The sequence below is a fragment of the Ambystoma mexicanum genome, chromosome 7p (assembly GCF_040938575.1).
Source record: "Ambystoma mexicanum isolate Mex_15411 chromosome 7p, UKY_AmexF1_1, whole genome shotgun sequence".
Taxonomy (NCBI): Eukaryota; Metazoa; Chordata; class Amphibia; order Caudata; family Ambystomatidae; genus Ambystoma; species Ambystoma mexicanum.
The window spans coordinates 370,269,717-370,558,074 of NC_090939.1; the positions used below are offsets into that span (position 1 = coordinate 370,269,717).

General features: G+C 46.8%; 1 protein-coding gene across 3 annotated transcripts; it reads left to right on the forward strand.

Annotated features, from left to right (window-relative positions):
* The first annotated feature begins 85,473 nt into the window (after positions 1-85,473).
* On the forward strand, positions 85,474-225,332 carry LOC138526072 (uncharacterized). 3 transcript variants are annotated; one of them, XM_069636407.1, is made up of 4 exons: positions 85,480-85,949; positions 173,946-174,071; positions 216,146-216,223; positions 220,483-225,332. In XM_069636407.1, the coding sequence occupies exons 1-4, from the start codon at positions 85,850-85,852 to the stop codon at positions 220,830-220,832; spliced, it is 654 nt and encodes a 217-aa protein (XP_069492508.1). In that variant the 5' UTR covers positions 85,480-85,849; the 3' UTR covers positions 220,833-225,332. The 3 variants fall into 3 exon arrangements, with proteins under 3 accessions (XP_069492510.1, XP_069492508.1, XP_069492509.1); XM_069636408.1 differs by having other exon boundaries at positions 85,480-85,665; XM_069636409.1 differs by lacking the exon at positions 173,946-174,071 and having other exon boundaries at positions 85,474-85,949.
* The last annotated feature ends 63,026 nt before the right edge of the window (positions 225,333-288,358 follow it).

Sequence of the window (288,358 nt, forward strand, 5' to 3'; positions counted from 1 at the left end):
GGATGCCAGGCGTGACACGGTACCTTAAGTGGGAAGGATCCTCAAACGGTGGCAGTTGTTCCTGGTAGTGGGTGCAAGTTGCGTCGTCGTCCAGGGGAAGAGAAGATCTTGACTTGGAGGAAAGATGAAGGTTGTTGCACTACCCGGGCAGAAACCAGCCGCTGAGTTTTCCGGTTAAAGGTGGTACCTTTCTCTCGCGGTCGTGGTAAAACGTGGTATCCCGGTTGCCGGGGTGCTTGGCACGGGCAAGACGGCCACGAGATACGTCGGGAAAGCGAAAAGACGGTGAAACTGGTTATCCCCACCAGTCAAAGGAAGAAGACTCTCCGGCAGGAGAGCTCCTCTGTCGTTGGGAAAAAGTGGTGAGACGGTCCAGCAGGGCTCCACCAGTAGTGGTGTTGTGGCAGGTCGGCTCAACTTCTCCCTCATCAGATTCTTAGGTCCTGTGGCGACTTCTGAAGTTCCAGTCCCCAAAGCCCTGCTTTTATGCAGCAAACCCCCATTCACTCAGCCTAGCTGTCACTCAAACATGCTAAGTGGTGAGCCGGCCGGCTCACCACTTGGGCCAATCAGGATGGAGTGCGACTTGAGTTGGCTAGGCAACTCAGTCCAGGGTGCCTAAATTCCCCTCCACCCCTCCTAAGTACCCCAGACAGAGTGGCACCACTTTGGAGAGCTTCTGTGGAGAAGCCCGCCAAAAAGTGGAACAAAGGGCTCGACTTGGGTTGGAGTCACAGAAGAGAACACAAATGCCATTTTAGAATCAAGTTTTGGCAAAAAATACCAACCGGAGAATTAATATTAATTAAATAAAGCGGCGGCATATTCGAGGCTACCATAAATAATTAAATTAAGATAGTAGCCTAAAACAATGGGAAATCCCATAGGAAAATATTTGCGGTAGAATATAAAAAGTAGTATCCGCTGCCACCAGCCAAACCTCGATCAGGGGGTACGAGACGTGTCCCCTCGACTAACAGACCCTGGGGCAATTGAATTGCCCCAGCCAGTACGTCCACAATATGATGGTTTGTACTGGTTCTGTTCAGAATTTAAGACTAGTAAAGTCAATGGTGACTTTACATGCCCTGGGATACAAATCCCACCGCTGTACCCCAGTGTTAGGCAGAAACCTGTGCAGTTCCCTTGGGGACCACTGCAAAAGATTTAAGACTACAGGTGTTGGCAGTAAACCCACTTGGTAGCAGTCTGTACCACCCAGATTTACATGGTAGCTGTGGCTGAGCAGTCAGACTTCCCTCAAGAAGAGTTAGGCAGTATGCAAAGTATACTCAATAGGCACTCAGATACAATAATACAAGCAAACACTGACCAGAGCTTTGGTATCAAAGTATATAGTTATTTATTTAAAAACACACAGTTGAAACGCACCAGCACTCTTATTGTAAAATATTCTAAACGCAGTTACTATTGTAATCTATACACCCCTTTTTCCTTATCAGAAAAATCACAGTAAAACACCACTTATTTTCATACAGAGGTGAGCGCTTAACTAGATTGCACTCTAGTAAGTTTGTGAGAAAGGGGGGGAAAAAGACAGAATATGAAGAGGTACACCACTCTAGGATTTAGGAACATTGTTAGCAAGGCAGAGAGCAAAAAATCACTGGTGAGCCAAAGTCCAAAGGCTGGGCCCACTCTTAGAGAGAGCAGAGCACAAATGCGCCCAAGATCACACAGTTACACAAGGCTTAGAAAGTCTTGCAGAGGGGTCAAAGAGAGTTTAGAGAGGCTTAGGAAAGTTTAGCCAGGGTGTCCCAGACTAACCCAGGTTCAAAAGCCGGGGGCTAAATCTACCCCGTACAGTCGGTAGCAAGGGAAGCCAGGCGGAACACGGTACCTTAAGTGGGAAGGATCCTCAAGCGGTGGCAGTTGTTCCTAGTAGTGGGTGCAAATTGCGTTGTCGTCCAGGGGAAGAGAAGATCTCGACGTGGAGGAAAGATGAAGGTCGTTGCACTACCAGGGCAGAAACCAGCCGCTGAGTTTTCCGGTTTAAGGTGGTACCTTTGTCTCGCGGTCGTGGTAAAACGTGGTATCCCGGTTGCCGGGGTGCTTGGCACGGGCAAGACGGCCACGAGATACGTCGGGAAAGCGAAAAGACGGTGAAACTGGTTATCCCCACCAGTCAAAGGAAGAAGACTCTCCGGCGGGAGATCTCCTCTGTCGTTGGGAAAAAGTGGTGAGACGGTCCAGCAGGGCTCCCCCGGTAGTGGTGTCGTGGCAGGTCGGCTCAACTTCTCCCACGTCGGATTCTTAGGTCCTGTGAAGTTCCAGTCCCCAAAGCCCTGCTTTTATGCAACAAACCCCCATTCACACAGCCTAGCTGTCACTCAAACATGCTAAGTGGTGAGCCGGCCGGCTCACCACTTGGGCCAATCAGGACGGAGTGCGACTTGAGTTGCCTAGGCAACTCAGTCCAGGGTGCCTACATTCCCCTCCACCCCTCCTAAGTACCCCAGACAGAGTGGCACCACTTTGGAGGGCTTCTGTGGAGAGGCCCGCCAAAAAGTGGAACAAAGGGCTCGACTTGGGTTGGAGTCACAGAAGAGAACACAAACGCCATTTTAGAATCAAGTTTTGGCAAAAAATACCAACCGGAGAATTAATATTAATTAAATAAACCGGCGGCATGTTCGAGGCTACCGTAAATAATTAAATAAAGATAGTAGCCTAAAACAATGGCAAATCCCATAGGAAAATATTCGCGGTAGAATATAAAAAGTAGTATCCTCTGCCACCAGCCAAAACTCGATCAGGGGGGACGGAGACGTGCCCCCTCGACTAACAGACCCTGGGGCAATTGAATTGCCCCAGCCAGTACGTCCACAATATGATGGTTTGTACTGGTCCTGTTCAGAATTTAAGACTAGTAAAGTCAATGGTGACTTTACATGCCCTGGGAGACAGTAGCCAGTCCCAGGTCACTAGGACACCCCTGTGTCACTGCACTGAGGGTGCTGTGTAACACACATCACAAACACCCATGAAGCCCTATGGAGTAAAAGACCCCATAGCCCATTAAACACATCTAGATTCAAAGAAACACACTCAAATCATGCCCAAGAGTGAGGGTAAAAGAGTCTCACTCTTGGCAGGAGAAAAAAATAAACCCCAAAAATCCAGCAAAGCTGCTGGGGGACTCACTAGGCTAGGAAATTCAGCCTAAACAGAGAATTCTCCCTAACAGTCTCCTCCCCAGTAATTAGCGTTAGGCGTTCCAAGCCCTGGGTTCCTTACACCTGAGGCTAATTCACCTCTTCCCAGCTTCAACTTCATGGAGTTAGCTTTGCATTTAACCCCCGCCTGCCCAGAAACCCCCTTATATGGAAACATGTTTTTTTTTCGTCTTCCTTGGCTGATTTCTATTCCCATTTTCTGGCTTTTGTTTTGATTATGTATCCGTTGGGACATTCTGGGATATGTAGTTTGTGTCTTTTCTCTTGTGTCTCTTATATTTGTATTGTCCGGTGTGATAGTTGATTGGTGGGGCATTCTGGGACATGTAGTCTGGGCTTTTACTTGTTCCCGCGTGTCTCTTAAACTTGTCATTATATGGGCTTGGTGTGATCATAGACTCATCCCCCTCCCTCTTGTTTTGTTCCGTATTGGCCGCTATTGGTTCCTCATCACACTCGCCTACTCAGGAACACACGAAAAACGGCAGAGCAACAGAACCGCGGCAGTCAGCTGTTCCGAACTGGACATTATGTTTACTTCCTGCTTCCTTTTAAAGGGGAACTTGCATTCTAATCTGTCAATCGCGCAACTGCTCCTTCGAACATAAAGGAGATAGAAAGAGGACTAGTGTTAGGGAGAATTCTCATCTATGGCTAATTTTCCACACCTATTGAGTCCCCCAGCAGCTTTGCTGGACTTTTGGATTTTATTTTTTTCCACTTGTTAAGAGTGAGAGCTTTTCCCCCACTCTTACCTGTGTTTGGCTAGGTGTTCCTACCTGTTTTTGTGATTATGGACTCTGAAGCACACCACTTCAGTAGCCCTCTTCTTTTTGTTTGTCACACAGCACCTTCAGTGCCGTGGCACAGGGTTCTCTTTGAGAATTCCCTCAACTCCATTTCTGAGGCGACTACTGTCCCAGCGAAAAAGGTAAAGTTACCATTAACTTTACTTAGTCAATCTACCACAGATCCAGTACACCCCATCTTCCATGGAGTACTGGAAAGGGTTAATTCGTATCCCTTTTTTATCTGTACCTCCTAGAGCATTGTTTCGCTCTTTTAACATTTAGACTTGGCTGGTGGCAGTGGTATCTACCCTAACTTTTCTGCCGCGATTATATTAGATAATTGTGGTACTGTTCTTGGCTATTATATTAGCCTCGAACATAAACCCGCTTGACCAAATTGTCTTTCTTTTGGCTCCGGTTGGGTTTATTCGCCATTTCTTTTTGTTAAAGTCCTTCTTGTGTCTTACTTTGCGCGGCAAACTAGGTTTGCCTTCTTTGTTCACTGTCTTCTGGCGGGCTTCTGCTCAGAAGCCCTCCTCAAGGCGCCTGGGTGTCGAGGTGGGCTGAATTTGAGGGAGGGGTGTACAGGGTATCCTAGGAAACCCAAGTCGCACTTTGTCATGATTGGTCAGGGTAGTTGTCCGGGCTGGACAACCCCTCTGCGGGGTGATTGACAGCCAGGCTGTGTGAATGGGGGTTTTTCGCATAAAAGGCAGGTCTCTTGGGCTAGAAGTCAGAGAGTCGCCTCTGGAACTACATGGAACCTGAAGAGAAGTGGAGAGAACGATGGCTGCTGCAACTACCCCGTCCCAGTGAAGCCCTGCTGCAGTCCAGAGCTATCGTCCCTTCAACGATTTAGAGAAGATCCAGTCTGGAGTCTTCTTCCCTTGAGCTTGATGGGCATAACCAGCTCATCTTCTACGGCCAGAGAATCCTCTGCACGTTGCTGTAGTGGTCCGGATAGCCACCTGAAGAGCCTCTCCTGTTTTTAAGGAGCGCACCTTTTATTCCTCGTCGCTGCTGCCGGCTTCATTCCTGTGTGGTGCAGACCCACTTCAGACGTCCTCCTTCACAACAAAGCTCCAGTAATCGTGGGTCTGCGGCAAACCAACAGGAACAACTGCCAGGACACCAGCTGCACCATTGGAACAAGGTACCGTGTTCTGCTTGAGGAAACTGGGTGAATCCCTTTTCTTCATTTCCAAGGCTTGCCCTTGTCTTCCCTCCTCCTTTATAACTTTTGCTTCCGAACATTGACAATATCGAAGTGCTTTTGGCTACGTAGAATCGTGAACTGTCTGACTGTGTGATCTTCGGCAACCCTGGCTCCGGCCCTTTGACTTTTGAACTCCTGTCTCTGAGTGTTTCTTGATTCTGCCTGCCTAACCAAAATATTGCCTGTGATTTTTGCCTCCAACTCCATCTGGGTAGCTCAGGTGCTAAGCGTATTTTTTCCCCGGTAGCATTTCATGTCACGGATATACATTTATTTAGTAGACTAGTAGACCGAACTGTCAAAAAGTGATCGCAATTGTGTTTGCGGTAACGTGTTTTGTGCCTAACACCGGTTCATTCAAACACAGGGTACTTACCTTGAGACATACTGTACAAACTGAATTGGTTAGTTGTAGTGTATTTAACGTGTGGTTTTTATTTGAGTTTAATAGAAGTGTTGTGTTAATAATGAATGGTTTAAAAATAAATTTACTTATATTTTTTACCTGAAACCTTGAGTCAGTGTTTGCTTGAGTCACAGTAATTGTGGTCCCTTTGTGTAATCTCTGCTACTGCTCATATACTCTTGAGATAAGCCTGACTGCTCCGCCACTGCTACCACTCTGACATAGTAGTACAGGCTTGTACCAAAGGTAAAACTTGTATTGCCACCTGTAGTCTTAATTGTGTGTAGTGGTCCCTAAGGGCACTGCACAGGATTCAGCCTAACACTGGTGTACAGCGGTGAGGATTTGGAAGTAGAGTGATTGCACTTAGAGTGCTGCTGTTGCTTGGGTTCAACTAACCACAAGGCTAACACCACAAATTCTATTTAACTAAGAAATCATGTCAAATATGTAAAACTACACTGAAGAGAGTCTTTTACTCTATACTGCTGAGGTTCTGAGAACCATGTGTAGGGATAAGAATATCTCTGGTAAAGGAAAATAATCTGAACTGGTTGCAAAGTTAATGGGAAAAAGTCAGCAAATGTGGATTTTGATGTTTCTGATTCTGAGAGTGTTAATTGTGAAGAAGTAGATGAGTCCTTGCTAGGAAACCCTGCAACTCCCTTACCTGCTCAGAATGCACAACCTCTGTCCACAGGGACCCCCACAGGTCCTACACGTACTCCTGAATGTATTTCACTTGAGAAAATGAGACCTGAATTGGAAGTGAAACATATTGATGCACAAACTGCCATGAAACATCAAGAGTTAAGGCTCAGAGAAATGGAGCTGAACCATGAACTAGAAATGAAGAAACTGTCTCTAGAAAATGCTTCTCTCCCAGAGTCTTCTAGGTCTTGCAGCCCTAAGAGACCCCGTATGCCCAAGGAAATGATTGGTATGTATGAGACTAAACTTGATATTTTGGATTGGTTAGCAATATTTGAGTACAATCATGGGATTCAAGGTATCTCAGGGAATCAGTTGATTCCTTGGCTTTTCTCTAGGCTGCCCCCTGTTGCAAGTGATGCTGTAATGGAGTTGGGGGAGGAGGATAAACAGGATTATGAGTGTGTGAAACTAGCATTAATAGCTAGGTTTGGGAAGACCCCTTCCCAGTATCTTAAGAGGTTTAGAACCCTCAAAAAGCATGATGGTACCCCTTGGGCTACCTGGGTGTGTGAATGTTTGAAAAACGTAGATGGTTGGGTTAAGGGTTGCAAAGTGAACACTTATGAAGGTTTAAGGAGCCTTGTAATGTTGGAGTCTATTTTTGATGTCTGCTCTGCTGAGCTTAGACAGCACTTGGCTGATTCAAAGGAGGTAGATCCTAAGAAGCTAGCTAAGGCTGTTGACTTGTGGGTTGCCAACAAGGCCACTCACAAGGATAGATTCTGGGGCTACTCAGAAGAAGGATGAGGGGAAGCAGCCAAAGAAAGACAACAAATAGAATTCCAATAATTCTAATCCAAAGGAGGGCCCCAAACATAACCAGGGTAAGCCACAAGATAAACCGAATCAGGCTAGTGTACCAACTGGTTCCACACCAGATGGGGGCCAGGGCAAACCCCCATTCCAGAGAGCATTTGGGAAGTGCTTTGTTTGTGGGTTGTCTGGCCATGTGAAAGGAGATCCCAAGTGTAAGGGTAAACCTTCAGGGATCAACACTGTCTCCTTAGCCTTCTCCCAGGTGGATGAAGTACCTATGACCAGTGGAAACGTTCAGCTACTAGCTGATGAGCCCATGAGAGTCTCAGCTAGTGTTTCTTTAGTGTCCTTGGGTCTTTGGGAACAACATAATTTAGATGTCTATAACTCAATCCCAAATAATACTAAAGAGTATTATAAAGATAGTGTTCTTGTGAATGGACAGGAGACATCTGCCATCAGAGACACCGGAACCAGCATAACTGTGGTTGATGAATGTTTTTTTCAAGGTGGAGGATGTTGCTAAGGCACCCAAACACTTAACCAAGTTAGCTGGAGACCTTGTGCAAATGGTTCCCCAGTTACCAGCTCTCATCCATTGTAATGACATGACTGTCAGAATACCTGTAAGTGTGCAAAATAACGTACCTGGGAGCGTCCTGTTGGGTAATGACCTCAAAACTCTTGGAGTTGTGGCCAGCACCCCCAGACCTCCAGCAGAAGGAAGCAGGAGCTCACTAGGTCTGCAAGGGAGAGAACCTTAAGAGGCTCTCCTGGAGACATGATAGAGGAAGCTATCACCCCAAGTATGCAGGACTTAACTACTGCCATTGCAGGGCAAGAAAAGACAAAGGGGAAACCTAAGTCTGCCAGGAAGAACACAGCAAGCACTCATGTGCCCAGAAGGACATCTCAGAGACTGCCCAAAGTCACACGTGTGACGCCCACACCAGCTGAGGCTCAGTGTGAGGTTCAACCCTGTATTGTCAAACTAGATACTGAGGAATCAGATCTAGAAGAGGATCTTACCTTGGTAGGAGATCTTGACCCTGTTGACCATCCTGAGCTACAGTTTTTACTGGCAGAAGGTGGACCCAACAGAGAAGATTTCAGTAAAGGACAAAAAGAGTGTCCTACCTTGGAAGGTCTTCGCCAACAGGCAGCTTCTCAGCTCAATGGGACTGAGCCTGGGAAGTATAGGTTGCACTGGGAAGACAGCCTCTTCTACAGTGAACCAACTGAGTCAACCCCTGGAGACTACAAAAGACTTGTAGTACCTCTAGTGAACTGACTCCAGTTTCTGCAGTTAGCCCATGAGGTACCTTTGGCTGGTCACTTAAGTTTTAAGAAGACCAAAGAAAGGCTATTTCTGCACTTCTGCTGGCCTAAGATGGGTACAGAAGTAGACAAATTCTACAGAAGCTGCCACACTTGCCAAACCTCTGGCAAGAGTGGATCCAAGAATGTGGCACCCTTAGTGCCTCTCCCAGTGGTGGGAATTCCTTTTGAGAGGGTTGGGATTGACATTGTTGGTCCTCTTGACCCTCCCACAACTTCAGGCAACAGGTTTATCCTGGCTGTAGTGGACCATGCCACTAGATTTCCTGAAGCCATACCTATGAGGACTGTTACGGCTCTGGCTGTGGCTAAGGCCCTACTTGGTATTTTTACCAGAGTAGGTTTTCCTAAGGAGGTGATATCTGACAGGGGACCAAATTTTATGTCCCACTACATGCAAACCATGTGGAAAACCTGTGGAGTCACCTACAAGTTCTCAACTGCCTACCACCCCCAAACCAATGGGCTGGTAGAGAGGTTCAACAAAAATATTAAGAGCATGATAGGTGCTTTAGAAGAACCCCTTAGAAGAAAGTGGGACCTTCTACTGCCATGCCTCCTCTTTGCATATAGAGAAGTCCCTCAGGAGGGAGTAGGATTCAGTCCCTTCGAACTTCTCTATGGCCATCCAGTCAGAGGTCCATTGGCCCTGATTAAGGAGGGGTTGGAGAGTGCTCCGTCCCCCAAGCCAGTCAGAATGACTGACTATGTGATAGGTCTCCGGAGGAGAATGTCACACATGATGGCAGAGGCAAGTGATAACTTGAGGGCTGGTCAAGCTGTGGTCAAACATTGGCATGACCAGAAGGCTAACATGGTTGAGTTTACTCAAGACCAGCTTGTTCTTGTTATGGTCCCCACAAGGCAGAGGGCCTTGCAGGACAAATGGATAGGACCCTTCAAGGTTGTGGGTAAACTTGGAGAGGTGAACTATCTGGTGGACTTAGGTAATCCTAAGGAGGCTCCCAGAGTCTTTCACACTGACCGTTTAAATGCTTATGTATCTAGACCAGACATAGGAGCTTTGCTTCTAGCTTCGGCTCAGGATGAGGAGGAGAGTGAACCTCTGCCTGACCTCCTCAGAGGCTTACCTTTAGATGAGCAAGTGGAAGGTGTTAATCTCTCTTCCAGTCTCACATCTGACAAACAGGATGAGTGCAAGTTACTGTTAAATCAGTTTGCCTCCCTGTTCTCACTTTCACCAGGCTTAAACCCTTGGGGCCAGCATGACATACACACTGGTGACTGTTTGCCTGTGAAGAGCAGGGGGTACCGAATGTCAGACCATGCCAGATCCCACATAAGGAATGAGGTCAACAAGATGCTTGAACTTGTAGAACCCTCTACTAGCCCATGGTCTAGCCCAGTTGTGCTTGTACCAAACGCAGGATCCAAGGAGTTGAGATTCTTCGTGGACTATAGAGCTCTAAATGCAGTCACCACGACTAACTTGGTGCAGACAAGTACCTCAGCACATTTGACCTATCGACAGGCTATTGGCAAATAGCCCTGACAGACCATGCCAAGGAGAAAACTGCATTCTCCACCCCAGCTGGCCTCTATCAATTCAAGGTAATGCCTTTTGGATTAAAGAATGCACCTGCTACATTTCAGAGGATGGTCAATCAAGTTCTGAATGGGATGGAGGACTTCTGCATGGCATACTTGGATGACATTGCAGTGTTCAGCCCTACATGGAAAGAACATGTTCAACACCTAGGTTATGTATTGCAGGCTCTTGAACAGGCCCATCTGACCATAACGGCAAGCAAATGTCAAATTGGTCAGAGTTCAGTGGTCTACCTTGTACATGAGGTAGGAGGAGGTGAAATAAGGTCATTGCCTAGTAAATTACACAGTGTAAAAAACTGGGCCACCCCTACTACTCAAACCCAAGTGAGAGCCTTCCTAGGTCTCACTGGGTATTATAGGAGCTTCATAGTGAACTATGGGACCATAGCTTCTCCCTTGAATGTCATCTCCTCTCCCAAATTTCCTAAAAAGTTCAAGTGGAATGAGGCGTGCAATCAAGCCTTTGAAGGTATAAAGAAAGCCTTTTGTCAAGCTCCAGTCCTAAGAGCTCCTGACTATCACCAACCCTTCATTGTACAAACTGATGCTTCTAATGTAGGTATAGGTACAGTCCTTAGTCAACTGGATAAGAAAGGTAGGGAACACCCCATTTGTTTCATCAGCAGGAAGTTAAAGGATCCTGAGACAAGGTGGGCAACAATAGAAAGAGAATGCTTTGCTATTGTGTGGGCACTGAAGAGGTTTAGACCATACTTGTATGGATCTACCTTCACTATTCAGACTAACCACCAACCCTTGAGATGGCTGATGCAAATGAAAGGGGAAAACCCAAAATTACTCAGGTGGTGAATCTGCCTACAAGGATTTGATTTTTCCATTGAGCACAGAGCAGGAAGTCACCACCAAAATGCTGATGGTCTCTCTAGGATGTTTGTAACCGACTAGAGGTATGAAGTCCATCCAGGAGTGGATTAAATCCTCCTGTCCCTTAGTCTGGCGGGGGGGGGGGGTGAGTGTTAGAGAGAATTCTCATCTATTGCTAATTCCCTCACCTAGTGAGTCCCCCAGCAGCTTTGCTGGACTTCTGGAGTTTATTTTTTTCCACTTGGTAAGAGTGAGAGCTTTTCCCCCACTCTTAGCTGTGTTTTGCTATGTGTTCCTACCTGTTTTTGTGATTATGGACTCTGAAGCACACCACTTCAGTAGCCCTTTTCTTTTTGTGTGTCACACAGCACCTTCAGTGCTGTGGCACAGGGTTGTCTTTGAGACTTCCCTCGACTCCATTTCTGAGGCGACTACCGTCCCCCAGAAAAGGGAAAAGTGACCATTAACTTTACTTAGACAATCTACCACAGATCCGGTACAGCCCATCTTCCATTGAGTACTGGAAAGGGTTAAATTGTATCCCTTTTTTATCTGTACCTCCTAGAGAATTGTTTCGCTCTTTTAACATTTAGACTTGGCTGGTGGCAGTGGTACCTACCCTAACTTTTCTACCGGGATTATATTAGATAAACATGGTACTGTTCTTGGCTATTATATTAGCCTCGAACATAAACCCGCTTGACCAAACCGTCTTTTGGCTACAGTTGGGTTTATTCACCATTTCTTTTTGTTAAAGTCCTTCTTGTGCCTTACTTTGTGTGACAAACTAGGTTCGCCTTCTTTGTTCACTGTCTTTTGGCCGGATTCTGCTAAGAAGACCTCCTCAAGGCACCTGGGTGTCTAGGTGGGCTGAATGTGAGGGAGGGGTGTAGTCACCCCCTGCACAGGGTATTCTAGGAAACACAAGTCGCATTTTGTCATGATTGGTCAGGGTAGTTGTCCGGGCTGGACAACCCCTCTGCTGGGTGATTGACAGCCAGGCTGTGTGAATGGGGGTTTTTCGCATAAAAGGCAGGTCTCTTGGGCTAGAAGTCAGAGAGTCGCCACTGGAACTACAAGGAACCGAAGAGAAGCGGAGAGAACGACGGCTGCTGCAACTACCCCGTCCCGGTGAAGCCCTGCTGCAGTCCTGAGCTATCTTCCCTTCAGCGACTTAGAGAAGATCCAGTCCGGAGTCTTCTTCCCTTGAGCTTGGTAGGGATAACCAGCTCATCTTCTACAGCCAGAGGATCCTCTTCCTTGGTCGAAATAGATGCACGTTGCTGCGGACCACTAGAGCAACATGCAGCGATTTCGACCAAGGAAGAGAGATACCCACCTGAAGAGCCTCTCCTGTTTTTAAGGAGCGCACCTTTTATTCCTCGTCGCTGGTGCCGGCTTCATCCCTGTGTGGTGCAGACCCCCTTCAGATGTCCTCCTTCACAATGAAGCTCGAGGAATCGTGGGTCTGCGGGAAACCAACAGGAACAACTGCCAGGACACCAGCTGCACCATTAGAACAAGGTACTGTGTTCTGCTTGAGGCAACTGGGTGAATCCCTTTTCTTCATTTCCAAGGCTTGCCCTTGTCTTCCCTCCTCCTTTATAACTTTTGCTTCCGAACATTGACAATATCGAAGTGCTTTTGGCTACATGGAATAGTGAACTGTCTGACTGTGATCTTCGGCAACCCTGGCTCCGGCCCTTTGACTTTTGATCTCCTGTCTCTGAGTGTTTCTTGATTTTGCCTGCCTAACCAAAATATTGCCTGTGATTTTTGCCTCCAACTCCCTCTGGGTATCTCAGGTGCTAAGCGTGTTTTTGCCCCGGTAGCATTTCATGTCACGGATACGTGTTTATTTAGTAGACCGAACTGTCAAAAGGTGATCGCAATTGTGTTTGCGGTAACCTGTTTTGTGCCTAACACCGGTTCATTCAAACACATGATACTTACCTTGAGACATACTGTACAAAGTGAATTGGTTAGTTGTAGTGTATTTAACGTGTGGTTTTTATTTAAGTTTAATAGAAGTGTTGTGTTAATAACGAATGGTTTAAAAATAAATGTACTTATATTTTTTACCTGAAACCTTGAGTCAGTGTTTGCTTGAGTCACAGTAATTGTGGTCCCTTTTATGTAATCTCTGCTACTGCCCATATACTCTTGAGATAAGCCTGGCTGCTCCGCCACTGCTACCACTCTGACATAGTAGTACAGGCTTGTACCAAAGGTAAAACTTGTATTGCCACCTGTAGTCTTAATTGTGTGTAGTGGTCCCTAAGGGAACTGCACAGGATTCTGCCTAACAACTAGGCGTTGCCTATTCTTCCTTCTCTTCCCTCCTCTTTCTCCTGGTAGTTATTTACTGTTGAGTGAATTCGGTAGCAGGGAAGCAAGTGTGTCCCAGCCCGGTAGAAACTTATTGAAGGTAAAATGACTTTTTTCCTATGCGAAAATCAACACTAGAACTGGAAAGACCAAAAGAACAATGGTACTATACCGTTCTTGTTAATCAGATACGGTACAACACTGTTTTTTTGCTAACTAGAGACACACTATGCTTCAGCTAACATTTATCTATTTTATACTATTATATTCACAGGAATTGTATTTAGCGGAATACTTTGCCTTTGAGGTGGAGCTATAAATATTTCACTCGTTTACTGAACGCTAGTGGAAAGACACAGTGGGAAACCACGGGAATCTGAACTTTTTGCAAATCTGCAAATAGAAAACGTTTTCTAAATGGACATTTAAAGGTACAAATGAGATTGTCTTGATTTACAGATATCTTTAACCCTGGCCCTCTGTATATTTCACCCTTTGGGGGCTTATAATTGCTTGAACTGTCAGGAATGTACAGTAAGGGGGATTTTCTTGGTTTCTATTTGAAGACAGTTGGGGACTTAGTGGCCCAATTTTAACAATGGTAATTCATTTACCCCTGTTTTTTGCATTAGGAGGTTAACTAACCCCGAGCATCTTGGGTCTGAGTTAAATAACAAAATTTAAGTTTGCTCCCAATTTATGAAATAACGGTAGCATACTGAGGGAGCTCAGAGATTGTGTTTTTTAACAATGTTGTTTGTCTATGTTTTTAAGCATTATTTAATGTTTTAAATCATGGTGTTGTTGTTGTTTTATATGTTGTAGCACTGATAAAGCCTTTGAATAAGTCTACTAATCCTGAAGAAGATGTTGACCAATGGTTCTGTAAAATCTGGCCAATTGATGTCAAATCGAAACTATACAAAAGCAAATCCAATGATGAGAGGAATACTACTGGAATAATCTTGGATACTTATAGTTGATACATAATGGTGTACTGTCAAAGTAGGAATATTACTACTGGAAAAGTTATTTAGAATGCCTCTATACAAACTAGATTTGATTGTGAAGAAGAATGGTAGAATGGTGTGTTAGTGATATACACATAGGAGAAATGTCTACACAAAAATGCGCTATTTGCACAAAAAAACTTTTGTTCACAAAAATATATGTTGATTGGAAATTAATTGTTGTCTTATAATTGTTTAAAAATGATGTATTTTATGAAATTGTAACAGAATAAAATTATATATTTTTAATAAGAACACACTCTCTGGTCCTCATCATGCGCTTTCTGAAACACATTTATTGCATTTTTCAGCACATAGGGCATCCTCTCTGTTTAGTATTCCAAACTATACTAAAACATTCCTTTTCAACAATATCCCACCTAAGTTCTCTACCCTTGAGTTGTCTACTGATGAAGATGATAGCATGTTCCCTTCCTTTGTCATCTAACTGGGACAAGACAGCTCCAATTCCGGTGTCACAGGCGTCAGTTTGAACGATAAAGTGCTTGCTGTAATCAGGCGCACACAACACAGGTGCCCCACACAGACTTTCTTTCAAGCCATCAAAGGCCCTCTGACAGTCTTCAGTCCAATTAACCTTCCTAGGCTGTTTGGGTGAAGTCAGAGATGTCAGGGGTGCAGCTATGGTTCCATAGTCTGTCATGAAATTGCGATAATACCCAGTGAGGCCCAAAAAGGCTCTCACCTGGGTTTGAGTGATGGGGGTCTCCCAGTCATGTAGATCCTGTACTTTACTGGGGAGAGGTTGGATTTGACCCCTTCCTACCTCATGACCAAGATATGTGACTTTCCCCTAAGCTATCTGGCACTTGGTGGCCTTGATAGTGAGGTCGGCCCTTTTCAAGGCCTGCAACACCTTATCCAGATGTGTCAAATGCTCTTCTCAGGTGGAACTGTAGACGGCAATGTCATCTAAGTAAGCCACAAAAAAGGCTTCCAGCCCACTGAGCGCATGATTGACCAATCTCTGGAAGGTGGCAGGGGCATTCTTCAACCCAAAAGGCATGACCCTAAACTGGTAGGGTCTCTCAGGTGTTGACAATGCCATCTTTTCCTTGGCATGGTCTATCAGAGCTATTTGCCAATAGCCTAAGGTAAGGTCAAAGGTGCTCACAAATTTGGCAGCACCTATGGTGTCCACGAGCTCATCAGCCTGGGCAATGGGTGTGCGTCAATTTTGGTGACGGCATTGACTCCTCGGTAGTCCACACAGAACCTCCAATCCTGATGAGAATTTGCCTTGGGAACAAGGACCACGGGACTGGACCAGGACCAGGACCAGGGACCAGGGACTGGTTGAGGGTTCAATAACACGCAGATTCAACATCTTGGCGACCTCAGCCTGGATGTGGTTCTTAACTGTATCTGACATACGGTAGCACCTGCTTTTGACAGGCACACTGTCACCAGTGTCAATCTCGTGCCTACACCACGGTGTAAGGCCTGGTGTGAGTGAAAACAGAGAGGCATACTGCCAGAGCAAAGCCCTGCAGGCTTTCTATGCTCTGTAATCAGATTGGGAGAGAGATGTACTCCCTCCTCTGAGCCATCCTGAGGTTTGCTATGCAGCAAATCAGGAAGGGGCTCACTCTCATCCTCTTCTTGCTCGGAAGCTAGCAAGAGACATGAGACTTCTGCTTGCCTGTGGAAAGGCTTGAGCCTGTTAACATGGAGTACCTGAGGGGCTACCCCAGGGACTCCCAGGTCAACCAGATAATTGACTTTGCCCATCTTGGAGATAATCCTGAAGGGTCCAGTCCACTTGTCTGCCAAAGCTCGAAGCTTGGTAGGCTCCATCACAAGGATTTCCTGTCCCGGAGTCCAATCCACTTGCAAGGTTTTAAGGTCATGCCAGTACTTATTCTGTTCCTGGCTGGCCTTAAGATTTGCTGTAGCCTGACCCATCATCTGTGTCATCCTCTGTATGAGGCCTAACACATAGTTCCCCACTTGCTAGGCGGGACCTGGAGGGGTGGCTTCCAAACCTTCTCTGATTAAGGCAAGGGGCCCCCTCACAGGATGTCCAAAGAGTAACTCAAAGGGGCTGAAACCAACACCCTCTTGAGGTACCTCTCTGTAAGCAAACAGAAGGCATGGCAGGAGGAGATCCCATTTCCTCCTTAGGGGCTCTTCCAAAGCACCCAGCATGCCCTTGAGAGTTTTATTAAATCTCTCAACCAGACCATTGGTCTGGGGATGGTAAGAGGTGGAGAACTTGTAGGTTACTCTGCACTTTTTCCACATGGTTTTCATGTAACTAGACATGAAGTTGGATCCTCTGTCAGAGACAACCTCCTTAGGGAATCCAACACCGGTGAAAATGCCCAGGAGAGCCCGGGAAACCACCTTGGCAGTATACATCCGAAGGGGTATAGCCTCAGGGTACCTGGTGGCATGATCGACCAAGACCAGGATGAACCGATGTACATCTGAAGTGGAAGGGTCAAGGGGACCGACAATGTTGATGCCCAACCTCTCAAACGGTGTGCCAACCACTGGCAATGGCTGCAGTGGGGCAATGACACTGCTTCCAGTCTTGCCAGTCTTACCTGCCAGACAACTGACAAGTTGGGCAGGTATACACAAAAACATGTATCTGTAAAGTGACCAAAAGCAAGTGGTAGGATGCCATCTCTTTTGTTTCAAGTATTATTAGCTCTTAAGTCCTCCCACTTTTCCAAGAGCTGACCCTCCAGTTACCTAGATTTTAGATATAGCACCCGCTATACTAGGGTTTTCTAAACCAGCAACTTTGAACAAGTTGTTCAGTTCCCCCCTATTACCAATACACTGACCTCAGCTTGCCTTGCACCTAGTTGCTGCCCTGGACGCTCTACATCCACTATGGAACAAATTTTAAGCTTCTCGGAAGCAGAAACTTCTGACATTATTCAGGGACCTAATCTGTTTAATCTTGATGATGCCCAACAACACATTGCCTCTGCAGCATCAGGGGATGATTTGCTGAAACTCAAAAAGAAATGTTTTCGGACGGAGGTCGACGGACACTTTCTTAGGGAGTACCTAAGAGTAAATATGGTCCCTTTGGGACTCACTATCCACAATGAACCAGCATTATTCTTGGAGGACCAAGAATATATGCTTGGTTTCAGCAAGATCTCCACTAAATGTTCACGAGATCTCATGGTTCTAACAATTACTACGGCAAAAAGAATACATGCCAAAATCAAACTGGCATTAGCTACAGAAGAAGAAAAATTCCTTAATAATGAGGATATACAAAACGCACAAGATAAATTGAAAGAAATTAATACCACTTTTGATCAATTTATGGCTCTGACTTTAGAAAAGAAGCATAAGAAACTAGCCAAGGACATTCAGAACTTCAAGATTGAGAATGTGTATCCCTACTTAGCAGCAGATTATAAAGACAAGAAAGAAAAAGAAAGAGCAGCTAACCTAATTGGACCCAGGAGAGGAGGCAGAAAATGGGTTTAATTCTCGGACACCTCGAGTTCAGGATCATCGGACGATCAATCACAAAGACCAAGGAGACAACAACAAGGGGGTTATTTTCAACCACCACCTCCCCAGGTTCCTTTTTTAGGGAGAGGGTGCCCCAGAGGCCGATACTGGGGCCCTCCGCCTCCAATGCCCATGCCCTCAATGGAGTCAACCACCCAGAGGGTGTCGCAATCAACAGAGACATTAGAGAATATCCCTGTTTTCAACCTATCGGGGATTGCACTCTCCCAAGTCGAAATACAGATCTTAACTAAGGGCCTCTCATTTGTCCCCTCCACCAGAACCAATTGGTTGCAGCTGGACCAGGAAGTTAGAACAATAAGACGCAAAGCATTTTTTCAGGGCAAGGAACCCATGGAACAAGATGAAGACTCGCGATTAAGAGTCCCCTCCAACTTCAATCCAAGAGAAAATGAGATTGCACCTTCCATCATAACCTTTGAAAAATGCGTCAAAAAAGAACTTTCTAAACTTCAGGACACGACAACAAAATCAAGACCCAACTTGTCAAAAGATGAACACAAAGCCCTCAAGAACCTCTCATCCAACAATCAAATAGTCATTAAGATGGCTGATAAAGGTGGGGGCATAGTAGTACAAAATCTTATTCAATACAAAGGCATGGTAAGGAATCTTCTTGACGTTACTACTAACTACAAAAAACTTAAAAAAGATCCAACAATGGAAATCAAGATCAAAATCCAGGAAGCTACCAAATTGGCTTTCGAACGGGGGTGGATATCAGACAAGGAGGAAACCTTCCTCAACACCTCAGAGGGCAGAACCATGGCATTTTATGCCTTCCCCAAGATTCATAAAAACCAATGGGATCCCCCGGTAGACCCATAGTTTCTGGCTGTGGGTCCATTCTTGAACCCATCTGCAAGTTTTTGGATCATTTTCTCAAACCTCTGAGCCAGGAGACTCCAACTTACCTGAGGGACACCATGGCAACAATCTCCATTTTCGAAACCAGACCTTCCACTCCACAAGGGAACTTTTGGTCACCATGGATATGGCCAGTCTTTACACTAGCATCCCGCAAGATGCTGCCTTGGAATGCATTCGGCACCATCTGACACATCACATGATGCAAAATAGGGTTCCAGTTAATTTCATTGTGGAACTATTGGAACTGGCCCGTACCAACAACTTCTTTTCATTCGATGAGGTATTATTACCTCCAAGTCAGCGGCACCACAATGGGAGCAGCATTTGCCCCCAGTATGGCTATTATTTTTATGTCTGAATATGAACAACAACATATCTTGAACATCAATACCCCATTCAGAGACAAGATCTCTCACTGGTACCATTATATCGATGACATTATCTTCATATGGCAGGACAATGACACCTCATTAGAAAATGTCTTACATTGGGCCAACGAACAAACAGAAGAAATCCAATTCGCCCTCTCTAAAAGTAACCAGACGGTCAATTTCTTGGACCTGGAAATCACTGCCAAAGAAGATCAACTTATCTGCTCTCTATACAGGAAAGAAACAGACAGAAATGCCCTCTTGCATTATAGGAGCAATCATCCGAGTAATCTTAGGAACAATCTACCATTTGGCCAGTTCTTACGGCTCAGACGCAACTGCACTGAACTTGAACAATATAAAGAACACGCCAACATCTTGCAAAACAAACTTCTGAGTAGGGGGTTACCCTAAAAAATTAGTCCGCAATACCACCAAGCGAGCACAATATACTCCACGAGAAACCTTACTCACCCCCAAAATATGAAATATGGACAGCCAACAACTGATGACATGCGTGACCACCTTTGGCCCCAATACAACTAAACTCAAGGCCATCATCAAGAAATTCTGGCCCTTGGTTCAACTGAGCCTCCCAAATGAACCTACCCCGAGAATGGCACTCAAACGGGGCAAATATCTTAAAGACATGCTGACCCACGCAAGGCTCAATAAAAAGTCCCAAAGGACCAGACTTTGGAACATGCGGGAACTAGTGGGCCATCACCCGTGTGGCACAAGTAATGTGTGCAGGTTCACCAGAAAGACAACATCATTCCAGGTTGAAGGAAAGGAATGGAATATTAAACATTTCTCTAATTATAAAACTACAATTGTGGTCTACATTATCGAATGTCCTTGCGGACTTAGATATGTTGGCCAGACTCAGAGGCAAGTGAATAAAAGGATTGGCGAACATCACTCTAGGATTCGTTGTCGAGTCCATGCGGCACCACTAGTTTCGCACTACATGGAGTACCAACACAGTGCTGATGATATACACTGGTGGATTGTAGATACAGTACACAACACGACCAACACATCCAATGCGTTAAACCATAAGGAATCATGGTGGATTTTTAAACTCAAAGCCACCACCAAGGGTCTTAATGAAGCCATGCCAACTGCCTTCGTATGACCTATCAGTCCCCACTTCCCCACTTAACAACCAGGGGAACCCACTTCAGCTCTACCCTTATACAAGCAGGACAGCCCACCTTGTGTAAACATCCTGTGCAACATGCTAGGTGTGCAAGTTAAATCCCTCAGTAACTAAGACAGCAGAACTGCACACATACACAGAATGTCCTTTAGTACTAGATCCTTTGCATCTTTTGTACAGCGGAGCTCCATTTAGGAATGTACATTTCTCTGTACCTTTTACGTATATATACACCTATTCTCCTTTTGAAAACCAACTAATGCTGTGTATAAGAATTTTGAGTTTGTAAATTATACTCTGCGTTAACTCTGTCACAATTTTTTGGCATGTGAAACTGATCATTCTATGTACAATACAAGGCACACTGCCCATTGCGGCAATATACATGCTTCATTCTCTATTTTACACTATTCCGCTAGCTGTTCAGGCTTCAACACCTGTGACCCACAGCAGTTTTGACTCCACACGTTTCTTCTGCCCTCCAGCTCTGTCTGCAGGTCTGCACGGCGAGGGCTACCTTTAAGCACACGACCGCGACTCTAACAAACCAAGCAGTTGCCATACCAACCCCGGGCCTGCGATGCATGCGCATGCGCAATAAACCAAACTACTACATACTCACGCATGCGCTCTACGCACTTTAGATACAGCTCCGCTCTTTGCTTATGTACGCCGGCTCCCACAGTCAGCACCCGCATCCTGGGCGAACTAATCACTCATTTTTGGACACACAGGTACAAGCTCCCTGCCTGGATTATTACGTGTGACCCGGGGCAGACCGCCCCCGCCACGATAGCTATCCGTGTCCTCAGTCCCCCCTACCCCCTTCCACCAAGAACCAAATTATTTAGCACGGTCCGCCTTTCCATTTTTTTGTAGCTTCAGCATTGTTGTCATACTTTGCCCTGCTTCTGTTTTAGGGTCCCTCAGCCACATCAAGCTGCGGCATATTCAGACCCTACAAGCCTGAGTGCCCCATAAACATGAGAGCCAACTATTGACCGCCAATCGCAGGCATCCGCTCCAGGGACATCCCAATTCCTGCACAGCCAAGCTCCTCCAACGGCTCCAAGACTGCATCTACAGGTATTCTGACGCCATTTTTTGTACTAAGTCAGGTCCCTCACTACATATCGTAACTAGAGAAAACCAATATCATTGGTAATACTCACCTGTTTTTATATATATTTTTTATATTTCCTCTTTCACCTTAGTGCATCCAGTACACCAGCTACTTACCTGTAGGAACCTCCTCCAACAGTTTGAAAGGGTATGCTGCATACTTCTCTTAGCTCCCTGATTACCCCGACTGGAAGAAGCTCTATTCTCTGACTTCCGTCCAGGTCAGTAATCAGTGCTAGCAAGCCACTGGACAATGATAACATTGTCCACCTACACAGTCCTAATTAGATTTGATTGCATGCCAGCACAAATATCATCAGATCTATTCTTTTTAGACGAGCTCCACAACTATTTGAGCCCCTCTTTTATTATTTTTTCTTGTTTCTCACATAGGGGCATAATTCCCCCAATCCCACTTCATAATTCGATCTGTTTCCAGACGTTGATCAACGACAAGGTCCTCTTTTTTCCTAGGAGTCAATAACAATATATTCATTGTCAGGAAGGAAAAAATGTCCTTTCTTTGATTCATGATTTTGACTCCATGCACTTTATACAGTTGGTTGCCTTGTGTTAAAACACTGCACTATGTTTCTTTGCATACATTGCGCATTTTAGGCAAACCACTAATGATTATGTATTTGTATGTTTTGTCTGTTAATTTTCTTTAAGCATTTGCTACCTTTCCTTGATGCATTTGTTAAACAAGATGAATTTGTTTTGATTTATATGTACACTAAAAAGTATCATGTTAAACTGAATGTATAAAACGTTTCTCTGCACCTACTAACACTGGCTAAATAAAAAGCTACAGTGTAACCTTTAAGGGCTTAACTGCTCGTCTTCTTGATTACATTTGTAACGCTCACCTGATTCCCGTAGAGGCGCCGGTCTTGACTGGGCATATACCGTATCTTCAAAGGTGATGTGTAACACACGCTGGCTCTTTGGGCTGGACCTCTGTGCACTGTATGTCTGGCTCGAAGGGTAAGATGTCTTAGGTAAGTGAACGCCGTGCTCTCCATCTGCCTCGAGGCAGGGTGCTGTAACCAGTTTCTTCACTGGATAAGGGGAGCAGGCCTCTTGACTTCAGAGGACTGCTGTCCGTCGTTTACTGCACGAACGGTAAGTTTCGAGTAATTCTAATGTCTTTAAAGTCTTTAGTAATGATGTCTCTTGTTTTGCAGGGTTCCGGCGATGGCGGATGGCGGGCTGAAGTGAGTTGAAGATGGAGCCTGTGTGATGAATAGAAGCGCCTGGAAGCACGTAAGTAAGCGCTTGTTGCCTGCTTCACGATGCGCTCTAACTGTCTTTTTATTTTGCAGGTACAAGTTCGGGGCGGCTGCAGGGTGCCGGAATACCCACTGGGTTAGATGTGGAAAGGAGTAATGGCACGTGAGTATTAAAGTTCCCCAATGTCTTTAAACGCACCTTGTTTTGTCTTTCAGATGCGGGATGCAGCGCCGAAGGCCTCCGGAGCGTGCGAAGAGTTGGTAAGCTTTTGTCTTTCAGATGCCGGAATGCAGTGTGAAGACCTCCGGAGCGCACGAAGAGTAGGTAAGCCTTTGTCTTTCAGATGCCGGAATGCAGCGCGAGGCGTTGGTGACAGCCGATGGACCAGGTAAGTGAAGAGCTGTCACTGAAGACCGTAATGCTAACCTGTTCTTTCTTGTCTTTATAGGTGTTGCTGAAGACTGGATTCAGAATGGTAAGCCTTTTTCCTTAGGCCCAGGATCAGATGCAGAAGACACGATGAGCGTTCTGCTGCTGAGGATGCAGAATAACGCAAAGCAAGATTCATCCATCGGGTGTGGTTTAAATAGCCTCCTGTAGTGCTTAGGTGTCTCCTTCCACAGCCACGCCTAGGTAAGAAAAGAGTTCCTGCTTTCCAGAAGAGTTCCAGTGTTCTGAATCTAGGGAGTGGCTCCTGCCCCACCCAACAGGAAAAGTAGTTCCAAACAGAAGAGGATCAGAGACTCAACTGGCAGGCAAGTAAGCAGCATGGTCTGCTGCAGGTAAGTCCACCCAAGCATTATGAGCCCGGCGCTTCCAGCGCTGGGACTGGGCATATTTATGAGCCTGGTGCCACTGGCGCCAGGACTGGGTCCAAAAGGTCCCAATTGGGACTGGTTGGCACTCGGAACCTGGGTTATGGATCTGCTTCCAAGGGAGTTGGGAAAACCCTGACCTTTTGGAAGCAGAGATCATGACAGTACCCCCCTCAAGGCCCCTCCCAAACCGGGCTTCTCCGGGGGTTTTGGCTTGTCAGGAAATGTTCGGTGAAATCTTTTGATTAGGCGAGGAGCGTGGACATATTCAGCAGGTTCCCAGGATCTCTCTTGGGGGCCGTAGCCTTTCCAGTCAATTAGGTAGAATAGTTTAGATTTGGAGATCTTGGAGTGCAGAATGCTTTTGACTTCAAACTCGAGTTCTCCATCAACTAGGATAGGTTTTGGAGATTTGGTTAGTCGGGTTTGAGGTTGCACGGGTTTTAATAGAGAGACGTGGAAGACCGGATGTATCTTCATGTGCGGGGGCAAGTCCAACTTGACCGCTACTGGGTTTACTATGGTAGTGATGGAATAGGGACCAAGGTATCTTGGGTTGAATGTGCGTGGCCCTTTTAGAGGTAGATATTTGGTGGATAACCAGACTTGATCCCCTACTTGATATTGAGGGGCTTCCTTCCGATGTTGATCTGCTCCTTTCTTGTATTGTTCTTTAGCCCTTTGAAGGTGAGAAACAGCTTCCTTAAAGGCTTGGGTGATTGTAGAATGCAGGTAGTCTACTGCTGGTGTTTCAAGATCTTGGAGGGGATCCAACTCCGAGGTTCGAGGGTGACTGCCGTACAAAAGAAAAAACGGGGTTTTCCCAGTTCCCGAATGGACAGAGTTATTGTAGGCATATTCGGCTATCCAAAGGATGTCTTTCCAAGTTTTTTCAGTTTGTTGCAGCATGCAGCGTAAATACTGTTCCAGAGTTTGATTGGTCCTCTCGGTTTGTCCGTCGGTCTGAGGGTGGTGACTGGTCGATAGTCTCACATCAATTTGAGCCGACCGACAGCAACTTCGCCAAAAATGAGAAATAAATTGACTACCTCGATCCGAAATTAGAACCGAAGGAAAACCGTGCAGTCGGACGATGTTTTCGAGAAATTCTCGGGCCAGAGTAGCTGCTATTGGCAAGCCTTTGAGCGGAATGAAATGCGCCATCTTAGAGAATAAGTCCACGATTACTAGAATCGTATTGTATCCGGAGCATGGAGGTAGATCGGTGATGAGGTCCATAGAAAGCGTATGCCAAGGGCGAGGTGGGATGTCAATAGGGCGTAAGAGGCCTGCTGGTCTTTCCTTTTGACTCTTGTTTTGGGCACATACTCCACAGGACATTATAAAGTCTCTGATATCTTTTTTCCAAGACGGCCACCAGAAGTAGCGCTTGATCTTTTCTGAGGTCTTGGCCATACCGGGATGTCCTTCCATTAAAGAATCGTGATAACAAGAGATTACTTTTTTCTGTAAATCTGTGCTGGGTAGGTATAATCGTTCTTGGAAATACAATAAGTTGTCCTTTACTGCAAAGTCCTTTCCCTGCAGATGCCAATTCTGTATGTCTGCTGGAGTTACAAGTTGCCTGGCTTTATCCTTAACTTCCTCTATGGATTCTGTGGCGATTACACCCAGAATTCTTTGTTCGGGAATGATTGGTACAGGTTTAGGGTTGATCAAGTGTTCTTCCACTCCCATCCGAGAAAGGGCATCAGCTTTACCGTTTTTTGTACCAGGTCGATAGGTAATTATGAAGTCAAACTCGGCAAAGAATAATGCCCAACGGAGTTGTCTAGAGGATTGGGCTTTTGCGGTTTTCAAATATTGCAGGTTTCGGTGATCCGTAATCACAGTAACGGTGTGTCGGGCCCCCAGCAGATAATGCCGCCAAGCCTTAAAGGCAGACTTGATAGCCAGAAGTTCCTTGTCAGTAATCGTGTAATTGATTTCAGGAGGCGAGAATTTGCGGGACCAAAATGCCACGGGATGCAACTGATTGGTTACCGGGTCCTTTTGTGATAGAACTGCCCCCATGGCAAGGCTTGAAGCATCAGTTTCCACGATGTAGGGGAGTTCGGGGCGAGGGTGTTTTAAGATTGGTGCAGAGATAAATTTAGTCTTCAAATCCTGGAAAGCTTGTTCCGCCTCGGTAGACCATTCAAAACGTTTGTTTTTCTTTAACAAGGCAGCGATGGGCTGGACTATTCGAGAGAATTCGGGGATAAACCTGCGGTAAAAGTTAGCGAAGCCTAACATGCTTTGCACACCTTTTACGGAGGATGGTGATGGCCATTTGAGAACTGCATCGACCTTCTTTGAATCCATACGCACTCCGCCAGGTGATAATATGAATCCCAAGAATTCAACTTCAGTCACGTTGAAAACACATTTTTCCAACTTAGCGAAAAGTTTGTGTTGACGCAATCTTTCGAGGACCATTTTCACGTGTTTCCGATGTTCAGATTCCGATGAAGAATAAACGAGGATGTCGTCAATGTAAACAACAACACACACATCTATGAGCTCTCTGAGGACATCGTTCATAAAATATTGAAAGGCGGCCGGGGCATTACAAAGTCCGAAGGGCATGACCTGATATTCAAATAGCCCATACTTGGTGCGGAAGGCCGTCTTCCATTCATCGCCCTCTTTTACTCGTACCAAGTGGTAAGCTCCTCTAAGATCCAGCTTTGTATATATCATGCTTTTCTGACTTGGTCCAGGAGTTCAGGGATCAAAGGTAACGGATATCTATTCTTAACAGTGATCTGGTTCAGGGAGCGATAATCTATACAAGTTCTAAGGTCTCCTTCCTTTTTTGGAACGAAGAACAAAGCTGAAGAAGCAGGGGACTTGGAGGGACGAATAAACCCATTTGCCAGGTATTGATCCAGGTATTGTCGAAGGTGAAGGTTCTCAGGCTCGGTGAGGGCATAAATTCTACTACAAGGAGGAGTAGATCCAGGTATCAGGTCGATCTGGCAGTCATAAGACCTATGAGGAGGTAGAGAGTTAGCCTGATCCTTCCGGAAAACATCTTGGTATTCTAGGTATTCGGGAGGTAACTGGGGAGTCTCTGAAGAAATTGCTGCCAGTGCAACACCAGGTGGAGGGTGACAAGTAGAGACACATTCTGGAAACTGGACCGTTCTTGCTCGCCAATCGATCAGAGGATTGTGTTTCTCTAACCAAGGTATTCCTAGAATAATCTGAAACTGAGGGGCCTTGATCACATCGAACACGATCTTCTCATGGTGTCCATCTTGACTTACTAGCGTCACTTCTTGAGTGGTATGCGTTACTGGCCCGGAGGCTATCTCCGTACCATCCACCGTAGTAATGACGTCCTTTACAGCCTTGGGACAAAGAGTTAGATTCATCCTCAAAACCATTTCATGATCCACATAATTGCCGATGGCACCGCTGTCGACGTAAGCTTCAATTGCATGTAATCGATCCGGATTATCAGGGCTAATGAGGACCATAGGTATCACGAAATGCGAGGTCACGGAACTGGTTTTCACGCTCAGCAAGAGGACCTCTATTCTTGTCGGGCGAGGTCGTTTCCCTGCTCAGAGTTTGTAACTTTGGTAACTGCAGCTCCTACTGCCTTCTTGGAAGGTTTCACCGGACAGTCTCGAAGAAAGTGCCCTGAGTTTCCGCAATAGAGGCATAATTGCAACTGTTTTCTCCTTTCCCGCTCCTTTTGTGTTAGAGGACCTTTCAGACCTCCTATTTGCATGGGTTCCCCGGAGTCTACTCCTTTGGAAGGAGTTGGCGGTTTGGAAAATCCTCGAGCATCAAACTTGGAACGATCGGCCTTCCTGTTCTGCAGTCTGTGATCTATTTGAACGACTAAGTCTATATAGTCTGAACAATCTTGTGGGGGATTCACTACTTGGGCTAACACATCTTTGAGCTCTCCGTGTAGACCTCTATAAAACAGCGTAATCCTTTTGTCCTCAGGCCAGTGAGTTTCCACTACCAGTCTGTTGAAAGACGCAATGTAAGCCAAAAGGTCTTGATTACCTTGTCGCAACGAAAGAAGCTCATTGTCCAAGGCCTGCCCCTGTGAATGTCGTGCGAACAGTTTTTCCATACTGAGCTGAAAAGCTTGAAAATCATGGAGGACCGGATCATCTTGATTTACTAGAGGGATCGACCAGTCTGCCGCATTGCCACTAAGGTACGAAAGCACGAAAGCTACTTTAGCTTGATCAGTTGGAAAGGCTGCTGGCCGGCATAAGAAATGCAACCGGCACTGATTGATAAATACTGCAAACCTCTTTGGGTCACCAGAAAATCGTTCGGGCGGAGCCAGAGGTACATTCCCAGGTAGGTTGATCTGCACTGGATTCATAGAGGATGTAGAAGGAAGATTTCCCCCAGATGCGGGTAACGGGGTCTGTCCGGCTTGTGACTGTAGCAATTGTCTAGCGAGGTCATCTGTTCGCTCCTTGGAAATAATCAGTTCCCTTCTTAGAGAGTTCGTTTCCTGACGGGCTGCATGCACTTCTGCCCTTAGTTCCCCAAGTAACTGGGCTAGCTGGTCGGTATCCGAGGTTTCCATAGCGCCTGGACGGGAGTTTTGTGGTAGGCTTTGCGTTCTGTAACGCTCACCTGATTCCCGTAGAGGCGCCGGTCTTGACTGGGCATATACCGTATCTTCAAAGGTGATGTGTAACACACGGCTGGCTCTTTGGGCTGGACCTCTAGCACTGTATGTCTGGCTCGAAGGGTAAGATGTCTTAGGTAAGTGAACGCCGTGCTCTCCATCTGCCTCGAGGCAGGGTGCTGTAACCAGTTTCTTCACTGGATAAGGGGAGCAGGCCTCTTGACTTCAGAGGACTGCTGTCCGTCGTTTACTGCACGAACGGTAAGTTTCGAGTAATTCTAATGTCTTTAAAGTCTTTAGTAATGATGTCTCTTGTTTTACAGGGTTCCGGCGATGGCGGATGGCGGGCTGAAGTGAGTTGAAGATGGAGCCCGTGTGATGAATAGAAGCGCCTGGAAGCACGTAAGTAAGCGCTTGTTGCCTGCTTCACGATGCGCTCTAACTGTCTTTTTATTTTGCAGGTACAAGTTCGGGGCGGCTGCAGGGTGCCGGAATACCCACTGGGTTAGATGTGGAAAGGAGTAATGGCACGTGAGTATTAAAGTTCCCCAATGTCTTTAAACGCACCTTGTTTTGTCTTTCAGATGCGGGATGCAGCGCCGAAGGCCTCCGGAGCGTGCAAAGAGTTGGTAAGCTTTTGTCTTTCAGATGCCGGAATGCAGTGTGAAGACCTCCGGAGCGCACGAAGAGTAGGTAAGCCTTTGTCTTTCAGATGCCGGAATGCAGCGCGAGGCGTTGGTGACAGCCGATGTACCAGGTAAGTGAAGAGCTGTCACTGAAGACCGTAATGCTAACCTGTTCTTTCTTGTCTTTATAGGTGTTGCTGAAGACTGGATTCAGAATGGTAAGCCTTTTTCCTTAGGCCCAGGATTAGATGCAGAAGACACGATGAGCGTTCTGCTGCTGAGGATGCAGAATAACGCAAAGCAAGATTCATCCATCGGGTGTGGTTTAAATAGCCTCCTGTAGTGCTTAGGTGTCTCCTTCCACAGCCACGCCTAGGTAAGAAAAGAGTTCCTGCTTTCCAGAAGAGTTCCAGTGTTCTGAATCTAGGGAGTGGCTCCTGCCCCACCCAACAGGAAAAGTAGTTCCAAACAGAAGAGGATCAGAGACTCAACTGGCAGGCAAGTAAGCAGCATGGTCTGCTGCAGGTAAGTCCACCCAAGCATTATGAGCCCGGCGCTTCCAGCGCTGGGACTGGGCATATTTATGAGCCTGGTGCCACTGGCGCCAGGACTGGGTCCAAAAGGTCCCAATTGGGACTGGTTGGCACTCGGAACCTGGGTTATGGATCTGCTTCCAAGGGAGTTGGGAAAACCCTGACCTTTTGGAAGCAGAGATCATGACAGTACCCCCCCTCAAGGCCCCTCCCAAACCGGGCTTCTCCGGGGGTTTTGGCTTGTCAGGAAATGTTCGGTGAAATCTTTTGATTAGGCGAGGAGCGTGGACATATTCAGCAGGTTCCCAGGATCTCTCTTGGGGGCCGTAGCCTTTCCAGTCAATTAGGTAGAATAGTTTAGATTTGGAGATCTTGGAGTGCAGAATGCTTTTGACTTCAAACTTGAGTTCTCCATCAACTAGGATAGGTTTTGGAGATTTGGTTAGTCGGGTTTGAGGTTGCACGGGTTTTAATAGAGAGACGTGGAAGACCGGATGTATCTTCATGTGCGGGGGCAAGTCCAACTTGACCGCTACTGGGTTTACTATGGTAGTGATGGAATAGGGACCAAGGTATCTTGGGTTGAATGTGCGTGGCCCTTTTAGAGGTAGATATTTGGTGGATAACCAGACTTGATCCCCTACTTGATATTGAGGGGCTTCCTTCCGATGTTGATCTGCTCCTTTCTTGTATTGTTCTTTAGCCCTTTGAAGGTGAGAAACAGCTTCCTTAAAGGCTTGGGTGATTGTAGAATGCAGGTAGTCTACTGCTGGTGTTTCAAGATCTTGGAGGGGATCCAACTCCGAGGTTCGAGGGTGACTGCCGTACAAAAGAAAAAACGGGGTTTTCCCAGTTCCCGAATGGACAGAGTTATTGTAGGCATATTCGGCTATCCAAAGGATGTCTTTCCAAGTTTTTTCAGTTTGTTGCAGCATGCAGCGTAAATACTGTTCCAGAGTTTGATTGGTCCTCTCGGTTTGTCCGTCGGTCTGAGGGTGGTGACTGGTCGATAGTCTCACATCAATTTGAGCCGACCGACAGCAACTTCGCCAAAAATGAGAAATAAATTGACTACCTCGATCCGAAATTAGAACCGAAGGAAAACCGTGCAGTCGGACGATGTTTTCGAGAAATTCTCGGGCCAGAGTAGCTGCTATTGGCAAGCCTTTGAGCGGAATGAAATGCGCCATCTTAGAGAATAAGTCCACGATTACTAGAATCGTATTGTATCCGGAGCATGGAGGTAGATCGGTGATGAGGTCCATAGAAAGCGTATGCCAAGGGCGAGGTGGGATGTCAATAGGGCGTAAGAGGCCTGCTGGTCTTTCCTTTTGACTCTTGTTTTGGGCACATACTCCACAGGACATTATAAAGTCTCTGATATCTTTTTTCCAAGACGGCCACCAGAAGTAGCGCTTGATCTTTTCTGAGGTCTTGGCCATACCGGGATGTCCTTCCATTAAAGAATCGTGATAACAAGAGATTACTTTTTTCTGTAAATCTGTGCTGGGTAGGTATAATCGTTCTTGGAAATACAATAAGTTGTCCTTTACTGCAAAGTCCTTTCCCTGCAGATGCCAATTCTGTATGTCTGCTGGAGTTACAAGTTGCCTGGCTTTATCCTTAACTTCCTCTATGGATTCTGTGGCGATTACACCCAGAATTCTTTGTTCGGGAATGATTGGTACAGGTTTAGGGTTGATCAAGTGTTCTTCCACTCCCATCCGAGAAAGGGCATCAGCTTTACCGTTTTTTGTACCAGGTCGATAGGTAATTATGAAGTCAAACTCGGCAAAGAATAATGCCCAACGGAGTTGTCTAGAGGATTGGGCTTTTGCGGTTTTCAAATATTGCAGGTTTCGGTGATCCGTAATCACAGTAACGGTGTGTCGGGCCCCCAGCAGATAATGCCGCCAAGCCTTAAAGGCAGACTTGATAGCCAGAAGTTCCTTGTCAGTAATCGTGTAATTGATTTCAGGAGGCGAGAATTTGCGGGACCAAAATGCCACGGGATGCAACTGATTGGTTACCGGGTCCTTTTGTGATAGAACTGCCCCCATGGCAAGGCTTGAAGCATCAGTTTCCACGATGTAGGGGAGTTCGGGGCGAGGGTGTTTTAAGATTGGTGCAGAGATAAATTTAGTCTTCAAATCCTGGAAAGCTTGTTCCGCCTCGGTAGACCATTCAAAACGTTTGTTTTTCTTTAACAAGGCAGCGATGGGCTGGACTATTCGAGAGAATTCGGGGATAAACCTGCGGTAAAAGTTAGCGAAGCCTAACATGCTTTGCACACCTTTTACGGAGGATGGTGATGGCCATTTGAGAACTGCATCGACCTTCTTTGAATCCATACGCACTCCGCCAGGTGATAATATGAATCCCAAGAATTCAACTTCAGTCACGTTGAAAACACATTTTTCCAACTTAGCGAAAAGTTTGTGTTGACGCAATCTTTCGAGGACCATTTTCACGTGTTTCCGATGTTCAGATTCCGATGAAGAATAAACGAGGATGTCGTCAATGTAAACAACAACACACACATCTATGAGCTCTCTGAGGACATCGTTCATAAAATATTGAAAGGCGGCCGGGGCATTACAAAGTCCGAAGGGCATGACCTGATATTCAAATAGCCCATACTTGGTGCGGAAGGCCGTCTTCCATTCATCGCCCTCTTTTACTCGTACCAAGTGGTAAGCTCCTCTAAGATCCAGCTTTGTATATATCATGCTTTTCTGACTTGGTCCAGGAGTTCAGGGATCAAAGGTAACGGATATCTATTCTTAACGGTGATCTGGTTCAGGGAGCGATAATCTATACAAGTTCTAAGGTCTCCTTCCTTTTTTGGAACGAAGAACAAAGCTGAAGAAGCAGGGGACTTGGAGGGACGAATAAACCCATTTGCCAGGTATTGATCCAGGTATTGTCGAAGGTGAAGGTTCTCAGGCTCGGTGAGGGCATAAATTCTACTACAAGGAGGAGTAGATCCAGGTATCAGGTCGATCTGGCAGTCATAAGACCTATGAGGAGGTAGAGAGTTAGCCTGATCCTTCCGGAAAACATCTTGGTATTCTAGGTATTCGGGAGGTAACTGGGGAGTCTCTGAAGAAATTGCTGCCAGTGCAACACCAGGTGGAGGGTGACAAGTAGAGACACATTCTGGAAACTGGACCGTTCTTGCTCGCCAATCGATCAGAGGATTGTGTTTCTCTAACCAAGGTATTCCTAGAATAATCTGAAACTGAGGGGCCTTGATCACATCGAACACGATCTTCTCATGGTGTCCATCTTGACTTACTAGCGTCACTTCTTGAGTGGTATGCGTTACTGGCCCGGAGGCTATCTCCGTACCATCCACCGTAGTAATGACGTCCTTTACAGCCTTGGGACAAAGAGTTAGATTCATCCTCAAAACCATTTCATGATCCACATAATTGCCGATGGCACCGCTGTCGACGTAAGCTTCAATTGCATGTAATCGATCCGGATTATCAGGGCTAATGAGGACCATAGGTATCACGAAATGCGAGGTCACGGAACTGGTTTTCACGCTCAGCAAGAGGACCTCTATTCTTGTCGGGCGAGGTCGTTTCCCTGCTCAGAGTTTGTAACTTTGGTAACTGCAGCTCCTACTGCCTTCTTGGAAGGTTTCACCGGACAGTCTCGAAGAAAGTGCCCTGAGTTTCCGCAATAGAGGCATAATTGCAACTGTTTTCTCCTTTCCCGCTCCTTTTGTGTTAGAGGACCTTTCAGACCTCCTATTTGCATGGGTTCCCCGGAGTCTACTCCTTTGGAAGGAGTTGGCGGTTTGGAAAATCCTCGAGCATCAAACTTGGAACGATCGGCCTTCCTGTTCTGCAGTCTGTGATCTATTTGAACGACTAAGTCTATATAGTCTGAACAATCTTGTGGGGGATTCACTACTTGGGCTAACACATCTTTGAGCTCTCCGTGTAGACCTCTATAAAACAGCGTAATCCTTTTGTCCTCAGGCCAGTGAGTTTCCACTACCAGTCTGTTGAAAGACGCAATGTAAGCCAAAAGGTCTTGATTACCTTGTCGCAACGAAAGAAGCTCATTGTCCAAGGCCTGCCCCTGTGAATGTCGTGCGAACAGTTTTTCCATACTGAGCTGAAAAGCTTGAAAATCATGGAGGACCGGATCATCTTGATTTACTAGAGGGATCGACCAGTCTGCCGCATTGCCACTAAGGTACGAAAGCACGAAAGCTACTTTAGCTTGATCAGTTGGAAAGGCTGCTGGCCGGCATAAGAAATGCAACCGGCACTGATTGATAAATACTGCAAACCTCTTTGGGTCACCAGAAAATCGTTCGGGCGGAGCCAGAGGTACATTCCCAGGTAGGTTGATCTGCACTGGATTCATAGAGGATGTAGAAGGAAGATTTCCCCCAGATGCGGGTAACGGGGTCTGTCCGGCTTGTGACTGTAGCAATTGTCTAGCGAGGTCATCTGTTCGCTCCTTGGAAATAATCAGTTCCCTTCTTAGAGAGTTTGTTTCCTGACGGGCTGCATGCACTTCTGCCCTTAGTTCCCCAAGTAACTGGGCTAGCTGGTCGGTATCCGAGGTTTCCATAGCGCCTGGACGGGAGTTTTGTGGTAGGCTTTGCGTTCTGTAACGCTCACCTGATTCCCGTAGAGGCGCCGGTCTTGACTGGGCATATACCGTATCTTCAAAGGTGATGTGTAACACACGGCTGGCTCTTTGGGCTGGACCTCTAGCACTGTATGTCTGGCTCGAAGGGTAAGATGTCTTAGGTAAGTGAACGCCGTGCTCTCCATCTGCCTCGAGGCAGGGTGCTGTAACCAGTTTCTTCACTGGATAAGGGGAGCAGGCCTCTTGACTTCAGAGGACTGCTGTCCGTCGTTTACTGCACGAACGGTAAGTTTCGAGTAATTCTAATGTCTTTAAAGTCTTTAGTAATGATGTCTCTTGTTTTACAGGGTTCCGGCGATGGCGGATGGCGGGCTGAAGTGAGTTGAAGATGGAGCCCGTGTGATGAATAGAAGCGCCTGGAAGCACGTAAGTAAGCGCTTGTTGCCTGCTTCACGATGCGCTCTAACTGTCTTTTTATTTTGCAGGTACAAGTTCGGGGCGGCTGCAGGGTGCCGGAATACCCACTGGGTTAGATGTGGAAAGGAGTAATGGCACGTGAGTATTAAAGTTCCCCAATGTCTTTAAACGCACCTTGTTTTGTCTTTCAGATGCGGGATGCAGCGCCGAAGGCCTCCGGAGCGTGCAAAGAGTTGGTAAGCTTTTGTCTTTCAGATGCCGGAATGCAGTGTGAAGACCTCCGGAGCGCACGAAGAGTAGGTAAGCCTTTGTCTTTCAGATGCCGGAATGCAGCGCGAGGCGTTGGTGACAGCCGATGTACCAGGTAAGTGAAGAGCTGTCACTGAAGACCGTAATGCTAACCTGTTCTTTCTTGTCTTTATAGGTGTTGCTGAAGACTGGATTCAGAATGGTAAGCCTTTTTCCTTAGGCCCAGGATTAGATGCAGAAGACACGATGAGCGTTCTGCTGCTGAGGATGCAGAATAACGCAAAGCAAGATTCATCCATCGGGTGTGGTTTAAATAGCCTCCTGTAGTGCTTAGGTGTCTCCTTCCACAGCCACGCCTAGGTAAGAAAAGAGTTCCTGCTTTCCAGAAGAGTTCCAGTGTTCTGAATCTAGGGAGTGGCTCCTGCCCCACCCAACAGGAAAAGTAGTTCCAAACAGAAGAGGATCAGAGACTCAACTGGCAGGCAAGTAAGCAGCATGGTCTGCTGCAGGTAAGTCCACCCAAGCATTATGAGCCCGGCGCTTCCAGCGCTGGGACTGGGCATATTTATGAGCCTGGTGCCACTGGCGCCAGGACTGGGTCCAAAAGGTCCCAATTGGGACTGGTTGGCACTCGGAACCTGGGTTATGGATCTGCTTCCAAGGGAGTTGGGAAAACCCTGACCTTTTGGAAGCAGAGATCATGACAACGTTTGAGAGTTAGCTTAATGAAATGGCTTATGTCATACCAAGCATGCTGAATAACCCAGCCTTTACAAAAATGTATATGTAAAGTGACCAAAAGCAAGTGGTAGGACGCCATCTCTTTTGTTTCAAGTGGGACTCCACTTCTACTCTCATCCGGGGCCAGTAGAAATGGGCCGAGAGCCTCTGCTTAATCTTCTTGGTCCCAAGATGACCAGCCAAGGGCAATTTATGTGCCAACTGCAGCAGGAAGGGCCTGTAAACCTGGGGTACCACCAACCTCTTGGGCTCACTAACAAGGAGCTCATCGTCCCAATAAATCCAGAATGTCCTAGGCACTTCTCCTTGTGCCTGTGACAGGGCCTGTTTCCTCAGACCCTCGAGAGACTGGCACTTTCTCTGTCCCTTACAGAAGTCCGTCCGGGAGGGTCGGCCCTCCGCTAACAAGCATTGAAGGTCGGGGTGGTCCTCCGGGTTGAGTACCTCTCCCACAGGAAAGTCTTCTGGCTCTTCTCCCACAGGAGTTGAGACGGGTTTCACCACTGGATCCAGCTGTCCGGAGCCTGGATCCCAATGGGTGCTGTCGGAACAGCAGCAAGAGCAGGGGCTCCCTCCACAGAGGTGACCTTCTTACTCTTCCATTTCCTTTGTGCCTTGGGTTTCCCCTTTGGCAAGGATACCGGGCTCGCAGCCGTACCCTGGGCGACCTGTGATCGGGTGACCGCCACAGCAGGTATGGGTAGACCATTCGTGATCATCCCCAACACAACCAAATCGTTTCCTAACAAAATGTTTGCAGGCACGTTGTCCTGAACCAGGGCCGGACGCTTCGCTGTCTTGTCTCCAATCGTAAGGTTAACTAAGGCTACAGGTGATAATTTGGGAGGCCCACCAGCTAACCTGGTGGTTCTCAGAGGAGCACCTACATAGTCCTCTGGCTTGAGCAGCATCATGTCCACCACTGTCATGCTTGCCCCAGTGTCTCTCAAACCAGTAGAAGGCTGGCCATTCAAGAGGACACTTCTCAAAAACCTACGAGTGTTCTGGAGGATAGTCACCAATACTTCTGCGTACTGGTCCCAGGCCCCAAGGGACACTAAGGAAATCTCTATGGGAGCACCAAAGGTGATCCCAGTAGAGGAGGGGAGGACAGTAGCCTCCACCTCAGGTATGGAGTAGGGGTAGGTCAGGCTGACAGCCTGGACTCCAAGAGCCTTACCCTTACACTTGGGGTCAAGCCTTCCATGATCCAGATCCCCATAATCCCAACAAGTGCTGGGAGTGCAGGGTACAGTACTGGAAACACTGGGACTCTGTGTTACGCTCACCTGGTATACAGAGGGACGCCACACAGCTGGGTTACTCGCTGGTATGCTTCTCAGCCTTGCCCTAATGTTGTCTGCGGGGAAGGTTCTGCCTGAAAAAAAAGGAGGACTGCGTTCAAGACTGACCGACTGGGGTAAGTATTCTCCCTCTACCCCCGTATGATTTCAGTCCCTCTGGCGCCATCTCCTCACCTGGTGGTAGAATTAGGCGTGCTCTCCGTCCTGCCTTCTTTGCAGGGGCGCATTGTCTTTCATGGGCGAGTGCAGTCCAGTTACTTCACTGACGCCGGCCCGTTTGATATTGTTCAGGTAGGCCTTATTGCTGTTCTTTAGTTTTGTTGCTATCCTGCATGCCTTTGTTTGTTTAAAATGTCTCTTTTTTCTCCCTTAGGTATGCAGAGCTTCAGCGCGGTGAACTGGCTTGGTTGAGCCCCGCTGGTAAATGATGGCGCATTAAGAGCGCTATGATGCGGTAAGTAAGCGCTATGCGCAGTGCTGTGAAGTCTTGCTTTTGCTAACCTGTGTTTTCCTTCCTTGTAGGTCGCGGTGTTCTTCAGCGTGAGTGGAATGACCGGAGTGGTGCCAGCCAAGAGGGGACCAGCCAGGTAAACTTTTTGAGCAGTTCGTAATTTGTAAATGTCCCTATTGATTTCTTTAATGTTGCCTCTATCTTCCTCTTTCAGGTCGTTCTGTCCGGGAGGCATGCAGATTCGAGGAGCTGTTCTCAGTAGCTGCAAGTGTTTAAAGATGAAGACTGCAGGTAAAATGCTGCTGCTAATGATGTTCCTTTTGTCTCCTTGCAGGTTCTGCTTCTCCGAGGTTCGAGGGAATAGCTGGACACGGTGAGTGTCACGTTGCAAGCTGCAAAGTAACACAAAGCGTGTTGTCTTGCTCGGGTGTGGTTTAAATAGCCCCAACAAAATAGTCCAGGTAAAGTAGTCCCTAGGCTGCCACACCCAAAACACTAGACCGCATAGCTTGGTTCTTAGGAACCAAGCTATGTGGATGCCTCCATGTTGGCTGACAATACAATAAAGTAGTTCCCAAGCCCATTGTTTTTCATGGTGTATGAGCCTGGTGCCATAGGCTCCCTGACTGGCCCCATGAGGGCTTTTGAAGAGGAGGCCAGGCTCTAGAGGCCCGAGTCCTGACTCCACCTGGCCAATGGGTTTGCCAGAGGGGGTTTTGGGCGAGGGTCGTGACACCATGCTTTGCAGCAGGCGAACCACTACTCTTACTCCCACCCACAACAGACTTACCCCCACTAGGTTTTTGGGCCTTAGGAGAGGAAGGTTTTGGTTTACCCGACTGTGATTGCTTCTGGGACTCCTCAGCTTTCTGAGAGGTCCCCTTTTCTTTGCCCTTGTCCTTCCCACTGGAGTCCTTAGGAGACACCCAGGTGGGAGACCCACTTGTCAGCCAACCTAGAAAACTGCTCAAAAAACAAAAGGTGGGACAATTCAACAAACGTTTTCACTTTGTAACCATCAATCCACCCCATCATGTTCATGTGCGCAGCACTCACACAGTCAATCCAAGAAACATGCTCCCATTTCTTAAAATCTCTGTTAAGGTATTGGGTAGGTGTCTTGCCAAACGTGGCAATTAAAGCAGACTTCATGCACTCATACTGACCCCTTTCTTCCATACTCAGTTTCAGAATACAGTCAAATCCAGTTTGAGGGACTCTGCTTAACAAAACCTTAGCCCAATCTCTCTTATCAACATCATGAATTGCACAAGCCATTTCAAATGTTTCAATCCATTGGAGGATATCAAAACCCTCCACATACACACAAACCAAATCTTTCATAAACTTGGTTGCTGGGGACCTGACACTCTCAACTGGTTTAGCTGAAGTCGGACCCAAGCTTTCTCTAGTTGGATTCGCTGACATTCAGTGTCCCGGTTCTTGAGTTCAAGGACCTTATCTTTGAGTTCAAGATCCCTATTCTTGAGCTCCACTTGTTGTGCCAACTCCTCTTTCTCAAGCTCAGCATCTATTTCCAACTTGCGGTATTCAAAGGCCAATTTCTTTAATAAATCAAGCTCCAAGGAATTGCTGGGGTTTGGAACAGAGGCAGCAGGAATGGTGGCATTCCCAGAAATATATTCAGCGACAACCCTCGAGGCAGCGTCCTCATTGGTTGCATCTCCCCCTTCAAGAGTTTTACCATCAGGCTGGTAGTCCACCAGGGCAGCTATCAGCTCAGCCTAAAACATATCCACAAAGTCTAACTCCCTGGCTTCACAAGCTTCCTGGAGAGCCTCTAAGCTCATCCTAGTGAATTTATCTTTTGCAATAGATTCCATTGCTTGTAATGCAGTTATCTTGTACACAACTAAACCTCAATTTAACAAAATGCAGATATTTTGTAAGTGGCACAGTCATACACTGATTCTTAAAACCATAAGCATCCCACCGCTGCCACCAGTGTAAAGACTGGAGGGGGGTGTCTGTACTTCTGCTCTCTATATGGTAGAGGAGAGGCACAGAGGATCCCAGCCAAGATTCTCTATTATTGGTACGTGGTTGAGCAATCAAGGCCTAGCTTATCAGGAGGTGATGTAGGCTGGTTCTTAAGTACAGTGTAGTCCCCAAGACCCCACAAAGGAATGTCCACACACTGTATTAGTTAAAACAAAGTCTTTATATAATTAATATTCAAGGTTATGTACACTATCACAATAACTCACTTTGTGCTCAGAAAATCTATAATGGCAAATATATACAGTTCTAAAGTGGTACCATAATTATTATCAGATCTCATTAAAGTGCATCAACTATACTCTGGTCAAATGTCACACAGATCAAGGAATAAAAGTAACCAACCATAGATATAAGAGGAAAGCAGTTGGTTAGAACAATAGACAGAATACTGGCCCCTACCACTAGACACAGTTCTGTGTGGAGATCCCCCACCTGAGCAACCTGTAGAATAAAGATGTACCACAAGCCCAGTCCATATATTGTTTAAAAGAGTCTTTCCAATAGTTCAGCAACCCCAAAGTACCTGGTGTTGTCGAGTACCTCTTCGGGAAATCGACAGCCCTTCTTGAGCGCACTACCTTTAAGGCAGGAGCCACGGGCCGTTGAACGTCCGGCGAGTGGAAGGGTGACCCACGGCGGTGAAGTGGCAGCTTCGTTCCTGGCGGTGCTCGTTGACGATGGAGTGTAGACAACCTGCAAGGAAGAGGCGTACGGGGCACCTTAGTGACAATAGTTCTGGACCGCAAAGTGTTTGAAGAACTGTGACCCAGAAAGGGTGTCGAGTCATCGGTGTCTCTGTGGTTGTCGGGTGGTGGGAAACCCACCAGTGGATGTTCCTCAGCATGTTAACGGCCTCAACTTTCTCCGGCGGGAAAAAGTGGTCAAAGGTGCAGACGAGAACGTCCTTGGATCAAATGAAGTTCTTAGGTAAACAGGAGCATGGTGGCTCCAGTCGGCGACGGCAGTCGTCGGCGGTAATGGACAACAGTCCGGGTGCTTCTCTTTGGGATTCCGCGGCAGTCCCCGTCTCCGGTCAACAGCCTGTCGTAGGTCTGTCTATCAGGGAGCTTTGGCAAATATCAGCTGGTGCACGATGGTCCCTCGTAGCTCGGGAAGAGGGTGCCTTACCAGGTCCTCTTTGGGTCAGTCCTTGGAGACACAGCAGCTTTCTGATTGATGAAGAAGGGCAACAGCAATTCTTCTCTTCCAGCATGGCTTCAAGGTCAAGATTCAGTTTCACTCCAGTTACTCTTCAGCTTCTGAAGACGATTTCTAGCAGTGAGAGGCCCCCAGATATACTAGTTTGTCTCCCATTCATTCTGCTGGGTCACACTCAGGCAACCAATCGGTCAGAAGGGCATTCATGCAGGCAGGCAGCCAATCAGGTGCATAGTGCATTCCCCATTCCCATTTCAGCCACCATAGGGCTCAATGGGAATGGGGAAGTAGCTAATAACGGTACCACAATGTGCGGTACTGTTATTAGCTCTAAAGTCCCTTAACGGGTCCCGCCCTTAACACCTGGTCAGACCAGGCGTTAAGGAAGGGACCCACTAAGGGAACTCGGAATAGGGCGCACCGGCACTGGTGTCCTTACTAGTGCCGGTAATCCCTTTGCGCCCAACTCGTAAGGATGCCCATTGTGTCAAACACCAGATACTAAACATCCACAACACAGAATGCGTATTTGTCACACACTCCATTCACCAGGTCCCACCCACAGGCATACCCACAACATACGGTCGTTGGGAAGGCTCCAGCCAGTGTGGTCAGCACTTCCTCACACTACCATATATGGAACTTCCACCCAACAGCCAGTCAGGGGGAAGGGACAGAGTCAGGGCTTCCCGGAACTTCAGGAAGATCAAGGTAACAGGTGATGGAAGGCAAGAGGCCATGGGGGCCATCTTGTCGCCATCAGGAATCTACCGATTCCAATGACGGGGCCTGGGCATCCCAAAATGGAGGACGCTCAGGGCACCAGTCAATTCAGAACGTAGATGCCACCAGCCCATACCCGGCTCTGTGGGCCACACACAGGTGCCCAAAAACATACACTAGGGGCACAGGGTTTTACCCCTACTCATGGGTGCCATAAGGGTATCGCATGGGTCCATTCACCAAAACCAAAGGAGAGAGCTGCACCGCCAGGAGTCCCACATGAACTCCTGCGTGGAAAACACGATAAAAAACAGTAACGGACAAGGATACAGAGGCCCTGTCCCTCTGATGCATTTCTAGCATCACAAGCACCTGGTAGCCTTCTTTTCTCCGAAGCTCACACCATATGAGCATAACTATACCACCACTGAACATGAACTCCTGGCTATCCATGACGCCTTCAAAGAGTGGCGACACCATTTACTAGGGGCTTCTCATCCAATCCAGGTCTTCACGCACCATAGGAATTTACTTGCCATGAAGTCCGTCAAATGTTCCACCTTGAGACATGCTAGATGGCATGAATTCTTTTCAATGTTTGACTTTCTGATTACCTACTGACCAGGTCGTCTCCACTTCAAGGCCGATGCACTCTCACGTATGCATGATCCAGACCAGGGTGAAAAGAAGTCCACTTCCCTTCTCTTACCCACACAAGTGGTTTGTGGATGCACACCACAACCGTCCTTGAAAGCTTCTCTAAATGAGTGGGTTCTAACCCAACCCAGTGAAATCCATGAGTACAATTTAAATATAGTGAACTCAATGCCTTACATCCAAGGACGTCTATTTCTTCCCAATGATAAAACCCGTCAAAGAGCCTGACAATGGTGTCATGATATTACGTTTTCAGCACATCCCGGCACGAGGAAGACCTTAGATCTCTTACAGAGATGGTGTTGGTGGCCTACTATGTGACGAGATGTACAAAACTACATAGAATTATGTGCAATCTGTGCTAAGTGCAAAACCACACCTAGCAAACCAATGGGGTTACTCCAGCCATTACCGGTACCACAACGTCCGTGGACCATGGTATCAATGGACTTCATAGTCGAGTTGCCCTTGGCACACGAATATAACACAATCTGGGTAGTTGTGGATTATTTCATGAAAATGGCTGTATTTGTACCTTGTCGTGGGTTACCATCTGTACCAGTGTTAATGGATCTGTTTATGAAGAATGTATTTTGCTACTTTGGTCTTCCTTCCATCATCGTATCTGATTGTGGCACACAGTTCACGTCACATTTTTGCCGTTCGTTAACGGGTTCTTTTGGCATTGAAGACCGTTTTTCTAGTGCTTACTATCCTCAAACAGACGGTCAAACCGAGAGGCTCAATGCCACTTTAGAACAATATCTGCACTGTTTGATACTCCAACATCAGGAGACTTGCTTGTCCGTACTAGTAGCAGCTGAGTTTGCTTACAATAACTCATACCTCGACAAACACCTCTCCATTCTTTGCTCTCTATGGACAACACCCATATGCCTTGCCCCTCGACCCGGTGGCATTATCGAACAATCCAGCTGCTACCGATTGTGTGATAGAAATGACCAATGTACATAAAACCATAGAATTCCGTCTCCGGGAAGCTAAAAACAGTGCCAAAACCTTTGCAGATGCACACTGTTTGCGGGCACCTTTTTATTAAATGGGAATGATGGTGTGGCTATCAACCAAGCATCTGCGGATTCCGGGTAGATGAGCTCTGTTGTCGTTTTGTTGGCCCTTACGAGATCACTCATGTAATCAATCCCTTGGTTGCCCGGTTGTCTTAACCTGCATCTTAGAAAATACACCCTGTATTCCATGAATCTTTAATCAAGCCTTTTCGTTCTGGCACACAGCTCAGTCTTCCATAATGGCGCATGGTTCAGAAGAGTATGAAGTCAAGGCCATACTGGACACCCGTGTGCAGAGGGGGGTCCGTATGTATCTTATTGACTGGTTGGTTTATGGCCCGGAAGATCGCACCTGGGAGCCCCTGGAGAACATCCATGCCGCACGCCTTCTGGCACACTTCCATGCCTCCAGGGGATTGGATGTCACATCAGGGGAGGATGCTGTTAGGAATTGCCCTCGTACGTAATCTGGGGACATAATTCCTTTCAAAAGCAACATGCTGGCATGCTTGTTATCAAAACATAAATCCTTGGTGTCTCGCATTTCGCATGTTAGACCCCATTCAAAACTACAGCGTAGAGCGCCTTTCCTCGCTCGTTACCGGTTGCCCTAGCAACGAGGAAGACGCTTCTGGTGCAGGCACGCTGTCGTTCAGCCGACACGTGACACGATGAGAATAAAGCCAGCCCCCAGACTGCTGCACATCGCTTCTGATTGAAGTGTGTGGACTCACGTCTTCGTTCCTGTTGTTTCCTGGTTCTTCGTGCCTTGGACCGTTCTTATCTTTTGCCTCGACCCTGCCTCTTGATTTCCTACCTCTGTCTAGCCCCCTGCCCTTGCCGTTTCCTTTCTGAGGATCTTCCCGTTACCAGGACGTCTTTATCCGATTATCGTATTCCCTTTTGCCCAGCGATTTCACCTACGCCCTGCAGCTGCTCAACCTTTATTTACATAACGGACTGCTTTTGCTTAGCGCTTCTGTCCTGTATTTGCTTGCACGTTGCCAAACCTTCTTCTGCATAACGGAATGCCTTTGCCTAGTGATTCTGTCCTGCATTTGCTCGTACGTTTCCAGACCCCATTTCTCTCATCGGATTGCTTTTGCCTGCTCCCATCTCCATCTACGTGCTTTGTCTGGCACCTACCCTTCCACAAGGATTCTTCTACCCGACATCAACCTCAGGAAAAGCCAAGACTGGAGACATTGCTAGGCGTCTTCATGCCGTCGGGTTAGGCTGTAGGCACTGGGACCCATTGGAAAGACTCTCAGGCGTCCTTGTGCTATCAGGTCAGGTTGTGGACATTGGGACCTACTGGAAGACTCTCAGGCGTCCTCGTGCCGTCAGGACAGGCCTTGGAACTTTGGACCTGGGATCATAGACATACTGCAATACATCTAATGGTAAGAACCATTCTCCTCCCAGATATATGGTACTTTATGATAACTTTCGCACAGATTCTTCCATTGCCTTGTTTTGTTATTTTTGTGCTTGCTTGAATAGGTATTCTTCAGTTCCCATTGAGGATATCTCCACCGCCCTACTGTGAAGTCAGCACTGTTATTAATCAGGTTGGTGAGGCTCTAACATCTTGATACTTGTGGTCATAGTCCTATACCTTCGGTATTGACCTTGGTTTTCTCTCTATTGTTCCCACTTGGCATCATCAGGTGTGTGTGTCTCCTCTTCCAACTATTTGATCCTTCTGTCTGTCACTTTTACACAGCAAAAGGTTAAAATTGTGGGAAGAATTCTTCAGCGACTCTCAGGGTTCTGCAACCAGTGCTCCTGTCGTACTGAGTTCCGACGGTGAGTCCTAACAAATATAAAGCTGGGTGATGTCATCATTTTATTAGATATGTAATATAAAGTGGTATCTGGCCTTTTAAAGCCTGATGGCATGATGGTATATAGATTTAATGTGTTTTAGGGCACTCTGTTTTCATTTTATAATGTAAAGGAAAGGCTTTGGAGGGTTTGGGGTATTTTACTGCCAATACAAATGTTTTTATATTAGGTTGATCCGGGGCAGACATGCCCAGACATGCTTGTTTATGAAGTAGACATCAAACACTTGAAAATATAGCCAGGCAAAGCGCAACTATGTGTGTAACAGTTTATTATCATTATAGTTGATAGAAAGAAAAGAAGGGTTTTTCAAATGAAAATTGCAGGTCTAATATCAGAGCTACAAAACACAGGCCTATACATGCAAAAGAATGTGGCATTGGGATTCTGTCATTTAAAAAAAACACAGTGTTCACAAAAACACAGCTCTAGACCCATAAGCAAACATGAAACCATTGAAAACGGAGATAAAAGGTTGTACGCTTTTGCTCTTGAGCGTGTAAAATATAGTTATACAGAGTGACAAATTCTGTATATGCTTGCTAGCTAAAAGTGTCTTTTTAAAAAATACAGTGGGTTAGCCCTGCTGTTTCTGCAGAGGTTTCACACACACACAGCACAGACAGTGCTGGTATCTATGAAGCTAGTGAAGACATGGTGTACTCCAAGTGCCGGAAGAACCTGTCTTTTGTTTTTGAAAAAGTGAGTTAAATATTATTTATTTCATGCAGGCTTGTACAGATGTGTGAAATCGTTTTCAAATAGCTGTTTTTATGATCCGTCAACCTGTACTTAAAAGTGTGAAATATTTATGCAGTCTTTAATTTTAAAGAACTGTATTTCTAGTGCTGCGAAGGTGTTTTCAAGGTGCTAACGTGTTTTCTGGAAATGGAAAAGCAATAAAAACAATTCTAAGTGTTTTTGGCCCAGCAATTTATTATTTAATGAGCAATATAAACAAAATATATTCGTTTTTTCGGAGGCCATGCCAGAATGAATTTGGGCTTTCTTTGGCAAACAACACACATGTTGGTGTAGTGCTTGTTAATATTTTTAAAAGAGGTGGTTGTTGTGAAAACCAACATTTAAAAAAAAGTTTAGGTTCTAGAATCTGGCACTGTGTATTTTTATTTAATGGGAGTAAATTGCAACAATTTAAAACAAAATGTGTGTATTCTTTGGGGACAGGCTGAATTATCTGGCCAGCATGCATTTTCATGCACGTTGAAGTGTGCTTTAACATTGTCTGGCTAAGGTTAAGTTACATGAGAAACGTTCTCTGGAATGTGAAGGGTGAGATAAGAAAGGCCTAATCTATAATTCTATTTGTTTTAGGGTTCGGTAGTTTTTAGAGCTTATCAAGCTCGTTTCTAGCCTGTTACAGCCAGGTCATTATGGGCCCGATTATTGGAATAAAATTGCCGATTCATGGAACACATTGCGCGTGGCTTACCTGAGACATGCAGTGAAACCGCTTGGCCCGAGCACGTCACTGTGATAGCACAAACGCCTTGCGTGAGACGCCCAGCGAAGGTGCACACCGGCTTGCGCACTCACCCAAAAAGGGGGCGGAACAAGTGGAATGGGGAACACCAAGCGAAAATGCGGCCGTTATGTGGGAAGTACCGCAGTAAAATGCTTGCAACGCCGAAACGCGTGCTAACAATGCGTATTCATGAATCGAACAGGGCTGACCGGCACGAGGAAAAACACGCGCTAATCCGGAAACACATCTGCCACGCGACGGCAGGCGTATGCGTCACCATGCACCAAAAACAATGCATAAATAGGCCGTGCGAAGACAAACGCACGTTTACAGCTACAATGAATGTGCCATTTTTCACAGCAGTGATCGTGGGACACCGCAAGAGGAGGAGGATAGCCAGGGCACGCATTTATTTACCCAGGACCAGCCTTTTTGGGATGCCAGATGACCAGGTCTATGCCAGGTATAGGTTTCCACCTCATATCATATTCGACCTGGTAACGGAGTGGGAAGATGACCTCACGTCACCCACCCTGTGCTCCCAAGCACTGAGCCCCTTGGAAAAGGTGCTCAATGTCCTGCATTTTTTGGCCCCTGGGTCATTTTGGTGGACAATTGCCATTGTCGGGGACATCTCACAGGCCACGCAGTTATGATACCTACACCTGGTGTTGGCAATCATGACTGCTCGCCCCTCAGTCCGCAGGCACATATACATGCCCAGAACACTCGCAGAAAGGCACACCGTGGTCCAGGATTTTTATGGGGTGGCGCTATTCCCAAAATTGATTGGTGCCATTGATTGCACACATGTTGCCCTACGTCCACCTAGGGCCACAGCGCACATCTATGGCAATCACAAGCACTGGCATTCCATCAACGTGCAGGTCGTATGTGATGCCAAGGTAATCATAACCTCTGTGTATACCAACTATCCTGGGTTCACCCATGAGAGATTCATATTCAGTGTGTCACCCCTACACCCAGCCCTGGAAGCTGGGAGGCATGGTAACGCATGGCTCATTGGTGAGTACAAATGGCCCTGCAAATGCATGCATGTCTTACACAGACCAAAACGCACCACTGACAAACCTTGTCACCTCCACAGGGAACAGTGCCTGCCCTCTGAGCACCTACATGATGACGCCAATATGGAGCCCCATCACGCCACCCCAGGTAAGATATAACGCAGCCCACATTGCAACTCAGGCCTTAGTGGAGCGCACATTCAGAGTGCTCAAGTCACGCTTCTGCTCCCTCAACCACTCTGGTGGCGAGCTACTATATGCACCACCAGTAGTGGGCAGGATCATTGTGGCAGCATGTGTCCTGCACAACATTGCAACACAGTGTGGCGTACCAGTGGACATGGTGGTGCCCCCACATCCCCAACCACAAGCACGGTGGCTGCGCATGAGAGGGGAAAGGGCATGTGGCGAGGCTGCCCGTACCCAGTTTGTGGCACAATTTTTCACCTAAAAACCAACCCCTGCGGAGTGCACACAGGCCTGGCACATTCCAGGTCACAGTCGATGATGACAAAGGGACAATCATCTGTCCCAACCTTAACACCCTGAGAATGAGTCCTTGGAAGTGCTACATTGTGTGCATCCCTCACAACTCAAACCTACTCAAACTGGCGTGCACAAAAGGCACACACGGAAGATGCTGTATGCCACTAACACTATGCAAAAGTACACATCCATATGGCGGTATGTCACATAAACCCTCAAAATCCCCATGTCACCTCCTTGCCTGCACCATGCCATGTCATGCAATGTGAAAATGGAAAAAATAAATGGCCACCACATAACACTCACTCTCTCAAATCAAAAGAACAATGTACCCTGGAACATCAATTGGCCCACAGAACATACCACAAACACAGGAGCTAACAGTGATCCTGTCTGATAGCGAGCAATCAGAATATGACAGTTGCCTCAACGTGTCCCATGGTACACTGCCATTGTCAGTGTGGCTCCGCCAACTAAAGTGGTCATGGAAGTTCAAACAGCATGAAGGCCACCAACAATGGAGACAGGCAAGCGAATACCTGAGAAATCACAATAAAAACTTAATGGTCCACAATGTTAAAAAAAAGGGATGTCAACCATGCACAGGCCAAACAATCATGAATCACATTTGGGGCGTATACACAGCTTGGACTTCAGACTGCCCACATATATCATGGAAACCCAGTGCCCCTTACACGCTGCATTTCTTGCAATCCCATGGAAAGGAGAAGCAGGAGTTGCATATGTGCCCAGACACCAAGCCACAAACACAAACACAAGACAAGCCTGTATGGGCCCAGCTGGAACCTACAGTGGATGCCCTCGGATGCCACACAAAGCAACACATTGCTACATAAATGCACAATAGACAAAAAATTATACAAAATTCAAAAATGCCCATGGTGGGCCAGGGGGCAGGGGGGTGAGGGCCACCCAGGAGGGTGGATGGGCAGGGTGCACCTCAACTACCACATGGGTGGATGTTGAATAAAAATATATACTCTCCATGGGTTCATGATCCGCACGGCTAGCATGGATGGGGAGAGCCGTCTCTGCTGTCGCCAACCTCTGGTGTAGCATTAGAAGGTGCAGGTGGTAAGGGAGGTTCACCACGCAAGGCCCTGGCCTGGTCCTCCATGGCAGCAGCCATGCGGGACTGAGATGTTCGCATCACCAACATAATGGCTCTGAGGTCTACATGCAACACCTCACGGGATGCACGCAGTTCTGCTTGCAACACTGCACGGCTTGCATGCAGTTCCTCTGAGATGGTGTGTGTCAACTGTTGCATGTGCTGTTCTGACCATCTACTGCGGGCTGCCTCTAGTGCAGCCAGTTTAATTCGGAGGGACCTATTCTCCTCCCTCAGGGCAGCTCTGTGGGCCAGACTCTCTGCAGCCATGGATGCACGCAGAGCACTCAGTTCTGCCCATCAGCACCTGTTGCTGCCTACCATGTGGAGCTTCTGTGAGCAGCATGTGGACCGCAACGCCTGCTGCTGGAGCTCAACCTGTCTGTCCGGGGGGATAATGGAATTGGCCACCCTTTCCATGCCCTGAGTCAACACCTCATAGGAAGCCCCCTGTTGTTGTACAACAGAATACATGGCCTGCTCCCACACAGTATTGCCTGCTGCCACATTCCACCACGTTGGCAGACGGACCCCACGTCTGCTTCAATCATGGAAACGTGACCCTTGATGTGCTGCCGCTGTCTGTGGCTGCAGGACTCTATCCCTCCCTTGACCACCATGCCAGGATTAGGAGTCAATGTTGTGGAGTGTGACCCTGTACCTGTAACCACCACAGATGAACGTTCCAACACCGACTGGCCCTGTAAGGGGTCTTCCGTTTCAGTCTCCTGTACCTCCTCCACCTCCTCCTCTGCATCGAGTGACTCATCACCTGCACATGGACAGAAAAATACATGAAGACACCTGTAAATACCATCAGCCATGCACACAGACATCACAATGTTGTCACACAACACATCAATCTGCACACACAGTCAATGCACATGCTCATGCATGTACGTAATCTCAATTGAAGGAGAGTGTATCATGAAAGCAGCCACAGAAGTGTGTTAAAGGCCACGCAAATGCATGTAGTGCATGGTGCCTAGCACCTGCATCACGCCCAAGCACTTGACCTGTAAAGTGGAGTCACCAACATCCCTGGTGCAAATACACAGATGCCATGTAGCACGGCCATACCTAAAATGACAAACACCATGAGATGCAACTAGATGAGTGCTGTCCAAGACCCATGTCCAATGGCTGTGACCTGACAGGATATGGAAATCACTAGTCAGAAACACAAATTTGTCACAATGTACGATGAAGCTATGGTGGCTGAATAGAGTGAAGCCAGGTACACTGATGCCATGCTCCCAGGTCACATTGACAGCACACAAGTGAAGTGCCATGCATAAGTGGACATTTTGGGTTGGATTTGGGAGGGGGCAGTGCATCACATGTGGACGTGTGAAAATAAGGACATAACTACATAACCTGCACTGTAATTTTGCGTGATGAAGCCAGTGGAAGGGTATGTGCACACATCAGGTGTCAAGTGTTGGTAGTGGGTCATAGGGATACAAAAAAGACCCCCCAAGTGCGGGAGATGTCCAGGAGACACTGCATGTGTACAAACGTTGGCTCAGAGGACAGTGTTGCAGATCAGAGTCTTGGCAGGTGACAAGTTCTTCCCTGCAGTCAACCCAGGCGCTAGCAAGGGAGATGAGGCGAGAAAGCACAAAACATGAGGAAGCAACACAAGTGCCTATAGCCCCAGAGAAGGCATACCGCTAGTTCCATCGTGGTAGGAAGGCTGGGCCAGGGGGAGGACCCAGATGAAGATAGGCATGAACCACAAAACAATTGCCAATGAGTAGGTACTGAGGCTGAGGGAGTAGGAAAGGGATGATTAAATACCATGAGAAGGAATCAAATGTCTATGATAGAGATCAACGAACAGTGGCACCAGGAACAATATGGCCATGTGGACAATGCACAGGGATTTGAAATCCACATACGTAGGTACTGTGATGCAGTGACAGCATCATATTCCTAGTGAGATACCTATCCCCAGGAGAACAGGACTACCACCACAGTGCAGTCGGGGGTTACTTGCAGAGGGAAGAGAGTAGAAGCACATAGACCCGCAAGAAGCCTTTGTAGTAGTTCACCATAGGAATTAACCGTACTCTGCAGACAGTGATCTGCAGGTGGAAGGAGTGGAAAGTGAGTGAACCTCAGAGGAAGTGCAGCCGGCAGGGTGACCTCCCTGAGACGTCACAGTAGTGATGAGAGAATGCGATTGTGGAGTGCAAGCTCATCACAAGCCATCCGCCATCTCAGGTTGGAGCAGGAAGAGGCCCAAGAGAGGCTTGACAGGGAGTGACATGCAATCAGTGACCTGGTGTGGTGATGAGGACTGTCACATTGTGCAGCACATCGTTCGTATGCAGTCAGCACAACAACAAGCACGGATCACTCCACATTCACATGGCTCACCCCTGCCACTCAGGTACATATAGGCACATCTGGCAGATAATCATCACACTACATCCAAGCGACACGCACATGTCCCTGACACACATGCATCACCACTCACTGGACATATCCTAATAATTTGGCAGTCTCCCTCACCTTGGACCTGCTCCACATCGATCATATCACTGAAAATCACTTCATGTGGAGTGAGTTGATCGCCCTCTTGCGCTGGCCCACCTTCAGTCACCAGAGTAGTGGCGTAGGTGGAATTCAGCTTGTCTTTGGGTCTGTGTCGGATGTCATTCCAACGCTTCATCACCTCACGCGGTGTGCGCCTCTCATAGCTCAAGGCGTTTGTACGATCTGTGACACGCTGCCAGTGGGCCATACGCTGAGCAGGCTTATGTGTGCTCCCTGCGTGTACAAGCATGTCATGTTAGTTTTCCAAGACATAATCCACAAGGATATCCAGTTCCCCATCACAGAAGCTCCTCTTCCTCAACGTGTTGGTCTGCTGTGCCATGCTTGGGGTTTGAGCCCTGTCCGCTCCTGCACGCTTTTGCTTCTTGGGCCACTTGGGTCAGTAGGGGCGGGAGTACCAGTGGACTGTGCTGTGATATCAGCCACTGATGGCATGACAGTAGCTCTCCTGGCAGGTATCTGTACCTCGGTGCTGGTGCCAGTAACCTGCACTGCATGTCTCTTGCCCTTACTGACAAAAGACATTTTCGCATGGGTCTCTGGGGACCTGTGCCTGGAACACCACAGTCCTGGCTGGCTGACCCTGAGCCTGGGTGGTGGTAGCTGCAGCTGCCACCGCACTCTCATGGCCGTGGCTGGTCTGGATAGCAGATGTCGATGCTGCCCTATGACCCCTGGTGCTGGTGTTGACAACTTTCACAACATGTCCCTCCCCTTTGGAGACAGGGACGACGGCACCCTGACCCTGGCTGGTGAGTACAGCAGATGACAATGCTGCCCCGGGATCCTGAGTGCTCGGGACCAACATCACATGAGGCAAGCAGCAACCCCCCGGCAGTGAGGCAGAGGGCTGTCAGCTTCTCAGCCAGGGAAGTTGGCATCCTGGTGGAGCAAGTCCTGGGGCATTATGATGCCCTCTTCCATTGACCATCGCAAGCCGGCAAGGAAGAACGGAGGAGGATCTGGGTGGACATCATGGGTGCCATCAACGCGAAGGGGGTGGCACCCTGCAATGACACACATGTCCACAAGCGCTGGGAGGACTTCAAGGCCAGGACCCATCGCTTCCTCCAGGCTGGCGAGGACCAAGTGAGACGCCGGGGACGGTTGACCAACAACAACTATCGGGTCCTGGAGAGGTTCTATCCAGCGCTGTACATCCAGGTCCAGGATTTGGAGCTCTGTCTGGAGTCGACTGGTAAGTGTCCATGTGTTCTCTTACACCATGGTGCATGTGCATGTTAATGTGTGGTTGGAGTGTGCACCTTTACCTCATGTCTGACATGCCTCTTGTACAGATGCCTATGTACATGTCCCAGACAGTGCTGCATGTGAGTCCGTTCAAACATGTGTATATCATGATGCCTACCCCCGGGCATCAGGACCAAGGCCCTCAGCTCCGGGAGCAGGCATCCAGACATTTGTTTAAACCTCAGCAGCCCCAGCTAGAGGCTATCTGGGTTCAGTCCTGGCGCCTTAGGCGCCAGGCTCATCATAGAAATCAGTCCTGGCACCATAGGTGCCAGGCTCATAGACTTTACTTACCTGATTCAGACCATGCTGGAAAAGAGTCCAAGCCTACATGAGGCCTGGATGGGACTATTTTGTTACAGGGACTATTTTTTACTCGGGCGTGGCTCTAGGGAACTTCTTACCTGGAACTACTTTGGAGGCTATTTAAACCACACCCGAACAGCAGCACATGCTTCGCGTTATTCTGCATCCAGCAGCGTGACGCTCACCGTGCCTGCAGCCAGCATCCAGTCTTCTGCCACGCCCGCATGCCTGCAGCCAGCATCCAGTCTTCTGCCACGCCCACCTCGAATCCGGAGCTCCTAGAATAAAGAAGAAGAAAAGGACAAGGTTAGAAAACTAACTTATTTCAAATTCCTCACCTAATTCCGGAACCATTTCATCTCCGACCCTGGAAAGTACATCAGTCCTGCACGCATCGCTTCACCAGCTCCAACACGGCGCCATACTCACCGGTTCTCACAGCATCTTTCGATCTGGCACTGTCTCCATCATTTCTTCGCCGTAATCTGGCACTTAGGGGACACAAGAAAAAAAAGGTGAGCCAAGGGAATCAACAAATACAACCTCTTACCGCCATAGACTTACCACCGGCGGTATTATTCCATAACTCTCCACATTTTCATATGCCGCATCTGTAAAGAGGGAGAAAAACAACACGTTAACGCATGCAATAGTTACCGGACAGCGTTGGGTAACACAGACTCTTACCTGAACGCAAGCAGCAGCTATGAGACCTTCTTCTCACAAACTCAGTTGCAACTTAAGGAAGGAAGGGGACAAGAGTGAACATCGGGCACATTGAACTCTTTGAACTTGATACTTACCAATCCCGCCAGGGACTTCAAAGTCAATACTTACCGGAACTCTCCCAACACCTTCAAACCAGTGAAGTAACTGGTATCTACGCACCCCTGCAAGGCACGCAGGATGGAGAGCTCATCTTTTACGAACATAAGGTGAGATTACTAAGGGGATATCGGAGGTGATTAGTGGGGGAGAGCGAGAACAGTTGGGAGGCCATCACTAAAACCCACAGGTGGTTAATCCCTGTCTCCACTTGCAGGAAAATACTTCTTCGGGTCCAGCAGACAAGACTAGGCAGGCCAGTCCAGACAGTCATCTCTGCACTACGCATCACGTTGAAGGAGACCGCAGCTGTCTAGGTTTGATCGACACCCCGTGGGGTCCAGGTGAGCGTAACAGAACGCGAAGCCTCTCTACAAATACCCACCCGGGTGTTATGGAAACCTCGGAAAGCGACCAACTGGCCCAATTATTGGGGGAATTTAGGGTGGAAGTACATTCCGCTCGCCAAGAGACTAATGCCCTCAGGAGAGAACTGATTGTCTCAAAGGAGCACACGGATTATCTGGCTAGGCAACTACTGCAAAACCAAGCTGGGCAAACGCCCCTACCTGGATATGGGGCAAACTCAACCCCCGTTTCATCAAGCAATCCAGTGCAAGTGGTTTTACCAGGAAATATTCCGTTAGCTCCACCCGAACGATTTGCTGGGGACCTCAAAAGGTTCGCCGTGTTTATGACCCAATGCCACTTGAACTTTTTATGCAGACCCAGAGCATTTCCAAATGACCAAGCCAAAGTAGCCTTTGTATTGTCATATTTTAGTGGCAGCGCAGCGGATTGGTCCATTCCATTAGTCAACCAGGATGATCCTCTTCTCCGGGATTTTTAGGGTTTTCAAAGGAGCATGGAAAAACTATTCACCAGACACTCACAGGGTCAAGCCCTGGACAACGAACTTTTATCCTTACGACAAGGTAACCAGGATCTTCTAACCTATATTGCAACCTTCAATAGGTTGGTGGTGGAAACCGGGTGGCCGCAGGAAAAACGAATTACATTGTTTCATCGTGGACTTCAGGGAGAACTCAAAGATGTCTTGGCTCAAGTTGTGAACCCACCTCAGGATTGCACAGAATTTATAGACTTAGTGGTCCAGCTAGACCACCGACTTCAGAACCGAAAGACTGATCGAGCTAAGTTCGAGAACCGGGTATTGGTTAAACCCAACGTTGCCCCCAAAGGAACAGATGATTCTGAACCTATGCAGATCGGGGGGGTTAAAGGACCCTTAACTCAAAAGGAAAGAGAAAGAAGACGACAGATGCAGTTGTGTCTGTACTGTGGAACCTAAGGACATTTTCTACGGGATTGCCCTACAAAACCACCCAAGAAGGTGGTAGGAGTTGCTGATAAAAGCCACATAGAGTCTGATTCGGGAAACGACCACGCCCGACAAGCGTAGAGGTCCTCTTGCCGAGCATAAAGAAGGACACTCAGACCTCGCATCTGATCATCCCAATGGTCCTACTTGATCCCAGGCAGCCATCACGTATGCACGCAGTAAGGGCATACATAGATAGCGGGCCGTAGGAATCTATATGGACCACGAATTGGTGTCAAGGATGAATCTACCTCTTTGCAAAAAGACCACTTTGGATGTCATCACCACAGTTGATGGAACTGAGATTGTCTCGGGGCCTGTAACTCATTCCACTACAGAGATGACACTGTTGAGTCAAGATGGGCATCGAGAGACTATTGTGTTTGATCTAATCAAAGCCCCACAGTTCCAGATAATACTGGGGATGCCATGGTTGGAAACACATAATCGTTGTATAGATTGGCGAGAGAAGAGAATAACCTTCCCGGATTGTGCACACACCTGTTACCCGAAGAAAACTTTGAACAAAGGCCTGGCTACAGTTGTTAACCCAATCGTGCAGTAACCTCAGGAATACCAAGAATTTCAGGATTTTTTTCAAAAAGAACAGGCCCATACATTACCTCCTCACAGATCATATGATTGTCAAATCGACCTCCTACCCGGTGCACAACCCCCATGCAGTAGAATCTATGCCCTCACGGAACCTGAAAATCGTCACCTACGGCAATACTTGGACCAATACCTTGCTAATGGCTTTATTCATCCTTCCAAGTCTCCTGCATCCTCAGCTTTATTCTTCGTGTCAAAAAAGGAAGGTGACCTTAGAACGTGCATAGATTACCGTGCATTAAATCAGATTATGGTAAAAAACCGGTACCCATTGCCTCTCATCCCCGAATTATTAGACCAAGTAAAGGATGCTTGTATCTACACTAAGTTAGATCTCCGAGGGGCATATCATCTGGTACATGTCAAGAAAGGCGACAAATGGAAGACTGCCTTTCGCACCAAGTACGGATTATTCGAATATCAGGTGATGCCCTTCGGGTTGTGCAATGCACCAGCAGCCTTCCAGTATTTTATGAACAATGTCCTTTGTGAACTCATTGACTTCTGTGTCGTTGTATACATAGATGATATTCTAGTGTACTCCTCCTCAGAATTAGACCATGTTAAGCATGTGCGTGCAGTCCTTGAGAAACTACGCCAGCACAAGTTATATGCAAAATTGGAAAAATGTGTTTTTCATGCTACGGAAGTTGAATTTCTTGGATTTATCCTGACTCCAAAAGGAGTCTGAATGGACTCTCGAAAGGTGGATGCAATTCTCAAGTGGCCATCACCCAGTTCAGTCAAAGGGGTACAAAGCATGCTCGGATTTGCTAATTTCTACCGCAGATTCATTCCGGACTTCTCCCATGTTGTACACCCCATCACAACATTTGTTTCGAAAAAACAAACGCTTCTTGTGGACCGAAGAGGCTGAAAAGGCCTTCCAAGAGCTGAAAGCGAAATTCACATCAGCACCTGTCTTAAAGCATCCACGCCCTGAGCTTCCATGCATAGTAGAAACTGATGCATCCAGTTTAGCCATGGGAGCTGTCCTGTCCCAGAAGGATCCTGAAACCGGTCAACTTCACCCAGTAGCGTTTTGGTCCAGAAAGTTCTCAGCACATGAGTTAAACTATGCGGTTACCGATAAAGTGCTATTAGCCATCAAATCCGCCTTTAAGGCTTGGCGGCACTATCTTCTTGGTGCCAGGCATACTATTACCGTAATCACCGATCACCGGAACCTGCAGTATTTAAAAACAGCCAAAGCCCAATCATTGCGACAACTTCGATGGGCATTGTTCTTTGCTGAATTCGATTTCATGATCACTTATCGACCAGGCTGCAAAAATGGCAAAGCAGATGCCTTATCCCGAATAGGGATGCGAGAAGCATATGCAAACCCGGAACCGGTGCCAATAATTCCCGAGCAAAGAATTCTTGGCATAACTACTCTACAGACACTAGAAGATATTAATTCAAAAATCCAACAACTCTTCGATCCAGCAACCCTGCAGGACTGGGTAAAGAAAGGCCCGGACTACTCAGTCGTCAATGACCTACCATACTATCAAGGACGACTATTTCTACCACACAAGGAAATACAAGAACTAGTCATCTCCAATTACCATGACACCCTGATGAAAGGGCACCCAGGTATCGCAAAAACTGAAGCAAAAATTAAGAGACAGTTCTGGTGGCCCACTTGGCGAAAAGATGTAAAGTCATTTGTGATGTCTTGTGGCATTTGTGCCCAAAACAAAAGCCAGAAGAAAAAACCTGCTGGCCTTTTACAAACTTTGGATATTCCACCTACACCATGGCACACCTTGTCTTTAGACTTTATTACACATCTACCTCCATCTAATGGATTTAACACCATCCTAGTTATTGTGGATCTTTTTTCCAAGATGGCCCACTTTATTCCTTTAAAGGGGTTACCTTCTGCTTCGATTCTGGCCAAGGAGTTCCTCGAAAACATTGTTCGATTACACGGATTCCCTTCCGTATTGGTTTCTGACCGAGGTAGTCAATTTATCTCGCATTTTTGGAAGAAATGTTGTCAACTGGCACAAATCGACGTGAGGCTATCAACAAGTCACCATCCTCAGACCGATGGTCAGACGGAAAGGACCAACCAGACCCTTGAACAGTACCTACGCTGCATGTTACACCAGACTGAAAGCAATTGGAAAGATATTTTATGGATTTTCGAGTACGCATACAATAACTCTGTACATTCAGGAACCCAACAAAGCCCTTTTTATACCATATATGGATATCACACTCGAACCTCAGAACTCGATTCGCCTCAGCACTTAGAAATGCCCACAGTTAGTCATTTGCACTCTACTATTACACAAGCCTTTAATGAAGCCACAGAACATTTGAAACAAGCAAAAGAGAAATACAAGACAAATGCTGATCAACATAGAAGTGAAACTCCACAATACCAGATTGGGGATCAGGTTTGGCTGGCTACAAAACATATACCTCTGAAGGGAACTCAGACTTTTAATCCTAAATATTTGGGACCTTACACTATTAAGGCCATTATCAACCCGGTGGCCGCCAAATTGGAATTACCCTCTAATATGCAAATTTATCCTGTCTTTCATGTTTCACTTCTAAAACCAGTTCAACCAAGGACAAGATTAACCAAACCACCTGACCCCATCTTGATAGATGGAGAACCTGAATTTGAGGTAAAAAATATCCTGGACTCCAAGATGATTAAATCAAAACGTTTTTATTTGATCGATTGGAAGGGCTACGGACCACAAGAAAGATCATGGGAGCCTAGCGACCACGTTCATGCACCTCGGTTGGTGAAAAGATTCCATCGGAACTTCCCAGACAAACCGGGGCCAGGGTGAAGAACAACTTTAGGAGGGGCCTTGGGGGGAAGTGCTGTCATGATGCCTACCCCCGGGCATCAGGACCAAGGCCCTCAGCTCCGGGAGCAGGCATCCAGACATTAGTTTAAACCTCAGCAGCCCCGGCTAGGGGCTATCTGGGTTCAGTCCTGGCGCCTTAGGCACCAGGCTCATCATAGAAATCAGTCCTGGTGCCATAGGCGCCAGGCTGATAGACTTTACTTACCTGATGCAGACCATGCTGCAAAAGAGTCCAAGCCTACAGGAGGCCTGGATGGGACTATTTTGTTACAGGGACTATTTTTTACTCGGGCGTGGCTCTAGGGAACTTCTTACCTGGAACTACTTTGGAGGCTATTTAAACCAGACCCGAACCTCAGCACATGCTTCGCGTTATTCTGCATCCAGCAGCGTGACGCTCACCGTGCCTGCAGCCAGCATCCAGTCTTCTGCCACGCCCGCATGCCTGCAGCCAGCATCCAGTCTTCTGCCACGTCCCCGCCTCGAATCTGGAGCTCCTAGAATAAAGAAGAAGAAAAGGACAAGATTAGAAAACTAACTTATTTCAAATTCCTCACCTAATTCCGGAACCATTTCATCTCCGGACCTGGAAAGTACATCAGTCCTGCACGCGTCGCTTCGCCAGCTCCAGCACGGCGCCATACTCACCAGTTCTCACAGCATCTTTCGAGCTGGCACTGTCTCCATCATTTCTTCGCCGTAATCCGGCACCTAGGGGACACAATAAAAAACAAGGTGAGCCAAGGGAATCAACAAATACAACCTCTTACCACCATAGACTTAACCAGGCGGTATTATTCCATAACTCTCCACATTTTCATATGCCGCATCTGCAAAGAGGGAGAAAAACAACACGTTAACGCATGCAATAGTTACCGGACAGCGTTGGGTAACTGTGAGGATACACCCCCGGAGTCACCTAATTTGAACAGTGGCGGGACATCTAGCCCACTCACCAACATAAAGTTAACGGAACACCCTGTACCTACAGTCATGGATGGTGAAAACATGCCGCACATAATGAAAAAACCCACTCTGCCAGGAGATTCCAAAATAAAATCTACAAAGACTACATGTCAGAAAACTACTTCTCCCACAATGCACTATGCTGAATCACGAAGAAAAGCTGCCAAATCACTTAGTTCCAAAATGCATAGTGACCTTCACCTACCTTATTACCTCAGCAGAAGAAAGGCATTCAGAACGGACAGAATATCAGGAGGGCGGGTGGAATCCAATAATAACCAGGGAGGTCAGGTGGGAGAGCCCAGAGAGAAAAGCGAGGAAAGGGTGGGGTTGATTCATGAGAGCACGGAAAGATTGAACACACCTGGACTTGGGAGGGGAGGACAGCATTTTTAACGCATGCGTGGATTCAGAGAGGCTGTCTGTTCTTTCTTTATCCAGGGAGAAGGCGAATGCAAGGAGAAATGGAAGGAGGAGGCAGCAGGTTTTAACTGGGCATACTGATTGCCAGAGCCACAGGCATGCAAGAAGTCCGTATGCGCGAACTGTCGCCGCAGAAAAACGCAGAGTCCCTCTGACAGGGGCTTACTTGAAAAGCACCATTTGGCCGGGATAAATGCTGGCTGTTAGACGACACGGGCATTGATTTATGGACTGTTTACTTTAACCCATGGAACCAAGGAAAGAAAAGGTTACCGGAATGGACATCTTTTTTTTTGAACTTCAGATAGGAAGTCTGAAGCAAGGCTTAGTGAGTGCCTTAGGAGGAAAAAGAAGCCCACAATAAAAGGCAAGGACATTTAAAAGACTTCTGTTTTTTTTTTTCTTTCTTTACATTAATTTGGCCTTAACCCGTGTCACAGCACCAACCCTGATTTAAGGCCTTGTTCAGGAAAGTGAAAGGAGTGCTTCCTTGAAAAAACGAAAATCGTGCTTGTGTTGAAAACTGCATTTAAAGTTTTTTTTTTTTTTTTTGTTCTGAATAAAAGGATTTGGTGCATCCTCAAATACGCCTCCCGCCTGCTGATTAACAGTAACACAGACTCTTACCTGAACGCCAGCAGCAGCTACGAGACCTTCTTCTCACGAACTCAGTTGCAACTTAAGGAAGGAAGGGGACAAGAGTGAACGTCGGGCACATTGAACTCTTTGAACTTGATACTTACCAATCCCGCCAGGGACTTCAGAGTCAATACTTACCGGAACTCTCCCAACGCCTTCAAACCAGTGAAGCAACTGGTATCTACGCGCCCCTGCAAGACACGCAGGATGGAGAGCTCATCTTTTACGAACATAAGGTGAGGTTACTAAGGGGATATCGGAGGTGATTAGTGGGGGAGAGCGAGAACAGTTGGGAGGCCATCACTAAAACCCACAGGTGGTTGATCCCTGTCTCCACTTGCAGGAAAATACTTCTTCGGGTCCAGCAGACAAGACTAGGCGGGCCAGTCCAGACAGTCATCTCTGCACTATGCATCACGTTGAAGGAGACCGCAGCTGTCCGGGTCCGATCGACACCCCTGTGGGGTCCAGGTGAGCGTAACAGTGTAACAGCAATGTGGTTTGGTTTGCAATGCGTGGTGTGAGCAAGCATGTAGCAAAATGCACATGTTTGCATGCTTGTGTCTGTACTCTGGCATGTGAGTGGTGTTACACGTGTGCTTTCATCAACATCCCGGGCATGCATGGTGTACATGTGCATGTGTCAGGGAAGTGAGTGTGTGACTGGCCAGCACTCATGGATGTATGACACATGGGCATTTGAATGTGTGATTGACTCATGCTGCCAAATTGGCCTCATGTGCACTCTGACGTGATAGCTGCATGGGCTGTTGCATGACTGTCAGGTGATGTGTGTGAATGAGATGTGTAAGTCCCATGATGCATGTGAGGTAGGTACATGATTTTGAAGTGCTCACAGTGCCTTCTACATGGATGTGAATGTCTCTTGTGCATGACATGCATGATTGTGCATGTGTGTGAATGCCACTTCTCCGTGTGTAGTGGACGGTGATGATGGTTGTGACCTTTGACAATGCCACTGATGTACATTTGCATTGTGCCAAACACACATATTTTCAGTCCCCTGATGTTTGTGTTCTCTGCTTTCACATCCACAGCGATGATGGGAGAAGAGGGCAGAGAAGGCGCTGTGGAGCAAGGCAGCAGGGATGCCTCCACCAGGCATAGACGCAAGGCCCAGTCATCCTCCCAGGTACTGTCATCTTCCGGAAGCGAGGAGGCTGGTGCCACGTCGGAGTCACCGGCCACAGCTGCTGAGGGTAGGTCCAAGAGGACAAAGGTGGTGGAGGACTCCTCAGCAGTAGGAGGGACAGATGAGCCCACACAGGGGCAAGACACTGCGGAAGACGTCGGGGAGGCATCCAGGTTGATGGGGGATGTGGAGGAGGAGGAGGCTACATCAGCCCAGTCCATGGAGCCCAGCGGGGGTGATGACTCAGGGGCTGGAGGTAGCGCAGGTCGCCGTGGAGGTGCCTGTGCTAGTTCCTGCCTCTGGGACTGAAATTGCATCTGTGTGCACCTGCGGGCCTGCCGCAGGCCGGACCCATCCGCATGTGGCAGATATATCCAAGCAAACAGATACACCAATACCTGCTGATGAAGCCATTCGGGACTGGGTGGAACAGTTGCTAGCCGGTATCACGAGGCATACAGGCAACATCTGTGATGAGGTGCAGGCTTCCAATCGGGGGCTTGCACGTCATCACAATGAGGTATGTCATCTCTTGAACTGGCTAGCACAGTTTGTGGTCTCGCAAAGGGTACATGGGCTGGCCACTTATGTGACCCCCTCCTCGTCTTCCTCCTCTGTGCACCAGTCATTCTCCCTGCCGTCTTCTGGCCCAGATACCAGCAGGGCCCCCTGTGTATCTGTCCCAACCCCAGCGACCAGTCTGGTGGAGATCACACCCCTGCCAGAGTCGGGAGTCGAGGTGGAATCAGCAGATGTGGTCACCACAGCAACAGGAGCTATTGCAATGGAGCAAGAGCAGGCACCAAGGAGAAGGGCACGTGATGGGGGTTGTCATCATCCCGGACGCTGTCCTTGATGCGCAGGCACCGGGCATATTGCCAGCAGCAGGCTCAGAGTAGGAGGCAACAGGACTTTGGGCTTTCAACAGCAGAGGGGCATGTATCAGCCATCAGGCAGGAGGCAAACGTGGACCTTACAACAAGGATGTCTTCCATGTTGCAGCGTTTGGCCCAGCAGATCGGGGCAGAGCGGCAGTGGGCACAGGAGGCTCAACTTGCCATGGCCAGGGCAGAGAATTCACTGCATCGGGCATAAAGGCGAGCGGAGGTCCTCGAGGAGACTTGCAGGGAGTTCGAGAGGAGCATGGTGGAGTCCCTGCAAGCCCTCGAGGGAGAAGCGGAGGCCCACCTAGTGGAAGTGGACGCATTGTTCGATGAGGCCCTGGCAGAGACTGAGAAGGAACATGGTGAGGAGGAGGACTAGCCCGCTGCCATTGTATATAGTTCTTTAGGTGTAGGTTTCATATTTGGAGTTCCTGGACTTTGCTCCACATTTTGCACATAGTTCTTTTTTAATGGTATTTTTTAAGATTTTAAGACATGTTTTGGGACAATGGACCCTGGTTGTTTGTAAATAGTTGTATTTTTCAGGGATCAAGTTTAGTTCACCATTGAGGAATGGTTTTCTTTTCATTTGTGTTTTTATTTGGACTTACATTATTGGACATTGACCACATGTTTGAGTTTTTAATTTTCAACATCTGATTTATTTTCGTTTTCATGTTCTATTTTATTTAATTCATGCTGGTTTAATATGATTTTTTAATATATTTTTAATATATTTTTACCCGTTGAAATCAAAGTGGTGTCTGGTCTCGATGGTTTGGTGCACGTTTCACTCTTCCTTGACTCAGTTCTGTATCCCTGCTGTTGACTAATGTTGTTCATATGTGTGCACACATGAATGCATATGTGACTTTAGGATTCCGATGCCATGGAGCATGTACTATGGAGCATGACCAATGGATGGGTGTTGAGGTGCACCGGGAGTGTGCAGCGTGTGGTGGCATTTGATTTCACATGTGCTGCTTTAATGTATATTGGTCCACAGTGTTTTGGGGTGGGGGTGTTCCATGAGACAGGACCTGCCTGCAGGTTGCCGTCACAGGTTTTGGCGGGGGGACATGAGGAAGGTCCTGCTTGCAGGTTACCATCACAGGTGTTGGTGGGGGGACATGAGGCGGGGCCTGCCTGAAGGTTGCCGTCACAGGTGTTGGTGGGGGGACATGAGGCGGGACCTGCCTGCAGGTTGCCGTCACTGGTGGGGGGGTACATGAGACAGGCCTGCCTGCAGGTTGCCGTCACTGGTGTTGGTGGTGGGACATGAGGCGGGGCCTGTCTGCAGGTTGCCTTCACTTGTGGGGAGGGGGGTACATGAGGTGGGGCCTGCCTGCAGGTTGCCTTCACAGGTGTTTGAGGGAAGACATGAGGCGGGGCATGCCTGCAGGTTGCCGTCACAGGTGTTGGTGGGAGGACATGAGGCGGGCCTGCCTGCAGGTTGCCGTCACAGGTGTTGGTGGGGGGACATGAGGCGGGGCCTGCCTGCAGGTTGCTGTCACTGGTGTGGGGGTACATGAGGCGGGGCCTGCCTGCAGGTTGCCGTCACAGGTGTTGGTGGGGGAACATGAGACGGGGCCTGCCTGCAGGTTGCCGTCACAGGTGTTAGTGGGGTGCTATGTGGTGTGGGCTGCCTGCAGTGGTGGTCATGGGTGATGGGGGTGCCATGTGGTGTGGGCTGCCTGCGGGGGTGGTCACAGGTGATGGGGGTCCCATGTGGTGTGGGCTGCCTGCGGGGGTGTTCACGGGTGATGGGGGTGGTCTATGTGGTGCGAGCTGCCTGCTGGGGTGTTCATGGGTGATGGGGTTCCCATGTGGTGTGGGCTGCCTCCTGGGGTGGTCATGGGTGATGAGGGGGTCCCATGTGGTGTGGGCTGCCTGCAGGGGTGATCACGAGTGCTGAGGGTCCTATGTGGTGTGGGCTGCCTGCGGGCGTGGTCACGGGAGATGGGAAGGGTCCCATGTGGTGTGGGCTGTCTGCTGGGGTGGTCACGGTTGATGGGGGGATGCCATGAGGTGTGGGCTGCCTGTGGGGGCGGTCATGGGTAATGGGGGTCCCATGTTGTGTGGGCTGCCTGCGGGGGTGGTGACAGGTGATTGGGGTCCCATGTGGTGTGGTTTGCCTGTGGCAGTGGTCACGGGTGATTGGGGGGTCCCATGTGGTGTGGGCTACCTGTGGGGTGTTCACGGGTGATGGGGGTCTCATGTGGTGTGGGCTGCCTGCAGGCGTGGTCATGGGTGATGGGGGTCCCATGTGGTGTGGGCTGCCTGCGAGGGTGGTCACGGGTGATGGGGGTCCCATGTGGTCTGGGCTGCCTGCGGGGGTTGTCACGGGTGATGACGGGTCCCATGTAGGGTGGGCTGCCTGCAGGGATGATCACGGGTGATGGGGGGTCTCATGTGGTTTGGGTTGCCTGCGGGGGTGATCACAGGTGATGGGGCTAGCATGTGGCTGTCCCGTGAGGAGGGGTCATCTTCCAGGGGATTTGTGCATGTTTCGCAGGGTACGTGCTGAGTTTCCACGAGATTTGGCTGGGGCGCGGGTGGAGTGATCGCGTGGAAACTCATTGCATGGAAACTCATTGCGTGGAAACTCATTGCGTAACCCGGATGCACCCCAGCCAAATCGCGTGGGAACTGATTGCGTAACTTGGACGCACTCCAGCCAAATCACGTGGAAACTGATCACATAGCCCAGACGCACCCCAGACAAGTCGTGTGGAAATTCATCGTGTACCCCGGACGCACCCCAGCCAAATCACGTGGAAACTCATTGCGTAGCCCGGATGCATCCCAGACAAGTCACGAGGAAACTCATTGCATAGCCGGGTTCACTCCAGCCAAATTGCGTGGAAACTCATTGCGTACCGCGAACGCACCCCAGCCAAATCGTGTGGAAACTCATTGCATACCCCGGACACATCCCAGCCAAATTGCATGGAAACTAGGCACGTGCCCCTTCTGCAACGGATTTTCATGCGATTTGCCTGGGGGGGCTGTATGCTGGACCAGGGATGACACAGGGGCTTGCGCCGTGTTGGCCATTTCGGTGGCTTTTTGCTTGGCGTGGGGGCATGTTGGGGGCGTTACTGGCGTAGCTTGATGTCCCTTGCACCACGGTTAGTGATGCCTCAGTTAATCCATGAATATGTGTGCTGCGCAATTGTTTATTTGCGCAGCCATGCACGCTCCTTCTCAGCGCACGGCACTTGTGCCTACCCTGCACTTAATTCTATGAATCGGGCCCTATATGTGCAAACTTTTTCATTATTTCAAATGTGTGCACATTTCGCTTAGCAAAAGCTACAGGGACACTGCAAAATGACAGACAGTCCATGTTTGAATAGGTCTCTTTATGAAGAAAATGTCACTTTTTATTGCACACAACCAGAAAAAAATGAAAATGTTGGTTTAAACAGTGTTGGGCCTGTATGAACACATTAAGAAGAAAAAGAGAATGACAAAGCTGATAGCCGTATCCTTTAAACAGTGTGAGAAACCTGAGGGTATTCTTCCAGTAAAACCTTGAGAATCCCTTATTCAGGTGGCCAGGGAAGGGCTGGAACTTTCAGATCCCAACCCTGCGGGTGGACGAGCGAGGGAGGATCACCGGGGTTGGGGAGCCCGGGGTTATACTCCAGGGGGATTCCCCAGGAGAGGTGCAGTATTATACCGGAGAAAGGCATGAGGAAGATGAAGTCTATGAAGCTTTTATGGGCTGTACCAACTTGACCTCCCTCCTGTATGCTTAACCTCCTTTTCCCAAATACAACAACCCCTCTGTAAATAACAAATTCCATAGGATTCCAATTCCGATTGCTCCCAGAAACGACCTCTCGCAGAATCCATGCTTTCCTATTTTGTACCTGAATGATTCCAACAGTTCTTCTCCACGTCCCTCTGATTATTGTTTCCTGCACTCTAAACAGGCTCAGATAAAACACTATCGTTCCCATAATCCCATATGTTCTGTTCTCCATCCCGGTAATTCTCGTTCATTTCACAAACCTTCCCTCTCCTGTCCCGCAGGATACTCTGACACTTCAACCCCTGCCCTTTTCCATAGGAAGACTATAATTCTTGATAACACCTTATCCCCATCCTACCACCAGAACGTGTAGAAACTCTACCTCTCCCCTTTTCAGACACCAATACTTTTCCACGATATAGAAAACACCTGACTTATAATAAAACTGTTTATCTGATGTGTCCTGACACGAGGGTCAGGCAAAGTCGGGCAATTGACTTAAATCGCACACCTGACTGCCTTCCTTTTCCCCACAGGGATAAAAGGTAGAGCAGGAGAGCACAGTACGAGAAACAATAGCACAAGTGTCTTGCAACAGATGTCAATGGTACACTGAGCGTGTTGATGCTGATAATCAAGAGCAAGGGAAACTCCCGCTACTGTAGTACCGGACTCGACTCCAGTTACAAAGAAAGCCAAGTTGTTCATCACAGCGGGTGAGTCGAGGGGAGAGCCGATAAGAGCCGGGCTGTGGTGAATGAAAGTCGAAAAGTGTCAAATCGAACTCAGTCCAAAGAACTTTAAAAACTGTTAAGGGGAGACCAGCTGCAGAGGGAACCGACACCATGTGGGTGTTAATTCGAGACACTCTGGTCGATTAATGCCGGATTAAAACTACAGAAACCAGAAGCCCGGAGGAGAGCTGCCAAGAGAGGTCAAAGTAGTCATAAAGGAGGTCTAGCAAAAGCCCGTACAATCGAAAAACTTTGATCTACAAACCTGAGAGGGTAAGGGAAGTGAATCCCATGAACAAGAAAAGTAAATACGAAGATGTAGTTGCCAAGAGTGAACCCAAAAGAGGGGTTCTAATGAGAAGGGGGCAAAGTCTAAAGTCCAGAGAAACAGTGTGATGACAAAGGGAAATACGGCTGAGGGATGTCCATCAGAACTGTTTAAAAAGATATTATTGAGAGGGATCAGCGCCCAGAAGAGGGGTCCCACGGGTGAGCCATTATCACCCTGGTCACTTGAACCCGAGAAAGGGAGGTTTGCAGCAAACTGTTGAAAGACTTTGCATGAGAACGATAGCAGAAGATTTGTTTAGAGCCACAGTGAACCCGGCGGAGGGACGCCAACAGTCAGGACAAGTACGAGTCCAAAAGAGGGCGATCCAGGGGTGAAGTCATCACCCAAAACCCATTAAGAGAAGGAACTGTTATTGGGTCTTGTGAAATACAATTGAAGAAGGGGTCAGCACCAGGATAGGGGGAGCCAGGGGTGAAGCCATCACCCAACGTGAACTGTGGAAAAGAACTTTGTGTTTGTTTGTTTATTGGCTACATCAGGCCCTCGAAGACAAGATACTTTCAAGAGGAACAAGACTTGGCCATCGACGGTTCCGATTGTTGTCATTGGAACTGTTCACTTGTGCTGGGAAAGCTTGAGTGTGTGCTGTGCTCCAAGCTCCCATTTTGCCCTGTGCACAAAACATGGGCAAGGGAGATATGAGCTACCTACCGCATCCTGACTTGATATTTGAGAATATTTCTTTCTTTCCTTAAAAACTATCCCATACTCTTTTGTATTTAGCGTAAGGAATTTTCAATAGGTTTTTCTTAGTATGGGACTTTGATTTTGACTCGACGCCACAAGGACTGCTTTATTTTCATTTGATGGTTTACGCTTGCTCGCATCGTAGATTTAGGTTTAGCTTAGGCGTTTTTCCACCCTGCATAATTAGTTCAATAAACACCCTTGAAATGTGAACACGTGTGTCTGTATTTACTTTTGTCACCATGAGTTCCTTACAATAGGTATAGTGAAGATTGCTTTAAGCAAGCAGAAATGAATAATGTTAGCCTGGAGCTTTTCTTTTAGAACACCATTACCGTTTTTGACAGGCTTTTTAGAGGGAGAGATGGCATTCTATGTGCAAACGAAAAGGCCCCAGATAGGGTTTATCTCTACATGCGAAGTTGACTGCAAAGTTTTTGTGTTTTAGAGCTCATTGTAAAGCTCTATATATATTCATTTTGGTTTTATGCAATTAATTAAACTTTTCTAATGTTGAGGCCTGGTTATAACCAGCTGTGTACACTTTGCTCAGCACAAGATGATATGAGTCAGAGCGAATCGGCACATAGCACAGCTTTGTAGAGGCCTTATGTTTTGTGAAAAAAACTGTAAACAATTCATTTTTGATAGTGCATAATCAAATGGGACTGTTGCTTTAAGCTATGTTGCTTATGCCCATAGTGCTAGAACCTGTATGAAGCAACCACACATGCATGGAGAATGTGACAATCAGGGCTTTTATTTTTTAAATGCTGAGGCTTGACTGTAACCAGACGTGCAAGCTAGTTATAGATGCTTTGTAAAGTGTGGTTTTCTAATTGTGGGCCATGAATTAATTTTAGAAATAAACAGACCTTGACAAAGTGAATAGTCATGATCTTTATATAGGCATAGTGAAGCTTGTTTAAAGTAGCCACAGTAACAAATGGAAATGCTACATATGCACTTAGGGCTGGAAACTGTATGAACATGTTTACAATAAAAAAGACATTGGGCCTCATCACAAGTCTGGCGGTAACTGTGCCGGTAAAAATGGTAGGTTGCTGCCGGACTTACGAATTTTATCGGCGCCTGACTTCTCGGTAATACCAGGGTATTCCCACCCCGGCGGCCGGAAAGTCAGGCACCAGTAATTCTGTAACTCCCCATTCCCATGGAGTCCCACAGGACTCCATGGGAATGGGGACCACGGAAGCACCGGCACCGTTTATAACAGTACGGGTGCTTCTGTGTAACTCTGCAGGTGGGTGCCGTTCCACCCACCAGGTCTGACCCTGGTGAGTGGTATGGCACCCGCCCACAGAGTCTTAGTGTGCCGGTCCTGAAACAACGGTGCCGGTAGTCTTCCCGACAGTTCTTTCCAGACCGACAAACTCATAACGAGGCCTATTGACAAAGCAAATAGTCATGGCCTTTATGTAGGCAGAATGAAGCAGAAATGTATTTTGAAGTAGTGTTTATAGCAACTATAATCTCTGCAGTTTTTGAGGAGGGCTGTGCAGCATTTTAGATTAATGTATTCAACTAGGCACAGTGCCTGGTTGGAGAGCACCATTGATAAATAGGCCCTAAAGGTTTCATTGATTCTTTGTCCAATATGTGGTCAAACTGTCCCTGATGGTCGAGTGGTCGGTTGACATTTTTTAAGGCCACCAAGATTCAGTGTGTTATATTCTGGCTCAGGGTGCAAATATTAATATTATAATTTACTGATTTTATTTTTATGTTTTTTGTAGAAATGGCTTTCAACAACTGGATGATGCAGCAGATTGCTTATGAAAAAACAGCCTACGGGGATGACTATTTTGAGGACCCAAGAATGGTGTTTGAGACACCGGCAAGCCATCACTGGCACTGTGCTGTTCCAGCACTGTGTGTGGCATGTAGCTTTATGCAGCCGACAACTGCTGATGCCATGGATCTAGGATGTAGCGTGGATTGTGCAATCCCACAAACACCAAGGCCCTGGGGAATGGATGTAGGGCTTTCCGTGGATGTGTCTGAGGGGTTCACGCAATCAGCATGGATGGATCAATGTAGCAAGGATCTGTGGAGTGTGCCATTTGCTGGTTCTCAGGGGGTTTCAAGCAAGAAAGGGCAGGGGTTGACACTGCCTATGGAGAATGGCTTTGGGGCTAGCTTAATGAGCCCCAACAAAAAAGGTTATGGAAATGTCTCGAGAAAAAAGCAGGATTTTTGGACACACTTGCTATCTGCAAGCACAAGGTATAGAGGGGTTGGTGGCCCCCATTGCCTCGTCATCACCAAGGGTTATACGCGAGAGGAGCAGCTGCTACCAAGATATCAATTGCAGAGTTTTGACAACTGGCACTACAGAATATAAAGCACTGTTCTGAGTCATCTTGGTTGTTGATCATAAGGGTGCAAGGAATGGCTTGGGGCACCTACGTTCGAAGTTGTTCTTTTTTTAATTCATCCAAAGGGGCCAGAGGAATGTCTGGGGCCCCAAAGTGTGGAGTTGTTCTTTTGATTCATTCAAAGGGGCCTGAGGAATGTCTGCGGTTGGGCCCGAAGCATGGAGTTGTTCTTTTGATTTAGCCGCTGGATTGCCTGATGCCTGAATGAAAAGAATTGTTCTTTAATTTGTACAAACAGGTGTTATGGAATTGCTGACAAACAGTAACCCAATGTTTTGTACAGGAGTGATGGGATGGGATGCTATATTCAGAATGATTTATTATAACTTCTAAAGCTATGTTGTGTGTGATATATACTGCATGTGTTTTATACAGTTTTCAAAAGGTATATTGTATCATGTTTTTTATTTACAGCTTTTAGGTGCGGTAGAGAATGACAATTCATTGTAAGTTTTACGTAGTGCTTAAACGGTAAATGGAAATGCGCAGATACAGTAATGTTTTTGGTCAACTTCTAGAACACTGAAAGGCTAAACACCCACTGGGCCTCATTATGAGTATGGAGGTAGCCATGCCGCTTTTAGCAGCATGGCTACCCCCATACTGGGTACAGGGTCTGGTTTCCTAGAATGAGGAATTACCGGGCCATTCCGACCTTGGAGGGCCCGGTAATTCCCTTTCCTGTAACCCGGACCCGGTACATTCCCCTTCCCATTTGAGCCCCCATAGGGCTTAATGGGAATGGGGAGGATGCTAACAATGGGCACGTTAATGACGGGCCCATTGTTAGCATCCTGGTCTGCTTGCAGCAGCCGCTAAGGACGCCTGGTTTTACCAGGCATTTGTAGCGGGACCCGCGAGCAGACCTCGTAATGAGGCAGAAGGGGGTTAACGGCGCCGGTGCTGTTAACCCCCTACGGCCTGGGTCGTAATTAGGCCCACTGTGATTTAACCTCATCAGGCGCGCTTGCACTTAGATATCTGTACATGTTTTGATAATGCTCAAGTATTTGTCATTAAGGATACCAAGCAACAACCATCGATTGCATGTGTGCTAACTGGCACTTCTAGCTGCGGCAAGAGTTATTTTGTCAAAATCATTTAGAAAATACCCACACCACCATATCACATGTACCGGATAACATTATTTGGTTTTACAGTTGGTGGCAACCTCTTTACAACACCTTGCAACAGCAGTTTTAACACCTACAGTTTCTAGAAGGTATGCCAGAGAGTCTCAATGACGATTGTTTATTGCCACCGAGCATTGTGAATATGATCATCGTGGATGATTTGATGACCGAGGGTGGTCAGAATGCCAAACTAGAAAAAGCCTTTACGCAATATTCCCATCACTGCATTCTCAGAATTTGCTATATCTTGTAGAATGTATATAACAAGGGCAAGAGCAACAGATCTTTAACACTAAATGCTAGTTATATAGTGTTATTTAAAAACCCTTGACATAAACGGCAATTAGCAGTGATAGCCCAGCAAATGTATCTGTCCAAAATGCATTTTCTCATGGGGGTTTTTAAAGATGCGACCAGGAAGCCTTACAGATATCTCTTGGTTGATTTAAAAACAAGCACTCTAGAGGATTATAGATTGTGCACACATCTAGTTTCACCGGGATTACCTGCAGTTTACGTCCCAAAAAAGACATTTAAAAAACAACGTTGAACACAATATCTCGTCAGTAGCCGGTCGCACTTTAACCATGTCGACACACATACAAAGAAACATTGCGCTGTTGAAAATGCTTGTATAGGCCACCATCAACAACGCAAGGCCATTCTAGCCATGACCTATGACGATTTGTTGCCTGCTATTGCAGAGATTGCTCTGAACACTTTAAAGGGAGACGTCCTCGTAACAAACGTCAAATAAGTGTGTTGAAAAAGAAAAAGAAGGTCATCAGGAAACAGAGCAGTAAGCAAATATCGCTAAGGGCTAAAAGAAAAGTGGTCTCACAGGCCGGCGGGTTCATTGAATTGCTCATCGGCATAGCCCTACCGCTAATCATCAGCTTGCTCGGGAAACAATAATGGAACACACCCATAAAAGGCATTTGGTGGACAAGCATCAGTTAGGAAGCCTGACGACTCCCACACCGGATTGGGATATGTGAAAAGTTGTTACCATGCGTCTCGGCTCAGAAATGAAGGATGTTTTAAACAGATCTGATTTAGCAGCGCATCATAAAACAGCGATATATTGGAATATTCTGCATAAATACCTAAACCACGCCCAACACATCGATGCAGAGAAAAACAAACTAACAATATACATGCGCCACAAGAATCTAGCAGTGTGGTGGTGCCACCAGCGGCAGATCCGGTTGTGGCTGATGTGGTAAACACGCTCAGTCAGCGCTATAAACCTAACACAGACCTATTGCTATATAAAATGAAACTTGCAAAGGATGTGGTCACGTGGACCAAAAGGGGACAGTTTATTTACAAAGGCCAGGTTTTAAGGGGTTTGAACCTGCATGATCTAGTAAGGAGTGTTACAAACCGACACCGCACTGCTACAATAAATGTCCCCATCAGCTGGAACAAATTTTTGCAAGTGGTTGCTGATTTAAATATTCTGACTTCAGTCATGAATAATATCGCCCAACAACGCCTTCTGGAACAACTAAAAATGGGGTTTCCCGCAACTCCTCGCCAACAACCCAGCCCTCTAATCACCCCTATAAGCAGTACCTGCTCCGCAACCCTCAAAAAGGAATGGAATACCAGCTGGTTTAAGGATATCTTACCCACCCCTGTCATGCATGACTCCGAAATGTCTAGGCCACACCTAAGACACGACAGGTCTATATGGTTATCCGAGTAATGCGGGGGAGCCCATTGTTGTTGTTATTAATAAACGTTTTCAGTTCATAAAACTGACTGGTTGTTTATTATGTTATATTATTTCGTATGTATAATAACGCATAATGCAGGTTTTAAAAAAAAGCTATTTTATTGATACACTTATCATTGCATAGACACTCGACATTTACATTTTTGAATCACTCTAAACATTTTGCGAGATCTATGCACATTATGTAACATCTTGTTAACAAATCTGGTTACCAATTGATCGCTTTGCATGGGATTGCTCGAATACATTTTCAAAACAGCCGACAGTGATTTCAATTTTGACTTTTGACTGATAAACAATATACAGCATTGACCACGGGTCATGGCTTTAGAGCTTTGAAGAGGTACAGTAATAAATCGTAAATACGTTGCTATGCTTCTTACATAGTTTGTTAGAACGCTGGCATAAATGGGGTGCTGCAGGAACCACGCCAAACTGTCAAACACCATCAGCACATCTCCCTCCAGCCACAGAGCTATCCAATGTTTACCACCCGGGGCCTGCGGATAGGTGTTCACCACCAGGTTAATCGCGTGATTTATGGGTCTGCGTCTGGGACATATATTGTTGGCCTACACACCGTAAAATGTTTTTCGAGCATGTCTATGCTTGCACAGAAATCCATTTATCTGTAGAATATCCATTAAATATCAAAAAGCATGTTTCTTTCTGAGTTTATCTGGAGAACGCTCCACGATAGCAGGGAGTGTTTGGCGCTTAGGTTTCTTTCAAACTTTATTTCAACACCTGGGTGTCTGGTGCTCATGAGGTTGAAATGCCTCGATGACGCATTATCGGGTCTTAGATCAAAGGGCAATGGGGTATAGCTGAGAGCAAACTCGTTGCATGTGAATGAAACCGGTACAGAACGCATATGTTTTCCTGTGTCAGCCACCACCCCCATGTATTTGCTGATTATGTTCAGAAGTTCAAAATTTGGGGTATATGCTTTGGCAGGAAGCAGAACACTGTCCTTATGCAGCACCGTATAGTTCATGGTACAGTGTTTGAACTCAAATGGGTTTTTATCGAATGCCCCGCTGAGGGCCACTGTATCAACAGTTCCCATGATGATTATTTTTGGAAGCTGCCCCAGAAACAGGTTGTGTTGACTGGTACTGCGGCTGCCTGTAGGAATGCTGAAGACTTTGAGAGCGACTCTCTCCACAGGATACTTTACATTAGATATCTGTAGCGCCCAGCCCTATAGATAAGGTGCGTATCTTTGCTTTATACGCATATAATTAAAGCCATTACGGAGCATTTCATTTTCTTCTGCGTACTGTTTACGCTGTATTTATTTTCATTAAAAAGCATACTTTTCTCCACTAGATGGCAGTAGAGGGCAATAATCTCCATATCTGAGTGTATTACACAAATTTTTATTAAATCACTGAAAGTACAGTGGGGTTAACTAGATTTTTAGGACTTCTAGTTTACCATTCAGGCTTAACATGTTGATGTAAGGATTTACATGTTGCCATGTGGTGTTATTATGCAATTTGTGTTTTTGGAAGTAAACTCTTTAAGACATCATTACTGTAGGCCTTGAAATCCAAACTATTTGTACTGAGTAACGCTTCGAAGGTATGTGGTAAAATTTGCAGAGTGGATTAAAATCCCTGCTTCACTGTTCAGCCAAGTTTTGTGATCCTGGTCCCCTGTCCCCATACTCCACCCTGCCTCCCACCTCATCTGTCCGCCATTCTACTCCCTCCTTTTTGGATGCAACCAGAGGACCACTAGTTCCTTTTGTCCACTTCCACCACTGATGTGATTAGCAGTCATAGGCTGAATTTGCTGTGATGAGTGTTATGTCCGAGATGCAGATTCTTGGCTATCTAGGAGGAAACCTATTGGGCAATCAAGACAGCTCTCCTAGGATGGAAGTAGAAGATGGGGGAAGGTACAGACAATTCTTTAATACTTGAGGAGTTCATGTGAAGTTATATTAAGCAAGGAGTAAGCCAAGAGACATAAACTTTGAAATGTGCGTTATATAAATGGTCACTACTATTAATGCTACAGGTAGAACAGTGGAACAGAGGCCAGTCAGGCTTTTTTAGTAGTAACTAGTTGGAAATAAATTACTTGTAGTAGCAATTTCTATTTTTGCTAAAAAGGCACAGTGGCAAAAGTATTTGTCCAGGATCACACACTTTGGTGTCGAAGTAGGGCTTTGGGACCAGTCTTCAACTTATGCAATTGCCTGCATTTCTTCCTAACTGTAATTGCCAGAATTATGGTTTTTGGCTTTGTAAACAAACAATAAACCAGTAAAATGATAAATATGCCTACCATAATGCAATTCAGCTTGCATGCACTTTTTGGTTATTTGAAGTGATAGTGCTAACTAGTGTCTGGCGATCCACATTAATTTCCTGCAGCAGACAGCAGGAAAGGTAGATTTGCAGTTTGTGACTTTTGCTAAGATTATGTGTGCAAAGTTCCTGTAAGTAAATCATATGCCAACAATTGCTTACTCACACTCCCGCTGCAGGTAATACATCAGTCTCAATCTATAGTAGTTCTTAACAGAGTTTCTAGGCTCTAGAATTTTGAAAATGAAGCTGTGTAGGTACTTGTTAGTTATTTTATGGCAGAATATTTTCCACAGGTGTAATAAAATGGTTAAAGCCAAGCCAGACAACTTTGTTCTACAACTCTTTTGGGCTACAGGTTTGATTTTACGTATGCATTGGGTGTATGTTGGATACGTTTTACACTCTTGCAGAGGAGAAAACTCATTTTTACTCTCTTGAAATTGCATTTACGCTCTAATTTGAAAAATCATGCGTAAAATACTCCCACCTCAAAATCTTATCTGGAGCACTGGTAGCACCTCACTCTTAATGAATAAACTGGCCGATATGATGACTAGTTTATATTGCTCAGTGTCCCCACTCATGAGGAAAAAAGCGTCTGTGGGTCTGGATAGTTTCCCTTTAAGATCAACACTATTAATCAGTAGTTTATCCTGAAAGAAAAGGTCAGCGGGTAGGTGGCCTAGTAAAACAAATGCTCTACTGGTCCTGGCATGAAGGAATCTCTTCGCAAATCCCTTGTTATCACCGCCCCGAGCAGTGTTGTCAAAATGTCCTGTGTTATGGTGATGAAAGAGACTCGCTGAGAGTTGCTTATCCAGAATATTGTGGCCATAATTTAACAAGCTCTCTATATAGGCCCTGCAGGCGTACATATTACCGACCTGTGTTATCATTCGATCGCCTAGCGTCACGTTGACCTGGTTAAACATGGTTGCTATCGGGTAAGCGATCGTGCCCACTGCGCTGTGGCCGCGATGTCGGTTCCATCCACCTTTGTTATTTTACAAGTAAGATGTAGAAAATATTCTATGGGGGCTAGCGATGATAGAGCTGCCATCGGTGAGACCTCGATAATGAAACTGTTATCGATGCTGGTCTGGGTCGGGGGTACGGTAGAGAGATCGAGCTGTGATTTTACACATTCCCCTGAGGCTCCATGTAAGAAGGCCATTGTTCTTTAACAAATATCACTGCCCTTGTGTCTTTTAGAAATAACATGCTTCTTCTTGCTGTTTGCCTGAGCGTGACAGGTTTGGAGCTACTTTTCCAGGTGGATTTTGGGGGACCCCGCAGCAGGGACACTGACCTTTTCCTCTTAACGCTCCAACGTGGTTTATAAATGAGGCCCAACCCATCATGACCCTCCTTTTTCTGTCTGGCGAGCCACTTAGCAAACGCAGTTGTCACGCTTCCCACCACGTCTTTTGCAATATTCCTGGCTGTCATTTTCATGTGTGGTTTAGCTAATTCAGAGCTACCAACCTAAAAATGGCATTGTGCAGCTAAAAATACTTTTAAAGATACCTCCGAGGCCCGCCCCATACATTACGGGGGTTCCGCTAAAATATGGCTGATCACCGTCGGTCTGGTTCATGTAATATTCCATATAAGACCCAAGGTCTCCATATCAGGTCTCCACAGTTCTCTACCACTGTCATTATAAAGCTGCTTTTATTAGTCTTCCAGCTGGAGTGGTCTGAAGTGTAACCACAGCCAGATTTGTCCATATTCAAATGATACAAACTGTCCCTGATCATGTCTTATCTGTATGCTGATGTGTCAAAGTGGGTTTGTTGTATTGAATTTTGAAATATCATTGGTGTTCCCTTTAATCTCCACGGTTCTAATCAGCGGGCGTAGCTATACCCCACCCATTGATATTCTACGATATCGCTATAAAACAATAAGCTATAAAAACCTCTGTTAATGTCGGCGCAGTTCCCAATATGTTGCGCCATCTCCCTGCTGTTGAAAACTGATGGGTCTTGGCCCTGTAGAAAAACTTTAAGCTGATGGGGGGTCTAGATTTAGTGTCATGTCCTCATATTCACATACATTTGATACGGCCCTGTTGATGATTCTAACAAGTTCCTGTATATTTGAATATGGCCAGAGCCTCAGAGGGTTTGTTGCTTTTATGGAAAATGTAGCTTCCCCTGGGACTAGAGTGTCCCACGATTGGACATACTGAACCTCAGTGAGCGCCACCATCCATTGACCCTCCAGATTCATGGGTTTCTCTGTATAGTCCTTGATAACATCAACACGTTCTTTACCAATTACGCCTTCGGCACTCAGCTGGTAATTGAACTAAGTGGAGACCATCAAAAGGACAACAAAAGCAGGCCTAGTTTACAAAGCGGTAGAGCAATGGATGGACCAAAACTGGATGTGCCTAAACGGCAGCAAAACAGAGCTTATGATCTTTGGCTCCAATCTAGTCACATCTAAACTCCTCCCTGCATAAAACACCTTCACCATAAATAATTCCCAAATCAAGGTCCTAAAAAAGGTTAAAACCCTGGGGATGATGCTAGAAACATCCCTGGGATCAGATGCCCAAACCCTTTCCGTTAAAAAAAACGTGCTCATACCATCTCTGCTTACTAATAGTCATAAGACCCTATTTATCTGAAGAAAACAGTGCCACGGTTGCAAGAGCTACCATCTTATCTCGCCTAGACTATGGCAATGCCCTAATTCTAGGATCAAACAAAAATTGCTAGCACAGCTACCAAGTTCTGCAAAACAATGCAGTGAGAATCATTAAGCAAAAAACTAGGAATCAGCACATCAGCGAAGCCAGGAAAGAACTCCACTGGCTACAAATTGAGGAGAGAGTCCAATCTAAGTCCCTCACGCATAGATGTATTTTTGGCAAAGCCCCTGCATACCTGAAAACTAAAATCATTCCATACAAACCTGCCAGAGAGCTAAGATCAACCGAACAAGGACTGATTGTGGTAGCTCCTTTCAGACTTAAAAACAGGGCAGGTAAATCCTTCCGTATAACTGCAGCAGGCCTTTGGAACAACCTCCCTGGCCAGTTAAGGATGGAAGCTAATTACCAATGCTTTTGCAAACAACGGAAAACCCACATCTTTAAGTAATATATACAATACAACATGCCCACCTATTTATGCAGTTCTAATGTCTTGTGCTACGTGTTCGTTGTTTATCATTTGTCCTTTGTGTTCTTGTCTCTGCGCCCCGAGGCTCGTGAGCTAACGGCTCAATAAAAATAAATAAATAAATAAATAAATAAAATGAGTTTGACCAGCTTCACAGTAAAATTTGAGATTGTATTCCCTGGAAATATCTTGACTGAAGCGTTGCTAGGTAGCATAATATAAAAAGATGCAGACTTCATTTTCAAGACACTGTTACATACCAGTGGTCTCTAGGGATCCGGCGGCCACCCAACTGTTGAATTTGTCATTCCACCCCAGCCATTTAACTAAATATTGTTTTCTGGCTCCAAACCCTTTACTTTTTAATGACTTTTTCAATTCTATAAATATACTGCTGGTCTTTACTGACTTTCTGGAACCCCCCATGTAAAAAACACCTTGAACATCCTCCCCCGAATAATCAATTAGTCTGTATAGATAGAAGACCCTCCTGATGAGCCACTCCATCTATAATAAAGATCTTGTCATTATAGTTCTGTTTACACACCTTTGTAAAGACGGCCTGGTGTTTTGAAATCTGCACATGATCCCCCTTTTTAAGGGGTATAATTGTAGTCTTTTTTCCAGACTTCCAGAGAATTCAGCGCTGTTACAGCGGATGGGGTGGTTTTAGTAGATCTGTGATGCGTGTTGTCTTGCACATTTATAAATGCTGGTAGTACCTCCACATATCTACCAGTGTTTTTAGCTGTGAAAAATCACCAGGGACGTGTTTTAAAGGAGCATATAAAATGCTCTACAATAGAGGCTTTAACATCAGAGAGTGTAACAAAGTGATGCACCCTGTGTTGCTTTAGAAGATTCTGCATCCGCTTATTTAAAAATACTTTACCAGCGTCCATCTGTAGTTTAGTGGGTACTTTGCCTTTGTTAAATAAGCACCTAAAAGCTGTCACCATGCCATGGCCCGCCTTGTTCTCCAAAGCCTCAAAATAAGCGTATTTTGAAAGGATATTGATGACGGCTAGAATATAGCAAAAACCATTGTTAACTTCATGAAACTGACCCAAATCCAAAATATCTCCCTGCCATTGTTGATCGACGTCACATACTAAGGTAATTTGCTGTTTAAAATGTTTATGGGCCGGCTTATGCAGCGTATAAGCCTCCTCCCCTGCAAGCCACATTTTAACAGCTCCCTGTGCCACCTTCTCACCATTGCTTTGCAGTTTACGGCACATTCGGTTAAGCCCTCCATAACTACCGACACCTCCTTCATCATAATATATTTTCGACAGCTTCTGGCCAGACATGTTTGGCCATAACAGCTCGACATAAAGACACAGTCAGTTTTTATAAACAATAGATTTTTATTCACATTTAAAATGTCAATTTTTATTCAAAATATATTCACATTAAAACACTAAAACAATTGCTACTGTTATATATTTCATAATACATGTGAATACTGCAAAAACACATTGCATGCCGCCGCTTCATTAAGGAAGCACAATACACTCCATTAGGTGCTCTTTTATATATCATTTATCCCCGCCCATTTGGGAACTGTTTTTTAATGATGTTTCTAACACCAGTCAGACACATGCGTCTAAACTGCTTCATTTTCAAAAGAGGTTTATTTGCCGCTTCTATAGCCCATAATGTTTTAGCTCCACATCGTTCAGTTCCTGCACCAGTCCTTAGCTGTGTCAGCGGTTGCGTCAGCCTCATCATTTCTACAATGTGTGTAGGGCTCAATACAAAACATATTTTACGTAGCAAATCATCCGTGTTAGATATTTCCAAACATTCGTGAGCATCCTGCTGGGCATCATTAATTTTATGTCCATAGCACCTTCTGTAAAAGTGTTGTTTTAAACACGCCCGAGTCATGATGGCTGTAATCCCCTCGGTGGCACGAACATCGTCGCAAAGAGGAGCAGTCGTGTCCATATCAGTCTCCATTAGGGTAACACATTCCTTACACAGACTGTTATCCCCTGGGCTTTCAATTTGTTTTGAACAAGCAGCACAATGCATAATAGCCTTGCCTTTAAGGCTGTCGGTCGCCATCAGCGAAAGATATGCCTTACATAGGGCACTTTCAAAATACCCAGGGTTTTCAAGTTGGTTGGAACAGCAAGCGCACTAAATATTAATAGTCTCTGATGCAGGCTTGTTCCCCTCACCCCCACACACATGCCCCTGTTTTTCATCAAGGCTCTGGGGGGGGGGTGGAATCACTCTCTGGCCTCATTGCAGTTTCAGAGCTCATATTGACCGTAAATGGCTGCTCCACATCTGCATCATCATTGTCCCAAAACTCTTTGGGTGCATAGTATGCCATTAAATCCTGAGCATCTTCCATCTAATCATACACCGTAAAATCCACAGGGCTTCCTTGTGGTGTATTTCCGTTGTCGTAACTGTACCTGTTCATAATAGCCGTTTCCTGAATAGCCACTGTAAAGCTCAAAAATCGCTGTGTTTTCCAGCTCACCGCAAAAAGCTATATATCCGGGTTGTAAAGCCAGCCCCGACCGCGTCACAACCTTAAGCTGGGTCTTACAATCAAATTTATATTAAAATTATATAAAGTTTATATAAAATGCATTAACGGCTTCATCAAAATGCGTGCCAACTTTATATAAAAATGATATAAAGTTTATATAAACATTATTCAAAAGTCTTATCAAATATCCACCAGCTTTATATAAAAATAATATAAAATATGTATAAACATTATTCAAAACTCTTATAAATGTCTGCCAACTTTATATAAAAATATAAAGTTCATATTACCTTTATATAAAATAAACTTCTTATGAAATGTCCTCAAACTGTATATAAAAGCTGTTATATAAGTATGACATCTCCCAGCTTTATATTACAGTTCTGTAAAATCTACTATCAAGCCTTAAAATCCAACCCACTCCTGCATCATCATCGCGTCACCACCTAACACTTGCAGTCTATCTCCTCACAACTCTCTTCGCTCTCGACCAGGCAACTGCGCGCATGCGCTGCTCCCATATTTATATAGATTTAATATAAAGATTATATAAACTTTATATCAAATCATCTCAACATCGTATGAAAGTACACAAACACTTTATAACAAAAATACACATTTGATATAAAATAGATTTCATCTTTGATATTCATTTTATATTAAATGTATATCAATTTGATATCAAATCATATCAAAAGGGCGGGTTTAATACCGGAAGCAGGGGGCACCTGTTAAAATTTCATTGCTTTAAAAAGGGGGCCCCATCTACTACTGTCATGTTATATACTCATGAGTGGCCTTTGAGCACGGTGCCTAGCTTTCACCACACTAACACATATTTGTATCTTTAAACATACCAGTAACAACGATATATGTCTTCATTAATGGGCAGCAGTTTAATTAACAGCCGCAGCAAACACCAGTTGTAGGGGTCTTTTCCCTCTCAAAGGGTTCCACCTGGATTAAGTGGTAATGAGAATTGAGTGTTGTGCAAATGTTCTGCATGTTATGTATAACAATAAAATGCACGTTTTGTCAACTGGTGACTTACAAGCACAGGGTTTATCGCTAAGGCTTTTTGGGGGAATATCTATGTGCTTATCCAGATTTTTTTCTTCTTTGCATTCTGGGACTTGTAGTTCTGCCCGTTAAAAAACTGTGATTAAAAGTTCCAAAATGTGAGTAAACACCTACAGCCTTGAATGGATCATGTTGGTAACTATGCTTTAACTTAGTACAGGCTTTAGGACTGTTTACGGTGCTATCAAGTTGTCCAATGTTTGGTTTAAAATGATAATGAATATCTAGATTTTAGGCTCCTATCATGTTGCATTCTGGTACTTGCAGTCTACAGCGGGATGCACAATGACCTGCAAGGGTTTACAGAATGTAATTTTATAGCGGTTTCTGTACATTTTTAATGCTCAAAGGTTTGAATGAAGTACTGATCGAAGATGAATTAAGTGGGCAGAGGCTACGTTTCTTTGTATTTTTAGCTTTGGTGGGCTTTAGAATTGTGGTACGGTGCAGACTAATGTGCCTATCATATTTGAAATGTATTCTTAATGTAATTCGGTGGTTACACCAAATTACGTCCTTGGCATCATAATCAGAAGAATTATATCACACAGAACAAACTGTCAGGGAACATTCCATTGATTGCCACACTCAGTCTTTGAAGTCATGAACATTTACTGCCATGAGCAATGATTACAATTTCCCAGACGATCTTGCAAACAAACGCAAGCAGGGAAGAGCTCGCCCTCTGCAGTAACAGAAAATTAGTCCGTCTGAGTTTCACGCCAAAATGACCTGCCTGGCTTAGCAGAAGAATCATTGAGACATGGCAGACAGAATATTACACTGTCGTGTGTAAGCAGTCGGGAGCAAATTTCAAAACACATGGAGAGCAGAGTTCAAGGAGTTCGCTGCATATATGCCAACCCTCCCAATTTAGGCAGGAGTCTCATGATTTTTCTATTGAAAAACGTTGCTATTTTTTACTTTCTCCCTCCTAAAATATTCCTAACCCCAATGCAATTCAATGAGAAAAATGTATTCTCCTGCTTTCCGAGACAAGATCTCCCTTCCAGCTGATCAAAAAGGTTGCCATGAATGTAGCTGAGACATGGGCTGTGTGGCATCACACTCTTGCCTTCTGACCTCACCTCCGTCACAGAACGCCAGGTCATGTGCCTCCTTTATCAAATGAATTAGTCTGCACCACACCGCCCAGTAAAAAAAAGAGTGAATACAATTGCTGAAGCAGCTCTGGAGAAGCTCAGCTGTCTGTCCTAGGACCAACCAGTCAGCCCTGGTCAGAGCCCCATGAGATGAAGCCAAAGTAAAAACAAAAGAAATAAACAAACAGGGTCATGAGCCCCATTAAATATTCACAACATTGCCCACACTCATGTGCACATTATAATGTTGGCGTTATATGCCCGGTAACTTTTGGATTTTTACGCGGTTCTGATTTGAATGGGATATTAGGGTGAGCACTTTGGTGTAGCCAACTTGCACTGGTTTCCCCGCTTGGCACATGGTTCTATCTAATTCCACCATCAGTATTTGAGCCTTTATAGCATGCAATCCCCTTCCACATCTATTTGTGAATAGGAACTGGTGACTTGATAGCATGCTCTTGCACGGAGTCTTGCTCTACTCGAATTGGAAGGTACATGTGTGCACCAAATAATAAGACACACCTCAGATGTCATCTAGCAATCTTGTTCACCATGCTAGGCACACAGCCTTGCAGGCATTATAATGTGCACATGAGTGTGAGCAATGTTGTGAATCTTTAATGGGGCTCATGACCCCGTTTGTTTACTTCTTTTGTTTTTACTTTGGTTTCATCTCATGGCGCTATCATGATTGGGCCCTGGTCGTATGTATTTGCTTGTCACCTCACCTATGGTAATGTATTGTGTTTTATATGTTTTGGTTCGAAAATCCATTTGAAGTTTTCCCTGGACTTTGCCCCTTTGATTACTTTCAATCGTTGACAAAACATACTTCACCTTTTGTTTGACTTCTTGTGACAATGTATTGCTGATATTTGCTCATATATTGACCTTTTTTTTGCATATGTATTTCTGAAAAATGTCATGCAATGTGGGCATTTTCTTTGTGCTGTCCATGTAATGTTTAAGCTTGCCTTGAGAAAGACCTTGTTTAGGTCGAAACACGTGTCGGCAGACTTGTTCTAGTCTTTTGTAGAGGAATACAATACAATACAAGATTTCATGATAACCAATATTGCTCCAGTCAGTACATTATTTTTAGCAACACTGCAATGCAATCGGGTGTTTTCCCTAATTTTCATACAAGCAGCGAATCAAATCAGTGGAACTATCTCTTTTACTCTGTATTACGTGTAAGTAGGCTTGAGGTACCTACTAGTTTCACTACGGTGCAGCAGCTGTTTTCGTTAGCTTGAAAAACACTCTTCACAAACTCATTAGCCCTAGCGCTTCAGACACCTGGCATCCCTCAAACTCACTGCTGCTTTTCACCTAAATCAGTAGGATTGGTAGGTATGCATTATAATGGAGACAACAAATACAGCCAGGGCTTAACAGCCACCGATTATCATGAGATGGCCACCCAGCAGCGAGCTGAAACACTAAATGCCTACTGAAAAGCTATAACTTCCTCTTTGTCAGCAAGTGGAGGAACCGGTATGAATAGGCAACAAGGTGTTAACACTTTTGTATACCCTGAGGAAAGTAAGGGCCGGAAGGCCTCCAGCAAACACAGCTTGTAAGGAGAGTGCTGCATACAACATAACTCTCAAGCATAAGTATCGCGAGGGCAGGTGCAAACCCGATTTCGTTTTTTGGCGGGTGAGGGTTCATTGAAGTGTATGGCCGACTAGGGGACTTGGCTGATTGCAAGGCAGGCAACACCCACCAAAGAATATGCGTTGAGAAGTATGATGCAAGCCACACATTTAAAACGGAGGGTAGCACTGGTAACATGCAGGTTTTGGAAGCAAGACCACACAGAGCAACAGAGGTTTGAATCCCGGATCTGCGCTTAGAAACTAAACTCAGGTATAGTATAAGGCGTGTTATAAAAAAAACAATTAAATAAATAAAGCCAAAGAACGAAAATAATATTGAAAGGAATATATTCAATATTGCTTATTGCTGTTACAAACTTGCTCCCTTCAACTTGGTAGGCCATGACACCGTTCCTGGATATAGCAGTCAGTAGTTTCAAATTAAAAAAAATACCTCAGTTCCAACCAGAAAAACAATGATTTAAGCAGTTGTCCCCTGGTATCTAAGTTTGCCTAATATTTACGTCGCAAAAAAATGCTAAAAGAATAAAAAATAAAGGTTCTAGAATATTGAATGACAGTGCTGCTGCACTCCAGCCGCACCTCACACATGGCTTTTTTTGCCAACGCAACCGGATTGGGGAAGTAGGAGCAGGGATTTAATGACGCTCATTCCCAGAGCATGCGTACCACAGGCATCTCGCTCGGATGCAAAATTACGCTCCGTGTCCGTGTGTTATTCCTGATCTGCGCATGCGCAAATTACGGGAGGAGCAAGATATTCAGGGAAAGTGGAATTTTCCCATCGCCGGAATCCCAGCCGTGTGAATTTGATTGTACAGCTGTCTCCCGCCGATCCCGTTAGGTTGAGATGTCCGCTGCCTCTTATGAACCACAAATGTTGGCAATTTCCTGGGCGAGGTGAGCGAAACTTGTGAAATCACAGGCAAATGGTACGGGCGCTGGCATATAGGCTTGAACAAACTGCCCCCACCCCCGCCTATGATGTTCATGTAGCTTAGTTTTCCTCTCCTGAGCTGCCTCCTTAGCATCCCAGTCACATGACTGTGATGTCACAGACCACTTCTACCAATCGCGTGTGGTCATGATGTCTTCTCCCTCAGGGGAGCCAAGAAGGCTAGTAACAACTGGGACTTGGTGGCCGTGGATCGTGGATCTGAAACCAGAGCGGGGCAGTGAAAGGGGTAAGCGGACCATTTCTCTCTACTTTTTCTAATCTCAAGAACGTGTGTCATGATAATTTGACATTAATATAAAGCATGATTTATTGCGAGCAAGCACACGTAGGAATATGTATAATAACATGTTATAATTTTAAAAATATGTTACAAGGTCACGATGTAGGGTGCGAACTGAGAAGCTCTGGTAATGGGGCGATATGTACAAACAAAAAAAGATATTTCCTAATTGAAGAACATGCAAGTTTGCTTTACAGAAAATGAATCTTCAACACGAGAAACAATAAATCAAATGAGATGTTCCTGCTTAAATGCAGAGGCCAAGTCTTGAGCACAGTCTGGCAAGTTCCAGGCAGGGCTCTTTCCCACACAACCACATGGCAAAGCTATGAGTGAAATATCTACTATTGGCATTTTGCTGTGCAAAGACTATTTTGAAACTGATTCTTCGATTTAACTGTTGCACATCATAAAAGGTGTTGAACAGCTTTTAAACCACAGCTTCTGCTCGGAGATAATTTACACACAAACGTATCTCTTTGCTACTGTGGTTGCATGGCTAAAGTTGAAAATGTGCTAAACAATAAATGCAGCAGAAGCAGGACGGTGACCAAAGTGGGCAGAGGCAGATCACCCGCTTGTACTGTCCTCTAGCTTTGTACAAGGGTGTGGTATGTTTTAACAGATCTATATTGCACACACACACCATACAAGTTTGTATTTGTTAACTGTCAAATATACCAGACAGATACATTCAATTAATACAACACTGCATGTTCAGCTGTAACTAAAACTTGCTCTATCAAAGAGTATGGCTTTATTTTTAAATTATATGTATGACCGGGACATCAGAATTAAATACTTAGCTATGCTGAGGCAAACAGGATAACTTTTTTTTTTACCAAAGTCTTTAAAACGACAAAAACAAGTTTGCAGATCGCACTTCCAAGCATATTCATTCAATTTTCTGCATTTTGGGGATATTAGGCGGTTTCATTCTCGCTTCACTTTGGTGGATGTGGGAGGAGTGAGGGAGAGACACATTGATTTTTAAAGTCAAGTTGGCAAGTTTGATACGTAGTGCTAAAACTGAGTGTGTTGTACTCTCGTCTTTGCAGCTCAAAAGAGTAGGAGGAAGTGGTCTGCACAAATATGAAAGACTCTTTAGATTATTACTGCTATTCTGTCAGTGTATTTTAGCCTGACCACCACTTTAGATCATGTGCAATGGGACATGGTTAGGTGCATGTCCATATCAGGGGGAGGAGGGCCCTTCCCGACCTGGGATAGAAGGCCTACCAGGGCTTATGACAAAGCCAATCCTACCTCAGAGATGGAGTGAGGGTGTTGAGGAGGGCCCAAGACCGCAAAACTCCCAATTTGTGCTTTGTTTTTTTCTGGTACCACTGTTGATCACACAATGCCTTGCACCCTCAATTCTGGCCAGAATTCTCTTTGCTTTATTTCAGAACTAAAAGGACCATCATGCCATGCAGTACTTGGAGAGCACAGCAGACCGCTGGAGAAAGCAGACGGCACCCATATAGATTCTGGCACTCAAGTGCATTTTAAATGAGGGAATCATTACTCACCACAGCTTAGAGCATGCAGGACAATGTTTCTACAGCCAGCAAAGAAAATAGCAGTTCAAAATTCTGCACACTCGAAAGAGGAGCAGGCTTAGAGGGGTTTATTTAGCACTCGCTACGATGACCCAGCCCCAGGGGTGAAGACCTGTATAGATTGGGCCTCAGAGTCAGCTGGGGCGGAGAGAAGAACAGAAGCAGGAAGTTACAGTTATTCAATTCCCATAGAAGAAAGGCAGAGGGAATGGTGCTCTGGTGAGGTCAGGAGGTGTGGAGGTGGACCGAGAGACCATGTGAAGTACATTAGGTGTAGCAGAGTGCTGTAGAGTCTGTGGAGGAGTTGAATAAAGGTGAAGGTGAGGTATTGCATCTGGGAGAAGGGTTCCAAGTGGAACAAGTGTAGCTGTGATTGTGAGAGTGTGGTAGTGCAGAAGGGAACATGGGCATAGGATGAGAGTGCAGAGCATGGGAGTGGTACAGAGAGAGATGTGAGAGAGGAAGGAGTTGTAGAAGAGGATGTTGGAGGTAGGGGGAAGTAGTCAGTGGATTGGGAAGTGATGGAGATATAAAGGAGAGAAGTATGGGCAGACCAGAGGAACACAAGAGGAGAGAAGGAAGAGAAAGGGAGGGAGTGAAAAGAACCGAGGGAGTCAGGCGGAGACAGAGGAGACCGTGAGATAGAAGAAAGGGAAGATGAGAAAGGGAGTGGGAGGAGAACTAGTAAATAGTGAGTGTGCAGCTGTAAGATCAGGGAAAGGAATGAGGGAGAAAAGGGATTTTCTTTTGACAAAATACAGGTACCATTCAGAGCATCACAGTGACAATTGTTGTGGTATTCTTTAACGCAGAACACCCTTAGAATGCCTCTTAGGGAGTAAGTTAAACCAGGCCTTAGACTGTGGGGCCCCCCATCGTAAATAGGGAAGATTTTATAGTAGGGTCACCAATATCCAGGATTCTTGCTACCCTTCGGTGGTAGAGAAGCATGGGTTAGGGTGAAGGAGCCCAGAAGAGATTGAGGGGCCAGTTAGAAACACCCATTCGTCAAGTCTACCTGCATTCTCAAGAGCCTTGTAAAGTCAATTTTAAAGTGCTGTTAATTAAAAACCTTTAACTGTACAGTAATTAATTGAAAAACTAAGGTGGTGAATGAGCTCTCTGAGCAAAACGACAGCACATTTACATGCACAAAAATATCACTGCGTAATAGCCCTCAATAATCTACTCCCTGACAATAAGCTGTGGTAAGTCTAGACCCCTTCTTCATGGTTTTGTCAATCGGACCAAACCTACCTCCTTCACTTGCTGAGCTAAAGCCACTCCTTCCACTATTAAAAATGCCCCAATTTAAAGCCCTATGCAGATTCTTTGGCTTGATTCACACTCCAAATCAAACAGTTTACGCAACAACTGGTGTCCTTACATGGGTGAAATCATGATGGGACCAGTGCTCCAGATAAGATTTGGAACTGCAAGCATTTTACTCCCTATTTTTGAAAGTTGGGAGTAAAATGATTTTTTAGGGAGTAAAAATGTAAGTCCAACTCCTAAAAATATGTTTTTATTAGAAAATGGAAATGTTTTATAATAATGATTTCTTTGCACCCAGTTATTTATGCCCATTAAAAATATACTTGTTTACTACTTCCAATCAGGCAGTAATAATACTAATTTCTTTCTGTGGTACCCCACGCACCACTTGTCCAAAACAGATCTATGGTTCTGTCTTGGTAAAGGCAAGGGCACAAGGTTCCACATGTCTGTTTCAGATTTTTTTTCTTTTTGTTGGGAGTATTTTTACTCCCTATTTTTTTAGAGTATTTGCCTATTTGTAGGGAGTAAAAGTGGCTGACACACCCCTTATCTGTAGGGCTGGATAAGACTGTTTGATTTGGAGGGAGAAGCCAGTAGAATAAAGACAGATTATCTGTATACGTAACATTGAGAAAACTAAGAGATACAAAAATGTGATGGTTTAATTATCTTTTTAAACTAAAAAATTACAACTGTCACAACCCAGGGAGGGATATTGACTCACCCGCTCCCTGAACCACAGAAACCAAATAGGAGCAATCCCTGCGATCTTGGTTGGCACGGGTGCCTGATTATAGAATCATAGGTGACCACGAGGCAGCCAAACGGGGCGGGGGGATTAGGGAGAGGTTGTGGATAGCTAGGGGTGTTTTAGGGGGAACCGGAAAGAGTGTTAGGGTGTTAGGCAGAAACCTGTGCAGTTCCCTTAGGGAACACTGCAAAAGATTTAGGACTACAGGTGTTAGCAGTAAACCCACTTGGTAGCAGTCTGTACCACCCAGATTTACCAGGTAGCTGTCGCTGAGCAGTCAGACTTCTCTCAAGAAGAGTTGGGCAGTATGCAAAGTATACACAATAGGCACTCAGACACAATAATACAAGCAAACACTGACCAGAGCTTTGGTATCAAAGTATATAATTATTTATTTAAAAACACACTGTTTGAAACACTCCAGCACTCTTGTAAAATATTCTAAACACAGTTACTATTGTAATATATACACCCCTTTTTCCTTATCAGATAAGTCTCAGTAAAACACCACTTATTTTCATATAGAGGTGAGTGCTTAACTAGATGGCACTTCAATAAGTTTGTGAAAAAGGGAGGGGAAAAGACAGAATATGGAAAGCTACACCACTCTAAGATTCAGGAACACTTAGCAAGGCAGAAGAGCAAAAGTCACTGGTGAGCCAAAGTGCAAAGGCTGGGCCCACTCTTAGAGAGAGCAGAGCACAAATGCGCCCAAGATCACACAGTTACACTAGGCTTAGAAAGTCTTGCAGAGAGTTCAAAAAGAGTTTAGAGAGGCTTAGGAAAGTTTAGCCAGGGTGTCCCAGGCTAACCCAGGTTCGAAAGCCGGGGGCTAAATCTACCCCGTACAGTCGGTAGCAAGGGAAGCCAGGCGGGACACAGTACCTTAAGTGGGAAGGATCCTCCAGCGGTGGCAGTTGTTCCTGGCAGTGGGTGCAAATCGCGTCGTCGTCCAGGGGAAGAGAAGATCTCGACTGGGAGGAAAGATGAAGGTCGTTGCACTGCCAGGGAAGAAACCAGCCGCAGAGTTTTCCGGTTAAAGGTGGTATCTTTTTGTTTTGCGGTCGTGGTAAAACGAGGTATCCCGGTTGCCGGGGTGCTTGGCACAGGCAAGGCGGCCACGAGGTACGTCGGGAAGGCGAAAAGACGGTGAAACTGGTTATCCCCACCAGTCAAAGGAAGAAGACTCTCTGGCGGGAGATCTCCTCTGTCATTGGGAAAAGTGGTGAGACGGTCCAGCAGGGCTCCACCGGTGGTGTTGTCGTGGCAGGTCGGCTCAGCTTCTCCCTCGTCGGATTCTTAGGTCCTGTGGCGACTTCTGAAGTTCCAGTCCCCAAAGCCCTGCTTTTATGCAGAAAACCCCCATTCACTCAGCCTAGCTGTCACTCAAACATGCTGCTCACCACATGGGCCAATCAGGACGGAGTGCGACTTGAGTTGCCTGGGCAACTCAGTCCAGGGTGCCTAAATCCCCCTCCACCCCTCCTAAGTACCCCAGACAGAGTGGCACCACTTTGGAGGGCTTCTGTGGAGAAGCCCGCCAAAAAGTGGAACAAAGGGCTCGACTTGGGTTGGAGTCACAAAAGAGAACACAAACGCCATTTTAGAATCAAGTTTTGGCAAAAAATACCAACCGGAGAATTAATATTAATTAAATAAACCTGCGGTATGTTGGAGGCTACCGTAAATAATTAAATAAAGGTAGTAGCCTAAAACAATGGGAAATCCCATAGAAAAATATTCGCGGTTGAATATAAAAAGTAGTATCCACTGCCACCAGCCAAAACTCGGTCAGGGGGGACGGAGACGTGCCCCCTCGACTAACAGACCCCGGGGCAATTGAATTGCCCCAGCCAGTACATCCACAATATGATGGTTTGTACTGGTTCTGTTCAGAATTTAAGACTAGTAAAGTCAATGGTGACTTTACATGCCCTGGGAGACAGTAGTCAGTACCAGGGTATGGAGTGTATACTGGGGGGTCACTATGACACCCCTGTGTTACTGCACTGAGGGTGCTGTGTAACACACATCACAAAAACACATGAAGCCCTATGGAGTAAAAGACCCCATAGCCTATTAAACACATCTAGATTCAAAGAAACACACTCAAATCATGTCCAAGAGGGAGGGTAAAAGAGTCTCACTCTTGGCAGGAGAAAAAAATAAACCTCAAAAATCCAGCAAAGCTGCTGGGGGACTCACTAGGTTAGGAAATTCAGCCTAAACAGAGAATTCTCCCTAACATAGGGTAACGTAATTGGATAGTGTTAGGCAGAATTCTATGCAGTACCCTTTGGGAACACCACACACATTTAGGTCTACAAGTGATAGTACAAATTCACCTTTGGTACAAGCCTGTACTACACAGTAAAGTGGTAGCGATGGCTGAGCAGCCAGACTTATCTCAAGAGTAAAGTGAGCAGTATCAATAGTTACACAAAGGACAGCAATTACTATGATTCAAACAAACACTGACTCAAGGTTTCTGAGTAAAAGAATATACATTTATTTACACATCAGTTATTAAACATTTCACTATTATGAAGCAGTTGAAAAATCACAACCCTAATACACTACACCACACCGAATAGATTCTCGACAAGTTAGGCTCAAAATGAAGTGTGAGCAAAATGGCACTCCAGTAATAAAAAGGGAGGGAAAGACAAAGTTAGACAGAAGTTGAGCAGCACCGAGTAAGTAAGCAGGGCAATCTAGAAAAAGGAACTACAGTGAGGACATCAAATCAAGAGGCCAGGGCCACAGTCAATGGACCAAAGTCTTTGCAGAGGATCACACAGTTCAGGGTAGTTTGCGGTTAAGTCTTTGCCAAGAGTTCAGAACGAAGTGGTTGGATGAAAAGTTACTTTACAAAATAGAGAAGGACAAGCCCTCGGATTGGCGAAAGATTTCAGACACTTCCACCGTGGCTGGACGAAACGAACAACCGGGCTAGCACAGTACCTTTAGAGCAGAAGAATGCTGTAGCTGAGGGAACCGTTCCTGGCAGGTCCTGCAGGCTCACGGTTCCTGAAGCGACTGTCGGACTGACAAGAAGGAGGAAGACTGGAGGGTCCTGCAATGCTCAGGGAAGAAACCAGCAGCAGAGCAAAGCGACAAATAAAAGGTGTGCTCCTTTAAAATCCAAGCATGGTCCGTTCCTCCTGGCTATCCGGTTCACTGTAGCTGTGCACAGCAAATTCGACCAGAGGAGGGAGGCCTGGCTTGCAGTTTGGCGAACTGGTTGTTCTCACCAGCACAAGGGGAGAAGATTCCTTGCAGATCTTCCCTGTTGTCGAAGTTTGGAGATTCTGACCTGCAGCAGGGCTTCACCGGGACATTCAGTCGTGGGAGAGGTCCTTTTCTGTCAGCTTCTCTCCGGTTCTCTCGATCCAGTGGCGACTCTGCCTTCTCAGTCCCAGGGACCTGCTTTTTATGCAGTGTTCTTCGCTTCACACAGCCTGGCTGTCAATCACACAGCAGAGTGGCTGTCTCGCCGGGTCAGTCACCAAAGCCAATCATACCAGAGTGCGAGATGGGTCTCCAAGGAGACTCTGCAGGGAGTCGCAAACCCCTCCCTCACAACCTGTCCCCCTCTGACATTTAGGCGCCTAAGGAGGGCTTCTGTGCAGAAGCCCGCCAAAGGTCGGCGAACAAAGGAATCAAACCTGGTTTGGCGCGCAGAGTAAAACACAAAGACTGTTACAAAAAGAAATGGCGAATAAACCCAGCCGTAACTGTATAAAAAAGTATATGGTCCAGCGGTTTTAAGTTCAAGGCTACTAAGATAGCCTAAAACAATACCAAGGCCATTTAAAATAACCGTGGTAGAAAAAATAGGGTATTTACCACTGCCACCAGCCAAATCTTAATGAAAAGAGAACGAAACAATGTTCCATGAGAAACGGACAAAAAGGGATAAATATTAACCCTTTTCCAGAACACTATGTAAGATAATTTGTACTGGGTCTGTGAGTTTTAAAAAGACTAATAAAGTCAATGGCAACTTTACATGTTCAGGGAGACAGTAGTCAGTCCCAGAAAATGGAGTCGGAGTTGGGAAGTCTGAAAAGACAACCCTGTGTCACTGCACTGAAGGTGCTGTGTAACACACAGTAAAAAGATGATGCCTATGGAGTAGGTGAAGCTCCACAGTCTAGGAACACAAGAACATGTTAAACACACACAGCAAAACACATATAAGAGTGGGAAAAAAGGCTCACACTCTTACCAGGTGAAAAAAATAAATCCTAGAAATCCAGCCAAGCTGCTGAGGGACTCAGTAGGTAAGAGAAATTAGCCATTCTGGAGAATTCTCCATAACAGATAGGATGGGGGACCTTAGGGAAATACTCTGGAGCCACACTTAATTGTGACTACTCACACTCCCCTGCACAGTTTCTGAGCAACCTAATCCTCTTTTAGCTACAACCTGTTCCACACACAGACTACATCCCACAAATGTGTGATACCTAACCTGAGTACACGAGGAGCTTGAAACGCCAGCCATCTAAGAAGACCTCTTTCAAACTCATGAAAAGCATAATGGCACAAACATAGAACGTAACATGAATTCATAGATGAATCATGAAAATAACCTAATACTCATGAAGTGATAAGCATGGGTGATGTCATGAAATGAAGGGAACCAAATATGAGCACAGTGACAAACCATGTGAAGTTTCAGTCAAACGTCCAGTATGTGCCTTCCAAACTTGAACATCCACATGTTAAACTTCACACGTGATCCTATACATTTGCAGTTCTTTCATTCTTTACTTAACTGAAGCCTGGGAGTGTCATAGACTAATGTGAATTATTCTGAATTCAAAAACATGTGTATACCATATACTTAGTACTCACCAGCAGACGGATTCCCCTGAACATGCCCTGGTCTCGAATAGGTACGAAGCGTAGTGATGGTTGTAAGAATCCCCCTGAGTCTCCTCTCTCCTTCAACGACTAATATAGCCAAAAAGGGAGAGCAGTCCCAGGGAAACCCTCTGGGGAAGAAAACTCTGTTGGATCCGATGAACGTCTACTTCTGGAAGGGTGATCAGCAATGCATATTCCTTGGGGATGCTCCAGGAAGCATGTCTAACAAGGTGTACAAAGGATAAACAGGTTAACCAGAAGAAGGATAAGGGACATTTAAAGGTGAAGGATGATCTAAATAAATGTACTATCAGAGAGATCTGAAATTATAAGCCGCGTCTATGTTCTGGAGGGCGGCGTCTTGGTAAATGTTGCTAATATAACAAACAAAGGTCAAGATATGAGGACAGGAAGAGAAGTGATAGAGACGGAATTGGGAACGTACCGGGAAGGGTAACGGAGGCAGACCTGTCGGCGGAAAAGTGAGGATGAATGCTATGAGAGGAAACCTGCCAGGAAAGGTGGCGGTTTCCGTGCTGCGGATACAAATCAAGATGTCAAGTAAGTTGTAAACAGAGAAAGGGCACTTGGAGTTGCGGTTCTAATCCTGTTCTACCCACCAGATGTATCTTTTGAAACCGACGAGGAAAGCAAGCCTGCAATGGCAGACAAATGGCAACAGGCTGAGAACAGAGGACCGGGATGCGGCGTCTCGAGCCACGGGTTGAAATAGTCTGAAATTGAGAAGACAGAGTTAGATCTTAGAGTGGTTAGATGGGAAGAACAGAGGAGGAAGCCAAAGCCTAGATTATCGCACTTATGAAGCGTTGTTGGAAGAGAGTAGCAACGCATCTGCGCATTGTAGCTGCAGGTTGATATGCCGTGCTCTGCAGAGGGGGCGGAGCCACCACGACCTTAGAGAATCGGGAGACTGTACTGCAACAGGCAACATGTGTCGCCATCTTGGGAGTAAAGATGGCCGACACCCATCTGCGAGACCATCGGTGCCAAAGGGACCATCGGTTCCTGAGAGATGTTACAGGGAGCCCCATGAGACGTCCGGGGCCCATGTTGCTCTATGTTGAATTTGGACTGTAATCAGTGCTGTAGCTGAACCTGACTGTGCGCCGGCTATGTTTACTGTCGCGCCTGGACTGAAAAGTGCTCACAGCCGGAGGCCGGGGAAAGCAGCCTGCCAGTGTGGACCAGCGTTCTCCCGCAAGGGGAAAATGCTCACTGCTGCAGCTCAGAGAAAGCAGCCTGCCATCATAAACCACATTCGTCCATGATGGCCTCCGCTCATGCCTCCAAATGTCAGTCACCAGCACCTGGCACCGGCGGAGGTGGGCCATATAAGCCCATTCAGATGTTGCATGAGGCAATGTGCGCGGGCCCCCAGACTCCGGGGTAATGTAGTCCGGGATTCCAGAAAGTTACTCCAGAGCTTCTTAGCCTGACACTAATGGCTACGGCCACAATGGCAATTACCACATGCCCCCACAATCCTGACATTAATACAATTTCAACATATTGTGAGCAGGAGACGGACCCAAAGGACGTCCCACAGCAGTATATTTGTGTACATGGAACTGATTTATATATGCTTTCCCTGGATGCACTGGTCCGCTGTATGTCCTGGTCCATAGTAAGATGGCCACCACCTTTACTGATGTACCCGCCAGCTTCAATGTTCATCTTCTGGCTCCCCTGCCCATCCCGACCGAAGAGCGACCTGATTGGCCACACGCTGGTTCAACCGAGCTGACCCCGGCAGCTGCAGCTGGCCAACCCCAAGGTCAACACACAAGGCCAGTTTCAACCGTCTCTGCCAGTCTGCAAGATGACAGTAGATCCAGCTCTCCAGGTATTGATGCTTTCCCTGGATGCACCCTGGATGCACCAGTAGCTGTATGCCCTGATACATAGTAAAATGGCTGCTGCCTTTACTGATACACTCAAAAGCAGCAGCGTTCCTCTCCTGCTCCCCTGCCCACCCGGAACGAAGAGCGACCTGATTGGCCACAAGCTGGTTCGATCCAGCTGACACTGGCAGGCGCAGCTGGCCAACCAAAAAGACCAACACACAAGACCAGTTTCGACCGTCTCTGCCAGTCCCTGCCAGATGAGTCAGCGCACAATCTCTTCAGGCTCTTCAAGCGTTCCGCATTACAAAGGTAAGCCTATGCACTGACTTGCAGCTTGCACCTCGGCATCACCGCATAGCACTTTGTGTTGCACTGTAATTTTCACTGGCACCACACATCACCCTGCCACAGCTCACCACCTTTCGTACCAATGTTCTGCTACAATTACCAGCATTTTTCTGCCATCTCTAGCCGGACACCCTGCATATCACAGGTATGACGCGCTTAGAAATAATCGGCACTGTGCCCACTTTGCCTCAGCCGACCACCGCCGCCTTTCCTACCACTGCTATCCCCAGCAGGCCACCCTGCATGCATCAGACCCCCTCCTCGCTGTACTCGGGAGAGACTGCTATGTGCCCACACTGCCCACATCACCTCAGCCGACCTCCTCCCTACCAGCGCTAATACTTGCAGGTTACCCTGCATGCAACAAGACTACCACACTGCCACGCACAGGTTTAGACCGTCTATACCACCTTGCCACCCGCACTCACTCGGCCAGAGGCTCACCCCATGGTATCTCAATACATAACTTATATCTTGGTTACTGTATCTCAGTCATCAGCCCTGCCCAATGAAAGCTGGCATTCCCCACAATTATAGAAAAATAACCAAATAGAAGACACCAATGGACACACCCCAGTAGGGAATGAGACCAGGACCAAGTGCAACTGGGTTAAAGAAAAGACTTCATATAAAGTTAAATAGGGCACGCAGATGACTCTGCTACTCCGAGAGCGCTCTGCCCAAGACACAAAAGTTACACATTATATTAGAAAATCACGGCATCTATGACGTGTGCTATAGGGGGTACAGTCAGTAACGTTGATTGCACAAACAGGGACTGGTCAGTATGTTGCACATATGGATGATGTTCCTTGATTGGTCGGTTTCACCTTGTAACTTCGTAGAGCACGCGGGTCAGCTGGGCTCATCTGGGAGGGGTGCGGGGTCAGGTGATGTCCACGTCGCTGTGATTAACTCTATTTAAAATTTGCCCTTTTGGCCACACATATCTTAGAACAATTCATAAATCTCAACATGCAATATATATATATATATATATATATATATATATATATATATATATATATTTGATTAGACGTTTGACCTGAGCAATAAAACTAAGGGTACATCGGTCCATGTGTCTTATCTAACACAGTATTTCAATATCACATTTACCAAGTATCTCCTTATATGTATTAAGAGTGTTCTTACTGTTTGTTAGTACAAGGAGAATATATGGCCACACATGGGATTAGTAATAGGGGGTGAACTGGAGTGGAGTGTGTGATTACTGCAGTGGAGTGTGTGATTAGGGAGCTTGTGGTCTATATTTCTTTAGACTGGGTCTGCTAGGGCAGATTTGTGGATACGGATGGTTTTTTCCTGGGCAGTGGTGTAAAAGGAAGAAGAGAGATACAGTGTTTAGCTCATTACAGTTCACGCCCAATGCTTCCGTGAGAACAGGACAGCCGCGAAGAATGAAGGGGAGAGGTGCAGGCCTGCATTCAGCGCTTACATGAGGCCTACTAGAAAATAGAGTTGGTAGTTAACAAGATTGAGTCTTGTGGCTCCTAGGCCATGCACAGTCATGGTCATTCAATGGTGGCCCCACACCTTGGCCAGAGGTGCGCTGCCAACCGCGGAATGAGCATATCATGTGCGAGGTTAGGAATGAAGGGGGGCCTGGGAGACCCTTCCTCGCTTACATTTCCCCCTTTCATTACTTAAGTAACGAATACTGTAACTCTCCCAAAAGTCTCTGTTCGGCTTCTTCAGCTACTGCTTCGTCCCATGCAGGGGGTTCCCTTTCTTTGCATCCAGGCCCGACATACCACCCTAAGGCTCTGCCTCTCCGTGCATAATCATCAGGGGTACAAGTCATGTAGATACACCCCCGTGCGCCTCCAGATTTACCCATACTTCATCATACCATTCCAATTCCCGGGGTTCCTTAATTGAGGTGTGCCAGAGCAGATCTACAATGTACCCAGTGTTATATATCGCAGTCATTCTATATTTTGGTTCTGAATCTTTTCCTGTTTGGACCTTGGCTTCTTGTGTTATCTGTACTACTCCTGCTGCGTTGCCCATTGTCATTGCCATTGTCAAAAAACAGGTGAACGCCACAGCCACCTCCATAGCTTACACAAATAAGCTCATCAATGCCTGCAAAGCCTTCCTTTCGCCTTCCAGTTGCATTACATTAGCCAGAGCGCTAGTGCTCTCAAACATTGACTACTGCAATACTCTTTCTTGCCACCTCAGAGCGCAATTTGAACAAACTACAGGTGCTGCAGAATAATGCCCTCGGAGCGGCTCTGAGTATCCCGCGGCATTCGCACATCTCCAGCTTCAGACAAGATGCCCATTGGCTCCCTGTATGAGACAGAATTACCCTTAGATCTCTCGTCATCGTCCACAAATGCTTCTCTAATGACGCCCCCAAATACTTGGCAGACAAGTTCAACAAACACACTTCAACTAGACCAACCAAAACACTACTCTCACTGCCTATACATCCCCAAATTCACTTAAGAAAAGCGGGCGGCTCCAGCTTCCCGGTCCTACCCGCCAAACAATGGAACGCTATACCTTTGAACCATAGAGCAGAACCATCCTTTTGGACCTTCAGAGCAAAAACGAAGTCATGGCTCGCCAACAAAAACTCTACCATTGTCTGACACACTAATCAATGTACTTTAATCCTGTGTCTGCCTCTCGACCACCATGTAACCCGGTCAATTGCACTTACTGTTATCATCTTGTATGTCTATAATCTGTTGTAACCTGCTCTAAGTCTCTGGCGCCCAGTTACTCCAGGGTTCGGCACGCTGTATAAATAAAGAAACTAAACTAAACGTATCTTAGCACAATTCATAAATCTCAACATGCAACATGCAGTATATATATAGTTCATTAGACGTTTGACCTGAGCAATAAAAGTAAGGGTACATGGGTCCAGGTGTCTTATCTAACACAGTATTTCAATATCACTCATGGGATTAGTGATAGGGGGTGAACTAGAGTGGCACACGGGTGAGAGGCATGCAACTGTTACATCAAAAAAAGTTTAGGGTTAGGGGGCTTGTGGTCTATATTTCTTTAGATGGGGTCTGCTAGTGCAGAGGCAGATTTGCAGAGACGGATGTTTTTTTCCAGGACCAGGCTCTGGCCCGGTCACACACAGGGCAGTGATGTAAAAGGAAGAAGAGAGATAGAGAGATACAGTGTTTAGGTAGTTACAGTTTGCGCCCAATGCTTCCGTGAGAACAGGACAGCCGCAGAGACGGCAGAGGGGAGGAGGTGGAGGGGTTGGCATGCTGGCTGTGCACGGAGAATGAAGGGGAGCGGTGCAGGCCTGCATTCAGCGCTTACATGCGGCCTACTAGAAAATGGAGTTGGTAGCTAACAAAATGGAGTCTTGTGGCTCCTAGGCCATGCACAGTCATGGGTCATACAATGGTGGCTCCACACCTTGGCCATAGGTGCGCTGCAAACCACAATGAGCAAATCATGTGCGAAGTTAGGAATGAAGGGGGGGCCTGGGAGACACTTCCTCCCTTACACCAACAAACAGCCTTCTCCAATACTGACCCGACTTACCTTGGCCCCACATCAACGTTATTGTTCCTGTGCACCTTGATCAATGCCAAATCTATTGCTGTACACGCTCCTGGCATCCGTGATCTTATAATCTCGAAAGATATTGACATCTTAGCTATCACTGAATCTTGGCTCGACCCAACAGCTGGCGCTGCACTATCAATTGCGTTTTCCCCAGGGTACTCCGAGGCGATGGAACTTCTAACAAAGGAGGTGGAGTCACCTTTTATTTAGAAGAACTCCATCCCACTTCGCTCTAAGTTCAGGAAGGCCAGTTGCATCTCAGGACACTCTGAAAAGATAGGGCAGGGGTCTGGTCACTCCAATCTCAGATTGCATCCCGCTCTCCACCGTAGGACCCATTCAGCATTGAGCCCTTCTTAGGAATAGACAGCTCCACCCAGATGCACTCTCAGCAATCTCGGTGTCTTGTTGCAGCTGTCGGGTGGTAAGTTTCAGCAGCCTTCCTGATGGTCTGTCTGTTCCTCCTTTTTCTGTGTCCCCTGTTGTAGTGCATTCCCCCTTATATAGCAGTGATGGCACCACCAATTTTAGAATCTAGGGGAAGTACCCTGCAATAATCTTACGGCCATCCATCCAGCCAGCTATCATACTGTAAATCGATCCCCGCCAAACTCGCTGCTCGCCCAACTCATGACCTCAGTCAACCTCAAACCCATCACTCTGGTCACCATCCTGGGAGACTTTACCCTCGGCTTTGATGACCTCCTAGACACATATGTCTCTACCCTTGCTAAATCTAATTCTGCCCTAGGCTATAGCCAACATATTCTCAACCGCACCCATTCACAAGGATGTTCCCTAGATTGGGTCCTTGACCACAATTGCAATATCTCCATTCTCTCCAATACACCTTGCCCACCGACCACCACATTAAAACCATCCCCATCCCAAACAAAAGCACCAAAACTTGAACCCATTTTTGCCCCCATTCTAGCACGCAGCACCCGCAACCTAATTAGTGATCGTCTACGCCCCTTGCTGAACACTCAGCTACCACCTCACCATGACTTTCACTCCCTTGTGAACCATTGTAACCCGTTGCTAGCTCATGCTGTTGACTCTCTGGCCCCATTCAAACCACGTAAAACAGAAAATAGTAACCATAAAAATACTGGTTAACCATGGACCTACATGCAAACCTTGCCAAAAAACGAGCAGAAAGTCTGTAATGCAGCGAACAAAGTCCTCTTCTTAGACATTTCTTTGAAATGCAAGCAAGCAATTTGCACCACCAAAGCGTCTTCCTACATCAAAAGGATTGCTGATGCATCCTCTAGCTGCCAAGAACTATTTGTAATTCTCTGTGAACTGGAATCCACCATTGCACGCCCACGACTGCACGTAGAAACACACAACATCCTTGGAAAAAGGCAATCAGGGTTCCGCCCTCGCCATGGCACAGAGTCCGCTCTATTTGACTTCAAGAACCAACTACTTGAGGCTATGGACAAAGGCAAGACATCACTCCTCTTACTCCTAGACCTCTGAGCAGCCTTTGATCTGGTTGATCACAACATCCTCTGCAGACATCTGACTGACACAGCCCGCTTCTCCCAAGAAGCCACCACCTGGGTTACCTCCTTCTTAAAGGGTCAAGCAATGAGTCTTCTCTGATCATGCATCTGCCACCCCCTCACCTATCGATTGTGGAGTCCCACAAGGCTCGTGTACTTTTCCTACCCTCTATAATCTCTTTACCCTCCCTCTCTTCAGTGATCTAGAAGAATTCGGTATAGCCTTTACAAACTATGCTGATGACGCTCAAATCCTAGTCCCACTGACAGGCAACTACGAACGAGACCTCGACACCCTCCAAGACATATATGCCGGCATCCAGGCCTGAATGTCAGCCAATGGCCTATGCCTAAACGGAGAAAAAAACGAAATACGGTTGGTAGGCCCCAAATAAGCCCTAAAAAGACTAGATAACTCCTATAGCTCCTTCATCATTGAAGACACAGTCATCACTACCTCACCTGCAGTAAAAACCCCAGGCGTCTATCTGGATTCCACTCTATCCATGAATAGACAAGTCAGCGCCCTTTCATCCTCAGCAGCCCTCACCTCAAAGATCATTAATGCAGTGAAACCTCACCTATTGCGAAAGAACTGCCTAAACATTGCTAGATCCACTATTGGCGCGAAACTGGATTATTGCAACATCCTACTCCTTTGCACTTCCGCGAACAACATCAACAGACTGCAAATCGCACAAAACAATGCCCTTTGAGCAGCCCTCAGCATTCCCAAGAGAGAACATATCTCCCAGGCAAGAAAAGATGCACACTGACTCCCGATCAAAGAGCGCATAACATTCAAAGCCCTCACAATCACACACAGATGCCTTGCCCAAACAGCACCAGCTTATCTAACAGAGAGAATACACCAAGTGCCAACCCACAGACCTAAACGCACCAAATACTCACACCAACTTTCAATCCCAACCTTCAACAGAGCCAAAGCCGGTGGAACCAGCTTTGAGGTCCTAGCCCCTAAAGCCTGGAACGCACTTCCGTCCAGTATTAGAAATGAAGAATCCCTACTCACATTCAGAAAAGTGCTAAAAACAACGCTTCAACTAAACTATGTACCTTCCTTAATGCCTCCCGCACTGTTCCACTGTAACCACAGAACACCCTTCTCTATTGTAATAATACACGTGTTTTGCCTGTAACCACTGTTCAATACCATGCACCAAGTGAATATTCTGTAACAGCGCCACGATGCCCCCGGGCTGCTGGGCGCTTAATAAATCCAAATTAAATAAATAAATTGATGCAGCAAAATCCAAAACGCGTTCACTAGTAAAATTGCACAACTGTAGGCAAAATCAACAGCCAACTAGCCACCTCAACTGACGCCCCTCCAGACAACCCACAGGCCGGCCCAAATGCCTGTACCTGCCTCTTCAAATTCAAAGCAATCTCTGGTCTAGACCTGGCCACTATAATCAAAAGGCTGAAACCATCACGCTGCAAAGGTGACCTCTGTCCTGCCACTCTGGTAAAGGAATGTTTAGAACCTCTACTCCCACTCATCACTTCTGTTGTCGACAACTCCTTTGCCTCCAGCACTGCCGCCACTCCCCTTAAAGAATCATGGACCACCCCCTTGCTCATAAAAACTGCACTAGACCCAGTCATCCCCACCAACTACCGTCCCATCACCACGTGGACAGTCGCCTACATCCAACGTCAAGAATTCTTGGAAACCCATCACATCCTTAGCCCACGTCAGTCCAGCTTCCGCCCTAGACATGGTACGGAAACAGCCTTCCTCGATAAGAACCAACTTGATGATGCTGATGACGCAGGAAAGCTATCTTTCCTGCTCTTTGACCTCTCTGCAGCCTTTCATCTCGTCGACCTTTTGCCGGCACCTTACTTTGGTTGCACAGTTCGTTCCAGAAGCCACCAGTTGGATCTCCTCCTTCCTTGCCAATAGAACAACCATAGTCTTCGTAGGTGATGCTGCCGCCCTCCCTTCACCAATCTCTTGCGGTTTCCTGCAAGGCTCTTGTGACACACCCACCCTCTACAATGTCTACACGAAACAGCTATTTGACCTCCTGGATTCGCTTGGAATTTACTTCAAAAACTACACAATTGACCCCCAAATACTCATTCTTCCATCTGGTGGCCGCGTGCAGGACTCCAACAAAGTGAACACCATCTACGAAACGATCCAAACCTGGATGGCCACGCACAGTCTCTGCTTGAAGGATGAGAAAACTGAGCTGCTTCTGGTCGATGCGCCGGCCCGCCTCGCAAACAACGTCCCAGCCTTGCGCTTCTTCCACATTGATAGTCATAAGTACCCTGTTGCTTCGTCTGTAAAAAGTATTGGAATCCACCTAGATGCTATGCTTAATATGTCCCTCCAAATCAACAGCATTGCATCCTCAGCAGCCTACGCCACGAAGCTCATACATGCAAGGAAACCATTCCTCTCCTCTGACGATCGCCTCACTGTTGCCCGCACCCCTGTTGGCTCCAACTGGACTATTGCAATGCCCTGCTCTGCGGACAACCTGAAAAAAACATAAAAAGGCTCCAATTAATACAAAACATCGCCCTCTGTGCTGCACTCACCATGAAAAAGCACACCCACATATATGAAGCTAGAAGATCTGTCCACTAGCTCCCGGTCCAAGAAGAGTCAAATCCTTGCAATCACCCATCGTTGTCTGTCAAACAATGCCCCCTCATAGCTTGCTCAGATTCAACAGACGCACTCCTACCAGACCCCTGCGCTCTACTTCTAGCCACTGCCTCAGGTGGATCAAGCTTCATGGTATTGGCTGCCGTTCTCTGGATCAATATACCACTAGCCCTTCGCTCTGAGCCCTCCTACCGCTTGTTCAGGAAAAAGCTCAAAACCTACTTGTTCAACTAACCTTATGCTGCATAGACTCATCAAATTGCTCATGTCTGTAAACAGCGCCTAGATGCCTATTGGCTTTGTGTGCTTCTACAAATATAAAAATAAATATAATAATTTGATGTGCACTCTGCATATTACTAACAGCACACAGATTTGAAGCCCTGATGAACAGCAGATTGCTTGAAGCACGTGTAAACTGAGCTCTGTTTCTCGACATGAAAGATTCAAATATGATAATTTATACTCCATAATACTGATGATAAAGGGTACTGAAACATTAGGATGAGGTCTGTTTCACAAAACGTTGCCCACTCCGGCAAAATGATTCTCCAACCATTATGCACCCAAGACACAGTTGCTGGAGCCATGCAGCTGAGTCACCAACATACACTTGTAGCCATGATGCTCCAAGGTATACAATAGTTCAACGTTGGTATTTTGAAGCCTAAACCCCCAATACAGATATTACATACTGCCTAATTGCCCTGGAGACAATGGGCCTCATTACACGGAAGGCGGTAACCATGGCGCTATTAGCGCCATGGTTGCCTCCGGTAATTTACTGATCCCGCCATGGTGAATGGCGGAATTGCCGCCCCATTCCAAGGTTGGCGGGGTCGTAATTCCCCATTCACCATTGGCCCTTCCCCAATCCCATTGAGCCCCCATAGGGCTCAATGGGAATGGGGAAGGCAGCAATTAAGTTACTGCAAATTGCTGTGCCGTAATTGCCTCCAAGGTCCCTTTGCGGGTCCCGTCCTTAACAGCTGGTAAAACCAGCCGTTAAGGTAGGAGCCAGCAAAGGGACCTCGTAGTTGGTCGGTAAGGGATTACCGGCACTGGTTCCCTTACCGGCGCTGGTAATCCCTTACCGCCATCCGTGTAATGAGGCCCAATATGTTTATGAAATCCTCTTGTCCCTGACAACAAATAATTTGTCCCGCCAGTGGTGCTAAAGGAATTCTGTATGATGCATAAAACACTTCCTCATGGGTTTACAGCCCCTAAGCTGCAGCTAACCGTGGCGGTTTCCTCATTCCCAATGACCACAATGGCTGTAAGAAGCAGGCCAACACGGCCCTGTACTCACCCTCCCAACCCTCCCCACCAGTAAACTCTTACTGACCCCCTGCTCCTCACCCCACTCTTATTTTGCAAAGGTCTTCAGGTATGGAGCTCCAGGGAGGTTTATCTGGGTGTGCCAAAGATTTTGCCAGGCAAAGGCTCCAGCCATGGTCTGCGGGCTGGTAGGTTGAGAAGACTGCAGCTAGTCATGGTCTTCATGGCAAGGGTGCTTCTGTTGCAGGGGTTCATCCGCCGACAACAACAGTGACGAAGACAGCACCAGTCCATTCAATCTGTCAGGTCTCTCCCATATTGCTGTTCGTCTTTTGACTGAGCATGCACGCTATGTGCCTTGGAAGAAGTATGACAGTGTCTGTGTTGAGCCAATGTAAGGCAAGCAGTGTTTCTGTGCAAACAGGCTGATGTAATAAAGTGCAACTAACTTGGTTTCTACTGCTTTTCAAGCACTTGAAATGGGCCGCATTTTGTTATGCGATAAGACTTTTCAATGCATTCTCCTTTATAGTTGACTCCAAGTTATAAGTTCCAAAGGAGTGTTGGAGCCCCTCTTCTGAGAACGAACATGGGTCAAATACCCTGTTGTATGGAATTTCTTCCACTCAGGAGGGTCTCCAACCACGTTTTAGCTCTCTGCACCCTTCACAGAGAAGAAATATCAATTTGCAAATCAGTCTTTGTACCACCCACAAGGGAGGTCCAGCACCACAATGCTAGGCAAATCTCCTCAACAAGTATACCATCAGCAACCCCAGACACGTGTTTCGGCCTAGTCTGGCCTCATCAGTCAAGTGAAGCTGAGCCTCTCTAAGAGACAGTGAGCAAGGGGTCCGTGTCTGGATTACCCAGGGTTACTTAGGGTGAAACCCCAAGTTTTGCAAAGTTACTGTGTCTTAGAGAGGATCAGCTTCACCTCACTGATGAGGCCTGACTATGCCGAAACATGTGTATGGGGTTGCTGATGGTACTCTTGTTCAGAGGACATTTGCCTAGCATTTCAGTGTTGGACAACCCTTGTGGTCGGGATAACGACTGATATGCAAATGTATATTTCTCCTCTGTGAAGGGTGCAATGAGCTAAAACGTGGTTGTAGACCCTCCGGATTGGTAGACATTCCATAGAACAGGGTATTTGATCCATGTTCATTCTTGGTAGAGGGGCTCCCACACTCCTTTGTAACCAAGTTATACGTTGTTTCTGGGCCATCCAGTAGACTGTGTCCTAGATTCACACTGGGCAACTTGTTGCACAGTAAATGTTCTGAATGCTAAATGCATCATGCTGTATAATACTGTACGATTCACATAGGTTTCTGAATATGTTGCAAACTCCTGACATAGTTGTCCTTTCTGCCCGATTGCTTTCTCTTACCCTATGGTTTGTCTCCTTCCCTTCGGATTCTCGCTGTTTATCTACCACATGTGGTGGGTGTGTTACCTCCTCCTTTAGTTTGTTCTGGTTCTCGTGGTTTGACAAGGCTGGATGCCACCCCTCAGGGACATACTTTGCATTTTGTCATTGACTTTTCTGTCTTTGCTGTGCATTTGATCTGCTTTTTCTGTTTTGAGGGGATTCATATGTACTCGGTTCACTCCATCTTGGGCGCTGCACTCTGTAGTTGGGCCCTGTGTCGGATCCAGCCCCGCCACTCGTATGCATCGACATGGCGGTCTATGCTGCTGCAAAACGCGGTGCACATTGCTATTGCTGTGATGCCATGTCACTATTTGTCTCCTCTAGTGGTTGGACCCTCGCCGTACTTATTCTTTAGTTGTATGCAGGTAATAGTCTGTTTCTTGTGCTCGAACCACAGTCTGCTGATGGGCCTTGTATTCGAAACACTGCTAGACCTTGGTACCTTTTTAGTAAATTCAATGATCTAGGTACTTGGTACAACAGTAAGCCCCAAAACAGTTTTCAGTGATATATTTTGTTCTTTACGCACGCATGGCGTACATCGGTTTTCTAGCCTTTTCGTGTCATGTAGCTTTGGTAGTTCTCGCCTGTGACCTGACAAGTAAGAATACTTCAACTTTGTCTCGGACATATTTGACAAATTGTGCATGTGACTGCATATTATTCATTGTGCAAGTGCTCTGCAATTAAAGTATAGCACAGCCCTCAACTGTAGACAGTTGCCCTTTGGGTTGAGGAACGGATTTATGCTAGCTCTCATCCCACCTACAGAGGTGCCTCATAGAATACAACCGAGTCCCTAAAAACATGTGTTCCGTCTGTCGACATGGGAATCCACACCGCACCTCGACTCTATTCACACTTTGACCTCTAACGTCTCTACACTAGTCCTCTGAGCTATGAATTCCCTCGCCAATGCAATTGCACATTTTGATGCCTGATGCTAGCACCTTTGTCGTGCATTTATGTAAACGCAGTTTGTCTGCTCCGTTTAAAAAATAAATGTCATCCATGTTATTGTGCACATTAATTGGATTAATACATCATTAAATAATTAAAACACATTTGTCGTCTTTCACAGCTTCCAGCGTTCTGCCTGTGTATGTCTGTGTATCTATATATGCAGGTGGAAATATTTCAAGTTGCAAGTTACTAGCCAGACATAAAAAGTCACTCGTCGCCACAATTATATGCATACTCGGGACTCCCCATTATTTCCTCACCAAGGGTCCATTATCACTAGCAAGTGCACATTCTAATTATTAGAGCAATAAACCATAAAGGCATCTGTGCGCACATTCATGTTTTATTTAGAACAGTTTCATTCAAAATGCAGGTTTTATACAAAGTCTACCCACCAACCCCGAGACACACAAAAACACCTAAATGTTAGCTTAAACCTTTGCTTGTGTTATGTTACATAGTCATGTATTTGAAGGAGCTAGCTCTATGTTTCCAAAGCCTTTCATGGGGGTCCCATTCCAAGTCAGTGGGGTTGTAGCTTTATATTTGCACCTGACTACAGTGGTGGTAAAGATGTAAATGAGGCTTTTGAAATAAAATACTGTCCAAAGTTAAGTACAGACTGCAAGAGTGCCATTCTTTCCTATTGTAAATTCAATTGACATTTTGTTTAGCAGTCGAACACTGAAAACTTGAGTCAGTTGTAGTTTAGGGCCAGGATACAGTACTCGTCAGAATGAGTCTTTTGGAGAAGTAATGTTTTTCTTCCCTGTGGCTTGTTCGACGCTACAGGCTTTGCAGAAGCAGGTTTTCCTCTTAGAAGTCCTAGGATTACTCTGAATGTTTCCTTAAGGAAAACTCTCCTTCAGAATCTTGCTCTTCTGCAAGTGGCTCAGTATTGTTGAATAAAACCTAAAATTCACTGATTGCCTCATATCCGATATGAGTGAATTCAAAACGCAGGCTTTTTTTCTTGATCGTCATATTTTTTCAAGGAGTACGCTTGCCCTTGTTTTGTGTCTGTCTGGCTGTTGATAAGGCTGTCGGGTGAATTGGAACACCTGCCCAGTTGAAAAGTTCTGGGAACGCACCTGTCACCAGTTTTGAACAAAATACGTTTGTGCTTGTGCTCCAGTGCTTTCTTTTGTGAATTCTGACACCAGTGTGTTTGCGATTCTGAGTGTGGATCTCTTTTTGTTAGTGCTGCTATACTGTCTCACTAGGATACAGTAAGGCTATGGTTAAGGGTACTGCTCGTCCACCTTCTCCCGTTGCTCCCCACTACTTCTAACCTGAATTCAATTTTTTTTTTTAGCTAAGTGAGGTATGTGGAGTGCCAGTGCAGGATTCTCGCAGCTAATTTGTTAAACTAGACCAGTTCCGAAGTATCTATTGTGTATACATTGATTTAGTGGAAATTTCGTAGGTGAAGATACAGGAACGAGGCATGTGATTCCAACTGTACTACTCCAGCAGGCTTCCTTGTATTGAAATAACATGTGAAGCGTATGTTAGCATTTGTATTTTGCTGGAGAATGTGCTGACTGGTTCAGCATGTAATCGACATCTAGTGTCTTGAGACCGTTGATCAAAAGGTTTAAGTCAAAACGCACGTAAACGGTTCATGTGAGTGGACCACTCGCAGTCTTCTATAGAATATAGTTCTCTATTTGAATCTTCTGTATACAAATCTTGTACCTCCTGAGCTCATATTTATCCAGTGCTGTTCTCGCCCAGGATTGGAGAACGTGGAAGCTGGAGCTTGCACTAGGATGTTCAACCTGACATGACGTATCCAATGCATTAGGTGCAACCTGTTGGTCATTTCTAATTTGTAGAAAAGTCATTCTGGACTATTATCACATCTATGATAATGTCACAGCAGGTATATATCTCTTGTCACAGGGAGTGCATATTATGGTCCACTTGCGTCAATCCTTATAAGATGGTATCACTTGCTGTTCGCTGTATGAGCAGCTTTTGTAGTGTCCAGGTGTAGGACGTGCTGTCCATAGGTTCCTTGTCCACCTGACATTATACAGCAGGGTTGGATGTGCTACAGCTAGCTAGCATCCCAACTGGACGGTTTGAGTGTATTCCAGAGTGTGCTGTGTACTCTAAAAGTATATGACCAAATCTGTGGCTTCGGAAAATAACATGCTCCTGGCAGGGTGACCTGGTGTGCAGAAGTCATTGAAGCATTAAAAAACCGACGAGACTTAATCATATTAAAACATACACTCCTGCCAATAGAGTTTTATCTTTTTCCCATTTTCACTTTAACGTAAGCTGTTAAAGGTATGTATCAAAAGGTGTTCTAGACCTTTGCTTCTAAGTGGTCAGAATCTCTGTATGTTCTTCATTTACTACATTATTTTCATTATAATTCTGCATTCCTCGGGTGACATTGGGAGCTCACGCGGATACAACGCTGTGACTAGCATGAATGGGTTTGAGATTATCCCCTGATACTATGGGAAGGATTGCTGTTCTACCACCCAGTCATTGAATCACGTTGACCGCCCGTCTGTAGGAAGGTCCGAAAAGTGTAATCTCGTGCATCGTCCCCAACTCCTGCCTTCAAAGTGGGCTCAACATTCAGATCTGCAGTTTCCACTTGTAGTGAGCCTCTTAGCAGCACTATTATCAGCCGTTGATCTGGCCTGGAGGGGAAGCTAGAGGGATTATGCAAATCAGACAGGTACATCGGAATGCCAACAGCAATGTATATGGCGGCTTTCCGTCAGTGTCTTCTGGTGAGGAAGATTATTTATATTTTCCAAGGGTATGTGTTCATCCATATTCCCCCTCCTGCCCCCCCCTCTCCGAAAGGATGCATTCGTGAAGGTTTGCTTGATCGTGCAAGTTGTCCTTTTTACTACTCCATTTGATTGTGGTTTGCAAGAATTTGAGAATTTCAGTTTGACAGGACGTTTCTTCACAGCTTACCCCGCAAAGTGTGGCCCATTGCCAGCATGGAAAGTATTTATTGGTGCCATGGCTGCCAGATTGAGCAGAGCTTTTTATAGCTGACTTGCAGTCAACTTTGTGCTGAGGAATCGGCCTGGTTAATCATGTGCATTCGCCCACTACTGCCAACAGATTATATTTATTGATGGAAGTTAGTGGTTCTATATGATTTTAATTACTGACATCCAAACAGTGCTTTTGACCCTGGTAATGGAGTTTCCTTTGGTATTTTTCTGTGATCAACCGTTGTCTGGAAACGTGTATCACAGCTTGCACTATACTGTCTTGCGTGTGTTGACGCTGGCCGCATTCTATTTCACGTTCAGGGTAGTGGTGTGGTGAGGAAGCAGCAGATTAGTTGGTATGCCCACAGGTGCCCATAAGGCTGTGCAAGTGTTGTCAGGCTCTGCCCAGTGTGCATGGATGCCCACTTTCTAGCACAGTGGCCTCGTTGAAGGTTGTCATGCTGCCTGAGAGCCGAAACAAGCGTCACTTTGGCAGTAGGGGCTAGATCAGACTTTATAATCTGTAATGGAAAAGACCCGTTACAGGCAGTGCTTGATGTGGGTGGGCCGAGCGGAATTGTACAGGTCTAGAATGGCGCTGTAAAGCCATGTTCTCCTGCATCAGAGAATGTACTGTTAAGAAGTGTGGTGTTAATGTAACCGACTAAATGTGTCATGCTGACAATTCTGTATAGATGTAATGCATTAGAAAAAACACAACGGTTCTGTGCTTGGTGTCCCTGTTTCGGACAGGGATACTATGCAGGTTTCTCTGCCCGCATCTGCTCACCTGCATGGAATTAAACCAGTCTCTGTCTTTACTGTATGCTGTCTGGTTTCCTATAGGATTATTGGTGATGTGCTGTAGGATTCTACACGCTTCTCTTTATTTAAAGTGTAATCCATTCTTATCAATTATAAGGGTACATAGAACTGTCTCTGCTAACCCCATCTTCCTTCCAACTAACAGTTGCTGTTCTGGGATACATATACACAGTTCGTGGGGAGGAGTCCAACTTCCGGCTTAAACCCATTCTAAGTTCCAGAGGGTTGGCCCCTGTTCCAACACCAGGATGGTGGGATGAGGCTTACACACCTTCCTCTGTCTAGTGAACCAGCTCACCCATACATTTCAATTCAACCATTGTATATTGTCATATGTGTAGGTCTCCCGTGACGTTCTAAAAGAGCACATGACACATGCCCATGATTCTTATATACCTGTACTCCTACTACATATTTAGAACATTTAAGTTCTATAAAATATGTATATGTCTTATAGCCAAAGGGGTCTATTCATGGAATTAAAGTGCGCCGAAAATTCCCGCGCAGAGGTGCCAAAACGTGTGAATCGCAGGAAAAATGCGAAAATCGTAGTGCAAGTGCGAAAATCGCAGGAAAATCAGCGCACAGCGATTCATGGAAGTCCGTGCGCGAGAAAAACATCGGATGTGTGCTAAAAATGTGCGCCGCGCATGCCGGCGCACAGGTCATCCAACAGCGTGCGCCACGGCCACTGCGAAATCGCACATAGCGCGGCACACATCACAAAAGTAGGCGGAACACGAGGCGTAACACTAGGAATGGGGAACAACACGTGAAAATATGGGCGTCACGGGGGAAGTACAGGAGGCAAGTGCGCGGAACGCCCACACGCTCGCCTACAACCCGTATTCATGGAATCGAATAGGGCAAACCAGCGCACGGTCAAAGACGTGCACAGGGCCAAACAAGTATGCCACAAGAAAGCAGGCGGTAGCGCCCCTGCGACTGAAAAAAATGTGCGCCAAAATGTGCGCTAACAAAAATCACCCATATACAGCCATGATGAATGGCCCATACAGTGGCCCTCTGAGGTGCAAAGGGGCACCGACAAACACGGACACCCGCTGTGTGAAAAATAGCGTGTGCGCGTGTTCCTAGGTGCATGGGAAGTTCCACACGCGATTAGCCTGGGTACGTGTACTTCGGGGTGCGCGGGAAGTTCCACACGCGATTAGCCTGGGTACGTGTACTACGGGGTGTGCGGGAAGTTCCACACGCGATTGGCCTGATTAGGTGGGGGTGCGCGGGAAGTTCCACACGCGATTGGCCTGGGTACGTGTATTCCGATGTGCGCGGAAGATTCACACGCAATTTCTGCAGGGTACGTGTATTTCGGTGGTGCCGGGGAATGCTACACGTGATTTGGCCATGTGGGTCCCCCCAGGTGTTCCCTCTACACCCTCCACGGCCCCTGCAGACAGCCCACACCATAGGGTACTACCCTGCACCCCTGCTCATGTCTCACAGGCAACCCATCCACCATGGCCATGCCCACCAGCCAACTCACATGTCACCTTGCACTACTGATCACCAACACATGTCTCCCACCACCCCCACCCCCCAGCCACCAGGGGCAGCCTCCACCAGGCCCCCACTCATGTCTCCCACCACCCCCACCCCCCAGCAGTGCAGGGGCAGCCTCCACCAGGCCCCCACTCATGTCCCCCTGGACCCCCACCCCCAGCAGTGCAGGGGCAGCCTCCACCAGGCCCCCACCAATGTCTCCCACCAACCCCACCCCCCAGCAGTGCAGGGGCAGCCTCCACCAGGCCCCCACTCATGTCTACCACCACCCCCACCCCCTAGCCACCAGGGGCAGCCTCCACCAGGCCCCCACTCATGTCCCCCTGCACCCCCACCCCCCAGCAGTGCAGGGGCAGCCTCCACCAGGCCCCCACCCATGTCTACCACCACCCCCCCCCCCCCAGCCACCAGGGGCAGCCTCCACCAGGCCCCCACTCATGTCTCCCACCACCCCCACCCCCCAGCACTACAGGGGCAGCCTCCACCAGGCCCCCACTCATGTCTCCCACCACCCCCACGCCACCAGGGGCAGCCTCCACCAGGCCCCCACTCATGTCTCCCACCACCCCCACCCTCCAGCAGTGCAGGGGCAGCCTCAACCAGGCCCCCACTCATGTCTCCCACCCCCTAGCAGTGCAGGGGCAACCTCCACCAGGCCCCCACTCATGTCTCCCACCACCCCCACCCCCCAGCCACCAGGGGCAGCCTCCACCAGGCCCCCACTCATGTCTCCCACCACCCCCACCCCCCAGCACTGCAGGGGCAGCCTCCACCAGGCCCCCACTCATGTCACCTATTACCCCCACCCCCCAGCCACCAGGGGCAGCCTCCACCAGGCCCCCACTCATGTCTCTCACCACCCCCAACCCCCAGCCACCAGGGGCAGCCTCCACCAGGCCCCCACTCATGTCTCCCACCACCCTCACCCCCCAGCCACCAGGGGCAGCCTCCACCAGGCCCCCACTCATGTCCCCTATTACCCCCACCCCCCAGCAGTGCAGGGGCAGCCTCAACCAGGCCCCCTCTCATGTCTCCCACCACCCCCACCCCCAGCCACCAGGGGCAGCCTCCACCAGGCCCCCACACATGTCTCCCACCACCCCCACCCCCCAGCACTGCAGGGGCAGCCTCCACCAGGCCCCACCCATGTCTACCACCACCCCCACCCCCCAGCCACCAGGGGCAGCCTCCACCAGGCCCCCACTCATGTCTCCCACCACCCCCACCCCCCAGCCACCAGGGGCAGCCTCCACCAGGCCCCCACTCATGGCCCCTATTACCCCCACCCCCCAGCAATGCAGGGGCAGCCTCCACCAGGCCCCCACTCATGTCTCCCACCACCCCCACCCCCTAGGGGCAGCCTCCACCAGGCCCCCACTCATGTCTCCCACCACCCCCACCCTCCAGCAATGCAGGGGCAGCCTCCACCAGGCCCCCACTCATGTCTCCCACCACCCCCACCCCCTAGGGGCAGCCTCCACCAGGCCCCCACTCATGTCTCCCACCACCCCCACCCCCCAGCAGTGCAGGGGCAGCCCCCACCCATGTCTACCACCACCCCCACCCTCCAGCAGTGCAGGGGCAGCCTCCACCAGGCCCCCACTCATGTCACCTATTACCCCCACCCCCCAGCCACCAGGGGCAGCCTCCACCAGGCCCCCACTCATGTCTCTCACCACCCCCAACCCCCAGCCACCAGGGGCAGCCTCCACCAGGCCCCCACTCATGTCTCCCACCACCCTCACCCCCCAGCCACCAGGGGCAGCCTCCACCAGGCCCCCACTCATGTCCCCTATTACCCCCACCCCACAGCAGTGCAGGGGCAGCCTCAACCAGGCCCCCTCTCATGTCTCACACCACCCCCACCCCCAGCCACCAGGGGCAGCCTCCACCAGGCCCCCACTCATGTCTCCCACCACCCCCACCCCCCAGCACTGCAGGGGCAGCCTCCACCAGGCCCCACCCATGTCTACCACCACCCCCACCCCCCAGCCACCAGGGGCAGCCTCCACCAGGCCCCCACTCATGTCTCCCACCACCCCCACCCCCCAGCCACCAGGGGCAGCCTCCACCAGGCCCCCACTCATGGCCCCTATTACCCCCACCCCCCAGCAATGCAGGGGCAGCCTCCACCAGGCCCCCACTCATGTCTCCCACCACCCCCACCCCCTAGGGGCAGCCTCCACCAGGCCCCCACTCATGTCTCCCACCACCCCCACCCTCCAGCAATGCAGGGGCAGCCTCCACCAGGCCCCCACTCATGGCCCCTATTACCCCCACCCCCCAGCAATGCAGGGGCAGCCTCCACCAGGCCCCCACTCATGTCTCCCACCACCCCCACCCCCTAGGGGCAGCCTCCACCAGGCCCCCACTCATGTCTCCCACCACCCCCACCCCCCAGCAGTGCAGGGGCAGCCCCCACCCATGTCTACCACCACCCCCACCCTCCAGCAGTGCAGGGGCAGCCTCCACCAGTCCCCCACCCATGTCTACCACCACCCCCACCCCCCCAGCCACCAGGGGCAGCCTCCACCAGGCCCCCACTCATGTCTCCCACTACCCCCACCCCCAGCAGTGCAGGGGCAGCCTCCACCAGGCCCCCACTCATGTCTCCCACCACCCCCACCCCCCAGCCACCAGGGGCAGCCTCCACCAGGCCCCCACTCATGTCCCCTATTACCCCCACCCCCCAGCAGTGCAGGGGCAGCCTCCACCAGGCCCCCACTCATGTCTCCCACCACCCCCACCCCCCAGCCACCAGGGGCAGCCTCCACCAGGCCCCCACTCATGTCTCCCACCACCCCCACCCTCCAGCAGTGCAGGGGCAGCCTCCACCAGTCCCCCACCCATGTCTACCACCACCCCCACCCCCCCAGCCACCAGGGGCAGCCTCCACCAGGCCCCCACTCATGTCTCCCACTACCCCCACCCCCAGCAGTGCAGGGGCAGCCTCCACCAGGCCCCCACTCATGTCTCCCACCACCCCCACCCCCCAGCCACCAGGGGCAGCCTCCACCAGGCCCCCACCCATGTCTACCACCACCCCCACCCCCCAGGGGCAGCCTCCACCAGGCCCCCAGTCATGTCTCCCACCACCCCCACCCCCCAGCAGTGCAGGGGCAGCCTCCACCAGGCCCCCACTCATGTCCCCCTGCGCCCCCACCCCCCAGCAGTGTCGGGGGCAGCCTCCACCAGGACCCCACCCATGTCTACCACCACCCCCCACCCCCCAGCCACCAGGGGCAGCCTCCACCAGGCCCCCACTCATGTCTCCCACCACCCCCACCCCCCAGCACTGCAGGGGCAGCCTCCACCAGGCCCCACCCATGTCTACCACCACCCCCACCCCCCAGGGGCAGCCTCCACCAGGCCCCCACTCATGTCTCCCACCACCCCCACCCCCCAGCAGTGCAGGGGCAGCCTCCACCAGGCCCCCACTCATGTCCCCTATTACCCCCACCCCCCAGCCACCAGGGGCAGCCTCCACCAGGCCCCCACTCATGTCTCCCACCACCCCCACCCCCCAGCAGTGCAGGGGCAGCCTCCACCAGGCCCCCACTCATGTCCCCCTGCACCCCCACCCCCCAGCAGTGCAGGGGCAGCCTCCACCAGGCCCCCACCCATGTCTACCACCACCCCCACCCCTCAGCCGTGCGATTTGCCTCGGTACGTGTACTTCGGGGTGCGCGGGAAGTTCCACACGCGATTTGCCTGGGTACGTGTACTACGGGGTGCGCGGGAAGTTCCACACGCGATTGGCCTGGGTACGTGTACTTCGGGGTGCGCGTGAACTTCCACATGCGATTAGCCTGGGTACGTGTACTTCGGGGTGCGCGGGAAGTCCCACACGCGATTGGCCTGGGTACGTGTACTTCAGGGTGCGCGTGAACTTCCACACGCGATTGGGCCTGTGAGAGTGGGGTACATGTATTCCGGGGGTGGGTGGGAATATTTACCCGCGACTGTGCCTGTGAGAGCGTGCTACGTGTATTTCTGGGGTGGGCGGGAAGATTCACACGTTCGCCTACGACGTGCCGAAAAATAAATGGTCCAATCCTGAGACACGTACGCCAGCATGAAGCAGGCGTACGTCGACCCGCGCAGCATAAAAGTGCGCGCAAACAACAAACAAGCTCATACGCCAGGATGAATATACCATTCCTAGCAGCAGTAGCCGTGGGTTACCAAAGGAGGAGGAGGAGGATAGTGAGGGCCTGAATTTTCACTCCCAGAACCAGCCTTTTTGGTATGCCTGATGACCAGGTGTATGGGAGGTACAGGTTTCCCCCACACATAATACTGGACCTGGTCAGTGAGTGGGAGGATGACCTCACATCACATCACCCACCCTGTGCTCCCAAGCACTCAGCCCCCTGGAGAAGGTCCTCAATGTACTGCACTTCTTGGCCACAGGATCATTTCAGCGGACAAGTGCCATAGTGGGTGGGGTGTCACAGGCCACACAGTCACGCTGCCTACACCAGGTCTTGAACATCATCACTGCACGCCCATCAGTCTGTAGGCACATATACCTGCCCAGGACACCTACAGAAAGGCAGGCTGCCACCCTCGATTTCTACGGTGTGGCACAATTCTCAAAAGTGCTAGGTGCCATTGACTGCACCCCTGTGGCACTACGTCCCCCCAGGGCATCTGAGCACATCTATAGGAACCGCAAGCACTGGCATTCCATCAACGTGCAGGTAGTATGTAATGCTAAGGGAATCATCACCTCAGTATATGCCAACTATCCAGGGTCCACCCACGACAGCTTCATTTACCGAATGTCTACCCTAAGCCGGGACCTAGAAGCTGGGCGGCATGGCGATACATGGCTGCTTGGTGAGTATGAATGCCACTGCACATGCATGCATGTCAGATGCAGAGTTATGTCACTACCCCACTAATGATACCCATCACCTCCTCACCAGGGGACAGTGCCTACCCTCTGAGCACCCACATGATGATGCCAATTCGGAACCCCATCACACCTCCAGAGGTAAGGTACAACACAGCCCATATTGCAACCCGGGGCATAGTGGAGGGCACATTCGGAGTGCTCAAGTCACGCTTTCGCTCCCTTGACCGTTCTGGCGGGCAGCTGTTATATGTGCCCCCAGTAGTGTGCAGGATCATAGTGGCAGCATGTGTCCTGCACAATGTTGCAACACGCTGGGGCCTGGCCGTGGACATGGTGGTGCCCCCACATCCCCAACCACATGCACGCCCGCTGCGCATGGGAGGGGAGAGGGCACGGGGTGAGGCAGCCCGTACGCAGCTGGTGGCTAATTACTTCACATAGAAATCACACCCCAGTGGAGTGCACACAGGCCTGGCACATATCATCTGATCAGCAATGATGACTCGACCTGACAATTAAGACGAACAAAGGGACTGTCAACTGTCAGAACCATAGCAGCCTGAGATTGTTCATGTGGAAGTGTCACAATGTGTGCATCCCTACCTACACAAACACCACCAATGCAGTGTCATGAAAAGACACTTCCATGCTGCAGAAATGAATACCCACTTGCAAAATACTACATGAAAACAGTGCCATGTCACCCACCCCCTCCCCGGCACGGCCACACAACACACCATGGCATGTCATGCAATGTGAGAGGAAAGAAATTAATCCCCACAACATGCCCCAAGTGTCAGCAGCTACAGTGTCCCTAATGGAAACATGTCCACACATGAAATGCTCACAGTAATGCAGGACCTACAACCCACATTACCAAATACTTACCAAGAATATCAATCACCTACACAACCTCCAACCTACCTTAAACATGACATTACAGACTTAAAAATTAGCTAGCCTCACCACCTGATGATGACAGCCCTCCGAACACTTCCAAGTATACAGTGTTAGCGCCACGCAAGAGTGTAGGTGCACTGCTTACAACATGGACTCCAGTTCCAAGGTGGACCGCATTGTGAAGACATGAGGAATGGACCTGCAAATATGGAGGATGAGATGGATGCAGAGGCACATATCAATGCACCACGCAGTGTACAATACAACAACAATATGCACTATGAATGTATACACAGTATTGACTACAGACTGCCCACACAGCTCATGGGAGTCCAATGTCACCATGTATGTCAATGTCACTTGGGCACGCCCTTTGCAAGCCCATGGAAATGGGAAGCAGGAGGGGTGTGTGTGACAAAAGCCCAAGCATCTGAACCAAATCCATGACAAGCCTGCATGTGCACAGCCACAATGCAGCGTATGCCCACGGGAGCCACACAAGGCAACACACTGTCCCAAAAAAAATCAAAAATGGCCATTAATGGGCCCGGTGGGGTTGGGGAGGCCACCCAGGAGGTCCGAGGACAGGGTGCACAACAAAACCCACCTATGTGGATCTTGCGAAAAAAAAAAACACCTCCATGGGCTCATGGCCTACACGGCTACCCTATTGTGGGAGTATCACTGCTGTCGCTATCCTCACCCTCTGCAGCTGCATCCGGAGGTGGTGGCACTATGGGAGGCAGCCCACGCAAAGCCCTAGTCTGTTCCTCCATGGCTGCAAGCATGCGGGTGTGGTAGGTCTCGTTCTGGAGGATAAGTGTGCGGAGGTCCCCATGCAACAACTCACGGGATGCCCGGACCTCCGCCCTAGTTGCCTGCATCTCAGCTGAGAATGTACGGGTGAGACGCTCCAGCTGCTGTTCTGTCCTTCGGTTTGTTGAAGCCTCAAGCTCAACAAGAGTCGTCCTGAGGTGAAGGAGTTCCAGCCTCAGGGCTTCCCTGTGGCCCTGGGACTCTATGGAGATGGCTTCCTGCAGAGTCGCCAGTGCCGCCCGCCTGTCCCTGTCGGACGCCAACATGTCCTCCCTGTGTGACTGGCAGATGGAGTCGGTTACCTGCTGTAGTCGCTCCATCAGCCTTTCGGGGGGGGACAATGGAGGTGGCCACCCTATCCATGGCCTGAGCCATCATCTCTGATGATGCTGCCTGTTGGGTTGCCATACCATAAATGGATTGCTCCCATGCGGTATTGCCAGGTGGCGTACGGCCACCACGTCGGCGGGCACCACACCTGTCTGGGGCAAGGCGAACTGCGCCTTGCTGTGCCGGCACTGCCTGAGGCTGCAGGACTGCATTCCTCCTCTGATCTGCTGGCCCAGGAACAGGATCAGATGTCGCGGAGTGTGACCCTGCATCCGTAACCACCAAAGGCGTACCTGCCAACACTGACATCCCCATTGAGGGTTCTAACCCTGGTGCAGGTGGGTCGGACAGAACAGAATCCCTCCCAGGAACACTCACCTGCGACGGCACGTAGGTCTCATCATCCGAATCAACACCTGAGTACAGCTCGGGGGAGGTGCAGCCAGAGACACCCCTTGAGAGCACAACCTGCAGCAGTTGTGGGTTCTCACCCACCACCACACCACGTCCCTCACTGGTGGTCGGTCGGCCCTCAGACCCCTCCTGGGTCTGCACCATCCCCACAACCCCAGCAGTATCAAGTGCGTCTTCCCCTGCAAAGACCTAAAAGAAAACAAATGGAAACAGGCATTAGCACTATGGTACACAATTAGGGCTGAGAGGCTACAGAAACCGTACTTGATTGACACATGTCCCACATGACTAAAACACTCCCATGCATGCACCGTCACTGCGTGTGATGGGGAGGCAGATGGCACACATTGATGACACCAAGATGGAAGATGAACACATTTGCTGCATGTTGCCTAGCAGTGGCATCACACATTGGCCAGTGATTGGCAGGTCAAATACACATGCCATCACACAGATGGCATGTACCCAACCATGAAGTGAAGAGGGAGAGGAGGTCACCAATTGTTCATTCAGTCCAGTTTGTTCATATAATTGATTATTTTCATTGTAATGGTCCAAATATTTAACCTGCCGCTGCCAGTCAAAAATGGTCCTATAGCACAGGGACATGTCCACGAAACTGAGCCAGTCCACTGTACCATAGCCATGTCAGACATGTGACAATAGGACTGAGAAATCCCGAGTAAATTTGGTGGTATGCAAACAATCTGCCTGAATAAACAGAGGCAAATAAGCAACAGTGTTGTGGCAAGATGACACTCCAAGGGCAACTGGCGTGGTGTTGGGCTGGATGTCTAATGTTGGCCGAAGGGATGCTGCTATACCCAAATGCTGTTGCCAAGAATGTATAGGAAGAGGCACATGGGTGAGCCGAACCACTCAGGCACACACACCCTCCCGAGGCACCCAAACAGAAGCCCTCCCACACACACCATGCACATGGATGACACACACATGCATGTGCACTCACCGGACAATGCATCGTAATCTGCCACTTCTCCCAGGCCTTGGATCTGCTCCTCCGTGACGTAGGTCCCAGCAACCTGCTCATGTGGAGTGAGTTCTATGTCGTCTGCTGGAGACCCACCTCCAGTCACTAGAGTTGCGGCATGACTTGAGGCCAGCTCATTCTTTGCCCTGCGCTTCAGGTCATTCCAGCGCTTGTAGCATTCATTAGCTGTGTGCCTCACGATTCCAAGGGCACTTATGATGTCCGCAATGGTCTGCCAGTGTGCCTGACGTTGTGCAGGTGTGGTCTTGGATCCTGCAACAATCACCATTTCGCGGTCATGTGCGGACACATACTCTACAAGTGCATTCAGTTCGGCCTCATAGAAGCTGGGCTTCCTTGACGGGCCGGACTGTGTAGCCGTGTCTGGGGCATCAGCCTCTACTGGACGAGCACTCTTCCTCTTCCGCTTGGAAGGTGGTGGGGATCCGGAGTGTCCTGCGCCGCTCTGGACACTAGGGGCAGGAGCGTGGGATTGCACACTTAGCTTGGGAGTTGGTGCAGGCATTATCTCAAGTGTGATGGTGTCAGGGGGAAATTTGTATCACACAAAACAGAATGGGGAACAGTTGCTTCACTTGAGCTAATTACTTTGTAATGCCATTAATGCAACCTAAACCCTTATCCTGTCGGGGGCACAATATTCTAGCCCTGCATGGTGTTCCTAGCCCTAGCAAGCGCTGATGCACCGGCTACGCATTAGAACCACCAGGGGGCAAATCTCACCCTATGTTAATTTCCAGGGACACAAAACACACAATACTATTTTCGTCAATTTTTTCAATTTACTATCATACAAAATTTGGCCATAACAGATTAAAACACCGGCAGTTGCGAAAACTACAACACATTATTTTCCGCCTGCACCTTTGGGTCAGATAGGCAGGTCACGTGGGACTCTACGTCAGGGAAAATTTTATTTAATTGCCCTCCGTGAGGTGTGCCTAGTTGGCCCAATCGTCAATTCTAAAACATTTTAAGAAAATCCACATCACACACCACTCTCGTAAATGTGCGAGGGGAGCATAACATATCTACAACAAGAAATCACAGAATCTATAACATTGATTCTAACACAATTCTTTCTAAAAGAGCATCAGTCCACTTGTGTCACTCTAAGTAAAGTGACATCCATATGTCTGGTCGACCGGTTTCAATGATGTCTTTCGTGTATCATATTCTTCAGGACCCATTGTTTCTTCCATAGACCCAATCTGCAAACCCCATAAGGGTAAAGTTGCGACATGTTCTGTGAAACAAAATGAGAGAAAGTCAGATTGACTTCTCTCATATAGAGGATAAAGGTAGGGCGTTTCTTGTTTATTCTCAAAGATATAATGTGGGATCATTTATTTTCCAATGAGCTAAGCCAGTCAGCTAGTGACATTAAAAAGAGGCTGTCTTCACCACACCCCACCACCATCAAGTGTGTGACATCATGTCCAGTGCTATAAAAGTCATACCTCTTTGTCTGTTGTATGTGCAAAGGCACGGTCACTTCCAACAGTATTCACACGTTCTAAAGCCTCTTTTTAGAAAAACCACCAACCTTGGTGCAAGATCTGAAAACATAGGGTGTCTTCTATTATATAAGCTGTTCGCATGCTCACAGAATCATGAGTAACCTTATCCAAGGTATACCATCCCCGTGTTTAAATGATGATTATAAAATGAGTACAACTGACTCACCACTCGTCAATCTCTTTTTGACCCAGTACACCTCTTGTGGTCTAATGTTCTTATGGGAAGTGCCTTTTGGGATGGTCCTGTGGATGGAAGAAAAATCCCCAATCACATAGATGGTCCCGGACCATGTGGCGTTTTTTGTACAAAAACCGTGGTTACATCCCCACGGTGCTTCTGAAACCATTAGTGGGTTACTTCCCCACACTATCAATCCCCTCCAGGGTCGAAGGAAGCACCCATATTGCAGATAATTGTCCCACCTCCTGTTACGATAACCTCATTTAGCACCAGGTATGCGGTCCAAATTATCATGTACAGTATTGCATTTACAAACCCACCCTTTCAAAAATGCTTTTTGACATGCTTTTTGACATTAAAGGTACGCTTAGGAATTGGAGCGTATACCGCTCACGTTTAATAATAACTTACGAGTTATTTTCGTCTGGGCTTCTCTGCCTCTCGTGCTTCATTCACAGTTTCGTTTACCTCGCGGAGAACGCCACTCGGCGTCTCCGCGTATTATGTAAACGAAACAGGAAGCCCACAGTGTACCGTCAGCCAATGGACGCCCGGAGATGGTTCACGTGTTCCCGCGGCCATTTTGCATTGGGCACAAGCGTACGCCGGAGGGCTGCAATGCCATCCTATGGCGGCCATCATGAACAGGGCGAGTCACTCTCCCTCACATAACGTTTTTTCGGCATTTGCCGGTGTTGGCACAAATGTGGCTATCCTAAACTGGAAAATACTAATGAGATAAACCCTTTATATCATGGTTGCTAGACGTCAAACAGTTTGTTTAAGCAATGGGAGACACTGGGAAGGGCCACATGGGAGGGGGGCCCCCAATCTTGATATCGTTGGGCCTATGATCCCTTTACTTTTTACTTTATCACGGCTAGCGCATTCCACTGGATTTCTTCATTTAGCCCATGTCTCACTAAATCTAGGCGGAAAATCCACTGTTGCTCTTTTTTGAGGAGTATCTCATAAAAGTTACCTCCTCTATAGGGTGGCCTTATTTTTTCGAGGATGGTCCATTTAAAGTCCTCCTCTGTATGGCGTTCCAGGTCAAAATGAGCAACAAGTGGAGCAGTCATTTTCTTTGTCCGTATGCATGATTTATGTTCAATCAAACGTGTTTTTATTGGGCGGGTTGTCATCCCAATGTATTTCAGGTTGCACGGACAGGTGATCATATATATCACCCCTCGGCTATTGCAGTTCGTTAGATGCCTCTGCACCCACGGTGTCTTCCACCCTATGTCAATGGACAGACTTCTTGCGGTCTGGCTACACATACTGCACATTCCACACGGGGTATGTCCGGCCGCAGCAGGTACATCCCTAAGTGTGTTCGTGTTTATAGCATGCTTTGGTTCGATCACAGTATGGACCAGACTATCCCTGATATTCCTTCTTCGTTTTATCGCAAAAGTTGGCACCCCCAGTTCTGATTTGCCGGTGTTCAGAATAGGCCATAGCTTCTTAATTTCTCTTTTCAAGGTGTTAAAAATAGGGGAGTAGCTTAAAACTACCGTAATCGTTGACCCTTGAGTGCTTTTTGCATGTTGTTGTAAAGTGATGGCACGTGGTATGTTCCTGGCCCGTTTTTGGGTATCCTTGACAATTTTCTTGGGGTACCCTCTCCGCAGGAGTTGAGATTTCAACTCTCCCGATTGTTGTTGATAATCAGCGATTTTAGTGCAAGTCCGCCTATAGCGTAAAAATTGCCCAAATGGCAAATTGTCTCGTAATGCACGTGGATGATAACTTCCGTAGCTAAGTAGTGCATTGCGATCAGTGGATTTTCTGTATACCTTTGAGGTCAGGCCCCCACCTTCTGCTACCACATGGAGATCCAAAAAGTGTGTTTCTTTTTTACTGCAGTCCAATGTAAATTTCAGGAATGCATTTTGTTCATTGATCCATCGATGGAATTCGTGTAGTGATGTCTCACTGCCCTCAAAGATGATAAAGATGTCATCAATATACCTCCGCCACAGTTTGATGTTATTCAGAAACGGATTAGTAGCGGAGTAAATGTGTTCTTTTTCAAAGTGGTTTACATAGAGATTTGCCAAACTGGGGGCAAAAGTTGCCCCCATGGCTGTCCCGGAAATTTGTTGGTAAAATTGTTCATTACACAGAAAGAAAATCTTAGTTAATGCTATTTCTGTCAGGGCCGTAATGAATTCAATCTGGCCCCTCCCTAAATCAATTTTCTGTGAAAGATGTCTTCTTACCATTTCTATGGTCTCCAGCTGCGGTATACTCGTGTATAAAGATCTACCTGATCAACCTGAACCACGTGGCCTGATGACACCAACGTTCACCGGCGCACGTGGCCTAGACCTGCTGACCTGGAAGTCAGCCATGGAGTCACCCTGTGCCAGGTCTGGTTCCACAGTGGGCTGGTCCAACAAGGGCTGAGCATGGATGGTGTCAGCCACGGTAACCTCAACCAGGGGGGGGGGGCATGGGTGTCCCTGACTGCTCCTCCACACATGGGGGGGCTAGGGGCACCCTGCAAGTCACTGCCACGTCCCCTACTGGATCCACCACGGCCACCACTTGGGGCTCGGCCACCTTTGCCACCCTTACGGCTTGTTCGCCTCCCAGCCATGGCACTGATGTTATTGTGCATATGGGAGTCGATGTGAACTATTGTCCTGGGCAATTGGGGGTCAAAGGGGTTGGGTACCAGATGGTAATCGTACCTTGTGCTCTAGCAAGGCTCTATGTCACCCCTGGGGAAAGATGACGGGTCACGCAATGCACAGGCACCCCAAAAAAGCGAAGTAAGGTGCACGCAACCCCTCCTAGACCACGTGCATGGAAAAATAAACCTGCACTACGCTGTGGCAACCAGGAACACAAGAATGAACGTATGCGTGTCACACGCAGCCTAGAATGACCTCTGAAGGGGTACGCGACACATGGGGCAAGCACAGATGTTAAATACGTGCGCAACTCACTGTCCGCCAGGAACAAAAGCGTGAAAAATATGCACGTGTGCGCGTTGGCAACACCCCCGTCAAAAGAAGAATTGTACGCTGTCTGAGGAGACAGGACAACAGTAGTAGGGAATGCTGTTTGAGGAAACAGGCCCAGGAAAAAAAGGAAAAGAGAAAAAGCTGTCAGAGGTAACAGGGAGTACGAACTGGAAACGCCGTGAAGTAAATCGCGTGTGAACCGACAAGAAGTACAGATTTCACCCACTCGCTCTCCACGAAAAGCACGTACAAGGAAATGGCGTTCTACACATACCTTTTATACACACGTCACAGACGCGCATACGCAATGAGGCCATTTCCACCAATTACACGCTTTGACACTCGGACGTGTATCTCTTCATTTTTACACGCGCCATTCTCTACGGCCATGCGCGTGACATCACAGCTGGGCATGGTGGCCTTTGGGCCAATGAAATCGCATATGCGAGCACACGTGGTAAAACTGCACGTCCGAGTGTCATCGCGTGTAATCGGAGGGAAGTGAGCGTACACGCGATTGGCCTGGGTACGTGTATTTCTGGGGTGCGCAGGAAGTTCCATACGCGATTGGTGGAAATCCACGTGTGCTCTGTCATCACGTGTAATGAGGGAAACACCCGCGCGCCTCATGTCACAGATGCGCTCACGTGCTAAGGGCCTTTGGTCCAATGAAATTGCATATGCGTGCTGACGTGCATACGCGCTAAGGGCCTTTCCTCGATTTACACGCAGACGTGCAGGATTTTCACGTGCCAAATCACTCCGTATCAAGCTGGCCACGCGTAAGCACACGTAAGACCACGCTCCTGCCCAAAAGGCCGAATTACTGCCCCTCAGAGCCCCGAGCAGCCTCCCACGAGCCATCTGCTGCTGCTGCCTGCTGCCACCGTGCCCTGCCATTTGGTGCCTGCACATCAGCCATCTGCAGGGGTCCATTTGCTGTGTCCACCCCTGCTGGAACAGAAGACTCCCGATTGGGATACCATCGCTCCACAGCCCAGCCCCAGGACCTAGTTGCCCACCCACTCCTGCCTCTGGGGTTGCCATGTCGGGCACTGCTACATCTGGCACCACTGGCAACCCCCGGCCAGAGAGGCAGAGGGGCACCAGCTTCACTGCCACCGAAGTTGGTGTCCTGGTGGAGCAAGTCCTGCGGCTGTATGATGCCCTCTTCGGAAGTAAGCGCGCCAACAAGGAAGGACGGACTCGGATCTGGACGGACATTGTGACTGCCATCAACACGGAGGGGGTGGCAGTCCGCGACTACCAACATGTCAAGAAGCGCTGGGATGACTGCAGGTCCAGGACCCTCTTGAAGGCCCGGCGCCTCGTGGAGGGAGGCCGGGGCCGCATGAGTACCATCCAGATGAGGGTCCTGGAACGCGTAGGCCCAGCGCTCCACGCCCAGATCCTTGAGAGGCAGACCCGTCTGGAGTTGAGCGGTAAGTGGCCAAGCATTGCTGTGTGAGACAGGGCATGTCGCAGTGTGCTGGTTGTCTGATACTTGCCTGTATGTGTGACATAGGCCATGTATGTATGCATGTGTGTGTGCAGGGACGTCCTGCATGTGAGACCAGTAATGTGTGAACCACACGGTTGGTGCATGTGTTCAAATGCAACATGGGTTGCCCTATGCGGAATGGCCACATGAAAGCATGGCAGTCTCTGTTCCTGGACATGGGTGAGGGATGGGTGCTGATGGCATGTACATGTATGGTGTCCGTGTCTGTGTGTCTGACCTGCGTGTCTGTGACTTGTGAATGCCAGGGATGCATGACACATGTCTGTCGCAATGTTCAGGTTCACTGATGCAGCCTAGTCATCCTTGTATCCACTGTGTCTGTGGTGTACGAGGCCAGATGGATGAAACTAGGGTGAAGTGTGTGCATGTGATAGGCATGGCACATGATGCATGTGAGTTCCAAAACAACAGTGTATGTTTCAAGAATCACTTGGACATGTATGCTAATGTCCATAGCATGCGCCATGCCTGTTACCGCATGTGTTTTACCTGCACTGACCCATGTGTTGTGGAGGGACATGATGGAAGTGATGTTTGACAGTGCCACTCATCTGCTATTGCTTCCTGTCTAGGGGACCATTGTACAGTACCCTGAAGCTTGTGTTCTATGTCTCCCTCTACACAGCGCCACATGAAGAAGAGGGCGGAGACGGCTCTGTGGAGCAAAGCGGCGGGGATGCCCCCACGGCTGCAGCGGCAGGGGTGGATGAGCCCCCACAGGGGCTTGCAACGGCGGAAGACAGGGTGGAGCCATCCAGGTTGGTGGTTTCCACAGAGGAGGAGGAGGCCGCTACTGAGGTGCACATGGGGCCTGGTGGGGGCATCCCTGCTGGTGCAAGTGTTGCAGTCCAGGGGCAGGAGGCAGCACAGGTCGCCGTGGAGGGGCCTGTGCATGTCACTGTCCCTGACACTGTGACTGCACCACCATGCACCAGCAGGGATGCCCCATCCCAGGCCCGTCCGCAGGTAGGGGGGATGTCCATGTCATCTGACTCCCCTCCACCTGCGTACGAGGGGACCCCTGGCCGTATGGAGAAGGTCCTGATTGATGTCGCGTTGCGCACAGGTGCAATTTGTGATGAGGTACGTGCTTCCCGGGAGGAGCATGCACGTCATCACGGAGAGCACCGTACTGACGTGGCCCAGTTGGGAACGGCCATGGTCGGGGGTTTCCTACATGTGTCGGCCAATCTGGCGACCCTCTCCTCCTCTGTGGAGACTATGCACCAGTCGTTCTCCATGCCATCTTCCGGCCCAGATGCCACCAGGGCCCCCTGTGGACCTGCCCCGACCAATGCAGCCGGCTCGGTGGGGATCCCATCCCTGCCACAGTCGGGAGTCGGAGGTCCAGCAGGGGTGGACACACCAGCAACTGGACCCCAGCAGATGGAGGATGTGACGGCATCATCGGGCAGGGCACGTGCACGACGGCGTCGGTGGGTACCATCAGCCTGGATGCCGTCGTGCTGGCACAGGCAGTTGCGTCGGAGGCAGCGGCAGGCTCGACGTGGGAGGCATCATGGCTCAGGGCCATCAACATCAGGGGTGCAGGCATCGGCCGGAGGGCAGGAGAACCCTGGAATGGGAGTGGCTTCCGTGTGGGAGCGGTTGGGCCAGCAGATAGGTGCAGAGCGGCAGCGGGCAGAGGAGGAACGGCTCACAATGGTCAGGGCGGAGAACTCCATGCGGAGGGCGCTGAGGCGGGCTGAGTGCCTCGATGGTCTTCTCAGGGAGTTGGAGCTGGACACTGCTTTATCCCTGCGAGATCTCGGGGCCAGGGAACATGCCCGCCTCCAAGCCATTGAACAGGAGTTCGATGATGCCCTGGTCCATGACAACATCCAGTGAGCCGTTGGACTAGCCCGCTGCCCCAGTAAATAGTTATGTAGTTAGTGTTAGGTTTCCTTTGTTTTTGCATTTTCTTTGGACCTTTTGGACAATGGGCCACATTTTTGTATGTAGTTATTTTTTATTAGGTAGTGTTGTTAGATAGGTTTCATTTCTTTTGTTGGGATCATGGACCCTGGCTTGTTCACCTGCACATAGTTCACTGTTGGATTTTCTTTTCTTTTTACAATTTACCCATGGAGCAATGGCTTTCAATTATAATTTCCCATTGGATTTTCTTTTCTGGACTGTGACTTTGGACACCATTCCTTTGGATTCTGATTTTTGGTTTTGCATTTTTTCATGGACATGCTTCTTTTTACTTTTTTTACATTCCCATTTCTGTTAGTTTATTTTTGATTCAATTCATGTTTTCTTTAATACATATTTTTTGATCAAACTTCAATGTGTAGTATCATCTCATTGGTTTCATGCATATCATGATATGGGTTTTGAGATTCACTGACACCCATTGGGTGTATGTGAGGGACATGTGTTCGTTTCCAAACTTGCAATTGCAGTTCTATCATGTTATTGCCATTTCTGAGTGGGTGGATGCAATACTCGGGTGGGTGTTTTGCATTTGGAGGCTGACCATAGGGACCGGGGATCTAGATTGTGATGACATGTTGGCTGGGGAACATGAGTTGGACATGAGTGGGGGCCTGCTGGCAGGTGCCCCACAGTGATGGGGGGGTGAGGGTGCAGGGGAACATGAGTTGGACATGAGTGGGGGCCTGCTGGCAGGTGCCCCACAGTGCTGGGGGGTGGGGGTGCAGGGGAACATGAGTGGGGGGCTGGTGGAGGCTGCCCCTGGTGGCTGGGGGGTGGGGCTGGTGGTAGACATGAGTGGGGGCCTGGTGGAGGCTGCCCCTGCACTGCTGGGGGGTGGGGGTGCAGGGGGATATGAGTGGGGGCCTGGTGGAGGCTGCCCCTGGTGGCTGGGGGGTGGGGGTGCTGGGAGACAGGAGTGGGGGCCTGGTGGAGGGTGCCCCTCACTGCTGCGGGGTGAGGGTGGTGAGAGACATGAGTTGGACATGAGTGGGGGCCTGGTGGAGGGTGCCCCTGACTGCTGGGGGGTAGAGGGTGGTGGTAGCCCTGAGTGGGGGTCTGGTGGAGGCTTCCCCTGACTGCTGGGGGGTGGGGGTGGTGGGAGACATGAGTGGGGGCCTGGTGGAGGCTGCCCCTGCACTGCTGGGGGGTGGGGGTAATAGGGGACATGAGTGGGGGCCTGCTGGAGGCTGCCCCTGGTGGCTGGGGGGTGGGGGTGGTGGTAGACATGGGTGGGGGCCTGGTGGAGGCTGCCCCTGCACTGCTGGAGGGTGGGGGTGCAGGAGGACATGAGTGGGGACCTGGTGGAGGCTGCCCCTGTTGGCTGGGGGGTGGGGGTGGTGGTAGACATGAGTGGGGGCCTGGCGGAGGGTGCCCCTGCACTGCTGGGGGGTGGGGGTGGTGGGAGACATGAGTGGGGGCCTGGTGGAGGCTGCCCCTGGTGGCTGGGGGGTGGGGGTGGTGGTAGACATGAGTGGGGGCCTGGTGGAGGCTGCCCCTGCACTGCTGGGGGGTGGGAGTGCTGGGAGACATGAGTGGGGGCCTGGTGGAGGCTGCCCCTGCACTGCTGGGGGGTGGGGGTATTAGGGGACATGAGTGGGGGCCTGGTGGAGGCTGCCCCTGCACTGCTGGGGTGTGGAGGTGGTGGGAGATATGAGTGGCGGCCTGGTGGGGGCTGCCCCTGCACTGCTGGGGGGTGGGAGTGCTGGGAGACATGAGTGGGGGCCTGGTGGAGGCTGCCCCTGCACTGCTGGGGGGTGGGGGTATTAGGGGACATGAGTGGGGGCCTGGTGGAGGGTGCCCCTGCACTGCTGGGGGGTGGGGGTGCTGGGAGACAAGCATTGTTGATCAGTAGTGCAAGGTGACATGTGGGTTGGCTGGGGGGCATGCCCATGGTGGATGGGCTGCCTGCGGGACATGAGCAGGGGTGCAGGGTAGTCCCCCGTGGTGTGGGCTGCCTGCAGGGGCCGTGGAGGTTGTAGAGCGAACACCTGGGAGGACCCACACGGCCAATTCACGTGTAGTACTCCCCAGAACCCCTGAAATACATGTGTGGAACTTCCCGCGCACCCCTGAAATACACGTACCCTGCTGAAATCGCTTGTGGAACGTCCCGCTCACCCCTGAAATATACGTACCCTGCTGAAATCGCGTGTGGAACTTCCCGCGCACCCCTGAAATACACGTACCCTGCTCGCACGGGGCCAATCGCGTGTGGAACTTCCTGCGCACCCCTGCAATACATGTACCCTGCTGAAATCGCGTGTGGAACTTCCCGCGCACCCCTGGAAATCACGTACCCTGCTCGCACGGGGCCAATCGCTTGTGGAACTACCCGCGCACCCCTGAAATACACGTACTCTGATGGAATCGCGTGTGGAACTTCCCACGCACCCCTGAAATACACATACCCTGCTGAAATCGCGTGTGGAACTTCCCGCGTACCCCTGAAATACACGTACCCTGCTTGCACGGGGCCAATCGCGTGTGGACCTTCCCGCGCACCCCTGAAATACACATACCCTGCTGAAATCGCATGTGGAACTTCCTGTGCACCCCTGAAATACACGTACCCTGCTCGCACGGGGCCAATCGCGTGTGGAACTTCCCGCGCACCCCTGAAATACACGTACCCTGCTCGCACGGGGCCAATCGCGTGTGGAAATTCCCGCGCACCCCTGAAATACACGTACCCTGCTGAAATCACGTGTGGAACTTCCCGCGCACCCCTGGAATACACGTACCCTGCTCGCACGGGGCCAATCGCGTGTTCAACTTCCCGCGCACCCCTGAAATACACATACCCTGATGGAATCGCGTGTGGAACTTCCCGCGCACCCCTGAAATACACGTACCCTGCTCGCACGGGGCCAATCGCGTGTGGAACTTCAGCGCACCCCTGCAATACACGTACCCTGCTGAAATCGCGTGGAACTTCCCGCGCACCCCTGAAATACACGTACCCTGCTCGCACGGGGCCAATCGCGTGTGGAACTTCCCGCGCACCCCTGAAATACACGTACCCTGCTCGCACGGTCAATTGCGTGTGGAAATTCCTGCGCACCCCTGTAATACACGTACCCTGCTGGAATCGCGTGTGATACTTCCCGCGCACCCCTGAAATACACGTACCCTGCTGAAATCGCGTGTGGAACTTCACACGCACCCCTGAAATACACGTACCCTGATGGAATTGCATGTGATACTTCCCGCGCACCCCTGAAATACACGTACACAGGACAATTGCGTGTGGAACTTCCCACGAACCACTGAAATACACGTTCCCCGCTTGGCGTTTGCTGTTTGCCAGCCCTGTGAACTGGTCCAGGGTTAGCGCAGCCCTTTGCGATTATTTGGGCATTTTGAAGGCTTTTCCTTGCGTGAGGGCGTTCTTGGGGGCGTAACTGGCGCTGCTGCAGGGTCGCTGCGCCACGCTGCGCCACGACTGGTTTTGGATGCGAAAATCCATGAATACGCTGTGCGCAGAAATCGATTTTAGCGCACGCGGCTGGCGCAGACATTCGCACGGGCACGCTGTGCGCCAGTCGCGTGCGCCACTTTTCTGCGAATTTCTATGAATTACCCTGATAGTGTTTTAATTCTTGATGTGCCTATTGTGAAACCTCAAAACTAGAGCCAGGTGGAAGAGCCTGTAAGGGTGTCCCTAATTATGCTCACACCAGAATAAATACACCCCTCTAGGGGAATAAGACCAAAAAGCGATCTTGTAAGGATAACCAGATTAATCTTACAAAATGAGGATTGGAGCAAAGGACTCTGCTGCCTGAATAGTCTTCTTCTGCCCCTCTTCCTTCCTTCCTTCCTGCCAAAGTGGTTTGAGGCAGGGGTTTATATAGTCCTGGCTTGCTGTGGTGGCGTCACTGGATATGGATCATGGCTTCATCCCCATCTGTCCTTTTTCCATAATAGGGATGCTGCAAAGCTGCCTTCCTTCTTTGTCAGCAGTTTTTCCAGGGCATGCTGTCTCTACATTTGACTAGCTCTGCAAGAACACACTGTAGCTCATGCTTTTCTCTTATGCAAAAACACACTGCAGCTCTGCAGACTTTTACAAACCTTGAGGCCTAGTCCAAGGGAAAAACTAAACATTTTTATAAACAATTTGCATTCATTCTATCCATATTTCAGCCCTCCTGCTTACGTTATCTGGGTCCTGTTCACACTTTATTTTTTTGATTTGTCCCATTCTGCATTTTGTTGCACAGAACATGTAATTCCCATTTTTAAACTGCATGGATCCTTGACTGACAGTAGACAGCTGGTGAGTCAGTTTGTGCTGCCAGTGCTTAGCCATAGTGCCGAACACCGCATACGCACCTGTGGTAAATGTTTAGAATCCCACAGGCCGCATTCCTTCTGGCAAGGAGTTTGAATCCTCTATAGCACTTATGTTTTTTTAATGCCTAGGATCTGGCATTACAAATCTATCAGGCTAAAAGTTAATTGCGCCTCATATTTAGACAATAATTGCCTTGTTCAGTGCTTGCCCATGTCTGTGTATGTGATTATATGTGCACGGGAGAGCCTTCCCAGTGCCCGCTCCCCTAGTCCATTATAGTGCCTTAAAGAGGTCTTGCTTAACTCTAAAGCGATTGTGTGTTCGGGAGGACCCAGGTTCCTTCCCAACAAGACATTCAGTACGCCTAGCAAAAAGTGGATTGTTCGGGGGGATGGGGAAGAGCGGTCCTGCTATACTTGCGAATGGCCCTGAGATTTCGAGGGTTTGGTGTCCCTGACTCAACACAAGGAAAACACTACTTCGATTTTGAGTTGAGTTTCAACGAAGAATGGGGGATATGTAGCAAAGTCCCCTGCCTAGCCATTAGGATAATAGGTGGGGTGGCCAAGAGGGTAGGGCTCCACTGCTCAGTATTTGATGTTAGACCCAGGGCTGGAGTGGGAAGGATTCCCTGGCCCATTCTACCATGCCCCAGGTATTTTGTCAGGGGCTTGCCCTGTGGAAGCATCAGTCACTCTATGCCCTTTATGCAGGCTACAACCCTAACTAGAAATAACCAATCCACTGAGAAACCATTGTCATTGTGTCCTTGGACTCGCTTTCACCGCGACGTGGATCACTGCCAGCTCTGTCACAAGTTTTGACATTCTCTTCCTGGAGGGATACAAGATCCTCTCTAAGCCCCGGCCTGACCGACCTGGGGGTGGTGTTGTCCTGATCTTCCCTGAGTGGGTCCCTGCTACCGTCATACCCACTGAGGCCTACTCCTCTTTCAAATGCTTTGTCTGCAGGCTTCGTGTCTCTCCTGCCCTCTCTCTGACTCTGGCCATCATCTTCAGGCTTCCTGGCCAGGTCTCCCTCTTCCTCTCTAAATGGGCTGACCTCACCTTCTCTCCTTACCTCATCCTCCAAGCTTCTCCTCCTCGGAGACTTCAATATTCACCTTGATTCCACTGATGCGGCCTCTGGGCCCTTCCGCAACCTCTGTGACGCTCTTTCCCTCTCTGTTATTCCCTCCGCGCCGACGCACTCAGCCGTTCACACCTTGGATGCTCATATCTCTTCAGACATCCCCATCTCCAACCCTCTCAATACTCCTCTCTCCTGGTCTGATTATGCTCTCCTGTCCTCTCACCTAGACCCCCTGAGTCCCCCGGCTTAGTCACTGCACTGCCAGCCTCCTTCTGCGTCATTTTGACCCATAAAGCAAGTGTCAGTTTCTGCTTTTGCTGCCACCTTCCCTTCCACTCTCTGACTCTCCCTCTGACACAGTCCTTACTAACCTTCAACTCTCCATCTCCAACACTATGGACATCCTTGCCCCTGTCATGAGGATCAGCATGAATCCTGTCTCCAAGTGCAACTCCTGGTATGACTCCGACCTGGTCACCCTGAAACGCAAGTGCCAGAGCGGCTGAGTGGAAGTGGCAAGCTTCAAGCACTGCCTTTGAACAATTGGGCTGCTCCCTGCTCCAAAGGCAAAACAACTCCATCTGCTCGAAGAAGAGGGCCTATATACAAGCCTGCATCTCTGCGGCCACTAACAACACGGCTGAACTTTTCAAAATCTGCAAGGAACTCGCCAACCCTACTCCTGTCTCCACTTCTCCTCTGGCTTCCCTGGCACTCTGCACTTCTCTGGCCTCTCCCTTCATTTCTAAAATTCTCCTCTACTTCTCTCCTTTCTCGCTCACCCTTAGCCCCCCTCTCCCTTCCTCTCCTACTCTTCTCTTTTCTCCCATAATATACCACACTGAATCTGCTGGTTGTCTCCATGACCACCAATCTGGCTTCAGAGCTGCCAGAGGCATGGAAACTGATCTCCTGAACTCCCGTGAAGACCTGCTCTCCTTCTGTTCGCCTGCTTCTTGACCTTTCCTCTGCCTTTGATACGGTCTATCATGCCACCCTGATAAATCTGCTCTGTCATACTTGGCTCTGGACTGGTTGACATCCTTCCTCTCAGACCGACCTTCCCAGGTTCAACTGGGCCCTTGTCTCTCCACTATCTCACTCTTTACCTGCCGAGTCCCTCAGGGCTCTATCCTCTCCTCTTGGCTTTTCAACATCTACTTGGCCCCTCTAGCCCATCTGATCTCCACCTTCTCTCCTAACTTCCAGTGTTATGCGGATGACGCGCAGCTCTCCTTCAAGCTTCCCTCCTCTGCCTCTCCCTCTTCCTCTCTCATTCCTGGCTGCCTGTCTGCTATTCAGGCATGGCGAACAGCTAACAATCTCTTCCTTAATTCCAGTATAACAGATATCCTTCTCATTGAGAATCCTGCTCCCTCTTTCCCTCCTACACTCTGTCCGTCCTCCATGGGCCCCCCCCTACCCTCACACTCCTGTGAGGCAAAAAAACCCTGGTGTCCTTTTCGATCTCTCTCTCTCTCTCTCTCTCTCTCTCTCTCTCTCTCTCTCTCTCTCTCTCTCGCCCTCCCCCCTCCCCCTCCCCCTCCCTCCCCCCTCATATCACAGACCTTGCCAAGAAGGCCCACTTTCATCTGCACCTCCTCAGAGGCATTCTCCATTTTCTCACATTCCCCCATGTCTCCAGAGCTCTGGTCCTCTCCAGGCTGGACTACTGCAACAGCCTTTTCCGTAATCTTCCTAACTACTCCTTTCGCCCCCTACAACTAATCCAGAATAGGACTGCAAGACTTCTCCTTGGCCTCAAGCTCAGGGACTGCATCTTTCCAGTCCTAAAATCTCTCCACTGGCTCCCGGTTGCTGCAAGGATCAAGTTCAAGACATTCTGCATCATCCACAAGGCTTTCTGGGGCCTGGGACCTCTCTACATCCAACTCTCTCTCCCTAAATACCTCCCTGTTAGAACCCTTTGGTCGGCTAGCTCTAACTCTTTGCAGATCAGACGCCTTTTCAAGCAGATAGTGGGGGTATATCCCTCTCCTCAGCATGGCCTCCCTGCCCCTCCCAGACTTGAGCTGGATCTCCTTAAATTCCAGAAGCTTCCAGAGATCATTTTCCCTTCCTTCCTTCCCCCCCACACCTCCCTGCTAATGTCTGTCTTCTTGACTAGCTGATTGGTTCCTTCAGAATCTTACATGGCACTAGGCCCCCCTAATCCAGTCTACCCCTGAACCTTGTCTCCCCTGACCACCCCTCCCATCAGCTCCCCATGTCCTTGCTTGGCTGGGCCTGCACCCTTGTAGCCATTCCAGTCCCTTACCTCGCACTTGGCTCGTGGACCTTCCTTCCCCTGCACTCTCTGCTTTCCTCTGGCTCTGTCCATCTGGCCTCCTCTGACACTCCTTTTTCTCACGGGCCCTGCCGCCCTAACCAGCACTCTCCCCCCTCCCTTCCTTGCACTTCTCTTACTGCACTTGCACGTTTCTGAATGTCACAAGGCTTAGTAGGATCTTTTTTGTTTTGTCCTCCTTGTTCCCCCCACCCTTTTGTCTTGTTGCGCCTCGAAACGCATTGTGTGTAGGTGCATTATAAATACCCACTAAATAAAATAAAAAAATAGGTATGTTACATACACTGTTAGAGATTTAATGCGCGGGGGGATTTCTGTTTTTAAATGACATGAGAAATGCACACACAACAGCGCTGGAATGATCCAAAGATCCACTGTGTGTTATGCAGCACTCCATCCCCCCACCGTAGAAGAACATGGATTCAAGAGGGTGATGGGCCTTGATTATGACGATGACCGCATATAGACTGGGATGGAGCAAGCAACCGAAAGCCTTTGAACCTTAAAAAGACAACCATGCCAAGTTTCCCTATAATTATTAACTGCACCTGAATATGCTAGACAATGACCATCCCTGGGAGCGTGGCCAAGTCCTTGTACAAACTGGAATCTTCAAGAGAAGGGTGTAGGCGTTCTGTATTGCAAATTGTTCATTGTCAATGCTGGGATAAGAGCCTCTACACGTTGGTCCCATTGTCTCCAGTTGCTATGCTGGACCATGCGGCCTAGGTTTTATAACCCTTTATTGGAGGAACCCATTACTAGACTTGCACCATACTGATGCTATGTTACTTTTTATGCCTAGTGCTTCTTGGTGCAGGGGCTCTATTTTGTATCATGGAAAGGGAGTCTGGCAATGTTTAAGTGTTACCATCCTTTCAGAGGTACAAGAACCCCACCCCAGCCAGAGATCACAGTTGCAAGCTCTCCTATATTCTCCAACAAAATGGCTATGCTCTTATGCCCTAATCATCTAAACTCTAAAGGTTACTTCTCCCTTCTAATTTAATGCCCCTTCTCCTAACCCTCCTTTACCTTGCTATCCCATGTACATGTGTCATGTACATAGTAACAACAGTACTGGGACGATGAAGAACATAGTCAACCCAAGGGAGATGTTTGGTAAAGGTATTGAGACTAAGAAGAGTCAGGTTACCTTAAAGAGAACTATCAGGGAAATACTGGAACAAGGAGGAAGTGCAGAGGTATGAAGAGCACTACTCCAAACACTATTGAGCAGTCTAGTGTTTCACAAATTCCTATTGGCCACGGTCAGTACAAAATAAAGAGGGAAAACCAGGAAGACAGAGAAGCCTTTCCTGGAGAAACGGCAGGCGTGGGGAACGCTTGCGCTGTCGGCGAACAGAAGGGGCTGAAGAACTGGGGCTTACCGTGTCTGTGGTGATGCTCCCAATTGGTTCAACATGGAAGGACCGTCCGGCCAGAGAGAGAGAAGCAGCAGTCTAGGAGGGCGAAGCCAAGGGACAGTGATTCGCTATCTGGACCAAACTCTGAAGAGCCGCTGCAGCACGCTAGAGGAGGGGAGAAGACTGCAGAAGCCCAAAACCGAAGTTGAACGTCTCTGAGGCAGACCAAAATCTGGTGGGAAAGACCCTAAAGGTGCAGGGGTGACTGGGACAGTTGCTATGGGCAAAAGGGAGCATTGGGATACCCGGACCTAGCCAATTGGGGAGAGAAAGGAAATCCTTGGGAACACAGCTAATTTCTCAAGAACACCAAGATAGAAACCAAGAAAGACGGGTCTGGGACCCGCACTGTCAGGGGTTTGAAGGCAGAGACGCGCCCACAAAGCTGCCGGTAGAAAAGTGCAGAAGAGACATGAGAGTAAGGAATCTTGCAGACAAGAAAGGATAGGCAATAACTACAGACGGGTAAGAGACACACGTTGGGTTCCCCCTTGGGTGTACGGAGAATGGGTGGAGGGGGGGGGAGATTTTCCCACAGGGTCAAGGGAAACTCTAGCCTTCTGAGTCGGTTACTAATACAGGGCCTCACTCTGAATGCTAATGGAAAGGAGCAGCAGGAGTGGGTGTCTGTCTGGACCCTAAGGCACGAAGAAGGAAACATTACTCACAAGACTGAAGTCTGTACGGGTCCAGCAGGAACTGAACAGTGACTGCCTCCTGAAACAGGAACCAGCACACTGTTAAAAAATATGGCACACGGTACAATACTGAAACACGACTAAGGAAAGGGGCAGAGATTGCCTGCTAGGAAACTCGGCAGCCAAACTCTGATCAAAGGAAATACAAAGGCACAAGTGAGGACAAGAACAGTACCAGAAATATCCAGGGAAAGAATAGGAAGTCTGAGTAAGGTTCAGGACAGAGAACTGGAAAATGTGGCAAAGCAAGAAGAGCAGAATCTATGTGCAAGGGTACAGGAGACTGGAACTGCAGACCAGAAACTAACAACTAGAATCGAGGAACAGCGGACTGAACTATAGACCAGGAACAAGAAAACTCAGGACCGAAACTCTGGTCTAGGATAGCAAGGACTGAACTGCATATTGGTAACCTGGAACTGTAGCTACGGACTGGAATAACATGGGCAGGACTGCAGACAGATAACAAGGAATCATGAAGACTGGAATCTAGGAAGCTAAAGCCAGGTAACACAGACTACAGGCAGAGAACAAGATAATTGAAGGTAGAGGGCAAAGGGCTGCAGATAGGAACAGAGGACTACAAGAAGGGGAGCAGGGCTGCAGTGCAGGAACCACAGAGGTGCAGGGCAGAAGGCATGGGGAGTGCCAGCAGTGTAGCAGAGCAGAGGGCATTGGAACAGGATCGGGTTCTGGAAGCAACAGGACACAGCAGAAATCTAAGGTTCAAAGCACAATGGGCTGGGAGTGAACTCAATGCAAGAGCCCTGTGCTCCTGCAGGCAGCTGCTTAAATACTGACCTGACCTGACCTGCCCTGTGCAGAAGCAGGCTCATTAGCAGCATATGTAGCACCACACCTGAAGGTAATCTGCCTCCTCCATCTCTGGTCCTGGGAAAGTGAAAGCAGCACTGACCTCTAAGGCTGCTGGAGATTGTGGTTCTAAGACTGCTGCATAGGAATAGCCAGGGAATGAAAACTGCCACAAGGTGCATTATGGGATATGTAGATTGTGAAATTAAATAAGGAAGTACCCAAATCTTGCAAACGGAAAAAGAATACAAACATATGAATAGGCATTGTCTGGGGAGGATTATGGTGATGAATGACTCCTGAATATTCCACAATGGGTGCCAATTGGTGCTCCAGTGGCGCAGTCGTGACATGCACGCAATAACAAAGATCAACATCGTCATCTTCAGTAGCAGTACTTGGCAGGCTAGTGAACCAGGTCTGCCAGAGAGAAGGAGAAAAACAGTGCTCAGGGACCTCCACCGAGAAGCAAGGCATCTCCCTTACATCCCTACTTGGCGGAAGGGCGATCCAAGGGAGTGGAAGATAAAAAGGAGAGAACCAGCGGTCTGGGACGCAAACCAGGAAGTGAGATGTCCTCCTACCGGTCCCACTTGAGAGGAGAGTGAACCAAGTCAGCTGAATCAGAGTAGCAAGAGAAATCAGGACCGAGACCCAAAATTTGCACATTGCATGATTCATCTTCCGATTGCGATGCTTAGAGCCCTGGGAAAGGGGGCCTCTCGAAATTTCTGGTCATTTATTAACCGGACAGAGAACTCCCAACCCTTGGCCCTAAGTAACGTTATCGAAGAATGGGAATGGTGTAAGCAATTTTCTGCAGTGTATAGAAAGCCACTGGCTGACCAGCCCTAAAAAAATGTACTGTGTCCTGGAAGTTAGACCAAATAGGACAATCTTCGTCCTTTAGGGCCTCTGACCCAAACAGGCTTACAAATGCCATCATGAAAAATAACCCACTCACTTGGTCTAGAATACTAAGTGTACTCTTTGATGCAATCTTAATAGAAACCCATCTACCGAGGTCATGGAAATCATCCATATTTGTCCCCATATATAAGGGAGGTGATCGTACATGTCCGGGGACCCATCGTCCGATTGCCCTACTATATACTGATAGTAAGATCTTTTCAGGGTTAATATTAAGGGAATTGGATAGTTGGGTTGGGAAAAATAACATACTATCAAAAGCCCAAATAGTCTTCGGAGGGGGTCAATTTACTTCCCTGAATGGCCTGTTATTGAACTTAGTGAGTGAACATTCAGGGACCAAGGGGGACCCGCCCTGTATGGGGCGTGGATTGATCTATGGAAGGCCTTCAATATGGTGTGCAGAGAGCAACTTTGTGCAAAGTTCAATGCATGGGGGAATCCCGAGACCGCGCGTGGCTCTTTTAGCAAGCTTCCATGATGAGATGTTTCTGAAGATAAGACTAGATGCAGTGGGCCTCTTATCTATACCGGTGAAGGTTGAGAGAGGAGTGAGACGAGGCTGTCTTTTAGGCCCCATTCTTTTCAACCTCTATCTGACTGACATAGATAGGAGTTTGGCATCTGCATCATTGATCAGCCCAAAGATCGGAGTTACTCCCATCAGGTGATTGGTTTATGCAGATGTCATAGTCCTATTGGACCATTCTCCGGTAGGCCTGCAGCGCTTGCTCGGAGCACTGTGGAGTTATGCAGAAGAAAACAAACTCCAGATCAATGCAAATAAGTCAAATATAGTGATCTTTAAACAGCCGGGGAAAAGATCAGGCACTCAAAGTAGGTTCTGGGAGATGAGATTATTCCTAACGTGAGGCAGGTGAAATACCTGGGGTTCAAATTATATACCTGTCCGACAAAGGTACAACTGAACCTAGACTTGAATGAGAAGTTCAGTCTTTGGCCGGTCAGATGAAGAAAGTGCTTAGAACGTATTGTCAATTTTCCATGCATTAAAACTCTATGTTGCAAAGGTGCTCCCTGCCTTGCTCTATGGGATTGATACGAAACTCTTAATTTGGGAAACCAATTGGGTACGAGTTAATGGGGCGCCTGTGGAAAAAGGTTGTGGGTTTGCCATCATCCTTACCAATGGCAAGTCTCAGATTGAACTCAGGCTCTCCTCCCTTAGATCTCATGTTTATTGGTGCCTAATCTGAGACAAACTCTCTATATGAAGACATCATTGCTATCCTGGATCGGAGCTCGTCTATGTTCTTGACAAGATAAAAATTGTTAGCAAAAAGGTTATTGTCAGACTGTGAAAGTAATCAAGAAGAACTAATTTCCAATCCATTAGGACTAAGAGATTCACGGAAAAAAGAATTGATTGGATACGAACAATAGGGTTCTATGTTCTTTCATTGCCAGTTTTTGTTTCGCTGCACTTTTTGCGCTCTCTAGTCTTCGCTAAATCATTTCGTGTCATAGATTTAAAAAATGGGAATTGACCCTAGGTATTTGAGGCATTTCTTGAACCCTAAAAAGAAACCAGATTTCCGAGGATACGCCTTAATTTACTGCCCACAGGGGAAATTCTACAATCGCGTGAAGGGACAATGAAAGTGGGATAGGATGTCATCTCTGCCGAGAGAATGTAATTCAATCTCTTAAACATACTTTAATGAATTGCAGAGGAACATGGGAGTTGAGGAAACAACTATTCCAGTTAGAAGATAGACAAGAAAGATTAAGTCTGGAGATGTTTTGGGATAGACTCATATCTGGAGAAGATACAGCCCTAACCATACAAATGATTCGCTTATTCCAAGCCTCGTGTTTGGTGACTAAATACTGAATAAAAGAAAGTAGTATTCAGTATAGTGGTAGCTATCAGAAACTGGCAATAATGTGGGGGGCGCAGCATGAATGAATTTGATGAAAGTTATATATCCTTTTTAAATTGTAATTTATGTTGTGTATGAGATGATGCATTTCTGGATTGTTTTTGAGAAGTGATTTGTATAATTGTGAACAGCCATGATTTGGCTGTGACGCAAATAAAACAATAAACAATAAACAAAAAAGAAATCAGGTTCTGAGACCCAAAATCAGCACAAGTCATATTCCTTGTCGCAGTACTTGGTAAAGGGAAGATACCAAGTAAACCCCAATCAAAGAAGAGAAGTTAAGAACTGTGTGTTTGAAAGTAAAGCCTGAGAAAGGATCACAGGTCCCAGCTTTTGATCCCGCGGAGGCTGAAGATGAACCCCACTAACCCCTCGAAGCCGTGGGCTCCTGTCAAACCCACAACCATGGGGGAGGGAGGGCTGGGAGAAGGAGAAATGGATAAAATAAAAAGGACAGGACTTTGTTTCTGGTGCTCCTCCTTAGTCCTCCAATCTGATACTCAAGATCTGGAAACCAAAAACATATGGTAAGTTCTCAGTTTCTAACCTTCTGCACTCCTCTCTGGTTACCGGTTTTCCCTCCTCTTTAAGCTCGAAATCACCTCTGAGTACTCCCTCTTAACTTCACTGACTGGACTGTCCCAGTGGCACCGATGTTCCGAAAACCTGCTATCCACATAAGCTTTTACGAAAGAGCACAACTTGTATTTATAAATCAAACTTTGAATTATGTACAATTAATTATTCTATTCCCCACAAGGTTTTGAAACTAACCTACTCTGCTAAATGAAGTTCACCTATCTCAATATCCAGGTTGAAGATTTTTTTGTAGATTTCTGGCAAATGTTCTGTTTTATCCTAATTACATTTGGAGCCTAAGGCTGCTGTGACCTGCTTAGTTAGTGTGTGGAATGAAAGGCAGTTAGAATTCAATACAACATTCTAAAACAACCTTCTATAGACCCCAGCCAATCAGCTTCTGATTGGTTCCTCCTCCTCCATCTTGAAAAGGGATCATTCCAGCCTCCAGAATGGACCTCCATGAAGGAAACATTGTAATTTATCCAAACACTTGCACACACTCCTATATTTAGTATTAACAGGTAAAACAACCCCCAGCCTTATGCACCACTTTCCCTTTCCTAGAGTACTGTCCCCACAGAGCCCTGACAAAGGCCAGGGGAAGGGATTCATCCCCTGTGGCTTTGTGTCAAGATACCTGGGGAAGGGAGCCATTCTCTAGGAACCCAAAAGTGAAGAAAAGCCTATGGGGAAATAATGGATGTTGATGTTTTGAGCTGGAACTTAATCTTTTAAGTTTGAACTGAGAGCTCTACTGCTTTTCAACGTTCTAAACAGGAATTTAGTTTTGCGCTTGAAAAAGGACCTGCAATCTGGGGAAGTGAGTCATTTCCTCAGGTTTCAAAACCCTTTTGGAATTTTGCTTTGCTGTCCAGAAGAAGGGAGTCATTCTTCTGGACCAAGAAGGTTTGTTACTTTATTAGTTTACTTCTAAGTGGAAGGGAAAGAGATAGGATTTCTGACACAGGACGGTGGACATTTCTGTTGCTTGGACATTTTGATAGGACCCCTAGTATTTCAGTTGAGGTAGGGAGAGGTAGATTTACTCTTTACTTTGGTATAATACAAGTTTATGCAAACAAGCATGCCATCTTTTTGTCAGTCTCCTCCTTCTGCACCCTTAGATATAGTGTCAGGAGTGGGATATGACCTGGTTGACACAAACTGGGGAATCCTAAAAATCTCTACTTTAGGTGACCAAACATCCAACCCATCTATATTTACCTACGAGTTCCCGAGATTCGACCACTACAGTAGCCGGGATATTCTCATTGAGCTGGCGACTAGCATAGTCCACAAAACCCTGAGCCCTAGAATACGAGTAATATTTTATCGATTTGCCTCCCAGGCCATTCTTCCAGTCCAGAAGGCTGTAGAGGGGAATCATTATAATCTTTTTTTTGGTCCCTGAGACTATCTAATTCTTGCTAGAGACAAGATTATCATCTCTCTAGATCTACGGTTAAATCTTCCCACTAATGTTGCCATCTATATTATGCCTCCTTGGGAAAGTGAAAGAAAAAGAACGAAAAATGTTACACCTCCTATCCTGTAGAGAGGTAACTAAGTGTGTCCTCTTGAACCTCTCATTAAACCCTGTGAAGACTGAAAGGGGCCAGTTGGTGGGTCACTTGCTATACCAGAAGCTATGGGAGTTTTTGTTCAATCAAACCCATAGAGAGAAGGAGGAAGATCACCCGGAAAATCAACCTGGGCAGAGTAGGACCCCAGAAAAATGTTTCTATCACTCAAAAGGGGAGGCTGAGCTAGACTCTTTGATTATGATTAGGCCAAGGGCGAGCCTTCGTTGGAACAAGCCAACCTTCCCAGTTCCCTAACATCTTTTGACAATTCCTTTTCAAAAGATGTGAAGGGGGGAGAGCTGACAATACCAATCTATGCCCAGAGAAGGTTAAAACACCTGAACAACTGAGGGAAAACTCCAGACTTGCGAAACCCTAGTTATGGCTCCTACCAGGGAAAACATCAGTCACCCTACCTCCACAGTAACATAATTTCCTTTCATTGGGGAACCCATGTATAATACAGGGCAGGAATTAAAACAGGAAAACCAGACTTACCCTCTAAGCAACCTGTCCACACAACTACAACTCTCCATGTTGCAAGGATAAGATCCTGGTCTGTCCTTCCCAACTGATAGGTAAGAGACCCTTGAACGCCATCCTGATGAAACTTCATCCCGACATAGCTCCAAACAGAACAGAAGGAGAACCCTTAATTCTATTAAATCCCCTTCTTAATTCCAGAGATTTAGGGACCCCCGAAAAACCCAGTGATAGTGAACCATATACAGACGCCTTCGTAGTAGGAGGTGAAGATGGAGATACCATCCTCTAGACTCTCATCTCCTATCCGAGACATACCATGTTTCTCATGTGGAGAATCCAGGCATCTTGAAAGGCATTGCCCTGTAAATAGGATGGAATTCTTCACCATACCAGGGATCTAAATTGAGCCTGTATAAGCAGGAGCTAAAAGCAGCTCCTTGGTATCCACCCTTAACCAGCGGCCGGGAGCTATCATTGGGGAACAAGGAGTTGGTACATATCATTCAGCAAATCTTAACTTCAACATAAGATGCACAAATATCATATTGTCCATTATTTATGTTGTCTAATGCTTTTAATGTTATATAGATATGTACTAATATTTATTTATAGATTGTCCCAAATTAGTTACATTCAAGTAGTTAGGTTTGTTCTTCTTCAGTTGGGGTAGGGAGCCAAAAGTAGCTCCTGGTTGCTATTGGTGTCAAGCTAACCAAGCTCTTCTAGGCTACAAGAAGGATCTAAATAGCTCCCAGCTCCCCTCAATTTCGAGCCCTGCCATACCCTCTCTAAAAGAACACAACCAGGAGAGGGGAGTTATGGAATCAAAGACTACCCCATCCTATGCTAATGTCCTCTGTGCCCAGACCAGTAAGATAATAACACATTGGGAAGGGAATCTGGCGAGATATCTCACTAAGGGGAGGACAAATTACAGCAGGAAAATCAAACACTTTCATATATGCAGGGAATAAACCACCTACAGAGTCCCTGCCACTCTAAAAGGAAAACAAATCCGGGCCCAATTAAGACGGTGGAAGCAGGGGATGCGCCATAAGAACCAAATTGCTTCCCTTGAGTTGGAAGGTAATGAGAAAAGAAGAAGCCGGCTCTGTTCATGGACATGCTGGAAAATACCCCCAGACGCACATCCTCATTACCATCTTGGGAAAAGAGAACTGGGTCACAGCAGCCATGATTACTAATTTGCCTACAAAATTGGTCCTGGGCAACACTGTTACACAATTTAGTCAATGTTTGGCCCAAATTGCCCAAATGGGGGTAAGAACGAGATAAGGGGTGATGTTGGTGCTACAACGCCGACAAAACCATCCTCCATGGAACTACCAGAGCCCCTATTGGCTTCGCAAGGGGAAGATTCCCGCATAAGTACAAAGGTATGGGACAAATCCTTGGATGTAGTCCCTTCTCCCCTAGGGGAAGCCCCTTCCCATGAGGCCAGGGAGATGAGGCCACAACCCGATAGTCCCCCTGGGGGTGGTTCTCATGGGGAAGGCTTCCCCTGTGGGAGAAGGTAGGACTATCCAGGGAGAACGCAGTATTCTCCATTCCCCCCTCACCTAACCCTCCTTTACCTTGCCATCCCATGTACATCGTCATGTACATAATAACAGTACTGGGACGATTAAGAACATAATCGACCCAAGAGAGATCTATGGTAAAGGTACTGGGACTAAGAAGAGTCTGGTCTATCTTAGTGAGTACTCTCTGGGCAATACTGGTGTGAAAACAAGGAAATAATATGAGGCAGGGTAACCAAAAAGGAAACACACCAAACACAGGTTACAAAGGAACATACAAAGTACTTTATTTTATACTGAATCCAGTTACAAAAGAACAGAACAAAATTCAGATAGCTATCGACCCTCAGTACAACACAGCGAACTCCGGCGTGGTTCGGTGTGCTCAGTGAGTGCAAATATTCATTGAAACAGTCAGGATTTTATACATTTCTCCAGCCTGTTGTCCGGGCTTTCTGCAGGTTAACCATTCCATAAATAAGTTACTGCTCTAGGGTCCCTTGGCAGGTCAAATCTAGTTCATCTTAGGTTTATACATTAACAAGAAGAAATGGTAATAATGTATGCTCTAGGCCTAACATTACAATGCGGGACTTAATTTATACAATATAGTTAAGCAGGTGTTCTCGTTCAATTATAGATCAGTTGCGGTGATACAGGTAATCCATCGCACACAGGTCAGCAGAAGGACAAGGTCTCAGCTCATGACCCTAACAAGTGGCCTGCAGGCAAGTTATACATTAGCTGTACAGAGGTCATGACAATCGAGTTCTGTTCTGAATAACATAGGCTACCATTTTAGCTCACATGGTGACTTTATAGAGCAAGAAAACCTAAAATGGCGGCTTGACCCAAAATGACAGTTTACATGGTTTCTAAGGTCAGGACCTTGCAATGCGAGTTTATTCACATGTAGTTTATAAGCAGCTTGTTAGCAGCTTGGCGTAGGCCAATATACATATATTCATAGCAATAGGAGGCACAATATAATTTCTAGTTTGACAAACCCTCCTTTTGGACTATGCCAAGTGCTAAACTACTTCTGATCTCCCTGCAAATAACTCCATGTGTCATAGTCCATACACCCTGAATAGCTGTCAGAAATATCTATCGCCATTAGATCTTTTACTAAGATCTCTTTCAGTACATACTCCTTAGAGGTTTTATCCGGGGCATACACTTTATGTCCTATTGTACCTATCGCCTGAGCGCAACATCCCCCTAGCATTGAACATATACTTGGTAGACATTGGATACAACAACAAAGAAATGGCAGAATTCCCAAAATAATCAGCAAGACTGAAAGCACTTTCCAACCCCAAGACCGCAAGAAGTCCCAGAACCAAGCGCTAAGATCCCAATTTCCCTCGGGAACATGCACTTCTGAACTAAGAATGTGCAGATTCTGTATTGCCTTTAAAAATAGTTGGGGAGGAATCAGGTACGAAAACACAGCAAGCGGACCCCACTAGTTTACATACTCCACCACGTTCAGCCAGAATGACATCTAATGCCATCCGGTTCTGAAGCGCTACCAATCTGATCGCTTTCTGCTCTAAAGTCATATTATAGAGTATATCTCTGGTCCGGTTGATGGTTCTCTCCAGTACTCTCGTTAGTTTCCTGATATCCTCGGAATTCGCTATCTGCCCAAAGAATGGAAGGAATGATTTTGCTACATCTCCTAAAACCTGTGCTGGAGTGTCACCATTCTCGTCCCGCCGTGGACGAGCCTTTGAAACCTCTACAGTACTTTCTATAAACAACCCAGGTAACAGGATTCCTAGATAACAAGTTCCCTGCCAATCCCTGAGCAACCATGGAAATGCTACATTACCGCAAACAAAATAGATAGGTTCGCCTACATACAAAGGTCTGTCTTCCCCAGTCAAATTTGCAACGTTGGCACAACCTTTAAAATCTCCCATTGACCGGGTGCCAATCCTCTGTATGCAGAAAGAAACTGAATCGGGGCTATGGTTAACAGTATAAGAAGGAGGCACAGCATCCTTATTGCCTATCGGAGCCATTTTAAAGGAAATCAAAGATTGGAAAGGACGAGACAGTCTATCAGAAGGCCTAATAGAAGCAATATTGAGCTTACTCCTATTTGCGAAAAGCGAGCATCTCAGGGCAGTCAGAACACGTTTCTCAAAACTATTCAAATTAGTGCCATCAAAGTTCCCCGAGATGCTATCGTTCCATCGGCCAAAGAACAGTGCTTTAAGTGAAGCATAACAAGCAGTTGTCAAAGGTAAAGGGTGAATATACCAACCTAGCCCCTTAACCCCATGTTGCGGTAAATGTGAGCAGACCCAACAATTAGTCTTATTAAAAATGGCATGTGTTGCATTCATTATAAGCAACAAGGTATTATTGTGATACTTCTGTCTATGCTGTGAGTCCCTAGGTGACAGAGTATGCAAATGTACAAAAGCTGTAGGAACAGTGGGTACAATTTCAGTCGGCAGCAAAGACTCTAAAGGATGAGTTTCTTCGAAATACCAAAGGCCTAAGACAGTGACTATTATAAAACCAAATATTATCATAAAAACACAGCAATACGTTTTTGGGGCCCATGCACATTGTTCATTGTCCGAGTTGGTCACCCCCTTATTTATAAGTCCAATACGAGCAGCAGCGGTGGCGGTAGCAGGCATTGTAGATTTTCAATTGACGATCCCAATGTTCGTTGCTGGCGACACTACGGTCGCGCGGCTTCTTAGTCCTTCCACAACCCCTAGCCAACAGAATCCCCTTCCTCAACTTTTTGGGCAAAAGCAAGCCCTTGATGATCCTTTCCTTCCTTGAATGCACAGCCGAACCGTGCCGTATGTATATCTTCGTGGCCGGAAGTTGTATCTTGTTGTGCCTGGTATTGTTTGATCTGAGAACAAGATGTTGTCACTTCCCGTTGGAAGCAACGTATCAGAGGCAAGTGAAGTTGGAACAGCAATTTCCGGGAGCAAAATTTTCGGAGAGTGCAGAGACAAAATGGCAGCTTCCCCAAGCCTCACGGGCTCAGAAAGATTCTCCAACGCACTCTCAGTGCTACTCACTGCTTTGGTATCATTGGTTGCAGCGTTAGCGAGGGGTTCTGTTTCTTCTGTAACGTGTGGCACTGGGTGAGGAAGTTTCTTGACATGCGTCGCGTGGATCCAATGCTTCCGGCCTGCGACATGCACCGCTGTTTGGGTGACCAGCAGGACCTGGAACGGGCCCCGCCACCGAGGTGCAGGGCAGGAAGATCGGTCAAAGGATTTGACCAAAATCCAACTTCCAGGTTGTATACTGTGGCCTGGGCCCTCGTATCGCGCGGGTAAAGCGTCTCGTACCTGGTGATAAATGAAATACAGGTTTTTAGTCAACTGGCTACAATAGTCTGAAAGCAATACATTTTCTACATTCCTCAATGCCCTAGGCTTCGGAAGACCCCGGATATTGGCAGGTCTCCCCATTACCACCTCAAATGGAGAGAGCCAAGTCTTAGTTTGAGGGATTGTACGCATTGAAAGTAACACACTAGGTAAGGTGTCCGGCCATTTTAGTTTGGTGCCGGCACACGTCTTAGCGAGCTTGTTTTTTATGATACCATTGTGTCTTTCCACTAATCCGGCGCTCTGAGCATGTCTGGCCGAATGGAATCGTTTGTCAATTTGCAATGCCGTACATATCTGTAGAATTACAGCAGCAATAAAATGCGGACCATTATCCGACCAGATAACTCTCGGCAATCCGAACCGTGGGAAGAATTCCTTTAACATGGTCTTTGCAGTGGTCATGGCTGTAGCGTCTTTAACAGGGAAAGCCTCGACCCACTTACTAAAGGCGCAAATGACCACAAGGACATATTTTAGATTGTTACATCGCTCCATTTCAATAAAGTCAAAGTGAATCACTTCAAACGGGACAGAAGGAGGCCCAAAGCTACCTCTTGGAGTTGCTGTCCCCTTTCCCACATTGTGTTGTAGGCAAATCGTGCAATTTTGGACATAATGCTGGGCAATTTTTGAAATCTTATCATTTACCCAGACTTTCTCTAACATTCTCGTGATCTGTTGAGCGCACACATGTGTGGGACCGTGTGCCATGGTAACCATCATTACTATATAGGCATTAGGAAGCAACCATTTCCGTTCAACCATGTCCACCCAACACCCATCCTCCATCGAGTTTCCCCAAGCCCTCAGCCCACCTCTTGGATTCTTCTAATGTGGCATTGGCTTGGATATCCCGTACAGACCCAACACCCTCATCCATTGCATAGGCATCTACAGTCTCCCTTGAAACATACATCTCCGTGAAGAGATCAGAGGCTGTTTGTCTAGCTATTTGATCAGCGAAAGCATTCCCTTTCCCTACATCATCTATAATCATGCGATGTGCTGCGCACTTAATGATTGCTAACTGACTAGGGAGCGCAAGCGCTGAAAGCAATTGTACTATCAGGGAGCCATGTTGGATCTTGGTGCCATGCAAAGTTAAAAACCCTCTCTCTGACCAAAGTCTCCCAAAGTTGTGAGCCACTCCAAAGGCATACTGGCTATCAGTATATATGTTTACTGTTAGCCCTTCGGAAAGCTCACAAGCTCGAGTCAATGCTATAATCTCTGCGGCCTGCGCAGAGTTATGCATAATTCTCTTGGTCTCCACAACCGTACTCAATGTAGTGACTGCATTAGCAGCTGTGGATGTACCATCCAGTAGTTTGAAGCAGGAGCCATCACAAAACAGCTCCCTTTGTGGGTTATCCAAAGGAGTGTCCCTCAAATCATCTCTGCCTTTTGTATCTTGTTCAGTAGTATGCAGGCAGTCATGTGACTATTCGTCACCACAAACAGTATTTTGCGGGAAAGGTAGGAGTTCAGCCGGATTAAGAACGCAGCACCTCCTAATTTGAATGTGGGGAGCAAACAAGATTAATTCATATCTTGTCAGTCGTGCGGAAGTGAGGTGTTGCGTTTGGGTTTTGTTCAATAGAATATCTACAGAGTGAGGCACCATCAGGGTTAAATCATGGCCTAGGACCATTCCCTCACTCTGTTTTACAGACGCAGCAGCAGCGACGGCGCGCAAACATCTTGGCAAAGCGCATGCAACAGGATCAAGGGCGGAAGAGTAGTAACCGCATGGCCTATTCTTCCTTCCATGTTCCTGCGTTAATACAACCAAAGCACATCCATCACATTCATGCACAAACAACACAAAGGCCTTCTCATAGTTCGGTGTGCCCAAAACTGGCGCTGAACATAATGCAGTCTTGAGCAACTCGAATGAATGTTGATGCTCCGTATTCCATGGCAATGGCGAAGAAATACCCTTCTTCGTCAAGGCCAACATCGGTTTTATCACTAGTGAGAAGTTTGGGATCCATAACCTAGAGTAAGAAGCCATACCTATCAAGGCTCTAACTTCCTTTTGTGTATTTGGGACAGACATGCCAGAAATGTGTTTTATTCTTTCAGGTGTCAATCTTCTTCCCTCCTTTGACAGGAGATAGCCTAAATAGGCGACCACCTGGCAACAATATTGAAACTTTTTGAGCAAAGCTGTGTGACCATGCTTAGCTAGATGGATGAGCAACAACACAGTGCCCTCTTTACAAGAGCTCTCAGAGTCAGCGGCTAAAAGCAAATCATCAACATATTGAAGCAACGTACAAGTAGGGGGCAATCCAAGGGTATCAAGCTGCTCTTTCAAAGCCCTACTATAAATACTAGGACTCTCAGTATAACCTTGAGGTGCACGAGTAAATGTGAATGAGCGTCCCCCTAAGGTGAACGCAAACAAGTATCTACTATCCTCATGTATAGGAATACTGAAGAAAGCATTCCTTAGGTCCACAACACTGAAGTTAGTAGCCGTAGCTGGAATCATGGTTAATATTGTCGTCACATCAGGCACAATTGGGAATTGCGGAGTGACGACTTTATTAATGGCATGTAAATCAATTATAAAACGAAATGGAATTGCATTATCACCTTTTTTGTACACGGGTAAAATCAGACTATTGCACAAACTTCCTGCAATCTCCTCAATCACCCCACGATGCACAAAATTGGAAACACTGCTCTTCAAAGCTCGCTCGCCTTCAACTGAGATCTTATACTGTGGAATACGGGGCAGCTTAATTCCATGTTTCAAAACTATTTTAACAGGCTCAATCTGCAAAACACCGACATCATTGTCATCAACTGCCCACAAACACTCTGGTACATTACTGAATTCTGGCGGCAAAGGTCTAGTCAAGAATTGCGAAACAGAACATTGCTGTGGTGAAATCGTCAAGCGCACTCCATCAGAAGAACAATGAATTACCGCATTTAATTCCTTCAACAGGTTCAACCCCAGCAAATTCTCTCCACAATTCGAAGTCAAGAGAAATGAACAGTGGCCGTAAAGGGACCCAAAGAAATAGGTACCGGTGAAGAAACCGGACAAACAACCGGTGTGCCAGAAAACCCTACAGAAACATTGGTTTGCCCTGACAGTGGAATGTTTGGAACCCGAGAATGATAAATGGAGCACTTCTGTGCCCCAGTGTCTATCAAAAATTGATGTTTCCTATTTCCCACTACCATTTCAACGTAGGGACCTTTCTGATTAACGGGAATAGGTGTAGGTTCCAAACCCTGCTTCGGGCAATCCTAACGAAACAAAATATCATCAAAAGGAAGCTCTTCAGATAGATATACAGCAGAAGGATGATCAAATATGTTTCTAGTATCCACACTAGATTATCCTGTGAAAAAGGAAAAATCCTGCGAAAACTGGCCTCTACCAGGGCCCCCTACAACCAGGCGACCTCTGGATCGTCTACCCATATTTCCAAATGTGTTATTCGACCTCTGTCGAAGGACGGGGCATTGTGCACGCCAATGACCCTCCTGGCGACAATAGGCATACTGGTTAATATTCACAGGACCCAAGGGCACATTCCCTTGTGGAACATACTGACCTCAAATCTGCGGACTACCCCCTCTGGGGCCTCTAACAATTTGCTGTAACAATACTTTAGTCTTCAACTCACCTTTTCTCTTCTCTACTCTATCTTTTTCATTATTGACACGGTTCTCGTAGTACTGAGCCATGTGCAGTAATTCTGATTGGGATTTTGCCTGCCAAGCGCTCTCAGAAGACATAATTTGTGACTGGATGTCAGGCAGCAATCCACGTACAAATTTGTCCACAAATAATCTTTTCCCAGACTCTGTGCCTAAGTCTTGTCCACTGAAATCCGAGAATACCTGTTCGAACCGATTAAAGAACTCGGTAGCACCCTCAGATTTTCCTTGGACACAGGCCGTAAGCTTGTCCCAAATAATTCTCTTTTCGGGGATTATAGTTTTCAGTTTTGCAATGATTCTGTCAGGCAAAGTTAGTATCACCTGAGGTGGTCTCTCACCAGCTGGCCTTTCCCCATCAAGCCTAACTATGTTAGCCCATGTATCTCCCAACCCTGGTACATCGTCTATAGTTCTAACTTGTTTCCACAAATCTACAGGCAGGAGTACAGGGAATAACAAATCAATGTCGCCTAGGGTAAACACTGAGGACTGCAAAACGGACTCTGTCTCTTTATAGAACCCTGTCAGATTTTTCCTAATGTCAGGAATAGTTTGTCTAATAGTATTCACTTCCTGTCGTGAAAACGGGATGTGAACAAACTGCGATACATAATGTGCAGGAATGTCCACAGCAGGTGTACCTGCTGCAGCATTAGCAGGAATCTCAACCTTTGGGACAAATGTCGGAGGAACCTCTCTCATAGGCAACTGAGATGTAGGCAACTCCGAACGCTTACTAAGCAACAGAGCTAAGTCGAGCGCTAAAGCAGTTGAAGTGTCAAGTGAAAAAGCTCTCTTATAAATGCTCAATAACTCTGTGGGACAACTAACCTTTCTCTTTAAACATTCATCCTGCAGGTAATCTATCATTACCTGTATCACTTTCCTCTGCATTTCTAGCGTATATTGACTGTATGTGTCATATACCTCAACTGGAGTTATCGATATGTCTGAAATCCATCTAATCGCATCTTTTGTACAAATTTGCGCCTCCTCAGATGTCGATTTACGACACGGAAGAAATCGTTTCTGTACATACATACTTTCTTCTTCGTCATCCTCATTCCGTAACCTTTCCAGCTCCTTTCTATACTCAAATATCCTCTCAACATGCTCATGTACCTTCTCCAGTGTCTCTTGAAAACGCTAAAGTATTCAGGTCCCTCAACCCTTGTGGGAGGTCTGCATTATTTAATTTACCCCACATTACACATAAATGAATCCCTAAACCTTCAATGAAAACATTTCTCTCAGGTAAATTATCCATATTAGAAAGTGTGGCAAGAACATTAGCTCGATCATCTCTCTCCATACAATGCTTAGCCCATGCAAACAAATCCTGTTTCTTTTCTGTAGGAACAGTATTACGAGTAACAATCCTCGACCCCGCACCCTGATCAACTACAAGCGGTACAGAACTACTTGGGAGTGAGGGTGCAGGCAAATTCAATGGAGGTACTATTACTGGTGCAATGGGAAGAGGCAGAGGAGCAGGTGGAGGAACAACAACCGGAGGAATAGGAACAACAGGTTGAGCAGGAATAACAGCAGGAAGAGGTACAGCAGGAGGAAGAGGAACATACAGAGGTGGTGCAGAGGCACCAGGCCTTCGTTCATTTAACAATTTGTCGATAAACTCATCAGAAACATGAAGATCTTTAGAAGGATAGATTTTCTGAATACCGAGTGAGAAAGCCCTGTCCATATTCCTAACCGACTCAGACTGTTTGTCCTGATCATATAACAACGCCTTTTCAGTATTTGTTTTATGACGGCGCACATGTTTTTCCCTACTTTTAAGCTGCTGCAACGCTTCTCTTTTCCAAGTTTGCAAAACATCAAATGCTGCAGGTCTGGCCTTCTTTTTAACAAGACTGACTCTAAATATTCAATACGAGGGATCTCAAAACTACCATTGACTGGCCACTGAAGTTCGGAGGCATGTCTGGTTTGTCTGTGCCAAATTTTATTAAATACTACACTTCCAATGCCATGCTTACAGTACATAGTACATGCCAGTGACCACTCCTGCGGTGCCGGATGGCTAAATTCCAAACATTGTCTATCGCTACGGAATAATGCCCTAAAGCAGCTAGACAATTTCCCAGGCATTTCTCAAATACTCGGTGTTACCTGGTCAATAATTGTGTCTGCAGATACAATGCGCCAAATTCAAATTGTCAGGGTTGAATTAAGAGTCGTGTAACGACTCACCTGACCAAACCTAAGGAGGACCGATTGGTTTACAAAGGACTTACCTAACAAATTTTACCTTGTGTATGGTGATTTCGGCATAGCTGCCCGCCTCAAAAAAATTGACCCTCGTCAAGATGCCGTCTCAGACCACACGGCTATCGTCCAGGGAACGGATCGTGCAGCGCTGTTGAGGTGTCGTGTCTCGTTCAGTCGGGCCCGTTATGTCACACCGTCCGATTCCGGTCCGATAGCGTGCGTCAACCTTCAATAATCCGGCATCAATCTTGAGGGTCCCTATTCCGGGCGCCAACTGTGAAAACAAGGAAATAATGAGGCAGGGTAACCAAAAAGGAAACGCACCAAACACAGGTTACAAAGGAAAATACAAAGTACTTTATTTTATACTGAATCCAGTTACAAAAGAACAGAACAAAATTCAGATAGCTATCGACCCTCAGTACAACACAGCGAACTCCGGCGTGGTTTGGTGTGCTCAGTGAGTGCAAATATTCATTGAAACAGTCAGGCTTTTATACATTTCTCCAGCCTTTCTGCAGGTTAACCATTCCATAAATAAGTTACTGCTCTAGGGTCCCTTGCCAGGTCAAATCTAGTTCATCTTAGGTTTATACATTAACAAGAAGAAATGGTAATAATGTATGCTCTAGGCCTAACATTACAATGCAGGACTTAATTTATACATTATAGTTAAGCAGGTGTTCTCATTCAATTATAGATCAGTTTCGGTGATACAGGTAATCCATTGCACACAGGTCAGCAGAAGGACAAGGTCTCAGCTCATGACCCTAACAAGTGGCCTGCGGGCAAGTTATACATTAGCTGTACAGAGGTCATGACAATCGAGTTCTGTTCTGAATAACATAGGCTACCATTTTAGCTCACATGGTGACTTTATAGAGCAAGAAAACCTAAAATGGCGGCTTGACCCAAAATGACAGTTTACATGGTTTCTAAGGTCAGGACCTTGCAATGCGAGTTTATTCACATGTAGTTTATAAGCAGCTTGTTAGCAGCTTGGCGTAGGCCAATATACATATATTCATAGCAATAGGAGGCACGATATAATTTCTAGTTTGACACTGGGATGAGGAGGAAGTGCGTAGGTATGAAGAGCATTTCTCTAAACGCTATTGAGCAGTCTTGTGTTTCACAAATTGCTGTTGGCCAAGGCCAAACAAAATAGAAGAGTGAAAACCAGGAAGAGAGAGAAGTCTCTCCTGGAGGTACCCGGGTTGTGGGGAATGCCCAGGCTGTCGGCGAGTAGAAGGGGCTGCAGAACCGGGCTGCAGAACCCGGCTTACCGGGTCTATGGTGGTGCTCCCAATTGGTCCAACGTGGGAAGACCATCCAGCCAGAGGAAGTAGCAGCAGTCTAAACGTGCGAAGCCAAGGGACAGCACGGTTGAGAGGAGACGCGCTCGCTGTCAGGGACCGAAGTCTGCAGAGCCGCTGCAGCACGCTGGAGGAGGGGAGAAGACGGGGGAAGCTGAAGACGAAAGACCCTGAGACTGACCGAAACCTACTGGGAAAGATCCTGAAGGTACAGGGGTGACCGGGATGGTTGGTAGGAGTAAAAGGGAGCAGTGGGATACCCTAACCTAGCCAACCAGGGAGGGAAGGGAAATCCTTGGGAACAAAGCTAATTTCCCAAAACGCCCAAGAAAGAAACCAAGAAAGACAAGTCTGGGACCAGCACTCAATAACAAAGAACAACATCAGTAATCGTCATAGTCCGAGTACCTGGCAGAATAGTGAACCAGGTCTGCCAGAGAGAAGTAAGGAGAGAAACGGATCTGGGACCCCCACCGAGAAGCGGGGCATCGCCCTTGCATCTGTACTTGGTGGGAGGGCGAGACAAGGGAGCAGAACATAAAAAGCAGAGAACCAGGGGTCTGGGACCCAAACCAGGAAGTGAGATTTCTTCCTACTGGTCCCACTTGGCAGGAGAGTGATCCAAGTGGGCCGAATCAAACAGCATGAGAAACCAGGGTCTAAGACCTGAAATCTGCACATGGCACGAGTTCTCTTCCTCGTCGCAGTACTTGGTAAAGGGAAGATACCAAGTAAACAACAATCAAAGAAGAGGAGTTAAGAACCGTGTGTTTAAAATTAAAGCCTGAGAGAGGCCCGTGGCAGGGAGACATTCCCCCTGGTGTTGTGAACTGTAACAACAAAGCCTGGTTTTGTATCAAGAAACCTGGAGAAGGGAGACATTGTTCAGGAACCCAATATTGACAAAATAACGTTAGGAAATTACGATTATATCAATTGTATATTTGATCAACACATAGCTTGGTTTATTGTTGTACACTTGATGGAAAGCTTCAGCCAACACGTGTTTTGACACTGTCTTTGTCAAGGCTGATAATTAGACAGTAATCAGTCATGCCATAGTATAAAACAATAACATTGATTATATAGAAATTATCAATACATACCATGGTCAAGGTTAAAGAAGAGGAGGGAAAGAAAAGCATAGAGGTGGGACACAGGGAAAGAAAATAATTAATGAGTCAAAGATTCTAAATGCAGTACATTTCAAAAGTTGACAATTTCTTGTATTCTGAGTATGCGTTAAATATTATGGTGTGGTGCCATAAGTAATCGGCTACATTCCCATTGCGAAGAAAGGTGGAACAGAAGAAGCCCCAAACTGATATGTTCACCAGTTGGCAATAAGGTGCTTTGGTGCCATAGATGATCTATACCTTTAACATTATCTTGAGAAGAGATGAGGCCTGTCGTATTGACGTTGACGGTTTTAAGTTCCTGTGCATGTGTGTGTCGTACATCAACACATTTCTGCAGGTATATAGATTACCTGAACACCAACACCTTTGAACTCCTCTTTACAGGGCACTGCAGTGATACAGCCATAGACTTGTTAGATTTACATATGTATGTAGAGGAAAGAAAAATCCAGACGAGAACATTTCGAAAAGCAACTGAAGTTAATTCTACCCTTCATGTTTCAAGTTGCCACTGCAAAGCAACTGTGAACAACATACCTGCAGGCGAGCTCCATCGGGCCTGCAGGAAGTGCAGCAAGGACAGACATTTCCAGGCAGAATGTGCACTGCTGTCTACGAGATTCCAATAAAGAGGATATCCCACTCTGGTCAAGAAATCTCTTGATCTGGTCAAGCAACGACCCAGAGCTGAATTATTGCAACCAAGTCCTCTAGATCTTCCCAATAAGAACACCACAACAGATATCATAACGCAGTACTCAAAGGATGATCATAGACTGTACAGAATAGTACAGTAGCACTGGTATCTCCTATGCATGGACAAAGATTTACTACATCACATTAATCTTAAGCCCAAGTTTGTGTACGCCAGTGCACCAACAATTTGAAATTTGCTCTGCCCATCATTTTTGAGCTGCGAAAGCCCTGAAACAGGCAGATGTTCCAACTGGTTGAGAACTCTGTCAGGCTTCCATCACTGTCACAGATTCTCCCTTTAAAAAAGGTGGAGAGATCATAAGAGACTTCATTAACTGGAAGGCCACCTATGTGGTATATGCTATCATATGTTTTTGCCAGAAACTCTGAATAGGGAGCACTATAAGACAACTGAGAATCAGAATAAGGGAACACCTGGCAAGTCTTAACAGCCAGGATCCTAGGCTGCCTCTGGCACAGCATTGGCAGAACTGACACTAAATGTCAGACAAGAGAGAGATCAAATTCATAGGTTTGATGAGAGCCAAATCCAGCAAACGCATAGACAACCTCACACTTAGGGCCTCATCACAATACCGCCGGCGCTAATAGCCCTATCGCCAAATCCCCCGGCGCTATTAGCGCCGGATCACGGGTTTGGCGGAACAGTTAGTGCCCATTCCCCATTGGGCCCATTCGGGAATTCCTCATTCCCCATTGGGCCCAATGATGAATTTTCGTGCTATTACTGCCGGCGGATTTCCAGCCGGCGGTAATAGTACCGTAAATCGTCAAATTTTCAGCGGATTTTCCCCTAGCTCAGAACTGGGGGGAAATCAGTCAAGGCCATGATTTGGCGGACCCTTAAATGTGGCGGTAATAGCGTTACTGCCGCATTTTAGGGTTACAGCCAAACTCGTGATGAGGCCCTTAGGGCGGTATTGCAGCCGGCTGTATTAGCCCGCAGTATTAGCACTGAAAATACCCCATTGGATCCAATGGACCCAATCAGGAATGGGGATTTACTGTTAAGGCCCAACCCGTGATCCGGTGGTAATACCACTGGACCGGTCGGTGCTAGGGCTATTACAGTCGGCGGTATTACCGCCGGGAATTCAGCCCAACTCGTGATGAGGCCCCTAATGTTCAAATTCATCTGCAAGTGCAGGGGTACCAAAGATGGCCTGAATGTGGACACAAAATGAATGTGTTTCATTAAACTTATTTTGCATTTATTTGATGTCACTGTGCTCCACTCTGTGGGCCTCATCACGAGTCTGCGGTAACCCTTAAATGCAGCGGTAGCGCTATTACCGCTGCATTTAAGGGTTCGCCAGATCATGGGCTTCGCGGATTTGGGTGATTTTCGGCGCTATTATTTTATTATTATTATTCGGCGGAAATAGCGCTTAAATTCCCCATTGGGCCCAATGGGGAATGGGGAATTCCCAAATGGGCCCAATGGGGAATGGGAACCAACCGTTCCGCCAAACCCGTGTTCGGCGCTAATGGCTCCGGGGGGTTGGCGCTAGGGCTAATAGCCCCGGTAGCTGATATCAGTCCAGCAATGTACTATTCTGCATGTGGAACACGTAACAAATGTGTTTGTATTTTTATTTTACATTGTATTTATTGATGTCTCTGTGCTCCACTCTGTGTCATTCTGTACTTCTATTGTCACATCAAGATCACAGGAGCTCATAGATATCGATCTAGCAATGTACTGTATTGCACTGCTGTAATCAGTCTCAGTGTTTAATTTCTATCATTTGCCAAAAATGTAGGCTTAATAATCTGTTATGTAACTCCGTTCACCAGCAATACTGTACTGAGACTACAGGTGCCAATAGATGATACCAACCCAGTACAGTATGGTATCTGCTGTAATCAGATGTCCTTTGCAATATGCACTATTCTGCCTGGTTTTAATATAAACTTTTAAATTTTAAAAAATGAAGGTTGGAGGAAAAAGCCACATTCCTTATATTGAAGTTTTGTGATTAACAGTGAGAATTTCTTACTTTATCTCCACAGATCTTACCAGTCATTATCTTTATCCAGCGTTAGGCACTTAGGCCTTGCTTCTAATCATTGTTTTTTTGCCAAGTTGGCATATCATTGTGTGTGATCCAATCACATATAACCCCATACTCACAATGTAAACAATTACCGTCCAATTTCTAAATTGACAAGTTTGTTTGTGTGACCTAACCCCATGACCCTGATAGGCACCAACGGATCTCCGGTCACGTGCGCCTTTATCAATATTGACATTAGCTCACAGTGACCTAATGCGCACTGAGCATGTGACGTCACACGCTCTGGTGCATGTGACATCACCGCATTATAAACAATAGCGCAAAGATGGCCGCGCGTCCCTTTCTCACAGGACACCCCTCTTCCACTAGGTAAGTTCTCTCCTGTGCAGAAAGTATAACTACTGTGCAGCATTTTTCCTCTCATCAAATCCACTCCATACCTGTTTCCTGCAATGTCAACAATTGTGTGGCGTTATGCCTCGAACAATTTATACTAATGGACTGTCCTGCCTTTTGCTGAGAAATAATGCCTACTCAATTATTCATATCCACCCTTTAAGCTCAGCCCCCCCTCACCCTCTAACTGGGCCATCTACCACCTTTTACAGCTTCCTAATAAGGATTGCACTTTGCTCATAACTAATTACTGTCAGAAGCTGAACACTATCTGTGACCATCAGGGTAAGTGGCTAGGAGCCCTTTTGATTTCACACCACGTTGGTAGACCAGCACTATGTCCCTAAGGGCCACTCACACTCTTGCCCCTTACCTTGTGATCCACTGGTCCTCCTGAGACGCCAGCATTGGTAAATCTGAGTCATGTTACCCTAACACCTCATCATATACTAAGCTCTCCTCCTCACATGCACAGGAACTTAAAACCGTCAATTTGACAGGCCTCATTTCTTCTCACAATAATATTAAAGGTATAGCTCATCTATGGCACCAGAGCACTTTGTTAACAACTGGTGAACATATCAGTTTGGGGCTTTCCTTTCTACGCGATGGGAATGTAGCTGATTACTTATGGCAGCAGACCATAATATTTAACGCATACTCTAGAATCCAAGAAATTGTCAATATTTGAAATGTACTGTATTTAGAATCTTTGACTCATTAATTATTTTCCCTGTGCCCCCATGTTTGCTTTTCTTTCCCTCTCCTTCTTTAACCTTGACCATGTTATTTATTGATCATTTCTATATAATCAATGTTATTGTTTTATTCCATGGCATGACTGATTTCACCTGATTACTGTCTAATTATCAGCCTTGACAAAGACCCAGTGTTGAAACACGTGTTGGCTGAAGCTTTCCATCAAGTGTACAACAATAAACCAAGCTTAGTGTTGATCAAATATACGATTAATGTAATCATAATGTTCACAGAGGCTAGCGTGAAATACTAGAACCAACCTGTCATTGCTCAATACTTTTTGGAGGTTGACAGTAGAACCTCAAGGTTCCAGTAATGCTGCACGCCTAGATGCCTGCCAGGACTAGAGCGCACCATAAGTCTATCTTATTCACTCACTTTAACTAACTATGGGAAATGATGAATGTTGATGTTTTGATCTGAACTTTATCTTTTAAGTTGGAACCTTTACTGCTTTTCAATATTATAAACGGAACTTTGTTTTGTGCTTGAAAAGGACCTGCAACCTGAGGAAGGGAGTCATTACATCAGGTTTCGAAACCCTTTTGGAACTTTGCTTCGCTGTCCAGAAGAAGGAAGTCCATCTTCTGGACCAACAACATTTGTTACTTTATTAGTTATAAGTGTAAGGGATAGAGGTAGGATTTCTGATACAGGACAGTGGACATTTTCGTTCGCTTGGACATTCTGACAGGACCCAATGAGAGGTCATAGTGTTAGGCAAACAACTTTGTGAAGGTTTTTAAAAAGACACCATTTTATCAACTCAAAAGGTTGGAAAAAGGCTTCACTTTCACTACCCTGGCAAGGATTTCCCTACCGAAAATAAATGAAAGGAAACAATCTAACAAAAAAGATTTCTGTCCCTCACACTTATGCATATAATAAATCAACAAGCTAATGTATGGCAGTTCAAACACAACAATTATAACAGTTAGGTTCACAATATAACTGTCTCTCCTTATAATCTGGGTGAATTCCCCTTGCCCAGATCCAAGCAGGATTATGTTCAACAGTTCCAAAAAGAATAAGGAAATCCTGTCTTGCAACAAAGTTCCTTTGTAGTTCCAACTTAATAACAAAAGTTCCCACACTTCAAAGTAAAGCTTCAACACAGTTTTCTGTGGTTCCCACTTGCCAACAAAAGGTTCCAACACTTCAGCTCGTAACAAGTGTTCTTTCTCTTACGCTTGGAATAGTGAGAACTCAAACAACTTCCTTCGCATTCAACATTAATTGTCTTTGTCAAGTTTTTGTCTTGTAACAATGTTTTTGTTTAGAACCATTTATATACTTCTGCAGCACTTTCTTCACCAATGAGCGTTTGTCAGGATGAATTGTTAACGCCACTTCATAGTACTTCATCAACTTTCACCTGGTTTACTTCCATGCACTGCCTACTACTTCAGCGGTATACCCCTGCCAAAGCAGTATAAATGACCCCACTTCAACCTCTTAACTGGCATACTCCCTTGCCTGTGGATAAGGCCAGCTTAGTATTCAACTTCACCACACCAAGGTTTAAGTGACTCTTCAGAGAATACAGGATTCACATTGGTGTTCTTTATTATACTTTTCTGACATCCAACATCTATGCAAGTTATGCTCCTCTCCTTTTTGAGTAACGTTTATCAGGTGCCTTCTTGCCACCTTGGTTTCCCTATTCTTCATCAACCAAACACTGAAATTGGTATGGTCTGATTCTGATACTTTCTTGGCTTTGGCAATGTGTGTTTATACCAGCTTCTGTTATGCACTTCTTCAAATGTGGGCAATAAACTGTACAAACCCTGGCACTCCTATTTGCCCCCTTCTGTCTTTGCCGAAGTCTGTGGGTTTTACTTTGCTTTAGCTTTCGTTTGGCATGGATAATTGTGATTAGCATTTAGTTCTGAAATGATTGCCCCATCGAGTTTCTGGATTTTAAATAAACTTGCTTGCTTAAAGTCAATTGATCGTACAAAGTAAGGTTTTCTCTGCTTTCTGCCAGTTTGGTATTCAGAATTGCTTCCTTCAGTGTTGTCCTCTCTAGGTGACTCCTTTCTGCCTTGACAATACCTGATCTGATCACACGAGAGGGCACGGAGCTATGCAGTGTCACAACGGCTGGGTGAACTCATCGGGTAAGGCTTGCGCATCGGTCTCCCTCGCTGCTCCCAGGTCTTTTGCCTCAGCTGCTCCTCGCGGCCAGGCAATCTGCTGCTTACTGGCTGCCACTGCCTACGCCACTCCCACGTAGAGCTTCCACTGCTCCACAGATTCTCCGGTGCTCGCCTGCCAACAGAGACTGCCTTATTAAGTGAGAAACCTTGAATGTTGGTTTCCCGCTGCGCAGCCTCTTCAGTCCAGGTCCCCAGGGGACAAGCTTCCTTCTCTGACGCGTCCTGCTGCGAGAACTCTGCAATAACGGCTTCTGGAGGTGAAGACCCTCTCAGGGCCGACTACTGCTGGACTCTCAACACTGGTCCAGTCGTTTTCTCTCTCCCACAGTTTCTGCTTCTGCTGCAACATGGAGAGTTCACAACTCCTCCACCCAGGACTACTACTCCACTCCTTCTGATTCTTCATGTCCTGCACCTGAGGGGGCCTTATAAATCTCCCAGTCTCCTTCCGGTGTGGGTCATTTCCACTTATAAGCCGGACTTTGCAGTTGTGTTCCTCTGCAGGCCTCTTCTTCGTCCCAGTTCCTTGGAGATTCTGGGACATGGAGACCATAATAGAAAAATCACTTTTTCAAACTTCCTCTATTTTGCAATATGCCATTAGAAAATTGGTGTCTCGGGGGAAGTTGCAAAAGGGGGTTTCCCAATCCTCGTGACCTGCACATCTTACCCATGTGATCCTCCCGCATTACACCACCCCAAAGGTCAGGATCAGAAAGCATCTGCAGTTTCCATTCCACATAAGAAGGGTCCCAGGCAGGTTTTCTCATCACCTCTGATTCATCACAACTCTTAGTATTTGATTTGAGATAGGGAGACCCCTCATGGAGTTAGGGGCAGGTTTACTCTTTATTTTGGTATAATAAAAGTTTTTGCCAACAACCGTGCCACTTGTGTGTGTCTCCTCCTTCTGCACCCTTACAGTTGTCTTTACCAATACATGCAAAAAATCATGTCGCTTTGATACGTTCCTAAAAAACAGCCCTCCTTTACAGAAGTTGAACAAGAGGAGGCAATTTTAACTTAAACGGAAAGTGTTGGAAGCTGCGTGGTGAATTTCTAAAAACGTACTTTGCAAAGCACACGCATTTTAATCCTGCTTGTTGTTTAATCCTGCTTGTTGGAGTAAAAAAAAAACAATAATCCCTGTTGCAGATGATTACCTGTCTAGGAAACAGGCGCTTTATTATTTTAATTCAGCCAGCCCCCTAACCATTTTATTTCTTGGTTTACTGTGGGGTTTTCAATAAGTGTTATTAGTCTCACTTTTGCACTTGAATGTGGAGGGAGGAGCAGAACACTCGTACACCAATAGATGTCGAACACCAACTTATTCTAAGAGCAAAAAGTGGAAATCGGGGGGTACAACATAAGCACTGACATGTCAGTAGCAACACAAGAGTCTCTCTTAACCACCAGCAGGTATGTATGCTTTGTGGAATCTGCTTGCTAAGGATAAGTGTGAAAAATCTCTAGACTAGTAGGTGATGCCTCTCCTCTTTCTCAAGCCTATCCCGGAGTAGTTGGTGTTGTGAGAGAGTGACATACTCGGGAGCTTGCCCTTTAAGAGCACAATCCACTGGTAAGGAAGAGGAGGAGGAGGAGAGGAGGAGTTGGGGAGAGGAAACAGTCAGTGAGAATAAAGTGAGCGAACTGACAACACGTCTCTGTGTCCTTGTTACATGCCACATGAAAGGCCTGGTATTTCCAACAACTGGCAACAAAGGGTATGGACCGGTGCTTGCATTTAGCAGCACTCCACTATGACCCCCTAGTGCAGCTCAGAAGAGAGCCATCCTTCCCTGCGTCTTCCAATGCGTCCTGTCGGGTGTAGCTGACTTCCCTCGCCTCGGCACGTCCTGAACAGCCTGAGGAGGCTGCAATGTGTGTGGTGCACTGTAACGCGTCCTTATCAGCCGTGATGGCTGCAACACATGCCCAGTGAGTGACGCTGTGGCTGGGGGATATCAACATGAAATGTGATGGAGCGGGCCCCTCTCGCTTAGCGTGACGACAAAGCCGGGAGAAGTCTGCGCACTGTGTAATGCGCATGCTGTTAAGCCCGCAGGCTGAATTCCAACTCTGAGAGTAGCCGCTGACATCATGCAGCCTGGGAGAGCAGCCTGCAGCAATTTTCTCGGCCCTACAGAGATAATGAGATAGTGGATACTACAGGGGGGGAAAAAACATATTTTTTAAAATTACAAAGTAAACAAACTGAACACAGCTGAGCTATACCACCATGGTCGACCAGACAAACGACCAGGGACCACCCCAGCAGTACAATGCCAAAGTGGCTTTTCTGAGGAACCCATGTCCATTTAACCTTTAACCACAACAAAGCAAGGGGCCGTTATGGACTGAATGGGTCGAGGAGTTTGGTGACTTCATCAGAGCTGCAGGCGAAGGAGTCTCGCCTTTCCTGAAAGAAATTTTTATGAATCTTGCTGGCAAGGAAATTAAAGGCATTATCGAGACGATTCCAGCAAGTGAGCGGACCACCTATGACGAATTTGTAGTGGCTTTGAACAAAAATCTGGTTATACAGCCAAACGGAGAATATGAAAGCTACGTATTTAACCAGTGTCAACAGTCCACGCACGAGACCGAGTTGATCACCCTCCTCTGCCAGAAGCTGATCCCTTGCCAATTTTCACTGTTCTCCGACGATGAAGCAATCCGCCTTCGTGTCATTGAGGGATGTGTGTCATCCGCATTAAGAAAACAGCTTCTGAAGAAGCCCCTGACTATTGATGAGGTCCTAGAATTGGCAGAAGTGCATGAAAGATTCAAGGTACAGGTGAATGCCATGAGAGCACTGAAGAAGAGAAATGACAAGAAAGAGACGATAGCAGCATTCTCGATGCCTGGGAACCCAGATAGTGTGTCTGGAATGAACCAACAGAGTGTGAGAGGTCAGCAGGAGGAGGGATTGATGCAGGAGCGGATGGGCCCCCGCCCTCCGAGACTGTTACTGATGTGGCCAGTCATTCCCACATGCCCGGCCATCAGCCAATGATGTTCGAGGTGTGGTGTAGAAGGTCATTTCCACAATGTCTGTCAGGAAGGTAGACCACAGCTGCCTGGACGACAAACCCAAGCAATGCCAACGGGCTGGCACGCGCCGCTCAGATTGAACTCTCAACAGTAGTGGAGGCAGGTGCCGTTCTCCACACAGATGCCGAGATTACTGATTAGAGTGATAGACCAGGGCCAGGACTACGGGGAAGCCGTGGGCGAAGATCGACTGTCACAAACTGGTTATTTCCCAGATCAGAATGAAGGACCAGGTGATCCATACTATGAATACAATGACTACTCACAAGAGCCATATCTTGACTACACGGACTAATTCATAAATCTGATGCATGCCGAACAAGATGGTGCTGAAGTCCCGGAAGTTATGATCAACATGAGGGGAGCAACACACTGCTTCCTGATCGACGCTGGCGTCACAGTCAACATAATGGGGAGCAGGAATTTCTGCAAATGGGGGACAAATGGGAGCTAACCCAGCCCAATGTACACATCTTCCAGTGGGGAACCAACATACCACCGCCGGAGAATGCGCAGACACAATGGGAAGATGACTGAGACTACGATCCATGTACTCTGAAGCCCAGAAAACGGAAAATGCCGGCTCAGCTATCGCACAGCAAAAGCCCTTGGGCTGGTAGATTTTCACTACCAAGATAGCAATGTAGTCCGGTGCAGTGTGGAGTCACCAGGAAAACCAGACGTTGCCCACATGTCCGGCACAGCAATTGTGAAGGAAGCACTCAAACAGGCATTCCCAGAGCTATTACAAGGGCTAGGAAAATTGAAAGACGCATTAGTCCGTTATCCGCCTACAGGAGGCAGCGTCCCGAGAATTGCAACAACTGATTGACAATTGTATAATCAAAGTCGACTAGTCCCACACCATGGCTCTCACCGCTAGTAGTAGTACCTCAAGAGGGGAACCAGGTCAGACTCTGCATCGACACTAGAGCCCTCGCATGACTCTAGAGAGGGATAGGCACCCAGGACCAAAGGTGGAAGACATGAATTTTGCAACTAAATTGTGCTACAATATCTTCGAAAACTAGACCTCAACCAGGGGTACCCTCAGCTGGAGCTGCACCCCGATTCAAGGACCATCACAACCTTCGCCACCTGGTGCCTCAACTTCGGAATTTAGTCAGCCGCAGACATTTTTCAGGAGGCTATCGGACAGTTATTGACTCCAATGAAGTCAGTATTCAACTACTCGGACGATATCCTAGTATACGGGACATCACAGGAGGAACATGACCGAGCCCTCCTAGCCATGGGCAAGCTGGACTTATTTTGAACTATGAGAAGTGCAATATCAGCAAGGACAAACTGATCTTCTATGGCCACATTTTCTCCAACAGGGCATGCAACCGGATCCAGAAACAGTTTGCAACAGCACTGAACTCCCGGCACTTACTCAAGTGGCGTAAGTGAGATCGTTTTTGGGTATGGCCGGGTATTGCACCCGATACCTGAGGAGATACACAATAACCACTGAGACATTACAGAGACTGTTGAGGAAGGAATAGCTATTTTGTTGATTGCAGGAATGTCAAAGAGCGTTTGACACTATCGAGGGAGCTGGCAGGAGCAGCCCATCTAGTGTATTTCAACCCAACGTGGCACATGGAAACTGTGGACGACAAGCCCCATAGGATTGGGAGCCATACTAGCACAACGCGAACGGCCGAAGACACCAGCAAGTTCTGTTGTGGCCTACTCCAGCCGAGCATTATCACAAACCGACTATCTGCTAGTGATCATGGAAGAGTTTTCAAGATTTCCTTTCGAGCAGAAGACTATCTCCACATACTTTTCCCAGGTAGTTGGGGTGGGGGGGGCGGGGAATTGATGAGGTTTTCGGCGACTGGGGCATCCCCCACACCTTGAAAACAGACAATGGATCGCCTTTCAATGGCCAGGAATTCCACAACTTCACGAGACAGCTAGGGTTCACATGCCAGAAGATAACACTGCTGTGGCCCCAAGCGAAAGGCAGGGAGAGGGAGAGGGAGAAAAAGAGGGAGAGGGAGAGGGAGAGAGATGTATCATTAGTGTCTTCCAAGAAGGCGCCTCCATGTTGACCCCCTCCCCTGATCATCAATTCATCCCTCAATTTAATCAGCTGTTTTACTACACCAGTATAAAGCAACTGAGATTTTTGAAGATTTGTAAGGGTGAACTACTGCCTCTCTTTTCACCAGTGTTGACCACCTAGAATGAATTTACACAACCACCCAAGAAGACAGTTTGTAGTGTTCCTGGTTCCATATTATTTAGGTAATTGAGTGAACCTCCATTCTGCTTTCCTGCAACCCTTTGTTCCAATTACTGTCCCCTCCTTTTCTGGCTCGCCTGTTTGAGATCTGCAGGTCACATCTTGAATCCTTCAGGTCCGATGCGTTGCACGGTAACACATCGCGCACACAGGATGCGATATGCACAAGAGAAGTAGGAAGACGGGTGAATCGTTACACCACCTGATGAGGATCCATGTTGGATCGAAACATGTACATGTTGTGGCAGTAATATTGTGTACATTTGGAGGCAAATTCATGGCTCATCGGATCTAAACACAAAATTGTGTTTTTTGAATGAAATTGTAAATTCACACTTCAATTGTGGATATCATAACAAACATAAAACGTTTTTTGAGCAAAACTACCAAAGTGGATGGCTGATTATTTTTGAATACACTACAGGGCAAATGAGTGGCAGAGTGTTCCATTGAACAGCAGGTGAGCCCACGGTTTTCTTTCACACAGCTTGCATCCTGTCAAGGCTGGACCAGCTTTTCACCTGTTCAAGATCAATTACGTGTAGCATTGAGCTGAATAAAAAAGTATTATGTCTAGGCATATGAAGATTCAACACCCTGCCAGTGAGGAACACTATTTGGCTGTGACTTTTTTTTTTTTTTTTTTTTTTTTTTTGTAGCCTGGACCTAGCTGTGAATAAACATTCTTTGGCAGGTATCTGCAAATCAGACTCAACCTCTACAATTCTCCAATTAAAATCTCCCTATCACATACACTGAATGCCATATTCTCATCTATCGGGTGAGGGCCATTCCTCAATGATCTTCCAAACTCATCACCAGTATCAATCACAAGCTCAGGATGCATCTTCCTTGGCTACTTCAATCTGCCAGGGACGCAAGCCAATAAAAGCACCATATATCACCTTGTAGATATATGCCTGTGTGTTTCACAGAAAATTAATATCCTAACTCGTCTGTTGCGTCCTTGGATCTACATCTGAGATTCCCTTCCTTGACCTTTTCTCTTATGGGGGATGAAGCAAAAGTGTTCCCTTTTTAAGCACTCACTCCCGAGAAGACCACATGGCGGGATGTCATTGAGCATATTTGCTCATATTTTCCCCATCTTTTCCTAGGCCAATCCCGCCAGATCAGCACACAGGTAGTAATTGAAAACTTTCTTTTTCTATTCCGATGTTTACTGGCTTTAGTAAAAGCAATTCTCAATGTAATGCAAGGCATACAATAAGCAGTGTTGCAGAGCAATTTGCTATGCAATTCTGTTGGTTTGCTAATGAAATTGGCACTTGCGTAGCAACGCTAGCTACTTACCCTGTTCAATGAATGCACAGCTCGACCTGCATTCCTTTCTTGCCTTCAGAGCTCTCGCAAAACCTCTTTTCTCTGTTAACTGCAAGTTCTAATTGGCTAATGGAGAGAGAGAGTGCAGCAGTAATCACCTCCTTCACTCTTGTGCCAAAAAGCCTGTGTGGGAGTGCTACGCACATTTTATTTCTTTTTCAAATAATTGCAAATCAGAAATAATCAGGATAATAATGTCATTAAGCTAACTGTATCCAGTCTGGCAAAGACCAGTATGTGTTAGTTCTATTTTTTAATAAGGCTTTCAATTCCTTTTCTAAAAATGTAATAGGTTACATAATGCATAATTACAGTATCACTACTGCAAAACACTGCATTGTCTCCATGCTTTACAGTTAAGTGTATCTAAATCTCAGTGTCAACTAGATTTCATTATGTTGGGGAAGATGCATCCTATTGACGAGTGGACACTTTTGAAAATGCACATGACCACCCCTCCAATTGCTTTGATGGCAAACCTAGTCCTGTGGCCTGCTGGTTACATACAGCTTGCAACTGGTGCTCAACCCACGAGCTGATTCCATACTCCTTGACATTCTCTATGACCATGTTGCTTTATACCCGCTACCCTGAACGTGAGATGGCCGCAAACTACAATATTCTACCTAGTTTGCCCAGTTCTCTGCCTGCTACGCCATCCACTCTCCTTATTCTTTTACATAATGAATACACAAAGCTAACTTGATATTTACTTAAAGTATCAATCAATAGTTACATCCAGTATGTACATCTGCAGACCTACTGCAAAACTGTACACTGTAGTTGGCCTCCAGAGGTCACTTTGCTCTATGATTAAGATTGCATTATATATTTGCACCTGCGGTAGAGAGGGTTGGGCAAACTGTTTTCAGAGCCTTTTTTATCATATCGATTTATTTGTGTCCATTCCTGCAGCTAAACGTTTTACAGACACTCTTCCAGGACTCGCAAAGTATTTTCGCCCACTCGCATAGTTGAGTAGATTTTAAGAAGGGCCAGTACCATTTGCAGTGGATGTTTAAAACATTTATTTAAACTTTAGTAAATGTCAAAAGTTTCCTTGTCCATGGCTGGCCTCTGGGTGGCAGCAGTGTGCCAGACTAAAGTGGGTTTGTGGGGAAATGCACCATTTTACAGAAAGTGCATTAAAAAGTGTTGTCATCCGTTGCCATGGATCTAGTGCATGTCTCTTCAATCCAGTGGGTAAAGTAAGTTACTTAACTTGCAGGTCTAGTGGAATTTTAAAGAATTTGCAAGGCCTGACTTATCTCACTGTTGCTCATTTTATATCTTGGGTACCAGTACCTTCTGGTGGCATTAAAAACATTAGGACAAATTTGCTAATAAAATAGGTTTCTTTGCTAATCAAGAAAAATTTAATTTGCAAACTCTGCTAATCTATTTTTTGAAAACTATTTAATGCCTTGTAATGTTTTTTTGTTTCTCTCCAATCTTCCACATTTTTGATTATCATAACACACTTTGCTTTTTAATACATTTTCTTTGGATATCAGGTGAAAATATCCACCAAACACAGCAGTAATTACTGCTTCACAATTATATTTGTATGCAACTAATACTGCAGTGAAAATTAAAACACAGGTGAAATTGTTCATTCAGGCAGACCTCACAACATGACAACATACTTAATAGATGAGGTCAGACCACAACATCATTAGCTTAGATATTTGTATTTGTTATGAACAAGGTTGTCATTTTGCACATGAATTACATGCAGAGCAGTAACAGAGGGCAGAGTTGGTCTTTGGGTGGGTTGCTCCTTTATAATATGCATATCTGGACTGGATGAGGTGGACGAGGCAATTAAGGGGTAATATGGGAACTTAGTCCTGGACGGAGGGGTCAAAAACATAAACATTCTGACATTAAGACCGCTTTAATGACCATATTATTTTTCCATAGAGACTTCCTGCACCAACACATCCAGCTGTAAAGGGGAGACCCACCTAAATATTGGCGGCACCACGTGCATCACCCCAACACCCAAGCCCCCAACAAACTGTCTCCCTGAAGGGCAAGCATGGCAAGGTAAGTTATCTCAGTGGGTTGAGTCCACAAAATAGAGGTGGGGAAGCTTTGGTTCAAACTCTGCATGGACCGTCCCAGTTTTTAATGCACAGTTATTTACAGGACTTCATAGATGTTGATACTTGCCTGCAAGCGCTAAATAGAATACAATGTCGCATTAGGAATATTGCACCCACTTGCAGGCGAGATTCACAAAAAGATAATGGCCCCTGATTCTGTTTGTCTTTCAGTTACCTAATGATGATCAGCCTTTTCCAGGCTTACCAAAGGAAGGCCAGCCTTATGTATACATTTTAATGCATGTCACGTAGATCTTCAAACTCAAGTAAGATGATCAGTTATATTTAGATAACAGACGTGTGCAGTTATCTGGCTGGGTTATGTTTCAGATGAGAAGGCTTTTATAAAACTAGTAGGTCTCAGGTTTGACTACCACCAGGGCCAGTTTAGCCTTTTGTTCCCGTGACAGCTGTTGCACCCTTTGTGCAAAGCCCCTCTTACCTGTCCAGTGGCCAACAGTGACCTCTGTTCCTGAAGCTGGCCCTGAAGAACATGCCGATCCTGGTCCAGAACTCTGTATCTATTGCAGGAGTCCCTTTTGATCTGCTGGATGATTGGCAGCCAGGAGGAGACCATATTACCAATGCTTGTTCCTGTGAGAATGCTAGTATGGGTCCCTGGGAGCTGGAGGGCTCAGCTGGGCAAACAGTTCAAGAAGTAGTTGGAGGTGGCCATCTAAAAAGATGATCAGGGTAAAGGCCAACAGCCGCTCCCTGCTCGGACACCATTGCCATACGTCCCGACCAGTAATGCTATTCTGGGACCCTCCTCTCAGCCAAAACCACAGCAAAGAGCCATTCCAGGGCTCCCGCCTTCTCCATGATGAGTTTCATCTCTGCCTCCTGGAGAGGGATTTTCAGAACCAGCCCAGTGGACAGTTCCTGAGAGGCTGCCCTATTCTGACAAATAGGTGGACACACTGATGTCTAGCCAAACTCTAGACTGACAAACTCACTGACAAGCTATCACTGACAAACTCTAGGTAGTGTGACCAGACAGCAAGGCTCAGGCATATGACAATGTGGAGTGGTGGAGGGTTCAGTTAAACAGACACAGAGCACTTTTAATAATACTAGTTAGTATAAAAATAGTTGTTTATGTAGGCCTTAGACAGCTATCACTGACAAACCAGAGGTAAGTAATATACTAAAACATTCAATCCTAATATATACAAATTGACCTTTCTGTGCTCTGCTAAGAGCACTAACACTTCACTGTTAAATACAGTTAGAAGCACTTTTCAATATACTGAAAGTGTAGCAAAGCAATTGAATAAAGAAACAGAACCAGGTAAGTAATCAAGTTTTTGAGAACTAATAGGTTGAGACTAAAAAGTTAGCGAACACCATTAAAAACCGTAGAATTATGGTTCTAACCTTGAAGTTCTTCCATAGCTAGAAAATAAGCGGCCTTGTGCCCTTAGAGTCACCGGCCCCAATAGAAGTCTTTTCAGGAGGCTAGGAGCCTCTGTAGGACAATTTAACAAGTTTTGACTTGAGCCAACAAGTAGTTATTTCAACTTTCAATAAAAATAAAAGAAACTCTTTTAAAAGACCCTCTCCTAATCATTCCACCTTAGGGGAGAACTAGTGGAGGATACCAGGCCAGAGCACCACCGTTCAAGGCTAGGCAGGGGAGAAATAGGGCTAGGACCTTACACCGCTAGAACCCTATGGAGACGGAGGGTGCCAGTTATGTATGTTTGCTCATCCCCTGTACTCTGATTCACTTGGGGACTACTGTAGGAGTTCCTGAAATCACTAGGCCTTCTGGATTCGTGCCTTGGTTCCGTTGGAAGATGCCCAGGAGTCGCGGGTGCAGAGGTCACTTCAGGAGTCGGTTTCTTGGGTCCAGCTAGTTTGTGATTACGTGCACTGATGAACCGTATTCTAGATTCTGGACAGGTGGGCACACCGACATCGGGACCACCACGCTGACATCAAAGGACATCCAGGGCTCAATGTAGGCGGTGAGCAGCTATGGCCAATTATGGGTTCAAAATCACTGAGAGCTATTTAGCTCCTGCTTCTAGCCTAGGCGAGCCTGGTTAGCTTGAAACTAACTGCTACCAGCAGCTATTGTTGGCTCCTCAGGTCAACTGGTGCCTTACAAACATGTATATGCAACATTAAATTGGAGTATTTGAGAGTGATAATAAGGAAGAATTAGAACACATCTAATGCACATTTGAACACAATCATACATAAAGTAGCGTCTCCTGGTAGCTCCAGTTTCCCCTGCAAATGCTCCTGCCTACAAGGTGATGCCCGACTCCCACAAGCTAGTTTTAGCTCGGGCTCATCGAATCTTAATTCAAACTCTGACACCAAGAAAATGGCAAAAGGCGACTCCTGTGGCGTGAACAGAGAAACTGGTCCGGCAAGGCCCCTCTTCGTGGAGGAGAGCTGCAACTTCGTGGACATGCTTCTTGTTCCATGACCTGATCTGCTGAGTGCCAAGGCTCAACTCAGGATGGCGACTGTTGCAGCAAATTAGCCCATGAGGACATCTGGCTTGCCAAGAGGATGGTTCTGGGACTGTTCTGAGCACTTCCAGCGGCTGGATTTTTGAGCAGAGGTTGGGACTGGTTGATCCCACAGGTCCAGGCATCGAAGCAGTGATGAAGGTCTGGAAAAGGGGATTCTGATGATCTTCCACTGATGTGTTCTGGGTCTTCAGCAGGCTGCTCTCCTCATAGGAATCTTGGCTCCAATGATCTGAAGAATGGATGCAGGAGTTGTCCTTTTATCCAGAATCCAGGCTGGAGTTGCCCCCAGCAATGTTTAGAATCTGCACCATTCAAACTGGCTGGGGTTGTCTAATGCTGGACAGCCTCTGGCCACTGCATCTGCCCAGCAACAAGCCCACCTGGCTTGGATGTGGACTAGGGCAATGCAGACCCAGCCACCAACATCGGGGCAAACACACAGATTGTGACGTTGCCCGCAAAAGCTGTGACCTTCTCTGGGAAATGGCTGAACATGCATGGAACATCCTGCTACTTCAGGGCAGGAAGAATGTCAAAAGACTAGATGAGCAAAAGACATGCAAAAGTATTTTGGCACAGCCATGTTGAGTATATGGTGAGGGGTAATTTGAAAATGTACACAAGAATATAAAAAAGTATAAAAAAAGAAAACACTGTAAAAAGTATCTGTTGCCCATCCTGGTCACATCATGCTAGTAACCCCAAAGTTGCTCAAAACAAAGTTACAGGGACAGTGTCTCTACTGCATTTTACAGAAGGCGACGTGTGCAGGAAAAATAAACAAAGAACCTCACTATGGAGGATAGAGTTCTCCTGCAATGATAGCCATAAGAACTGATCAATGCCCCAAAACAGATGAGCCTAGCACGGTAAGTGGATCAACAAGGCTTCACTTACGATGAAGTAAGGAAAGGTTCAACCCAGAAGCAAAATGTAGTGTGTCCCATTGTCTATGAAGGGAAAGCAGCAAATGGAAAAATCTTTCCCATCAGCTAACCAAGTATTGCCAAGGCTTGCTACACCACAGATTTTGGCAGATTTATGTCACTATGGACCTCTCTCTTAACGATGCAGCACAGGCATGGGGGCCTTGCAGGCAACAGATCTCTACAGCAAACTCCTCATTGGCTCGTAATGAATTTAACTTCTTGACTTGAGCTTTGGATTGTCTCCCTAAACTATGCTCTTTGCACTCCTTTTCTTTACACTCCCTTTCACGTTCCTGTCCATCATTACAGGAATGAAGACTGCATATCCAGGTAGGTTGTAACCTTTCCTATTTATTAGTTGGTGTTTTAGCAGCCAACTGCAGTCATGTCCTCTCCCTTCCAGCCCTCACTTCAACTGCCCCTCTAGCAATCTCTCGCCGCTAAGTCCTTTGGGGACGCTTGGTCCCTCCTCCTTCCCCAGTCCCCACTGATACCACCTTTCGCCCCAGGTGCAGGTCTGTCTCCTCTCCCCCGCCCCCCGATGGTGTCCTGTGACTCAGAATGCCAGTGTGCTGGGACATGGCATCTCCCTCCGTTTCTCCCAAGGCCCCAGCATCTCCTGGTGGGTGCACCCTGGCCGCACCAGGAGGTCTGTGCGGCCCTGTGGCTGAGCAGGCATAGTCATGGCTCCGGCTGGCGGCCCATTCCATCCCCCCGTGGTGCCGGGCCTCCACGGGACCCGAACACCCAATGTTGTCTCCTCTCTCCGCCGTTATCCTAGGGTCTGAGGACTGTTGTTGTGGTCCCCGTTGCCAGGCCTCTTGTAGTTCTCGTTCAACATCAAAGAATGGGACTTTCAGGAAAGGAGGGAGGTACTTGCCGGCTGTGAGGGTGTAAAAGAAGGATACTGACAATGAGGGGTTATGTTTGGGGCTACAAACATATATTATTTATAGAGAAAGAAGCCTATCTCTACCTGCTTCTAATGGCTTGCCCTGCCTCAACCTAGGGAAAACTAAAGTGACTTGCCAGGATGTCTGTCCAAAAATATGTTCTCCGTCCTCTGTCAGAAACCAAACACTCTAACCCTAACCCTAACACTTCTACCAAAAGACTATAACAAAAGTAAAGTTCCTTCACCAGGAGAATACTTCCCCTTTCCCTTTGTCTTGTTTCAGTTTTATCATGATAAAAATTCTTTCAATGTCCCTTCAAAACAAGGCCAGGGGAATTACCTTCTCCTGGTATGGTACCTTTAGCAAAGTTCTCCACGCTGCTCCTTTAGCACTTTTACAGGAAGCTTGTATCCTCTTCTTCAAAAACAATGTTTTTTCCATTCTTCTCTGTATATGAGGAAACCCTTCGCCACAGTGGTAATGATTGGGCCATTGCGACAAGGGAGTTGCCTCCCAATGCACTCTGCTGGATCAGTGGTATTGATTGGACCACTACAATGAAGGAGGCGCCTGCCGGTGCACTCTGCTGGAGCAGTGGTATTGGTTTGGCCACTGCGACGAGGGAGATGCCTCCCAATGCACTCTGCTGGAGCAGTGGTATTAGCTGAGCCACTGCTTTGAGATTTCTCCTGATGCCCTCTGCTGGATCAGTGGTATTGGTTGGACCACTGCAACGCGGGAAATGCCTCCCGATGCACTCTGCTGGAGCAGTGGTATTAGCTGAGCCCTTGCGACAAGCTTTCTCCTGGCGCACTCTGCTGGATCAGTGGTATTGGTTAGACCACAGCAGCGTGGGATATGCCTCCCAACGCACTCTGCTGGAGCATTGGTATTAGCTGAGCCACTGTGACAAGCTTTCTCCCGATGCACTCTGCTGGAGCAGTGGTATTGGTTGGACCACTGCAACGCGGGAGATGCCTCCCAATGCACTCTGCTGGAGCAGTGGTATTAGCTGAGCCACTGCGACAAGCTTTCTCCTGATGCACTCTGCTGGAGCAGTGGTATTGGTTGGACCACTGCAACGCGTGAGATGCCTCCCAATGCACTCTGCTGGAGCAGTGGTATTAGCTGAGCCACTGCGACAAGCTTTCTCCCGATGCACTCTGCTGGAGCAGTAGTATTGGTTGGTAGGGATGTAACGGTATACTTTTAAAGATACTGTGCACAACTTAATTGAACAATAATAACCGTCACGTTGTTTATACCGTTAAGTGTGCTTTTCAATCTGATTTGGAAAGGCTGTAGTAAGCAAGTGCTGCGCAGTCTTGGTCTTGCACTGTTGGATGTGCCGTCTGCCAAGGGGGCCTTGTTTGGCAGACAAGAGCATAGGGAAAGTGAGGCCACATTAGTAAATAATGCTTTGCTGCTGTGACCGCTCTTTATCTGTGATCAGTAGAGTCGGGTCTAAGATCAGCCGATTTTGCACAAATTGTGTTGAAAGCTGCCCAGTGCCTGAACCTTTGTGTTCCCCATGCAAAGCTGGTAATGATGAGCTGACTGACTGGCTCTATAAGCATACCAGAGACTCCAGCTCATAGACTCCGCCAGACCTGGATTTCATGGGAAAACTAGAACAAAGTTATTTTGTTTCAGGTATTATTTATTTGAAAGGCAACATACAGTTTATAAATGTTTTCACACGGTCATGCTGCTCCGCGCTACTGGTCAGATCTTCTGTGGTGATTCCGATTTTCAATTTGAAATTAGCAAGATCACAGGGACATCACAAGGGTGAACTGAGGGCCTGAACCGAAAGTGAGCATTTTATTTTTCCTTTTGTTCGGGTGTAAACAAATGTAATAAAACGTTCAGTGACTTGCAAAACAGTGGAGCCAGGAGCACTTTGCTTAGCAACCACACAGGAGCAGAAATGTATCTATTCAGCCTGGCCCGGCATCATGTGCAATTAGTTCAGTAAGTGAAGGTCCTACAGCACTGAGCAAACACACATTGGAACAGCTCTTGTTCGGGCTGTGCAAATTGTAAAACAAAAAAAAGACGGCCTGTGAAGTCATGCATATTGAATTACTCTCCCCAAGGTTTAGATTCAAGGAACTTAAGTTTCTCCTGGTCATGGATCGGATAGCCATCCAGTTCTGTTTTAGCTTAGAATTCTGGGATTTGTAGTTTACCCACCAATTTGAAAGATGGGGAACTGCACATCCCAGACTTCAAAGGTGGAAATGAACTGGATGCCCTTCTGATGCATGTCCACGAACAACTTTAGCTCTGTAGACCAGGCATGGACTGGCTTTTAGGGCAATAGGCCCATGGACGAACCAAAAAACGCGAAATGCTTGTGTGGGGCCGTTATTTGGGTCAAAGTGGGGCACATTTTTGGCCAAAGTGGGCCAGTTTGATGAGTGACTTTACTATGCGGCTAATAGTTTTGACCACTGTTGCTGAATAAATATTCTTTTAAATGTACAATTTGCATCACATGTTATCAAAAATCTCCCCCTTAAGTACTATTCAAACAGTGTTCCAAAAGGAATTAATTTCCATTTGCAACTGTGTGCCACTTTTATGTTGTAAAAAAGACTGTGTGAACACGGGGCCTTTCAGTGCTTTCTGCTGGTAAATAAACTCGCCCCACCCCCACACTATCCTCTGTGTAGATTTCGACATTGGCACTAGAGTTGTTGCTTCGCTTGATTCTTCACCTACCTGCTTTCTGCATATGGCTTTTGACTCAAGCAGGCAGAACTGATTCTACATTCAATTTGAAGTATCCAGAGCAATGGGGGTGAAATATTTCTTAGGTCTATTCTCAATTTGTGGCACCACCCATGAAAGCATTCCTCCCTCTGAACTCGCATCACAAGGGTCCTAATGCATTCAGACCTTGGGAAAACGGTAATGACTGGGCTTTGTTGAGGTGGTGGTCTAGGCCATATTTGTGCCGATATGTATTTGAACTTTGTCATTTTAAAATTATTTTCTTTTCGCCACTATCTTTAAGAAGGTAAATGAACATGTATTGCAAGAATCAAGAAAGAAATCACTGAACTCTGTCCCTTTAGGACTACATGGTCAATGTGACATCAGACCTTCATAATACACCAGGCAGATGGTAAACAAGCTATAGTGATTAGATCACTATGCAACCTTTCGGTGTGTCTGAGTTGGCTATGACAGTTTGACAAAAACACAATCATGTTTTCTAAACATATGACAATGGGGGATTTCGCTGGTTCTATTATTGAATTTACATATCATGTGGGGGAGCTAAAAGTCTAAATGACCACTTAAGAAAAGCTATTAAGTTTGCTTTGTCAGTTGCAGCAGGGCTCCCCTCCTCCTCTCCAAACATGTTTTTGTGTTGTTTGGTGGAAGCAAGGGGTGACGTTTAGTGGAAAGTATGTTGAACAGCCCAATTCTGGCCCTCGGGGCCTGGTTTTGTTTGTGATGTTAAATTTGACAATGCATGACCTTTTTAAGAAAATATTTAAGTTTAGTTAACTCCACCTGCTATACCGTGATAACCATGATATATCGTCATTTGGAAAGAGGGTTATCGTACCGCCATAACACCAATACTGTGACACCCCTCTTGGTTGGACCACTGCAACGCGGGAGATGCCTCCCGATGCGCTCTGCTGGAGCACTGGTATTAGCTGAGCCACTGCGACAAGCTTTCTCCCGATGCACTCTGCTGGAGCACTGGTATTGGTTTGGCCACTGCGACGAGGGCGATGACTCCCGATGCACTCTGGTGGAGCTCGGCCTCTTACCTGACCACACCCGGTCTTTCCACCGTTCCTGTTACCTTTAGTGCCTTGGGAACACAGCTCTGTTTTTTCCTGAGGTATTGATGGCCTTTTCTCCTTCTTCTCTCTTCCTGCAACGTTCTGTCTCAGACTCGTGTTCTCAGTGTCATTTCTGGACTGAGCGGTCCACCTTCCAGCAGTCACGCCACCACCAAGTGAGTCGGCCCTCTGCCGGCTCTCGGGACGCTCTGGCAACGTCCTGTCCATTTCTCTCTCTCTCTCTCCCCGAGAGATGCAAGTGTCCCGGCTGCAGCATTTCACGTTTGAACTTCCTATGTTTTGTTTGTGTATTCCTGGCTTCCATGATGAGATCTTTGTCTGTTCTCGCTTTCTTGTTTATGCTGTTGACACTGTCCTTGTGAAACATCAACACCGTCTGTGAAAGTCTCTTTGGCACTCTTCATGCCTCCAGTTAGCCCCCTCGTTATAGTACTTGGCTGACTTTTCATCCGGGTTCTCCACATGTCTCTCATGTTCTTCTACATCTCAGTATGTCTTATATTGGTCACAGCCATGGGTTTATAAGAGCACATGGTGCTACTATCAATGATGGAGGTGACAATGAGGGTAGTGGTTTATGTGTTGTGGTGGTATAGAGGCTTTTCTCCAGGTGGACGTCCTTATCCCCCAGAGGGGCATATTACCACCCTTGGGAGGGGTGGAGGGGGTATTTGGCACAAGACCTGATGAATCGTCACAGGGCCTGCACACACAAACATGGGGTCGGAGTGGTTTAGTGGCAGCCCCTCCACCCAGACACGGCTAAAATCCTGGCCTTATCACAAAAGCAACGTTTTAACCTACAAATCGTTCTTTGTCCTCTTACCAATTATCACTAGTATCATATTACATTGGATGCACAACACAGGTACAACTGAAGTTTACCTTGTAGTTTTCGCAATGCAAGCTTCACTAGAATGGGTGTTTCCTGCCATGGTTGCACTATACATCACCAGTACATAGTGGGCTTTTGCCATAGGCTACATTGGTTCATACAGGTGCTTATTTAAGCTCATTTAGGGAAGTCATTTCGGATGATCTCATAAAGCCTAGCACAAAGCGTTATTTTTTCTGTGCAACAACTCCATAACCTACTGTAGCACTTCACATCTCAATAACCATATTGATGGTTCATGGGTGGAGGGCACAATAGCATCGAGGTGGTTCCAGGGCACTTTGCAGCCCGTGAGACAGTTAGTGGCGGGAGACAGTTGCGGGTACCAGGCGGGAGGCAGTTCAGCAAGCGATGCTGGACGGACGTCTGCAGGTTGTCCGGTGTAGCGGCTCGGGCCAAGAATCATTGTCTCTGCTGGCTGGCGGATCAGGAATGCTGGTCTAGGCGTCCCTGGTGGCTCTGGCGACTGTGGCCTGACAACAGTCAGTGGTGCAGCTGGATGCGGTTCGAAGACTCAACTGTTTCGAAATTGTCCTTAAAAAGTTGGATGCTGGATGATGCTTGTGTGGCACTCCTCCTAGCTTCTTTGCAGGGCTTTTATCCGTTCAAGGCGGACAGCCCAAAGCTCCGGAGGCTGTTAGCAGGCATCGTCCTTGCCCTTTGACCAGAGACTCTCCGGCACTTCCCACCTAGGAAGCTTGGTGTCAGAACCTGGCAGGACTTGCTGTGTGCTGGCTGCGTACCGGTTCTGGAGCTGCTGGACGGGTCCCCCGAGTCCGGTATCTCCCTCTGTTCCCTGGGAGATGTTTAGGGGCGGGATCTTGCGTCCTCCTTGGAACTCCTGGCCTTTCTTCACTGGTGGAAGATGTGAAGTAGACTGTATCTTCAGCTCGGGTCCAAATGGTTCCTCCTTACTGCTTACGAAGTCTTCAGATGATCTGATCAGTGAGGGGCTCAGCCCTCTTTTAAAACCAAATGAGTCCCAGGGATTGGTTTAGGCCAAGCCTAACTTAAGTGAGCCAATCATGGGTCTCCACCAACAATCTTCAGTGATGCTTCAGGTCAGAATCAGAGCGCTTAGCAACAGACAGGGGAAGGATGACAACATATACTTCTAAGTCCCACCCATCTTCCTGTCTGCTGTGCATCAAAGTGTCTCCCTAATTAACTGAGCCCTATGCAGCGCTTGATCACAACATGGGCCTCCTTTGAAGTAGATACTCCCTGCTCTGAAAGGAGTGGTTCCAGACAGGACATTCACTGCCCTTTCATACCAAGGATGGGTGTTAGTACCAAGTTGATGCATTACATTACAAAGAGGTGTTGGCATCTGTTCTCCATTGTCACTTCCTGCACCCAGGTCTTCCCTGAGGCCTGCTAATTAACATTCTTCAGTATTCGCCGCCACCAGTAAGGTTTGACAATCGAAATGCAAATCCGTGGGGCCTTGAAATTCGAATCAGGCTGCCCACGGCCAAAGGCTTTTGATGTACCCGCGGCTGTCAGGTGTCGGCTACACATGACTGGGGAGGGCGGCGCTGGTAAATTGTGTCCTCCCAGAGTACATGAATATTTTTCTGCTGTACAGTGAGCATGAAAAATGTGCGAAAATGGCCCCACATATTTTAAAGAAACAAAAAAAAAACAGGCGAGCGCTCTCTTCACGTGCGGATGGTCAAATCCCTCACACAAAAATACTCCCACTTCCAAATCTTATCTGGAGCACTGTTCTCTCCCCTCCTTCTGATGGTCCTGCCTCCTCCCCTCTGCTCCTTTCCTCAACTCCTCTTTCAGCTCATCCTCATCCGCCCTACTGAGATTTTCTAATCCTCCGATTTCCTATAAATATTTGATCTGTTTTCTAAAGTGTAACTGTGACAGAATGCCATCTGGCCTGGGTGTAAAATCCCCTGCCTTTTTATATTTATTAATAAATTAAGTGATGTGGATAATTCTGTTTCTGAAAAGGAGGCCTGCTGAATAGACCCCCTTTTCATAAATGCTCCATGCCAAAAGCATAGTGCATCTATATAACGTTGCTGCACCAGTCTCCTGACCTCTGCAGCCCACCCCTGCTCCTAGTGGCACAGGACGGGTTCAAAGGTTGCATGTGGATTCCTGACACTTGCCGGGATACAGTCCCTGCAAATAGGGGTAGCATTTTAACTTCTGAACACAAAGGGATCACTACCTTGTGAAAGCTAGGGGGTTTTGCCTGTCAAGTGCATGAATTTCTATGGGATTTTCTGACCTGGCAAAGGCAGGAAGAAGGCCAAACAACAAAATGGTCAAACAACAAGCGAAAATCTCATGGCATGGCCATTTTAGAGTAGTAGCCATACGCGACACACGTGAATGTGCACATTTGAAATAACGCACAAATCCTTAAAAATATAATTGCCGCCACCAGCTTGTCTTAAGGCACATATACAATTCACAAAAAAAGCCCAAGTGTAAAAGGCTAAGGAGATAGAAAATTATCCCCACAGTACTGTAAAATGCTGTGTTCTATGTTAAAAAGTTAACAAAAAGGTAAACAGTCCAAAGGGAAATATAGTTTCCCAGTACTGATAGTCAGATGGACTGATCAGTTTCCCCATAACAAAATGAGCAAAAGGCAGCAGGAGTAAAGGCTTCACTTCCCTGTAAAAATTCAGGACGGGTTCGAAAACAAAGGTAACACGTTTGGGGGTCCATAGAACTATCAAGGGAAAGTTGCCAAAAGAGATCTTTACCATCTCTTTTCTGTTGGGGCTCTCTTTCGGTCCCCTCCATTTTCTTCAGGACAAGGCACTCTGGGTAAGATGCCACTAGGAAAGGGGCCATGTAACGGCAGTAGGGATTGGACCTCTTACAGCAGGCCTGCTTGGAGCAGTTCCACTGTGACATTTAGCCTTTAGAAGGAGGGGTCTCTCACCCCTTCCTTGATTCAACGTTGGACATTCGAAGAAGAATACACATTTGGACCACTGCTCGGAATGCAGTCCATTCCAAAGTCCTCTAGCATAGAGGTGAAGGCATCCACGGCAGAGGAGAGCTTGTCCCCTGACCGTCCGCAGGGTACATAGGCTTTGGACCAAGGCATGCCATTCTGCCGGTTGCATTGGAACCAGGCTCTTCACTTGAGGTGAAGGAACCTGTTTTTGGTTCCAACCAAACACACTGGAATGGGAAAACTGAGCAAGAAGCCCTCACTTTGCACTAGACCCCTTGGGTTGGGACTTACAGCAACTTGAAAAATCCAGAGCAGCCTGGAATCCTGTTTTGCTACTTCAAGCCAGCTTCGAGCTGTCCACAGGACCCGCAGTTACTGCTTTCGACACTCTTTTGCATTTTCGAACTGCTGGGTGCATCTTCAAATAGGTTTGATGCTGTGCCGCAACAGTAGCTATCCTTGCCGCCATTAATTGAACTCCCGCTCACTGTGTGGAGGCACCAAATTTGTTGCATCTTCGACCACATATTTTATCCAACAGGAACTAGTCTCAACCCGACTCGACCACCGACTCGTGCAAATCCTTTGAACAGTGACAGTGCTGCAAATGCTTGTCTGATCACTCCTGCTCAAGTACCCAGATTGCCTTACTGTATCTGTTCTGCATTTTCTGTGTTGTCTCCACTGGGCTCCATGGTCTTGCTAATCCCTATGGCCATCCCACCTACTACCTGCCCCTCGCTGCTCCTGAGATCTCTGTCAAGCAGTAACATCAAACATTTAACTGACATGTTATTTCTAAGCAGTCTGCTCAGTCAATGGCTTAATTGCAGCTTTAAACATTCTACTGGCATAATACAAATATTTTAACCATGGGTGCCTTCTTTGTTTGTACCTCAAGCCTGCCCAATGATTCGAGAGGGGGTACAGACTCCTTTCCCATTCAAGCCAGGTTTAGCTTCTCTACTGAAACTCGAAACAAAACGGTGGCCCGAGTGTGCAATTTACAAATATTTTGGGATGAAATCGATCATCTTCTTTCTTAAATTCTTCCTACCCTCCCTGTAATATTGTTGGGGGACTTCAATCTCCATCTTTTGTCAAAATGCTCTACTCTCCCATTTCTCTCGATTCCTGACTCCCATCTCCTCCATCCTCTCTCTACTCCCCCATCCCATATTTCTGACTCCTGCCTTGTTCCTATTTTTACTTCATCCTTTTTGGCTTATCCTGTGTCTTCACTTCCAGTCTACCTCTCTGACCACTATCTTCTCTCTGTATCACTGACTCCTCAAGTCCCTGTACGCTCCTCTGCTTTTTCTCCCACGTCATCCTTTTTTCAGCCTGATCTATGCAATTTTTTAGTTGTAAAACTGTTTCTATTGGCATTTGACAAGGTCATACAGTAACAAAATGAAACAACATGCAGGCGGAGGCCCACTAGCTACGTGGTTGACAACATGTCCTACTACCCCCCCCCCTCCTCCAACCCTCCCCCACTTATTGCATACAGATGCTCGTATTGGGTATACCAGGGTTCAGTTTGTGCACACCTGTCTAAGTTCCTGACCGAGTGGATTGCGTTTGCAACATTCTTACCCCCCTGATGTTAATGGCACACCTCTCTTGTTGTTTTTTATCCCAACTTTTTTTCCCTCCCCTTTCGGAGAGGGGCTGAGTCAATTCCCCCAATTTGCACACCTGTCCCCCTTCATTTCCCTCAGAAGTTGTTGTGAAATTGTAACCATTCAGTCTCCACTTGGGCACTACCTCCGTGGATCGCTACAGAGATCTTCTCCATGAGATATACATCTTTGGCCGTGTTAGCCCATTCCTGTACTGAGGGAAGGAGCCCCCTTTTCCAGTGCCTGGCTCGGCACGCCCATGCCGCCAACAGCAGGAAGTGTACCAAGGGGGATGGCTTGTCCCATTGTTCGTCACGCTTCTCCAGACCAAACAGAACACAGAAAGGGTCCAGACTGTGTGCTCCCCCCCCCACATCTCTGATCCAACCCAAGACCTCAGACCAGAACACCTGCACCCTGGGGCACGTCCACCACATGCGCCAGTATTTAGCTCTGGCTCCGCATCCGTGCCAACAGTGGGGGTCCATTGCAGGAAACATTCTGGAGAATGTCATTGGGTCATATTGCCAGCGATGCAGCAGTTCAATCGTATGTAACTTGTACTGGCAAGAAATGTAGATCTTGAAAGCCTGTCTACACATTCGCCGCCACAGGACGTCTCCCAGTCCTGTGGCCAAATCCCTCTCCCATTTTATTCTGAATCCCCTGGTGGCCTCCGCCCTGGGTTCCAATAATGCCCTGTAAAGGCGTGAAAAGAGGCCTTTTATTTCTGCGTACCCGTCTAGAACCTTCTCAACTGGGGTGAGGTCCCTCTGAATGGACAGCTTCCATTTCTCTGACATAAATATCCCTTTCAACCTTAGGTATAGCAGCACTGACAGTTTAGCAATACCTAATGCCTCCTTGAGCTTCTGGATGCTTATAAATTCCCCCTTTTGTCCAACTGGCCTACCCTATTGAGCCCCGCCTCAAACCAGGACTGGTAGTGCTCGACTTCTGGTATCTCGTCCCTGACCGGTGTTGCCCAGATGTGACTCATGGGTGAGGGCCAAGTGGTGGTCGGCTTCCACTTCCCCCATAGCCAGGACCTCCCAGAGGACCCCCAATATTGGATGTTCTCTAACTCGTCTCGGGACCGCAGCTGGGAGCAGGTGTTGATTTTCAAGGTATACCCATTGTTTGTCTGGGTCTTCCCGCAGGTGAGGGACCAATGCCCTGAGTTGGGCCACTCTGTAATACATCATCAGGTCTGGGAGTCCCAACCCCCTCCCTTTCCTTTTGGGAGAATAAGGGTCTCATACCCCACCCTAGGTTTCTGGCCCTGCCATAGGAATCTCGTGATGCGCCGCTTGGCCTCTTTCAGGAGTTCCTCCGGGGCTCTAACCAGGAGCATTTGAAACAGATATACCTTCAGCATTAAGCCTCCCCATCCATGACAGCTGGCCCTTCCCCCATAATTCAATTTCCGTGAATAATTTATCACAACAGGGTGGAGGGGGGAGGGGTAGTTGGCCTGACCCAGGTCCATTTGGGTCGAACGATATTAACCCTGAGGTGTTTACCCCCTCCTCCTCGATTTGCAGTCCCAGGGGTTCCAATTCTTCTAATCTCCTGAAGAGTCAAGGGCAAAGGGGAAAACTACTGACTTAACAATATGTACCTTAAACCCTGAGAACCTTCTGAACTCCTATATTACCTTCATGGCTGCTGCGACAGACTGAGCGGGGTGTCTCAGGTGCAGCATGACATCGTCCTCATAAGCCTGAGGTTTGAATGCTTTATCACCAACTTTGATGCCCTCCATCTGGGTAAACCCTCTCAAGTACTCCGCCAATACTTCCATCGTTAGGGCGAACAGCAGGGGTGACAAAATACACCCCTGTCTCACCCCCGCTGTAGCCATAAGGTCCAGGATAGCCGCCCATTGACACTGACCCTTGCTGAGGGGCACTGGTACAGGGCCAGGATGGTCAGCTGGATTCCCCTGCCAAAGCCACATTTCTGGAGTACCCCGTTGAGAAATCCACAGTCCAACCGGGCGAAATCCTTCTCTTCATCCATGGCCACCAGGACTGGGTTTCCCATGTCTCCCATGGCCTCTCTCATGAGATGTAGCATTTTACGCAAGGTGTCTGCCCCCTGTCTGCCCTGGATGAAGCCCACCTGGTCCGAGTGGATGAGTCTCGGCATAAGCTCGTCCGTTCTCGTAGCCAGAATTCTAGTGAAGATTTTAGCGTCCACGTTGAGCTAGGAGATGGGGCGGTAGGACCTACAGTCCTCCGGGTCTTTATCTACCTTCGGATGACTGTGATCAATGCCCTCACGGAGGACGGAGGCTGGGTGGGCCCTTCCGGTGGCCATGATGTTGGAAGATAAGCCCGCTAAAAATCCTGAGGGGGTCCCGCAAAGTTCTTATAGAAGCCTGCTGTATATCTGTCCTCCACCGGTGCTTTACCCAGTTTCAGACCGGCTATCGCCTTCAGAACCTCTTCCTGTGTGATGGGCTTGTCCAGTTCAGCGGACTCCCCAATAGAGTTTCGGACGGGGCACCCCCCCCGAGGTATGTATCTAATGCATCCCTTACTGAGTCCCCTTCTTTCCCGTATAGAGTCTCATAGAATGTGGGAAATTCCCCTGTCACTGCCTCAGTTCCTGAACACCTTCGGTCCCCTTCTCCCCGGATCCTGGGCACCCAGCTCTCTGCTCTCTGGCTTCTAAGCTTTGTTGCTAATAGGGCATCCGCCTTATCCCCCTTTTCATAGTATCTCTGTTTGAGGTATTGGAGGCTGGACAGAACTCTTCTTATCTCAATATGTTTCAATTCCCGACGTTTGGCTCTTGTCACCTTGAGGTCCTTCTCCCTTTCCCCTTCCCCTCAACCTTCTCCAGGAGGCGGATCTCTTCCCGGAGCTTCCGGGATAGCCGGGCCCTAAGTCTCTTCTTAGCAGCCCCCTCCCTAATGAGGAGGCCCCTCCATGTGGCTTTCACCGCGTCCCATACCGTCCCACTTTCAACTTCTCCTGTGTCATTAAGCTTGAAAAATTCCCTGATGGCCTCTCTCATTTCTTCCACAAAGACCTTGTCTCAAAAGAGGAGGTCATTACAACACCATAAGGATTCCCTAGATTTCAACCCCGAGAGAGCTATTTCCATCCCCAACAGGTCGTGGTCTGACCAACTAATCGGGAGATGCTCACAGTTGCCAACCCTGTTAATATGTTGCTGTTCCTTAAAGAGGTAATCTATCCTAGTTCTGGAGCCGTCAACCGCTGAGTAGAATGTGTAGCCTCTCGTCGTTGTGTGGGAATCCCTCCATACGTCAACAAGTCCTTGGTCCCACATGTAGTCGGTCAACCCACTATTTGTGGATCCCCCCCCCCTGCTCCCAGAAGGGATTGGCCCGCCACTGTGGTCCATTTCTCTATCCGCCCGCATATTAAAGTCCCCCCCCCCATAATGAGGAGGCCCTCCGTTCTATCCAGTACCTCCCCCATGGCCTCCTTCAAAAACTGCATCTAGCCGATATATGGGCAATAAAGGGTCGCTATGGTTAACCTGGTGTTAAACTGGTGTTTTCTATGGACCCCAAGAACACCAGCGCCCGTCCACCCTTTCGGTTCCAGACCACCAGTTCTGAGAGTCTGATCCTCTTGTTAAATATAAACCCCCCTTTTTCACGGACCCAGACGCCCAGAAGACTTGCCCAGTATGTCTGCCAGGACCCGCCTCTTCTCGCCAGACACAGTTCAGGGTTCCTGTACCAGGAGTACGTCTAAATTGGAATTTTTCATTTCTTTTTCCAGTAAAGAGCGTTTTGTGGGTGAGTTAAGGCCTTTTACGTTTAGGGAATGTAACTTGAGGCCCTCGATAGGCCTTTAATGTCAGGGTGTGCTATCAGGAACCCTGTCTACCCCCCTTGACCACTCGGAGCTAATGAATGCCGAATCTCCCCTGAGTGACCCGGGTCTGCCCATTGGTGTGTTGGACCCCCTCAATCCCCTACCACAGACCCCTTTTCCCTCCCCCGAAACATTGTGTTAGCTGAGATGCTCACCCGAAGATGAGCCACTAAGGAATAAGAAACGCTACCCTGACGGGGGTTCAGCACCTTGAGGCACCCCTGTCTGATAAGCTGTGGGAACATGGCCATCATCCTTTATCCCACCTCCCATCGCGCGGGCGGGTGGTATACAACATTTTGAATTTTCTGCTGCCTTGCATCTTCTTTTTTGTGGCCCGAGGGCTGCTGGGTCCCCGTGGCTGTCCTGGAGGCACCGCCACCCCCCCTTCCTCTCCCCTGCCTCTTCTTCGTTCTTGATGACTTAAAGGACCTGGAGCGCTTCTTTACACTGGTCACCCGTTAGTCCACCTCACCGCTTTCAAAAGTCAAAGCAAATGGGTAGGACCACCTGTATCTAATTTCCTGTTCGGAGAGCCACTGTGTGAGTGGTCGACACTCTCTACGACGGCCAAGCCTCAGGACTGAGAGGTCCTGAAATACCTTGATAGTGTCCCCTTCAAAAAGGAAGCGCTCCAAGCGCCTTGGCTTTTCGAGCACTTCCATCTTTTCCCTGTATCTGAGGAAACAGACCACGATGGACCTCGGGCCCTTTCCCCCTCTGTGGGCCCTTTCCAGCTGCACCTCTTTGCCTCCTTCGAGGGTGAACAATTATTTTATCAGACCCTGCACCTTCGGTCCAACCTCAGCCGCTGTTTCCCCTCTCTGTTCACTCACTCTCAGGATTCTTAGGTTGTTGCACCTCTCCCTGTTTTCCAGGTCATCTAGTTTCAGCAACATTTCATCTTCCCTCATTTCGAGTCGGTTGGGCGTGCTTCATATTTCATGTCCAAGAAGTCCACCTGTAAAGTGTTATTTTCTATTCCCTCTATTTTGTCCTCTATTTTGTCCACCCTTCCTCTGAGGTCACAAATTGAGGCCTGTGTGTCGGTTTTGATTGCCTTGATTTCTTGCAGTATGTCCTTGAGGTCGTTTCTGGTGAGTGCCGGGGCAGCAGAGTCCTCCCCCCACGCCATTTTGTGTGGGCTTGCGGAGGGCCCCCCCCCCCCGATGTCTCCCGAGGGCCTCCGAAAGCTTTACAGTGATAGGATTCCCGTGGGGACCCTCCTGCCAGTATTGGGCCCAATTTGTGGCTCCTCCAGGGTCGTATTCCGACTCCCCTCTGGGGTGATGCCTCTTAATTCTAGGCACTTGAGCATGTGGGTGCGTGCTGAGGCGACCTTCACCCTCCTTGAGTTCCTGTCTCCCAGTACCCCCCAGGCCCAGAGCCTGTGAGGGGGCTCTGTTAATATGTAAATGACCACGCTTCACGCTGATGCTTGTCTTTATAGAGAGGCTTTATTTCTTTAGTTCATCCAAGAGAAAGGCCCCCAGCTGTGGCTGTCCTCCTGCTCTCAATCCTCTCTCTCTCTGCTGCTAGAATGTGGAACCTTTGCTTAATCATAACAACAAAGGTTCCTTGGTAACTAGGTTACATGGCAGCAGCTGAATTGATGTGATTGTAAACTCAATGAAGTAAATGTAACCACCTCCTAACACCTCCCTTCCTTTTACCAAAATATAAGTATTTGCCTAAACTAGATAATAGATTTCATTGAACATAAGTAGTTCATTATTTACATAGTATCTGATACACCGCTATATGAAGAAATAATTAAATTGCTTTAAATACCTTGCAGTGCAGTTACAAGTTGTTGTTTACCTTTTTGCAAATTGCTATCCTCTCCTTGTTCCAGACCCCACCCCCTTTAACAAGCACCGAAGATCCCAAATCTTTAACAACTTGTTTGGGCTGTGAAAATATGGATGCACCTTTGCGCACCTTGGTGGGAAGTTTGATCTTGATCCAATCACCTTCCTCAAGACTGAATTCTCTACAAGCATTCTTCCTGTCATATTGCTCCTTGGATCCTACCCCAGATTCAAATATCTTCTCTCTCACTCCCTCCAGATCTATTCCTACGAATTTTGACCTTCCCATCCAGCCTGGACACATGTGTGAGTTAGGTTTCCTCCCTCTTAATAGTTCAAATGGGGATACACCCGTAACACTGTGTGGTGCTAGTCTATATTGGAATGTTCTCTCCATTATGGTCCTGATCCAGTCACCTCCTGTTGCTACCGCAATTCTAATTGCATCCATGAGAGTGCGGTTGAAGCGTTCTACACACCCATTGGTCTGGGGATGATATAATGAAGTGGTTACTTGTTCTATTCCATGGTTACTCAAGAACTCTCTAAATTCCTTGGAAACCAATTGGGTCCCATTATCTGATAAACACTTTCTGGGGAATCCCTCTCTCCAAAATAATTGCTCCAAACATTTAATGATGCTACTGCTGGATATGTCTCTTAGTGTAAATATTTCGGGCCACTTGGATAATAAATCTATGACAACCAGTACATAGGTGTCTCTCCCACCCTTGATATTGAAAGGCCCTAGTAAGTCTAAAGCAACCTCATCCCATGGAACTGTGGATGGCTTTCTAACAGTCATGGGTACTTTTTGAATCCTGAGACCCTTATTACCTTCAATGCAGTCACAACAATTGTTGACCACTTCTTCAGTCTCTTTGTCAAGATTAGGCCACCAAAATTCTGCTCTAACCAAGCCTTTGGTTCTAGGCAGTCCCAAATGCCCAACATGAGCTAGCTCAATTATTAATTTTCTCATTTTAATAGGTACAACCATCTGATGTCCTCTATGTAAGTATCCTTTATCAATCCAGAGTTCTTCCTTAACTTTGGCAAACCCGCCTAAATCACCAATATAGTTTCTTATTCTGTTCTGCGTCACCAATGTTAAAACTCTCTGGTACAATTCATCCTCTGAACATGCATTGTCCCACTCCTCTTTCTTTACTGACTCATGAACCTGAAATATTTCAACACCTTTCTCACGAGTCAGAGGAGACTCCTCAGACACTGTTTCTCTCACTACTGATCTGGATAAGGCATCAGCAACTACGTTGGTTTCACCACTAATGTGAAGCATATCATATTGCAGGCCTTGTAGGGATGTCACCCACTTCATGATGCGTCTGGAGACTCCCTCCAGACCACCTTTGGTAAATATTCCTATTAGGGGTTTATGGTCTGTACATACTGTGAATTCTCTGCCCCACAAATATCTTTTGAACTTTTCCACTCCCCAGACACAAGCCAATGCTTCCTTTTCTACCACTGAATATCTGTTCTCAGGTCCTTTGAGAGATCTAGAGGCAAATGCTATGGTGTGTAAGCCCTCCTGATCTTCCTGCATTAGGACTGCCCCAATACCATAGTCACTTGCATCCACAAATAGTAATGAATGTCTACTTTCTTCAAACGTTTTCAAGATGGGTGCATTGACTATAGCATCTTTAATCTTACCAAACTCTTCCTCACAAGATTCATTCCACTTGAACGTAACACCTTTACGAGTCAACATCCTCATGTTCCTTGACAAATTTGCCAACCCTCTAACAAACTTGCCATACAATTCAACCAGACCTAGAAAAGATAGTATATCTGCTTTGGATTTTGGTGCTTCCATCTTGCGAATAGCTTCTATGGCCTTTTCTTTGGGTTTGATCCCTTCACCTGTAATTTCATGACCTAGATATTCAACTTTGTCAGTTTTGAATATGCATTTCTCTAACGATACTGTAAGGCCAGCCTCTTTGAATATGTTCAACACTCTCTCTAACCTTTTATCATGTTCTGCTTCATTTTTCCCACATACTAGCACATCATCCTGGTAACACATGACACCTCTCTCTCCTCCCAGTAATCTGTACATGACGTTCTGAAATACACTAGCTGCTGAAATCAATCCAAATGGCATTCTTATACATCTGAAAAGGCCAATAGGGGTAATGAAAGCTGTGAGATCTCTCGAATCAGGGTGTAATTCTACTTGGTGATATGCAGATTTGAGGTCAATAAGAGAAAATACTTTGGAATCAGACACCCCTGCCAATAAATCATCTATTCTGGGTAAAGGAAATTTGTCAGCCACTACATTTTTATTCAGGTGTCTAAGGTCTATGCATATCCGCAGAGATCCACTGCTCTTTCTCACTATTACAATAGGACTAACCCACTCTGAGGAATCAATTCTCTCTATCACCCCTTCACTTTCCATTTTATTCAATTCACTCTCTACATCTTTTCTCAGGGCCAAGGGAATGGTCCGTAATTTGGCAACTTTGGGAATGGCATCCCTTTTCAAACGAATTTTGTGCACAAATCCCTTCAAGCACCCTAACTTAGTGCCACTCATATGCCCTCTGGCCCCTTCCATAACAATGCTCGAGACCGATTTTCCACCGGATTTTCCACCTTCAACAGTCAAAACCTGTTCTGGGTGGCTTGCTTCAAGTCTTATCTTGAGCTCTGCCTGATCGCTCCAGGACAACAGCTCTCCACCTCTGTTGGCTACATGGATAGTCCCTAACGCCTTCCTGTCTTTGAATTGGAGCTCAGCTTCAAAGCACCCTAAAATTTCTATGGGCACATCTCCATAAGCATTTGCTCTGACTACATTCTCCCACAATGTACAACATCCAAATTTCTCCTTCCACACTTGCACACTTATCAAAGTATAATCTGCTCCACTGTCCATGAGCATTGATACTGGCACCCCTCCAACTAACACAGTTGCATATGGTTTCTTTTTCTTGACCTTCCCATCAATGGCATTGACTGAAAATATAACTTATCTACCAGCATCATCAATTGATATAAATTCTTGATCTGCATTGACTTCATGTATTTGACTTGGGGCGGTATAAAAATTCCTACAGCATCTAGCCATGTGTCCTCTGACCCCACATTCATTACATATAATGTTTGATGCATAACATTCTTTGTCAGATGCTTTGTGATATAGACTCCCACATCTGAAACACCTCCTAATTGATGCACCTCTAGGATAACCAGAGTCCCTGCCACCCCTGAATGTAACATTCTCACTGGGCGACCCTCTGGTAGATGATCCTTGTCCCCATGCTCTGGTAAAGGGACCTTGGCGACCCTCAGGTCTCCTACCCATTTGCCAAGTGCGACGCGCAGTTGCCGCACCTCTCTGCATCACTCTCGAAACCTTATGTATGGCAGCTTCATTGTCATCAGTTTTGGGCTTATCTTGAGATGTATTATCCACTTGAAGCATTTGTATACATTTGTCTGTGTGTTCTATCATTTTCGCTATCTCAATTGCTCTATCAAGAGAAGGATTTCTTTCCTTCCATAACTCCTTCCTGATGTTATCATTAGAACACTTAATCATGAGTTGGTCCCTGACATGCTCATCTCGACAATGGTCAAATCTACATTTGATGGCTAAACCTCTAAGAGCAGTTACAAATTCCTCAATACTCTCTCCAGTTTTTTGAGTTCTCGTGGCAAATTTGTACCTTTCAAGAATTATATTTTCTTCAACACAGTAGTGTTTGTCTAATTTTGCTAATGTTTTCTCATATGGACCCCCATCAGGAATGTCTGGAGGTTCTGGTAGTTTTTTGACCACTTCCTGTCCTGCGGCACCTAAACAGTGAAATAGGAGCGCCTCTTTGCGCTCATTGGAGAAATTGGGTCCAAATGCTGCCAGTGCATATTTTTGAAAACCCTCTTTCCAGTCTATCCAACGCACTCTGGGCTCACCTGGTGTAGGCAGGAAGAAAATTGGGGCTGGGACTTTGCCATGTTGTGAATTAATTAATGTCACCCCCAGGTAGGAAACCTTACACAGCCACACTGTCACTTACTTGTACTTAAATTTTATAAGGTGTGATTTCAGGTGGAACCTGTGCTGATATTGTCAGCGCTGTCTGTGGTAGTTGCAATTTGTGATCCACAGGTCAGCCTCCTCCGTAATCCACAGGTGATCCAATTTGTGATCCACAGGTCATCCAACCTCCTCAATATTCGTGCTCAGCTCCAGTATGCTTTTATGGTTCTCTCCACTGCCAGGCACTGACTTCTTTCTTGGTGCTCCGCTCCAAAATGCGCTTTGCTGGTTTACTCCGCTCCAGGAGGATGGCCGTGTTTCTCGCCTGCTATTACACAACACATCTAGTGTAACACTCCGTCCATTTGCATCCAAACTGTAATCAATATTGCTGCAGTGTTGCTGCTGCTGGGGGCCTTTTCTCCTTGGCCCAATCCTCGTCGCCAATGTTAATATGTAAATGACCACGCTTCACGCTGATGCTTGTCTTTATAGAGAGGCTTTATTTCTTTAGTTCATCCAAGAGAAAGGCCCCCAGCTGTGGCTGTCTTCCTGCTCTCAATCCTCTCTCTCTCTGCTGCTAGAATGTGGAACCTTTGCTTAATCATAACAACAAAGGTTCCTTGGTAACTAGGTTACATGGCAGCAGCTGAATTGATGTGATTGTAAACTCAATGAAGTAAATGTAACCACCTCCTAACAGGCTCTTACTGGAGCTTACTCCTGTGTCCGGGCGATTGTAGTAGGCATCCCTCCTGTAGTGTGTGGGATGCCAAGACGGCGGGACCCCGGTGGGGGGGACTCCACTCCCCTGGGTCTGTATGCTGCTTCAAGACCGCTTTTCCTGTTTATTCTTCTCCCCTGTTATCTCATGGAGTGCTGGTGTGGGGATCACTTGTGTCTATGTGGGCGCTAATGCCTTGTGTACACGCCCAACGTAGCACTCTGTGGGGTCCGGGTGGTCCTGTGTCCGCTCCTGCTTTCTTGCTCCTAAATGCACAGAAGTGTGAGGTCTCAGTGCCCCATGTGCTCCAGCCCTCCCACGAGTCCCCGGGATGATTTGTCCCTTTTCCTGGAGCTGCTCCCCTAACGAGTGTGGGGGAGCTCTACTGGCAGCCTCCCTGACTGGGAGTTCCTGGAGTGCACTTGAGGGTTAACCGGAGCTCCTCACTGTCCCTCCTCGCCTCCCCAGGTCCGTCTCCTCTCCTCCACGAGGTGTAGCTCTCTTGGGTTCCGGTGCAAGCTCTCCACTCCTGCCGTGACTCTAGGGGTCCGCTCTGGCCTCCTTCTCACAAGGTCACAAGGTCACTGCATGCCCTGACCGGAGGGAGACGAGGCTCCAGACAGCACGTGCAGCCCTCCAAGCTGGCTGCTATTCGTGTCATGCCTCCATTGATGCTCCCCCTTTGGTGACTTGCACTAAGTTTGTAGGGCCTTGGACGACGCCATGTACGCCCCTATCACAGCGGTGGCCCTCTTCTCTCCTAGGCCTTTCATCAGACCCTTCCTGCGGTGGCAGGGGTCCCTGTGGTTCTCTCTTCTCTTGGCTCCCTCCATGGAGGGGACGGGTCCCTCCTCCGATGCCTCCCATGGCCCTGATCCCGGGCCTTCCACCTCCGGGCCGGCTCCCCTTCTCCTTTAGTCCCCTCATCTTGTCTCTGGGTGCCCGCCGCCTGGGCGCCTATTGGGCTTGGGCGGGAGGCAAATGGGAGGCTGCGCTCCCGCAGCGGCCACCTAGGTTGCCGCACTGTGGATTTCCTCACTGCTTGGGGAGGTCAGCCCAATCTCACTCCTCTTCTGCGAAGCCTGAGCAGGAGGCTCCTTATCCCGGGCCCCTACGACTTGCCCCTCCGCCCGGGGCTTCGTGGTCTCGTCTGTAACTCCCCCTGTGCTCTGGGTTTGGGCACTGCCGGACGGTCTGCCCACTCTGTGGTACCGTCCAGAGGGCCGCCACTTGATCCGGAAGGACTCTGGTTGTCTGTACGGTGCCCCGCCAGGACACACCCATGTCACTCAGCTCGCCTCCGGGTCGGGGGCCCGGGCCTCCCCCGCACCGGGCGCAAGGGTCACGCAATCCGCGGTATGCAGGTCTCCTCGGCCTGCTCCGTTTCCCAGGACGCCGTCACCAGCCCAGGCTTGACTGGGGTGGCACAACTTTTCGCTCCTCGGGTGTCCCTGGGGCCTGAGTGTTGGCCCGGACTACCCAGTCTCTGCCATGGGGAGGACGAAGCTCCAAGGCCCAACGGTTAGGAGCAGAATGCGATCCTCGCACGTCCAGCCAGGTACACGCCCCGTAGCGGTCCCTCTAGGCAATTTTAACCCTTCACTCTTTACTTCCGCTTGTACCTCTGTTCTCCCTCCTCTTTCCTCTTTCTCATCTCTAACATTTGGTGAGGTTGCTTCCTCCATTTCATAGTCTTTCTTCCGCTCTTGACTTGCTGTACCCTTTATCTCCTTTCCATCCTACCCGCAAACCTTCCCAACCTCGGCTCTTCCCTCATCTTTGCTCTATGTACCGTTTTCTCAGTCTCATTGAAAGACTTTGGCTTAAGACCAAATCAGCGGCTGATCACTCATCTTATTTTTCTTACCATGCACTCTGACGACTGTCTATTCTCTGCTAAACATCTCTACTTTTCTGATCTTTTACACACTCGGTATGTGAATCCTAAGTGTCTTTTTCAAATTCTTGCCCGGCTTCTGTATCCTCCTACTCTTGACTATTCTACTAATTCCACTTTGACTGCCTCTGGCTTTGCCCAATTCTTCTCCTCTAAAGTAACCTCTCTTCGTAACATTAAAGCTTCTATTTCATCTGAAGTTATGACTCCCTCTGCTTCCCTCACCTCTATTGCTTAACTTATCTCTAATACTGATTTCTTTCTTACAAGCTAAAGCTCACCCAAATGCCTTTTTTACTGACCCAATCCCTTCCGCACACTCCTTCTTAAGGTTTACCCTTCACTAGTGTGTTATCTTACCTCCTTCTTCAACGTCTGCCTCTCTACTTCTACCTTTCCCACATCTTTCAAGCAAGCTTCCATTATCCCAATCTTAAAGAAACCCACTGCTGATCCTCTGATTGTTTCAAATGTTCTCCCTATTACCCTATTACCCTATCTTTCTAAATTACTGGAACGGCTGGTCTATTCTCAAGTCTCAGCTTTTGTGTGAAACTCTTCTATTCTCCCAAAATTCCAATCCTACTTTTGCCCTCTCCACTCCACAGAAACTGCTCTCCTCTCGGTTCTGGATTCACTTATTTCTGAGCTTTATTCCAAACGCTCATCTTTTCTCATTCTTTTGGATCCATCTGCTGCAGTTGACACTTGTCTACCACCCTCTACTTTTGGCATCATTTTCTTCTTTTAGTCTCTCAGGTTCTGTCCTTTCCTGGTTTCAATCGTATCTATCTCAAAGAACATTTTCTGTTTCCTAGGCCAGCAAGTCATCTAAATCTTTCCTACTTGCCCACGGTGGTCCCCAAGGATCCATCTTGGACCCTTTTTCTGTTCTCTCTTTACACTTCCCCTCTTGCAGCTGTTATTTCTTCCTTTAGCACACCAGCTTTATGCGGATGATGATCAACTCTTTCTCCTCATTTTCCTCTGAAATTCACCACACTCTCTCAGCCTGTTTAGTGGCTATCAAATGTTGGATGTCCTCTCACTACCTTACGCTCAATGCCAGGGAAACTGAAGTCCTCTTTTTCCCCAATAACATTCTCAACCCTCACCCTAACCCCTCCTTGATCTCTTTTCCTCCGTTCCAGCTTTCAATCTCACCCACGGCTCGAAACCTTGGCCTTCACTTTGACCCTAGTCTTTCCTTTTCTCATCACATTTCTCTAACTTCACAAGCCTGTCGCTTTCCCCTACACAACATTCGTAAAGCTTGTCCATTTCTCACCTTTCAAGCTTCTAAACTTCTGATTTCCTCAATTTGTTTCTGACTCTCTTACTATTTCACTGCCCTCTTTGGACTTCCTAATTCTCGTCTTGCCCCTCTTAAATCTGCACTCAACTCTTCTATTCATCTTCTTTGTCTTCTCTCCTTCTGAGATTCTATTTCCTCTTTTATACGACTCTTGGCTGGTTATCCGTTCACACTCAAATTAAATTCAACTTTCTCTGTGCTGTTTTTAAATCCCTCCATGGTCTTGCTCCCAGGTATCTTTCAGTACGGATATCTTTCTATACTCCTTCTCGTTCTCTCCGCTCTTCTTCCCAGTTTCTACTGGTAACACCTCATCCTCCTTGTGCTCAATCTGCTTTACGCACTTTTAAGCTTTTAGCCCCTCGTCACTGGAATACTCTTCCCTACTCTCTTTGTTCTATCTCTGTATAGTCTCTATTTCATAAGTCACTGAAGTCTCATTTATTGCAACATACTTGATTGATTGTTTTCTGAATTTTTTGTTTACTCGTTTATTGTACCGTTCCTCGTTCTGTTTACAGCGCTTTGACTTAAGGCGCTCTATAAACCTAAATAAATAAAAATACAAATTATGGTGATGTTTTGCCGCAAAATCATAGGAAAAAATGCCATTGTTCCGCTGGTTTCTGGTGTTGGTCACAGCCACATTCAGACTGCATCAACGAATGGAGCCACAAGGTTATACTATGATGCGAACATGTGAGCAGTTAGTACAAGACTAGCAAGCTAAAAGGACCCCTCCACACTGTCCCTGATGAGGAAGGAGACGGTATGATTACAAAAGCCTTCCCAATCCAATCAACAATCCTAGATTGGGAAGTAAAATGAGACGCTCCTTAAACCCCTGACTTTTTTGTTTTTTTAAATCAAATTCCTCAAAGCACTTCTTTGCAACTTCCCTAACCTATCCTGTGCCCTGCTCCCCTCGAATTTCAGTGCCTCCTACCCGCTGGACATAAAGCATGTTTTCTTACAGCAGGGGGAAAAAAACTGTTAATTATCCACAGAACAGCGCAACAAAATCAGACTTCCCTAAAAGTGTTCAAAACATGTTTTGTTCAGGTAGCTGCAGAATAAATTGCTACAGTGTGAAACATTCATTGTAAACATTGGAAAACATTGTTCAGTACATTGAAAAAAGGTACGTGGAAAAACAAACCCAAATAAATAATAAGGGTGATAACACATGTAAGGAATGTGTTCGGCTTAAACTAGTGTTAAAGCCAGTCCCGTAGACACAGTAAGGATTTCAACCTGTGCTTGCAAGGCTCGAGCAGATACTAAAGGACCTGTGTGGTGTATTAGCAAAACTGCGTGAAGATAAGTAGGGCCTCTAAAGGGGAGTTTACTAGAACATAATACACAGTATGAGCTTAACTAATTGCTAAAGTATTCCCAAAAGTCTTCATGCACATGGCTTCTTTTCACTGCTCCATGTTATCAGGTTGTCAGAATTAAATGCACTGTGTTCATTACACTTCTACTTAGAACAAACCGCTGTCAATCTTAAACTAGTGTTAAAGCCAGTCCCGTAAACACAGTAAGGATTTCAACCTGTGCTTGCAAGGCTCCAACCACTCGAGCAGATACTAAATGACCTGTGTGGTGTATTAGCAAAACTGCGTGAAGATAAGTAGGGCCTCTAAAGGGGAGTTTACTAGAACATAATAAACAGTATGAGCTTAACTAATTGCTAACGTATTCCCAAAAGTCTTCATGTGCATGGCTTCTTTTCACTGCTCCATGTTATCAGGTTGTCAGAATTAAATGCACTGTGTTCATTACACTTCTACTTACAACAAACCGCTGTCAATCTTGTGCATATCACGGGAGAGGAAGTGTTCATGACAGAAACCATGCATAGTTTCACTGTTAATGCTGCAGAAAACAACCGGTCACTTGTTTATTCCTTCTCAAAATCAATCGGTTTCATTATTCCACCCCCCCCCCCCCCCCGCAATCTGGTATTCTTGAATTTAACCTCCTTAAATTAGAATTGTTTAAACAGACTCCGTATAGAAACCGTTCCTGAAGTGTGGTCAGCCCCTTTTCACGTGACTTAATTCAGTGGATGTTTCCTCTGCAGTTACCGTCTCTCTGCACTGGCGCCTCCCTGGGTAAGAACTATGCAGTGTGACACTCTTGGTTCCCAATTTTCGCCCTGCATTATTCAACACCCGGAAACACAGCTCTGTAATTGCAGCGATGGTATGGTGGGAATTGAATGCCCTACTGATGATTTTATAACAAGTGTATCTTTCCTGGATAAGAGGTAAGGTTTGTTAGTAAACTAGCGCGTTTGTCAGATGGCTTGCCTGACTCGCACTATTTGTGGCTTGGGGAGGGGTGGGGCAAGATTCAATATTTGCAGTGAACTTGAAGACAGTTTTAAAAGCCGATTGCGAGTGGGGCCATGAATGATCACCTAATACTCGGTGCCCTTCCAAGTGTTTGCATATACATTTTCGCTTGTGCCTTTACGTTATACACTCTGGCCTCTGTAACCCTCGCAAAACAAAAGAGGGGATGGCTGGAAGGTTTGAAATTAATCCTATCGCTGGCATTGCTATGTGCAACCCTCCATACCATAAGTCTTTGCCTGCCAGGCCATTACAAGAAGGGGAAAGACCATATGCAAATCAGCCTTGGTCCCACCCCAAAAGAGACAGTTAAGCCCAAACTGCTTGGTCGCATCCCTTCTGCAAGAGACCACAAGCATCGCCAAAACATGTTTTTGCCTAGTTGGGCCTCATCAGTGAGCAATAGCTTGGGTCTCTAGGTCCAGCAGGCACGGGACCCACCTCTGGGCGTACCCAAGCTATTCCTCACTGATGAGGCCCAACAAGGCCAAACCATGTTTGGGGTTGCTAGGGATGGGACCAAAGCCTGATTTGCATATGGTCTTTCCCCTTGTGTAATGGCTTGCAAGTGAAGAACGATGGTCTGGAGGGTTGCCCAGAGCAATGCCAGAGGATAAGATTGATTCTAAATCTTTATTTTTGTTGCTTATATAGTGCGCCAAGCCCACGGGCATCTGGGCGTACTTTCATAAAAAATCTTACATTTGTTGCATAGGTTACAGGGGTACAGACATATTTACAATTATACAATGTTTGCATTTTTATAAAGTTTCACATTCTATAATATACAAGTATGTAATATACCGATAAGTACAGGTTGGATCAGGTACATGTATTGGAACAGTATGTACTTCAGACGCGCAGTTTATGTGAGAAAGGGTGAGTTTTGAGCTGCTTACGGAAAATCCAGAAGGATTCCTGGGCTCTAAGATGGATTGGTAGGGCGTTCCACAGTTTTCTGGCCATTGTGGGGAAGCTGCTGCTCACTGCTTTCTGAAGCTTGAATTTAGGGGTGACAAAGCGGTGCTTGTAGGCTGCTCTTGTGGGTCTGGTGGACTGAGGTTTGGAAATTGTCTGCCAGGTAGGCCGGGGCTACCCGGTGAATACATTTGTGAGTCGGCGTGAGTGTTTTAAACCAAATCCGTTCTTGGATGAGTAGCCAGTGAAGTGTCGGTCTAGTTGCTGAAATGTGTGCTGATCTGGGAATGTTCAACGCTGCTCTGATGGCGTTGTTTTGAAGCATCTGGAGTTTATGTATGTTGTAAGCCGAGGTGCCGATGTATAAGGTGTTGCAGTAGTCTAACCGGGTAAGGACCAGGACTCTGGCCAGCGTGATGCAGCTGTCGGGAGAAAGAAAAGGTCTGCAGGAGTTGATGAGTTTGCATGTATATGTGGTGGCTGGGGCGGTGGCGTTCACTTGTTTCGCTATGGTGAGGGAGGAGTCTAAGTAGAACTCCAATGTTTTTACCTGGTTGGAAACTGTGATATTGTTGCCATCGATGTTAAAGGATTGAAATGCAGTGCTGAGTTTGGCAAGCCTAAATTGAGATCCTATGAGGAGCAGCTCGGTCTTGTCGTCGTTGAGGCATAACCCTTGGTGTGCCATCCATGCCTGTATGGTATGATAAATGGCGTTGAGTGTAAAGGTGTCAGCGGCATGGTCACCTGTGATAGTTATGAGGACCTGGGTGTCATCTGCATAGTTCGTGTAGGTGACGCCCATGCCATCAAGACGGTCGAACAGGGGCTTTGTAAATATGTTAGTTGGAGACACGCATGAGCCTTGAGCTAATCCACAGGTGACTGAGTGGTTGGTGCCTCTGCCTTAGGTGAAAAGATCCTCATCGTTCTGTCAGAGAGGAAGGACTTTATCCATAGGGTGACATTGGGTGAGAATTGTGCGGCTGTGCTGAGGTGGTTGCATAGGATACTATGGTCCACCAAGTCAAAGGCAACCAAGAAATCCAATAGGAGGAACAGGGTGAGCTTCCCTTTATCTTTCGTGTCGTCCATTTGGACTTTTAAATCTAAAAGGGCTGTTTCTGTCCGGTGTCTCGGGCAGAAGCCAGATTGCCTGAGGCCCAGAATGTTGCTGTCATCCAGGTACTTCTAAATTTGGGGGTAGGCAACTCTGTCTAAAATTTTTAGAACAAATGGAACGGTTGTTATGGGGCAGTAATTAGTGGGAATGTTGGGGTCAAGGGAGGTTTTTTTTTAAATATTGGTAGAACCTTCCAACCAGTACCTATTTTGTTGTGCTCAGTAACCCTCAGCATACATAATCTGTCTCCCAAATGACCAGAGAGCAATTGAGGAATAAAAGTGAAGCATTATAGGTGTTGGTTTTGAGAGGTTGCCTGTGCTGGAAGTATTCTCAATGCGAGGTGGCTACTTGCCCCAGCATAGCACGTAATCCTGTATCAGAATCTTACCAGGAAATGGATTTGTGGTCTGCAGGTTACACAAAGATCGATGCAGTAGGTAGGCAGATGCGTGTTTGCGCACACGTACGCACAGGCAGACATCCTCTCCCTGACTTGCACTCTTTCTCACACTCTGTCTCTGAGACCAAGAGGCATTTCTTTGGCCCATTACATACATCTTATACCCCAAAGTTGTGGATATTTTACTTCACAGAGAGATCTTACTCATTGGGAGGTGCAAACATGGGTGTAATTTTAGGGAGGGCGGGGGTGTTTGTCCCCCCCCCCAACTTTCATGGCACACCATTTTGTCCCCATTCATTTGGCTGGGGCCACCTTTTCTTCAGATGACATGTCCCCCCCAATATTTTCAGCAAAGTTACTCCACTGGGTGCAATCCATCTAGATAGAATGTGAGCAGATGGGTGGCTTCATCATTGGGGCTATATTATATGTGCATTGTTTTATATGGACAGGCCCTATCCTCTGCCTCTGTACTTGTGTTGCTGCTGCTTGTAAATGGTTATTTAAGCACTCTGTGCTCTTGCAGGTTAGTGAAGTGGCAGGCTTTTGCTGTAGCACCACTTTTCCAATGACCTCCCGGGCAGAGCCTCATTGCAGAGTGCAGCCTTCTGCCTGCAACTTCGAGGGCTTCAGTCCCACTAGCTAGCACTGGATACGCCATTGATCCTTACGACAGTCCGTGCAGGGCCAACAGCACAGATCAAGTCACAATGTATTAGCAAATCACCAAACTATGTAGCCTGTGTTAAATATAAATTCCCAGGGCAGTCAAAATGTGCCCCAAACTATGTTGTTCAACATTGGCAGTTTTTGGTGCCATGGGTTGTGGGAGGCATGAAGATTCTAAATGATTCACAGTCACTGTTGGAGAATATTTTCAGTGGGTGGTCCTAAACATTTCCTTAAATTAGCATGAGTGACTGAGAGTAGCGACGGATCCCAAAATAATATAGTGGGGATTTCACTGGGGTCCATCCCAGAGAATTCTTTTTAAATAATATGTTCAAATGGTGTATTTTAAAGCACACTTTTTGGGAACACTAGGGTAGAAAGTTATACAATTTAACTTGGGTAACTCGCAGTCAATGCCATTTTACCAACAGTACACAGAGGCATTTTACAACATTGTCATGATGCTTGGCACAGTTGATCTGTGCCAATAATGGACACTGCAACAACCGGTCTAAAGCTTTGTGCTTAAGTCGCAAAGCTTTTGCTCCATAGCAAAACCAAACCTGCGCATGATCAAAAAGAGTATCAAGAATGCAGTGGCTCCAATGTGACTGCCTTTTTAATTTGGTTGAAAACACAATAAAAGCGATAACTTTCATGAGGGGCATCTAACTTCTTCCAGATGCTACCTCTCGCGGTCTACCATTTTCTGCCGTGTCTTTAATCGTTCATCCGGCTAACTGTAGCACAGGCAAGCCACCATTAATTTTGTGTGTCTTGTTTCTAATCAGGGATGGGTCTGTATGGCCCGAGGCTAACGCAGATGGATAAATACAGATTATTACATGCTGGAGTGAACCAATACGCTCGCAGTAATTTGAATATGACTCTGATATATTTGAACCAGTCTGTCTTCTTCCGAACAACTCTAAGGTCACCTTGTTGGTGTCAGCCACTGTCTTCCGGGCTGCTAACTCTAACCTCTACTGCCGAGAGAACTGTAGCAAAACAGCACCTGAAGCAAACTTCTTAAAATGCATCCTTGAACACCCCTAGTAAGCTGAGTAGGAGCCTTTCATGCATGTAGGCGGTACCCTTAAGTAATGTCGCAGACAAGCGAAAAAAATGATCATATGGAACATGGCCAAGAGCAATTAATTCCGGTCAAGTTGCACAGCGAGTAGAGCGCTCACTTTGACATCTGTGCAGAGCTTGCAAATGCAGGTTCAAATCCCGGCGGGGCCAATCTCAGCCTTTCATCCTTCCGAGGTCGATAAATGAGCACCACACACCTTGCGTAATAATAAGCAGCGCTCAGATACCTGAGGGTTTGTAGCGCTATTTAAATGCCAAAATAAATGTCAGCAGTTATGGATTGTCAGGTGTCTTGACCCACGTTTCAATCATTATGCTACAACATTTGGTGCCGCGTGCTTAGAAAATCCAAGATGGCCGAAAAGCCCACATTTGTGCCAGAATCCAGGAAAACCGCGCAGTTTTTGCACACACCAAAATGGTCGTCTGACCTGCTACCCACCAGTGCGAGCGTGATGGGCCAGAAGCGCCATGAGTGAAACGTGGTGCCAAAGGAAAAACAACAGTGCCTGTTGGCTCAAAAAGCGCTTTGAAATCATCTTTGTTTCTCTGAATGAAAGCTCAAAATGCCTATTTCAAACATCGTAAGATATTCAAAAATCTTACTGAACACCAGCAGACATCTGGCAGAATGAAGTCTTGTGTGCATACAAAATCTGGAAAGATGAAGAGCCTAAAATAATGTTCATAACAAAACTGGTTGATCTGTGGATGTCAGCAGCTTAAGTGAAATTGGACTTAAAGCCACTAAAATCGAAATGTTTAAAATAAATGAGTGATTTACTTTGGAGTGTCACATAGGTTGCAACTGTTTAAATGTCATAGTTTTGAACTTAGAATCAGCGTTCTAGCTGCATGTGTCAAAATTGTAAGTTTAATTTGAATGAAGAAAAATGGGAACAAAAGTGACATATAGCTGAAGCCTGGCTTGAAGAGATTGATTTCTGCCCGGCAACTACCCCTGACAGGAGTTGAAACTTGCCCAGCAACTGCATTCCCAGGCCTGGCCTGTCTTCTCCTGCCCCACCAAAAGTAGATTATCCCTCTCTGATTGAATTAGGGGAGGGGTACCTGGGGCTGCAGGAAAACAGAACAATGAACTTTCCTTGGCTCAGGCAAATGCTAAATCAGGGATCGTAAATGGCTTCCTCTTGGAAGGAAATGGAAGGGGCACTGCCTCTGGGAGCCACCTGAGCTGGAGGCGGGGACAGACAGAAATTCCCCCATGTGCTTTGGAAGCTAAACCACACCCATCTGGTCCAGAGCATAATTTTAAAAAGATGGATAATTCATAGTACGGAAGTGTCAAAATTATGTAAATAATATCATAATTCCTGTGATTTTCCTGTGCACATTTTAAGAGGTGTTAGGACTCTGTGGTATGTTCTGGGGAGTAGTAGCGGAAAATAGGGTGTTACTCCAAGTGTCTGTATGTTAAAAATCTGACACTTCATCATCTGATGCCCATATTCCTTGCGCACATTTGTGTAAATTCTGGCAAAGTTTAGAGGTTGTGTTCTGGATGAAAAGGGCAGAATTCTGTCAGAAGTGGACACAACATCTTACAAAGACAGGGATCGGATGGTTTGGTGCTACAGAAAATATGTTAACTGGACATATAATATTAGAAAAATTGTACATAGATAAATACGCATTTGGATCAAAAATAGATTTTTGTGCAAAGTGACAAGGGGAGTGTTCTTTTTTGTATGCCATAAAAAATGACACCGGATGACTCACAACTCTGTTCTCCAGTGAGAGCACAGAAAATCCTCTAACCTGTCAGGATCCTCAGAGGGTTGGGCATAGAAAGTCAGCCTTCCCACTCACTTTCAAAAGACATGAAAAGGACCACTGAGACCCAGGTAGAGACATTCACTTCTCACTTCAAACTGATTTCTTGTGAAGCGCTTTGCCGGGAGACTCCAGACTTCAAATTCGGACAGATCCAGAGACCAGAACTTAGAAAACGAGACTCCAGATTCCAGAACTTTGTAGCAGAGAGGCCTGATCCACAAGCTGAATCCTTTTCAGCAGGCCTCAAAATCTTTTGCAACCTAATTAACTCTTCAACAGTCAGGCTGTGCTGTTTGATTCTGGCTAGTACCCTGTGCCAGAACCCATAAAGTAGTGCTGTATCCAGAGAGACCCAGACCAGACCGCTGTGCAGTGCCAAGAACTTTTGCCAGAACCAGTGACCAGACCAGACCGCTGTGCAGTGCTGATAGCAGACCCAGACCAGATTGCTGTGAGCAGAACCAGTACCAGAGGCCGTCCGTGGCGAGTGAAGCCCAAACCTGACCAGACCTTGACGGCCTATTTCAAATTTATAGTGTGAGTACTCAGCCAGAACTGTGCAAAACCAATCTCTTAGTCTAAAATAATCTAATTCAAACCATTTCCACCGATTTAGAACTGCATCATAGAAATCGTGTGTTCATTCTCTGATTTCAAACCTGTGAAAGTGTCATTTTCCATTCTGAATCATTATTTAATTTCTGAAAATCTACCTCCACAAAATCTTCCGTATCTTTTGAACCGGCTTTCCAACAAGCCCTACTTTCTACTTCTTATAGTTTTTCTGTAATCGCGCTCGACGCACTCGGAAAAAGTGCCGCGAATTGCAATTTGAATCAAATTTCTCCACCTGTCAAAATCGCTGTCTTTTGCTTGCAACTGCTGAAATCCGTTTTCAACCTGATAATCCCTCATGAATCACTGATAGTGTTGACCTCAACCAATCTCAAGTAGCTATCACCTACCCTGAATCTCCTATAGGGAATTAAAATCATTTTTAGCATATTTCACTTCTTTGCAAATAACATTTAAAGTATTTTTTTTTTCCTCAGTTTGGTCACATTTAAAGTATTTTTGCCTGTGTTTTAAAATCATCCCTATTGTTCTAAGCTTGCCAGGGGGGAACTGAATTGGTATTGCATTTGATTGTATTCTTGAAAATTGTGTGCTCCCCTTCCATCTCCTTATATTGCATAGGGGGGGGGAGTGAATTGTTAAAAGAAAAAGTGATCATATTATCTCTTGTGGATTTCTGTGCTGCATTCTTTTCCATCATTGCATTTACTTGAACCCATAAAAGCATTCTCAGCTACTTTATCCTCTCTACGCCAACTCATAAGTAATTAAAAAAGTGTGCTAGTGTAATATTACCCATTGTTGATCACTGTCATGTTCATAAGTGTGCTATCAAATATTAATTTATTTATTATTAAAGTGTTATATATATATTGTTTAAATTGTAAAATAAATCTTTTAATTTGTAAAACAAACCTACTTCTTGGCTCAGTGAGGTCAGGGGGATTCAAAGAGAGGGGCGTTATACAAGGGTTTATCATCCAGATCTATGAGCTTGTCATAAAAATATATAAATAAGGGCTTCCTCCACTTTATTGCTTTCTCAATTTAACTAGCATCAAGCTCTTCACCATAGCTTCCCATTGTCAGTCCTTATCAAGTTCACATAAGATATGCAAATCAGATTGTCAGCAACTCTGCATACCACCTTATTCTTCTATGGTCGATTTAAACTTTTCCTGGCTCAAGATCATCTGAGAATCATGCATGCCATTGTTAGCTGTGGGATTGATTATTGCAATTCTCCATTCCATGGAGCCCCTTAGTTCATATCTTATATTCTCCAGTTAATAATTTATCTTCTAGAATTGTATATTACCCCTTGCAGTCCCCACATCTCTGCAACTCTATGTAGTTTACATTGTCTCCCTTTTCATTCTAGAGTTAAATTAAGACTTAACACTCGTACACAAATCTGTTCATGGTAAATCACCACTTTACTTAAAACCTCGGCCCAAGTTATATTATCCATATAATTCCTTACAGTTTGCAAATAAACTTCTGACTAACATCCCTCGCTTTAATCCTTCACGCACCCTAGGGTGCTCCTTCTAAGTAAAGGCAGGAAATCTTTGCAAGTCCATTCCACTGGAAGTGCAATCTATTGACGAACTCCTCCTTCAGTTAGACGAAAACTGAACACTTTCCTGTTTTGTGGATCTTTTATTTTGTGTCTTTCTCCTCATTTTCCATCACAACAGTTCTTACTTCTTTGTATTTTCGATAGGTTGATGCGCTCAGCTTTTTGGTTTTGTGCACTATATAACTACGCCAAATACAAACACAATACATTTTGGATGCTTGTCCTGCGTTTTGTGCGATCTCCAAAAGACTGATATTGCAGTTGATCAATTAGTGTCCTACAGATAACATCATTGATAATTAGAGGGCTACTTGTAGTAGTGTACCATATGCTGCAAAGCAGAGTAGTTGTAAGCCTAAGATTCATATCATTCTAGGTATCTGTTGGGATTTAAAAAAGAGAAGTCAAACCACAGGAAAGGCATTCCAGTTTAAAAAGTGCTTTGCTTGGTTTCAGGTTGTCCGTCTAGCCTGTGAAGATGCTCATACAGGTTCAAGTGGGTGGTCCTGTGTCTGCATAGGATGTTTGCAACTTCTGCAATCTACTTGCTCCGAGTTTGCCCACGTAAATGATTGTCAAAGTTTGGATGCGATGACCAGCAATGATTGTCTGCCCACCAAAAGCTTGAATGGTGAAAAAGTGTCTGATTGGAGGTTCCATTGTATGGTTTTGTGTGACAAACAATTAAGTGCTCATACTGTGTATGTTATTTTGTGATAAAGATCTATGAAAACAGGATGGGGAAAGGTTGGTAAATGTCGTAATCCTAACCATACTTTATTTTAGCAACATTATCACAAAAGCATACATAGATGCTTAAGTCGTAAATACCATGATTAGAAAATAAAACAATTAGGATAAAATGAATAAGCAGTGGAGCGACAATACAAAGTGCATACGCTTCATGAATGAAAACACAATTGAATGACGAGATTCATTCAGTTATTATGAAACAATCAGAACACAAGTCCCAAAATCGAGAACATGCTAATAATTTCCTGATAAATGCAAGTCCTCACGGAAGAATTTTGTTTATGGTCTATTACATGTAATGGTTCAGCACGTTGTCCAATTATAATAAAATCATGTTGGCTCAACAATCTAACATTTGGCCACCTACGGATGTGGGGGCGATCATGATACATGCCCTACACACATTTTCTGTAAGAAAGTCGGGCCAATACATATTGCCTATGATACAGTGCTTGCCTGAGGTATAATAAGAGGGACCAACTCACTAGTGGTGTGTTCACTGTGAGGGGTCAGAAATGTAAGACGGACACAAAGGTATAGTTTTGTCAAAAGTTGCCATTTTTATTAAATAAAAAGGGTGATACAAATGCCTATCTTTGCCTAACCTAACAAGGATGTCCCTGCCTAACAAACTAAGGCTAAAGAAAAATAACCTAATGTCCAAAAAGTATATGACCCTCACACTATTGCACACAACAAAAATATACAGGGGCTGTTTGGCTGTTTTAAATTTCTCAAAACAACATATCAAGTCAGACTCAAAAATCATAAATAGTAATCCTTGTGACCAGGGTTGGATCCCCTTCCCCTGGATCAATTGAGGAATATCTGGAACTAAGTTAACTTTCAAGAACGTTCTGGGTTATAGCAAAGTTCCATGCAGTGTAGCATATAAAGTCTTTTTCATTCAATATATCCTTTCACTTGGAAATTGAATATTGCTCTTCCAAAGGCTTGTTTATAAATCCAAGCCATTGTTAATTATTCACACATCCTCCTGCTTAAGTCTTTTCCACCAAACACATATTCGTCAATCAAATGCAAGTGTTCTTTTTCTAAAAAAAAGTCAGGCACTTGTTAGCACAGTGGCTTTCGTTAAGAGCCAGTGTCACCTTGGCGCTGGATCCCTGATAATATAGTTGCTAGATTTAGCTTACATTTTGATGCAATGAATGAGAAATGTTGTCACTTGTTTGTGAGTAGAACAGTGATTTATTTATACACTTTAAGCTGCCAGGTGTTTTGGTCCAACAGGGGTCTTTATCAAGGCGTTTGTGGTTTACCTAAGTGGCGTTGTGGAAAAGCTCTTGATTAAGGGCTCTGGTTGAGTAACCTGGAGGGCCAGGTGGGCTTCTAAACAAAGATGCGCGGTCACTGCATTCTTGGTTAGCACATCATACTACTTCTTCAAAAGAAAATACTTTAGTCATGATGGTTCAACAGTCTTTTTAAATGCCACAGTTCAAGCTCAACAAGACTATTTGATGGAATAACACTTATTTTCCACCACAACCTTTAACCACAATCACAGTACTTTAAATCATCTTCTTTTTCCTGGTATACTCTCATGCCAGGACTAACTACAATTGGTCCTTTTCCTGGTTTACTTACCTGCCAGGATATAACTCCTACTGCTACAATTTGTACTCTGTGGTAAGGCGTGTTGCAAACTCCCCACACTGGAATCATAAATGAGGAGATCTCACCCACCAACTGCTTCTCTGGATAGTCTTTTGACTCTTAACAAAAGGTGTTACATTTCTTCCCAAATTCATATTCCACAACAGGATAATTGTTCTCTTGTTTGCCTTTTGGCTTTAGGCAATGCAGGTGACCGTTCTCTCCCCCTTGGTTTCTCCTATGAGCAAGGCTTTGCTCCTGCTGCCTTTGTTTTCTGGTTGTGCACACTGTTTACTACCGACAATGAGGGGTATAATTATCTTCCAGTTGACCTGGGAGATTTGTACCCAGTTTGTCTTTGTATCACTCTTCTACTGACTTGACAATGTGGTTACAATAGACTCCTAATTTGCATTCCTGATTAGGAGAGTTGCGCCCAATTTGTCTGAATTCCAATATCCTCTGGCTTTGGCAATGCGGGTTACACTGGACCCCTATTTGGAATCCCTCATTAGGGGAGTTGCGCCCAGTTTGCATCAGTTCAATTGTTCGGCATTCAAAATAGGCATTCTCGCCTAGCGGTCTCCTTCGGAGCGCTCCGGGGTCACCTGCTTTAGGTAAACCCACTGGTATGCCGTGGTGTCTCCTTCTGACTCGCTGGTGTTGCTGCAGGTCTTTTCAGGACGATTTATGCTTCTGCCAGCTCAGTTTGGTCTGTCGCTGTGCGCACTGGCCTTCCATGAAGCGCTCTCAGCTCCGTTCACTCTCCAGTATAAATTAAAATTAAATACCGGGGCAGTTCACAGCATGTTGGGAGCTCCTCTCCCACACAGCATGGATTGCTTTAGCACCCCTGCGCTCTCTCTGCATGACCACTTCTCCCCAGAATCCACTCCAGCACCTACACAGCGTCCTGCTGCTGCCACAACAACACCCTCCGCTTCTGCTTCCTCCTGCTGCTGCTCTCGCACCTGAAAGTCCTTTAGGTTTTTAAAGGTCCTGCTCCAGTGTTTCGTATTCCAGCAACTAAACCGCTCATAATACTTCCTTAATTCTGAGCCACTTTTCCTCTTCTCAGTATTATGGGACTTGGAGTCTATCATTTTCTTGTTTGTTTTATTATTAGTTGACCCAATCCGATTGGGTAATTTAGTGTTCAGACTTAGGGATGATTATTAAACAAGTTAGTATTTTACCCTTGGATTTAAATATTTTATTTTTGATATAAAGCAGAATCCCAAACGCTCAAAGTTGTAATATTAGCTTTCTGATCCCTCATTATACCATTTTCATGTTTGTACAAAGGGTCTTCATGTTCTGAACTTTGGGTAGCCCTGGGAGTGGGAACCACACAGTGACGGCAGGCCATTAGATATTTAGGCATTTGGGGAATCTCATCCACAGCCGAGGACGATTACTGCGTCTCTCCCAACAGAGTCGCCACTTCCTCCTGACAGGCATCTCTTCCCATGTGATCCTCCCTCATGATACCATCCCCAGGGTCGGGATCGGGTAGCGGCTGCCTTCCCCTGGCCACATAGGAGGAGACATTAGGCTGGGGTTTAGTGATGACTTTGCAGGATTGATCAAACTACCTCGAGCAAATCTACCTGTGCCAGGCAGCACTGTTTGAGATCTGTTTCCCTCAGAATCTGCTTCAGTATTCTAGCTCTTATGTCTCTTGGTAAATGTATAAATGTCTGTTTAATAAAGGTTGTTAACTTAATTTAGGAATACAAAGAAACATTGAGTGAAGAAAAACAAATGGAAATTGAGGAGATATTATGCCCTTGTATATTTTAGCTACATGTGCAGAAAAAGCAATAATCAATTAGTCGTAGTTATGTGTTTGAACAAGATTTTTTTATTTTATTTTATTGATTTAGAAATGGAATGCATAAATTCTTACCTGGAGGCAAAATACCCATCCAAGGAAGAGGTACCTAAGCAAGATGCTGAAATGTGTACGTATGCCTTGTTGTAGCATTTTGTCATACTAAACCATAATCAATCTTTAAGCAATGTTTTGCTCTTTGTGCAGTTTTAGTTTGCTCAATGCCACTCTTTTTCAGGGGCCAATTTGTTTTCTATTAAATGTTTCTTTAAATTGATTTCTTGTTCAAAATGAAAATACAAATAACATACTGTTTAATATTGTGAGAAATGCCCCATACATAGCTCTGAGTACATTCAGTGGGATGGACCAAGGGGATAGGGTACCTTCAATGCTAGTTGTTGATGGTCCTGGGCCTGCTATGGTGGAGGATCCCCTGGTCACCCTCATTTTGTCACATGGCACGGACAGTCACAGGAGTAACGTTTATAGAGCCTTTCAAGTTGATGTGTCTGAAGTTCCCACTAGAAAGACCCGATGTCCATGAGCAAGAAAACCATTGTACAGATGCATAGACAAACTGCCTCGCACACAAGATACTTTTAAAACTCATTATGTTAATGTTGTCAAAGCTCTCACGGTGGAGAATAACAAGTTGCAATTTCACAGAGAGCAAGCATTCCCTTCAGAGTCAGTAGGAATAAAGGGACTTTTGAGAGATTTGAACAGGCTAACGCTGGGGGAGCAGGGGAGCTGTGATCTTAGTAGACTGTCTATTACAACAAATGGAAAGAGGAAGTGGATTCCAAAATGACAGATTAGACAGATAGTCCTGTTCCATCCTCATAACCCCTGATTCAACTCAGGGTAACCTGGAAGGGGCAACCAATGCCACACCCTCACCAATTCTAGGACAAAGGTGAAGACGCTCTCAAGGAGCCCAGCCCAGGAGGAATGAGCACAGGGCTATAACATCCCACAATCTCAGTCTGGCATTGGGGTTGTTTAGAGTAGGAGATGGAGAGAGGGGCTGTTTGAAGAAGGCTCGAGGAGAGGTTAGGTGCTGAGCTCAGTATGCTGGAGGAGAGGTCCGGAAGTCTGGGCCATAGTGGTGCCACAGAGCTGGCGTGCAGACCCAGTAAATCAAACTGAGAAGCCAATAGAAGCAGAGCTGCTTGGAAGGAGCACAGGAGTAGTGGCCACATATAAAACAGGGAGCTTCTGAGTGTGAGAGAGTGGTGACCAGATGGGTGCAGATTTGAGAAAAGTTTGTAAACGGGAGAAAATCATCGAAGGGTTTGCTGGTTCTCAGACCGTGTGAGGAACAGCAGTGAGCCAGGAAAGATTATTGATGAGAGGTGTGGCGTCATGATGGATGAAGGTAGTGTAAGATGCGTTTGTGAGTTGGTGAGGAGCATTGAAAAGATTGATGATGCCCAGAAGGAGCGTAGGTGAAGGGAGAAATAGGAAAGACCTGGAAAACATTGATCATAAAGAAGAATGTGCCTGGAAGGGTGAATAAACAGAGCGAGAATGGATAGAGATTTGAAACTGGAAAAAGAGCAGTGCCCAAAGGTGTGAACACGGCAAGGAAGCGAATATTGAGTGGATAGGAGAATACAACAAGTTGTTAGAAAGGGAGAAGGTATTGGAGGAAACAGTTATTCCAGAAACTGGAAGAGTGGCGAACAGGCATACATCCACAAGAATAGGAGAATTTGGTGAAGGTGATGCAATCGGCAGCAAAGAACACCAAGAGCGAGCTAGGAATAGGACGCATAACATGAGCAAATACCCCCAGAACAGAGAATGCGGGCAGTTTGTTGGGCCTGGGAAGCAAGAACCACGAGGCTTGGAGTAAAACTCAAAGTAGTTGGCCACTGTGACGATTCACCAGGTCTTGTCACTTCGCCCCAAGGGGAAGCCCTTTCTTAAGAGGCTGGGGAGGAGAGGCTGCAGCCCAATAGTCGCCCTACGCGTGGTAATTTATGGGTAGACCATGTAGGGAGGGACTCCCCTTCCTGGGGATGAGGACATCTGCCTGGGGAACCACCACCACAGCACATAAATCCAGACCCTCATTATCAATTTTCCTCTATCATTAATAGTAGAACCATGTGCTATTGTAAACCCATACCCATAGCTGTCACAAATGTTACGACCTACTGAGACGAAGAAGAACGTGAGAGGCATGTGGAGAACACAGATGAAAAGTCAGCCAAGTACTGTAACGAGGTGGCTCACTGGAGACATGAAGAGTGAAAAAAGTGACTTTCCCAGAAGGTGTTGAAAGCGAGAAAAGACAATAGAGATCTCATTGCAAAAGCTAGGAGTGCATGAACAAAGCCTGGGAAGTTCAAACTCGGAACACTGCAGCCGGGGAAAACTCACGACCCTCGGAGAGCAGGACAGGACGTTGCTGGAGCATCCTGAGAGCCGGCAGGGAAGCCAAGTTACTGGGTGGTGGCTTTCCCACTTGAAGGTGGGCCGTATGGTCCAGAAACTACGCCGAGGCCACAGGCCTGATGCGTAGCTGCACAGGAAGAGTAAAAAAGGAGAAAAGCCTCCAGGATGAAACTGTGCCATGTCACCAAGGCACTAGAGGTAACCGGAATGGCGAGAAGAAAGTGTGGGGTCTGGGAAGAGGCCCAGGTCAAGGAGAGTACCTCAGGAGGCATCTTCCTCACCGCAGTGGCCCAACCGATACCACTGCTCAAGCAGAGTGGAATACTAGTCCTCTCCCTTGTCACAGTGGCTCAGCCAATAACACTGCTCCAGTAGAGTGGAACCGGAGACTTCTCCCTCATCACAGTGGTCCAGTCAATACCACTGCTCAAGCACAGTCCAGCACCACTGTTCAAGTAGACTTGCAAAGGGTTTACAAAGATACGTAGGAGCCTCGGAAAGATATTTGTTGTCCAGACGTAAAGGAAAAGACATAAGGTCATAAGCTTTTCTACTCCCTGGAGAGAGTTGAAAGAACGGATACAAGCTTTATGTAAAAGTGCTGAAGGAGCGCTGTGGATAACCTTGGCAAATGAACCAAGAGAAGGGAGTCATTCCCTTGGCCCTGTTTTGAAGGGACATTGAAAGAACTGTTGTCACAGCAAGACTAAAGCAAGACATCAGACAAATTGAGTCATTCTCCTGGTGAAGGAACTTCAATTTAGTTGTAGACGTTTGGTTTAAGTGTTAGAGTGCTTAGTTTATGACAGAGGAGAGAGAACACATTTATTTTGGACAGACATTATGACGGGTCACTTTATTTTCCTATGTTGAGGCAGGGCAAGCCCTTGGATGTAGGGAGAGATGGGTGTTTTTGAGGATGAGTAAACGTTTGTTGTCCTAAACATGACCCCTCCTTGTCGATTTCCTTCTTCTACACCCTCCCACCACTCACTCATCCTGCCAGTCTTCCTTGCCCCACATACAGGACTTGACGAGTTCTCAGGCTCTCTCCCCTGGGCCGTCATTCCTTGGCCTGGAGATTATGAATCGTTGGTTGAAATCAACCACCATGCGGAGCAGATTGTTATGCTTTGTGAGAGATACAACCGGCCAACTGCTAAGAAGATCGAATCACAATGAAAGAGAAGGAAGAAAGGAGAAACAACCACTTGAACATCAGACTTTTTTTAAACATTTCATTTTATTCTATCAATAAAAATCCAACTACACAAAAACATAATGCCATCCTTCACACCTTTTAGATCCTTGAGAGAAAAGAAAAAGATAGACGTATAGAACAACCATTTCTTGGCATAGACAACTTCAGATCACATTCCAATCATGGTGGTCGGAGACTCTTTCAATACTTTACTTCTCAATCTCTTCAGAGAAGAGATACCTTGGAGGAATGTTTGTCTGGAGAAAAGCCATTAAAAATATTTAGTTGTCCCTGAATGTTCTGCTCTATCCACCAAACCACCACTAACACCTAAGTCACACTACTTCAGATTTTGACCCGCACTGTTAAGGTTCCCAAAACATTTTAAACTGAAGTTTCAGAGTTTGCCTAGTCTTTTTATCCCGGTCAACGGTGTGACCATAGTTGAGGATAATTCCCCTTCTCCTTACATCTCAATGTGTTTGTTTTATTTTTATTTTTTCAAACCGATCATTCCACCCTGTAAGGATGGAACGCTTTAAGAACGTCATACCTATTCTACTCCAGTTATATCAGCTGCTAGTAACATCATCAGTGTAGTGGGCTCCTGTCTAGTGCTCAGGTTTATGGTTTGTGGGGCAGGCATTGGCTGTTATATTCTCAGTGATGGAGTACAATATTATATTGTACAAAGATTTATTTTGAAATAAACTGAGTGTTAAACTTAAACTGTAAGTTCACCTACAAATGTTTAATATATTGTATTTTGTACTCTTTCCTAGTGGACCAAACCTCTGAGCTACCAAAAAAGGAGCAATGCAATTCAGTGATGAAATTGTTGGTGCAGGCGATAGTAAATCAAAATAAGATGCTGGAGAAAATTGACCAATCATTAAATACATTGATTGGATGTGTTGAAGAACTGAATAATAATGTTTTTGAGATGAAAGAAGATTTAAAGGACTTTAAAGAACACATGATTGATCAGGATAAAAAAAGAGACAATGAGAATTCAATTACCGAAAATATTCCTATTGCCACTAACCCTACAACCGCAGACGTTACTAATGGAGAGGACTTTGTTTTACACCAATTCCCACACATTAAATTTGAAATTACTGATGCTTCCTGAATTTTTTAGATTTTGGTTAGTACCTTACATGTTTTACATATTTTGATGTTGTGTTCTAAACAAAATTGCCAACTGAATGTTTTTTATTGCCTGTTGAAGAGTTTGGGACTTAAAATGTATTGTGCACAACATATCTGATGAACATTTGAAGCCTAACGAGCACAGCAAATGCTCCACAATTCAAAATATAGAAAGGGAGAAATATTGGTGCATTTAGGCTTCAGGATGTACAAGAGGCAAAATAGCATAAAGTACTTGTGCTATACAAATCTTAGAGAACCCTACACTAATCCATGTAAATTCCAGATTGCAGGGGCAGTAAAATTACTTTTTCCAAGGCGAGTAAGACTATTTGAATTCACCATTCCGACGCCCGGCCTAGGGAGGAATTTCCAACTTCCATCCCCTAGCTATCATGAATGGCACTAGTATCATATCTTCCCAACTGTGGTAAATTCCCAGCATGATACTCTGGTGAGATAGCCATCATAACGCACACATTGTTTTCCAAATGAGTTATAATCCACTCCCAAAAGGCAACAATTTGAGGGCACTCAAATATATGGATGGCGTTGGCAGTGGAACTGCTCACCTCTTGTGCAAAATTGCATTTTTTCCATTTTCCAGCTAATAAGCTTAGTGGGTGTGGGGGATTGTGTCACCAGAAGAATACATAAAACCGGTCCACCTTATGCTTTACTGCTAAGCATGCTTTGCGTGCAGACAAGTGATGGTTTTAATACAGTAGCCACATCACAATTCTCAATGTACTGCTGTTTAAGAATAATTGTGTCAGATTCTAGAGATTAAAGATATTATACAAATACAAAATGGATATTATGCTCAGTGTCTTGCGCGAACAACACTAGAACATTCCTTGCAAGAGTAGGTACATCACCTTGTTTACAAAGGAAATGCCTGAATTGAAAGTAATTGAAGAACATGATTGTAGACTGCAGTAGACTCGAAATAAATAATTCTATCAAATTCACTCATGCTGCAAGGTCAGACTTCTTCCCACCACTGGATTTTTCAGAAAACACTGCAAGCATTTTGTCATTTCCCTACAAAAATTGTGAGCTTGTGGTACTTTGGCAGTCCCGGGAATGTCTTATCCGGAGACCAGGCTATAGCGAATGATTGGTTTGCAATGTAGCCCATTTAAAGAATGCACTGTTAGCAAATTTATATTCCCAATGAGGGCCTGAATCCGATTTCAGAATAGTGCAATGCAAAGGGGGAATGTTCAAGACCATATATCAGCCAGCGCTAGCAGCTTGCTAATGCTGCCAAATTCTAAAATCGGGAGAGGAGAGTCCTCCTTCATCCCATTCCTTACACAGTTTGGGATCTTTTATAATATCCCCTAGAATCGCACAGAAGTCCTGAGGCAGGTTTGTATGTGAGGCAGTTGTAAATTGGTTTCGGACTATGTAACAATGTCAGCTGCATAAAATAAGTTGTAATTTTCTCAAGCTCAATTTGACAACTCATGGTCCAGCTAAACACATTGGATAGCAAATAACTCCTGTGGTAGGGTACAACCCTGGTATGTCCCTCTACTGTATGGATAATACCCTCCTAACTTCAGAGGAGAGATCCCAATCATACCCAGGGATTTGCCCCAGAAAAGAGCCTGCAATATCCATTTTTCCCTTTGCTGCCAATTAGAAGTCTCAGGTCAACCTGTCAAATGATTTTTTAGCATCCAAAAAGGTGCAAAGAGGCGGGACATCACACAGGGCACGTTACCTATAACAAATTGGGCAACATTTATATGGTCTACCGCAGAGGGTGTCTGTAACCTGCAGCTCTCTAAATGTTTTGCACTCTGACTCGCATTACCGATTACCAATGACTATGCTAGCTAGGCCTAATGCGAGTTGTAGTTCAAAACATCTGGAGAGCCGACGATTGTAGATCCCTGGTGTACCGTATCTCTCCTGAGCATAATCCTGCACTGATCAGGAACAGCAATATAGCCAACAACCATTCACCTACCTTCTGGCAAGTGCATTTACAAACATTTTGCTTTAGGCACTTTCCAAAGATATGGGATGCTTGGAGTATTCCCTTCTTTTGTCCTTGCCAATCTTCAAATATGTTGTATTGCTTGCTTCCCTCGAGAAATAGGCAGTCTTCCCCTAATCTAATTCACCAAGGGCAAAATAAATGGTGCCCAACTATCCCACAACTTTACATTAACCTCAGCCCCAATACAGACATGACTGACAGCCTTCACTGGTGCAGGAGATTTAAGTGCTTATGTGAATTCTGTTGGAATTTGGTAAATTTGTTGCTAGCTCCCCCAGAGTCTTTAATAATGCATCTCCTGCTACAATAATCTCTGCAATCTTCCTACTCTGCCAGACTCTTACGAGATGAGGCGTTATAACAGCTTGTCCGACCGCTCCTAAAGAATGCTTTTTTAATTGTGTCCCTAAGAATTGTGGTGAAGGTGAAACCGATTAAATCTTCTGAGAATGCCTCCAATTGGTTCTTTTCAGGTGAAACAAATTTCAGATACAAAAGTAACGTATTGTGAGACAACCAAGAGCTCTTATCCCTCATCACAACTGACCTTTTAATCTTCATTAGAAGCAACAGAGAATGATCTGCTGGTGATATCCCCACCCTCTCACTCCTGGTGTTTTTAATCTAACCTTATGTAAGGAAACCTATGCAATCCTCAAATATTGCTGGCTGTCTTCCATGGACATCACCTTCATGCCTTTATTGAAAATTAAGTAATTCATCCCTTTGTTTGCCATTTGTTGCCTTGTGTTCCATTCATCACTTCAGGTGGACAGATATAATTTTTTCCATTCTTGAGGGATGTGTGATTTTTGTAGGCAAACTATGTCAATATTGTGATGCTAGGTGGCAGTAGAGATCCCTTTTCACGTGTCAATGAAGCCATTCACATTCTGTGATACAATCTGAAGATTATTCCCCATATCTTCCATGTCCCGAACTGAGCCAGTGAAAAAGACCTTGTAAAATTGAAAGCTCATATGTAGATTGAACAGAAATAATACACAATTCTGTTTGCCCACAGTCCCTCCCACACCCCCTCCTCCTGAATTCTAATGCCTCCCTGTATCCCATCCTACAGCTCCAACTCTCTTATAGTCCTCTGTCCTCCATGCAAATATCGATGAATTATCCCCCCCCCCTTCTATCCCATACCTCAAAGCCTTGATGTTCCATAACCAAACAAAACTACATAAAAACACTTCCATCCAATTATATCCATAAAATGGATACTATAAACCATATATCTGCTGGTTGGGCAATGTCTGGACCCAATTGATTCTCTCTGTCCACCGTATAATATAACTTAATCACTACCATTAGGAACGGGGAAGCATGTCCAGACTGATCAGATTGATGAATAGACTGATCAGGAAATGCTGGGTGCTCCTTTCTTTTGTAGACAGTTGCTGTTTTTGGGGTTCTGTGCTGACCAGATTAGCCTGGACAGATGAAGTGCCAACCCTCCCCTGTGCTGGGCTCCGGAATAGGCCCTTGTTGGACCCTTTTGATTCTGTTGCACCTATAGTTTTAGTCCCTAACATAGTATGCAAGCCATTCAGTATGCTTTTATTTGCCATTATGCTGAGTTGTTGAAGCAGTAGAAATCTATCTCAGTTGGGCTTGCACTGTACAGGTAAGAGTCAAGATTCCCCACACAGTAAGGCGTATCTGTATCCATGGTATGCCTTCCTTCTGTTGTTCCAGTGGGAAGCTGGGTTCCAATGAACTAAGGTCTCATGACATGAAACAGCTGTACAAAGCCCTCCCTGTCTGCGACTCATGCTGACACTTCTCTCAGTGAACAAACTGCCAGTGATGGGCTTTCAGCTTCTTCCAAGATAGTCTTGTCTTCACGCCAACCACAGACTTGGCAGCAGATTCTTTGGTCAACATAGGGAATGTCAGCTCAGATGCAGTGTCTTTCTTAGGCTTCTGCAACCCGCTTCGCACCTCTTTGCTCCAGGGCATGCAAAGCTATGGGTACTGTATGGGTACTGTTGCCCACACTGATTACCAGCTTCCAAGTAAAGCACTTTAGCAGACGTCAGCTAGGTGTCATTGACTCCCACCTGCGAAACTGGAGAAACCCTCACTGCGTCACCTCCCAAACACGTCTGCAGGAGAAAATCTGCATGAGGTTGAAACAGGAGTGACTGGAACAGTATAGCCGAAAGCGGTATTAGTGTCTTTCCTTCTCAGGAGCCATCCACTTGGTAAGCCGTTAACGAGCCAAGGGGTGTAGCACCCCACTTATGAAGTCTAAACTGGCACCCATTCCTTCATTGTAGCTCCACAAGGACAAACTGTAATTTCTCTGCAGTTAGGTTCATGATCGGTACAGTATGCTGAACAACCGGACTAGGGGGCTCACTCAGCAGCCATCCTTCCACTGAAAACATTCTTGCTATTGCTCATTGATTGTTTTGTGTTGTGAATAAAGTTGTGAATAAATTGTTATTTTAACTCTCTTGTGATGCTACCTACTTTATTTGTTTATTAAATAAGGATACATTGATGTGTCAAATCTAAAACTCATTGTGTTAAATGGGTAATGTTCTACCTACAATCACTATGGTTTTGCAATTATCTTTGGCTATGTAGAAAGAACAATGTTTCAGTGTTTGTAGTATCAGAGAAGTAGACTTTCCATATCTAAAGTGTGTTAGAAATCTAATTAAATGGATGATATAGAAGAGGTTTCTGCTTGAGGGAGTCTTTAGGACAGAGTGGCCCCAGAAAAGTCACCCACAGTTGCAGCGCACCCCTCGAGCACAAATTCAATGGGGGGCAGCTTGGAAGGAGCATATTATCTGTAACATCCCTTCCCCATCTTGAGCGTGGTCCTTGGGAACCTCACATCACATTTTAATATGTGCTCTGGGCTGCTGTATGATGCCACTGATAGAGTCCTGGTCAACTTTAAATCTATGCTTTGGTGGTTCACTATATGCACCATCTTTTGGATTGTGCACACACAGAGTTCCCGTTTTCCAAGGTTCATGGATAGAAAAAAGACCGGCAGAAAGTTTTGAATGCAGAGACTCTGAACAAGATGAGAAGCAAATGGAAATGTGGCTGTCATCTGCATATAGATGGAAAAGTTGTAGGAATAGATAATAGAAGAGAGGGATTGTGTAGACAGAAAAGAGCAGAGGACACGCGACAGACCCTTGCAGAACCCCAAATTTGAGGGGAAGGATTGACCAATCCACAAGACCGAATAGGTGCAGTTAGCTAGATATGAATATAGAAGCATTTGTGGATAGTATCGGAAATACCAAGAGCTAGATAGATGGATAGATAAAACCATATTTATTGAGCATAGACTTCTTACTGGACAGGCCAGTTTCAAGGAATCTGACACATAGAAGTTAATTAAAGGGAAAATGCGCTCAAAAATGTTATTGTCCCGATCGTTCGGGCATGTATATATTTTTTTTTAAAACTTTAACAGTTGTGGTACATAACAGTGCAGCAACACGACAATTCAAGCTTGCGTATATCATGGATGGTTGATACAGCTTTTCAACATAACATGTGGTATTTACAGAGCAGAGGTATTATTAGGCCTTGCCGGGCTACTGTTAGCTGAGTCCATTTCACTTAAGTATACCCTGAACGGGGCCCAGATGTCCTTTGGTTTGCATGAGCTTGGTAGCGTCATTACATAATACTCCTCACATTTATTTACGTACATCAGTTCCTTGAGAAAGTGATTTACCTGTGGTGCCTGTGTACCTTTCCATTTTTGCACAATACACTTTTTGGCCACCGCACACGCGATGTTAAAGAGCCTTCTGGTCACCTCAGATCTCTTTCCTATATCCCCAAATAGGTATTATGATGGTGTGAGATCTGCCGGTACCTACGTAACCTCTTCTAGAATTGTTGCCACTTCCCCCCAGAATACCTTTACGTGTGGGCAGCTCCAATACATGTGAAATGAGTCAGCCTGATCGGCCCCACATTTCTGACACCTGCCTGGGTCGTTTCGTGTGAATTTTGCAATTTTATGAGGTGTGTAGTGTAGCTTATTCAGCACTTTAAATTGGATCAGCTGGAGACCTGCATTCATGGATACCCTCTTACTGAGCTCACAGTACCTCTCCCAGGACCCATCGGTGATGGCGGCACCCAGGTCCGATTCCCAGGAAGTCCTTATCATGTTTACCGTTGGAGTATTGGCTTGAATAGTCTTGTAAAGTCCCGAAACACAGGTTCCCGATCGGGTAGACCGGGCCACCAGGCACGGGTGCAGTGGGGGCTCATCAGGGAACAGGGGCCATCTGGCCTTAAACGCCATTCTCATTCTATAGAATTGCAAAACCAGCAATTGATCTCTGCCCATCCCCGTTTTGAATTCCTCCACTGTTATAAATTTACCTTTAGGGAATATGTCCTTGATTTTGAATTGCCTCTCTGGATCCCATGTTTTTTGCACATCTGTATCATATGTGGGTGTTATACCTGGGAAGTTCCAGAACGGGGCATCTGCGTGGTATGGTGTCTCCAGCCCAATCCTGCGAAACATCTTGGACCATGCATGTACTGTTGTGCTGACTGGGTCGAATGGGCATTCGTCCTTATGTTTGTTTTTAAAGATGACGGACCTCAGGTCGGTTGGGTGTGCTGCATGTTGTTCTAAGCAAATATGGGGCGAGGTGGCTTGCTCATCATACCAGTGTTTAACAAACTGGGCCTGTGCCACCAGGTATTATAATTCAAAATCAGGTGCTGCTATTCCCCCTTTGTTATAGGGTTCGACCCTTTTTCCCACTTCATCCTGACCGCCCCTCCGCACCAGACCAACTCAACTGACTTGGACCTAAGTTTATCAAAGAATTGTCTACCAGGCCAAATCGGGACATTAATAAATATATACAATAACTTGGGGAGTATGAGCATTTTCAGTACAGCCACCCGGCCAATAAGAGAGATGAGAAGTTTGGCCCAAAAACGAAGTTTAGCGGCCATTGTGTCTAAAAGGGAATCGTGACTATTCAAGAGTAGGGAGGCTTTGTTTCCCAATACAATCACACCCAGGTATCTTATCCCATCAGGGGACCATTTTAAACCGTGTGTATTTATCGGACATCTGGTGGCCGGAGTTAGGGGAAAGATCTCTGACTTGGAGCGGTTGGTTTTGTATCCTGAATATTCTGCAAATTCATGCACCGTTTCCAACACTGGCCCCAGGTGTGTGTCTGGTTCCCGGACATATAACAGGGCATCATCTGCATTTAGGGAAATGGATTGGGTCAAGCCTGACATCCATATGCCCCTCTGATTTTGGTGTTCTCTAATTGATGCTGCAACCGGTTCCACAGTGAGAGCGAACAATATTGGGGAAAACGGGCAGCCCTGTCTCGTGCCCCTTCCCAGCTCGAACCATTCAGACATTGTGTGATTAGTCCATACCCTAGCCCCGGGGTTAGTATATAGTAGCTTAACGCTTTGTAGGAAGCATGGACCTAGTCCAAATTTCTCGAGCACCCTGAACAGGTTGCTCCACGACACTGAATCAAACGCCTTTTTTCGGCATCCAGCGACAAGGCCACTGCCTGGGCCTCCGGCTTAATCTGAGCCATGATACCAAACAACCTGCGGAGATTCAGAGCGTGGATCTGGTATGAATAAAACTGCACTGGTCGGGATGCACCAGCTCAGGCATGTAGGGTAGCAGTCTCGTAGCCAAGATCTTAGCAAAAATCTTTGTGTCGCAATTTATAAGGGATAAGGGCCGGTATGAGGACATCTCATTTGACGGACGTCTGGGTTTAAGGATCACCATTATTATAGCCTCTCTCATGGATGACGGAAGTGTCCCCGATTCCAAGGCCTCCTCCCACACGGACAGGAGCACCAGGGCCAGCTCCTCACTGAGTTTCTTGTATAGTTCAGCCCCCAGGCCGTCCGAGCCAGGTGCTTTCCCGTTAGCTAGTGATTTTATCGCTTCCTTTATTTCATCGATCATTATGGCCTGATCGAGCAACAGTTTATGTTCTGTTGACAATCTCGGGAGCGTGATATTATCTAAGTATTCTCCAACCTCAAGTGGTGTTTTCAGATCATGGTTGGCATACAGGTCTGTGTAGAATTGGGTGAATTCTTTATTTATACCTTCCTCATTTGTTGTTCCCGTACCATCCCCGCCATTATGCTAGAAATTCTGGTATAGTATCTTTCAGCCTTCAACAAGTTGGCTAGAGTGTGACCTGCTCTGTTCCCCTCGCCGTATCTGCGCGCTCCAACTGGGGTTGCCATATACAGCAGCTCTCTAGTGGCCAGTCTGTTGAATTCCTGTAAGTTATTATTAATGTCTGCCAGAACACTATCCTCATGTGCGGTCGTATATCGCATTTCCAGCTCGCCCAGCCGTTGTTCTATTTCCGCCAGTTCCACCCTGACCGCCCTCAATAGCCCCGTGGACTTGGAGATCAGTATCCCCCTCATCCAAACCTTAAACGTCTCCCATAGGGTTGCACTTTTATTTACTGAGTCTTTGTTTCAAGGAAGAGTTCCACCTCTACGTGTATTGCCTCTGCCACTGCGGGATCCCTCAGAATATCGGGTGGCATATGCCATCTCCTGGCCGGAGGCTTTATATTTTCCAGTGTCATGTCTAAAAGGATAGGGGAGTGGTCAGATAGAGTACGGGGGAGCATCTCGCTACTGTCACCTTGGTTCATAAGGGATGCAGACACTAGCCAGTAATCTATGCGGGACTCTGTGTCGTGCACTGAGGAATAGAAGGAGTACTTTTATGGGGGTGATTAGTTCTCCAAGCGTCCACTAGTGTGAGTTGCGATAGGATTTGGTGCAAGACAATAGTGGTTTTGGTGGGGTTTCTGTGTCTGGAGGTAGAGTGGTTTAGTGTGCCATCCAGAATGGTATTAAAGTCTCCCCCACCATACCACGTGTTCACCACCATTGGAGCCCATCTCTTGTATTACATTCGTGTAGAAGTCCGGATCATCTATGTTTGGGCCATATGTGTTCACCAGTACTAATTCTTCCCCTGCTATGTTTCCCCACACTATTACGTATCGACCTAGTGGGTCTATCTTACTCTTTTCAAGTTGAAACCCAACCGAGGGGTGGATCAGGGTGAGCACACCTCTCGCCTATGAAGAGTATTCAGTATAGTATCTTTGTGGGCCCCATCCTTTCAAAAGCTCAATGTTAACTTTCTGAAGCGCATGCGTTTCTTGTAGCATTACTATCTGGGGATGGTGTCGACTGACATGGGTCCCTACCTTTTTTAACTTGGTCTGGTTGTTCAGACCACGTACGTTCCATGTAAGGAGCTTTAGCCTCGACCCTCGGGCCGTCACATTGGGATTAGCCATGTCTGTATACCCACATCACTCCCCATATCTCACTGTTACTCATAAAAGTTTCTTGTACTGCACTGTCACCACATTTTTTGAGAACTTGTAGGACTCTTCCAACTGAGTCCCAACATCCCAACTCCCCCCCGGACATTTCCACGTTGCTCAACGGAGCTAAACATCCTGCAATACTTTAATCCCCTGCCCACATCATCTACCCCAACTTGACAATGCTGCCCCACAAAAAACAGGTGGAGCTTTCCTGAGGGTCACTAGTTGCAACCATCTGGCGCGCTCTAGACTGAGGCTCACAGCCCGAAAACCAACAGTCTTTGTTCAGTTCGTCCCCGTTGCATAGCTTCCAATTTTTCTCTCGGGCGGCAGGCAGTCGAGCCTCATCCCCACTTTTACTCCCCAGGGTCTCGCCTCTCATCTCTCGGTTGTGGTCTCGCATTTTGGTTTGCCACTCGGCCTCCATGGGGCAACGGGATGAAGTCTCCACATACGACATGGCACCTGTGGGGTTCTCGAAGAAGTGAGCCCTTCCCCCATGTTGTATTCTCATCTTCGCAGGGAAGATGAGGGCATAGGGCACATTTCGCATGCGTAGCTGTCTTTTCACCCCTTCATGGGATCTCCTTTGCATTTGCACGTTGGTTGAGAAGTCTGGATATATGTGGATTTTGTTTTCCTCATGATTTAAAGTTCTTTTTTCTCTCGACAGTCGGAGTATAGTATCTCTGTCCCTATAATTAAGGAAGCGTGCGATTCTAGTACGAAGGGGAGCTCCTGGTTTCGGGTGCAGTGCTAGGGTGCGGTGGGCTCTTTCAATCAGAAAGTGATCCGAGAAGGAGTCGGTGCCTAGGATGTCTTTCAACAGGGACTCTACTTGTCTCTCCATGGGACCTTTGCCAAAATTTTCTGATACCCCAAAGATCCGGATGTTGTTTCTCCGGGATCTCGATTCAAGGTATTCGCACTTATTTTGATTTTTGTGTAATTCTGTTAGGAGGTGGGCTATGTCTCGACTGAGTTGTGATATCGTGTCTTCGGGCATGTATTTTTAAGCATACTGTAATCGATCTCAAAATTTGTTCGTATGTATGTTACCTTGGATTACCTCACTTTTACACATGCGAAAACAGGTTGGGCGCGGCCATCTTGTGCTAATCTTATCTCTTGAAGCATCGCACTAACTTCAAGGACGCTTGCGGCAGGAATATACATCACCCGCCACTGACATCACTAGACGCCTATGGCCCTTTTCACAACGCCAATGCACATCTTGTGTCAACGTTCTCTGTGCGCAAGCTGTTTGTTTGTTTGTTTATTTATAAAGCGCACCAAAGCCGGAGGTATCTGGACGCATTACATAGTTTAAAAATATGCATACAGAGAGGACAGTAAAACATTTGGAAATATTTACAATAAAATACAGGAATTTACAATGTTACATGCCAATATAGTCAGACTAGTACATTCATTATACATCACAGGATAGGAGCCAGGATTTCGTATTCTTCCTAAAGCTAAAGAAGACGGTTCAGCTCTTAGGTCAGCAGGTAGTGAGTTCCATAGTTTCAAGGCCATAACTGGAAAACTTCTTCCGCCTGCTTTTTGCAGTTTAAAACTAGGTACATTCAGGCAGTGTGAATGTGGGGTTCTGGTAGGGCGTTCTGAGGTTTTATTGACAAATTTGTCAGCAGGATATTTGGGGGCAGTGCTGTGAGATATTTGTGCATAAGAGTTAGTTTTGAATTTAATTCTATCTTTAACTGCAAGCCAGTTTGTACTACATCTGATGTCTGAGATATGCTGGGTTCCAGGAATGTTGAACACACTTCTTAGAGCATTATTCTGAAGAATTTGTAATTTGTTTAGATTGTATTTATTCGAGCCTAGATAGAAGGCATTACAGTTGTCTAATTGTGATAAGATTAAGGCTCTGACCAGTATGGTACAGCTGGCTGTTGATATGAAAGTTTTGCACGCATTGATTAGTTTGCACGTGTATGCCGTGGCAGATGCAGTGGCATTTAATCTGTCTCTTTAAATTTAAAGCTGAGTCGAGGTAGAAACCTAAGGTTTTCACCTCCTGGGAAATGTGTATATTGTTGCTGTCAATATTGAAGTATTTAAACTGATTACTTAGTTTACTTAGTTACTTTAAACTGATTACTTAGTTTACTTAGTCTTGCTACAGAGCAGACGACGAGAAGCTCCGTCGTCTTGTCGTTCAGACAGAGGCCGTGGGTGGCCATCCATGCCTGGATAATCAGATATTTCATTTAGTCAGGTTGAGTTAATTACATGATCACCCGTGATGGGGATGAGAATCTGGGTGTCATCTGCATAGTTTGTGTAGGTGACACCCAGATTATCAAGATCATCGCATAAGGGCTTAGTTGAATATATTGTACAATGTGGGCGAAACACATGACCCTTGTGGAACTCCATAGGTGATAGGAATGGGTTCAGCTGAGGCGTTGGGTGAGAAGGCTCTTATGGTTCGATTATCTAGGAATGATTGAATCCAAGCCGTAGCTTCAATAGAGAAGTGTGCAGCTGAGGTCAGGTGGTTGCAAGGGACCTTGTGATTAACTAGGTCAAATGCTCCCGAGAGATCCAGAAGGAGAAGGAGGGCAAGTTTCCCATTGTCCTTTTAGGTTTGATTTTTCAGATCTTATAGGGCAGATTCTGTTCCATGTTTAGGTCTGGAACCAGATTGACGCAAACCAAGGAGAATTATTTTTTACCAGGTAAGACTGTAGCTGGAGTTAGGCTGCTCAATCTAAAATTTTAATACGGAAGGGGACAGTGATTATGGGCCTATAATTATTTGGTATGTTAGGGTCTAGATTGAGTTTATTTTAAAAGCGGGAGGACCCACGCGTCTTTTAGTTTAGAGGGGGCGGAACATGATTCAAATGAGAAGTTTATGAGGGTGGTGATAAAAGGCGCTAGATCCCTGGCTGCTTCTTTGATTATTGGTGCCGGGCATGAGTCACCCTGGCATCTAGATGGCTTTAGAGAAGATATTATTTCGACTACTTACTGGGTAGAGACAGGGAAAATTTGAAGCAGTTGCATGGTTTCATCGGATTGGTATATCATTTTGGTGATGGCTGATCCTTGGATAGATTTAGTTTTTTATTTTCAGTTTTCTCTTGTGGAAGTGGCATTTTGTTGGCTAGTGCAGTTTGAATATTTGTGCACCAAGTCTTATCTTTGCACGTTTCTGTTGGGGGTGTCTTTGACTCTAACTCTTTCAAAATTATGAAGGGCTCTCTGGTACTAGAGCTGGCTTTGTTGATCCTATCTTTGAAGGTGTCTTTTTTAGTTTGAGCTATCTCATTATTGTATTTTTTAGATAATTTGGTGAATTTTTCCTTATTCGCATCTGTTGGCTAAGTCTTCCAGAGGGTTTCTGCACTTCTTTTCTCATAACGTGAAGCTTTGAGTTAGGGGTAAACCAAGAGTTAAGGTGCACCTGAGGATTCCCTTTACCGAATTTTAAAGGTGCTACCTTTTCAATTGCTAGATTAATCTTGTTGTTGCAAAGTTCAACTAGAGTTGTCGGGTCTAGATTGCCGAGTGCCGGGTTTGTGATAGGATGGAGTAGTGGTAATAGGCAATCCATGGTTATATTGCATTTGTTTCTAGTCAGTGTGGGGGGAGCCATGGGGTTCAGATTACGTTGAGATCTGACTGGTAGTATGAACGAAATGAAATGATGGTCAGTCCAAGCACATTGTTCATTAGCAGTGATTTTAGTATCACAATTGAAATCAGCAAGCCAATCTAGTGTTCTTCCCTTGTTAAGAGTTGGCAAGTAGAGACAGTGGGTGAAGCCAAGTTCTGTAATGGAATTAGCAAGGGTTGAGGCATTGTGGTCATTGATGTCATTAAGGCCTAAGTTGAAGTCACGTAGTAGAATAATCTGGGAGCAAGGTTTCATGTTAGTGGGGAGTAAAGATGTAATATATTCCTCAAGGGATCAGATGGATCCTGGCGGCCGATATGAGGTGCATGGTTATGGTACGTGATGGTGAAAGTGGCCATTTAACTGTAAGGAGTTTGCCAGAGGGGAAGGGGAATTGAGGGAGTACTCCGAGTCCTAATTTAGTTCTGGCAATAAAAGCAATGCCTCCTCCTCGGGATATTTCTCTGTCTAGCCGTCATATGGTGGAATTGTCAGGTAATGCTAATGAAAAGATTGGGCCTGCTGCAGCATGCAACCAGTTTCGGTTATGGCTAGGAAATCTAGCTGGTTATTGACAATTAGATTTCCAATGTCTATTGCATGGGCTACTAATGACCTTGCATTAATCGTGCCCCTTTGATAAAGGGTGGGTCGTTATCTGGTTCGATAGGCGGAGGGGAGATGGTATTGTGCGAGAGGTTATTGTTTCTGTCGATTGGTATTAGCATTTGTATTAGTTCTCTTTTTCGGTACAGGGGGAAGATTTATGTTGACACTGTAATTGGTAGGTGGTTTGATAGGCAGTGTTCAGTCTTGATCCAAGCCTAAGGTTTCTAAGGATAGATTTGCAAGGTTGGTTAGGGGGAAGGGGGTCTGGTGACAAAGTTGAATCCATTGGGCATGGGAGAGTGGGCAGTAGTGACTGCCACTCGTTTTAGTCATCTGTACAAGGTTAGGAGTGTCTGAGGCAAGGTGGCAGGAAAGTTGTTGGTGTGTTGAACTCTGATTGAGGAAGTGCTGCGCTTATGGTGAGCGAGATCCCATAGTTATGAGAGAGTGACATCCTGATATAGGCTGTTGTACTATATAGCAAAATGTTGGCTGGGATTGTAAGAGTTGAATTGACTAGTATTGATAGCACGAGTAAGGACTTAAGTAGATGTCCAGTCATACTTTTGAATTTAATACTTTCGACTGCAAAAGTTCCGAATACAAAGCATTGAAAAAAAAAGTTTCTAATACTTTATTTTTTTATTTTATGGGTTTTATTTTAGTTTTGTTTAAAAAAAAAAAAATTAAAAAAAATATGTTTAAAATAAAAAAAAAGAAAACAGGAGGTTGGGTGGGGGAACCCCCCATAAAAAAGCATTTGAAATTTATTTTTTTTCTATGCTTTTGTGTCGGAACTTTTGTATTTCGAAAGTTTTACTTTCAAAACTATCACTATGAACTCCTAAGTATCTGTATGTTTGGTTGAATGGTAGTTAGCAGGGAGTACATGGCTAGTAGTATCAATTGGCGCACATATAGAGCGTGAGTAATGTGAATGAGTTAGGTTGGTTCACAGAGTAGTTCACAAGCAATGTCATTCACGATATGCAATGGGTAGAAGCAAATGTTTCACAGTGGCAATTTAGCTAATACATTATAGTCAAATCCGTCCACCATAAAAGATAATTTGCACAATAAATGGTATTAGCTGCAAATATACCATGGACACAGTTGAGACATCTGAAGCAGGTATGATATGGGTAAGTGCGAACACAGGCATCAGGAGTGCAGTCTAGATTTATAAAAAAAAATGTTGCAGTAATAACATACTAATATCTGTGTCATTCAAGGAGATGCAGCTTCACTATGAAGGCTACAAATAGCAACAGTCATTTACAACATGCTAAGTCTAGAGTAAACCATTAACTAGTACAGAACTGGTGCCGAAATGTAATAGCACATGGATACTGTTACCTTGAGACAATTGACACATTACAATTTAGACGACGTGTCTCCATGGAAATGGCAGGACACCTCTTTCCTCAACGAGTATAAACAGACCCCTTCTTATCAGACAACATCAGAGTTGCTTTTTCAGTCATTTCACTGTATTTGTTTGGGATCCCTGTGACTCGTATCTGCTCTGTTAAACTATCTTCATAGTACGAAGCCCTGCGAACAGATACTTACGCTAGCAGAACTGATTTCACTTGTTACTTGCATTTTATTTAAAGATTTGTTGTTGAATGACAACAATACAGCCGTACCAGTACGAGCCTGAGTATTCGGAGGAGGAAGTAATTGAAAGAGAAAGATGCGGAAACGATGGGGAATCAAACAATAGTGGGAAGATGAATCACAGAATCATGGGCCTGAGTCTAGTCACATGGAAGACGTTTCCACCTGGTGTACCTGCAATCGTTGTGAGGTCATGCCAACCGAGGTGGAGAACGGCTGCTGCCAAGAAAACTCTGGATGCTTGGCCTACATATCAAAAGAAGACACACCACCTCTATGCGTTAGTGTGCTTCATGACTTCAGGGCAGCCTGCCTCACAAGGTCCGTGTTGAGGATTATGATGGCTCTTATGCACGAACTTTGCGCAATCCAAGTAACGATTAAGTGTACTCTAGATGTGATGTCATTTTGACCACTGAGATGACAAACATTTCATGTTTGTCTCCTACATTGTTGTAACTTTGATCGATTACTGACAAATGAATTTAGTCTGCAAATTGAATATATTCTCTCACTTTTTGGAAATCTGAGTGTTCATCGCTTACGTGCCTTTCACTTTCAGCTAAAAAACAATATTTCTCTGTGGCCCAAACTGTTATGGATTGAATGGGTGTTCACTTTTGTAATGTGTCGAGACTTCATGGAAAAATGAATTTGGGCTTTGAAGTAACTTTTGTAAGGGCAACTATGCCATAGAATTTAGGATGCATTTTCAATTAAGGGTGGTACACTTATCAGGTTCACTCAATTACAGTATGTATGTTTCTCTTCCACATGTCGTACAGGCTGGTTGCCTACCATTCAATTACATGGTGGCTTTATGGGAGGCTTAGATTCCCCGTTTGACGAGTAATACCCACCTCTGTCGTTGGAGACATTTGTGCTAAATTCCCCAGTGACAGCGGAAAGTACAGGGGATTTTCACACATTGTGCTGCAGCCTCAAGTATACAGTTTGTAGTTTGTTTGTGCCATCAACGTCACCAAACTAAACAAAATACAAATGAGCCTATATAAATGGATGTTTACATTTTTCAGTTAATCAAGAAGATGCTCACTCGTCTATGAGGAACATGAGTTCGGTTGGTGCCCTTTTGCGCTGACCTTGTCTGCAACAATCCACCCCCCCTCCATTATACCCCACTGCGGTACTGGGTGGGTGGGAACAGCCAAGGTGCCAAACACCATGTACAATGCAAAGGGATCCTCCAGACTCCCCTCTTCAAGACCCCGCGACTGCAATCCACATACGTTTGTCTTCCTTCATCAGTGTTCGAGGACTTTTACACTCGCCTCATGCCCGTCCATCCCCCCTCCAGTATCAAAGGCAGTTCGCACCTGTGGCAATGTGCTCGCAAGGGGGCTGGGAGGATGGGAATGCTCAAGGTGCCAAACGCCATGTACACTTCGAAAGGGATCTTCTGCACAGTGACCATTGTTCAGATGGCCTCCCGAGACCCAGTTTCTCCAGACTCCCCTCTTCAAGATCCCACTCTTGTACTCCACATAAGTTTGTGTCCCTTCAGCAGTGTTCCGGGCTTTTTGCGCTCTCCTCATGCCCATCCATCTTCCCTTCAGTATCAATGGAAGTTCGCACCTATGAACAGGATCGTACTGGACCATAAGATTGTCTCGGGCACCGATCAAAACGTGGCACACAGTTCAAATTTGTGATTCATTCCTTTTCGGGCACTGATTTAATATTAACCAAAAGGTGAGTATTTTGATGAAAGGGTGATGCAAATTGTCCATTTAAATAATATATATTCATCAACAGTGTTCTCTACCAGTAGCCGGTTCATCATACTGACACACATGAGCCAAAAAATTAGGGCACTTTCATTAACAAAAAAAGACCAACACAAGCATTTTGCATTAGTGTTTCAACCCTGCCCCTATTGCCCTATAGGCTGTACTAGCAAGCCGATTCCTGTGCGCTCTCAAGAGGGCAGGTTGGGTGGGTATGGCATATGTGAAACGTTGCTATCGAGGCTGAGTGGATGTCAACAAACGGGTCACACATTCACATACACACCCACTTTTCACTTTTCTAAGCCTTTATAAACACCTTGACATTTAACAGGAGAACATCGCTGAGATCTACAAGGTATCTCGTCATCATGCTACCTGTTCGCCAGATACCTTTTTCCGTGGCTACTTGCTCCCCTGCTTGCTGAATCGGCTCATTTCTTCATCCAGGTAAGGGTAGGTCACCTATTTACTTCTATATCTTCATCGATCGCTGATCTCAAAGTTTCTATCTATTTCCACCTAATGTACCCAGTATTGTAATGTTCATTTATCTCAATCAATTCACCATTGTCTAATGTTTCAAGTATTTTGATCTCAGTAAATAGCACATTGCTTCACTGTGAATCTTTTGTGGTCCATGTTTGCAAGCATGTTTCCTTTTGATGCTTGAAAGTTCATTCAACGGATGAGTAACACGTTATGATTTGCGGTGTATCGATCAATTCTGTAAGAAAGTTATCGCTATGTTCATTCAACTAGGTTACACAGGTTTTCTTTCTTTAAGTAAAACAAATATTGCAGACAAAGCTGTGTTATAATTCCTTCAATCACATGCATAGAGTATTATTTTTTTTAATTATTTACATTTTTTATACAGCTCTTACAGACTTTTAAAGAATGCCTTCATGTATTGTTTTTGGTTGCCCTTCTGTTAGTCATGCCAAAAGTCTGGGCACAGTCCTGCATACATTCCCAAAGGATATTGATTTTAATAAGAAGATGGATTATAAATTGTGGTTTTCCAGTGGACGAGATTGAAAGTAGAGCACAGGCTGTCTTGGACGATGTGAGGGCCAATCAGTTCCGCCTCTGCAGCCTGCATTTTACAGACGATCTGTACGAACAATCGAAGTACACAAAAAAGCATCAACCCAGAATTCTTCGTAAATTGCTTCCAAATGCAATTCCAACTCAATTTCGGCACACGCTGGCTCAGGTGAGTACTAGACGATGAATTTGTTATATTTGTTGGTATGTAGGACGATGGTCTGCATAAATAAGTATTCTCTATGATCTCTCGATTTAATTAAGCTAGTGTATTGAAAAGGTAACTTCATGAACTGATTAGAGCTTTCGGTGTAATTTGTCTTACTAAAGTTTCCATAGTTACCAGATTCTGTTCATTTTTAAAATGTTTTACTTTACTATAGTACATCTGTCCCCGCTTTCTGGAGCCTCTAATAAATCAGTGAATTGTGACCATACGTAAACAATGCCATAGTGCCCTTTAACCCCTTAAGTGCCAAGGACGAGGTATCCCATCCTTGGAATTCCCTCCAGAGTGCCAAGGATGAGATATTTCGTCCTTTTTGGCACTCTGTTTTGAGCGATCCCTGCAAAGTAGGGATCGCTCAAAACAGTAATCCAACCCCCGGGCTATCACTGCCAGGGGGATGGATTACCTTCAGATTCACGTCGGCGTGCGTAAAGCACGCCGATGTGAAAGTGAAAGCAATTTTCACTGCAGCAGCCATTTCGGGCTGCTGCGGTGAAAACACAAGGTGAGTCTCCACGTTTCTCCCCCTCAATCTCCGGCTGTATTTCAAGCCGGAGATCAAGGAAGGTGTCGTTGGAAAGGGGAGATTCTCCCCTTTCCAACGACACCTTTTGTGAAAGCATTGCTGGGCGCGGATAGGGCGCAGAGCGCTCGATCCGCGCCCAGCAATGCCCACTAGACACCAGGGATGTCTTTCCCCCTGGCCCCCAAAGCATGGGGGCACCTATGTGCAGACCTGGGGGCAGATGGCTGATCATCAAAATTTTAAAAAAAGGAAATCCAATGGGGTGGGGGGGGCCCTAGACACCAGGGATTTGTTGTGTCCCTGTGAAAGGGTGGTGGCCCTCCCCCTCCCGCACCAAGTGGAAAGGGGGGGCCACCCCTTGTAGCCCTCCCTACGGGCAGATTGTTGCCCCCAGGCAGGAGTACATGAGGTGGTCCCCCATCCAAATGGCGAGGGGGGCACCTGGAATAAGTGTGCAGGCCCCCCCAAAGGATGGGGCCTGCAAGTTAGGGGAAGGGGGCAAAAAGAAAAGGAAAAAAACAAAAGGGATATTTGGGTGGGAGTGGGGGGGCACTAGCCACCAGGGATTTTTTACCAAAAAGGGGAGTGGCCCTCTCCCCCAAGGGGAAATGGGGGCACCCCTTGTAGCCCTCCCTGGGGGCAGATATCTGCTCCTAGGAAGGGGCATCTGACCCCAGGGAGGGCTGCATGAGATGCCCCCCTCTTATCTGCCCCAGAGAGGGCTGAATGAGATGCCCCCCTTGCATTTGGTGTGGGGGGAGAGGGTCGCCCCCCATTACATTAGGAAATTACCTGGAGGTTTAGGGTGCCCCTCAGTCCCCCCACCCCCCAAGTGCAGCCTGCCATTTTCAATTTTTTTCTTTATTTACCAAACTTGCCTTGGCGCAGAGGGGCACATTGGTGTGCCAATCTGGCACCAGGGTGCCCAAACCTTACTGCCCCACCCACTGCGGGGCCTGTCCCACAATTATTGGGGGTGTACCTCACGCAGCCGTTTGTAGGAGGCTCAGGGAGGCCTGCATGAGGTGCCCCTGCCACCCATTTGGGGTGAGGAGGGATGACCAAAAATTGTGGGACAGGCACCCCAGTGGGTGGGGCAGTAAGGTTTGGGCACCCTGGGGCCAGATTGACACACCAATGTGCCCCTCTGTGCCAAGGGGAGTTGGGTTACCAAAGGAAAAAAGTGAAAATGGTGCACGCATTTTAGGGGGACCAGTGGAGCACCCCAAAGCGACAGGGAATTTTCTAATAGGGCAGGGCGGTGACCCCCTCCACCCCACCTGCAATGGAGTGGGGGCCATGTCATGCAGCCCTCCTTGGGCCCCGATATCTGCTCCTAGGAAGGGGCACCTGAGCCCAGGGAGGAGTGCAGGACAGCCACCCCTTCTCTGCCCCCAGGGAGGGCTACATGAGATGCGCTGCCCCTCCAATTGGGGTGGGGGTGGAGAGGTGCATCCGCCTTCACATTACAAAATTCCCCAGCGGTGTAGGGTGCCCCTCGGGCACCCCCTAAAGTGCAGCCTGCCATTTTCAATTTTTTTACTTTGTTTCCCAAACTTGCCTTGGCGCAGAGGGGCACATTGGTGTGCCAATCTACCCCAGGGTGCCCAAACCTTAGTGCCCCACCCACTGGGGGGCCTGTCCCGCAATTTTTGGTGGCCCTCTCCCCCCTCATCCCAAATGGTGGGGGGTGTACCTCACGCAGCCATTTGTAGGAGGCCCAGGGAGGCCTGCATGAGGTGCCCTCGCCACCCATTTGCTCCTAGGAATGGACACCTTAGCCCAGGGAGGAGTGCAGGACAGCCCCCCTTATCTGCCTCCAGGGAGGGCTACATGAGATGCACCGCCCCTCCAATTGGGGTGGGGGTGGAGAGGTGCACCCTTCATTACATTTGAAAATTTTCCGGCAGTTTAGGGTGCCCCTCAACCCCCACTAAAGTGCAGCCTGCCATTTTCAATTTGTTTCTTTGTTTACCAAACTTCCCTTGGCGCAGATGGGCACATTGGTGTGCCAATCTGCCCCCAGGGCGCCCAAACCCTACTTCCTCATCCATTGGGGGGCCTGTCCGACGTTTTGGGGTGGGCTTCTCCCCCCACTCCAAAGGGAGTGTGAGGGGGCACCTCATGCAGCCCTCTCTGGGGGCAGATATCTGCCCGTAGGAAGGGGCAAATGGGCTTTCACCGGGGGGCGGGGGAGGGTGAGGTTCAGTAGACAACCAGGGATGGCTTGCAAGGAGGGGGCATGCTTGAAAAATATTGATTTGTTCTTGCTGGTGTGACCGTAGGTAACGCATGTTTTTTGTTTTGTTTACAGCTTTTTCCTATGCGAGCAGCTGCAACGTTATGTGAGTACTGTTTTTTATTATTCTATGGTTAGGGCCCATTCTCAGTGGGGTGGGTGAGAGTGGGGCTGGATTGTTGGTGGTGTGGGTGGGAATGGGACATCTGGGCAGATGTTTTGGTGGGCTGGGACACAATTGCAGGGGCAGGCTACAAATTGCCCCCCCCATGCGAGCAGAACATTGGTGTTTCCCTGGGAGCGGTCCCTCCCATGTGGGTTGTCCGTCTGCAAGCCCAGGATCGAACCCTGGCTGTGCTACCTTACAGATGTCACCTCCGGGGAGGAATGGGGATCCTGCCGGGGGCTCCCTGGAGCTGCCGCTGTGCTTAGGGGACGTTACACCCATGTGGTACATGGATGTCCAAGGCCAGGGACATCACCTCCAACCGTCCTGGAGTTGCGGCTGGCCTGCATTACAGCTTTTCCCTTCCGGGAGGTATTGGCACACTGCCGGGACTCCCTGGTGGGGAGAAGCTGTAACGCAGGGCAGCCAGAACTCCAGCAAAGTCGGTGGTAATATCCCTGGCCTTGGGCACCCTTCTCCCATTTGGGTCTTTGCCGGGGTTCTGGGTAATAAATTCTAGGCCAATTTGTATAAGTCTGACATCTTTGGATTCCCACGGGTGTCTTCTTTTCAGAAATGCATGGGGTTCCCTGTTTTCCTTGCTGGCATCGACACCCTAGGCCCAAATCTGTAGGCTGCCCACACGAACAAAATGTGCTGTGCCGAAAGGCTTCGGGTTACCAGTGAGTTACCCTTTTCCTTTTGTCCCCCGGTAGGTGCACCCACACATGTGAGGTACCGTTTTCATCGGGACACCTGTGGGAACGCGGGAAGGTATGACATCTGTTGTTGGCAACGTGTTTCGGTGAGTGGACAGAGGGAAATGTCTCTGAAATTGGCTGGAAATAAAGACAATTCTCAGACATTTCGCTCTGGCCACCCACCGAAACACACCGCCAACAACACATGGCCTACCTTCCCGCGTCCCCACACGTGTCCTGATGAAAACGGTACCGCACATGTGTGGGTGCACCTACCTGGGGCGCAAAAGGAAAATGGTAACCCATTGGTAACCCCATAGCCTTTCGGCACAGTACATTTTGTTCATGTGGGCAACCTGCAGATTTGGGCCTAGGGTGTCGAAGCCAGCAAGGAAAACGGGGAACCCCATGCATTTCTGAAAAGAGGACACAAGTGGCAATCCGCAGAGGTCTGCTTTGCGCAAATTGCCCCAGTTTTTATTAGCAAATTGCCCCAGTTTTTATTAGCCACAACCCCTGACAAAGTGTGATATTTGATGGGGAAAAAACACAATGTTCACTTTGTCTGTGGTTCTGGGTAATAAGTTCTGGCCGCTTCGCGCAAGCCAGACCTCTGTGCATTCCCACGGGTGTCCTTTTTTTGCGAAGTGCATGGAGTTCCCTGTTTTCCTTGCTGGCTTGGACACCCTAGGCCCATATCTGTATGGTGTGCCCGTCTGTAAAAATTGTGAAATTCAGCTGTTGGAACAGACTTGGGGTTAGGGGTCTTTTAGGCTTTTCCCTTGGCGCTCAGGTAGGTGCACCCACACATGTGAGGTACCGTTTTCATTGGGACATCTGTGGGAACCCGGGAAGGAATGACATCTGTTGTGTTTGTGTGGTTTTCATTTCCCAACTGTGCCCTACATTTAGTCGCTGCTTTCGGCACCATACACTTTTGTAACCTGCATAAGTCACCTACCCTTGAAAAGTTCTGCCTTTGCTTGTTCAAAAAATGTATGCTTGCCGTTCCTCACCACATGGGCATAAAACTCCTGTGTACCATGGCTCAGTGTTTGGCTTGTGGTATTGCTTGTTTTGTGAAACACTACAAACAATGTGTGCTTTCCTAACTGCAAGAGTCGGGGGAATGTAGCGGAGCATTGTTTTTTTCAAAATTCATAGAAGCCATTGCCATACCAAGTCAACCATGTCCACCATATACCTTTTTTTCGGTCATTTTCCCGCTTTTTCCCCAAACTATGGCATTTACCCCTACCTAGTTGTTGCCCGACCTGCGCAAATCACCCCTTACTAAACTTGGAATGTTGTCTACTTTTCAGAAATGTATGCCTTTCTGTGCTCGAATTCAGCTTTCCTACCCTTTTCTTCATGCAATTGGCACAAATGGCCAACCTCTCACGAAATGGTTGATAAACACATCAAACATGTTTTTTTTCGTTTCCACTCTACCTGTTCTTGAAAGCCAGGAAATTGTGGGATTCAGCACAGCAAACCATTTGTTCCTAGCTCTTACAAGGAAAAAAACACAGGCTTCTTTGTACATAATTTTTTGGCATTTTTTGGAAAAAACACAAAATGTTCCCCTTTTTTGGTTATTTCCTCTCACCCCCCCTTACAGCAGCCTAGGATTCCTGGGCGGCGTTACGACCGCCTACATGTGGGGAAAAAAAGGGGCTGTATTTGGCCGAGATATCTCATATAACAAAAAAGTTACAAGGCATTGAACGGCGACATACCGAAATCATCAAAAAACGCCTTGGCACTTAAAGGGTTAAAAGTTGCATGATGTTTTCGAAATCTGTTGCTTGACACCCCTTTCTTTTGTAGAGCACCCTGATGGAAGCACAGACCCTCATAAGTGACGAAACCACTGACACGTCTAGTATCCCAATGGTGAGCCCTACCGACATGCACAAAGGGATATTTCTGATCATTGGATCTGCCCACATATCTAATACTGGTTTAACTTTTCCCTTGTTCTACTTTCTGACAATGTACTGAAAATGAAGCAAAAATACATTGAATTTGACAGCTGCCTGCTAGAAATTGTACAAATGCTGAAATGTGTACATAAGAGGGAACATATGCAGGGAGCCATTGGTGAATGTGTCTCGTGTATTACAAGGCACTAACCTGAAAATCCATGCCGGCTGTGTCCACCTCCATAATACATTTTCATGGTCCCCTCAACCAATGCTGGGCAAAGTGCCTGCTGGAAATCTAGTATGTTCAGCAGCTTTACTTTTCAGTCGGACGACTTTCTGTAATATTTCCAGTTTCTGTCAATTTGTGGGAGTTGAGTTCCTTGCTAAAACCCAGTACTACAAATATCAAAGGGAATTCTTATTCTCCGCTATTAGTCAAGCCTGGAAAATCGAAGAGATGTCAATGGATAGTACATTCTGTGGCAAATGTTTTAGGCTAGCTGGCGACACAGTGCGACAGTCCCACAGGAACCTTCCGGATGCTTCTTTACCTCATGGCCTATACAAAACGAGGCAAACAATGGGTGGCCAAGCCAAAATACCAGGAAATGGAATTTGAATTTTTGAAAGATCTGACATTGACTGTGTTGTCCATGCATACTCATGGAATCGATTTTGTTCCTACGACACATACAATGCCACAAAACATTGCAAGCAAGCCCTGTCCACCAAAAGCGGAACTTGTTGAAAGGTTGAATTCCACATTTAAATGATTTATAGCTGTCTTCATAATCTGCTCCCAATAACATTTTCAATATGTTTCCCAATGTTTGGACATTGTACAGAAACAATCGAATGCTATTACACTCGCAATTTCAATACTATAAATAAAAAGTATTTAAAAGTATGCAGATTTAATCGGGTGTATGATTCATTCCTGTATACGTTTTACCTTCCCTTCATTTATATTACTGGTCCTCTATCGAGAAGACACATGTCTGGTTGCTATTGGTACTATAATTCAGAAGAGAATTGCCCTAGCACATCGGTGCTACACTGCCCATTTGGGTGCCAGAAATACTGATATGCAAATATATATTTGCCATTAGTCAAAGGTACACTGAGGCTTGGTGTCTGTCAAATCGTCTGCTAGACCCAAACCACATCCACACATGCAGTGCATGGCACTGGCTTTGATGGCCTATGGTAGGTACGATTTTTATAGTAATGATAAATCGTCTGACCTGTGTCAACCCCATAGCTTCCAAAGCTTTTTGCTTTACTGGTGCATTATCTTTTCTTACACCTCTGTGAAAGGGCACCTTTTTACACACTCAAGAGTATTTTAGTATTTTGAAGGGTGTGATTTTCTTGGGCTCTCCATAGCATCCATATTGTCTTTTCAAATGTATCCTCTTTGGCAACTCTTTGGCAATGTATGCCTGTCATTGCTAGGATTCCCTAGGTGCACCACTTTTAACTTTCAATGGCTAACCTTGACCGAACTACAGTTCGTGAAGGGTAGTAAGTATCTTTTGATCCCTTTTGGTGATGGTATCTCCTTTCTCAGTTTAAATAAATCTAACATTTAACTTACACGGACAAACTTACCATTAATGGCTGGTGGGAGTAATTTGTTGAACAATTCAAATGATGTGAAAGCCCCACCAAGACTTCACCAGAGGATTCAATCTGTCCTCGCATCACAGAGAATCCTGCTCCCACCTTTCTACTAAGTATATACAAGTTTAGTTTAGTTACCTTTGAAATGTTATGCTATTCTCGAAAGTATGTATATAAGGTTATTTTTCTCACCTGTCAATTGGTTGTGCCTCTTCCTCAAAAGTAATGTTATTGGTTTGAGTTTTATTCCTGTAAGGATAATTGTATAACTGGGTATTGCTTCCCCTGACATGCCAACCTAACTTTACATGGTCTGTTTTAGACGGACACAAAAAGAGACTTAGGTTGCACCTGCCTTTCAGTTGCTTATATTATCGGTTTTACTTACCTTGAGTGTAACTGTTGTCCAAAACTAACTTGAAGTAATTGCGTCTCCTGCTCTGTGAACCGAAAAGCAACTGTAATTCCATGTTACACCCCAAGGTCCAACTCCTCTAGAATGACAGTTATCCAGAATACAATTCATAGGTTTATACCGTGCCTATTATGAGTATCAGAAGATCAGAAAAATGTATTGTCCAGTTCATTCCACTATGTGATTTCTTGCTGACCATCACGGTACAATGGGTAGGGTCTACTATCCATGGTATTAATGATATGATAGAGGCAGGGAGGCTGTTCCAGAGGGAGGCCCCAGCTGAAGAAAGATCATCCACCAACTTGTTGCTTGGAGAAGCGACTGACCCTGAGGGAGTTGTGGGTGGAGGAGCGAAGAGCTCGAGTAAGAAGATACAAATAACTGTCCTAACAGCCTCCCCGTAGCAGACACAAAAAGTTGTTAAAATAAGGTATCTGTTTTGTATATGTACGAGGTGGTGGTGCGTCCCGTCGACAATAAGTTTGATGAAAGGGTAATTGAAAGGGGTAAAATGCATGTCCTCGCAGACATAAAATCTATCTCATTGCTCAATTTGGCTACACGGTCAAGACCTTGCATCACTTGACGGTTTCGGACTGGCACAACCGATATCTTTGACGCACGGATATCCCGTAAAGGTATTCGATGTTGGCTGGGTTAGCTTGCGCTCCCCAGCTGTTCTCACCTTTTGAAAACTGATCTGCCGCCAAGGGCACATCCTGCTTGAATAGTAGGAAACAATTCTTTATCGCCTCTGGCCCCCTCCTGACTTGCTATGGCCTTCCCAAGAAGAACCACTTTTTGCTTCACCAGCGCAATTGTGCGCTTTCACACACTACTGCAATGTTGAGCACAAGGCTACCCACTTCTCAGGGACGCACTAGAAAGTTAGGGAACAACTCTGAAAAATTGTCTAATGGTCCTCCTTGCTTACCCGATGCACCCGCACGGCCGATTGGCACAAGGCCTAGTCAGAGCATGATTGCAACTTACCTGGTATGGGCACGCAATGTCACGTGTCTCGCATGAAAGTAGAGAGGGATGCCTCCGGTGCAATAGATGTTCTGAAAGGACATGAATGAATTACAGTAGGCAGTGTGCAATTGTAGGCTGTCCACTGTTACGCTCACAACAGAATTAATACAACCCTCTAGGGAAAGAAGCCAAGAGATAGCGTGCAGAGATAACCAGTTTTAATTGTACCGAATTCAAAACATATCAGCAAAGGTGTCTGCTGTTCGAGAACGTTGAGACTCCAGAATTAATGTTGTTGCCTTTTGAGAGGCCACAGCATCAGTAATGACATCACATATAGGGTCATAACCCGCAATAGTGATTGGTAAGACAGTATACACGATCGTGCTCCATTGGTGGATGTCAGCCTAATTTGTTTATTTATCAGGTGTATTTCACTTTCCACATGGGTCAGCTGGGCTCATCTCTCCATGGAGTGAAGGTCAGGTTGTGGGTTGATGCTTGTGGGAATGGAAGAAATTAATCAAGTCACACTGACGTGTCTTGTCCGGTCTGTTTTATTATTGTGGTTTTCTTTCACAAAATCGAAACCTACCCGTCTCTGAAGTCAATCACTGAAAAAAAGCTGCTGTTGTTATTTGGCCTTGAGCGAAAGTCAGCAACCGCTAGGCTAGAAGGACACAAGGTATTGAATACCCTCAAAAATGATAACATTTACTATATTGAAAGTGGACATTGGAAAATGTAGTTTCATTTTCTGCAATCTTGTTCGGTGTGGGTACTCTGCATGAGACTGGAACTTCCTAACATTGTGTAAGTTCAACTATACATATTATTTGTGCGATTAAAAATGACACGTGTGCTGGAGGCCTATTGAATAATTCAGCAACGTGCAAATGTGCGATTTGACATAAATAATGGACACAATACGTTATGTTGGATTATATTTATATTGTGCAATATAAAAAGCAGAGTCCGTAACTCGGGGTTTGTTTATAAGTTTAGTAATAATTGTTATTTGTGTTTAATTTAAAGAGGAGTGAACAGAGGTTTCATTTTCTTTTTTTTTTTTTGGGCAGTATTGCTTACTGGCCTTGTTATGGGTTGTTAGCTGGAGCATATTGTGACGATTATTCATTGACGAACCGCAACCACAACCTGTCTGCAGGCTAGTGATATCTAAATCGCTTTGTCCCATGGAATATCCGGGTGTGCCGTCAACTTTGCATTATTGTGCACCATAAAGTAGGTGTGCGGTGGAAGTGCCGGGGGCTGTACATTTTTTGAGGGAACTTGTTTCGCTTTTTGATCAATAATCATCTCAGTACCGTTATAATGCCATCTGGTTCTCCATCCCATACCTACTTCACAGTGCTAACCTTTCATGCACGTCGTGGTCTCAAATACTCCCCCATGTTGTCATGTGTGTGTTCATTATTTGTGGTTTGTGTTAATGATTAGGTTTCATCAGGTGCAAAATTATACGGTAAATGGTTATATTTGATTTAAAGAACAGCTATTAAAATATATTTTTATTCTGTTATCTACACAGATATATTGTACCGTTCTGTGAATGCCATAGTTTTACAGCTACGGTCGGTTGGATTCTTCAATCATCAATGGCAGATAAGACTAAACTGAGCTTATTGCATTACGGCGATGTGGGTACGACAGACAGGGACTGATCTGCCCTTTTGGTGGTACCAGCGACAAGGAGCAACCTCTCATTGTTTCCGATTGAGCAAGATGCTGATGCAAAAGCGTTGCGATTGGTTTGAAAGTGCATTGAATCCATACCTTCTCATGAAAGGAACACCATGTGCGTCATTCGAAAGTTTTGCTGGTGTAACATAAGGCCACACATCAATTGGAGTACTGGGATTACTCGATCTTTGATCGCAATCAGCGTATCATGAGGAAGTCATAAAGAACATTCAAAGCATGCGATGTTCGCTAGCTATAATTTGTATGGCAAAAACATATAGTTCATTTTGTGGACTTAATAAAGTTTTGGGAGCATTCTTTGATTTCTTCCTGGTTCTGCGTTAACTGACGTTATGGCGTGGATGATGACTGGGTGCGTTTTGCTACGATGAAAATAGGTGGAGCATATCGTTTGGAATAGTAATGTCAGCTTCAGGGGTGGGCGAGCTGTATTCTTGCCGTGGGCACACTTGAGGTTAGTGCGATGCCTTGATGGATAAGATTAGCACAAGATGGCCGCGCCCAACCTGTTGTTTTTGCATGTGTAAAAGTGAGGAAAACTAAGGAAAGATGCATAGGAAAAATGTTTAAGATCGGTTACAGTATGCTTAAAAATACATGCCAAAACAATCGGGACAGTAACATTTTTGAGCGCATTCCAGGCACCAGCAGAATCCAACTGTTTTCCATCTGTCCTATTTTTAAGAAATAAAAAGACATGTTTTTTTAAACCTGGCCTTGAAACTTTGCATAGTGGGATTATTTTGAATTGAGACTGGAAGACCATTCCAAAGGTGGCAGCCAAAAGTAGCGATCATTTGATTCCAAAGCCTTTTTTCATGAATTTAGCCACCTGCAATAAATCTTTCCTGCTTGATCGAAGCACTCTGGCAGTAAAGTGAGGCTTTACAAACATGGCAAGGTGTTTGAGCATCAGTCCCTGAGTGATTTTCAGCCAGCATACTATGAGTGTGGGCTTCAGAATGTGCTCATACTTTCTGAGCCTATAGATCATTCGTACTGCACGATTTGGAACAGCCCGCAACTTGGATATGCATTTCTTTGCAATGACCAGATAAATAGTTGCTCGGTATTGAATTCTGGATAGTGCCACTCCTTGAACCAAGAACAACCAGATTTAAATGTCTTCCCCCGGTTCACAAATTACCCACAGAAAGGCACAATGGTATCTATCCAACTGTACAAGCCTTCTCGTAATCTATGCTTTGCCTCCTCTACTACCCTTGTGTCACCTCTCCCTCCCTGTGCTTCCTCTCTTTCCCTCTTCTTGCTCCACTTGCATGGAATTATCTTCCTTGACATCCGAGAAAAAGTCCACACTGATTTGTGCAAAGCCAAATGGAAAGCCTACCTCCTCGACTCAGAGTTATCCTCTTAATCTATCTCTCATCTTCCTTCGAGCTAACAATTTTCCCTTGCCTCTAACCTGCCTCTGTTCCTCACGTCAAATCCCTAACATAGTTGGTTGTCCCGCCTAGCTACACTTAAAAATGTCTCATGCTGAATGCCCTTAATCTATGTAAGTCCACGCATTTATTGTCCCCGGTGACTGTTCCATTTACTTCCTACCACAACCTGGTCAGAATGTCACTATAACTCACCCCATTGTAAGAAGGACACTTCTTCAGGTCGAATCTGATATCTATTGTATGCTCTTTTGCAATAAAAAGAGAATTATTCTTCTCTACATAAATATATAAAGTTCAAAAAGTTGTGACTTCATTGCTGTCGCATGATACTAGTGCAGTATATAAGGCAGCGGGTGACTGAGCAAAAGCGCATCATAACTCTCTGCCCTGCTGTTATCAGCCCAGGATTACTCATTGCTCGGGTATGATTCTTTGGTTTTAGAAGTCTCATACAGAAGTCTGCATGTCCCAAAGTTCTTCTTGTACCTCACGCTAAAGGGGTCCAGCCCCAGGTGCGTGGCACACAGCTGTGGTTTTGATGAAGAGGTGGCAAGAATGCTACAGGGAATGCCACCCATTGATATTATCGAGAAAGATAGAGGGGCTTATCCTGAACCTGATGAAGACCAGATGAATATTTGGATTTTTAAAGCGCTAACACAGAAAGCCTCTTCTCCCCAAATAAACAAATGACCCACATGTGTAGTAAAATCCCTCACAGAAAATTACTCTGGGCCTCTTTGAATCGATTGTAAACCCACAAATTACAAACATCAGGTGCTTCATCCAGGACACAACTAAGTTCCATGGCACATAGATCAATTGCCACATAATGCCACCCTTTCTTCCATAAAAGTCTGTGCACTATATGACAATGTCCACTGTAACCTAGAGCAGCATACACATTATTATCTTTTAAATTTGTTTGTTAGAGTGGGTAATATCCAGTGCGCCTACCCATGTATTTTTAGTAAGATTACTCGAGTAGATGTTCTGGTCTGACTGCAGTGCCCAACAATGACAGTTATCCATTAGTTAGTCAATGTGTAATAGAAAGTTTGGGAATGTTGGGTTCCTTGCGCCTGACCATTTTGTTAAAACACACAATCCTACACATGGAATTTATAAAAGGTGATTTATTGGTTTTAAACCAAGAACAATTACGATTGTTAGGATGGTGCCAACATACTCCTTTTGGAGGCAACATGCAATTGTTTTCCCCTTACTTGGGCTCTGTCTCTCTAGGCACAGTTCAGAGTGTGTGTCAAACAATATTATGTGTGTAACTCAATTAGTACACTCTTGCACACATTCAACACATAGTACATATAGTCAATAATCAACATTTTGGGTTTCCATGTGTCTTATATGCATAGAATTTTTATACATAGACTTGTAATCTAGCCTGGGCAGCTAATAGCCAATGGATGCTCTTTCAAGTCTCTGTTTCTAGCGCATGGGGAAGAAAGGAACAAGTAGGGGGAAGGGAAAAGATGAAGTAGAGTGGTGTTAGTTAAGCAGATGTTGGGTATATCTTAAGTCACGTAAACAGTAGGTTCAGTCCGAAGCTATGGTGTATCCGAGTTTGGTCTTACCTATATAGTCAGGGTACTATGCATCCAATATTAAGCACATTTAGATTATGCTAAAAGTGCATCTTAGTGCTGCTTCCTTATGGCTCCCAGCTTTGCAATGATTTGCTGTATATCCAATAAAAGGTTGAAACTAAATTGTTTTTTCTCATAATTTTACACAATCATGGCATGAAATGCTGTGATTTTGAAAGGGATACCTAATGTTATTGTGGGAATCTCATGGTTTCTGAGGTAGTCCTCTTAGTGTCATGATCCATCGATCACGCCCCTTTTGGTCCTCCTGGTCCTTGGCACGTCGGGGGTTACTCGCTGTAGTACACCCAACATGGCCGAACTCACAGAACGCGGTCTATCGACCTTTACGTCCATGCAGCACGTTCCATAAAGGAACCACGCCCCAGCGGCTCCGAGCGTCTCAACGCTATCGTTAGCTGAGGCTAGACGTGCGTCGCAGTTCGTGCTCCTGGAACTGAGTTGCTACTCGAATTCCCGGACCCATTCCTTCTCCTTCTCCTTCCTTCCCCTTGTACCTGTATTCCATCCGCGTTCCGCGCAGACCTGTCATGCCGCGTGGCACTTGGCGCCTGTGGAACCGCTGGTGGCGCAGACATTATTCTGCCGAACACGCTGGTAGCCCGTCACGCCCACCTGCAGCACTGCCCATGCGTATGCGCGCTGACGCGGCCCAGAGTTTAAATACAGCAGTTTCCGGGTTGCGTACGCGTTGCAACGCTTCCGGTTTCCTCCGTTAGTGCTGTCTGCCTTTTGCCTGCTTTTCCCTCGCTCGCCCTTGTTGCAGTTTTTCCGATCTCTATCGGGTCCCGGTCCTCTTACTCCTTGTTTGCCTTCTGCCCTCGTTCTTCTGCTACTTTCCTTCCTCCCATCTCGCTACCCTTCTTTCTCCCGGCTCATCTCTGTTCCCGTTCTTTTTGCCTGCCTCCTTGTGTACCAGACCTTGGCCTGTTTTCTTGGATTGCTGATTCTACTGTTCGGATACTTTCCCCTGTGACTTCCCGTGTACCGGATCCTGGCCTGTATTTGGACTGCCTTATCTCTTTGTGCTACACCTATGGACTTGGTTCCCCTTGTGGTATTTCCTACTACGTACTGACTACCTTCCTCCGTAGCACCTACCTATCTACCACAGAGTTCAGCTTCAGCCGACTGCATTCTCCCAGCATACCAGCTCATTCGTTAGGAGAGTCACGCAGGTTGCTCAGGGGTTTTTTGTGCCACTTGGCTTTTTCCCCTTCCCGGCGTTCCCGGGAGGAGGCACCGGGTACCCTTCTTGGGTGTCAGGGTGGCTTCCTTCCGTGGGCACCCATACCTACACAAAAAAAAGGAGCGACCAAGAAATAAAGGAAAGAAGGGTGCAGGAAGAAGAGATGAAGGTGAGAAGTTAGGGGAGGGTGGAGAATCGGATTCTACGTTCTCTGACGAGGATATCACCGATCCCGGTGACAAGACCGCTCTCATGTGCGGCCTTCCTTCCTGGTCTTCCTGGAGTTCCGTGGTCCCGGACGAAGAAGCTGAATGAATCCTGGAATCCGACGACGGCCGAGCGGGCTTATACAAGACCCGAACAGCACGGAAGAAAACCCCGACGAAGGATCCCGCAAGGCAGCAAAAACAGGTGAGGAAAAAAGGAAACCTGTGACAGATTGAGACGCCACCTGATTGAATTCGACACAGACATGGAAGCGGCCATCCAGGACCTTATGCGTGGCATGCAAGAGCTGACAACCGAAGTGCAAAATTTAAAGGCAGAGAACGCCACCTTAAAGCAATTGGTATTGTCCCGTGAATCTGCTACGAAAGAGAGTGTAATCCTGGGCGGCGTTGTTGATAAATATGATGGTTCCGCAAAGAGCCTTCGTGGATTCCTTGACTCATGTTTGGTCCACTTTACTTTCAAGCCTTATTATTTTTCTACGCCCAGGGCTAAGGTGGGCTTTATTATTTCGCATCTTTCCGGCAATGCCTTGACCTGGGCCACCCCACTGGTTCACTCTGGGGATTCTCTCCTGGATGATTACGATGGCTTCATACAGGCCCTTAAGACCATGTTTGACTGCCCAGAGCAGGTCTACAGTGCTCAGGAACGTCTACTCGACTTTGAACAAGGTTCCCAGGATATGCTCACGTACGTCACACGCTTCAAACAGTTGGCTAAAGAAGCGGATTGGTCCTCTGAAGCTTGTTTTACCCTATTTCGAAGGGGGCTAAACGAAGACATCAAGGATGAACTAGCCAGAGTGGCGCGCCCAAGTTCTTATCAGGCCCTGATGGATCTTGCTCTGCAAATTGACTTTCGCATTCAGGAGAGAAAGGCAGAGAAAAAGAAAAGCAATTCCCATTGGAATAACCTCGAGTCCTGAAGGTATTTCCACTTCGAGTAACAAGCCTGAACCTATGCAGCTAGGGGCATTCCGTGGACCCATATCCTCCCAAGAAAGAATGCGTAAGATCCTTACCGGGTTTTGTATGTATTGTGCATCAGACAAACATTTAGTAAGAGAGTGCCCAATAGCCCCTCCACTGCGCTCGGGAAACGCCAGCTCCCGATCCTAGATGGAGCACAGGTTCGGGAGAGAGATGTCTGCTACACATCAATTCCACCCTTGAACTCTCCTGGACAAAATTCTTTGGTGATCTTACAGGCCTTTTTATCACCATCCAAGAAGGAAACGTATCACATCCTGGCACTGGTGGACTGTGGAGCTATGGGGATTTTCATAGACCAAGAATGGGTTCTTAAACATCATATTCCTTACGAATCCCGGACTATTATGCAACCTGTAGAAGCAATTGATGGAAGGCCCCTTTCTTCAGGATCTATAACCCTTCAGACCAAGGACATCGAACTTGCCATAAACCACCATTGAGAAAGGATAAAATTTGACATCATCAAGTCGGCCCATTACCCAATGGTATTGGGAATGCCCTGGCTTCAAAAACACAATCCGTACATCAATTGGACAGCGGGTTCCTTGTTCCTGGGCTCAGAATTTTGTATGTCCGACTGCATAATGTCAGACCTCGCTCCGACACCATCAGAAGGACCTCCTACGAATCACCAAGGTACAATCTCAGTCTCAAACATTATCCGGATCCCGGAGATATACCAGGAATATTCTGATGTTTTCTCTTCTGCCATGGTCCAGGCGTTACCTCCCCATAGACCAGAAGACTGTGCTATAGAAACGGACCCTTCTGCTGTGATTCCCTTTGGAAGGATGCTCATCTTGTCCGAACCTGAAAAGAAAGCCCTTCGAGAATACCTGGATACTAATCTTGCAAATGGCACCATACGACCCTCTAAATCGCCAGCAGGGGCCTCACTGTTTTTTGTACCCAAGAAAGATACCAAGGAACTCAGACAGTGTCTGGATTATCGAGGTCTAAATCAATGCACCCTTAAGGATCGCTATCCGTTACCCTTGATCTTGGACATTCTGGAGGCAGTAAGGGGCGCAGTTGTTTTCACCAAGTTCTCAGGGGTGCCTACCATCTGATTCGTATTAGGGCAGGAGACGAGTGCAAAACAGCCTTTAGAACACTCTTCAGTCATTATTAATACTTGGTCATGCCCTTTGGACTTGCTAATGCCCCGGCGGTATTCCAACGCTTCATGGAGAGGGTGTTCTCAGACGTGCTGTTTCTTTTTGTGATTGTCTATTTGGACCACATCCTAATATTTTCGAAGGACATTTCCAAGCACGAAGAACATGTAAAGGCAGTGTTACGACTACGTGAAAACAACTCCTGCCCGAGAAATGCATCTTCCATGCTTCTATTATACACTACCTAGGATTTGTCCTTAGTCCAGAAGGCATCGGAATGGATCAATCCAAGGTTAAGGCTATATTATCCTGGCCAAGTTCCACCTCTGTGAAACAAATCCAGTCTTTGCTGGGCTTGGCTAATTTCTACAGGAAATTCATACCTTCCTTTTCCGAGATAGTCCAACCAATCATTGCCCTGTTAAAGAAAGACATTCCCTTCCTTTGGACCACAGCTCAAGAGGAAGCCTTCCAACGGTTGAAGACTGAGTTTACACAAGCCCCCATCCTGGCTCAACCTGATGTCAACCAACCATTCATAGTGGAGACAGATGCCTCCAGCTACGCTATTGGAGCCGTTCTAAAACAGCTATTCGGGGACAGGATGGAGCACCCCATCGCTTACCTTTCATGGAAATTAACTCCCAGTGAAACCCATTACTCAGTCTTGGAAAAGGAACTGCTAGCCATCCGTCAAGCCTTCACCGAGTGGCGTCCTCTTCTCCTCGGAGCAAAACATCCTGTCCAGGTCCGCACGGACCATCGAAACCTACAAGTACTGCAGGCCTTGGAATGTAGGAATAGCCGTCAAGCTCGGTGGGCCTTCTTCTTTGCCCAATATCAGTTCCAGATTCACCACGTTCCCGGAACACAAAATCTGATAGCTGACGACCTCTCTCGACGTCCAGACTACGAACCTCCAGGAGATCGGGCATATCCCAAGATGTTTCCTCACACAATATTTATAGCTCAAGCAAACAATCTCCTGGAAGACATTCGCATACAAACTCGGACTTCGGAACTCTGGAAGGGTCTTTCAAAAAGAAATCAATGGGATCTGAGAACCAAGGACAGATACTTGTTTAAAAATAACAACCTGGTCATTCCAACACAGAAACTACAACAAAAGATTATAAACCTCTGCCATGATACTCTTCACTCCGGTCATCGTGGCATTTCCAATACCCTCTGTCTAATACAAAGACAATTCTGGTGGCACAGAATAAAGGCTGAGGTTCAACTGTTCGTTCAATCTTGTTCCGTTTGTAATCAAAACAAACATGACAACCAGAAACCAGCAGGACTCTTATTACAGCCTACTCCACCAACGAGACCTTGGGAAGTCTACGCTACAGACTTTATTGTAGAATTACCGCCATCTAGAGGGTACAACACTATCATGGTCACTATTGACTTGTTCCTTCATATGGCTATTCTACACCTCTGTATAAGTTACCATCCTCGTCAGAACTTGCTGGAATCTTCCTGGAACACATCTTCCGACTGCATGGACTTCCTTCCAAGATCATATCGGACAGAGGACCACAGTAGATCTCTCAATTTTGGAAGCACCTCTGCAGGATACTAGGAATCCAACAAGCCCTCTCCTCAGGATATCGTCCCCAAACCAATGGAGTCACAGAATGAGTAAATCAAACCCTTGAACAATACCTTCGTTGTTTCTCTACTAAGGTCCAGGAGGATTGGTCGCTTCTAATACCAGTGGCAGAATTCGCCTACAACAATTCGGACCATTCGGCTGTTAAAACCAGCCCTTTTTTTTTGCAGCCATGGATTCCACCCTGCGGTATTACCTTCAGTCCTTCTGCATCCTACTCCAGTTCCAACAGTCGACTCCTGGATCGAAACACTCATCAATATACAGAGAGAAGCCAAGGAACATCTAGAAAGGGCACAGATCCAAACTAAGCACTATGCAGATTCGAGGAGAAGACCAGGGCCTTCTTACACCATTGGGGATAAAGTATGGTTATCTTCGAAGCTACTGCCCCGACATCTCAGACCGAATAAGTTGGCTCCTCGATATTATGGCCCTTTTCCTATAAAAGAAGTCATTAACCCTGTGGCCTTTCGACTTAAACTACCAGACTCCTGGAAGAAAATCCATCCAGTTTTTCACAAATCTATATTGAAGCCTTACATCCAAACCACCCGGACTAACCTTAGACCCAGTCCTGTGATTGTCAATGACCATTTAGAATATGAAGTTTCTCGAATATGTGGCTCCAGATATAGGCGAGGATAACTTCAATACCTGGTGGAATGGAAGGGCTATCCACCCAGTGAACGTACCTGGGAACACGTCTCAAACCTGAACTCCCCCAGATTACTTAGAAGGTTCCATCTAATACATCCAGGCAAACCCGGTGGAACGAGTTTTAGAAGGGGGCATGCTGTCATGATCCATCGATCACGCCCCTTTTGGTCCTCCTGGTCCTTGGCACATTGGGGGTTACTCGCTGTAGTACACCCAAAATGGGCGAACTCAAAGAACGCGGTCTATCGACGTTTACGTCCATGCAGCACGTTCCATAAAGGAACCAAAACCCTGCGGCTCCGCGCATCTCAATGCTATCGTCAGCTGAGGCTAGACGTGCGTCGCAGTTCGTGCTGCTGGGACTGAGTTGCTACTCTAATTCCCGGACCCATTCCTTCTCCTTCCTCCCCCTTGTACCTGTATTCCATCCGCGTTCCGCGCAGACCGCTCTCGTGTGTGGCCTTCCTTTCTGGTCTTCCTGGAGTTCTGTGGTCCCGGGCGAAGAAGCTGAATGAATCCTGGAATCCGACGATGGCCGAGCGGGCTTATACAAGACCCGAACAGCACGGAAGAAAACCCTGGCGAAGGATCCCGCAACACAGCAAAAACAGGTGAGAAAAAAGGAAAACTGTGACACTTAGTACTGCTTTCAATTGTTCCTCATTGGTGGTTTGAATCTGTTATTTAGATTTAGGCTGTATTATAGAATCACTGTGTTTAACCAATGTTGTCATTAGTCCAAAAATCATTCACTTTTCTAGGTAACAACTACCCATTGGTGTTAGTCTGATAAGATGGCAATATTTATTTGGAACTAGCACGATCCATTACAGGCTAAATAACTTGGAGCCCTGTTGTCAAAGTGCAATTAACTAAGCATATTGATTTATTCCCAGTATATAATCAATTGAGTCTGACAAAGTCAAATGCTGCTAGGGAGCTGGTGGCCCTTTGGCCAAAGGGCAGATTAGCTATTCCTTGCTGATCCTGACTTTGCATCTGCTGAACTATTTCAGGATGGCGACGCTCCGCTTCTGGTTCGGTTGTCGCCATCCTGAAAGTATTATTTACCTGGTTGGCTGCGTGATGACGTTGCCTGTTTTAACATGGTGATGATGCACACAAAGGCCCTTAGGAAGCATGTGGTGAAATAGTTCACCTTCATCCACAAGGAGAAGGGTCTCGGACGAGGTTGCGGATTGTCGTTCTGAAGATCGAACAGCACTGCATGTGGAGAATGAGCAACAGCACCGTAAGAAGTTGCACTCCTTGAATGAGTCTTCTCATCAGCAGTCTTCTTCCTTCTCAAAGAAAAAGAGCCACCACTGTAAGGGTTCTCCGGAGTGGTTGGCGCAGGTAATCTTTCCAACCCAATCTTTTACGAAAGGGGAATCTGAATCCTTTCACCTAAAAATGCTTGACATCTTCTTCCAGGCCCCGGTGGCTACAGCCCTGATCCTTGTGGCACAGTCATGGGTGCCACTGGATCCGGTAGGTCCCACTGCATCTTTTTTTTCTAGCAGGGTAAACCCAGGTGACCACTCCTACATGCCTATGGACACGGGCCTGGTACAAGAGGACACCGAGTCTGCATGGCTCTGGCTGCAATGCCAGCGGTGGCGTCTTCAACGTCATCCGTGCCGATTGTCACCGTAGACTCCAGGGCTCTGCAAGACTACGCCCCACTTCCCAGTGACCATTTCATGTCGACATTTATGATGAGGTGAGATGCTGGCCCTGGCAGCTGATCTGCAACGGGCCAGCAGTCTGGACACCTCCCTGTAGTTGGACATTTAGCCAGCTCCAAAACCAGCACCTGATGGCAACGGTGGCCGATACGCTGGGTCTCTCATCATCCAGGTCCAGAGTGCAATATGAACTCTGCAACATTCTGGATGATGACCCAAAAAAGGAGATGTGGCAGTAGAAGCACCAGGGTTGGAAGTGTGGGAGAGATCTGCATCTGTTGCCCCAGTGGCCAGGGATCCTGCGAGGAAGCACCGTCCTGCTCCATCGGACCCAGCTTTCCACACGCTTCACCTGACAGCCTGGTGGTACCGGACAGGGAAAGCAAATGGCTAGACGCGTGGGGCAAGAAGGTGTTTGCGTCAGGCCATCTGGCACTTTGAGCCATGAATACCTCTTGCGCCTTGGCGAAATTCTCCTTTGGCCTCTAGTTGGCAGTAGCCAATGCGGCAGAACATGTCCCAGAGGGCGAAATGAGGGATGGTTTTCTGTCCCTGGTTTCAGACAGAAAGGAGGCAGCACGCCAGATGCTGCAATCTGGCCTAGTCACAGCGGACTGTATGGGCAGGTCCGTGGCCACCAGAACGGTGGTCAGAAGACCCTCATGGCTAAGGACATCCGGGTTTGCATCTGACATCAAAGTCAAGACTGCTTGATATGCCTTTTCACAGGCAGAACTTGTTTGGAGCTAAGGCGTATGACGCCCTTCAAAATGTCCAGTCGTCTAAGGAGACTGCCACCAAGTCCTTAGGACTCGCTGTCCAGCAGCCCACCTCGCAAGCCACGTCACAGGGCAGGAGTTTTTGCCCTTTTCCCACGTTTGCCCAGAGGTGCTGTGGTCATCCTGCTCTGTGAAGAGGCCAATGCAGAGGGAGAGGGTCCCAGTGAGGGGGCATTACAGCTCCCCCGTCCCCTCAGTTGCCCAGGCCACCAAACCTCAGTAACAGACTCCAGCACCCATCACTGGTGGGAGGTCAATTTCCCTTGTTCAGTAGGTAGTGGTCAGAGACCACATCCGATGCTTGGGCCTTACAGGATCAAGGATATTGTCTTCCTTTTCTCCAATGCCTACCGGACCATGGCCCACTGACTACCCCTCTACTGCCAGCCCCCATTCTTTTGAAGGAGGCCTGTCCGCGTCTGGCAAAGAACGCTATCGAGCTAGTTCCACACTCAGAACGAGGAAGGGGGTGGTACTCCACCTAATTTCTGGTGTCAAAGAAGAACGGATGTTTTTGCCCCATTCTGGATCTGCGGCTACTGAACTTGTTCCTTCGCAAGGACAAGTTCAAGATGGTCACTCTAGCCCAGATCCTGCAAGCCCTCGATCGGCAGGACTGGTTGGTCTCCCTGAATCTTCAGGATGCCTACTTCCATGTGCCAATTCATTTGAAGCACAGGAAGTACATGAGATTTGTAGTGGGCCAACAACATTACACATTCAAGGTCTTGCCATTTTGTCTTTAGTCAGCACCCAGGGTTTTCACCAAACTGCTGGCAGTGGTAGCAGCTCGGCTCAGGAAGGTGGGCATGCATGTCTTTCCTTACCTGGTTGACTGGCTCATCTATGCTCGCTCACCGGAGCTAGTGTTGGAACATCCTCACTGTACATGCACTCTCTTGCACAGTTTGGGCTTTTTCATGAGCTTCAAAAAGTCTCAGGCTCTACTGTCCCAGTCTCTGATTTATCGGGGCAGTCTTGGACACTCGCCTGGGCAGTGCTTACCCATCCAAGGACCGAGTGGTGAACGTTTTCCAGATAGTCAATGCCCTCCAAACACAGAATTAAGTCCGAGCCTCTGCCTCATGCATCCTAGTGGTGCCAGAGGTGAGGCTGCAAGTGGGAGCTCTGCCAGGAAGTTCAGGAGGAGATCTTCTCTTTGGGGGACTCCTCAAGTGGACCTCTTTGCTTTCAGTGTCAACAAGAAGTGTGAATTGTTCTGCTCCATGGTATTTCCTCATCAGGGAGCTTGGGGGATGCATTGATGGGCTAGTTGACGTTCAACCTTCTTTATGCGTTTCCACTGGTCCCGGTCATCCCGCTGGTCATCAGAAGACTACGTCTGTTCAGAACCACGCTGGTCCTGATTGCCTCGGACTGGGCCGAAGAACATGGTATCCAGAGTTGCTGTATATGTCCATCTGCCCTCCCTGGTGCTTTCCGTAAGAGTAAACTTGCTCTCCCAGTCGGAGGGGCGGTTCCTCCACCCAAACCTCAGCATCCTGAACCTTCATGCTTGGTACTGAAAGGCTGAGCTACAAGGAGTGGGACTTGTTGGACCACGTCCTTGATGTGCTCCTTTCATCTCCGAGGCCACTATGAAATCCATTTATGCCTGCAGGTGGCGTACATTTTCGATTTGGTGCCAGGAGAGGTCTTGGATCCTTTATTCTATCATCTGTTCCCTGTGTTAATTTTCCTGCTTTCCTGGGCAAAGTGGGCATGCAGATTGGCACTGTAAAGTGTTACCTCACTGCTATTTCTGTGGTTGAGGTCTCCAGAACAGGGCTTGTTTTTCACCATCCCCCCTACTATACAGTTCTTGCAGGGTTTGGTAACCAATTTCCTCCCCGAATGTGTGTGGTCAGGCTTGGGATTTGAATTTAGTTGTAACGTTTCTTATCAGTGCTCCATTTGAGCCCCTTCATTCCTGTTCTATAAGATTACTCACACTTAAGGTGATTTTCCTGGTTGCCATCACTTCCGGGAGACGGGTGAGTGAGCTCCAGGCATTGCCTGTGTTACCTCCCTATTTATTTAAGAGAAGGTGGCTTTGAGATAGAGACCCTCCTTTCTGCTCAAGGTGGTCTCGAATTTTTATCTCAAAAGATCCATCTTCCTGTGTTCTTCGCTCCACCTCCCCCTTCCAAGGCAGAGGAACAATTTCATCGACTGAACCCGGTACAGGCACTTAAGTTCTGCATCTCTCATACTAGGGAGACTAGAAAAGAGTACCAGCATTTTGTTGGTTACCCTGGTGCTTGTGCTGGCAGTGCTTGACCAAACAGACCCTGTCCAGATGGATCTTTCTCTGCATCTCAAAATACTACAATCTTGCTTGGAAGGATGTGCCCGATGGTCTTGGGGCTCATTCTGCCAAAGGAGTGAGTGCCACCTCTGCCCTGCAGAGGGGTGGGGTTTCCTGTCCTGGACATTTGCCAAGCAGCAACAGGGGCATCTCTGCACGCCTTCAGTATGCATTACTGCTTGATTCCCTTGCGGGCCAAGATGCCCATTTTAGGAGGGCAGTCCTTCATAGTTTTCTGGTTTAAGTGGTGTTCTTCCTTTCCTCCCTCCTCCAGATTATGTACTGCTTTGGGAGTCGATCATAGATGAGGAATCTGTGGCGGGAAGGAATCCATTAGCAGAACAAATTACTTATCTCTTGGTAGTGTTCTTTCTGATGGATGTTCCTGCCATGGATTCCTCATTGCCCTCCTTACCTGCCCCTCTTTCGAGAAGCTAGTACACCATTGTTTCTACAGTGCTTCAGCATCACAGTGCTAGGGGAAAAGGGTGGAACCGATGTCATGGGGCGTGGTGCTGATACTTGTTCTGGCCCTGATGCCATTTCTGGGGTGGGGCACTTAGAGGCCATAAATGCACCTGTCGTGAGACCGCACCCCTGGTGGAGGAAACATCTCTGGAGAATAGCTGGGCTGGGATATGGATATCGTAGATGAGAAATCCGTGGCAGGAACATCCATCCGAAAGAACATAACTCATTTGTTCATTTGGTTGAGTGGACACACAGTGGTGATCCCAAAGATGAAAATCTTCATCGGGAGAAGCCAAATCAGTTTCTTCCATACTCCACTTGACAGGCAAAAGGAGGTAAAGAAGTTTGTCTGATGAATCACTTGTGACAAATGATGCAAAAAGATGCTTTAGAGAGTATGTGTCACGGCTCGCTCCCTTCGTTCCCGTCCCCGCCACTTGGGGGCATGTTCTGGGGTTTATTCCTTACTGGACATTTCCTTCGAACCCTATGCTACAGTGCTCTGATGAATTGGGAGCGTTTAAACCTGATTTTCCAAGTTACTTCCCTTCCGGATCCATTCCAGGTTTTTGGCAGCCAGCATGCTACTTAAATCAAATGACTATGTTTCCCAGAATGCCTTGGCTCACTGCTTCACCTCCTACTTTCCAGAATGCCTGGCTCACTGCTTCATCTCCTCCCTGGCAGCCAGCATGTTACTCAAATCAAAGGACTACGCTTCCCAGAATGCCTTGGCTCACTGCTTCACCTCTTGCTTCCCAGAATGCCTGGCTCACTGCTTCACCTCTTGCTTCCCAGAATGCCTGGCTCACTGCATCATCTCCTCCCTTGCAGCACAAGGCTGGGAGGAGGATAGGCAACACCTGTGGCTCCAGGTGCAGCAGGCAACACGCCTGGGGGTGTGCTCGTTAAGCAGCTTTAAAAACCTCAGTTTGCTTCAGTCCGGCGCTGGTCATTGTAGCAGTGTTCCTGTTGTGACTAGTCCCTGTTTCCAGTACTTAGTTTCTGTGCCTTGTACCTAGTTCCAGTACCCTGTTCATAGATTTTGAGCCAAGTATCTATTTCCAGTTCCTTGTTCCTAGTTTCTGTGCCTTGTATCTAGTTCCAGTTCCTTGTTCCTAGTTCCATGCCTTGTACCTATTCCTGTTCCTAGCTTTCTGCCCAGTTACTAGTTCCTGTATCTTGTTCCTCTGTCCTGGATTGCAGATTTATACGCTTATTTGATTTATGCTTTCTGAATTTCCCTTTCTGTCTTTCTCTGTCTGCAGACAGCCTTTCTCTGTACTTTACTAATTGATGCAGCCCAGTTTGCCGGTGTTTTCTGTCCCTTTATGCTGCCCTGGTTACTGAAAAGCATGATGTATTATTATTTACTTTCGTAGAATTAGTTACTGCCTTTTCTCCTTGGATTGGGTGGGAAAGGTTTCCTTTTGTGATATCATTTTCCCTGCTCCTGATCCAATTTATTGAGATTCCACTCCATGTTTTCCATTGCACTTCTACATTCATTTTCCATTGATTATTAGGTGTGGGTTTGTTGTTACAAGTTCTAGAGTGTTCCCCTTTTAGTTTTCCTCACGATTTTTCCATTGCACTTCTGCATTCATTTTCCATTGATTATTAGGTGTGGGTTTGTTGTTACAAGTTCCAGAGTGTTCCCCTTTTAGTTTTCCTCACGATTTATCCCTTGCATTTCTGCATTCATTTTCCATTGATTATTAGGTGTGGGTTTGTTGTTACAAGTTCCAGAGTGTTCCCCTTTTGTTTTCCTCACGATTTATTATCACAATTCAGACTTGCCTTTTACTAGGGTTTATGTATTTTGTTATCTTTAACCCTTTGCTTTTACAGCCTTCTGGGTCCCTGTTTGATCTACAGGGTTCGTGTAATCACTGACATTCAAGTGGTCTTTCCGGTCCTCGTGAGTACTGTTTATAATTGCCTTATTCAGTATTCTACAGATTGTCAGTTCACAGAATCTGTCCTTGCTTGCCCGCTACGTGGGTTTAGCGCTGTCAGTATCTGTAAGAGCATAGTGGGTAAAGAGTTTGCCGACTTTTCCTTTCAACCATAAGGAGGTCCTAAGTGTTTACCCTACATCCCTTTTCCTAGATTGGTAATACTGTTTTACCTTATTGACATTCCTGGGTTTACATATATACACATGACTTGGGTATTATATACACGTTGTTAGATTCAGAGTTGTTCACAGTGCAACTGTGTGCATTTTCCCTTTTGCCATAGTATGCCTTCTTCCTTTCTTAACAGAATGACCAGCCCTTATTCCCGTTTGTATACGGCCAGATTAAGAAAGAAAGGCAGCAAGGCTACTAAAAAATGTGTACATAAAGCTTTGACTACGTTTGCCTGTGATAATCAAATCACTGATCCTGATTTAAATGAACTCCTCGACACAAATGGGTATTTACGTGCAAAATATTTTTCCCACAGCCTGGCCCATCATACATTGCCTGATCCTAGTTCTGTCTTTAATTTTGATTCAGATATGTCCGCACAAGCCTTAGCAGCGGAAAATAAAACACTGTTAGATTTACTAAATACGAGTACATCTGTTGTTGAACCCCATGATTCCGGTTGTGCTTTACCTCAGATTGAACAGTTTCATGATTCAAACATAAAGAATGAAGGGGTTCATTACATAACTTCTGTTTTCAGCCCTCAGTCAACTGCTTACTCCTCTGCACAAGTACTTACTGTAGTCCCTAATGTCAAGAGGTCTGATGTCAGATTACTTAAGGGTAACACAGACCAAGTCGGTAAGCGAGAGTATAGATCGCAAGACCTGCAAGCAGTAAATGACGATGTACAATCAGTACACGTCCAGATGACTAGGGCAGGTTCCAGCCCCGATGCCACCATGCCTTCCCTTGTGACTACTGATAGGGATGTACAGTTAAGCCTGGGCATGATAAGAGTTGAACTTGAGGAATTAAGACGAGAATACATCAGTTTACTAGAGGAGAATAAAACTTTACGATTGTTTCTGACTACACCTCAAACTTTATCCGTTGATGAAGTGAATACTGTTCAATCTCTGAGTGAGGAGGTTTTAGTAGGTCATGATACTTGTCAATATGAAAAACCTATTGGGAGTGAGAGTCCTCTTTCTTGCACAGCACTTATTCAGAGCACAGATTCTGACAATTGTTCTACCGTTTGTCAGGAATTGCTGTTAGTAGAAGATTTACAAGTCACTCCTTTGCCTAAGAATTCCTCTGTAGCAGTCAGTCATAATTCAGAGTTTGAACACATACATGCTTCTGTATTCCGAACACAATCCACAATGGATGCGTACACAGAATCAGTCATTACTGTAGGCTTAGGTTCAGCCCTTGATCCAGCTGCTGAGACTGAAGTAAACATTCAAGCTGATGTGGAAAACGATGCTACCTCTGTGTTCACTCCTCCTTCTGCCAAATATTGTCACAATGAACAATCAAAGACAGTACATATTTCTTGTTTTGATGGACTCATTCCACAGTATACTAAAACAAGGACCAGGCAAGCGATTCCTGAACTGTTGATAGATAATCTGCCACCTTCAGAAGTTAAGACAAAGGAATGGACACTTGACGGAATCCTGATTAACAGAGACTTTGGAAATGACTCTATGTCATCCACTAAGGAAAGGTGCGGCATGGGTCCAGCTCAGTCTTTGGTTAATGGTGTCATGGAGTCAACCGCCCTAAAGGTGCTTTCCATTCCTGATTCACAAATATGTCTGTCGACTTCTGGGACTTCAGTCTGTCCTTCTACAACTATTGACTCTTCGACTACCCAGTCCACGGCTCTGCAGTCATCATTGTCAAACGTGTTTTCAATCAATGAACAATTGCTATATCTGCCAGTCACTCAAGAGTCTTCACCATGTACGTGGTCAGAGCCAAAGACCTTGACAAGTTTGTCTTCTGCTAACGAGACGGCTCCAGCTTGCATGCCCTCAGCCTCTGAATTTCCTCTGGCATGCCTGTTTTCAGATACAGTGACTCATCCAGCAGTTTATCCTTCAACCATGAAGCCTCTGGTAGCACATCCTGAGTGCCTGTCTCCGGTCCCAGAGCCTACTGCTAGTTTGGCTTCAGTTCATGAAAGACCTGTATCCTGCTCAGCCTCCCTGCCAATATCGGAGGTGAACCTGTCTGCTCTGTTTGATCATGTTGCAGATTCATCTACTTCAGAGCTACCTCCTAAATCCCAGCCATTTATTACGGATGAACATCCAATCTGCCCATCCTATGCTTCAGGAGGATCACCAGAAGGCCTGCCTTTTACACAAGCTAATTCTCCCAACTGCTTGTCTGTAGAATTAGCACCTCCCGCATATGCTACATCTGAGTCTGAGACTTCTGCCAGCTCTCCCTTCAGAAACATCAAGCCGGCTCACGACTCGGGAGGGCCTTACATGCGAGGCCGCTGGACTTGCCTGGAGTATTACGAGAGAGAAACGGATGCCATCCACCACGGCCCAGTCACCGAACGAGTAGCCGACCAAGATAGCGGGCTGGACGGTCCGCGTTTGGAGTCCGGTTTTGATCAACCGCTTGACAACCCTTTTGTTGCCGGATCCCACATGAGCCTGAGGGAAGGGACGGGCACGGCCCTCCAGCTGCAGCGCCAGTTGGGTGCTAGTAGCCGAAGGAGGGGAAAGTCTGCTGCAGTTCAAGATGTGCCTGTTTTTGCTCCCGCTGCTAGTATGCCTGATGTTCCAAGTACTGTGTCTAACACTCCTATCAGTATGCCAAACGTTCCTGCGGTTGTATCCCACGTGCAACAAGGTGGCTACTTGACTGGCTACATGACTGTCAATGGGAGTGCCAGCCTCGTACAACCCATTGGATCTCCAGACCTCCAAGGCATGGAACTTATGCAGGCGAATCTTTGTTACTTTCAACCACAAACTTTTACCCAGATGGATGACAGAGTATCCGAACCTCTATCTCAGCCGCCAGCTTCCTCTTCCGAACATAAACATTTCCTGAAACCTGCTGTTTCCTCACCTCCTGTGTGTCCACTCTCGGCAGTGAGGCTAACAGAACTTCTACCGTTGTCTAAGGCATGTAGCACCAGCCTGCCTCTCTCCCCAAAGATGTATGCATATCCTCTTCCAGTGACTAAGCTTCCCGGACCTTCCGACTCTGCTTCGGGTCCTGCCAGTCCTTCATGCCTTTCTTCAACCCATGAGTCCTTTCCTTACCGAAAACCTGCCTATGACTCTTATAGACTGCAGCCTGTTTCTGTTCATTCCAGTCCTTCTGCTTCTGCCCATGGATCATTGTTTTCGTCTGTGCCACCTCCGAAGACGAAGCGCTCCAGTCATGGAAGGAAGATGTTTTGTGCGAGTAACGGCCGCCTGGAGTCGGCCGTGGAAGGGGGTATAGTGTCACGGCTCGCTCCCTTCGTTCCCGTCCCCGCCACTTGGGGGCATGTTCTGGGGTTTATTCCTTACTGGACATTTCCTTCGAACCCTATGCTACAGTGCTCTGATGAATTGGGAGCGTTTAAACCTGATTTTCCAAGTTACTTCCCTTCCGGATCCATTCCAGGTTTTTGGCAGCCAGCATGCTACTTAAATCAAATGACTATGTTTCCCAGAATGCCTTGGCTCACTGCTTCACCTCCTACTTTCCAGAATGCCTGGCTCACTGCTTCATCTCCTCCCTGGCAGCCAGCATGTTACTCAAATCAAAGGACTACGCTTCCCAGAATGCCTTGGCTCACTGCTTCACCTCTTGCTTCCCAGAATGCCTGGCTCACTGCTTCACCTCTTGCTTCCCAGAATGCCTGGCTCACTGCATCATCTCCTCCCTTGCAGCACAAGGCTGGGAGGAGGATAGGCAACACCTGTGGCTCCAGGTGCAGCAGGCAACACGCCTGGGGGTGTGCTCGTTAAGCAGCTTTAAAAACCTCAGTTTGCTTCAGTCCGGCGCTGGTCATTGTAGCAGTGTTCCTGTTGTGACTAGTCCCTGTTTCCAGTACTTAGTTTCTGTGCCTTGTACCTAGTTCCAGTACCCTGTTCATAGATTTTGAGCCAAGTATCTATTTCCAGTTCCTTGTTCCTAGTTTCTGTGCCTTGTATCTAGTTCCAGTTCCTTGTTCCTAGTTCCATGCCTTGTACCTATTCCTGTTCCTAGCTTTCTGCCCAGTTACTAGTTCCTGTATCTTGTTCCTCTGTCCTGGATTGCAGATTTATACGCTTATTTGATTTATGCTTTCTGAATTTCCCTTTCTGTCTTTCTCTGTCTGCAGACAGCCTTTCTCTGTACTTTACTAATTGATGCAGCCCAGTTTGCCGGTGTTTTCTGTCCCTTTATGCTGCCCTGGTTACTGAAAAGCATGATGTATTATTATTTACTTTCGTAGAATTAGTTACTGCCTTTTCTCCTTGGATTGGGTGGGAAAGGTTTCCTTTTGTGATATCATTTTCCCTGCTCCTGATCCAATTTATTGAGATTCCACTCCATGTTTTCCATTGCACTTCTACATTCATTTTCCATTGATTATTAGGTGTGGGTTTGTTGTTACAAGTTCTAGAGTGTTCCCCTTTTAGTTTTCCTCACGATTTTTCCATTGCACTTCTGCATTCATTTTCCATTGATTATTAGGTGTGGGTTTGTTGTTACAAGTTCCAGAGTGTTCCCCTTTTAGTTTTCCTCACGATTTATCCCTTGCATTTCTGCATTCATTTTCCATTGATTATTAGGTGTGGGTTTGTTGTTACAAGTTCCAGAGTGTTCCCCTTTTGTTTTCCTCACGATTTATTATCACAATTCAGACTTGCCTTTTACTAGGGTTTATGTATTTTGTTATCTTTAACCCTTTGCTTTTACAGCCTTCTGGGTCCCTGTTTGATCTACAGGGTTCGTGTAATCACTGACATTCAAGTGGTCTTTCCGGTCCTCGTGAGTACTGTTTATAATTGCCTTATTCAGTATTCTACAGATTGTCAGTTCACAGAATCTGTCCTTGCTTGCCCGCTACGTGGGTTTAGCGCTGTCAGTATCTGTAAGAGCATAGTGGGTAAAGAGTTTGCCGACTTTTCCTTTCAACCATAAGGAGGTCCTAAGTGTTTACCCTACATCCCTTTTCCTAGATTGGTAATACTGTTTTACCTTATTGACATTCCTGGGTTTACATATATACACATGACTTGGGTATTATATACACGTTGTTAGATTCAGAGTTGTTCACAGTGCAACTGTGTGCATTTTCCCTTTTGCCATAGTATGCCTTCTTCCTTTCTTAACAGTATGTTGTGAGTTTGTGATGTCTAATTTGGGGCACGCACCATGACAGAGTGAAAGGACCTGAAATGGAAGGATGGGTTAATCCTCATCTCATGTTGGAGAAGCTTTTTATGGTGCTGTGGATGTAGCCAGTGTAGTCACAGCAAGGCTAATGGAAAACCAACGTATGACTCCTCTTGTTTGCTGAATCATGTAAAACCATAGTAGTAGGGATGGCAAACAGACTATCTGATATCTGCCACTGACCCTGTGGATAATGAGGTGAATGAGGAAACAATCCTTGACAAAAACATAAGAAAATACTGAAGGAAGAGAAATAGTACTGCAATCCAAGGAGAGAAGTGCAAATAAGTTGAGAACCTTAGTTGAGAACCTTTGTAAGAGAGAATGCCAAAGAGTAATGATGCTTCAGGACTGCGGTAGGACCAAAGCGAGAAAGGGAAAGAACACTTGTTGGGATATTTAGTCGAAAATTCCAGATAAAACTGGGAAACTGATGTGATGGTACATGCTGCAGGAATATTGATTTTCAAATTCCCAGAGTGAAATGAGAAATCAACTTTTTCCTCAACTTCCAGATACTGGGATATTGAGTCCAAATCCCATAGGAAAACTGATAACTGCTCGTAGTGGATATGCTGCGTACTGGGATACTCCCGTATTCCCAGAGTGAAAGGGGAAAACTATGTCTTGAGAAACTTCTACATACATTCCCAAATTCCAATAGTGAAATGAGACAAACAACATCTTTAGAGAAAATTGCATAGTGGGATTTTGAGTCAAAATTGCAACTGTAAGGTAACAAAAATACTTATTTAAAAAACTGTTATGTACTGTGTATTGCAAATTATCATTGTGAACTGAGAGAATCACATATCGGGAAAATTGGATATGCTGGGTGAGGGAGTCCCAAAATGCCTGAACCAACTGAGAAAGTTGAGTACATTTCCCAACACACTTGAGGAAACCATGCACTCAAAACCTCAATTGTGTCAAACCTTTTTTTTATCCTTTAACTTTATCAAAATGATCAAGTCTGTCATATAACACACTACCATTTTTAGTCTGGAAGTCCTGAGATACCTTGAAAATGTACCATGCCTATGAGGAATGATGGGAGGTTTGTGGTGTTCACTTTGCAATGAGCAGAGTCAGGCCTGAATGAAAACAACTGTTTGCAGAACCATACCCCTTAGGTATCATTTGCATATTTTAAAATATGGGGGTAACTTGTAGACCAGTCATTCTCAGTGTTAAGGGGACAGCCGTTTCCAAGCAATCCTGCCTCCATGAATGGGGCCTTCCATGTGGAGAGGAGTCAGACTTGAGGCTAAACCACTGTTCTGGGGAGCAACACCTCAGATGTAGCGTTTCCACAATGATTTTGTTTCTTCTTCATTTTTGTCTTTTATTTCCTTTGGTTCCTCACCTTTTTGTCCCCATGATTTGGCAGTGGCCTCTTTCCCTTGGATCTCGTCAACCCTAACATTTTCAGCAAGCGTACTCACTGCGTGCTGACGTCACACACCAGCATCGTTGGGCGTGTGACATCGCCCTTGTTTTGGGCTTATGCCGACAATGCCCTTAAATGCGTGCCTGATGCTGGAGAAGTCATCATGACAACCTCCAGCCTAGCGAGCCGTCCTGGAGTTGCCAAGGATCTCGACAGCTGACAGTGGTTTCACTGACTCCACCTTTGTAGTTCTCTTTTTCTTCCTTGTATATTTAAAGGGTAAGCATAAAGAGCTGTTGATTCTGTAACATTGTGAAGTACACATTTGTTTAGTTACTTTTTTTGTACCGCCTTTTATTGACTATCTATAATTTACTTGGCCATGGCTCATTATTTTGTCCCACTCTTGTACATGTTTTTTTCTTTGTACTGGGGAGGCTCCACTTGTCCCCCTTATCCTCATCCCTAGCCCAATGATCCCCACTCCTCCACCTGGCTTACCTCGTCCCCTCTCTTTGTGAGCCCAATCCCCCACCTCCACATGTCTCACTCTCGCTACTTGTGTTGTGAGCTCCATTCACCATCCTCCCTCCTATCACCTCCACCATCCCTAGAAACACTACTATGTAGATTGACATGTGGCAGTGAAGCACGTGTTGGTGCATCAATAGATTTAAGCTCTACACTACACTATTACAGAGGTCCATTAAAGAGGGGATCAGAGATTCAACTAGATATAGTGGGGCGAAGAATTACCCAGTTAACAATTAGACGATCCCACTCATGGCCCAAGGTCCAACACCTTTGTTTCTGTCTGGATCAAGTACTCACCCTTACTACACATGTGACTTTGGTGGGGACCAAAGTTTTGTCATACTCATGATCACCATTTTCTTCTTTCTGAGAGAGAACAGGGAAACTGTGGAGGGGTACTTGTGAGCTCCCAGCTGTACTGCTATAATGCTTTTCGGTGGGGATCCTAGGAATGCACTACAGAGGGTTAAAGTCTACAATGTGCAAATATGGAATGATTAAAAGATAGTTATTTATATATGTATACAGGAGGAGCAATGCTATTTTGATCATAAAATGATATGCAATGGATAAGGAATCCGATTTCAAGGAAAGCAGTAAGCTTCTTACAATGGGTTGAGTTAGAGGGACATTCTGACCAGCTTGTGGAGGGGAGCAAATGGGCCAGTCACTGGAGACAATACATAAGTGGACATACATAGATTAAGTACAATGAAAATGTATAAGTGAAGGTAGGTGGTACGGCCAGCTGTGCTCAGGATGTGACCATGATGGGTGAAGTGCTAGAGTGGAGACAGGAGAATTGAGAGACGGGCAGGATAAAGGCAAGGAGAAAAATGTTAGCTATCGGGCAGAGGTGAGGTAAGTTAGTAGGGTAACTCTGAGGTGAGGAGGTAGACTTTTTGTTTGGTTTTGAACAAATCCATGTGGACTGTTTCTCAGATGTCAAGGGGAAGAGAATTCCATGCAAGTGGAGCAAGAAGAGAGAAGAAGCAGAAGCAAGACGAAGCACAGGGAGGGGAGGAGGCACAAGGGTAGTTGAGGCAGAGCCGAGATTACGAGAAGGCTTGTATAGTGGGATAGAGGAGGATAGATATAGTGGTGCTGCACCATGGATAGATTTGTGAGCCAAGAAAAGAAATTTAACTCTGGCCCTATTTTGCATCATCAGCCATCGAGCACCCCTTAGGATACAGAGCTAGCAGGCGCAATGTGCTCATCATATTGTTTTTTGGTGGTGGGTTCTCTGGCGGCAGGCCCCTCTGTGTCGGTTGCATTAGCTAATCACGGGTTCAAAGATATCTATAGTTATTAATTTTCATTCCTGTTACGTATTAGTTTTTGCACCGTTCAAGATCAAGGACTATGATTACAACTTAATTATTGTCCTATGGTGCTGGTGCTGTATGAAAGGCTTCATAGGGTCAGGGAAGGAAGTGCATAACCTTTCTCCAACCCACCATGGGTGGTCCTGTAACTCTTCACTGCTTTGATTAGGGTCCTTTGGTCTCAGATGTCTTATGTGAATCCTATGTATGGTCCAAAACCTTTTTGTGAATTATGTTTTTTCTGACTAAATAGGTCCTTGCCCAGGTGTTCTAGAAATTGTTTTGGTTTTAATAAAGTGGTGGAAGTGTGCCTACTGGGAATGGTCTCTCCTATCTATCAACAGAGATACTAGAGTGGCATCCTTGCACATGAGACCAGAGGAGGAATGTGCTCCCCAAAATGCATAAAACGCCCCTTCCCGGAATCAAATTCCTCACTGAGCTTTACTCTCTATTCTTTGAACACTCATATTACAAATACGAAGAGCATCATCCAGGAAATAACATTATTCCTCAGCACACTACAGCACATAGGACAACTGCCTCAAAGAGCCCTCTTTGCCTCCATCAAAATCCATGTACTATATAGCAACATTTCTACTATGATACAGAACTGGATACACACGAACCCCTACTTTAGCATATCCTTAAAAATCTGGAGGAACTCTTGGATATTGGGTTTATTTTATGCCCTTATTAAGACCAATGCCTCCTAATCCCTGCTGTAGTGGTTGCGCTATTCCAAAGAGACAACCACCACCTCTACCCATCAGATCCTCCACAGCCTTCCCCTTATCAGCCTTCACTGCCTCCCTCCTCTCACAAGACTCTTTTGCACACCATCATTATCAACTCTCAACATTAGCCCCTTCCAATATCACCATTAGCCCCTCCTTCAGTCTCTAGGCCAGCAGAATCTGTTGAAGCTAGAGGACGTTTTTCTGTGTGCCTCACAGCCAGATTGAACTGATTGCATAACACTGTCTCCCCTCTTAAGGGAGGAGAACATTTCCTCATCCACACCCATGCGTTAGATCACTTTTATGTGCTTATAGACACTACCACATCCTCTGCCAATATTTAACACCTAAAAGTACATAATTAAAAAAGGAAAAGGGTGCACAAAATGGTTACGTCTCACAAAATAAATGTTTACTAAAATAAGTGCATATCAACAAATGCTCCAAAAGAGCTTTCATTAACAACAAAAAAGAAAGAAAGAGTACTTGAGATATAACAACTATTGGAACAACCCAAATAACATCAGCCCGAAGGATGCATCTATCATTTTGACTGAATTCCAATATAGAACTCTGGAAGAAGTTATTGTAAAACTGCACTAGGTAACAAACAGTACTTGAATTAACCAAGACCTACATTAGTGTGTATGCTTTTCTTTAAGTACAGATGTGGTATATTGCCACTGACTACACATGCCTGCCAATGGGGATTGACCTCGACAGACTTATGAGTTAATTTTAAGCTGTTGTGGCCAATGTTTAATACCTTGAAAAGGCACTGTTTAAGGCACAGATTTACCGATGCTGAGGTACAACTCCAATAAGTCTTTAAAAAATAACGAGGTGCACAAATTGTAGAAAAACAGATCTTTAATGCAATGGAAAATACGTCCGGGAGAACACTCGATCCCTTGAGCCCGAAAAACTGAAAACTCGACCGCCCAAATTGGGCTACCATATTTAATGACAAAAAATGTGAATACTTCCTAGACATTAGGTATATGCTAATTCTATCATCCGTGTTGGTTCCTGCCTATGTAAAACCAGGATTGCACGAAAAGAATGTATCTAAAATGCGGAATGCACAGGGTGTCGCCGCACCTTCAGTTCGGTATTATGGATTGCGGGGTTGTCTGCCGCATACATAATAGGCAGTGCAGGGACAAACAGTCAAAATTCCAAAAGACTGAATTACAAAATGTGGGCTAATGGGCTCCGTGATTTGTAATTCAGTCTTTTGGGATATGATATTTTAATCCAGTAAAAGCTAAATCCGTTGAAAATACCATATTCTAATTGGCTAGCACATTACATGTATCATTTAGTAAAAATGGCATATCCTAATTGGTTAGTGCAACAACATGTATTGTTCCGATGTGCATTCCCACCAAAAATGACCTAATCATGTGCAGTTAGTGAGACGAGAGAAATCTAGAAATCGGCCTACCCCACCAACGAGCATGTCTTTCGACAAGAGGAACTCGGCACTCTCCACCAAATAGAAACGAGGGACCTCCCGCTATCACGAGGGACATCACACACGTGCCATTCCTCTGTGGGTACCCCCTCTCTGTGTTTACTATACGCTACGCGCTCGTCCAATAAAGCTCAAAATAGAACTTTAGTTATACTTTGAGGTCCCCCCAACATATACCTGGTTTTTGGAGAAAGGAACACGGACTGATATGCCCCCCTCTTATCTGTCTTCTTTTTCTCCTTCCCTGTCTCCTCACAGGGGAAGAGGTCTCTGGATGCAGCATAATTCTGCGTCCTCTACCCACAGCACATGTGCTCATTCTACACCTGTGGTGGTAAACAGCCCTTTGACATTTTAAATCCACGCGGTTTCCTGATCTTTGATGCAGGTCCCCGTTTGAAGAGCTGGCCTCATTAAGAGAAAATTCCTAGGAGATCTGTGGTGAGTCATCCATTAAGTAGGCTTACCACAACAGGTAGTAGCATTCCCTTTACCCTGACTTCCTCCATGCCCATCTGAAACTATGTACTCTCACATCATTTTACTTTTCCAGTGCATTAATTGCATTTTTTTACTAATTGCCTTGAAATGTCCAGAAAGGAAACACACAATTTCTCCAAGAGGGTACAATATTCATTCTGTCCTCTCTTGGTTTCTCTGTTACAGGGGCTGTTTTTCCACCCTGAAGAAGGCAGCCGGCCTGAACAAATAGAAATCACTCTGATTCTGTTCTGACAAGCAAGCATGCATCTGCCGCTGAAACGTCAATTTAACGCAAGGGGGAACAACAAGCCCAATTCCAGAGTTTCAAGAGTGACATTTTTCATGTGATCTATATGTACTTGTTGCTTGCACCACAATCTCACCCCCTGCCACGTTTCGCATACATTTTTTTTTTAAAACATAGGTTTCAAATTACCATGAATATATAAGTGTATTCAATGTGTTTGTTGTCTGTCCACCACATTAGTTTAGGGACCAGTGTATGGTTTGTTTTTTGACAACAATATCTTTTTTCCTGTCTTTAGCCTAAAAATGTGCTATATGTGCAAGTATACCTAAGATAATGTTTTGCTTTAATACAACCAATTATATTCACTATGCAGCCCTTCATTTGTGTTGTGGGTACAAATTGTTATTTCATCGTGCTCAAGTCCCTTCGGAAAGAGTGTTCATGTAAACGTGCAGTGCCCATAATTCTTGAAATAATAGCTAATATTTCCATTGCCCACTCATCCCGCCTCCTGCTTGGCAATCTGTGGATTCTCTAGATTGTGGCAGAAACAAACTCCAATTGAAAATGGCAAAGATACTAAAACAAAATGGCTGAAACACGGACATCAGAAATGGCGAAAACCATCATGTTAATAGTACTCTCACAACCTGTATTTGCTCTTATGTTTTGGACGTTGCACCTGCATATTAACATTTTCCCCCCTCTAGTTACTTTATTAACTACACCACCACTCTCTTTAATCTTGTCAAAGGGAGTTTTTGGTATTGTAAGGAAGGCATGGTATCAACAGTAAGACAGACATAAGTGAACACAGTTCAAGGGTGTTTATTGAACTTCAAAAAGGGTTTTAAAAATGCACATCTAATCCTAAATCTACAGACAGGAGCAAGCTACGACCATCAAATAATTATAACGCAGTCCTAATGGTGTCCTGCCACAATGAAAGGGCCTATACTACTAAACATCTTGCCAATACTTTCCTCTAAATACAAATAGTATGGGAAACAGTGTTATGAAAAAGAAAATGTTTGCAAAATGATATGTCTGGATGTTCAGGCCGTTGGCCTCCCTTCCCCATGTTTTCGGCACGGGTCAAGGCGGTACAGTCAAACTTAGCACAGTCTCTGGCCCAAGGATACAGTTCAATCATTAGCATCCGGGCCTTCCTCGGCCAAGTCTCTTTGCCTTTCAAAGTCTCTTCTTTCAGAGGGCCTGATCTTGACAAATCAACAAAAGTTATTTTCCTCTTAAGATTTCACAATTACTCAATTTCTCAGGCGATTCACTATTCACCTCAGACCCCCCTTGGCCAGGCTCAGATCCTCTTTAACACACTGTTCAATAATTCTTCCTCCGCGGGGCTCGGATCAATTTCAAATTAACTTTTTAACACAAACTTGCTTTAACAAAAAAGATCTCGGCTGATCTCCCTCTGCCGGGCTCGGACCAACTTCCTCTACTTTTTAACACAAACTTGCTTTAACCAAAAGCTCTCAGCTGATCTCCCTCTGCCGGGAATGGACCAACTTCCTCTACTTGGTCACCAATTTTCTTTACGCTATTAACATCGAAGACTTTTGATTGTGCACAGGATTTTGCTTGACCCATTGCGGGACCACTTTGATTCACAATTCCTTATCACTCTTTCGCTTTTGCCACTTTTCGGTTGGATACCTTACAGAGACCTTCAAATGAGCATGCATGTGGTGCTGGACCACTCTAAGGTATCGTATCTTGCCTTCAAAGTTCAATCACTCATCTGTTCTTCAATTTTATTTGCTTTGATTATCACATACGCTTCATACTGTTCGCTTCAGCGTTCACTATACAATGTTGCCGCTTGCAACCTTGGCTTCAACACAGACCGGTCTGGTATCAGTCTCCCCAACTCAACGGATGTGCTGACTTCACTGGCGCTGCTTTGTTGTACGAAACAAGGACAGTACCACAGTGGCAAGTGGTTCTCCCCACTTTGAATATCGACACAGGAGAGCCCCGTGTACCTCATATACACAATGCTGGATTCTTCAGTCTTGTTTCCTGGTCTTAGTTTTCTATTCTCAAAGGCTCATAAAAGTAACGGTTCCTCGTCGAAGAGGTCAAGAGCACGTCCCTCCTTGCGATCCCCTTTTATTTTAGTGTTTTTCGCCTTGTATTAAACTGCCATCTTGAAACAGCTGCTTCCTGGTGTGCTTTGCCTCACTCAGAGTGTGCTCTCGTGCTCTGCCTTTTATTTGTTTGGGGAAGTGTAATGGAAATCAGGTGTGTGTAATGGTCAGTAATTGCCTGACCCTGCCTGACCATTGTGTTGGGACATGTCAGGTATACAGCTCGGATGTTAGTCCATTTTCTCTCATAGCGAGCTGTCCGTGAGAAAGTGTTTGTGTTCGGAAAGGGGTTCGGGGTTGAGTTCCAGATTATCCTACCTGGTAGGATGGGGTAAAGGTGTTACAGGGAAGGGGATACCGTGCCTCGTCATCTGATGTCCCACTCCCCGAAGTCCACTCACCCAGGTGATCCTGCCGCACTGGTCCACCCCCAGGAATTGGATCCAAAAGGGATGGCCATGTCCTGGCCACCTGGATGACAGATCCCCGGGGACTAGCGGGTGAGACACCTTCTGGTTTCTCACAGTAGCCATACTTTACTGACATTTAGCAAATCTCCTTTGTATTCTTCTAGGCTGCAAGGCAAAAAACAACCCCATCCCAGGTGCAATCAACGTATGCCTAGAAATAGTTTTCTTGATCCTTAGGGCGATCGAACAGTGTTCTTCAAGGCCAATTAAGTGACGTATTGCAATCGTGCAAGGTGTGTCCTCGCCAGTGCCTGATTCAATTTGGGTGTAAGCATTGTTCAAAAGGGGAGCATCATCAATAGGTGTGTGAGAGACATCATGGGCCTTGCCTTAACCACCATTGTTTTACAACATCCTACGATCAATTGGCAGATGCAAAAAAGAGCTAGTAACAGAATGATGAACGGAAGTAAAGCTTTGAAGAGATTGATCATCCATGAGTGCACCCATGAAAAAATGTACGTGAACCAGCTATCTCCCTGCACACCACCCTCACTTTCCAAAGTGGTGCTTTAAGGAAGGCATGGTATCAAGAATAGACAGGTACAAGGGATCACAGTTCAAGAGTGTCTATTAAGCTGTATAGCTAGGTTAGAAAAATGCCTAATCTAAACCTAAATCTAAGATGGGAGCAAGCGACGATCGAATATCGGCCTCCCTCTGTCGGGTTCACCACGGCTTTTTACAAATGATTCCCCCTTTTACATCCAGGAGTTTTAGGGGCCGATTCATGGAAGAAACGTGCGCCGAAAATCTACGCGCAAGCACTCGCAAGCAGAAAAAAACAGGCGCACGCCCGTGCATGGCACACAAGTCACTGCAACATCCCGAAAGGCGTGCGCAACGCGCACAGTGAAAGCACACAACCTCGGCGCATACACCAGAAAGTGGGCGGGACACGGGGCGTAACGCGCAGAATGGGGAACAACGCGCGAAAATAAGGGCGTAACTGGGGATATACTGCAGGGAAGCAGACGGAACGCCCACACGCACTCGAACCACACGTATTCATGGAATCGAATAGGGCAAAGCCACACACAGCCAAAGACACGCACAAGCCGAAACACGTCCGACACACGAAGGCAGGCGGTAGCGTCCCTGCGCATTACAAAAGTGGCAACATACAGCAATTGGGCCTGTGCGAGCGGGCTACGTGTATTTCAGGGGTTCGCGTGAACTTTTTCACGCGATCGGGCCTGGGGGAGCGGGCTATGTGTATTTCAGGGGTTCGCGTGAAGTTTCTCACGCGATCGGGCCTGGGGGAGCCGGCTACGTGTATTTCAGGGGTTCGCGTGAAGTTTCTCACGCGATCGGGCCTGGGGGAGCGGGCTACGTGTATATCAGGGGTTCGCGTGAAGTTTCTCACGCGATCGGGCGTGGGGGAGCGGGCTACGTGTATTTCAGGGGTTCGCGTGAAGTTTTTCACGCGATCGGGCCTGGGGGTGCGGGCTACGTGTATATCAGGGGTTCGCGTGAAGTTTTTCACGCGATCGGGCCTGGGGGAGCGGGTTACGTGTATATTAGGGGTTCGCGTGAAGTTTCTCATGCGATCGGGCCTGGGGGAGCGGGCTACGTGTATTTCAGGGGTTCGCGTGAACTTTTTCACGCGATCGGGCCTGGGGGAGCGGGCTACGTGTATTTCAGGGGTTCGCGTGAAGTTTTTCACGCGATCGGGCCTGGGGGAGCGGGTTACGTGTATTTCAGGGGTTCGCATGAAGTTTCTCACGCGATCGGGCCTGGGGGAGCGGGCTACGTGTATTTCAGGGGTTCGCGTGAACTTTTTCACGCGATCGGGCCTGGGGGAGCGGGCTGCGTGTATATCAAGGGTTTGCGTGAAGTTTCTCACGCGATCGGGCCTGAGGGAGCGGGCTACGTGTATTTCAGGGGTTTGCGTGAACTTTTTCACGCGATCGGGCCTGGGGGAGCGGGGTACCACTCACCGTCTGCCTTGTGTGTAGAAGAACGCGTAGCCAACACCCGCTGTGAAGTAATAGCGTGTGAACCCCAACGGATGGAAAACGCACGCACCGCACGAAAAGCACGTACAGAACAGTGTAAAGGCACGCGGGATCTCCAAGCCCTGCCAGGGCAACGCCCGTGCGCAAAACGTCACAGATGCACTTACGCTGTAAGGGCCTTTGGTCCAATGAAATCGCGTACGCGTGCTGACGCGCTTACGCGCTAAGGGCCTTTCCTCGATTTTCACGCTGACATGCAGGATTTTCACGTGCCAAATCACTCCGTATCAAGCTGGCCACGCAAAAACACACGGAAGACCACGCTCCTGCCCAGAAGGCCAAATTACTGCCCCCCAGTGCCCCGAGCAGCCTCCCACGTGCCATCTGCTGCTGCCTGCCTGCCTGCTGCCACCGTGCCCTGCCATTTGGTGCCTGCACATCAGCCATCTGCAGGGGTCCAGTTGCTGTGTCCACCCCTGCTGGAACAGAAGACTCCCGACTCAGATAACATCGCTCCACAGCCCAGCCCCAGAACCCAGTTGCCCACCCACTCCTGCCCCTGGGGTTGCCATGTCGGGCACATCCACATCTGGCACCAGTGGCAACCCCCGGGCAGAGGGGCACCAGCTTCACTGCCACCAAAGTTGGTGTCCTGGTGGAGCAAGTCCTGGGGCAGAGTGATGCCCTCTTCGGATCGTTCCGCGCCAACAAGGAAGGACGGGAGAGGATCTGGGCCGACTGTGTGGTTGCCATCAACGCGGAGGGGGTGGCAACCCGCACCATCCAGAAGGTCAAGAAGCGCTGGGAAGACATGAGGTCCAGGACCCTCATGAAGGCCCGGCGCCTCGTGGAGGGGGGCCGAGGCCGCATGAGTTCCATCCAGATGGGGGTCCTGGAACGCGTACACCCAGCGCTCCACGCCCAGGTCCTTGAGAGGGAGACCCGTCTGGAGTTGAGCGGTAAGTGGCCAAGCATTGCTGTGTGAGACAGGGCATGTTGCAGTGTGCTGGTTGTCTGATACTTGCCTGTATGTGTGACATAGGCCATGTACGCATGTATGTGTGCAGGGACATCATGGTAATGCATGTGCGACCAGTAATGTGTGAACCGCACGGTTGTTGCATGTGTTTAAATGGACATGGGGAGCCCTATGCAGATTGTACACATGTGAGCATGGCAGTCTCTGTTCCTGGACATGGGTGGGGGTGAGGGATGGGTGCTGATGCCAGGTACATATATGGTGTCCATGTCTGTGTGCCTGACCTGCGTGTCTGTGACTTGTGGATGCCATGGATGCATGACACATGTCTGTGACAATGTACAGATTCACTGATGCAGCCTAGTCATCCTTGTATCCACTGTGATTGGGGTGTACGGGGCCAGATGGATGTGACTGAGGTGAAGTGTGTGCATGTGATAGGCATGACCCATGATGCATGTGAGTTCCATTACATTGTATGTTTTGAGAGTCCATTGGACATGTATGGAAATGTCCATGGCATGCACCATGACTGTCACTGTGTGTGTTTTGCCTGGACTGACACATGTGTTGTGGAGGGACATGATGGAAGTGTACTTTGACGGTGGCACTCATCTGCTATTGCTTCTTGTCTAGGGGACCATTGTACAGTACCCTGATGCTTGTGTTCTATGTCTCCCTCTACGCAGCGGCTAGTGAAGAAGAGGGCGGAGACGGCGCTGTGGAGCAAGCGGCGGAGATGCCCCCACGGCTGCAGCGGAAGGGGTGGGTGAGCCCCCACAGGGGCCTGCTACGGCGGAAGATGGTGAGGAGCCATCCAGGTTGGTGGTTTCCACAGAGGAGGAGGAGGCCGCCACTGAGGCGCCCATGGGGCCTGGTGGGGGCATCCCTGCTGGTGCAAGTGGTGCAGTCCAGGGGCAGGGGCAGGAGGCAGCACAGGTCACCGTGGAGGGGCCTGTGCATGTCGCTGTCCCTGACCCTGTGGGTGCACCACCATGCACCAGCAGGGATGCCCCGTCCCAGGCCCGTCCGCAGGTAGAGGGGATGTCCATGTCATCTGACTCCCCTCGACCTGCGGATGAGGGGACCCCTGGCCGTATGGAGAAGGTCCTGATTGGGGTCGCGATGCGCACGGCTGTGATTCGTGATGCCGTGCGTGCTTCCAAGGAGGAGCCGACGTGGCCCAATTGGGATCGTCCATGTTCGGGGGTTTCCTGCATGTGTCGGCCAATCTGGCGGCCCTCTCCTCCTCTGTGGAGACTATACGCCAGTCGTTCTCCTTGCCGTCTTCCGGCCCAGATGCCACCAGGGCCTCCTGTGGACCTGCCCTGACCAATGCAGCCAGCTCGGTGGGGATCCCATCCCTGCCACAGTCTGGAGTCAGAGGTCCAGCAGGGGTGGACACCACAATAACTGTACCCCAGCAGATGGAGGATGTGCTGGCATCATCAGGCAGGGCACGTGCACGACGGCGTCAGTGGATTCCATCAGCCTGGATGCCGTCGTGCTGGCAGAGGCAGTGGCGTCGGAGGCAGCAGCGGAGTCAATGTGGGAGGCATCATGGCTCGGGGCCATCAACATCGGAGGGGCAGGCATCGGCCGGAGGGCAGGAGGACCCAGGACGGGAAGTGTCTTCCGTGTGGCAGCGGTTGGGCCAGCATATAGGTGCGGAGCGGCGGCGGGCAGAAGAGGCGCGGCTCACAATGGTCAGGGCGGAGAACTCCATGCGGAGGGCCCTGAGGCGGGCCGAGTGCCTCGAGGCAATCCGCAGGGGGTTGGAGGAGCAGATGGCGTCGTCCCTGCGGACCCTCGGGGCCATGGAACAGGACCGCCTCCGGGACATAGACGAGGAGTTTGATGATGCCCTGGCCCGGAACACCACGGAGTGAGCCGCTGGACTTGCCCGCCGCCTTTGTATATAGTTCTTTAGTTTTAGGTTTCATTTGTTTCTTCTTATGATTTGGAGTCGACGGACACAGCTCGACTTTTTGTATATAGTTGCATTTTAGTTAGGGTTTTTTGTAGGTTTCCTTTGTTCAGTTGGGCTCATAGACCCTTGGATGTTTTGTACATAGTTCTTCATTGGATTGTTTTATTTTTTTATTTTTTATTTATTCTCCATGGAGCAATGGTCTTTGCATTTATTTTTATCTCTCGGATTGATTTTATTTTTAATGTGACTTTGAACAACTTTTTTTTGGATTTGGATTTGTAGTTTCGATTTTTTTGGACGGACATGCAGCTTATCTTTTTTTCATTGCCATTGTAGTTTGTTTCATTTCATTTGCATTCAATTTTTTTTAATACAATTTTGTTTTCATACTTCACTGTGTGGTATCATCTCATTGGTTTCATGCATGTCATGTTGGGTGTTTTCCCATTCATTTGCAACCATTGTGTGTGACGGACATGGGTTCATTTGCTTTATGAACATTGGGGGTGTAACATGTAATTTCCATTTCCATGTGGGTGAATGGGTTACTTGGTAGGGCCTTTTGGCTGTGGAGGCTGACCATAACGCACATGATTGGGGATTGTGAGGACCTGGGTGCAGGGGGACATGAGTGGGGGCCTGGTGGAGGCTGCCCCTGGTGACTGGGGGGGTGGGGGTGGTGGGAGACATGGATGGGGGCCTGCTGGCAGGTGCCCCACAGTGCTGGGGGGTGGGGGTGCTGGGAGACATGGGTGGGGCCTACTGGCAGGTGCCCCACAGTGCTGGGGGGTGGGGGTGCTGGGAGACATGGGTGGGGGCCTGCTGGCAGGTGCCCCACAGTGCTGGGAGGGGTGGGGGTGCTGGGAGACATGGGTGGGGGCCTGCTGGCAGGTGCCCCACAGTGCTGGGGGGTGGGGGTGCTGGGAGACATGGGTGGGGGCCTGGTGGAGGCTGCCCCTGGTGGCTGGGGGGTCGGGGGTGGGAGACATGAGTGGGGGCCTGGTGGAGGGTGCCCCTCAGTGCTGGGGTGGGGGGAGGGAGACATGAGTGGGGGCCTGGTGGAGGGTGCCCCTGCACTGCTGGGGGGTGGGGGTGCTGGGAGACATGGGTGGGGGCCTGGTGGAGGCTGCCACTGCACTGCTGGTGGCTGGGGGTGCAGGGGGACATGCGTTGGTGGGCAGTAGTGCAAGTTGACATGTGGGTTGGCTGGGGGGCATGGCCATGGTGGATGGGGTGCCTGCAGGACATGTGCAGGGTAGGCCCCTGTGGTGTGAGCCACCTGCAGGGGCTGCGGAGGGTGTAGAGGGAACACCTGAGAGGACCCACACGTGCAATTCACGTGTGGTGCTCCCCGCGCACCCCTGGTATACACGTACCCTGCTGATTTCGCGTGTGAGACTTCCCCCGCACCCCATAATACACGTACCCTGATGGAATCGCGTGTGGAAATTCCCGCGCACCCCTGAAATACACGTACACTGATGGAATCGCGTGTGGAACTTCCCGCGCACCCCTGGAATACACGTACTCTGCTGTAATCGCGTGTGTAACTTCCCCTGCACCCTGAAATACACGTACCCTGCGGAAATCGCGTGTGGAACTTCCCATGCACCCTGAAATACACGTACCCTGCGGAAATCGCATGTGGAACTTCCCCTGCACCCTGAAATACACGTACCCTGCTGATATCGCGTGTGGAACTTCACGCGCACCCCAAAATACACGTACCCTGATGGAATCGTGTGTGGAACTTCCCATGCACCCCTGGAATACACGTACCCTGCTGTAATTGCGTGTGTAACTTCCCCTGCACCCTGAAATACACGTACCCTGCTGATATCGCGTGTGGAACTTCACGCGCACCCCGAAATACACGTACCCTGATGGAATCGCGTGTGGAACTTCCCGCGCACCCCTGGTATACACGTACCCTGCTGATTTCGCGTGTGAGACTTCCCCCGCACCCCGTAATACATGTACCCTGATGGAATCGCGTGTGGAACTTCCCGCGCACCCCTGAGATACGCGTACCCTGCTCGCACGGGCCCAATCGCGTGTGGAAATTCCTGCGCACCCCTGAAATACACGTACCCTGATGGAATCGCGTGTGGAACTTCCCGCGCACCCCTGGAATACACGTACCCTGCTGTAATCGCGTGTGTAACTTCCCCTGCACCCTGAAATACACGTACCCTGCTGATATCGCGTGTGGAACTTCACGCGCACCCCGGAAATACACGTACCCTGCGGAAATCTCGTGTGTAACTTCCCATGCACCCTGAAATACACGTACCCTGCTGATATCGCCTGTGGAACTTTACGCGCACCCCGAAATACATGTACCCTGATGGAATCACGTGAGGTACTTCCCCTGCACCCTGAAATACACGTACCCTGCTGATATTGCGTGTGGAACTTCACGCGCACCCCTGAAATACACGTACCCTGCAGAAATCGCGTGTGTAACTTCCCCTGCACCCTGAAATACACATACCCTGCTGATATCGCGTGTGGAACTTCACGCGCACCACGGAAATACACGTACCCTGCGGAAATCGCGTGTGTAACTTCCCATGCACCCTGAAATACACGTACCCTGCTGATATCGCGTGTGGAACTTCACGCGCACCCCGAAATACACGTACCCTGATGGAATCACGTGAGGTACTTCCCCTGCACCCTGAAATACACGTACCCTGCTGATATTGCGTGTGGAACTTCACGCGCACCCCTGAAATACACGTACCCTGCAGAAATTGCGTGTGTAACTTCCCATGCACCCCGAAATACGCGTACCCTTATGGAATCGCGTGAGGTACTTCCCGCGCACCCCAGTGATACACGTAGCCCGCTTGCTGTGCTGGTACAGGGTTAGCGCAGCCCTTTGCACTGGATTGGGTATATTGATGGCTTTTCCCTGCGCGATAGGCGTTCTTGGGGGCGTAACTGGCGCTGCTGCAGGGTCGCTGCGCCACGGTGCGCCACGGCTGGTTTTGGTGCCTGGAATCCATGAATACACTGTGCGCGGAATTGGATTTTAGCGCACGCGGCTGGCGCAGGGATTCGCACGCGCACACTGTGCGCCAGCCGCGTGCGCCACTTGTGCGCTGTATTCTATGAATTACCCCCTGTATGTCTTTTTTTAACCATGCTCCATAAATCTTATTTATATTTTTAAAGAGCTCACCGTGGACATCCCTCTGTTGGGTTCACATTTGTCAACACACTTTTCATTCGGACTTTAGACTTTGTCCTGTTTTGTAGGCATCCCTCCATCGGGTTCACTCTTGCCAATTTTACAGTGTCTTGTTTTTGCTTTGGTTTCTAGTCGTTTGTTGGTCAGACTTTCGACTGTACAGAGGATTTAGCAAGACCCCTGTATGACCACTTTGACCTCTCTTAGAGGCTCTCCTATGGCCTTCTGGTATCCGTAGTTTCTCAAAATGTGGGATTATCCAGAGTCTCTTGAATAAGCACCCATATGGTGCCAGCCCCCTCTGCAGCTGGTTTTCCCTTAATGTTTATAGTTATTTGAACTCTTCCGTATTTGCCATTTTGCAACTTTAATTCAACATAGTTTGGTTTTTTTTATCGGTTCCCCCTCGACTTACCGGCTGTGATGAACCACTTCGCTTTTCAATATATCTGGAGTCAAGGCCATTACCACAGTAGCAGGCATCTCCCTCCATCCTACTTATCAGCGTAGGCATGCTCTATATACTCTTAACATCTGCTGCAACACACTTGGGCTATTGTTCACAATCTTACGATTCCTTCTACGGAGGTCTTGCAAGTCTGGGTCAGAAAGGGCAAGGTTGCTTCTCTC

Excerpts from the sequence above, each read along its gene's own strand:
- LOC138526072 (XM_069636407.1), top strand. The coding sequence starts at position 85,850 with ATGATGTCTTCTCCCTCAGGGGAGCCAAGAAGGCTAGTAACAACTGGG. Across the intron at positions 85,950-173,945 it reads AGAGCGGGGCAGTGAAAGGG|AGACTTCCTGCACCAACACA; the intron begins GTAAGCGGACCA and ends ATTTTTCCATAG. Across the intron at positions 174,072-216,145 it reads TGAAGGGCAAGCATGGCAAG|AAATGGAATGCATAAATTCT; the intron begins GTAAGTTATCTC and ends TTATTGATTTAG.